The sequence below is a fragment of the Drosophila simulans genome, chromosome X (assembly GCF_016746395.2).
Source record: "Drosophila simulans strain w501 chromosome X, Prin_Dsim_3.1, whole genome shotgun sequence".
NCBI classification, from domain to species: domain Eukaryota; kingdom Metazoa; phylum Arthropoda; class Insecta; order Diptera; family Drosophilidae; genus Drosophila; species Drosophila simulans.
In genome coordinates, this window is record NC_052525.2 from 21,705,162 (window position 1) to 21,954,480 (window position 249,319).

General features: G+C 41.6%; 5 protein-coding genes and 1 long non-coding RNA gene across 20 annotated transcripts; 3 read left to right on the top strand and 3 right to left on the bottom strand.

Annotated features, from left to right (window-relative positions):
- The first annotated feature begins 13,479 nt into the window (after positions 1 to 13,479).
- LOC27209109 (chaoptin) lies at positions 13,480 to 219,186 on the top strand. 4 transcript variants are annotated; one of them, XM_016174293.3, is made up of 11 exons: positions 13,480 to 13,893; positions 44,864 to 44,922; positions 68,988 to 69,229; positions 81,370 to 81,448; positions 111,113 to 111,147; positions 166,256 to 166,287; positions 198,045 to 198,916; positions 199,606 to 199,868; positions 208,799 to 211,721; positions 211,988 to 212,478; positions 212,923 to 219,186. In XM_016174293.3, exons 7-11 carry the CDS (start codon positions 198,190 to 198,192, stop codon positions 213,964 to 213,966), a joined length of 5,448 nt encoding a protein of 1,815 aa, XP_016040366.1. In that variant the 5' UTR covers positions 13,480 to 13,893; positions 44,864 to 44,922; positions 68,988 to 69,229; positions 81,370 to 81,448; positions 111,113 to 111,147; positions 166,256 to 166,287; positions 198,045 to 198,189; the 3' UTR covers positions 213,967 to 219,186. The 4 variants fall into 4 exon arrangements, with proteins under 4 accessions (XP_016040366.1, XP_016040367.1, XP_039152993.1 ...); XM_016174294.3 differs by lacking the exon at positions 68,988 to 69,229; XM_039297059.2 differs by lacking the exons at positions 44,864 to 44,922; positions 68,988 to 69,229.
- Positions 33,517 to 34,946, bottom strand: LOC120285310. Of its 2 annotated transcripts, XR_005544578.2 has the most exons (4): positions 34,578 to 34,946; positions 34,418 to 34,525; positions 33,924 to 34,084; positions 33,517 to 33,861 (listed from the first exon to the last, which is right to left on the bottom strand). It is a non-coding gene; the product is annotated as an uncharacterized LOC120285310 (long non-coding RNA). The 2 variants fall into 2 exon arrangements; XR_005544579.2 differs by lacking the exon at positions 34,418 to 34,525 and having other exon boundaries at positions 33,518 to 33,861; positions 34,578 to 34,944.
- Positions 97,352 to 97,852, top strand: LOC123327347 (secreted RxLR effector protein 161-like). Its single transcript, XM_044923576.1, has one exon. The coding sequence runs from the start codon at positions 97,352 to 97,354 to the stop codon at positions 97,850 to 97,852; it is 501 nt and encodes a 166-aa protein (XP_044779511.1).
- On the bottom strand, positions 150,446 to 153,088 carry LOC6740286. Its single transcript, XM_039297066.2, has one exon. The coding sequence runs from the start codon at positions 152,942 to 152,944 to the stop codon at positions 150,854 to 150,856; it is 2,091 nt and encodes a 696-aa protein (XP_039153000.1). The 5' UTR covers positions 152,945 to 153,088; the 3' UTR covers positions 150,446 to 150,853.
- LOC6726635 (protein folded gastrulation) lies at positions 160,314 to 187,618 on the bottom strand. 10 transcript variants are annotated; one of them, XM_044923613.1, is made up of 4 exons: positions 187,558 to 187,618; positions 186,202 to 186,759; positions 177,166 to 177,303; positions 160,314 to 163,403 (listed from the first exon to the last, which is right to left on the bottom strand). In XM_044923613.1, exon 4 carries the CDS (start codon positions 163,363 to 163,365, stop codon positions 161,191 to 161,193), a length of 2,175 nt encoding a protein of 724 aa, XP_044779548.1. In that variant the 5' UTR covers positions 163,366 to 163,403; positions 177,166 to 177,303; positions 186,202 to 186,759; positions 187,558 to 187,618; the 3' UTR covers positions 160,314 to 161,190. The 10 variants fall into 10 exon arrangements, with proteins under 10 accessions (XP_044779548.1, XP_039152995.1, XP_044779549.1 ...); XM_039297061.2 differs by having other exon boundaries at positions 186,202 to 186,287; positions 187,450 to 187,618; XM_044923614.1 differs by having other exon boundaries at positions 186,202 to 186,654; positions 187,450 to 187,618.
- LOC6726638 (pinin) lies at positions 204,244 to 207,814 on the top strand. Of its 2 annotated transcripts, none has more exons than XM_039297065.2 (2): positions 204,244 to 204,472; positions 204,533 to 207,814. In XM_039297065.2, the coding sequence occupies exon 2, from the start codon at positions 205,468 to 205,470 to the stop codon at positions 207,598 to 207,600; it is 2,133 nt and encodes a 710-aa protein (XP_039152999.1). In that variant the 5' UTR covers positions 204,244 to 204,472; positions 204,533 to 205,467; the 3' UTR covers positions 207,601 to 207,814. The 2 variants fall into 2 exon arrangements, with proteins under 2 accessions (XP_039152999.1, XP_016040376.1); XM_016174289.3 differs by lacking the exon at positions 204,244 to 204,472 and having other exon boundaries at positions 204,505 to 205,389; positions 205,447 to 207,814.
- Positions 219,187 to 249,319: the final 30,133 nt, after the last annotated feature.

Consider the following 249,319-nt stretch of genomic DNA (forward strand, 5'->3'; position numbering starts at 1 on the left):
ACAAGTACTAAAAAATGTTGATCAAATACAAATTTTGAAAATACTAGCTTCGAATTGACAGCTAGTGTGTGTGGAGGTTTTAAATTGTTTAAAATTATTTTCCCATCCTTTTGCTCAACCTAAAATCGCATACACCAAAGGTATTTTATTGGACCACATTTTTCTATTGCAGTTGCATAATGTACCAGGAAGTGGTGTTTGGCTTTAAAAAACCGAACAGACAGGGGTGGCTGGTGTACATATTATACTAGCTTCCCCTTGTTCAACGATAATTAAGTTCTAGCGAACTTTACACATGTTGATGTTTTGGTGACGATCCATTAATAACGGAAGACTAGACCATTATTTCATTACGTTACAAGTTGACTTCATTCTTTCCGTTTTATTTCTCTTACTAACTTAACTTTAATTTCTTCATTTTTTTTACTTTAAATTTAAAAGTGAATTTAAATAAAAGCTACGTTCCTTGATCGAATAGAAAATATGAAAATATGAAAATATATGAAAATATATAAAAAATATATAAAATATATTTGTTCATTTTCACGAGTTAGGGTACTCACCTATCGAGACGTATTTCCAGCATTAGTGAAGCCAATAGATAATAATGTCCACAGATAATAATTAACACTAAAAGAGAAGAAAACCTTAATTAATACTAAAATTATTGATCTGCAACTATTTGTGGCTGCCAATCGCAGCCATATCAGCTCAAAATTCCAGTGGATTCGCCAGTCGACTTAATCTGTTTCGCGGCTGGCAATGCCGTCTTTCGTACTCCTCACAGCTAACTAATTCGCATACCCTATGGGGGATCCCAACCGCGTGCAAAAAGGGTTGTTGCAGGTTCACTAGATCGATTTTCTTGGCAGAACGATTTCTTTTCACGCGCTGTTGGATCCGTTTTGCCAGGCGCAACGCGGCCCAGGCCACGGATAGATTCCGTTCCGGACGACTCCTTTAGATCAACTTGGCGCGAATGTAATCTGTCGTGATTGTGAGCGGTAGTGGGCGTAGTTACAGCCGCCATCAGGGGCGTGGTAGCCCGTTCCAAGAAGCACGCGGTTGCCTCATACTCATCCACAATTTCCAAGGGTTATATCACTAGTTTTCAATAACTTCAGACGTATGCCTGATCACTGGGGCGGGCGAAAATCAAGTGAGCGAGCGCCGTTTGTAAATCTGCCTGCGTGGCCAACTTTGCTTCCAGGAATTTACGTTGGAAGTGCAAGAATGAAAAGTAACGGGGATATGGCGTGATATCTTCGTTTTCTCGCTGCTTACATTGACGTTCGTTCGACTTTTTGGTCGCAACTGAACATCTTGTGTGAACGAGAGGGTAGATGAGCGACGAAGGGAAACTGACCTTGAGAGCGTACTCAGCCGCTCTCTCAGTAATATTGGCGAACATGCATGAGATATGAGCCTTTATGCTTTCAAATATTAATTTGAATTAATTTGACTCCTAAATTAATTATTAATTTGACTCCTTTTTCTAGATTCGCTGAAAAGTATGTAACAGGTAGAAGGATCATCGAGATCTCAGGAACTATATATATACTATATATATATAGTATAGTATATATTTGTTGGATATATGTATTCTCATAATTTGATTAGTTTTGTAAATTTTTGACACGCCCACTCCAACGCCCTGAAACCGCCCAAAAATGCCATGACCGCGTTTGACAGCGTTTGAAAAATGTTTAGATTTTTCTGTGTAATATTGTTTGTCTTGTCATTTGTATGCTGTATGCCAAAAACACTGGCCACGCCCCTCCTTTCGCATACAATCCGCCCAAAACAGTCTCGCCCACACTTTCACACTAGATACACGCAAAGACACTAGAATAACAAGATGCGTAACGCCATACGATTTTTTGGCACGCGATTTTTTGGCCGTGGCTCTAGAGGTGGCTCCAGGCTCTCTCCAATTTTTGTTCGAGAAAGAAAGAGCGGAAAGCGCTACAGCAAACAGCTCTTTTCTACGCATCAGTGATAGTAGACAACTGTATATGTGCACACGTATGCTCATGCATTGTAAATTTGACAAAATATGCCCTTCACCTTAGAAGTTCGTTGAATTTAAATCTATATTATTTTTATCAATTGGCACCATGCGAAAAATTCTTGTTTTGCATTGCCTTAACGTTATTATTATTTAAATAAAGCTTAGAAATAGTAATAGACGAATCTATGTACATAAATCACAAAATAAATTTCGAAAATGACTTTATATTAGAATACTTGTCATTAGGGTATTCAGCTTGCGGCGTGAGAAAAATTAATAAGGCAATGATTGTTGAGTGCTTGTGTCCGCACTTCGTGCCTCGGACTTCGGGAAATTAAATGAACCATCTGATTTATTTTTTAATATTTGCAAAATACACATTAAGGTTTTCGAAAATATTTTTAAAAATAATAAAAAACAAATGTGTAAAAAACATTTATTGTTGAGCAATGCATTAAGTGCACAAATGAGAGTAGTGCCTTCTCATTATGGTTTTATGAAAATAATGAATGTTATGCACATAGAACAGATCTGTTAAACAAACTTATAAAAGTTTTGCTTTTTAAGCATTGCAAGTGGACTGTGATGATAGCTGATAGACAAAAAAAGCAAGCTAAGCTCAGCATTCTCTCATAAATAAAAAATGAGCGATATTTAAATAATTGGCGACTGAAAAATGGACGCAAAATATAAAAAAAAAACAATAGTTCGAAAAATAACTTAATTGGGGAACATGGAAATGTTTTAATGTTAAACATTAAAATATTTCAAGTATAATTAATTAATAATAAATATAAATATGTAAAAGGTATCTAATTCGAGCGGCGATTTTAACAAACGAATTAAAAAAACTTTAAAATTATAATAGTCAGGGCGTGAATTTTTAATTATTATTTTAGTTCATCATATTGCTACGAAATTGGCAACAACTCCAAATATGTAAATTCGTTTCTGCGATCAGATTTGATTTCGGCCCAAAAATCATCTTCTAGAACAAGTACGCACACATAAACGCGATCTCGTCTTTTGTTTTTACTCACACAAGCAAGCAAATTCTATTTTTAGATTTCTTATGCTCTCAGCGTAAGCGGGCGGAAAGAGAGCAAATTTGGCCTTCACCAAAAAAGTGGCTGCATAGTGCCAAACCAAAGACACTAGAATATTCTAGTGTCTTTGGCCAAACCAATGTATGGCCGTTACGCATCTTGTTATTCTAGTGTCTTTGGTTAAAAACAGTGCAAGTTTGTTGACCCATGTTTAAACGCGCACAATCCGGCCAGAATTGCTGCGGCCAAACTTTTGAAAAATGTTTTGATATTTTTTTATATTTATATTAGTCTTGTAAATATCTATCGACTTGCCAAAAAACTTTTTGTCACTCTCACTTTAACGCCCAAGCCTACCACCCCCACGCTTTTTAACAATTTGTATTTTTTTTTTTAATTTTATTCGCCAATATCTATCGATATCCCAGAAAAATTATGAAATTTCGCGTTGGAATTTCCACTACCTGAGTACCTGGAAGTCGACTATAGCAGTCTCTCTTGTTTTGAAATACATACAATAATTTTTTCTAGCATATGTACGCACATACATCGTACAAATGTGAGAAACAAAATAATAACAATATATGTACATTTTTTACACTGCCAGACGCTATATTTTTGATCGCCATAGTAAGAAGGGCAAGCTGAATTTAAACAAACCGTACATAGAATTTTCACTTCAGCATTTCAGTTGTTTTATTGCGCTTCTGTTTGAATTGCTCTATCAATTTTTTAATTGTCAAAATCGTAGGTGTCTTCCTGGAAATTTATCGACGGCTTTCAGGTTTGTATTTTGAAAGTAAGTAGTATCGGAACGAGTTCCGAAATAATTTCACTTCCCACTGGGAAATGTTGGATTTTGCACACTAGCGTAAATATCCTTCCATTAATAGCAATAAGGTTTGCTAGCTACATGCTAAAATAATCACCATCGTGATTTTTGGAAATTTCTAAAATGAAATTGCAAACTAATTTCCCCAATCAATTGCACTGATTCTGTTTGGGAGGTTGAAAATTGAAAACTGAAAAAAGAATAACGACTACGTAACAAAAATTACAAAAAGTCCTTTGTGAGTGATTGGAGTGCATCGTGATTAGCCATGGGCACGTTGGTTGAAATGGTATGGAAATGGGGAAATGGAATTTCATTTTCGGACAAGAGGAGCGTGGGAAAGCTAGGCAAACAAATTCGAGTTTATTGCGAATTAGAATACAGCGAGCTCCGCGCTCCATACAAATCGAAATCAAATTGAAGCGACGCTTTCACTCCAATCTACCCGTCTCATTCGCCATTGAGGAGCAGACAAAAATGAAGAATTCGCAGTGAAATGCTGTTTCCCGGCTAAATTCGAGGGCCGGCAAACACCACCAGGTCAGCCTGCAAATCAGGCACATTAATTATGATGAATTGGGACGGAACTGCAGAAAAAGAGGCTCGGGCGGGGTGCCTAAGGAGGCGTGAAAGCAGGACGAAGCGTCGAAGAAAGCTGGATAAGTTCATGTGGATGTACCTACTGGAAGAAATTCTAGCTTTCATTGATGTCGTGAAGTCTTAATAGCCACTGAACTCGAAAGGTCCATTTTATACGTTTGAATTTCACTAAATAACTAGTTGATTTAGGAGAACCACACATTTTATGAGGATATTTAAAGAAAAATATTCCAGATAGAGTTGCACACAAAAAATTGAAAAGGATCAACATTTAATCACAAAATTGCAAAACATTCAATGAAAATACCTCTTGTCATTCGTTTTATAAATGCGGCACATTATAATTTTTCATTTCTAGGGTATGAAGAATACACGTTTAAAAGTCTAATTGTCTTCTGTGTTTAGTGATGCAAAATTGAAATTGAATTGGAAATATTTGCACGAAATTCCAGCTCTCATTTTCAGTTGACGCGACCGATAATTCTGGGCGATTGTTTCGTCACGAGTTCACTCACGCCCCTGTTCCCGTGCGGTTGTAGGCGATTCTTTCCGGATGGCACTACCAGTTGCAAATTGGACCTGAGCTCCTGTTTTCCTGCAGCTCTCCACTCAATTACAGGTCCTTTGTGTGCTCACTACATGACTCCAGCTCCTGCTCCTGCTCCTGCTCCTGCTCCTGCTGCAGCACCGGCTTCGCCTTGAACTCAGTCCCGTTTGTCTCCAGCGATACTACGGCTGCGATGGCGCCGTAACCGAAACCGAAACCAGTCGCGTAACCAAATCATCCGTCAGGAGAGCAGTGCCCATGCGAGTGTCTGTTTGTTATTTGTTTGTTTCTGGTCAGTTGTTGTGCGTACCGCCCACTACCAACTGCCTTCCAGTTTCAGAGGGGCGGAAAGTGGCAACAATAACAGCAGCAGCCACAGCGGAATGCTTCCTCGGTGATGGACGCCCGCAGAGTGGAGAATAGATTAAAGGTAAGCAAGCTCTATGGCTGCGCCTACACAGGGCAAAGTTGATAATAAGAACAGAAATCGTGTTAGTGTCAAATTAGGGTTTGTGGGTTTAAATAAAGGTGTCCCTATTCAAATAAATCGCTGGTAGCCCAGAAAAGTGCGAGAGAGACTATAGTCTTTTAATTTGAAAATCTGTTATTAAAGTATTGAAACGGACAGACAGACAGAATAATAAGTATTTTTAGGGTCGGAAATACTTGTTATTTACTTTACATATTCCAGTGTCGTTCATCTGCTATGGATGAAATGACATTTTATTGAAACAAGTGAAGACAAACGTCTATTAATTTTTGATAATTGTTTGATCTCATTATTCGTGAATTTTTGATAATAATAATACGGTGTATTGACATAACTTTATAGCACTTTTCTCCAGTGTTTTCACAGAAATGATTCCGGCCTTGCAAGAATGGAGACCGTGGTCCGAGCGAGCGATGAGACTTATAGCGATTCCTGGAAGATTTACGATATAGAAGATTCTCATTTTGTCTGGCTCTTTATGAGAAATTTGCATAATTTCGCCTGTGTGGATGAGCTGCATTGCTTCCATGCTCCGCTGGGATGCATGACGGTAGAGTGCATCTGACCAGGTTACTGGAGTCCCATAATGGGCCAAGAGCGGCAATCAAATGTCGCAGCTGATGGAGTGTGCATGAATAATGCAAGTGCATCACTTGAATGATGAATACTCAAAAGTAGGCGAGCACTGAAGGGCTCTCGATGGATGCAGTCATTTGAATTAAAGAATTTAAGTATTTTAAATTTTGTGGATCATTGCAATCTCTTAGCATCAACATATTCCTTCTTTTTAGTCCCCCCTTCGATGCCATTTCGATATTTCCAATTTTATATATGTATGTCTCGTGTAAGCCGTAAATTAATCCAAATGAGTTTTATTAACTGAAATCTTAGTCGCTGTACATAAATTAAATTGAAGGAGGCGAAGAATAAGCACATAAAAGTAAAAAGAAATTGAAAATAAATTATTTAATAGAGATGAAAAGTTTTTCGATTTATTTTGGTGTTTTGCTCTGAACTTTTGTGCACGGCCACATAATTCACTTTGTCTGAAGGAGGGAAGATGTTTTTATTTTTTTTAGGACTCTGCTTGGGTAGCAGGTGCAGCGTTATAAATTTATGTATTCCAAGAAAATTTAAAAGGCAGGGTATAATAAAAATTAAACGAATGCGAAAGCTTCACCCTGACATTGATTAGCCAACTGCCCCTTCGTATGCTTGGGGCGACCAAAGAAGTTGAGCTGCTTGGACTGGAAGCGTTTTATCCCTGAAAATGATTTAATTTTGGCGTGTCGCTTGCCATTTTCCGCCCTTGTTTGCCTTCTTGCTGTGCGTTTGGGCCGAAAGTGTATTAAAGAAACAAGTGACAACAAATATTTTTACGCTCGTGCACTTGCTCGGCTTTAGCCAGCCATAGAAGCAACGGCTAATGCTCAGAAAATTGGCCGAAAATTCATTTAGTAGCGCAGACATTCTGCCCGCTTTCCCGCTTCTCCACCATTTCTCAGCCGCTTTTTGCCTGTCACTAATGGAAGCGAAGCTTACTTTACTTGTAAGCAAATATTTGCAGGTGGAACAAAGTTACTACCCACACAGCTCCGCTTCCCTTGCCGACCCCAAAGATTCGCGTTCTAAGCTGTGTGCGGATTATCAAAGCAAACAAACAGGATCTGAGCGGTTGAAGAGGGACCGGAAAGGCCAAAATTCGGGGAAAACGCGACAGGAAAACTGGTACCAAAGCCGATCCTTTCCCGGAAGTTGACTTTTTGTGATCGAATTGCAAAATAAACGAAGTGGGAAACTACAGTACTTACAGCTTTTCAACGAGAATCGAATATATAAATAGACACTTTCTGACTGTGTTAAGCTAAATCAATTAATTCGGTTTTATAGAGTAAAAGGGTATACTAGATTAGTTGAAAAATATCTGACAGGCACAAGGCTTGATCAGGATCAATAGACGAGTCGATCTAGCCATGTCCGTATAAACGTCTCGATATGAGGAATGTTGAGACTTAGCTTACAGCTTCCAGACACATAGCCGCAGCGCAAGATTGTTTCAAGATACCACGTGCCTCGACCACGATTCTACACCCACAAACCGCCGAAAACTGCCACGCCCATACTTTTCAAAATGTTTTATATTTTTTAATATTTTTATGAGTCTATCAAATTTCGATCGATTTGCGAAGAAACTTATTGTCATGCCCACTCTAACGCCCACAAACCGATCACAATCCTCCAAAAACTGCCACGCCCACACTTTTGAAGAATTTGAAACAAAAGTTTTCTCATGTTATTCCAGTAAAATGATGAAATTTAAATCTTTTAAGCTTTATCTCAATATAAATAAAATAGGCTATTAAATAAATATCGAATTGTTTGTGCAGCAGGCGAACCCCTTTTCGTGCACGCGCATAGTGGCGGGATAAGTCTTATATTATGTATATTCATCAGATAAGCATTTGTCGCAGATGAAATGATGATGTCAGAAATGGGCCCCTTTCAAAACGGACGTTCCAGAGAACAAAAGCCGGTTATTTGCGGATGGCAAGTCATCGAAGGACCTTCTAATAGCGGGACATAAATCAAAACAAATTATGGCGCGACCGTCATCAATCAGAGCGGTTAACAGGGCTCATAGCGCCATTAAACAGGTTGGCTGACGAACGGAATTGGATAGAGCAATCGGAATTATCACAGCGTTTCTCCAGCCAAAGGAAAGGGCGGACGGGGAGCCGTATGAGAGAGTGTACCAGCACTAAAGTCTAATTAGGTTTTCATGCGTCCTTCGTGCTGCTGGCCAGGATGAATGAATGGTCAGCTTGATTAATTTCAGGCAGCTAGACAAGCATTAATAATCCGGTTAAAGTGTGGCCAACACACATGCTCTCTCACACGAATGCAAACACACTTAAGTACCGCTTGTGGCAAAACCAGCAAATAAATATAACGAACACAGCAGTAAGCACAAACTCAGTATAAAAGTCAAAACAAAGCCGCAAACTGTTGGCATCACACACCGAGGGAGACGGGTATAGGCGCCTAGAGTGAGAGGGGACACAGGGGAAAAAGATACAGACATTTCGTGTTGTGTCTTTCCGCCAGCGCCCAAAAGCATGCAGCCTTTGCCAGCTAAAATTGAAACGAAGCTGGAAAACAAGCCAATTTCGGTCAATTTTGGGAAATCAATCAAAGAATGCGTTGATCACAACAACACGCGCAACTCCAACCCCATACATTCTACATTCTACATTACATTACTTAAGTCAGTAAAATTAATTGAAGTTACAGCTGTTGTCGCCAAAATAATGTATTCAAATCGTAAATTCGTGGCAAGATAGCTGAAATACCTTTGTGAACGGTGCGCGGTTACAAAGAAGGAAAGTGCATTTTCAAACAAATACATTTTAAGGTCACAGTTATTAAAGACCGGAAAATCAACTCATTAAAGAAATTTCTTTCGACTCACTCCCCCGACAATGGGAATTATAGGCAAAAATAATGAAGGGGAAAAAAGCACGCAATAAAAGAGCAATTGGTCTAGTCCACCGCTCGTGTCTGCGTGATATACTAATGATAAGCGAGTTTTTCATCTCCGTTCAACACCACCCTGATTTTCTATTTCCCAGCCAAAGGGAAATTGTTGGTGCGGCAGCAGTGTGTGAGGTCAGGTTCATAAGTAAGTCAATAAGTCACTTGGTTAATGACAACAACTGACAGCAACAGCATCTGTAGCATTTATCAGCTGAGTTCGGGAAATCCTCTCGTTTCATCTGCCTCGCTTTTCCGCTGAATTTTCTCTCCGGCTGCAAGGCCAGCAACATTTCGTTGGCAACATGTTCCGATTTCAGTTTGAAAATAAATGTTGACCATTTTACGATTTAAATGTTTTATAATACATGTACATTTTGATGAACTCTATACTTTTTTTGAAAACATGATAAAGTTGATTTTTTTGTTTGCAATTTTCTATGTGTTTGAAATACTTTCTTATATCTTTTCCCCTTAACTTGATCTACTTTTCCTTGCTAATTTACACATACTAAAATTCCAATGACTAATTAAATTACCAAAATACTATCATATTTCCCAGAACTAATTTAAATAAATTAAAAAATACAACAAATTGGTTATTTTATTACATCTTTGTACTTATGCTTGTATCCGGACTGTTTTCTTAGTATAATAATAGGCAAGAGAAAATGTTTTAAAATTGTTTAAAATTGTGTGGGCGTGGCCGTTTTGGGCGTTATATACGTTTAAGGAGGGGCGTGGCCAAAGTGTTTGAATCAAAACACCGTTTTGGTCGGATTTTTATAAATTATAAGATCAAGGCGTTCATACGGCCAGTTTGCCTGGCAATTGATCCTGATCAAGAATATATGTATGTATACCCTTTATACGCTTTCTTCTGTCTGTTACATCCTTATCAACGAATCTAGTATACCTTTTAACTCAACGAGTAATGTGTTATTTGGGGGGCCTTCAGTTCAAACTCGAAGGACATTCAGCGTGTATTTTCTCTCGCTGAATCTCTCAGCAGTTGCAGCTGAGTCTGCTTTTTGGGAAATTATTCCTCTGAAGTTTTCCATTTCGGACAGACACTTGCTTGGAATTACCTGAGCATTATGCGAAAGTGCCAGCTAACTGGATTATCCCTGGCTTTGGTCACTTAAGTGGTGGAGGTTTGGTGGCCATGGGTTTTTCACTTTTTTCCTGCTCGTAATTTTCAATGAGAAAATGCGCCGCAGTCAATTTGATGAATTTTTCACAATTTCCATCTTAAAGTCAAATTGGCCAGCCTTCCCTTTTGTTTTTCTTCGCCATTTCTTTTGCGTCGCAAAAACCGCAAAAAGCGCAGTAGGTAGGTCGGTCTGATCTTTACATATAAAATATATATGTATATATATAATTTCTGTATTTTGCTGCACTCCCCATTTTTGGGGTCCAACCTATCTTGTCCCCCTTCCCCAAGCCATTCCCGTGATTGATGCATTGCGCTTGTAAATTTGATGCTGGCTTGTGGGCTGAGGGGTGGCTAGCTGGGATGGAGGACCGGGTGCACTGCCTTCCAAAAACTCTAACAGCCCGGGGATTTTCGCGGGTGGAAATCGAGGGATGGGGCGGCATGCAAAGTGCGCGAAATTGACTTTGCTTCTGCGGGCGCTGACAGTGGCATTGCGGCTGAAGTGGCGTGGTGGGGGAAGGGGTGTAGTGGGAATATTGTGGAAAAGCGGTGAGGAGTGCAGCAAATGAAGAATGGAAAATGTGTGGAAAATTGTTAAGGCAAAACAGTGGGTGCAGCTGCGAAAGAAATTGTAAAATCTTAGTTGAAATTATTATAAATTAATGGCTATCCTTGTGACCCAGTTACTGGAATGTTTTTCGGTTTAAAGGGCAGGGAGCACAGTGGTTGGGGAAAAGGGTTTGGGGCTTGGCTTCTAAGAAATGTGGGCAACAGGGCGGATGAGTGACCTGGGAACGGAAGCATGCTGTGGTCTTCTGCTGCGTCGTTCATTGTGCACTGAGAATAAAGGAAATCACTGGCTCACACGCACACGCCCACGCCCATACACATACATACAGTAAGACCCTTAAGAGGCCAGAGTGCAGGGATCACCACGAGGGGGCGGAAAGTAGAGAAGGTGAAAAACGGGGCGAAGTTCTACCTCCTAATGTCGCCTCGGTTTGACAGTTGCATTTTTAATGCTCGACATAATTAAGTTTGGTTAGCAGAGAAGGGACTTATCTTTGTGTGTGTGCGTGTGTGTGTGTGTGTGTGTGTGTGTCTGTGTCTGTGTGTGTGTTTGCTTAGTGGGCTCCCTATAGTACCTTCTCTTTGACCACTCCTTTTTCTGGCTAACCAGTTTTGGGACTTTTGTGCTTTAGTTTTGGAACATAGCCAAATCAGTGGGCAAGTTTTGGCATCGATAGATGAACTAATTAGACGATAATTTCAATACACAAAGTAAGCCCGAAAACTATGTAGCATTTAATGAAACAAATCAACAAAAATTTTGGCAATATTGAATGGTTTAGCTTAACAGGGCTTGAAAGTCTAATAAAGAAATTGATTTTTTATCACCAATATATCGCTTTATTCGAACTGTTGCCTTCTATATTATCAAAGTCTTTGGGATACTTAATTTCATATAGATTGATATTTTGCTTAAATTCACAGCCAACAAATATCTTCAATGTGCAATTGAATAGAAAATTCTAAAATGTAGGCCATAATTCAATTAAGAACTGATAATTAAAACACAACCGTTTTTTTAAGTTTTAATATTATTATTATACCAGTTAATTGTAGTGTGAAAAGGTATACTAGGTTCGTTGAAAAGTATGTAACAGGCAGAAGGAAGCGTTTCCGATCATATAAACTATATATATTCCTGATCAGGATCAATAGCCGATTCGATTAGTCCCAGTCCGTCTATAAAAGATAGAATGTTAAGAATTTGTTTCCAAATGTTGCCACGCCCACTTTAGCGCCCACAAACCGCCAAAAGCTGCCACGCCCATACGCTTGCAAAGTGCTTTTATATTTGGTCATATTTTTATTAGTCCTCTCAAATTCTATCGATTTCCCATAAAATGTATTGCCACGTCCCTCCTTGCGCCCACAAACCGCCCAAAACTGACACGCCCACACTTTTAAACAATTTTTAATTTTTTTCTAAATTTATTCACCCATATCTATCAATATCCAATTATGGAATTTTGCGTTTACATTCCCATTAGCTGAGTAACGGGTATCTGATAGTCGGGGAACTCGACTTTAGCGTTCTCTCTTGTTTTTATCTTTTAATTTCTTATAGTTTGCTTTATCTTTATTTAAGATGCAATAGGATTATTTTTGTTGTGTTTTAAGAAAGTTATTTTAATTCGAAATATTAAATCATGGCCTCAAACTCTGCCTCACATATTGTTTGATTACTTGAACACTTGATTACATTTGAACATTTGCTAACATAAAATTTGTAAATAACATACCAATTACTTATCAGATTGACACTTAAAAACAGCATAGGTGTATACAAATACTGTGCTATTTTTGAGCACCCTAAGTGTAAAGGTTTTGTCTAAAACGAGCAAATACATAATTGAAAATGCCACTGCTAGATATTTCCTGCTTGCATAAGCTTTTCTGAGTTCGCTTATTAATATTGGCCCCGATTGCCGCCCCTCGTATTTAACAATTTTCCCGACGCCTGTCAGGGAGTAAGGCATCTATGACACATTAAAGATCTCCGCCGATGGACCCACTGTGTCCTCTGTTAGCAATAAATGCAAGGGGCAAGCTGACGACAAAATGGGTAGCGGCGTCAAGGGAAGTTGTTAAACAAACGAAAATGGCTACTGAAATAAATTAATCGGCATTATCTGGTCCAAACTTCCTCGCTTTTTGTCCCACTGTAAACCTATTACTCATTCATTATTCATTGATCGGGTTTTGAAGTTATGCAGATTGCTGGAAAGTTATTTACTGCCTTATCTTGGGACCAAACAGCTATTGACCAACTTTAAAATAGCATAATAGAACTGATTTAAAATAAAAAAATAATTAACGCTCGCCAGTAATTTGCCTCATTAATCGGGATTGCCGATTAATCGCAGTGCAGCCGAGCCGCAGCGTGAAAATAAATTGAACATCGAGACGATGCCACGCGAAGCGTCACTGACCTAACGCACACGTGAGCCAGCGGCATTGGCGGCGGCGTTAACAAAAATAGCACGCCGTGGAAATGGGAAAGCGGCTGCCCCCGCGGCGGGAATTTTCCTGGCGGTGGCGGCAGTGTCAGTACAAGAACGAGGGGCACCGTTGGCAACGACAACACCGCGACGTCGAATGCCGTTGATATGTTGCGGCAACAAGCCACTTCGGGGATGCTGCTGAGATGCTCGGCTGCAGCTCGTGGCCGCTCGTGCCGCCTCGCCAGGGAAAGTCGGGAAAAAGCCGAGCGACGGATGCAGTTGCCGGCAGCTGACGGCCAACGCCGAAAATCAGTCTTTGCGCGTTTTCCAACTGCTCCGGTCCAGCGAACAGGCGACGCTCGAATTTCGCACCGCAGACATTGTCGAGATTTGGCGAGTGCTAAGCAGTGTATGGGAAGCTACCGTTGTTTACCACTCGACTCCACTCGAAAATCAAAAGTGAAATTATTCGAAAAATATATCATAAGATACATGTACTTAGTTTCTGTGACTTGCCGCGAGTGTTGAATTATTTTTTGAGTGCTTTGTGCGGGTGCAGCGCACTGTTTCGGCTATATTTTGTTGGAGTTCATTGTGTGAGTGCAAATTAGGAAACGGAAAGTGCAGCCCTCCCTCCTCCAAATACAACACACGTGCCAGTTTTCTCGGGTGAGTGCCAATATACAAGATATACACCGTAACGGAACCGCAGTAACCACAGTTCGAGGCTTTTGGGAATTTTTTGAAAAAGCGGGCCAACTTTTTGCTGATGCACAGTTGTTATGACAGCGACAAATTGATTGATTGACGATGAGCGGAGCGGGCGGGAAATGATGAAACAAATGCCCGAAAAGGGGGATTTTATTAAATCATATTTTTTCAATAGTCCGCCAGTTAGAGAATCATGATAAATAAATGTACCGAACTTCGCAACTTGCAGTTTGTTCGGCGAGCTTTAGAGATCATAAATAAATAATTTTAAATTTATGTATCCTATTAGGTAATTGCCAGATCTGCGGGGTACAGGTTCCATAACGCCAACACATTTGTCACTTTAACCCGTGGACTTTTTAAAGTCAAAAGAATTGAAACAATAATTTTCTAATCCTCCAAACTAAGTGCTCTATACGCATGTATTGCCTCCCTCTATGAGCCGAACCACCTAAAAGGCTACTAAATTATTTAAAATAAACAGAATTTTCCATTTAATAAAATGTGTACAATCAATTTATAATTAAAATATATTTTTATAGCTCTCAATAACAAACTTTACCCATTAAATTGATGTCTGACATGAATGGCTTTAACAAAAACCGCAGCAAATACATTTTTTGGTTTGCCTAACTGATTTTCCAAGAAAAAGCTGTTTGTCTCTGGAAAATATGTCATGTCTTTTTTTCTCTTTCTTGTAAATAAAATGTATTTAATCATGAATTAATAACAGCGTTATTATACGTTGCACTTCAAATATATTGCTAGTATTTATTTATTTAATGTAATGTGTAATCTTTCAGGGGATATTGTAGATTTATTCGGCCACGTAGCATTAATTTATAAAAGTGCATCGATTTAACAAAATTTAATTTATGAATGTGGTTGCAAGTGAATTATTGTAGTGGTGTATTTGATGTATCTTATTGGAAAGCTTATAGTGGGCTTGGCACTTAAGGACATACAGTAACTATAACTTTGCAGTCTCTTTGCACTTTCTGTTTTAAACGCGTAGATTATTCAGTTAAATTAAATTTGGATGTTGAACAAAACAAATGTGCCGTTGAGATGCGTTATTTTGATATTAAATATTATTTAGAATGCTTGTTCTAAAACGCCAAAAGTACAGTCCGAAAATGTTTAAGTAGACTTAAGTGTCTTCGGAAAGGCTTATTCCGATTTCAGCAAGAAGTGTGTGGTTCTGTTGAACGACGCCTGGAAATTAATATCCTCCTTGAATTTCGAAAAAGCTGCTCTTTCGACTTTCACCCGAAATTTGGATATGGAAGGGCGTGTGTTGAGTAACAGAGTCGATTTGGCCAGGTGGGTTCTCAAGGACGAAGAACGCGGTGAAGGCGTAAAGCCGTGGCCTGGGCCTGTGGCACCTCCTCCCGGCGGAATGCAAGTGAATAACCAGCAAACAATGCTGAAGCTGAATAAATAAGCACTCGGCACCCGGCACAAGGAAAAATGACTGCAAATACAAATACAAATGGTAATGCAAATGGAAATGTTGCCTAATGCATTTTCCATCTTTTTCAGCTGTGCCGAGCAGAGTAGAGCAGAAACAGAAATACCAGTAGCACATCAAAAGCCAGCGGAAATGGACAGTAAATAAGTGTTTACAATTTTTTTGCTCCACCGTGCGCGGCCTTGTGGCATCCCCTTAGGGCCCCCCCCCCACTCTTGTACATTCGTTGCTCCTTTTCCTGGAGGGCACCGCGCATGAATTTCAGCGGAAATTGTGCAGACCCCCTTGAACAACCCGCGCCCTAAGCCACTGGAAATGAAATCTCAGTCAAAAGGTGGGTGAAGCAGAGCGCGGTGTCGCCGAAAAATGGCCAGCCATGTTTAGCACTGTTGAACATTACTTACCAAAGTGGGGAGAGCTTTTTTTGGAGGAACTTAAGAAACTAATGATCGATATGTCATGTCTGTGGGCTGATCAATATGATTTTCTTCAATTTAAGTGCTATGTTCCTGCTTATTTTTATATGAATTGACAGAACTCGATAACTCGAAGTTAACTTTCCTGATGGAAATCCAGTTATTTGAAAGTAAATTTGGCATAAAATATTTCCAAAAGATGACCAGCACAAGAAAAAACTTTTCAATATTCCCTAATTCTTTTGACGCCGACTGGTAAGCTAAAAGAGAGTATTCCAAATCTCTTTGTCATAAGTAATCACTCCGGGTTATGCTTATGTATGTATAAGTTCCCTGTTTGCGTATGGTGCATCTGTATTTTTGAAAATTCGGGAGAAGACTTTCGCTCGAAAATCATATTCCATTCGTTGTCTTTAAGCCTTTTCTATGTGCGATCTGCAGTTGCTGCTGGCGAGCAGATTTACTTTATTCCATTTGGCGAGATGAGATGTATTATTGTATCTGTGCGCTGCGCTTTTCATTAGCGAAAAAGAATTGCACTTGAATGCAGCAGCAGCCGGGACAAGTACTGCAATTACTGCATAAAGTACTTGTAACGAGGCAACTGCCGCTGCCACTGGAGCCGACTCTGAATCCGGACCTGAATCTGATGCTGAAGTTGATGTTGATGTTGATGTTGATGTTGATGCCAGCCAACGTCCTTCTATCTGTCCGCGTCCGCGTCCGCCCTCCCAGCCAGCAGCTCCCCGAATGCGGCGCTAATTCAAGGCAATTATTTGTGCCACCCGCCTCATTGCACAGTGGGGCAAAATAGTCGGCGGGGGGCGGATGCGGAGACTGTGCTCACGTTAGTGCCAGGACATCGACTTAGTGTCCTGGGATTGGTAATTGCATTGCCATGGATACGCCAACTGCGTCTTCGAGTGCATTACTCGTAGACAACCAGTTGCATTTGCGTAGGTGGCGCAATTAACAAGTGTTGCTTACGGCACTAAGCTTGGCTTACCCTTAACTAACTTAAGGCTTGCCAAGAGCGGATATTATTTATGCGTACTCATTCGAACATATGCATATCAATATCTCATTCGGAACCGTTTCCTTTTTATATTCTTAATTACTCTACAGTGCCACAATACGTGCCACTTCATTTCATTTAATTTGCTTATTTGTTAGGAATATCCGCTTTAGTTATAGACTAAGTCTCATTTTTAAATTTCATTAAAGCCCCTCGTCCTCACTACCGCGCGCCCCTATCGCTCCCACACATTTAAGTACATTTATTCATATTGCTATGTGGGGAAAGTGTCTCAGGCTTAGCAGCTATTCACTCATTTGCCATGTCCGTTTCCGCCCCACAGTTCCAGCCCTTCCTACCAACAGACCCTTCCACCACGCCTCCGCCTCCCCCGGCCAGTTAATGCACTTATTCATTAAACTAAAGCACAAAAATATAAAAATAAATGAATAAGAGAAGTGGCGGATGGTGGGGGAAACGGGGAGTGCGGAAAAAATAGGCGGCGAGAAGGCGCAACAAGAACGAAAATGAATGAAATAAAAAATGTAAACATACACAAGTACAATGCAAATTAAAGCAGACAGCAAAGTGGCTGCGCTGTGGGGGCGGGGGGTGTGGTTTTGTGGGAGCAACGGGCTCACAAGGGCTGCGGTGAAGGGGGGTGGGGGTAGGACTCTCTCCGAAGAGGCAATTCATTAGCTTTAATTTAGGTAAATGTCCTTGGTCCTTGTGGCGTTGCCTCTTGCGGTGAATGTCGCAAATGCAACTAAAATGTTGCGGTTACCGTCATTTCCACCCACAGCCACGCCCCCAAACTGACACACTTGGCAAAAACATGCACCTGGACTTCTAAGTGCCTCTTGTTTCCCCGCTTAAAATAGGGAATATATTCTGTCGCCGGACGTTCTTAATGAACTGTGCAACTCGCATTTTAAGCAATTAAGCAATAGGAATTTGAATTTTGGAACGCCACTGTCCTAGCTTAAATTACGTCGATATCTTCCGTTTTTCTCAGTGCATGTGCGAAACTTGCTTAATATTTAAGATGGCCTCGCAAGCGCAAAAGCGCAAGTGGTTCGCACAAAAGAGTCGTGGAGCTCCTCCCCCTACACTGTCGCACAAATTGGGTTCTGCGGTGAATTTCGATTATTTGGGCAAAACCGATTCACTATCAATCCTCTGATTTCTAGTAACCAGTGCCACCCAACTGCCCAACTGGTATGGGACGACTGTTAAATATATAATTACATATAATATATAGATTAAAGGGCGTCAAATCAGACGTTGATTCTTGACTCCAAAATTAACCGACTTTCTAAAGTGATTTTGACTGGATTGAAAAGGGTGCCTCGCATTCGCAAACACAGGAATAATCAGCACTAGCAATTTCATGTGGCTGAAACATCCGCATTACAACCAAAAGTTCTCCTTTTTATACCCTTTTATACACCGGGCCTCACAGCTTAAAGAACGCATTGGAAGCGGCTTTTACGGATCTATAAGAGACACGTACGTTTTGAATCGATATTTGAGTCGATATTCCTGAGTTCCTGAGTCGGCTTCTATGAAAATTACCGGAACAGCGAAAACAAATTGTTCCAAATGGTAAGACATTATTATGGTGCTGCCAAGGTGAAGATCGCTATGCCAAATTAATTTGAAAATGAACATATGTAACTATTTGGACAGTGGAGTTTCGTTGCAAGGGTAAATGCACTTCGACTAGTCTAGCCTGTCTTCCTTCTTTGTTTGGCACTCCTTCTACACTCCTTCTACCGCTGACCACCCACCTAAGCGCCCCATTGTAGCCCCGTCCTGCCCATTTAAATCCCCTCTTTATTCATCAGCCGTGGATCCAGCTTCCGTCTCCTTGCAGCCCTGACATTGGGGCATTGGCATTCGTTGTCATCGGAACGGGAGTCCTCGGTGAAAGGGGTATTGGCTGGGAGAGGAAATAAATCATTTCGAAAGGCACGCAGTCGGAGGGGCGGGGCTGCCTTCTGCCTAATTAGATAATGTCAGATGCAGCAGACGTCGGAGGACATGTCTGCAGCTGGCTTCCCGCTCGCACACACACTCGCCTGGCACTCTTGACCCCAATTAAATTTAAATTATTTGAGTGCTTCTTAAGCGAAACTAATTGTATTGACCGACGCATCTTCCTTCCGCTTAAATAACTCGAGTACTAGAATGCTTCACTCGCACATCTCCATTGTCTCAAGTGTCATGTGTTTTGCTTTATCCATATGTGTTTTTTGTGTCTGCGCTCTGGTTCAATTCAATTTGTCAAAGCGCTTGCACAAAAAACATAAACTTCAGTCGGCTGGCATATTAATGCGTCTCTGGCCGTTCATTAATGCACTGCGTAATGGACATGGAGGGCTTATCCGAGGACTGGGCACTACGTGGCCCCAACCACTACGTGTTCCCGCATGCATTTTGCCAATGAAGCAATCTATGTGGCTGGAGCTGACGGAAGTGGGCAAAAGGGCCCATAATCGGATGTGTCAACAGAAAATCAGCCGCACCCTGTTTTCCTTTTTCATCCGATTTTTAAGCATAGCCCACTGTATTCAAGACCGGAAACCAGATATTTGGTGGTTTGGTTTTGATAAAAAAAAAAAAAACGATAAGATTTAACATATTTTCAAACTCTAGACAGTGTGTGCAAAAAAAAAGCAAAAGGTATTCAAAATAAAATTTTATTGAACTTTAATTTTTCAGAAATACAAACGCGTTTTCTACTCTTTACTCTAATAGCATTCTAAAAATTTTAAAATTTATTTCTATGTGCTATAAACATTTTCCTGCATTTACAAACCGATTTTATTTATATTTTGGTGTTATTAGTATTTGACTTAAGTTGGCTATGCTTTTGTTTTGATTAGTCCCATTTAATAGATTAGCTTCTAAAAGCCGAGTCTTATATACCCTTCCTGTAATTGTATATTTACAAGAATACATTGTTATACTAAATAAAATCTTCATGACCAACTCAAAACATTATTTTCTATTATTTTCTATATGTTTTCCCATTGTTCCTATAATGGCGATATGAAATTGCATGAAATTTATGTCCCGTTTTGATATTCCAATGGCATCTATATAATATACTGCTCCAAGTCGACTTAAAGATAGCAAAATGAAAACGTTTAAAGAGGTCATCATTTACAAGAAACTTGTACAAAATTTGGGTTTAGTAATTATTTTTTCCAAGTGACTATCAGCGACGTCACAGATGTCGGTAAAACGCAAAAACTAGAAATTATAAACCATCACCCAGATGATCGGCCTTTCTACCCCGACGCCCCAAAATTATGGGCAATCACTTTGCATTTATAACCCTTTTTCAGTGGCACGCCTTGTCTTCTGCACCCATGGAATTGCTTTCGTTGAAATTACATATTTCGCCCGTCTGACCTTGGCCTACGAACTTAAATATGGGTTGGAATGGGCTAACGTCTTCCGTCTGGAAACAAAGAGCGGCAACTGTTGTGGCCACTCGAGGGCTTCAAATTAGTGATGGTAATCAATTATAAATGCCTTGGAGTAACATATTTGCCAGTCGTCTTTAATAAATTTATAGTGGGTCTAGAAATTAGTGGAGATTGCTATGCATGCAGGAACACCCGGAAAACTTGTCCCTTTCATCCCCTGCAATGGGATGTTCCTCATATATGTAGGTATATAATCCCAAGAACTGGGGACAAAAGAGTAGTGGAATTTTTGTGCCCCGGAACCGGGCAAACATTTGTTGCCTGATGACTTTTAAATTATTTTGCGGCATCGTTTCAGGGGTTTCGGATTTTCCTGGCTTGCATTATAATAAATAAGAGACATGAAAGTCCTTGTGGACTCACTCGGAGAAAAAACGGTTGGCGCAGGGATAGATTTGTGGCTTGCCCAGTGGCGAGGACGTATGTATATATGTATAGCTATACACACACGACTAAGATGGCTCTTTGAGGCTCATCGTATTATGATATGCTTAAACAGCACAAATCTGTTTCATAATTTATGGCTCCATTGGTAAAGTTTGTTAGATGGGAGACGTATTTAATGCACACAGTCGTGTCCGGAAAAGTGGTAGTTGCTCGAAATATACATATTTTCAGGAGTTTATAGTAACCAAACTTTTAAACACAAAGGAATAAGATTGTTCAATACTCATAAAAGGCAAGTAACAATGGTTGTAACTGAAGTGGGAACGTTTAAAAATGAGCAAGGATGTTATAGATATCAGTTGGAAATATTTATCAGCTTAACAATATTCATACTAATCTCGAAAACTCTCCTTAACCCATGTTAAATATTATTTTGAATGTTACACAGTTTGATTCTGAATACCACTGTGTTTAAACGTACTGAAGCATATGTCATTAATGGATAACAAAGCAGCAACGGATCGAAAGTTACCGAAAATGTCATAAATAAATATGAATTATTGGAGCCCAAGCAATGAAATACAGAGATCAAAAACTTAAGTTGTATATTATAACCTAAAGCCCATCTTCAGATCAATCTTGGCCTGCTTTAACGAAACGCACGCGCTTATATATTTTTATTTACCCCTTGTTTTTATAGTTACATTTCCGACTTCATGAGAATATACACATGTCCCTCTTTTGGCCTGTTTATGTGTGGAAATTAATGAGCTCTTTGTGGGGCTTAAAATAATATAATAGCTACAAACACCAACAAACTTTGTGTACGAAAAATGCAGAAAAAAGGACATGGGAAAACAAGAACAGATGCTTTGGCAAAAAAGGGTTTCAAACGGACAAGACAAAGCAACAGCACCACACAGACTCGAGTCTATCACTTCCGAGGTGGGCGCAAAAAGGGACAAAGACACATGTCGTATACGTCATATATGCGCTAATCAGCGACCCGAACCCTAACCCGGATAGGCAGCCGGATGCGGATCAGGACTCGTCCTTCCTTCATTGGACTGTGAACTGGGCACCGTGGGATTGAACTACAGATGCACTCTTTTTGGCTTAGAGAAAAAAAAACCTTGGCATGCTGCCTAGATATGAAATTAATAAAACAGCCGCCTGAAGCTCTTACATGATTAGGGCGCCACATAAGTAACTAGGAGCCTAGAGTCACTTTTAAAGCCGCATGTTCATTATTTCTTGAAATTATATATGATGATGGGCAATAAGTAGATGCGATGCCATCTCAATTTAATTAAATTACATATAAATATTGCACAACTTATGATAACTTATATCCACTGTTCTCCAGTTAAAGGCCAATTCCGACTTGTTTCTCAAACCGACTTGTGTGCCGTCGCTACGGAGGCTGCTGTTATTCGTATTTATTTTTTGTCATACTTTATGTGAGCTCACATAAGAAGGATGTCAACATAATTTAAACATCAAAAAAGTTTCTTTTTGTTTTCTCTTGTTTTATATTTTATGTTACGCTGCGTTTACGGCTTTGGGTTAGGCCGACCCCTTTATTCGCTGCTCCACCCTTTGGACCGCCTTCCCTCCATTCCCCCTCTCATATTTTTAACTCGTACCCTTTTTGTTCCCTTATGCTTTTGCCACAATTTGGATGCTGGAACGTGTGTTGGAAAACACAGGGAAAAACGAATAGATCCCTTTTATTTATTTATTTCAATATATATGATCAATTATTTTGTAATTATTAGATTCCACTTAGTACACCAACACGGTTATTTATTTTACATTTCTTCCTTTCTATATTAGTTATTATGCATGGTTATACAATAGATTATTATATCCGAAGTCTTTCAGGCGAACTCCAGCCCATACTCAAATTCAAGTGTTACAATTAACTCTAATTAAATTGAACCAACCAAATGTTATTTGTAGATGATTTTTTATCATTCGATACTCTTAACATGTCTAGCATGAGCTTGTCTTCATTTTCATCAATTATAAGGTCATCTACAACCGCTCAATTGTATTTTTATGTTAAGAGTCCAAGTGATTACTGTTGAATAAAACGGGGCTGCCTACGGCTATCCAATTTTCCTCTGTGCTCGAAAAGATAGCGGCCCAGACACGTAAGCCGGGTTCAAGAAGATGGGGCCTCTGAGTGATGTATGGACGGAAACGGAAGTGCGCGCACACGGCTGCCGCCTACTTACACGCCCACTTACGCAATTTCACAGTTGGCATATCCGCATGCATGCCTGTGTGTGTGTGCGTGTGCGGGGGTGTGTGAACGGCTTATTTACTTTTCGATAGTCCCCGATAGTGCCGAGCCCGAGTGGTCAAATCCTATTCAGACCGAAGACCGTGTTTTCTGAACTGGATTTTATTATTTTAATTTTACAGCACTGCGATTATTTCATTATTGTACGACAGTAATTATGTGCAATCTTTGCACACATATGCAAACAGATAGACGCACACAATTGAATGCAATTTTATCGCCGTTTCGCACGAGTTGGCACTTGGCCACGAATAACACTGAACTTACACAGATTTTGACTTTAGTGTGGAGTGAAACGTGCGCGGCCAAGAGGTCAGGCAGTCGTCCAATATCTGATCCCTCATATTTCGCTTAAAAATCGTACCTAAGGGTATTTTTAATAGGGACATACAAACAAAAGTAATGCCAGTCGTCAAAATAGGATACTATTACTTATATATTACTATATTACTTTCAGACTAAGAAACCAAGTCAGATTCCATTCTATATCGTTACTAAATTATTTATTTGTAAATCTATCAATGCAGATTCCCACAGTATTTTAATATAGATTTTTATATCGGTTAACCCCCATATGGCGCAACTCATACGCTAATTGAGTGGCATTAGCTTACTCCTTTTGCCACATTTTGACCTCACTGTAACCATCTATCCGTTTTGTTATTAAATTATATGCACCAAGGACAATTATAATTTTAATTGGGCTTCACAATGAAATGCAAAATTGGCCATTTGGCCACCCATCCAGAAGGGGGTGGAAAACTGTAAATAATTAGCCGATAACAGTTTATAAACACACAGTATTGTACCATAAAAAACGACATGTCTATTATTTGTTATCGAAATGCGACAACCGCCTTTGGGCCTGTTTTCATTTTTACTCGCCCACAATGTGTTGTGCGGGCGGAACCTGGCCGTTCATCAAAAGCCGGGAGAGCGGCTTTAATGCTACTCAAAATATGCAGTATGTGATTCTACATTCAAAAATTATTGAACGCGATTACTTGTTAGAAATGCCATAATTGTTACAGGAAAATCGCATTTAAATATATGCGAGCATTGCCCGACACTCGCCCTCTGCCAATGGAAAGCGACTGCAAAATCACTGAAAATTATCCAATATTTATTGGCCACAAAACCCCGAGAATCGAATGATAATGCCATATAATTGACAGCCGATTTATGTGACATTTGTAAATGGAAAGCAACACAGAGAATTTGTAGCCACCGTTTCTGTTTATTTTTCCGGCACATTTGTTTTTGTTGATTCAGATTCGTTTCAATTATAAATTTATAGCTTCCACGAAATCTGTAAACGCTGTCTGCTATGATTGCCAATTTTTTTGTTTACAGAAGCCACATAATGTGATTAGGGAAATTATAAAGAAGTAAAGACATTTCTGCGAAGCGCATATAACAGTGCAAATAACTATCAGATTAAGTCAATACATCAAGCAAATCGGAAAACTACTACTCTAAGATCGAAAATTCTAAAATCATTGATATATAGATCTGCATGTGGAAAAGAATTTAATTTAAAAAAGGTATTAGCTACAATAAACAATAACTTCAAAATCCACAAGCGCAAAGTCATCAGCTGCACATTTAATCATTAAATTGCGTCCTCTTGGAAACAATTCAGATATACATATGTACACTGGGAAAAATTATAAATATGCCTTACTGAGTTAACCTCATGCAATGTAATTCCAATTTATTATATGTCAGTTATCATGTTACTTAAGTAAAAATAAAAAATAATTTAAAGCTTAGTAATTTTATGAGTTGTTCGTATACATTAATTATTTTAATAGTCGATTGTGTGTAGTGGAACAATATGTCGACGAAATCGTTTACTGAAGTCGGCTGACGAACCCTTTAGTTAAAAGCCGGCACTTTCTTAGATTATTTTTCTTTCGTCTTTGAATCGCACTGCATTGGTTAAACGTGATTTGGGGAAATTAACAAAGAGGTGCCCCGGAGAGCTGAGTGATTAAATCATTGAATGCAGCCTGCACACTCATTCAGGCTGCGTTCATGTGCGAATGGCGTGAGTGTATCGATGATGCAAAACATTTCCGTCGCAAAACGCTGAAGTGACACGTTAAAATGATGCTTAAGTTGATGCTGACTCCTGATGCCTGTCATTTGCCTAGGCAGTTTTTAGGGAGGTGGGATTCCGATGCACAGGGAAAACCCTCACGGATACTCGATGCGAAGGAGTTTGCATACAGCTTGGGATGCCCTAGACGGTCTGCGAACTTGTATCTTGCAAATTGAACTTAGGAGAAGTAATCTAGACTGTGTTTAAGATCAAGGCTGTGATCACTTGGGCCAGCCGAAGAACGCAGTTGATATGATAGGTACCTGAGATTAACTTGAAAAAAATATCTCGAACCGAAAGGACCACTAATTGATTCTCAGTGTAGCGGTGGGTGTCGGGCAATGTGTGATGTGTGAGGAGAGTGGTTGCCGTGTCATTGACTCGCATGGCGATGTCCCCAAGTCGCTGGCAAGGCAAATATGTGTGTCAACTGGCAGTCGATGCCACAAATGCATTTTTCCCTTTGTTTCCCTGTATCTGTGTGCCTGTCTGCACTCACATTTGTTTTTCGCAGCCAGCTTGGTCGGTGTGTCTGTATGAAATTCCTTGCATAATTTCGCCAAAGCATCGCCATTTACCATTTGCCATCGAAGCTAAATGGGCGGCAAAGTGTGTGCAGCTTGTTCGGCAGCAAAATGATAGCAATTTAAGGGTAACTGCCACGAGAGCCACTCTGCAGGCCAGGAAGCGTCTTCGGTTGCCCAGGCCACTTTTAGCCAGTTCAAGTACTTCTCCTGCTTTTCCACAACAATTTTCACCAACGAGTGTGCCATACACATGTGCCCCCATAAGTATGCTTACTTATGTTCCCTAAGTTGGGGCATAATGCTGTTGGTACTCCACAGCAATGGATTCCCCAATGCATTGCGAAAATATGACGTTCACCGTGAGTCAGCTTTAGCTTGAAATTAAAAGACCGACAGAATAAAAATATGATTTCACTTTTTGCTGATAAGAGATGGAATACGAACTAATTAATGCTCTATAAACTACTATAATCGCAACACACTGACTTGGGAAATATTGGGGAATACTTTATTAGAGTATTTGCATGATGCTGCGAGCAAACCATTCGCCACGTCAAGTCTTATTATTATATTTTTTAGCTTTTTACATAAAATGCGCCTGGGCGGCGCCTTGGCAAATGACAGTAAGTGGTTCAAATGTGTGTTGCGCTGGGCCAAAAATGCTAACAAGAAAACTATTATCCGAAAGCCAATGGAAGGGCGGAAGTGATTTTTCAGGCAGCGCACGTTTTGTCTGGATTTTGCTTAGATTGCCAGGCTATGTATTCCACTTCTACGGCTTTTCTTTGGATCGTTCCTGGTCGATTGTTTTATTTGTTCACCATGCTCCTTTTGCATTTAATGACGTTGCCGGCGCCTCCTTTGCAGCTGTCCCTGCCACTTTTCAATGCATTTTCATTTATTATGCAAATTGACGTTTCCCCTGCTTATTTTCCGGAATTTTCCAGCTGACGGCCGAGCGTCGATGGGATAAAAAAATATTTGCCCAGTAGTCTTCCCTCTCCATGGAGCTGCAGTTTTTTTGGCAAACTAATTTGACATTGAAATTATGTGAAAAGTGTGTATAAGGTATATATTTTCTTCGCTCTGTTTCGCCACTCGAGCAAGCAAATTATGATAAAAAGATCTCGATAAAAGGCAGCATGAGCACACAGTGGAACTGAGGAAAATGCTGTGAAAAGTCGGAGAAAGTGGGAAAAACAATTCAGCGCAATGGGCGAATCTGTCAATTGATGGGTGGCGACTAAGATAAATTGCTTGGTCATGTTTAAGGCGTTTTAGGGGGTCTTCGGGGGGCTTTTGGGCAACTTGGAGGAAAGTTACAGCTGCTCTACCAGGAATTTTGAGAAATGATTGAAACTGTTAAAATTGAATTGAATGCGTCGTCTTGGCAGCTGAAAAAATATGAATTTTATGAAGGGAAATGCAATAAGTTTGTAGTAATTGCTCATCGTGTTAGTATTAACATATATGTATAATATAAAAATACCTTGGGTCAATATTATTGAATGCACATTAGAGGCAAACTGCCAGCCTTCATCCGACAATTTTACGAAAACTTTCATTCTTACATTAATTTTGTCAATTGATAAATGAGAGGCAATAGTTACACTCACCATTAACCCTCCCTGCCGTCGGATTGAATACATTTGGAATCAAAGCATCCAAAGCTTATTTTACATTTGCTTTTTGACTTTTGGCCAGCGCTGCCAGCTGTGCCCCCAAAAATCGACGTTATGTCAAACATTGTTTTGATTTATGGCCAAGTTGCCATTTGCAATGGCTTACGGCTCCTCTTTGCCTCGTCTGGCGCACTTTTTCGTGAGAAAAAATTAAATTTTCATTGATTGGCCTTCAGGTCACGCGGCCGGGCATTGTTTATGATCTGCTATCAATTTAATGGCTCTAGTCAATAAAATATTGAAAACCCAAACAGAAGATCCATGCAACCGGTGCCCTCCTCTCTCTTCACCTAAATTCATTAGACTTCTGTGCCCAAATTGAGCTTAAAATAAATATACCGTTAGTTTGAGATCATTATTCTGGAATATTTTCTGGAATAGAAATATTTTTCTATTTGTTGAGAAATGTAGGCGTGACCGTTTTGAGCGATTTGTAGGTGTAAGGGTGTGGCCAAAGTGTTTTTGGTATACCGATAGAAATTGACCAAACAAACAATAAAATATCTCTGGAAGCTAATTGCTCAATCTCAACATTCTAGCTTTTTTAGTTTCTGATATCGATGCATTCATAAGGGCAGTCGTACAGACGGAGAGACGGACATGGCCAGTTCGATTCGGCTATTGACCGTGATCAAGAACCATTATTCGATATTTTTTCATTATTTTATTAGTCTTGTAAATTTCTATCGATTTACCAAAAAACTTCTTGCCACGCCTACTCTAACGCCCTAAAGCCGCCGAACCGGTCACACCCACACTTTGGAAGAATTTTAAAATTTTTTCTAAGTTTATTCCCCGCAGATATCGCAGAGTTCGCACTAGCTGTGTAAGGGGTATCTGATAGTCGGGCAACTTGACTATAACATTCACTCTTGTTTAATCTTTGGTTTGTAGAATGAGTTCTGAGAAAGGGTTTAAGTACTTTTTACTGATTGGTGTAGGCTTTATTAAGAGCATTCGATTTTCTAGTTTTTCTAAACTCATCCGGTGCAATTTACGTGGATCCAGAGATGCGCTGTGTAAATATTTAAATCCAATTTGCATAATGTCGTTAACTCCGGCCATATGTCTTGGCATGTCTCAAGGTTTTTGCAATCAGTTCAAGCAAATAACTATATATCCATCCCATCCGGAGCTGCTATTTTTCAGCCCCGACCCCAGTCAACATCCCTTCACCCACTCAGTCAATCCGCCATTCAGCCATTTACCCATTCAGTCAGCCAGTCAGTCAGCCAGCCAGTCATTCAGACGGTCTGTCATTCATTCAGTGAGTCGCTCATCGAATCGAATAAGACAATTCATTCAACTGAGATAATCGAATGGTGGCAATCTGTGTACGATGCCAATGCCTCGATGTTGTTTATAGTTGTGTTCGTCGGATCGCATCTATGCCAAACTTTATAAAATAATGAACTCGTTGCGGGAAAAAAGGGGCTTAACTGGTGGAAGCGTTGAAAACTGAAGGTAGTGGGGTATAGAAAGACGGGGGCAGAAATGGAAAACATTTGCATTGGCTGTTTTCCCCTAAAATTATGGGCAATAACCTTAGAAGAAATAGGCATAAATTCCAAACATTCTTGCACTTCAGTGCGCTTGAATGGAATATACGTGCAAAAAATGAAGGAATCCACACCACTACATTGTAAGGTCGCTTTTAAGAAAGTCAACTGATAAATTTTGGTTGTTTCGTTGAACAGACAAATGTGTTTTTCTCAAGCAGAAGAATGTGCCATTAGCTCTTTAATACCTTTGCTTCCATTCGCAAACGAAGGAAAATATCTGGTTGAAAAAAGCATTGTAATCCTGCTCGGGATTTCGGTCTCGCCAGGCGCTCATCGCGGAGTTATGAATGAGTTTATTTGCATTTGACCGCTGATTGTTGACTAGACGCCACACTTCATATTTAATACCACTTCGAGACATCTTACCCAGGGGATGCCACTCAGCCGGTTCACCTCTGAGCCGCTCCATTTCGTAGTCTATTCCTCTTGGCCACACTTTGCCATTAAATGCAAATCTTGAAATTACATGTGTATTTATTTGCCACAAGTATGTAGGGTATGGGATGCCGGCGGAACCGGGGAGCTGGTCGACACCGAATGATAAACAGATGCAGTTGCATCTCGCCGGCTGAGGCAGCGAAAAAACGTATAACCAGAAAACTCAGACAGACGCCGTCGTCGACATTCTGGAATGTAATTTTAGCTCAGGGAGTAAACTGCGAAACTTTCATATACGACAAGTGCAAAAATAGAAAAAAGAGGAGAACGCCTTTTGGCGAAAAGCGAAGTTTGGAATACTCTTGAGAATATTGTTCGTATCTTTTATGATCTTTTAGATATGTTTAAGATCTTCGATTTATTAAAAGAGCCGTAGTGCATTCACACTTTTGGAATAAATGAATATATACACATTTAGCTTGTAGGGTATGCAATTTAATATTGATTTATATACATATTGAATAACTCCATAACTTTGTAACTTACAACACATCAAAATATTAATACCCTCCGCTAGAGAACATGTGTTCGAAAGCAGGAAAAAGTTTCGCATGGCAAGTTTTTTTTTAGGTACACTCATCAGACCGTATACATACAGACATGTGAAAGATACATATATCCAGGGGCGAAAATGCAACAGTTTAAACTGGCAAAAACAAATGCGCACAGATGCCAAAAAACACCCACATGCAAGGGAATGCGAATGTGAATGTATTCATTCTATATGCATGGAGGCTCACAGAGCGTATCACTGGAATTCTAATTTGCAAGCGAAATTGAACGGAAATGGCAATTTTCAAAGTGAAATGGCAAACGACGACGTCGGCTGAGACGACAAATGCAGCTGAAATTGCGACTTGTTGACAGGATGAAACTTGGAACGGGCGCGTTTTCCCCAAAGGGGGGTGTTTTTGGGCTTGGGGCTCCTCGTATTTTCCATCTGCCCCCATGCCCTATTCCTCCACGAGGACTGGTAATGTGGGGAAATCTTGGTTAGCCACCTGGGCGTGGTCTCATAGCCGTTGTATATATTTCAAAGGAGCACCTGCGACAAATTCACCAAAGGATAATGACAATTCGGGCGAGTACTCAATAAGCAACAAAATGGCTGAATGGCACACAGAAAACAAATTGTAAGTTCTTAAAAAGTTTTGTGGACTTCGGCTATAATGCCTTGGCTACCTTAAGATACTGGTTATCCCGGTTATGAATAGTTACTAGTTTGCCGAGTTATGGAAACACATTAAGTTAAAAATGCCATAATTGGCATATTAACTTCCCTTTCGAAAAAAACATTGTTTTTTTGCGGCTTTTTGCCCAAGCCGACAGTCTGTGGCAATCTGGCATTTTTACAACTCATTTAACAAGGCGTTGGCTTCTCCGCCCTCAAAAAACAGTAACCGCAAGGACGACGATGATGACGACAATGAGCAATTTTCCCTTCTTGGGAAACTCGTCCTTAAGTTTTCCTTTGTTTGGTGGAACGACCAGTTGATTGGAGTGCCTTTCTATCTTCCTGGGCATTGTTTCACTATTCATTTGTAAAGATTTGCCTATTTTACGCGCACTAAATCGGAATCGCTCGCTTCAGTGCTCTCCAGAATACAGTTCAGTCATAACTAGTTATTAGACAAATTAATGCCCATATCCCTTATAACTAATAACTCAATTTTGAGTGGCCAAATAATCACAATCCCTTTCGGGACGTAGTGTTTACCTGGGGAGACCTTCAGCTTATATCGGGCTGAAATTCCACCCTCGGGTACCGAAAGGACGGAACCTTCTTGTGCTCGAATAAAGACATCTTGTCGATTACGATTTGCATATTCGACTTCATTAGGCTTCCACCAATTTTTTCCTTCTGTTTTTTTTTTGTTTTGTGTTGGGTATTTTTGGGGCCTTAGGGTATCTTTTTAGCCAGTTCATCGTGGTGGTCAGTCGCCGCTCAGAGTTGCCCAGCCATTTATCACGAGACCCCAAAATACCGACCCCAAAATGAACCGCAAGTCGGGCGAGGGACTCGCCAAGGGATCTGGCCTCTAATCTGCGTCTTGTTGGCAACAGATTGAAATTTATTACGCATAAATCTAGGCATTCATTTGCACCTGCTCCTGGTTTTCGACGACGCGTCGCTATGCTAACTATTTCCGCGGCCAGGAAGAACAACAGCTTTTCCCAAAAGGGGAAGGGTCGGAGGTGACGGTGCGTGCAGCTACGCACGGGTGACAATCGAAGTAACCGGTGAAAGACGACGGAATAAGGAACAAGGACGACGGACGACGGACGACGGACGAAGGACGTGGCGCAATGCGAGCGATTACAACACCACTCTGTCCAATTTACACCGTAGAAAAGAGCGAATGCTGAAAGGAATTTAGAAAAAAGTTGGCGCACTAAAAGTGTATGCGAGTTTTGAACTATGCGGGCATTCTTCGCGGAAAACTGGTTTATGCAATAAGGCAACACTTAGGCAGGTCGACATTTAAAATGCCAAGCAAAGTACTCGATACTTGATAAACCGCCGATTCTTGTGCGAGAGGAGTGGTAGTAGTTGTGTAGAGAAAACCGAATGAACAAGTGAAGAGAACAGTGAATAAAGAACTTTGTAGAACCCAACAAAACACTTTATATTTAAATTTATCCTCATAAAACATTGTATGCGCTTATTAATAAATTCCTACACTTTGTGTGACCGCAGATGTCACAACATCATATTTATTTTAATTAAAACGAGAGGACTTACAGAATTGTTTGAGTAAGTGTTCACTGTGGGGGAGTAATGAGTATGCTGAGTATGGTAGGTGTGCATTGTCCAACATCTGCGGCCACCAGAACTTTGAGTTTTCGTCGTTTATTTCAAATTTATCCTTTTGTTTACCTTGTTTATCTCGTTTCATTATTAGAGATCGTAGTTGTGTAGAATTGTCAGACGTCGATAGTTATCGATGTTTATCTTGCGACATCTTGCCACACCGCGGCACCGCGAAAACTCCGCCGTGGAAATGCCTAGTGGCAGTGCCACTTAGGAAGGAAAGCAGTTGGTAACAAGTTTTTAAGAATCTGAAGGAAAATCTAAATGAAAGAGGAGTGCAAATCAAAAGATAAGAAAAGGGGCTGGCTAGCAGTAAAAGAAGACTGTATGTATGAAATTTAAAACAATCATTGTTTAAAACGTAAGATAACTTTGTGTAAGCCTATAATCTATTTGAAAGATTAAAATATTGTTATCGTTAAGTTAAAATACACCAATGTAAAACGCTCTTAAAAGGTGGAAAATGCTTACAATGCACTATGGTCCAGAATTCGATTTTTTTGGCATAAAGTCTAAAAATTGAGCTACAGACTTGAAACTTTGTACATTTGTTGTTAAATCACAAATAGTTTGCACACAAAATTTTGAGTCTGTGCGACCACGCCCTCTCTTGCCTCCCATATTAACTACTGGTATGACTCAGGAGTCAACGAAATTTCTTTTTTATTTTTCTTAATAAAAGTGTGTATATTGTTGTTTTAAAAATAATCGCTTCCTCTTCTTCTTCTAGTTCTACATTATAAATTTTCGAATCTGAACTGGAATCAGAATCAGAATGTGAATCCAATATTTTGTCTGACGGATAAGGTTTAAAATGAGACTGTATTTCCAAAAGACTTATTACTGCTTTCGGAAGTGTTTTTTCCTATTTTTCTCTCTCGTTCTTTTAAACAAATTGTTGAAAATATCACTCATCGTGTTGATCCGACTATTTTTCCTGGCATGTGATAGTCGGTCCCTTTTGTAAAGTTTATTCTCTCAATCAGATGTTTATCACTTCACCTTTAAAAGCTCATAAAACGATTTAGTGAAGCTTTCGGTCAATTTTGTTTTTGGTTTTTATTTATATGATCAATTTTCTATTAGAAAATAATTGCTAAAGGACGATATTTTGACATAAAAATTTAGACTTTATGCCAAAAAAAAAACGAATTCTGGACCATAGTGCAATGTTAACACAGATGTAGAAGGTATCAACTTTTTTTCTGAAAGAGCTAACCCAGATGTAAAACATTTTACGCGGTAATTAATTAATTCCTACATGTATATAATTTTTATTTAGCATTTCTTTTAATTTGTATTTTTTAGTTTAATATATTTTATTTTAAAATGACAGGCAGAGCAATTTATTATACGAATCATATTAAATATAAACTCTACTTCATTTGAATATGGTGACTTATCCCAGTTGAACATTAATATTTGGTCAGGAATTTCACCAGTTCAATATTTGCGGTGATTCCATGCCAGCTGTGGCCCTAGTCGGTTTTCATTAAACACTACTCCTCCCAAAAAGCTTCTCTTTAGCGTGAGTCCTTTGATATCCGAGCGCCCAGGACGTGCTGCAAATGTGCTGATGAATGGGCACTAAGAACTTATAGATGTGCCACGGGTGTACAAGTACGAGATACTGATACCCTCTACTAAATGGTCTTTAGCTCTAGATAATTAAACGTCGAGTATATTAAACTAACTTAAAGTTAGTTACTATGAAATTTAAAAAAAATCTTTCTAAACCAATATTTTGTATATATTGCACACTCACGTACCTATGAACCTAGTTCGAATACGCCTTTTATTTCTTCGCACCATCTGTTTTGGGTAGAAATGTGAAGAAGCTATGACGAAGGGATTCGTAATTTCCAAGTTGCTGCTGGCCGTAACATGAGCAGAGCCGCTTGATACGCACAATCGATGCCGGCAAGATAGGCTGAAATTCCGATTATTGACTTAAAACTCAGACACTTTAGCAGATACACGGAGGGCCATCGCCAGTCAAAGTCTTAAAGAACTCCACATTACAACAACACAAAATAAAAACAGAAACCATCATTCAAAATCACATAAACACTTCGATTTGTATGCGAACAGAGGCGCCTCTTAGCACAGTCTGTGCCACAAATCCATGACTGGATTTGAATAAATACAAATCGTTTAGTAACTGCTTGGTTGAAATAAACAAAGTGCTAAGTGCACTTAAATACACATAATTACTAATGTTATACAGTTTTGGATAAATCTAAGTCAAAGTAATTATTCTTACCTGAAGGCTATTTTAGAATAATGTAGCATACGCCCACGTAGCATTGAACTTGAGCTCAAGTTCGATTTCAAACCCTCATTTATTACAGAAATTGTTTTGAATTCTTGCCTATGGCCTTCAATGAAACTCGCGACCAGAAAAAGTATGTCTCATTGCTTACCCCTACGACATTTGGCTATGTCCAAATCCTTCATAGCAGCTAGTGGATGAGGAGTATAAACTATTCGCAGTCATCTCGTCGGCAGTTGGTGGCTGGTAGAGTCAAATAAGAAGGGTAGCAAGCTCTCAATGTTTTTCATGTCCCGATAGTCGACTATTTGTAAGGACTATTTGCTACGACCGTATAGTTCTATTTTGTTCCTCGCTCCATTACTTGTTTAGTTCAGCTTCTAGTCTTATGATGTTTCTGGCTCTGTTTTGTAGTTCCTTGTTTCTTATGCACTCTGTGCGTCGTGTGCTAGCCTGCTAGTTTGCTTCGCCGAAAGTTGGTGGGAATGTCAGAATCTTGGGAAAGCAAACGGCAAATGACACTAATACCAGGGCATACCAGGGCATAACCGGGCAAAGAGCTGTCAGTCAATGTACCAACACAAAGACATGGTGTCTGTACGTATGCACGCGCTAAAGCCTGTGTGTTTGTCGGCGAACTTTCGAGCCCCCGAAGGCGATGCGTTAGGTTCGATACCCTCTCGGAGGGGATGGTCCTACTGGTGTCAGATTTTATATGAAAAATACCATCGCATTTAAAAGAAAATAATTAAGGTATGCATCAACAACAGTGAAGGAGAGCGGTATTTACTGCATACTTTTAGACACCTTCACAAGCCATGGCACTATGGGGCATTTGGCCTGTTTTTTTACAAAAATTAATAACTCCTAAACTATGGGAGATATTTGGATGAATTTTTTTTTATGTGTTACATATGCCCCCAGGAATATTTTGGAAAAGTGGGCGTGCCCCCAACTCCGCCCCAATTTTTATTTTTTTTTTTTTTTTTTTAATATTATGTTTTAAAAGTTAATTTTTAATTTTAATATTGTATACAAATTTAAAATCGTCTTCGTCTTTACAATCAATAGAGTCTGAAGAATCGGTGTCAGGTTCAAATGCGCAAGCTAACATTTGAAATTCAAATTTTGAATGACTTCTGGTGGAAGAGATAGTCGCTTATGTTTTCGTACGCGCCGCTTTATATTTATTGATGATATTATGGGATATTATTTATATTTGACCTGGCTGGGTTCAAAAAAAGAATTTGAAGTATGTCTGCAAGATCCAGCAGGCCGCGCTTCCGTGCAGCTAGCATTGCAGCTTGACCCAAAAGACGTTCGTTGTGGTTCTGCGCCCATACAAGTTCATCTACTTGCTGTCTTCGGCCACTAAAACTTTTTAAATAATATTACGTTTTCGGGAATCCAGCTAATTTCCTTTCCTTTTTATTTTTCTCTTTTACCTTCAGGACTAGGTGTTCTTCTAACCACTTTGAAAAAACTTTCGAAAATTCATATATTTTTCGATTGCATTTTCTCCAATTTCGCAAAAGATTGACTGAAAACATTCGTTATTATTACTATTCGTTAATCGTTCATTAAAGTCTAGCGTGCTATCAGAAAAATGACCACTAATAAAAGTGCAAAAAGAATTTTCCTTTTGACGAACACCCTTTTGCTTGCGCCACATTTCCAGCAGGGCAGCATTGGCAATCGAGATATTGCTCCCTAAAAAATGAAATTTCTCAAAAACCCGCAAAAAACGCACATAGAGACTACCTGATATGAGTTAGGAATTGAACACACTAAAACATGGATATAAGCACGTACTGAACAAATTTGAACAAATTTTTGTAGCTCTATTCAAAGTTGAAATTTGTTTCAAACAACTACATGTTGACACCACTTGCTAAATGTACAAATTGTTGGAAATAGGCGCACACAATAAACAATATATTAATAGCAACACATAATAAAAACCTAAAGATTGATTATCAATTTCAAATTATACTCTTCTTCGTCTTCTTTTTAAATTTTAAGACTTTGAAAGTTAAGCTAAATTCTGGGCGCATTTCAGCCACATCGTATATGTTAGTAACAGCCGACTTTAACAGCTGTTATTATAACAGTACACTGTTAAAATTACTTTTGCCGTCTATAACATAATAGTTTAACGTATTTCCAATGTATTAATACTAAAATACTTCAATTTTGCATACGTGTGAAAAACACATTTTTGCAAAAAAAACAGGCCAAATGCCCCATAGTGCATGGATGGTAAAGAACTTAATTTTAAAGTGAAACACACAAGCATTGCGTTCGATTGTGAAAAGCAAACAGAAGAACAAAGATCCAAGAAGTCCAAACCAATTCTCCCAGTGCTAAATTTTCGCCCATTTTCCACTGACAGTGTTGTATATCATGTAAATAAGGGCACTCGAAACTTCGATCCCCAAGGCTTGGCCTTATTTCAGCGTGTTGCTCCTTCTCGTTTCGCCGACTCTTTGCCAGGGTCTTGTTTTTTTTTCTATTTTCCAGCTCTAATGGCGTGTTTGGTGCTCCGTTGTGTTGTTGTGCTGACTGTTGTGTGACCTTCGTTTACGTGTTTGGCAAGTTCATTTTTTGCGCGCAAGTAAACTCACAGTCCCACAAGTAGTTGCAAGTGATGCCGAGTGCTCGGGAGGTTGAAGTGAGTGTGTGTGCGTGTCTGTGGCATGCGCCCATTATGTTCCCTATATGCTTCATAATATGAACTTTGCGTATTTCCTTCGACGCGGGTGCAAACATGTGTAAGAACTCTGACAAATGCTTGTATGAGTATAAGCATATAAATATAAATAAGTTTGTGTGTCAGCGGATAACTTGTTCCTCACACAAGCGGGTCACACACAGTGGTGATCAGTCTAATAGCGCCTTGCATCTAAATATTCAATTTAAAGGGGCGCTATTGTTCTGAGCTGCTTCCAATTCAGCATGGGTTAAAGGATTGCCTTATGATGGCAACTGAGAATAGATGTTGGGTGGGTGTATTTCGGAGCGTAATTTGCACCTGGTGCTATTGTCATGCCCGTGCTTGTCCGAAACACACGCGCCGCCTTCCTTTGTTTGCATACTTATCTGTCTCGGTGTCGCTCGCCGCACTCTACAACCTAATTTGGCCGCGTTCTGCGCATTTCTTCATTTTTCATGCATGCTAATGTGTAATATTTTGACAGGCGTTTTCCATCCACCCACTTGGAAAGGCCACCCGCCTAAGCCAGCACCTCGGATGGCCCACAAAGTCAGTAGACAGGCTGTCTAGGCTGTTTACAGCTGCGTATTATGGCAACATGACTTTGGCATTTCCCTCCCTCCGGCCGGCGTCCAAGGCCTTTGCCATTCTACGCTTTTACCGCTTTCACCATTTTCCTCTTCCCACCTTCCCACCTTCCCACCTTCCCACTTTATATGCAAATGTGTTTGGCTTACGCTCGTGCTTAAGTCAAATTTATGGGGGATAACTTTTGGCTAGAATTTTGACCAATTGTGCGACAAATGTTTATTAATTGCGGTGGTCATTTCGAAAGTCCTGGACGTCCCCCGTATTGGCTGCTTGAATTCACATTATTATTGTTATCATGTGGCTTTTGATAAATGGGAGCAATGCGTGGAAAGTTGGATACCTTTTGGAGTCAAGTTGGAGTGGTGCCCAGGTCCGCACCACTCAAACGTACTGAGGCCACAATGGGTAATTAGTGGAAACTTTCATTTCAAGACTGGTGTAGCTCAATCAACTGAAACTAAATATTGATTGACCTACTTCAAGGCGGCACCCCAAGGGTTTTTAATTCCCACGGATTGCCGTTGTTGTCGTACGTTAAGAAGCAAAGTCTTCGGCAACAGGTAACCCCAGGCTCCAACTTTTCTCATTTAATATTTGCCAGGGATCTAGCCCAAGTTTGAACTTTCCTCCGCTTTAATGTATACACAGATGCCACACGCACCCATATGCAGGGCGCTCATATGCAGAATTTCGCGAACACTCGTATGTACGTCCGTGCATATGAAATACCGCATGGTGTGGAGCCGCCGTCGGTCCGCTTTGCACAACTGGCGGGAGAACAACTGGCAAGCTGTTCATGGCTGACGAACATTTCCATAGTTTTACAGCGAAATTTGCTTAATCCGGGAGAACGCCTCCAGCGGTTGCACACGGAATCTTGGGCCGGAGTCCTGGAGACCCGGATTCTGAAGACGGAATGCAGTGCAGGCCGAGGGGGCGACTGACAGACTGACGGGATGAGGATGACGGCAGATATGCCTTGGGGGGCTTCTGTAAGTCCCGGGTTAGGCCATTTCATTCCATTTCCACTTCCATCGCCATTTCATTTCATCCCATTCTCCGATCCGCCATCGCAGTTCGACAAGGCCAAATTCAATTGCATTTGCATGTGTGGATGGGTGGCGTGCATGTGGACGGGTGGTGATGCTCCACATCTCCCTTTTTTATTTCGCATTTTCATTTTCTTTTGCAACTGCAGTGCCACTAGAGAAAAAGAAAACTGGCGGTGGGTAAGAAACAAAGGGATTGACAACGACTTACAGCTGTGTTCATAAAAATAGCAGTGCTTGACACCTGCGAGTTTAAGATAAAACATCCTATAATTTACAATTTTAATGGGCACATTAGGTATTTAATATTAAACAATTTAACAAATTTTTCACATTTATTTCTTCTATAGTTTCGAAAATACAGATTAAAACAACATAATAGGCAGAATTTCTGGTGTTCAATAATAGCAGTGCTATGAAAAAATTCTTAGCTTAAGAACTAACATTCTTTTCTCCTGGGAGCAGTGCTGTCCTCTACCCACTAAAATATAATTTTTTTTATTAATTGTCCTTTTCAATATACATATTAACTCACTTTTTAGGAAATATTGATAAATTCGGGACTAATCTAATGAACAGCCTTAAAGTTGTGAATTTGCTCAAGAATGTAAAGATAAGAAGAATAGCTCGAAAAACTAACGGGACTTTCTTTTTTTTCTATCTACACATTCCATTTTCAAAAAAAAAGTGGAATAAAACGTCGATTTCGAAACGGGATATAGAAAAATAGCTTTGTATTTCTTAGTTTCTCTTGCACTGCTATTTCCTTGAACACAGCTGTAAGTGTGCACTATTGCAGTCAAGATTTCACCATAAAAGAAGGGAGAATGCTAGAGTAGAGTTCCCCGACTATCAGATATGAAATTAGATCAGATATGAAAAAATATTGAAACATTTTTAAAAGTGTGGCCGTGGCAGTTTTGGGCGGTTTGTAGGCGTTAGAGTGGACGTAGCAATATAGGTCTCTAGAATCTGTATGCTAAATCTTAACCTTCTAACTTTTATAGTTCCTGAGATCTCGACGCTCATACGGACGGTCAGACATACATGGCCAGTTTGACACGGCTATTGATTCTGATCAAGAATATTTATACTCTATATGGTCGGAACAAAGACACTAGAATAATTGAATATTCTAGTGTCTTTGTTTGGAAACGCTTTCTTCTACCTGTTACATACTTTTCAACGTGTCGCCTAATATACTCTGAATTTTGCCATGGAATGTTTAAAAACACATGGTAGATACATAGTTTGTATATTCATGAGTTACCAATTGCAGACTTATATAGTCGATTTTTTAGCTCATGTATCTAACACAATCGATGGCAGAACTACGCATAGACAGAATGTAAGATTAAAGCTCATTTTGAGTGAACTACTACTACTACTACTGGTAGCCTAACGAGAATTTCAACACTGCTGAATGTCAACACCTTGCTGAATGCAGTGGCATTCGATCCCCGTTCTACCAGTGCAATCGATTCACTTTCTCTCACTCTCACTATACCGATAAGAGCGTTCTGTGCCGCGGGGAAATAATAAAGAAAAAACACTAAACCGAGATTATGCAAATCAAAGGCACCCGCCGCCCATCGCCACCGCTTTGGGGAACAACGACCACATTGACTTGCGCCCTCATGCATATGGATGCGTGCTCGACGTATTTGTTTATGCGCCCGCCATCTTGTTTGATCAAACACGAGCGCAAGCACATCTGTATATTTATGAGCTACCGCCTCGCCCCTTCCACCAGCAACCCCATTCAGCACCCGCACACAGCCTGGATTAACCGCATCTCAGCCAATGTAACGGCACTTTGTGCGAGCTGTGGTATATATCCATACATCCATGTGCATCCATCCAACACATCTATACAAAATTGTACAACGCGAAAAATACAACTCTGTAGCGTTACTTTCGTACAGAGCTAGCACATCAACAATTGTACCGCAGGCATACATTACATACAAACATTAGTATTTACACATTTTTAATCGATAATAGGTGTTCCATACAGTATGGTATGGCTTATCGCTGTTTACATGGTTAAAACTAATAATAATATGCGACCCTCGTAGAACTGAAGGGTTAGAAGGTATGTAACAGGCTGAAGGATGCAACTGACCCTATAAATTACTTGTATTCGTGATCAGGATAACTAACCTGTAGACTCCAGACAGAATAATTATACATCAAATAGAATAAATTATAATTGGAATAATAATCAGAATAATAATTGGCCGCAAAACGGAAACTTTGGACAAAATAATAATTGAAATTCAAATAACAATTCTATGGTAGATAGTTCCATAAGTTAATACCTCGTCCCAATTATAATTACTATAGTCAGAGTAATCATTATAAAAATGGGTATAATAATAACAGACAGAATTATAATAATTTTTCGCAAAGAAATAATTTAAATCAACATCAAGAGAGAAATTGAAATTACCATTAAAACGGGAAGAAACTGGGACCGTAAGTCAACCAGCCCAGAAAGGTATGAAAATAACTAAAATTTATGATCATATTTGATGATCTTCATTTATTTGAAGATCATATTTAGATCAGAACCCTACAGAGAAATGCCACATAGAACAAGAATATACAGAAATACAAAAAACAACTAAAAATATTATTTATAGCAACCAATATGTCATGCTATGTCAGTCTCAGATTTCGTTAATAATGAAATCGATAGAATGCTAAAAAAACAAACTATAAGACCAAGTAGAAAACCTTATAATTCACCAGTCCTAGTAATACCCAAAAAGGGTCAAAACGAAAATGGAACTCTAAAACATAGACAAGTTTTGACTATACACTACATAACTACACGAAAACACAATACCGGACAGATAGCCGATGTAAGATCATATCATCGACCCATATGTAATATTGATAGTTCAAGAAGTTTCTAAAGAACAGCTTCTTGGCCGAGGTTGATTGCATTAGGGCTAAGAATTATAAGATCAGATTCGGGAGAAGATCGAGAACGGGTTCCTCCTAAGGTTAAGCAAATAACCAGTGTCTTGTAAAAGTGTAAGTGAAAGAGTTTATCATCAAAAAATATAAAATTATATTGAGACATCATCACAACAACATCAATTTTAATTTGGATGCTCTCACCTTCATCAACATGCACATATGTATATCCACATGCATATCCACATTTCCTAATGGAGCATAAATATGCATACCTTTCTGTTGGCGGGTGTGTGTGCAACAACCAATTCGATTTCCATTTCTGCACAAAATTTATGCGCGAGTGCAATGCAGTTTTATTGAATTTGATTAGAAACTCATCAAGGCTGCTGCTTTTGTGGCTGCTGCCTCAATGCTCCAATGCCTCAACTTGCATACTGCCAGGTGGCACAAATGATGTGAAGGTCGTTCATTACGGTGGCGATGACAGAGGAGCCAAGGATCCAAACAGCCCGACATAACTTTGAATATGCAATGGGGCTGAACTGCAATGGCGTTTGGGCTGAGTTCTTTTCATGACTGCTAATTATGACTGTAGAGTATCAAATGTTTCTCACGAATATACTCGTCTAACTTTAGTAGCATTATTTTCTTCTTCCAAAAATGTATGACTGTAACACTCCGGGTAGATAGGTATGATGACCAAAAGAAATTTGCTATGATTGCCACCGTAAGAAGTATAAGCTACCGGGTGCTAAGGTACATAATCACTCTAAATAAAAGTATTGCTTATCAAGTAAACGTGGCTTATTTGTGTTTTTTAACATAGAGTATAAAGTCAAAAAAGTATTGACTGGGGCTACCTGTCACCTTTTTTAGATTCGCTTTTAATAGTGTAAAGACCGTTTAAATATAAATTCTTGTTTAAGAACAGAGTGCTGCATGTTTTTTGCCATGTGCCAAAATAATAGATTCATTCCACCCGCAAGTTGAATAGAGAACCAATTGTAAGAAGATAAATACTTATTAATACTTAATTAATACGATATATATTACTTACGCTAACGGTATCGATAATTTCACTACGATGAATACGGTTGGTATTATCGAACGATTCAAGCAATATTAAAACTAATGCACGCCATTCTATAACGGTTTCGCCATTCATTTAAACAAGAGAGTCGAACCAACGACTACGCTTACATCCTGCTCACATCCTAAATGTTGCACGAACCCTTTGTCCAGATATTGGTTTTCACATTCGACGGTGCCCATACTTCTTTGCTGCATTTTTCCGCCGCCGGCTCTGCAACGAACTAATCTGCAATTTGCCACGTTCCCACGGGAGTTCACCCCACTACCTACCACGCCCCTTTGTCGGTACGCCCCGTTCGGACGGTGCTTATGCAAAGCATATTGTTGCTCATTATCTTCACAAGGATTAACATGTTATCCACAGCACGCTCGGCCGCTTCCCATTACGCGTGGTCCTTGCTCCTGCACTTGCTCTCTTTACTCCCCACTTTCCCGCACTTTTCCCCAGCCAGCACTTTCTGACCATTTTCTCCTGGCCCCGTCTTCCCGGCATTTCTTGCTTGCTTTGCTTCTGCAGCGCTGTTCCTGTTGATTTTTGCATGTCGCTGGCTTTGGTTTTTCGCCAGGTTTCCATGGACTTTTCTCAGTTTTTCTTGTTTTTCGCTGTTTTTTAGGTTTTCCGCATATTTTTTTGGCCTCTCGCTTTTTGCGCGCTAAGTACAAGCCTCTTCAGGCAGCTTTAGGGCGCCTTGCGAGCGTCGAATGTGTAAGAAGAATTATTACCGCATTTCCGTTTTTAGCCTCGCGCTCCGGCGGATTTGTACGTTGCCCTTGGCTCCCTTAACCATCCGGTTAGGTCGTGCACCTTCCGCGCCGTAGTCCCGATGCTCCGGGATCCGCGCTTGATACCCGGATTGTTGTGGCCCTCTGGCTGGCGTATTGCTTACAAATTGTGCGTCTCCTCGCCAGCGGCAGTATTTTCTGATGCAATTTCTGCCTTTGATGTCGCTCATACGCCGAGTTGCACGTGGCCTCGTAGATGTGCTTTTCGCTCTTTAGGCAAGAACACCAGTAGCTGTGTCCTCGGCGCGGTATCAAGCCACGGAGCAAGTTCCTAATAATTATTATGTATATATGTATATATTATCAACTTTCTTTATCGCCTCTAATAAAACACGTGGTCAATTTAATAAATTCAAGTTAACCTTTTTTCGAAATTAGAGCAACGCCACGTAGACGTCTAACCTATTTTGAATTCTTTTTTACGGGCTTAGCGGCCCTTGGCTTAACGTGTTTACCTTCGCCATCCGACACCTAGCCCCATCCACCCACTTGTTTTTCGACTTGAATTCTACGTTCTTCCTGCTTTGTTTTTGCGAATTTTTTCTTGACAAAGAACGCTCTGCTGATACAATTGCAGAGGTAACAATAAAATAAGCACCAAGGGTAGAACAAAAAGGAGGAAATAACACAAAGCGTTGAGATTGATTGAATTCCGAATTTTTAAGCATTTCGCCGCAGTCCAAAATTTCGTTAGTCAAACTGCAGGAGCGAGTGCACGGAACCGAAAACTGCTAAAAAAAGAGCACGAAGCCCCTTCAAGAAAAAAAAAAACAAGGAAATGGGGACGATATAAATATTGCAGAAACATTTTGAAGTACAGGAATATTCAACTTTAAGTCGTGCTTATCCGCAGACTAATAAAACATCAAAAAATGCTGTATGAAATGTTATACAAACTTTTGAAGCATTTGGGGGCAACACGGTATCTATGAGTTTTTAATTTTAAGGACGATTTGCGAAATGGTACGGTGGTGTAGAAATTGTGCCATAAGGTTGCTTAGCACGTTTAGAAATATAAACCTCTGTAAAGACCCCCGAAATTGGGTAATTATTTTCATTCGATAAATAGATATACTTATTGACCAAACCTGTGCCGCAGTGTAAAAAAAAATACAATATTATTGAAATTACAAGAACCAAGACGATTGAAAAAAACTTCAACTTGGGAACCCAATTCGTGTGATTCAACCACGATAGCTATTTATTTGGAAATAAGGGGCGGAAACTTTGAAACCCGTATGTTCACGACGCTCGTCTTCCCGCTCTTCTCTTTCTTTTTAGAGCCGTAGAGTTCGAGGCAATTGAATAAGCGATCCACAATCACGAGTCAATGTGTGAAGGTGAGTACAGCACTCGAACTACACGCCCCTTTTCACTCCTGTTGACCAAATCCGGATGCCCTGATTCCCTATCAACTTTCACAGACCGAAGAACACTACAAAAAAAATGAGCGGCTTACGGAGCCACATTGGACAGCAGCGAAAACTTCGAAACGTGTAACCGATAATTGTTTGAATTGGTTAAAAACTGATTAAACTTTTCATGACTAAAACGAGTATTTAAGGATTTTTTTCGGTAATGGCTCATAAGAAGGTCCCTCAACATTTGCAGCTCTGTTAAAACTCCTAGAATTCTCAATCTTTAGATGCATCTGAAGAATACAAAAAAACGTTGAGCAACACAGGCGAGAAGTGAAAGCCGGTGCCATAAAAAGAAACAAAAGAAGGCGGCGACCAAGGTGACCAGGGAAAGCCGGAATAAAAGAGTGTGAAGAGGACTTGTGCATATTGAATTAAGAGACAAGTGCAAGCAAGTTTGAGGCTTTTTAAACTGTTTACGTGTGTGTGTGGAGTCCTGACCGACTGCGGGTGTGTGGGTGAGCGGTTACATGAGAGTGCGAGTGTATGAGGGCCATTATTTTGTTATAACAATGGCGAAAGTTTCGAGCAATGGCCACAAGCTGAAGGTTCAGTGCCTTCCCACTTCTCCACACAATTCACCCATCGCCTCAAGTGCACCGAACACTTAACACAATCAATACACGCACGCACACACACACACACACACACACACACACAAGGGATGCGAAAATGAGAGAGGAAAATGAGTTAATGGAAATTCTTAGCAAGTATTGTGATTTGACAGCTGCGTGCAAGCTTGCGAGCAATAGGCGACTGCACGGAAAATAATACTATAGACGACTTCCCCGACTATCAGATACCCGTTACTCAGCTAGTGTGAATGCGAACGCGAAATATAATTTTTCTGTGATATCGATATATGTCGGTGAATAAAATGAAAACAAATTTAAAAATGGCGTGGCAGTTTTGAAAGGCTAGCTGGCGCAACAGTGGGCGTGGCAACATAAATCAATAAACTTTGCTGCGACAATGTATCTAGAATCTGTATGCTCAATCGCAACCTTCTAGCTTTTATAGTTCCATATATATATAGAACAGGGTCAGCTGGACACGGCCTTTTGACCTGATCAAAAATATATATACTTTATATGGTCAGAAACGCTTCCTTCTGTCTGTTGCATACTTTTCAAAGAATCTAGTATACCCTTTTACTCTACTAGTAACGGGTAAATAGATCGCTCCACGTTATCAGTTTCTTTTGCCAGGGAACTCAGATTTTAACACCAATAAATGGAAAATCCATTAAAATCGACAATCAGCAATGAAATATTTATAGCTAAAAGACAACTCAATTTCACTCGTAATTTTCTACGACTTTTTTTTGCGTGTACGATAAATGGAGTCGAAAGAAAGGGTGCAAAAGATGTTAAAGCATCGACTAACTGCACAAAGGCCGTCCGAAACTGTCAGTGTAAAGAAGCTCGTCTCCTTTTACAATTGAATCTCGCTAAGGAAAACCTCTCTCGAGCTTTCCTTTTGTGTTGAGGAGGGAAAACTTCAGCAAAACTTGAAAAAGAGCAAGTTTGAGAGTGCGAGAGTATGAGTGCTCCAATTTAACTTGGAGAATTTGAGGGATCCCCAGGCGAACGACGGTGGTGTTTGTTTGTCTAATAAAACCTCTCCCAATACACACACGCATCATTTTCCTTTTTTTCATTTGTGCGTGCACAGCCCGTGGCCCAGCATCATTCATTCATTCATTAATTCATTCATTCTTTTCGTACCATTCGAATGGTATGCATTCTATTTAAGCCCGTTTTTTGCTGGATTTCTCCAACCGACATTGTTCTACAAATTGATGTTGGCCAAGAACAAGAAAAAAGTTAATAGGGGCCTTCAATAGGAACAGAGAGCATCAAAAAGTGCAGGAGATTTGAAAAACATTTCTGCGTACTTATATCATTATTTTTCATAAACTTAAACTATTTATTTAAAAAATATCATTATGTGAACTTAAAATGTTCTATGGTATTACTAAGTAAATAAGATTAGCCCGTTGATAGATAATCCTGGATTCTGTCCTAACAGCTACTAAGGAACTTTAAGTTCATTAAAATACAAATTTTAGTTAATCTAAAATTAAGTAACTTGTTAAAAATTGTATGGAGCTGTAAAGTTATTAAACAAAAGAATTGACTTTGTTAACGACAATTCTGAGTGACCCTGATAAGTTATGCGACCAAAAGTACTCCTCAAATATTCGGGCTATCAGTTTTTGTGGTTTGTTTCCCTTCCCTCGGCTGATTGATGTATTAAGCCATGTCGGAGCCTTTTGTGGGCCGTTCATCTCCCGAATCCGTCCCCCAGGATATCCCATCCCGATCCAGTTCATCCCCAATATCCGTGCCTGTCTCCATAGGCTTCTGCGTCTTGATAAATGATTCGTCGACGATGGTCAGCGGCAGCCATGTGCCATAAAAGTCAGAGGATAAATGGAATCAAACCTAGTTATTTCCAAAATGCAATGCCACTCAATTAGACGCGTAGCAAATGAATTTATCAACATTATTGGAATTATCTTGGCCATTAAAATCTAACGCTGTTCTGGGCATTTGCTTTTTAACGAGGAATTATAGCTGCATTGTTGTTTGTTATTGTTATTGTTAGCGTTAGTGTTATTGTTTTTTCTATTGTCCTTGTCACCAGAGGAGCGAAAATAAGAAGAGGAAAGTGCGCGTCTTTTATGACTTCCGTTTGGCTAAAATGCCGCAACGGGGCACGACTGTGGGGTAAAATTCGAACGGGTTGGTGTAGCGGCAGCTGCAGCTTCAGCTTGACTCCACGCTCGAATGCGCTTGAACCCACTAAAATCCGCCCAAAGCCACCCCCAATTGTCTGCTTTTGGCCACCGAAGGCAGCTGCCGTTGCCGAGCTTTGTTTGCAAAATAAAACTCACAAGCAAAATTGTAATGAAAAGCACAATAAACTGTCAGTTTAAATATGAAAGACTCCGCTGTCTGTCTGACTTTCTGAGCACCTAACGCTCGCCACGTCCCCAAGCGCCCGCGACGCTGTATAAAAGACCGTCAGTGGTGGCCACAGTGGATTATTGCCAGTAAATACCTTCAAGATATGTGCATCTTTTAAAAAACCCTGCTCTTATACAATATACTTTAAAAAAACGTCTAAGTGTATTTTAATTTTAATCCGAACGGTGCGTATAGCATAGCAATCACATACCCAGAATCAGAAAACCAGCCGACCAGACAAAAATCGCTTAGAATGAAATCAAATAAAAGAGCGTTGGGTATCGTGTCGTATCAACCATAACTTAAAATGATATTCTCAAATTATACCCAGCAATAGCTGGGATATGTGTCATATTCGGTGGTATGTCCCTGGTTATACACAGATTTTCCCTAGAAAAGAGCTCAATGGCCACCTCGGAAGACAATGCCATTCCAGTGTCGTCTTTAAGGGACGAACGCGGGACTGACTACGAGTTAAAATCGTAGTTGCAGTGCAAGGCGGCGTCAAGTGGCGAGCGTTGAAAGGAGCAGCAGCAGTGTACCACCCGACGTATACGTAATGCCCCACAAAGTCCTCGTTCTGCGCCTTTGTGCGAACTTGTCGCTACTTAGCGAAAAGCGAATAGCGCACTGCCAGCTGCGGGGAAATCAGCCGCCGTAACAATGTGCTGGGAAAACATTTGGGGTCACTTGTGGAAAATCTTTACCAACAGGGACAATGCTGCGAAGTGAATCCATAATGAATGCACTCATTCGACTGAGGTTGGTGTTTCGCATGTGAGTGCGTTCTTCGCAACCTCCGTGGTGTGCGCGCAGATTTTCTTCGGCTTCAGGGTTAAGTTAATACTGCCGGTGGGCGGATTGCGTTCCACCTCAATTGAATTCAATGGAATTGGCTAAATGAGGCAGAAATTATTTTTACAATAGTCCATTTTGAATTTGTTAGGGAATTTTGTTAAAATAAGTTATGCCTGATAACTTGATCCTATTGTAGAACATAAAAACTAATCTCACTATTAACGAGAGTATTTGGAATATGCGCATAGAACAGCCATTCAGAAATAATTGCTATATAAACTGCCCTAAATCGACTTAAGTAAACCCCGTTCCCCTCGTTAAAAGTCCTGCCCAGTGATAACATTTTGCGTTCATTCCGGACATGGGAACGTTAGCGATGCGGAGTTATTCTGCCTCCTGCCCGCCCAGAACCTCTCTAACATCTAAGCGCCATCCCCACTGCATAGTTTGTTGTCATTAACGGGCAGCGGCGCAGTCTGTCGCAGCCATGCCATAAATGTAAAATAAAGCGCAATACAAAAACAATAACTGTAACAATAACACTAATAACAGGCCACCAGGATGTGGGCACAGGGCCGTGAGTGGGCGTGGTCTTGCCAACAACGGCTGAGTCGAAATAAATAAAGGGCATCAACAAACAACAGGCAACACTAATCGTACAAAAGGAGTCACATTGCCAAACAACGTCCAGTAAATGAGAAGTTATGAAGTTGCCAACGATCGAACCATTATTGTTGCCCATTTTTTCGGAAACTGCAATTATAAAAATCAAAAATCAGATGTAACTAAAGATCTCCTCTTCAAGCGTACGCCACTTTCTGTATTACGATCAAGAGGATCATAAGTAAAAAGCAGAGTCAATTACGCCATGTCCGTCCGCCCATAACTAAACTTGCATCCCAATTTTAATACCCGTTATTCGTAGAGTAAAAGTGTATACCATATTCGTTTATAAGTATGTACCAGGTAGAAAAAAACGTTTCCGACCATATAAAGTATATATATTCATTATCAGGAAGTCGTCTGTCCGTATGAACGTCATGATATCAGGAACTATAAAAGCTACGAGATTGATATTCAGCATACAGATTCTAGAAGCCGCAGCGCAAGTTTGTTGGCACATGCTGCAACGCCCACTTCAATAGCCTACAATCCGCCCAAAACTGCCACGCCCACATTTTTGAAAAATATTTTTTGATTTTTGGGTTTTTTTATATTTTTATTCGGCTTGTTATCGTATTGATAAGAAACTTTTTGCCACACTAACGCCCACAAGCCGCCTATTTTTCGCATTCTCAATTCGACTAGCTATTTAACGGGTATATGATAGTCGTGGTACTCGACTATATCAATTTTTCTTGCTTTATTATACCCGTTATTCGTAGAGTAAAAGGGTGTTCTAGATTGGTTGAAAATAATGTAACAGGCAGAAGGAAACGTTTTCGACTATATATATATGTATATATTCTTGATCAGGATCAATAGCATAGTCGATCTAGCCATGTCCGTCTGTCCGTATGAACGTCGAGATCTCAGGAACTTTAAAATCTAGAAGGTTGGGATTCAGCATATAGGTTCTAGGGACAAAGACGATGGTTTATTGACCCATGTTGCCACCGCAAAAAACTGCCACGACCACACTTTGGATAAATGTGTTGATATTTTTCCACATTTTTATAAGTCTTGTTATATTCTATCGAAAAAAACAATTTTGCCACGCCCACTCTAACGCTCTTAAGCCGCCTAATCGGTCACACCCACACTGTGGAACAATTTTTAAATTTTTTATAATTTTTCCCCAATACCTATCGATATCCCAGAAAAATTATTAAATTTCGTATTCGCATTCAAACTAGCTGAGTAACGGGTATCTGCTAGTCGGGGAACTCAACTATAGCATTCTCTCTTGTTTCGTAGTGCAGATTGGATAAATGTAGTATCTTGAGTCACTTTTTTAATTGTTGATAATGGAAGGAACTGATTGCTTTTTAGCGTTCGACTTTTGTTGTTGTTTTGGGGTATACAATTAATAAAAGAAAACGAACTAAATTTAATAAAAACTGGAATTTGTTAAAAAACTCATCAAGAAAACTCACTAAGATGTAAAACACATTGCTAGCTTTTACGCCCGTTTTCTACCACTGTTTTTGGCAGGAAATGCGACACTGCAGTGTGGGCCAAAATGGTAGTTCGCAAAGGGCTTCCTGCTAACGCTCCGCCATTTCTTTTCACTTTCAATCAGTTTTCAGTGTCCAAATTAAAATGTATTAGAATGCCCGACTGCGTTTTTGCGACTTTGTTGGGAAATGCATCACTGACGACGACGAGTGTATATGTGGGCCATAAATCTCGACGCCTCAGCTCATTTGAAGCAGTAAATGTTCGGAAAGCGACAGCAATTAAAAACGGCAAACACCGAAGGAGCATAAAAACTGCACTGCAGCTTCCTTCTAAGACCACTTAACAGTTCCTTAAGCGTCCTCAGGACTTACCCCCCTTCCATCGTTCATCGAGCAACTCTGTTGCCCAAATGGCAGTCGTAAAACTTCGAAGATTTACGCTGCTTGGTCTAGAAAATGACATAATATCTTGTGAGGACAACGGGTTTGAAAGTGCAACAGGGCAAACGAAAATGCTATCCGATAATCATAACAGTACACACGCCTTCTTCAAAACATCGTGCAAATCAATGGATTACTATCCCATAGTTATTTAGAATTTACGCGAAGTAGTAAAGATTTTAGTTGAGTATAACTCTCAAGGTTTTAGTATGCATGGTGCCACAATGAACTTAATATCTTCGATGCGTGCCAAGAATTTACAAATTTACAAATTTACAATTTACAAAATTGTATTCAAGTGAGTGTGGAAAAGTGCAGCCAAACTTAATCAGTATCAGTTTTACTACTTATTTCCCATGGCATATTAATCAGCTTATCCGTGCTCCGTGCTACTCGTCCGTCTGAAAAATAAAAGAAAATTACATTTGCTTAGCCGGTTTTAGGTTCCTGCATTTGCAGCACATCGCAGGGAGTCGGGGCTCAGAGGGAGTGACGAGGAGGAAACCAGGACCTCCACTTAACCGCAGAAAAAGCGATTAAAATTCAGCACAACAATTTACTCCGTTTATGGGGCAACATAACTTCGGGACTCAATAAAAAAGTTGGTCGTTATAAAACAAAATGATTCTATCAAATTGAGATTTGTGCCAATCAAGCGGAAATCAATCTGTGCCCCTCACCGACTTAGTTGGCCGTCATCATCGCTCAGAAAATCATAAATAATTTCGTCCACCTTGTTGAAGACAACAATAAAATATTCATTGCTTGTTTATTGAATGTAATTTAACAACACTTAACCCGCTCAAGGGCGGTCGGCCAATCACAGTAAAACGGAGGAAGCGGGGAAAGCTGTCCCAGTCCAGTGCGGCCGTCAAAGGGATCTATTACGTGGTATTTAATCAGATTTTTTACGACCAACCAACAATAAAAATGTAAATGGGCACGAAAGGATTGGCCTGGTCGCTGCCAGTGCCGTTTTGCCAAAAGGAAAAGCGCCTGGAAAGGACCCAGACCCCAGCAACTGACCGCCACTAAACTTTTCTGCTACGTTTAATGTTTGCTGTACCGTTCTGGGCTCTGCTGTTCGGTGCTGTTTCGTCCTGTTTTCCGTTTCCTGCGGCCTTAAGCGTCTTTATTTTGGCAGTTGGCTGACTTTGGCTTTTATGGCCATATGCCAACGCAGCGCCATAAAGAAAAATATGGTTTTACGATCGGCGGGAGGTTAAGTGAAAATGTCCATCGATAAACCCAATCAGTCAGCAAATTTACCACTGGCCTGTGTTCAATTACTCGCCCAACATTTTACCGCGCATAGAGGTCTTGAGATAGAGACAAAAAATATACATAGATTGTGCTGGCAGGTGAGCTGTGCGTATAATTAATTTCCAGTAGATGGCAAAAACTTTTATTAGCTTGTTCTTTATTTGAAGGCTGTCAGACTGGAGCAGTATGAAATTTACCTTGCCCTCCTGCGTTTCCGGAAATCCGCCAGCCATCTACTCGCCGTCATATTACATAGAATAATTAATTAATTTTGCGAAACAGTCGAGCGTATTTGACTGGCAAAAATTTTGCAATTACTCTAATTGTATTTGCTCAGCAGAAATATTTGATGGACCAACTGTAGTTGAAATTTTAATTACGTTTTTAGTTTTGGTTTTATTGGCTTATTTTTACCTTACGATTGTCAAGGAATGTTTTTACCATCAACAATTCGTCCTCACATCTTAAAGACATACTTGAGCAACCGACGGGTAAGCTACATATAATCAATAACAATAAATACAAAGGTCTACACCATTTGTAACTACTTTGATTAAGTCCAAGCAACTAGCATTTTCTTAGTATGCGATGGATTAAATTTTAAGAGAAATAAAATGTTCCCTTCTGGAATGTACATTTTGCCTCTCGCAAATCTGCCGCAGATTTGAGATCTCCTCGCAAATCCCCGATTGACTTGGCCAACGATGGAAGTGGGTCACTTGGCGTTTTCCATTTTCATTTCTGGCTTGCATACAGGTAAAACATTAACAGAGCCATACATAAGGATAATCTGGCTCTTGCTTTTAAAGCCATTGTTTGTCTCCATTGTGTGTTTGTGGCTCTGTTTGTGTGGTTACGAGTGTGCGGGTGGTGGGGGAAGTGAAATCCATAAATATTACTGTAACAGTAACCATTACGTTTCCCATGTCCGTGTAGCCTTGTTTTCACTTTGATTGTTACGTGTTGCCTGCACCGTTCGAGCTTTCTGCCTCGCCCGCCCACTTTTTCGCCATCAGCCCCCCTCCCCCCTCGCAGCATGCAGGCAAATTGGATTTTCATGCATACTTGGTCACACGCGCCCCAAAAGGCAGCCCAGAAACGGATGGCGATATTGAGATTGGAGTTGGCGATGAATATGGAGACATAAGCCCGAGCCACACCCATGGACAGGATCTTGCTCCTGGTGCCCACTGTGGACTTCGAAAAAAAATAGTCGGGAGGGGAATAATGTTTAAAAATATAAAAAAAAGTGGCCTCGCGCAGTGTGGACATGCCCATGAACTAACTATTATGGGGAAGTGTGACCATGGTTCAATTATTCGACTCAACGTGCGGAGTAGCCAATATAATTTTCAATATTCAAAATCGTCGCACAAAAAAAGCTTAGCGCTCAACTCTATCGCCGACTCCTATACAGCGTTTCAGAATTTCTCGCCTCCTGCTTAACGTAGTTATCTGCCTTATTCTGCGCCACCTTGTTGACTGTCCTTAGTCGCATTGTCCTTTTGCGTTTTGTCTTGTGTTTTATGTCCTCGCTCTGTGCTCGTTTGTGCGTTCGATTCGTTGTTGTTGCTGTCTCTGCTGGCATAAATTTATTATAAAATAATTTGCATAATTCGTTATTACTCAGCATAAACAACGTGAAATTAAGCCGATTTCTTTTTATGCTTTCGCAGAGCCTCTTTCTCACCGTCGCCTCCAAGCACACCCTCCCACTTGACTCCACTCTGAATCCATTCCCGCATCCCATCCGTATCCACAACCCCATGCCCTCTGTCTCGTCCTATTGCTGCTTCGTGTCTATTTTGTCAATGTCATTTGTTTTGTCAAAAGCTCAGCTCGACATTCGCCCGAATCATTTGGTAGCTGTCCTGCCCCAGGAGCTTCCCAGGACACCTTTTGGGTCGCAGCTGCTCGAGCTGCTAAATCCCGGGTCTTTGTCTCGGCACTGAAATGTGAAGGAAGCATTGAAATACATATTGGAGCCTTACTCCCGAGCCTACGATGGCTTAATATTTATGATTATTGTAAATCTATTTGCATGATTTCGAAAAAGCTAGCTGCCGATACAGTGAGATTGTAAGGGGTTTTGTAGGACTTAGGGGTGAGCATGAGTCCTTCGATAGGCAACACCTTATTGGGGACCAGGAAATGGATTCGATTTTGAAATTAGATAAATAGTATCTATTGTAATCAAAAGAAGTGCTTTCTATTCACAGAGGTAAAGCTAAGATAATGCCTTGTTATGTTGATACTCCCTGCACATATATAGATATTTAGTGTCAACTGTGGAAATTCGGGGCTTGTTCCTTTGCCAGCAGCTGGCCTACACCAAGAACTTGACCCAATCGGCTCCATTTTACATAGACACCCACTCAAAAACAAATAAACACATCCAGAATCGGTAAAACATATGCAGGCGCCAATAGGTGGAATACATTTTGTAGCATTTGAATGCTAACTGAGTTTACTTTTCAATTTGATTTGGTTGTCTAAGCAAATAACGTGAGCCAGCTCGCCAGTATAAACAAATGGATATACTTACAGTAGAGGGAGAGTGAAGGAGGAGCTAGAGGGCGGATAGATGATGCTTTAGATTTTGATGGCCTGTCTGAGAAGTAGAGCGTCCTGCGTTCGTCCAATCTCCATACAAAAGCACTACTTATTATGCCAGTAAGTAAATATTATTCACGTTAACTTCTACAAATAGTTCCTACACACAGATAGTCGCAGTAGATAGATACTAGAGCCTCCGACACTGGAAGAAAAGTAGACGTATAAATCGACATTGCATTGTTTGGTCTGCCTTCCCCAGACGTTTGGTGCCAGTTTAATGTTAGCTACAAAGAATGGGATGTTTTAGATCGTTTCTGTATCAAGATCGGATTACCAGTATTTCTTTATTAATATATTTAAATATTGTTTTTTATATATCCGTTTCTAAATTAATAGTTAAAAGTCGGTGAAGCCTATGAATATGTGATTTCTATCTACTTATTTATAGTATTGAGGAATATTTTTATTCTTTAATTTGTATGCTTTTATTCGACCTAAAATGACCCAACTATTTTCCCAGTGCATTTTCCAGGATCATGAGATTTTGCTCTTGTTGATGCCGGGCAGAATCTTGTTGTCCTTCCCGTTCTGTCCTTCCCCCAGACACATACACATACATGCACACCCTTACACATACACATACTCCCTTATTTATTGCCCTCGCTGCTTACCTTTTGTTGGATGAGGAACAGGAAAAGGCAATGGCAGCAAAGGGAATACCATTTCAAGCTCTTTTCACTCTGCTTTAATGCAACCTTTTTTGAAGGAATTCTTGAACACAACATACTTCACTAAACTAAATTTTTAGCCTTAACAGTTCGATGCGTCTATAATTTTGGGTTGGAGCCTCAAATGAGCCATCAGCGTATTTTGCATTGAAATTAAAGGTTACATAGCCTAACATTTAAGTTCCAAATGCTTTGCTTTCGTTATTGGTCAAGTTGACTTTGGGGCGGCCTTTTCGTGGAATTTATAAGGCAAATATGCTAAAAATTGTCAAACAAAAGTTCAAAATTCGTTTTGTACATAAAACGGCTCCGACAAAAAGCAAATATTGTTCTGCGGCGGTCGTATTTTCCTTTTTCTGCTTTTTGTGGGTAGTGGGGTCGCCGCCACGAGGCCAAGAAATAACGTTAAAGCGGTTAATAAAATTGCGCTCATTAAAGAATAGCCAACTTTTGCCCAGCGGCTAAAACGTGATAAAGGTTAGAGGAGTAAACTGAAACCAAAATCGGTGGCCAACGCCCCACCATCAAGAGTTTTTACCCGCCGGCGGGAAAAAAGAAAAAAATCCGAGCAAAGGAGAAAATGGAGAGTACGCTGGAAAAATAAGAAAAATCAAAAGCAAGTGCACACCGCAGCCGGGACACAAAAAAAAAAATCAGAAATCAAGAGCTCAGAAGTGGATACAATGTGGTTGAGTATATGAGGGCACATATGTATGTAGGACTTTCTGGCAATGGGTGCACTTAGAAACACCCTCAAATTTTGGTTCTTAATATTAACTTGATTTGATATTATTTGAATTATAGAACACAGCTGCTTCTTATACGATTTTTTTAATACAAATGGATAAAATAAAATGATTCGCTTCAGCCAAATCGATCTAGTCATCTTATTTTGCCCGCCCATATGAGTTTCCAGATTTTGGGAACTAAAAAAATAGATCTTGGGAAATTCGTATCAATACAGGAAACTTTGAAAACCTGCTGCTAACTATTTTTTTATATTATCTATTTAAAAAGATGTGTTTTAAGTAATTAAAAGTTAAAATAACAGCACCCTTTGAGAGAGACTTTTGAGTCAACTTTTTTGCAGTGCCAATGGTGGGCGCCATGAAATGCGGCTGAGCAGAAGTGAATGCCCTTGCCGGGACTTGAATGCTGCGCATGCTGCCATGAATACGAATTGCATTTTCCGAGGGCCAGGAGGTGCGCGATAGGCTTGCGAGTTACACTAGCAGAAAGTCAAGTTGAAAGACGAAACCCAGCCCGTTTTGGGGGTCAACTGTTGGTCAGCTGAACACCACTTTCCCACCATGACCACCACAGCACCCTACGGCACCACTCGACGGTGGGCCAAAAACAGAATTTTTTAACCGGCGGCCACATGCACATGCGAAAGCCGAAGGGGAAAGCCAGAGAGCTACATTCGGAAAACAGGGCAGGGAAAGTGTAGGCAAACAAGTGAAAGAAAGCTAAAGAAAATGTTAATGGCCCTCTGTTGCTAGCCATCTCGCTCTGCTATTTATACACGTTACTCGTAGACTAAATGGGTATACTAGATCCTTTAAAAAGAATGTAACAGGAAGAATATTCTCACTTATTCTTGGCCATGTCCGACCGTTTGAAAAATGTTTGGATATTTTTTAATATTATTAGTCTTCTAAATTTCTATCGATTTTCCAAAAATCTTTATGTGACGCCCATACTTATACAATTTTGCTACATTTTTCTTCGTTTAATTGCTGGTCTTGTCAATTTCTATCCACAAAACGCCCAAAACGAGCACTTATTACCAGTTTTTACATTTTTTTTTATTCCCCAAAATCTATAGATATCCCAGAAAAATTATGACATTTCGTGTTCGCATTCCCACAAGCTGAGTAAGGTGTATCTGACCGTCGGGGAACTTGACTATAGAATTTTCTCTTGTTTCCATCTCCGTTTCTCTTTGGTACACAGAGCGAAAAGCGGTGCGTATATTCGGATTCAAGTCTTAGATAAATGCACTAGAGGCTCTAATTAAGCCAATCCCAGTTATGTATTCCCCGGATGTCCAAGTAGTGCTGCTAGTTAAAATCCAATTTCCAAGATCTGTGTTGTTCAGTCAATAAGTAAATGTGCAATATTCAGCACACACTCAACAGACACACATTTTCTTCGTATACTTCTGTATTTGCTCCTGCTTTTGCTGCAGGCAAAGTTTTAATAAAGACAAGGACAAAAGCGTTGAACAATTCAGACGCAAAACAGAAACAAAGCAAAGCAAACATTTCATGCTCAAAATAAAAACGAAAGCAACCGAGACCGAGCACACAGCCGCAGATACAGATGCTCAGATACATATGAGCCGGATTCTGGAGTGCAAAGTGTAAGCCAAAGCTAAAAAGTCAAGTCAAAACCAGGCAAGGACCATGAAAGTAACCAAACGGCTGTCTAATGGGAGCAGTCAAGCGTTTTCGCTTGCGAGGGTGCGAGGCCGTCTTCATGGTCTAATTTACCATGCTCCATCGCTTATGAACATACGTACATCCCTAAATATGTATATGTATGTTCTTGCGTACATATAGGCTCGAAATCACTGCTGAGCCCAGAGCTCAAAGAACACGGGCGTCGTTTGCAGAAGGGGCTTTCGAGTGCGAGGCCCAGACGTTGCCGGAAACGGTTCAAGCGGCAATCCTTTGTATTATTCAATTACCTCGTGATTGAACTGACCCCTCAGGTGATTGCCCCGCCCACGACCCTGCCGACGCACCACAAACGCACCCCAAATCGCCTGCTCAGAGCAAATTATGGGTAATTTAATAATAAAATTAACAAACAATCAACAGCAAAGAAAGCATTGCCCAGCAAATTAGGTCCCAAAGGGGTAGGTAGACCGGTTCATAGATAAGAACGAGAGAGAATGCTTATAGTCGAGTTCCTCGACTATCAGATACCCGTTACTCAGCTAGTGTGAATGCGATCTCAAAATTTCGTCATTTTTCTGGAATATCAATAGATATTGGAGAATAAAATGAGAAAAAATTTAAAAAATTGTTCCAAAGTGTGGGCGTGGCTTTGGGGCGTTAGAGTGGGCGTGGCAAAAAGTTTTTTTGCAACTCGATACAAATTTACAAACCTAATAAAATTATGAAAAATTTCGAAAATGGTTCAAAAGTTTGGGCATGGAAGTTTTGTGCGGTTTGTAGGCGTTAGAGTGGGCGTGGCAACATGGGTCAACAAACTTGTACTGCGTCAATGTATCTAGAATCGGTATGCTGAATCTCAACCTTCTAGCTTTAGGATTTCCTGAGATCTCGACGTTCAGACAGATGGACAGGGTCAGCTGTAATCGGCTATTGATTCTGATCAAGAATATATATACTTTATATAGTCCGAAACGCGTCCTTCTGCCTGTTACATACTCTTCAACGAATCTAGTATACCCGTGTTCACACCGTTTGGTGTTCTAGAAAAATCACATGTAGCAGAGTGGGTGTGTTTTTAATTAAAACAGTATGTGGAATTGAAAATATTAGATGGGAATTACACACTTTGGAGAAAGGTCGAGTTTAGGATGCGTTCCGCAGCGTGGACACAATAAATCAATAAATTTTACGTAAAGTGTAAAAATGAGCAAAGGGTCAAGCAGTCAAGTCCCGAAGGGAATGGGGCGTGTTTAGTGTTTAGCTTGAGACAACTGTACAACTCCATTTGCAATTATCTCATACAAGTGTTAGTCATTAATCGAAACTGAGTGGAGCATTCTGACTCCGAGGACAGCTTTGCATTCATTGGCCTGTCTAATCTCCAATGCCGCAGAAACGCTTACCATTAGTTTTCCTTGGCTTCATTTTTACGGCATCTGGCTGATGATCTTAAGGAGCCTTTTAAGTTATTCAAATCGCTTTCGTGTTGCGGTCAGGCGAACAATGTGCGGTTGCCAGGACTCTGATCCTGTGGTGTCGAATCCGCTGCAACATTTATGAGCAGGTCAATTGGAATTGCCGCCCATGGTGGCAGCTGTGACAGGGAGCCCCGCAAATGACCGGCCTACCTCTGTAGGGCGTAATGCATCAACTCATTTATAAATCATACCCACATACCACCCGCCCACACAGCGCAAAGGGTCAATTTATGGCAAGGACCAAGTTTGGGGCTAAAGTGAGGTGGGAAGGGGCTAGGGAACAGTCGAGGTCACGCGCGAATGAATTTTCTGCTGGCGTATGAAATTTTTACGCAAACTCACACATGCCCATTTGTGTGAGAAAGCTTAGTGGCTCTTGTATGCAGAGAAAAAAATGTACGACGTCAACTGAGATATAGGCAATTGTAAAACTTAGTAATTGACCAGAAACTTTTTAATGCAAACTAAAGATCAATGCCCAATCACTTGCTTACACTTAAGATATGAGATGCCTATGGCTACATTTATTTATGAATAATTGTTAATTTATGAAAATTTATTCTGATACAATAATCCCAAGTAAAATCCATGAGCAATTTAAAATTCTTAAAATATGTATACATTCCAAAGCTACAGAATGCTTTCAAATTAAATTGCAGCCAATAAAAACTTTTAAAGAAAATCTTAAAAATCCATAGGCTCGAAGCCGGTTTCTTACAGTGCATTCATGTTTCTTTTTTCCTGTGTGTGGGCCGCCTACGTCAGCACTGACCAGCAGCAACTTATTTAGGTGGGGAAGTACACAAACGCACAGCTAGTCATTGAAAGTCAAAGTCAAGACAGGAGTAAAAGGACGAATCCAATGGAAATATGATGGTCTACGCAGGATGAACACGGCCAAAAGCCCTGCCTAATTGTTATGGCCCAAATGTCTTTTTCTTCGTCGGACGTATTCCAAACGCGTTCGCTGCCAAGAAAAGGAACTAGGGATGACGTCAGAGAAGAAGAAAGTATGGCGGAGAAAAGGTTTTGAATAGAATGAGCAAAATTAAAACGGAAATTAGGCGAAAAATTAGCGGCAGCAAAAAGACGGCACAGAACCTACGAAAGCGAAGACAAGAGAAAACGAGAAGCCAAACCCGAAAAGAGTCCAGACGGTTCACGTCGAATGTGAAAACTGTCTCTCATGAATTTTCCAATATTCATTTTGAAATTTTTTTGACTGGAGTACCGTGCAGTCAATGGGGTTTCGGAAACTCACTTCATCCCCAAATGTAAGCAACAGTAATGTATGCATAATTAGCTGGAATAACTTAATTGTATTGTATATTAGCACATTTCTACGAAGATCAATTTATTAACTCTAGTTCCAAGAACATAATTATTATTATTTTTTTTCTAATTTTATTAAGGCAAACGGGCTAGCTGAGAACTCCTTTGCGACCTTGGTCTCTATTAATTCAGTCCTTGCAGGCGCTAACAAGGTTAGCTATAACAATAACAATGATTTAACAATTAAATAACAATGATATAAACAACATAACAATTATGTGGTCATCATCTTCACTTCTGGCTCTTGTCAGGGAGGGCCGTAGCATAAGGTCCCTCGGCTATCTCCTGTGGAGCCTTCTGGGCGTGCGACCTCTGGTTAGTGCCTTGACTAGGCTATTTCTATGACGCTATAAGCTGTCGTGCTACCGGCTAGAGTGCCTGGATACGACGGATTTGGCTGTTGCAGCCAAGTTCCAGATTTGACAGCCGTACCTCCATGTTGAAGCTATGATTTGCTTGTAAATTGTCACCTTGTTGGAGAAAGACAATTTGCTTCTCGAATTTATAAGCCAAAACTGATTTGACGCCGCTGCACGTAAACGCATTCTCAGCGTGTTTCGAGAAGGTAAGTCTCCGATGCAGAATTACTCCTAGATATTTGGCTGAGTTTGGCTGGTGGACAGGGGTACCATCAATGTGCACAGCCGGTGGTGTTCTCCGTTTAAGCCTGTAGTACAAATCCGCTGATTTGTCACCATTGATTCCAATGTTCCAGCGCCTTGCCCATTCAAATGTTGTTGCAAATTCCTGGATGCCATCAGCAGCATCGTGTTCGCAGCGGGACATTTAGGTGACACACACGTCAACTGCAAATGTGGCCAACATTGCCGTCCAGGGTAGGCTAGAGTCTGGCCGCGGCATGACGTAACTGTACAAACAGCAAAGCAGAGGACCAACTACACTGTCACAATCTGCTCATATGAGAGAGCCTATTGGAATAGGACCGCAAGCCTTCTCATTTCGAGGTACGACCTCAGGAGGACGAAGTGAGGCGCAGGCAGCGTATGCTTTAATCTTAGCCGGAGACCGGAGTGCCCTATCATATCATACCCTATCATACCCTATCAATCGTCTCTCGTACATCCAGGAAGAGTGCGTTGCAGTACTCCTTGTTTTCAAATGCCGATAGAATTTGCTTGACCACTCGTTGAGGTTGTTCTACCGTACAGCGTCGAGCACGAAAACCAAACTGGTGCTCGGGTAGGATACCCTTGGCTTCCATAACCCTGACCATCCGGGTGGCAATTAGTTTCTCAAACACCTTCGTGATCGAAGGGAGGAGATTGATTGGCCGGTAGGACCCAGGGTTCTGTTCAGGCTTGCCAGGTTGGGATGAAGCCGAGCTTCCACTATGGAGGGAAGTATTATAGATGCCCATGGAATCATTCCATGTCATTGTGCCTACCGAATAGCCGCTCGATTTTGGGTTAACCTGTAGCTATTGCATCAAGGATGATTAAAAGCGGTAGATGGTAGGAGCTGAGCTCAGCAGCCGACCGTATCTCAGCATGTACAACCCATAATCGATATAGTCAGGGGAGTCTTTACAGCTGTACGAGAATCTTGTAGGACCTCCGGTTGCTAGGGAGTTCATATCAGAGCTTAGGACCAGATTCGCTAGTGCACGCCCTCTTCGGTTGCATCTCCCCGCTCCCTATAGCCAGGATGCATTCCAGTAGCTCACGACGAGGATTTTGGAACATTGTTGCTCCAGAACGCCTTTGGATTCGTCCGAAATCCATATGGATCTCAGAGGGCAGTATATCGCACCAAAATTGACAGGTCCATGACACGCCATCTCGGTGGCTGCAAACGCGAGTTGCACTTTGTCAGTGGCTATTGGTGCAAGAGGAAAGTGGACTAGGCTGAAATTGACCAAGATCGCTGCACCGCCTTTGGCGTTACCGTCACTCGGGTCGTTGGCAGTGTGGCCTCAAATCCATATATTTTGTCTCCTTGTAATGAGTCTCGCTGAGCAGCAGGATATCGATTTCTTAGCACCGCACAAAGCATTCCACTTAGGGCAGCTTCGTGGACACGCCATCGGCGTTCCACACTATGGTGCGCAGCGGCATCATTCTAGCGCTTGACGCGCTTGGAGAGCAGTGAGCAGATTGATGATCTGCACCTGCTGCTGTTACTTTTGTTTCATCATCATCATCAACTGTGAAACCAACTGAAGAACCGAGTGCCAAGCCGACAACTCTGAAACCAACTGAGCGAACGAGTGCAAAGCCTACAACTCTGCCAACTCCGTTGCAACGGAGGGAACGAGTGCTCAGTCCATCTCTGGAACAAACTGACGGAACAACGACCAAGCCTTCAATTCTAAAACCAACTGAGGGAACGTCGGACAAGCCAAGAACTCTGAAGCCAACTGAGGGAACAACGGCCAAGCCGACAACTCTGAAAGCAACTGAGGGAACAACGGACAAGCCGATAACTCTGAAACCAACTGAGGGAACAGTGCCAACACGACAATTTTGAAACGAACTGAGGGAACAACGGCCAAGCCGACAATTTTGAAACCAACTGAGGGAACAACGGCCAAGCCTACGGCTCTGACACCAACTGAGGGAACAAGGACCAAGCTGACAATTGCAAATCCAACTCAGGGAACTCCGATAACTCTGGAACCAAATTAGGGAACAACGGCCAAGCCTACAACTTCCGAAACCAACTGAGGGAGCGAGTGCCAAGCCGACAACCCTAAAAACCAACTGAGGAAACGAGTGCCAAGCCGACAATTTTGAAACCAACTGAGGGAACAACGGCCAAGCCGACAATTGTGAATCCAACTCAGGGAACATCGGACAAGCCGATAACTCTGGAACCAACTGAGGGAACAACGGCCAAGCCTACAACTCTGAAATCAACTGAGGGAACGAGTGCCAAGTCGACAACTCTGAAACCAACTGAGGGAACAACGTCCAGCCTACAACTCTGAAAACAACTGAGGGAACAACGGACAAGCCGATAACTCTGAAACCAACTGAGGGAACAACGGCCAAGCCTACAACTCTGAAGCCAACTGAGGGAACAACGGCCAAGCCTACGGCTCTGAAACCAACTGAGGGAACAAGGACCAAGCTGACAATTGCAAATCCAACTCAGGGAACTCCGATAACTCTGGAACCAAATTAGGGAACAACGGCCAAGCCTACAACTCTGAAGCCAACTGAGGGAACAACGGCCAAGCCTACGGCTCTGAAACCAACTGAGGGAACAAGGACCAAGCTGACAATTGCAAATCCAACTCAGGGAACTCCGATAACTCTGGAACCAAATTAGGGAACAACGGCCAAGCCTACAACTTCCGAAACCAACTGAGGGAGCGAGTGCCAAGCCGACAACCCTAAAAACCAACTGAGAAAACGAGTGCCAAGCCGACAATTTTGAAACCAACTGAGGGAACAACGGCCAAGCCGACAATTGTGAATCCAACTCAGGGAACATCGGACAAGCCGATAACTCTGGAACCAACTGAGGGAACAACGGCCAAGCCTACAACTCTGAAATCAACTGAGGGAACAACGTCCAGCCTACAACTCTGAAAACAACTGAGGGAACAACGGACAAGCCGATAACTCTGAAACCAACTGAGGGAACAGTGCCAACCCGACAATTTTGAAACGAATTGAGGGAACAACGGCCAAGCCGACAATTGTGAATCCAACTCAGGGAACATCGGACAAGCCGATAACTCTGGAACCAACTGAGGGAACAACGTCCAGCCGACAACTCTGAAGACAACTGATTGAACAACGGCCAAGCCAACAACTCTGAAAACAACTGAGGGAACAACGGACAAGCCGATAGCTCTGAAACCAACTGAGGGAACAACGGCCAAGCCTACAACTCTGAAAACAACTGAGGGAACAACGGACAAGCCGATAACTCTGAAACCAACTGAGGGAACAACGGCCAAGCCTACAACTCTGAAAACAACTAAGGGAACAACGGACAAGCCGATAACTCTGAAATCAACTGAAAGAACGAGTGCCAAGCCGACAATTTTGAAACCAACTGAGGGAACAACGGATCTCAATGGGCTTTGGGTTTTTCTATCTCTTAAATTATATAGGACTTTACTAATCATTTTCCACCTTCGAATACCTGAAAAGTATGAAAATTAAATACCCATTAAGATGGTCGAGAGTATAATTCTTCTGCCAGCATTCCCCCATTCAATTTAAGCGTTTGCCAACCAGTAAGCAAAATTTAAACGAGTAAAGCCCAAAAATCCGAGGGCAAATAAACGACAAATGCGCTGGGTGCGGCTGCCAGAGGTAAAAAGTAGAGGACCACAAGTGTCTTCGGGTAGCGAAAGGAATGAAAGTTGCCTAAAGCCGCCTTCCCCCAGTCATTTTCCCCACATTCTCGCTTGTTGCTCAACTCACGGGATTCCAGGAAAAGTTGTGCGAGGTGAAAAAAAACGACAGCGAATCTCGCTTGGCAACTAATTCAAGAGCGGCTCATTAATATGCGGTAGGCGTGGCAGAAGAGCTGTGACAAAGTAAAAGGTGGGTGGAATGTGTGTGAAAATACAAGAAGAAAAGTGTGAAAAATTAAAAACAAATTTTCCCAGAGACCGGCCACAAACGATAGGCTAATAAGAGACCTTTGGCCGAAAGAACGCCACTCATTCTGGCTGGAAAAAATCGGCGAAATGCCCAAACGTGAAATGCTGAGCTAATTTTTCGAGTTTGCCGGATGAGGAGTAGCCCGTTAATGTGCTCCTGACAAAGAACGCTTAATGCTCCATGAAAAAAAATCGATAGAAGTAGTCAAAAAAAGGTTAAAAAAAAAACACTAACCATATTTAAAAAACTCTAACGAGATGGTGAGCAATCTTGACTATGCGAGAAGCATGTATGTATGTACACATGTACCTCAATGCAGCTACTAAGGTTTTAATTATTTATTTGTCACAGTGATAATCAAAGAGTTCATACCAGCCACAACGAATCGGGCAAAAGATACTACAGTACTTTGAAATCCGATAAATGTTCCAAAGGTGTGAGTTAAATTCGGATTTAATGGCATAGAATGGCGCATAAAGGCATTGCAAATGGAGAGTATGTGAAATGTAATTTATTTTAAAATTGGTATCTTATATTTGATAGTCGAGGCTTTCGGATGCAGCGTTCCTTGTCGTATTGAATTAGCTTGATTAAACTCAAAAATACCTTCGAACAAAGAGCCAATAAGACGGCATTGCTGCACAATTGCTTTGTAATAACGTCATCAAATTACTTTAATTATTATGACATCCTCATGCGAATAGCTACAATAATATTGCCACTTGAAAGTGCACTCCGCTCATTGAATTGGCTTGCGGAGCGGCAGACTGTTTATTCCTTTGACGTCATTTGCCTAATGGAAAATGAAGGTTTTATTCCTCGTTTCGGGCTCTTGGAGTCTCTTGAATAATTTAAATTCGATTTGAAAGCTAATTAGAGGAGTGTGCCAATCGTGAGGCGAGGTTGATTAGTAATGCAAAACTTCGAGTTTCGATAATACGCTCTGAACATTATACACACATATACATACATGAACATAAGCGAGTGTCTGTGTGGCTTGCGCCTTGAAAGTTTTCCACACTATAGAGCTTCCCTCTCTTTTTCCCTTTCTCTCTAACCGCTTGACCCTTGCCGTCTCTCTCTACCGTTTATACAGGCCGTTTATACAGATTTTTGCCGCTTCTAAGCGACTAGGGACTAATGTGACCTCTGCAAACTAATCAGAAAATGTGTTTGCCATTGTTGTTGTCCCTCGGCTTGTTCTTGTCATTTCGCATAACGACTACACTCACGAAGATCCACACATACACTGCGAGAAAACGGGGGTACTGCGCTCAAATAATTGTATGAAGGGAAGCCACTTTTTTTGGGGTCTTATCTGGCGATATTGCATTCAGAATATGAAATACACAAATAGACAAGCCAAGCCAAGTGCTTGGTGTCAGCTCAATGGAATACGAGGCATAAATGGATTGGAAGACAAGGCTTCCTTGGCAGTGTGTGATTATATAAGCACAAATTTGAGGTACGACCAGGATTTTCTCTCAGTGAACCCATTGACAAGTTATGTGTGCATATGTAATTTAGTTTTGTTATTGTTGCCCTTCGTTTCGCATCTCGTTTTCCTTTTCAGTTCGGTTCTTCATTCTTTTCCAGTTCAATTCTATTTGCCAGCTGAATCCCCACACCCACCACCCACCACCCACCCACCACTCTCTTCAACCATCACTGATGCCCAGTTTTGCGTCCCGTTCCCCACCGCACAGTCTGGCAAAATATTGACTGACATTGACTGTACACCCAGAGGATGCTACGACCCCGGAAGAGCCCGAAAAAATGTCGTGGACATGGAGCTTATAGCCCCAAGATGCTTGCAGACACGATTTTTCTATTACGCCCTGTTATGGCATGTGCTGTCTCTCCTGCCACCATATACCCATCTCCTTCGGAATGCGTGTGTGTGCTGGGTGCCCGGTTAAGTTTAACAGTCAAGGACTTTGTTGTTGAAATGTTGACTTTTGTTGATTTGGCTCACTCGCTGGCACTCACACCATTCGACTCCTCCATACGAAGAACGCACACAATCACGGCACAAGTCATCGATTACTCCGCCCCACACACGGGACACTCCGCTCCCAACTCGGATCGGCTCCCAGTTCAGTGCTGGGTGCCATGTAGTTCACGCCAGGATCCCCATCCAAGGGGATAGTTTTTGCTTTCAAAGTAAGGAAAGGAGTCCAAGAAAGGCGGAGCTCATAGCATATTTATCAGACTCTTTGTTTTATAACACCCTTTTTTTGGGTTAATTAGTTACTTTTTGTGCTATGCATCCAAGGCGAAAGGGGCTTAATGTGACATACATACATATAACAATCTGCGTTTGTGGAAAGTGAAACTATTTCCACAAATTCTCAATATACATACATTGCTTCCACTTGTAGACACATATTTTGTGCGATGTTAGCCCAAACTTGGTACACAGTTTCACAAATTGTAATCAATAAATCACTTACAAGAAAACCATCTGGCATTAATAGAAAATTTGTTGGCTGTAGTACTTAAATATATATAAAAATATATGTATAAATGAAAAGGAACATTCAGAAGTTTTAGGCCGCTGGAAAATGCGAAAATTATCCAGAGTTAGCTAGGAAATCTCTTAAACACAGCAACTCCACCGCCACAGAAACGTTCGGAAGGCAACTGAACTGCTGGTGAAATGGATTGTCATGTGCATTTTAATTTCCGCCAATGATATTCAACACACACACACACACTCCCTCCCGCACACATGCGGATCAGTGTGTTTGTGAAAAGTTTGCTCAAAGTTTAGCCATGTTTTGTATGCGACCAATAAGTGCCATTCAAGGGCCGTGCAGGGGCGCTAGAGCGTGTGGGTGCGTGTGTGTGCGTGTGTGTGCGTGTGTGTGCGTGTGTGTGCGTGTGTGTGCGTGTGTGTGCGTGCGTGAGAGAGGTCTTTGTGTCCGTTTTGTGTTTCGCTAATGAAAAGGATAATCAACGGGTGGTCCGCAATGACTTCCCAAATGATGGAATACAAATTTGTGTGCAGATCTATTTGGGGAAACTGAACTGATTGATGAATATGAAAAGCCGGGTGGGTAGCTACAAAATCATAATTTAGATGGGTTATAAACTCGCAAATAGGTGATTTGCATATCTTTTAAGTTAATTGAATGCACAGTAAGGAATGTTTCGATATGAAAACGAGAATGCACGTAAATGTATTTTTCAGGTGCACATTAAATTTATCGAAAAATTACGCGAATAAAGGAAATAAAATGGTTAAGTCTCAAAGGGAATCTTTACCAACCGAAAACATATCTATTTTATTTCTTGTGTCTTGTTTTTAGGTACTAATTGATATTTTTAAGGGCGAACAGCTAAATGTAATGAATGGCAAATAGTCCACGTGATTGAGCTAATTTCTCCAACCAACCTTATTCGTCAAATTCATCGTCTACCCGCCTAAGCTTATCTTTGCCAAAAACATAAACAGCGAGTTTCCATAGACGTTGAAGGTCTTCTTCTGAGCCTTCAATTTGCATCGCTTGGTGGAAGTTCCCCAGCTTAATCTGCTCAGTTCTTTGGCGAGGTAAGTCGTGCATAAGCTATGCTCTCCCTTCAATCCTTCGGACCATCACTTGTATTTCAAGTACACGGAAATAATAATTGGTGCTTTGCTTTAGAGCTAATTTGAAATGGTGTATTTCTGATTAGTCAAAGCAGGCAGTATTTACTTTATAAAAATCATTAATTTCAAATCAAAAGCAAGACTGCGGGCATCCGATTTATTATTAAGTGATGAAGTGACATTTTTATGGTACCATCCATTCCAATCGTGATGAATGATAATACTCTTCCGCCGGTGTACTTTCCATCTGCATTTCAAGGGGGAAACAAACTTTCGCTGTTCTGGTGTACTTTTGCACTTGAAATGACCGGGCAGCAGGCGATGAAGTCGATGATGATGGTTATTATTACAATGAGCGGAAGCCCCAAGGACGAGCTGCCATTAGACAACTGGCGGCGATGCTTAACTATTTTGTTTATGAAAATTACACGGCGATGCATCGCGATGTTGGCGTTGTTGGCGATGACCTCAGCTTGAAGTTTAACGTTAACTTTAACTTTGGCTTCCACTTGGACTGCAACTTAAACTTTGGCTTCCACTTCCGGCGAGGAATGGCAGATTCGGGGTGGGAAAATGGGATTTGAAATGGCAATGGAAATGGCTCCTCTTGACTAACGGCAGTTTCAGTTTCCACAAAAAGGAATACCTACTTGGACTTGTGTAGAAAAGCGGTAGACGCAAAGGCGAAGAAAGCGCCGAAAAAACGAAACAGAAATTGAGAAATCGAAAGCAAAAGCAAAAGGAGTCCGCAGGACGCGGGTGTTCAGGACTGAAAAGGATCCATTGGCAACTTTAGCCACACACTCGGCCCTCCCCCGACTTCCTTCCGTGTTGGCACCGTTAGAAAAGCGCGCAAAAGTAAAGTTTTTGCTTTGCAAACAACAACCAATAAAACTTTAAGCAATCTTCCACAGCTTCAGTAGGTTAAGGGGCAACTCCTACTGCCTGCAGCATAACTTTCGGCGCAAATGCCTCGCATACGGTTCGGTTCTGTTGGTCCGGTTTGGTTTCCACACTGAAAACCAATTTGGGTCCCCACAATAAACGTGCTTTATAGAGCCTTTGTACTCTACTTAAATCTGAGTTCTCTTAACTAGCATTTCAGTAATGATGTCGGACTTTCGTTGGGACAGTTTTAGATTAAAATATCATTGTTGGAGACTAATTCTTGTGTATATTGTGTTCTTTGAGCTGTTGCGAGCTAAATATACTTTTATCTTCCTTTGAAACACATTCATTTTCACTCCATCCAATTCCAATCTTAAATGGAATTCAAATTAATATGAAACTGCGACAATTTTATAACCTAAAGGTATACATAAAACTAATATTATGAGATCGGCTTGACGTTCATTTAGCGCACTACAGATGGCAGTCGATTTAATACAATTTCTTTCCGTGTCCAGATGTCTGGTGTTTTTTCCATGTCTGGCTGAGTTCAGTCGCGGTTTCCTGTGCTCAATTTTGATTTCTTTTTCCGCTCGCCACCCACTTCATTTTTCGTTGTTTTTAATTTATTTTCACTGCAGGTTCAACTCCTTGCCTTGTTCTTTTGCGCTGTCTGTCTCCTTCTCTCAGGTAGTGAGTGTGTTTTTTTTTTTTTTTTAATTCGTTTATTGAGTCCTTATTCTAAACTATATACTATACAACATAATAACATTTAAGAGGGCAAATCCAGGACTCCCCGCGGTATGGCCGTGAAGCATTGCTTCGCGAGGACGATCAGGGTTTGCTCACTCGTGGACCCTCCTGGCTCTCTCGGCTCTTCTGAGCTCGGTGGTTATCGCTGCGGCGAAGCTGTTGACCGCTTGCCATTCCGCCTCCCCCTGCAGCATGAATGGGACTAGGTTGTCCGCATTCAGTCTGCCGCCAAGTACGGTTTCCAGGGAGCTCCGTTCCCTAGTGTATTTAACGCACGAGAAGAGAACGTGCTCAGCTGTTTCGCTCCGACCACCTCCACACCATGGACAGTCATCCGCATCCTCGTGTCCAAAGCGCATCAGGTAGCTGCGAAAGCAACCGTGCCCGCTGATCAGCTGCGTTAGGTGGAACGTAATGTCGCCGTGCTTCCGCTCTAGCCACGGCTTGAGGTTGGGTATCAGCTGCTGCGTCCAGCGACCCTTGGGCTCGTTGGTCCACCTGTGCTGCCATGACTCCAGGGTGTGCTGCCTTGCTTCAGCTCGAATTGCCTTCTTGACGCCGGGGGAGAGTCTTCGACCGTGGGTTTGGTTGAAGACCACTTCGTTTTCCTTCGCTAACAGGTCCAGAGGCGGTATCCCTGCGATTACCAGAGCCGCCGCGTTGGACACTGTTCTGAAGGCGCAGCAGACACGTAAGGCCGAACGTCTGTGGGTAGCATTTAGGCCCTGGGCGTAGCTTTCGGTACCAAGCGCTTTTGCCCACACCGGGGCGGCATATAGCATGGTCGCTCGGGTGACGCTCGTCAGTAGCCTTCTGCTCGCCTGTTTTGGGCCTCGGGAGTTCAACATTATGTTTGAAAGCGCCCGATTTACTCCTGCTGCTTTAGAGTTAGCGTAGGCAAGGTGTTCCCGGAACGAAAGCCTGGTGTCTATCATGACTCCCAGATACTTGATTGCCCGAGAGGAGGACACCTTGGTACAGCCTACTTCGACGGTGGCCGTCTCCACCGCTTTCCTTGAGCTAATCAGGACAGCCTCAGTCTTCTCCGGCGCCAGCTCAAGCCCCATTGAACTGAGCCAATGTTCGATGGCCCTGATGTTTTGGTTGCAGCTTTCTTCGGCCTTGCCGGGATACTTGTCAACAACGAGCAAGGCCACGTCGTCCGCGAAGCCTACGATCTCGCTCCTCCCGACCAGCGGTAGACGAAGTATCCCGTCGTACATGGTGTTCCACAGAAGCGGGCCGAGGACCGAGCCTTGTGGGACTCCACCGGTGACCTGGTGCCTGAAGACGCCTTCCGACGACTCGCACAGTAAGACCCGATCAGAAAAATAGCTGCGTATGATCCTGACTAGGTAGGCTGGGACGCTGAAGCCAATTAGTGCTTCTAGGATCCGGTCCCATCTCGCTGTGTTGAAGGCGTTCCTGATGTCTAGAGTGACCATGAGGCAGTACTCTTTGCTGCCACCCTTCCATCTGGTGCCGTCGATTGCTTGGGCCGCTACTTCGACCACTCTGTTGACAGCGTCGACGGTGGACCGCGCTTTCCTGAATCCGAACTGGGACCGTGAGAGGTCACCCGCGTCGGCGATAGCCCTCTCAAGCCGAATACACACCAGTTTCTCCAGGAGCTTGCCAGTTCCATCGATGAGGCATATTGGCCGGAACGATGAAGGCTCCTCGGGTGGTTTCCCTGGTTTTGGGAGGAGAAGCAGCTTTTGGATTTTCCAGCAACTCGGGAAAACTCCTTCCTCCAGGCATTTGGTGAATGCCTTCGCAAACGAGTCTGGCTGGAGGTGGAGAGCAAGCCGAAGCGCCCTGTTCGGAATGCCGTCGGGTCCGGGGGCCTTGCCGTCCTTCAGCAGTTTTGCCAGCTCCAGGATCTCGTCACTGTTGACCGTGGCGTCGGAATCGACGTGGTCCCCAGTGGCTGGGTCGGCTGGGCGTAACCCATCCATCACAGGGAACAGGTGTTCCGCTACACTGCGGAGCATCGCTAGGTCCAGAAGCTTAGGAGTCCTGGTGTACGCCTTCTTGACCACCACCTTGTAGGCACTTCCCCATGGGTCGCTGTCGGCAGAGTCGCATAGGTCGAGGAAGCATTTGCGCTTGCTCTCCCTTATGGCTAACTTAAGCGTTTTTCTGCGGGCTCTGTATTCGGATTGGCGTTCGGCAAAGGACTCCGCACCTCTCGCGCGTTGGTAGCGACGTCTGGCGGAGAGGCACTCACGACGAGCCGTCTCTATCTCCTGGTTCCACCAGTAGACAGGGGCTCTTTGTCGGCTGTGCGGCCTGCTCGATTGCATGCTGGCGTCGCACGCGGCCTTCAGCCGTCTCATCAGCTCCACTGCCGTCAGCTCGGCTCCTTGTCTGCTCGCCATGGGTAGGAACTGCTCTCGAAACACCTGCGTGTCCAGAGAGTCCGTCTTGTATTTAATCCTGGCCTGGGCTGGTGTCTGGGCTTGGGACGAGGGTGGGCTTCCCAGGTCGCAGATAATGGCCAGATGGTCGCTGCCAGTGTAGTCCTCGCTGAGTCTCCACCTCGCTAGCCTGTACGACGAGCCGCTAGTGAAGGTGAGGTCCACCACAGAGCCCATTCCGGCGCGCCTGAACGTGTGCCGGTTTCCATGGTTGAGAAGAGCCAGGTCCAACGTCGCGAAAGCCTCCAGCACCATCCTACCTCTCGCATTGGTGGTTGAGCTGCCCCAGCTCTCAGACCATGCGTTGAAGTCGCCCGCTATTAGGACCTGGGTGCGGCCTCTAGCATCCGCTGCCAGTCTGTCCAATGCCCGGCTGAATGCGATTAGGGTCAGGCTGGGGGCTAGGTATACGCTGTACACCCACCATCTGCCTACCCTGGCCCTAACAAAACCGATGTCCGAAAGAACATCGGTTATTTGCTGGGTTTCTCTGCTGCACCTCCAGATCGCTGCTTTTTTGGTGCGGTCGAAGGCCCAGTCTGGGCTAGCCGGCGTTCGGTAGGGCTCGCTAAGTAGCGCGAGCTCCACTCTGCGTTCACGCACCGTCTGCACAAGCAGGTCTTGGGCTGCCGTGCAGTGATTCAGGTTTAGCTGAATCAGCCGCATCATTGCAGTGCCTTTGGTGCTCCTTTACCCGCCAATGGGCACTTCCGGGTGCCCATTTGGTGGTTGGTCGCTTGGCTACCTCTGTTTGCGCACAAGAAGCACTTAGCTTCGTTAGGGCACTCGGCGGCTTTGTGTCCCGCGGTCCCGCATCTGAAGCAGCACTGGCTTCTGTCCACGGTGCTTCTGCAGTGGGCCGCTATGTGGCCTTCTTCCAGGCATCTGAAGCATCTTTGGCGTGGCTCCAGCTCCTTGATCAAGCATTGGGACCATCCTACCCTCAGCTTGCCACGTTTGATCAGCGGGTCCGTCAGATTGGCTGGGACTGCTATCACCGCAGTCTTCCCTCCGTACTGCGATTGCCGAAGGCTCTTGATAGCCACGACTGCTGCAGGGATCTCTGCCTGGGCCTCCAAGGCACTCTTCAACTCGTCTTCCGTGGTGAGCTCGTCGAGGTCGCGAATCACAAATACCTTAGTTTGTGTTAACGCGCGAAGGCTGGCGCGGTCACCTAGCACCGCTCCCATGTCCATCTTGAGCTTCTGCGTCAGGTCTTGGGCTGAGGCACGTAGTTCGAGGAGCAGTTCGCCTTTGGCCGTCCTCTTCACCCTTGCTACGTTTTCCCCGATGGCCCTGAGCCTAGCGTCCTGCCCTCTTGTGACCAGGGACAGCACTTCGCTGTAAGGTAAGCCAGCTGTGGGGGTGATAACCAGCGCATCTGGTCTCTCCCTCGGCGGTCTCTTCTTGCGCGGTCCGGGCGGTTGCTGCAAGTTTGGTTGCGACTTCTTTCCCGCTACAGTGGCTTGGGGCGGAGCCCTTGGTAGGCGCTTGGGTCCCGCAGCCTTCTGGTGGTCGGGTCGCTGGGCTCTCTTCGCAGACAGCGCCGTGCGATCCTTTGGCTTAGGGCTGCCCTTAACGATGCACGGTTCTTCGAGGCCGGATGGGAGCTTAGGGGTGGTCTGTTGGCTAGCATCTGCTTTTGCCGTACGTCCGACCTTCGTTTTCTCCGCCTCCGGCAGCCTAGTGCGCAGCTTTAATTGGAGCTCCTTCAATCTGGCGAATGAGTTCTTCATTGCCAGATTAATGCTCCTCACCCCGTTGAGGTTGACCTTCGTCAGAAGGTCGTCCAGGATTTCTCCCATCTCCTCGATTTCTAGCTGGGGGGTCTTGACCCGCTTTGCTAGTTGAGCTCTGGTAGGGGGTGATGTTGCCTCCAATGGTCTCTTGGGGGTGCCATCGCTCGGGTTTTGGGGTGGGGTCCTTAAAACCTTTGACCTTTTTCCAAACGCCAAGCTCTCCTCTTCTTTGCTTGCACTTGTTGCATTGCTTGTTCCGACGGCCAAGTGTGCCGCCGTCGGGGCGGGGATGGGGGGAATGTTGGGTAGGGCCTCCAGAATCCGTGCCCTAGCCTCGGGATTAGCCGAGGGTGGATTTCCACATATGTGGCTGCCACCTGGAGTAATATTGTTTTTTCCAGACATTCTGATCTTTTGTTGCATTTTATTCCTACTGCCAGGTTTGCGGCTTTATACCTCTCGCCAGGTTTTAGGTTCACTGCCGGCCGATGCGGCGCAGACGCAGACCATTCTGCCGGCCAACTTGGCACAGACGCAGAATGGGTTTTAGATGTGCTGATGCCCGGCTGCCAAGAGTACAGGCACAGGCCACGTAGCCGCCCAATTTGGGTCAGACGCGCCGTGGGCTTTGGGTGGGGGTGGGGGGGGGTGGTGTTGTGAGCAGGGCAAAAAAAGGTTGCTGCGGTGGGAGATATACCGCTCCAGCTCGGTCGCCAGAGCCCCGATTTTAAAGTGTGCCGCCTGCGCGGGGGGGGTTGGCTATTGGTCTGCTCCTTGACTTTTAACACTAATCTTCTGCCTCTCCTGCTCGAATCATGGGTCTGTCTCCGGGATTCCATGGGATGTTGCCAAGGATAACCGTTGGCCGCCCATATATGTATGCTACGCCCGGAGAACAGATCGTTTGGCGGCTTCCGTAGCTGCCAACTTTCGTCAGTGAGTGCACTGGGTAGAAAGCGCCACCTATGCCAGGGGGCTCGTGCAGCCGACCAGCGCTGCCAGACCTGGGAGCTTTTGCCGTTTACCAGCACTGTTATCCCAGCTGACTGCGTGATCAGCTGACGTGACTGGCACTTGTCAGCCTCCACGACAACACGGAAGGAAGAGAAAAAAGTGAAGAGAAAGTTGGTTCCTACTCTCACCCTGTCCTGCCCCATGGCCCTGAAGATCGTCGTCGGCGGGCGATCCCTGGACCCTTGGAGCTGTGCCTACTGCTGGTGAGTACGGCCCAACCTTCGTGCGTTGGGGACAGCCGCACCTGTCACTTTCGGGCCGGCGCGACCCGGGAAATTTCGAGATTTCCCACGAGCGCCAATTCAATGTACTTCGCGCGCGCGCAACTTTCCACCGCCCTCCAAAAAAAAAAATCTGTGAGGTAGTGAGTGTGTGTGTGTGAGTGTGTGTGATGAGTGTTGTGGAAACGGAAGTTGTAGTAGCGGCATATTCCCGTTTCCGCTTGTTTTCCTTTTTGTTTTCTGTCCGTAGGCAATCATTTTGACGTCGCCTTTGCTAGTGGAAATCTGCATGCCAACGCGCCATCTGCCCGCCCCTTTTCACGACCTTTTCCACATTCAATTTAACAGATTTCGATTGCTCGCCCTTCATACTTTTAAATCTTCAATCCATATTTAAATTTCCAGTAGCTAAAGTAGAGCTAAAGAACTCTATGCACAAGCACACAGGAAAACAGACAGACGGTACCTACATGGCTGTATAGTGGATTTCCATTAGCTCAATTTAATTGATAATTTCACTTAATATTGGGCGAGTATACTTGCAAACCTTGGTGTTAAGCCAATATGTTCGAGATAGTCGAATAAGCATAATGAACACTGTGCGAAGTATTATATCCGCTGCTAGTGCTTAGTATCTTATATGCTGTAAAAGTTTCTGTGGACGGCATTACTCGTTTTGCTTCTAAGCGTAAACTGATGCATTCTTTAAATTAACTGGTTTTTGAGTTTTTGAGGTTATTGCTCGACTGTCGAGCAACATTATCAAATTTGTGAAGTTAATTTTCCGGCATTAAGTGCTTTCTCCGAGGTAATCCAATGCAGCTACCTTACTTAAAAGCTTATCCCGGCTCAAATTGCCTACGATGGGAAATGGAAACGCAATATGGGGTACCAAAAATATAGATAGACAGACAAACTAGCCACATACAATCGCTGACGCGGGTGACCTCTCACGGTCCCAGTTTGGCTTCAGAAAAGCGCGGTCCACCGTGTTCCGAGTGGTCCAGAGTGATCGAAGTAGCGGCCCAGGCCATCGAGGGCACCAGATGGAAGGGGGAGCAAAGAGTACTGCCTCATGGTCACACTAGGCATCAGGAACGCCTTCAACACAGCGAGGTGGGACCGGATCCTAGAAGCATTAATTGGCTTTGGGGTGCCAGCCTACCTAGTCAGGATTATTCGCAGCTACTTCTCGGAACGGGCCCTAGTCGGCGAGTCGTCGGAAGGAGTCTTCAGGCACCAGGTCACCGGTGGCGTCCCGCAAGGCTCGGTTCTTGGCCCGCTTCTGTGGAACGCGTGGAACGGTATACTGACCGCTGGTTGACGTGTCTTTGTTCGTTGTTGACAAGCATACCGCTTAGTGGGCACGGTTGCTTTCGCAGCTATCTGAAGCGTTTTGGACACAAGGAGGCGGATGAATGCCCACGGCGCGGAAGTGGATTGAGCGAAACCCCAGAGCACGTTCTCTTCTGGTGCGAAAAATATGCAAGCGAAAGGAGATCGCTGGTAACCGCACTTGGAAGCAGACTGATAATCTAGTTCCGTTCATGCTGCAGGGGGATGTGGAATGGCAAGAGGTCAACAGATTCGCCGCAGCGATAACTACCGAGCTCTGGAGAGGCGAGAGAGTCAGGAGGTTCACGAGTGAGCGGATCTAGATCGTCCTCGCGAAGAAATGCTTCTAGGCCATACCGCGGGGGGGTTCTGGATTTGCCCTCCAAATTGTTATTCTGTTTACTATTGTTCTTTGTTAAATGTCATATAAACGAATTTAAAAAAAAAACACAGCAGTGTGCGGACAAAGTTTACATCGATATTTGTTTTTTAGTTGCTCAGCCCTCCCTTTATTTCATTTTTTTTTATTCTATTTAAACTCTATTTTTTTTCATTGGCCGGAGAGAAGTTTCAGCAGAGTGGCACTTGAACAACGCGCCAACACAAACGACAAGGCACACACACATATGCAGCTGTCATAAAGGAAAAGTTGTATTACATTTATGACACTTTTGAATATATATTTTTGTACATTTTTCGCCTGTGTGAGTGTCGGCATATTTCTGGCTCCCTCAGCACGTTCGTTCTTTTATTTAACTCGCCATTACGTTTTTACAACCCTTTTCGTTTACTTTTGGCCCAGCTTTTCCCGGCTTTCCCCACTTTTCTTTGTTGCCTTTTCTTTGCGTTTTTTTGCGTTGACAAAGCGGCAAAGGCAAACAACGCAAATGGCAAACAACGCGATAAACTTGGTGGCGCTGCGGAAAATGGAAAAGCAGGGGCGGCGCCTAGTGGGCTGGGCAGCCCTGAGTGAGCGGGAAAGTGGAAAACATTTTAGTTGGCGACATTCCTTCAAAAATGGGCAAATGAGTCAATCTCCCAGCCGGAATGTCGGAACACGCACTTAATCAAAGTATACTTTCCTTTCAGGACCGCTGATGAAAAATCCGAGACTGAGAGAAATCGTGTCTTAGGTGTGGCGCTTTAAGTTTTTAAATTATTTATAAATGTTTTATGTATGGTGTTGAGTAAACCATTTCACTTCCTAAAATGAGCCATTCAGAACCAAAATGAAACTATATATATAAAATTAAATGATAGCCTGTAATTTGTTATTACTTGTTAGTGTTAAGATAAATAATATAAATTGCCGTTTGGAGTGGTTAAGTGGTTAATAACCACTGGTTATCACAATTATTCTATCATTGAGGATAATTGTCCAACTTGAACCTGAATTATGGCATAGTTTCCACCTCGCGACTAAGCAAATAAGCTATTTTTTGATGAAAAACTAATATGAAAATGAACAGCGCTTGAATTGGTAAAAAAATGATTGGAAATGTGTGTCGAGGAAACCGTGATGCGAACTTAATTGATAAATGCAAACGATTAATGTGGAAAGCGATTACGCACTGTTAATTGCCCCGTTAATTGATCCGTGGCACATCATATCGCTTGTAGCTTCAATCGCATTCGACGGAAATGCATTTCCTCCAGAGGCACCTTTAATTGATATTTTGGGTACGAACATTGGATAGCCGAAGCATTTTTATCCTTCAATCTTGGAAACTACAATGACTGTCCACAGAGACTTTGTATTGCAAAGTCTCTCTGCATTGTTAACTATATTTTGCGCTGTCAGTCAGTTTTCTGCACATTTTAACCATGATAATGAGAAAAGTGACACCCGATGTTCAACTGGCATCGTGCAACCCTAATTAATTTCAAAGGTAATCAGTTAGTAAATGAAAGGTTAATAGCTCGCTACTACTTCTAAGCCGTTCGGGAATTTAATACTCCAGTAGATACATATGTATATTGGGACGCAATCACATCAAAGTTTCTGAATTGAAAGTGCCGAATAATTGATACCGCACACGCATAAGCCATACATTAATCAAAAAATACCGCGGAAGCTAGAAAAGTCGGTGCGAGAGAAAATCTAGGTCCGCCGCAGCAATGCCAGTTTTCAGATGACGACATGCCAGCACACACACACAGCCATGTGTGCGCATAAAAAGAAAACGGAAAACTGTGGTGAGAGTGTGTGAGTGATAACGACTCCACCGCCCTTTCCTCCTCGGTATTCGCACACTCGCCCATTTATTTAACTTGATTTGCTGTAATTTATTTCAAGTGTTGTCGTTTATTTAAACACCAGGCACACACTGACATGGAGAGTGCGACGGCACGTGGAAACTGCACCGCAAGAAAACGCACTGAAAGCGCTGTGAGAGTGTGTGTTCTCACTCTCTCGCACATGGGCGCAATTAACCCTTTGATGTAATAATAAATTGCATCACTCGACGTTTCCACCTTTTTCCGGCTTTCCTTGCAATAGTTGGCTCCTGTTCCCCGCATTTTACCCGCTCCACTCTTCTTCCTCTGCGTTTGCTCCTTGCTCAGTGTGTATGCCATTCATAAAATTATTCAAGGAAATTTTATTTGCACAAATGTACGCGACTTGTTTTCCCTCGGCTTTGTGACCCACACATCCGCTCACCACCCCCAACCACCGCCCACTTACACCACCCCACCATCCACTCCCAACGCCCGCTGGGCGGAAGGGTCCACCCTACGAAACCAAGCAGCCGTCTGGCTGACTATCGAGCGATCTAGTCAACTGCCAACATCCAGAAAAAAAAAGCATAGTGGAAAATGCCAATTTACAGTGATTAAATCGCGACGTTTACTTTGCTGGAGATCCTAGATGTACGACTTAATTTTCCTGTGCAAACTATTGCATCGCCTATTTGAAGAGATGGTAGATTTTTCCCAATTGAATTAACTTGACAACGGTTTGCGAATTTTTAAATATTTTATAGGGCGCGATAACCTCGCGATAGTTTGAGCTTCTATTCTCCAAATTTCATGTTGTTTCGGATTACTCATTCCCTAACACAAAGCTTCTGACTTCGATACATTCGTTTTTAGAAAATGAATTGAAATTAGCCTGCCATCGCCAAGTTGATACATACATAACATATATCCGATATCAGCCGATTTCCATATGCAAACAAAATCTCTCGGTTCACTGCCTGGCATTTGGGGTCATTCGCAGCCAGTGTTTTGCATTGTCCTCCCGCCGCGGAGATACCATCCGTACAAATTCCTCCATCTATCTTTATTTCCTGGGGCGGTGGCAAGTGGGCGTGTCCTTAGAGTCTGCTCCACGCTCGCCGAAGAAACACTTTCAAGTGTTCATCATTTTCCGCTGCTAATGGCGCTCATTTATTTTATTGGCAGCCATTTCCGCATCGCTCTTCCTTGTTTTTCCAGCGTTTCCTACCCTATTCGCAGTCCCTCGAAGGACCTTTGCATGGTTAAGTGTCCAAATTAGTTGATTTTTATGCGAGCGCCATTTGATCTTGCACTCGAGTTATTTTTTTTTCACTTTTTTACCGTACTTCCCCCCACCTGAGGGGGAAATCAATAAAATAGCCGCGCAGCGCAATGCGAAAGAAATGCCATAAAATAAATGCCAAGCAATTCGCATGCGGTGTGGCAATGTTGCTCAGTGGGCCATAATTAATTTTGCTTAATTTTCCTCTTTTCCCGTCTTGTTTTTCCAGGCGGACTCTTCAGCGGCTGTGAAGGAGAGTAATTGATAATATTGAATGCTGGCAGGACATTGCCGAGTGAAATCCATTAGTGAGTATAAATTAATCCTTGTATAAATCATTAACAACAGGGCGGAGAAAAAACAAAATGGAAATAAAATCTGGGAGCAATGCATGTGTCCCCCTTGTGTGTATCTGTGTGTGCTCAGAGAAAAATTGGAACAGCCTACTGTTAAAATAAATTGGTAAATCCCGCCTGCTAATTATTTGTCGAAAAACTCGCTACAAATGGATTAAAAATGGTCTCAAACTGCAAATATGTTCACATATTATCACATCTAAGTCCAGCGATCATAATCGTCTTTCAATACACTTATTTCGGTTTAAAACATTTATTTAGCTATTCCGAAATTGTATTTTTTTTTTGTCATTTTCAATAGAGTGGCATGATATCCATAGTTTGCTTAAAAGAATTTGTTTTCAGTGCATAAATACCGAAACGGTGAGTGCGTACAGGTATCCTTTCCCTATCGGTGTGTTCGTAAGTTTTAATTGAAGCTTTTACATTTGGCTTTGCGGTGATAATAATTAATAATTGAAGGCGTTATCGTTGCCGCTTTCGAAATGCTGGAATGTGTTTGTCCTTGTAACACACACACTCGTAAGTGGTTGGCTTGGAGAAGGGAAGACATTGGACCCACAAAGGTCTGCGGCTGAACCACAAGCCCCAATTCTCCGGCTCGCCCTCCGCCGCTCTGGACCTAAATTAACCACAAGCAAATTGAAAGCTCTGTTTTTTTCATCCACCTCGCACGCCCCTGCATTTCACCACTTTCTTGGAGATAAGTCAAGCACACAAACATTTTTCTTGTGGTTTCCGTACTGTGGCACCCTGCTAAAAGGCTTATGGAATTTTAAATACTGCTTATTCTATCTAATAGCATTTTTTACTATGTGGGCTTAATACATTTTTGATAGGATTTCGGTGCAATTTTAACTGGAAGCCGCAGAAAACTTGTTTTAATTGCACTTTAGCAACTATTTAACCATAACCTTAACAAATTTATTTGCTTATTTACTCTGGCTCAAATGTAGGAACAACAGGTCAAAACAAGAGAGAATGCTATAGTCTATTTCCCCGACCATCAGATATTTGTTACTCAGTTGAATGCGAGCGAGAAATTTTATCATTTTTCTGGGATATCGATAGATATTGGAGAATAAAATGAGAAAAAAATTTAGAATTCTTCAAAAGTGTGGGCGTGACCGGCTTGGCCATTTTGTAGGTGAAAGGAGGTGACAAGACAACCAATAAAACCAATAAAAAAGAAAAATCTAAACACTTTTCAAAAGTATGGGCGGAAAGTTTTGCGCGGCTTTAGGACGCTAGAGTGGGCGTGGCAAAAAGTTTTTTCACAAATCGATAGTAATATAAAAGGACTAATACAATTATCAAAAAATATCCAACAATTAAAAAAAAAAAAGAACCCATCACCTTATCTCCGTTTCATAGCTTAGCTCAACTTGTGTGTTTGATTCTTTGGTTTTTGTATTATTATAATTTACGACTTTTTAACAAATTATCGGCAGCGCTTGTCCAAATAAAGGGGCATAAATAAAAATGCCGTGAGAACGGCAATAAGCGTAAATTTCAATAAATTAATCATTTCCCAGCATTGTTAGACAGCGGAAAGGATCGGCTTTGCGCCACTGGGCTAAGGATTGGGGGAGTTGGGCCTCGAGCATTTTTTGTGGGTGGGGCGAGCTACAGTCTGGGAAGTGGCAACGATTGCCCCAAAGTAGGTCGAACGATTCCCATCTCCCAGCTATTGTAAGCCTCTAAATACAAATATTTGCTGAAGGGAATTCGGTTGGGAGCAGGGTCGTGGCAGGGAAACAGGGAGTGGAGGAGCCATGTCGAGCCGTGTAGCAACAGCTTTTGTAGGCCATGTCGGGGCACTTAACGGCCATTGAATCGGGGCGTGGCTCCAATTTCTGGCTGAAAAGCGAAATTTCATCAATTCATAATTCATTCCACTGTGCAATTAAATTTTGCTGTGGCCACACTTAACAGCGCCAATTCCCCGGGTATCCTTTGTACTTTTTGGACATTCTGGCGTTCGGGGTGGCGAGCATCCGCAATATGGCTACAAATTGATGCGACGTTATCAATTTCCGTTTCATTTGACATTAAGAAAACTGTTAGAGCTCCTTCCTCAGCGTCCTTACTAATTATTCTCAATTTTATTACGCTCAGATTTTTATGGTTTGTGTGTTTTGTAATCTCAAACTAATCTCTGACCGCATCCACCAATGCCAAAACAGTCTTGGCCAAAAACAAATATCAAAACATTGTCGGTTTGCTTTGGGTTGCTTTGGTTTGGTTTTTCATTTTCCATTCGTCGGTCCGTCGGCTTGCATTTTTTGTTTTCTATTTTTCTTCAGGCGTTTTTGGGGTCCGGGGCTCTTGGCAAGTGCAACCAAATTGAGAGCAAAGCCAAGTCATCAAGCGGGGTGCTAGGGCGAATGTAATTGCTGCCAGATTGGAGCGGAACGGGGGTCATCCAGGACCAGCCAGCCCAGTAGTTAGGTAAGACACAGTCCTATACTATATGTGCACTGAGAAAAAGCATTGCACTCCTATAAACCATTCTTTTCGTGATGAAGATTAATGAATCTTAGTCAGACGCCTCTAAAGGTGACGATTTTCCCCTACGATGTATGTATCAGAGAACTGCAGCCCGCCACTGGCACTCTACGTCCACCCGATAAACACTCGGTCTCTAGGCACCCCGTCTTTTTTGACACCCTACTTGCGGCAACAGAAAATATTCGGGTGTTTTACTAACGTTGTGTTTTTGTTACGAGTAAAAAAACCACCCGAGGCCTGCTGCGCAAGAGCCGTATGGGTGAGTGGACGCACAGTCAACGATCGGCCGCAGGTCATTTTTTGTGCGCCTAAAATTTGTATGGGTGGAAGCGCGACGGGTATAAGAAATGAAGGGTAAAAGGGAATACCCAAGAAAAATTTCGTGCTCATGTCGGGTGCCACCCGTTTCGAATCATTGCCTTAATAATTTTTCACAAGTCGCTAGCTGAATACTCTAATGACAAATATTCTTACATAAATTCATTTTTGAAATTAATTTTGTGACATTATGTACATAGATTCGGCTATTAGCATTATTACTATTACTATTATTTTTACTATAATTTACATTTAAATAATACAAACGTTAATAACATATATAATATATAATAATATATAATATAATATATATATATATATATATATATAAGAATTAAATTACATATATATATATTAATAATATATAATATAATAAAATATATATTTTACAAAGTATTCGACAAAGTCTAGAGCCACGCCGAAAGAATAGTGTATAAACGTATGGAGTGTAAAACGTATGGAGTTACGCATCTTGTCTGTGACTCGACTATCTACAAGAGTAGATAGACTGATAGAGACTATAACCCGAGTATTTTTAGAAACACCCGAGTATTTTTGGAAACACCCATGTGTTTAACGGTAAACCCACAAGTGTTTTTGTCACTCATCCCTTTTTAGGCATTTGTCTTTTTCTGACTGTTTGTCTTCTCTACCCTCCGTTATGGGTGCCGAGTATGATCGGCACCCGCGACGCAGGTCACCGTATTGATTCGGGTGCGCGGGCAACGGGGTGTCTTGTCTGCATGTGCAGATGTATACTGTGTGTTTGTAAGTACCCGCGATGTGCGTGGCGGGTAGCACCCGCACACAAAATTGTTGGGTGTGAGTCGAGTGGTAAAAAATGCCACCCTTGCAGTTCTCTGGTATGTATATTCTCGATGAGCATTTACAGTAGAACCGCTACAGGCGTCTGACTGTCAGTATATTCAGAGAAAAGGTCCTATACATAATAAGCTTGACAAAAGTCTTCATTCAATTACACGAAGTATATTAAATTGAGACGTCCGTACTAGACAACTATTTTAAAGCTGCCATAGGATTGATTGAAAAAGTTTGTTTGCGAGGTTAAATGACCTTCAAATTTTGGAAGGAATTTGCATTATTGCTGGTTTCTTTCCTTACTTAATGGGGGTTGGGTGGCTCAGATTCAATTTTTTCTGTGTCTGTAACCTAAACCATGAACTGCGCCATCAAGTCAATGGCGTCAGATAAGCGACCAGACTTCGTAAACATACCGCATTTTCCTCGATGCCATCAACGAAAAAGAGCAAGCGAAAAATCGCCTGCAAAATTGGTTTCCTCCTTAAATGCGATTACAACTTGATGAGCCAGCCAACAGAGAAAGAGTATTAGAAAAACAAGAGAGAATGTTATAGTCGAGTTCCCCGACTAACAGATACCCGTTACTCAGCTAGTGTGAATGCGAACGCGAAATTTCATCATTTTTCTGGGTTCTCGATATTGGGGAATAAAATGAGAAACAATTTAAAAAGTGTTCTAAAGTGTGGGCGTGACCGGTTTGGCGGTTTTAAGGCGCTAGAGTGGGCGTGGCAAAATTGTTTTTGCAAATCGATAGAAATTTAAAAGACTAAAAAAAATGTATGAAAATATCAAGTCATTTATCAAGAGTGTGGGCTTGGAAGTTTTGTGCGGCTAGAATCGGTATGCTTTATCTCAACCTTCTAGCTCTTATAGGACCTAAGATCTCGACTTTCATACCGACAGACGGACATGGCTAGATCAACTCGGCTATTGATCTTAATCAAGTATATATATACTTTTAATAGCCGGAAACGCTTCTTTCTGCCTGTTACATACTTTTCAACGAATCTAGTATACCCTTTTACTCTACGGGTAACGGGTATATAATAAGGATAAGGGAGGAAAAAAAGGGGGAACAGGAAAGTTTACAGACCGGCCTAAAAAGTCACAGTCGGATTAAATACAGACATCCGAAAATTACACACAGTATTGAGCCTTAAGACCCTACTAAATTGAAAAGCAAACCCGGCAGCCAGAAGTCTTTCAATTCAGCTACGAACTTTAGGGTTACAGCTGCGGAACTTCAAGGAAAAGTGCCCAAACCCACTAGAGGGTCCCTCATTTAATGCCAAGAATAATTTCTAATTACAAGGGCACACACACATGGGCAAATATTTAACGAAATTATTAATGTACACAGGACGAGAGCTTTCATTACACATTTTATCCCGAAAAGTATGCACAATTTCCCCACAGCCCGCCCTTGTGCCCTCTCTTCCAATTTCCCCGGCACACCAACTCACTCAAGTGCTCAACGCAGCGCACAAACAATTAAAAACCGTAAATGTCCCCACATGACAAAGTGTGAACTTAATTTCATTTTTGTTATGTACAAATAGTGACGGGAAGGGGTCCATGATGATGGCCAAAGGGAAAGCGTCGTGAGAAGAACTAAATATAAATGAAAATGCTTTCTCCGAAAGCCACAAAAACGGGATGGCATCGCAGTATCGGGTGGGGGGTGTTAGTTGCGTAAGGATCGGCAGGACCTAAGCCAGTTGCAAGGCTACTCCTTCGACAACAGCAAGCTAAACGAAGCACACACAAATGAAAGTAATTTTTCACATACTTATGTGTGCAGTAGTTGCATTGTGTGACTCTGTGGGTACAGCCATTTTTCAAAGCTTAATTTCCACAAGCACGCAAAAACGACAGGAATATACTTAAAAAAAAACGAAGACAATAAAAACCAAATAAGTGCAATGGCGGGGTAAAACAAAACTGCAATGTAATGAAGCCGAAAGCAAAACATTTTAAAATATCCCTACAAAGGAAAGAGCCAAGAATAATTGGAAAACATGGCAGCATTGAGTACTTTTCTTTCGGCGAAAAGCGGGCGGAAGCTTTTCCTCGAACGCAAAGAATATTAACAGAATGTGCAAAACGAAGTCATGAATGAAGTACTCAAAATAAAATGCAAGTAATGAGTGGAATCCTTTCAGAATTCCAAGTTCATAATGTGAAACAAATTAAGAGAAATGGCTAAACGAAAGGAATGCAATTTTGTAAGGATATTATAAAAGCAAGAAAACGAATTTGTGCAAGTCTGGGGTAAAAAATAAAATATTTAGCAAGATTTATTTACGAATTTACACTCTTCAATGGGAATTTATTCAATTTTATTTATAGTGCGAGCTAAAATAGATAATTACTTAAGCAAAGAAGTAAACCATACAAGTAAACCAGCTATCAGCAATGACTACATTAGAATAGCCTAGGTAAAATGAGGATGAAGAAGGAAAGAAGCAAGAAAATGTCAACTAATAGTAGCAAGTCCTTTCCAGCCAAGGGCTGCCTGTCCTTGTGCTGAGTCTCTTTCAAATAATTTCCGAATCGCTGGGAGCTTTGCTCAAATGCATAAGCTCAGGCAAGCCAAACCAAACTAAAACAGATACTTGGCGAAGGGAACTCGAGTCCCGAACCCTCGCCTTGAGCACGCCACACACTTAAGCTTATCCGGGATTTGGCTTCCTAATTCATTCATTTACCGCATATCCCTTCAGCGCAGACTGAGCTCCGCTCGATCCTGCCAAACAAAGGGACTGCAGCTGCATCAAGAGTTTGCTACAAATTGCCGAAGCACTCGACATCCGCTCAACTAAACGCATCGCAGTCAAAGTCGCATTCATAACCCTCCCAGCCCAAACCCAAGCCCGAGCCCGAGACCGGGAAGGGGCCCAATCCCAATCCTCCATTCCAGAGCATTTCCCTGCTGTTTGTTTAGACGCGGGACTGCGCGTCCTCAGAGCCGGCATTACGCATACGACGCGTTGCCCCGCGCAAATGAAGTTAGTACTGCACTTAGGCGGGCGTCTGGTGCACTGCGAGAAACAAGGCCACCTAAATGGGATAACAGTGAAAAACCGCTACGAGCTTCGCTTAGCACAATAATTGATTTTAAAACAATGAATGAGATTGTTGAAGCACATTGGTTTCTTGCCATATTTGAGGACCTGTACCACCAGTCTAATGACAAACAACTTTAGCTTAAACACACTGCTACGGATGGTATTCATTAGCGAAATACTTTTTTTTAACTTATATCAAATGCATTTTGTCGCCTCTTAAAAACCCTTAAATTGCAGTTTCACTTTAACATATACTTGTGTGACTTTTTTTCGCTGTGCCTGGAAGCCGAGCTGGAAGCCGAGGAAGTTCATGAAACATTCATTAAGAACCTTGTGGTTGTCCTTTTTTCGATTCTGCGTGTTCCTTCAGCCGTTTTGGAAACTTACAAGAGTGTGCATTCCCAGCGAAAGTTGCATTTAAATGCCGACCTGATGATAGGAACATCTCTTCGCACCAGAGGACGTATGAGCAATAATCAAAGTTGGGCCAAATTTGCAGTTAACGGCGAGCGGAAACTTGCGGCTATCTGTGGTAATAAAAGTGAACTTGAATGTGCACATGCAGCACTTCACATTCTGGCAACTTTCATATCAGCGACAAGGGAAACGAACGCAATGTCAGCCAAAATAATTAGAGACTCAGGAAATTTGGTCAGCCCGACTTGATGATTACATTAGGGGGGACCAAAGGTGAGGGCTTTGGGGTCGGAAACTTTTGCGGGCGACAAGCAAGAACCTAAAAAGAAATATGTAAGGGGAAAAAAGGAATGAAATTCGAGAATCATCAACTGGCAAACACACACACTCAAATACAAAGTAAAGTTTGTCCTCGATGTGTGGCCGAAAAGTAGAGATGGGGAAAAGTTGCCAGGCATTAGGCAAAAAGTCTTTCAAAAGAGCAGCCGAGTAATTTCATTGTTGTTCGAAATTTCTTAGCCACTTTTGTCGTGCACTTATTTATTATTTGGCTAATTCGCGCATTGCCAAAGTGGCTGCATTTATTTTTTATTTTTTTCGTTCCCAAGGAGAAAAGTAATGAAAGTGCAAGGGATAACTTTTTCGGTGGCCAAGTGGCGCTCGACTGCTTGTCCAATACTATTTCACATTTGCACAGAACTTTGAACAAAGCCCACAGAACCGATAAACAGCGGCGCTGCAGCGCTGGGGGAGTTTGCAAACTTTGCCGCAAACTCCAAAGAAACGGCTCCGATTGCAGCTTGCAACTTGCAAGTAATTTGTCTTACCCCCGGCTGGCAAGTCCCATCGCAGTGCCCCCGCCACCGAAGGCTTGGCTTTTGTTTACAGCTGATTGTATTTGGCCTTTGTTTTCGGTCATTGCCAAAGTTGTCACATCGTCAGGCGACGGCCTAATGAATAGAAAGCCAAGCCAGCACGAAAATCTGCACTCCCGGCCCAATCGACTAATGTAGCTGAAAATTTTCATTACCCCAAACTTGAAAACTCATTCGAAGAGTGTGGGCCAAAACAAATCTCGAATCTCTTAATTTGAAATGTTTCGAAACAGGGCCGACTTCGATTACATGGAATAATTGCTTGGTCACTGCCTTGAAATCATTTAAAATTTCCCGGAAATTACCTAATGCCGATAATAAAAACATTTATAATTCCCGAAAATGGCAAGCCTTTGAAAACAGAGAGTATAATCTCAAAATAGCCATCATAATAGTCAACTAAATGCTGACTAATAGGAAAGGCGGCGCAAAATTGTTTATTTTAATTTTTAAACAGAACTCGCAAGCGTCGTACCTCCCTATGTAGCTGCAAAATTATTACACTTTTAGTCGACCAAGGACCTAATTTGTTTCCTAAATCACTGCTTTGCGATGGCTGTGTTCGGACAATAGATCTTGGACAAAAGCATTTGAAGTTTCTGGCGTAATATTTCCATCTGAACTGGAATTATAAATGGGTGTATTTTTCGCGGTAAGCCCTTCAAAGTTATGACAGTCGAACAGGCGTAGCGGTGAGTGTGTGTGCATAAAATCAGATATCAAAAATTGTTTACAAATAATTTAATAGCCGCAGCGCACGCACGTCACGTGTGCGCCGTAAAAACACGCACTCGCTCGCTGGCAGGACAATCCATAAATCGGCTTTGTTGACCGGTCCTGGACAATACATTGGTATTGGTGCGAGAGATTTGTACCACCCCCTTCACCAATCACACACTGGGCATCTCACCACCTCACCGTTTAGCTTATGCCACTGACTGCGGTCGAAGCGACAAAGGACCTTCTCGCATGTGTGTGTTTGGCCATAAATAAAATGTTAGTCCGAAAACAGGGCAAGCAAGCATGGTAGCAGGGTGTCCGAAGCAGGCCGGTCGGATGCTACTACACGACATTAGGCCGAATTAATGCGCGCTAGGACTTAAGTCGCAAATTTATTTCTGTTCAACATACGAGACAAAACGACGAGCCGCAAAACAAGCTCTGCCCCAGCCTTTGTCCCTTAAGTGCACTCGAAAAAATGTGTAGCTGTATTTTAGTTAATGGGGATAAAACTAAAATTGCATTAAATAAATAATAATAGTAATGATAAAATCGCTTAACCTTAAAACTGAAACATTGAACAATAAAAGCGAGATTGTTGAAGACGAAACAAATAACCTTAAATACTATAAATTTTGATACCCACGCCTGGTAATAACAAACTGATTTGTTGCTTAGGGATTTTTCTATAAGGTCTGATTTTTATTGTAATAAGTAAAAGAAAGGAACCTGAACAATGTGCCTAGCCCTTTTAGACACCCTAGATTTTTTTCAGTGCCTGCTTCCGCGTGTATGTGTGTGTGTGCCACTGTGAGTGTGTTCTGTTCAACATTTCGGCATGACAGTGGAAATCCGGCGATAAATGTTACCAGCAAATGTGCGAGTGCCTACCAAACTGGTAACTCTCATGTGCGGTGGGTTGGTGTTCCCGGGATGGGGCTAAATGCTAACTGGTACAATTTCGGTGCTCCATGGAACTGTTCATTCGCCCCACGGACGATGGACGATGGACGATGGGCGATGGGCGATGGGCGATGGGCGATGGGCGATGGGCCGTGGGATATGGCAAATGGGCGCTGGGAAATGGAAAACGGGCGATAGCCGGGGGCCCGTCCGCACGCTTTGTGTTAATTTGTGGACAAATTTGTGCGCCGCAACGGATGTGAATGTTTCAGGGGCGGACGGCAGGGGCGAAAGCCTGGAAAGACGGAGAGACAGACCATTGTCTTCCTGCGTCCATCTAATCCCATGGATCAGCAATCGATAATGAAGTTGCCGAAAAACACACGCGCCAGTGTCATAAGTTAGATGGAATGGAGCCGAGAGATCGGAAAGCGTCGAGAGAGGGGGGTAAATGGGTGGAAGTGGATGGAGACGGGTGAGCATACCGATTTGTTTGCAGCAAATCCAGTTATCGATGGGACTGTGGGAAAGCGGGCAGGGAAAACGGCTAGCATTACCCGGCCACTGTTTCAATTTATGTTAAACACTAAGCACGAAACGAACAGAAACCGAGTCTGATTACACCGAGAGAAAGTGGTACATGAATTGGTGAACGAACTTGCTTTCCGCTTTTAAATATATGTAAACCATACCATGGTCAAATCCAAGTTACACATCCTATATGATATATTTTTAGACATACGTGAAGTTTTTTGTATACTTCGTCGAATTAGCGTTTTTTATACGGATTCTTGCATTTGCTACCAATGTTTTGGAGAAAAGTTTACTGTATGGAGTGCTTAAAGCCAAGATGTGGGGATTTTCTTTGGGGTTAACATTGTCCATTACTTCCGAAAATAAATAAGACTTTGAAGAATAACCTCATTTTACCTGTGGCTTGACTATAATACAATTCAAATTAAATTGAGATTGTACACATTTCTGGTTTTATTTTAGGCAACAAAGCAGCAATGGATAGTCCAATTAAATACCAAATCGATATATATATTTTGTTTAAATTATTTTGCGGGTACTGTTGCATTTTTACAAGCCACGGTTTCTCCAAAAAGCCATTCGCTAATACAACACAATATGTTGCAGGCATTAGTTTAGCCGATACTGGCTCGTTGACTTTAATCCTCGGCTAAATTGTCCCAACAAAAAATTGCTTCTATGCCGGCTTTACTTTTTGTCTTCCTGGCATAGCCCCGAATCGGGGACTTTAATCGAATATCGCGCATACGCAGCGTTCCCAGCGGACTAGCGGCAGCCGCTAATGCAGCTAAAATTATATTTTCGGCATAAAATATGCATATTTACGGGCGCACAATCACACCTTGGCATTGGCCAGGACTGCAACCAAAAAAAGAACTTGCCAAATTGCATATGCAATCAAATTGGGAAGAGCCAAATGAGCCTTGCCACTTGGCGGTGCAAAAAGGAAGCCTGGCCAGGTGCGCGAGAAAACTCGTGGGAGAGTGGCAGAAAAGCGGCCCTACAAAATTCTCGGCCAGTATCCACAATTTGTGCAGATGGCGGCTGCATCATGAAATAGCATTAAATTGACTGGGAAAACTATTAAACTGTCAATCGTCAGTGCCGGGCATATGGCCGGGCTTATGTTCCCAGCCGCTTTTCCTGGAAAATGGGAGAAATGCCCGGCACGCCGACCTGGGCGCAAACATTTTCATAAGCACTGTGCACAAAGGATGCAGTTCAAATAATATTAAGTGACAAATTTTTACGTAAAATATGCGGTTTTTAAGCTAAGATGCAGTTTTAAAAAGAAAGCTGAAATGGTTTGCTTTATAAAGCCTATATGGAACAAAAACTATCCCAACTAATATCATTGATTTACTGCAAAATCTTTCATAATATCGCCCAAATTTAAAGCAGCTAACGCTATTCAAACGAAGTTTCCTGTCGAAAAAAACGTACAAACAAGAGAAGCCGTTGAGTTTGAACGAAAAGTGGACCCTATATACCCGGGAAAAAAATTTAAAAGGCAGAGGGCTGGGAGAACTGATTGCACCACTTGGTCTGCGGATCCTTTCGGCCCTCGAAAACCCTCTGCCCGATTCTGGAGCGTCACGTGCGCACTTTAACATCAGCATGATGGTATTTTGCCAACGAATCGCACAGATACTACATACATACATACATGTACACACATATAATAGGGGCTCAAATGGGGCGCCGTGTGAGTGCTCGGCGGGTACTCCATACAAGCATCTATCACAGTCGGCTTAGAATCAATAAAATATAACTTTGCGTGCTGATTTCTGTAAACGCCGGAGGCCACAAAAAGGCACAAGCCCCTCAAGGTAACCAGACGCAGACACCACCCTCCACCTATCCATTTCCATTCACCCGTCCGTCGGGCCCAGGGCCTCCCTCCCCCTCTCGGTCACCGACAATTCTTTTGGCCAAATGTATTCATAAACATGGCCAGACAACATCGTAGGCAACAAGCGAGTGACAGAAGCACGTGCATCTGTCTGTCTGTCTCTGGCTCCCGGCACAGAGTACACGGAGCAAAATATCACTATAGTTCTTACCTGTTTTTCATTCCTTGTATCAGGAAAAATGAATCGTTTCCGCATGAGTGATATAGGGGTCACCCGCAATAAATGCAGGTGAAGTGCTATAAGAAATTGCGTGAATTGTGAAAATATATATTATAAAAGAGAGAGTATGCTATAGTCGAGTTCCCCGACTAATAGATACCCGATACTCAGCTAATGGGAATGCGAACGCGAAATTAATCATTTTTCTGGAATATCGATAGAAATTGGGAAATAAAATGATACTTTTTACTCTACGAGTAACGGGTATAAAAAGAGCACTATAGATACCCTAGTTATTATTTTCCCAACTGCGACATTGTCGAAGATGGGATATCTTTGCTTTAATTACATAAAAGGATATTAAGTAACCAAACTCTGCCCTTCCCAGTGTTATTTTGCCTCAGTGCACAGCTCGTATGTGGTTTGGTCGCGTTCCTAGGGACATGTAGTTTTGCCCCTGTTTAGGGATTTCCGTTCGATTGCGAATTTTATATGGGCAATAAAACATTAAAAAACCTAAAACACACAACCTCACGCGAGGAATCGACAAAATTGTTTTTAAAGCGCGTAATTCAGCTGACAAGGATTTGGGATTTGGGACTCTGGATTCAGAATTCCAGTCAGTCTGCCACTCGTGCACATATCCAAATGGCTGTTTGTTTGAGTGTTGTGGTAAAAGCCAAATGAAAAACCAAAACAAAACGCATTTGCCAACGCTTTTTGCTCATTCCGAACGCGTTACGAATGGAAAATAAACTCTTTAAATGGGATTCAATGACATGGCAGCCACCGCGCTCCACACTCTACACTCCATGCCTCATCTAAGGGAATATATATCCGAACATACACATGTCCACGTACCCATATGTAAAAATCCATAAGGGAGAACGCTTGTGTGCGCGGTTGGCGTCTTGAATTGCCAACTGATATGGGCTGTCGCTCAATTGACAGTGAGTCTAAAACTGATTTTTGTTGAAAATAAGAAATCTGTACAACTGTACACCAATGCACGCATGTGTAAAGAGTACAACCATGCTGAGGCAATAAGCGATCTCAGTCTGACGAATATGGTGTAAAAGAACATGTATTCTGATTTTTGTATATTCCTTCATTAAAGTTCTTCAGTCGCAAATTAATTCCGCAGCGTACACACGGTGTATTTTTTATCAATAGGTGTAGTTCTTTGATTATATAGTTTTTATTAAACAAGTAGTAGAGCTTATAAGTGTAACAAATCATTTATGTTTTTCAATACTTCTAATTTAATTATTTAGACCTATGACGAAATTTATTATTTAGATTTGGGAACAACCGCTCTTGGCAACAACTTCACTTGACTCTGCTTTACTCTACACTCGCTCCCTTTCTATCGATAACTTGCTCTTGTCTAGGGTTGCATTTTAATTAGGGCTGCAATGTAGAAGTATCGAAAGATCTAATACCTTTTACAACTGCGAGTATTCTTACTCAAACCAATTCCCAAATAGGTTATGGGCCCAGAAATTGGCGAAATTAAAGTGCGGTGTGTGTCAAATAGACAAATTAGAGGAGACGAACTGTGACACTTGGAACATACAGATGCGATCTGTGTTGGTGCATTCCGGGCTGTGGAGCGTTACCTCTGGAGAGCTCTCGGAGTCAAATGTACCCGAACATAAGAATTGGGTGGCCTTGGATAACTAGGCATTGGCGACAACTAAAGAAAGACATCTCAATTGGCTTAAATAAAGCATTGTACCACAGCACTGCAGGCTTGGGTAAAGTTGAAGGAGGTTCAGCAACCAAGCGGACTTGTACGTAAGGTACAGTCGTACAAGAAACTGCTCAGCAAGCGAATGGAGCAAGGTATCGACCTGTGCACATAGGTGAATTTGTGGAAATACTGGTTGGCCTGTCCGGAGTTGGAATACAGCTCAACGAAGAGCTTCGATCCATAGTGTTGCTGTCAAGCCTTCCAAAACAGTTCGAGCATTTCGTGGGGGCTATAGAAACTAGAGATCTGTTGCCTTCTTTCGATGTCCTCACCATAAAGTAAAAAGAGGAGGGAGAGAGAAAGGCGGTTACAGAAGAGCGAAGCAATAGCACAAAAGCATTCGTCGCAGCACAGATGCCAAGCTCATTCGCGAAACAGAAGAAACAGGCCTCATAAAAGAACAGTGCCCAAGTGCTAGTAACGACGAGATGGCAAAAAGATGATAAAACACTCAGTGATCCGCCAAAGTAGACTACTAAATGCTGCTGAGCATTTCTCACCAACTTAAAGAGATCAGTGTGGTGCTTAGACAGTGCACTGCAGTGGCGCAACAAGCCATATGTGTTGTGAAAAAGAACTTTTCATAAATTTGGTGAAGCACACTTTGGTACAAAACAGATGGGACTGGCCGATGCTGGTTTCCTTCAAGCTGAAGGAAAAGGGGACGTCAAGACTCAAACAGGCATTTCGTGCACGCTCACGCTCAAAACAGATGCAAAGTGGTTTTCGATACACACAATGTCCCAGTGATGCAAGTCGGAGAATGCATCGTGAAGGCCAACCACCGCAGTTGAAACCATGACGCCAATGGAAGCGTGTACGGGTTAGAAGCCGTGTGTAAGCCATCTTAAAGCTTTCGGATCTCCTGCAGTTGCTCTTGACAAGGGTCCTAGGAAGGCAAGCAAGTTTCAACCCAAAGGTTAAGAGTACTCTATGGTTGGCTACTCGGTATCAGCCAAAGGATACCGTTTGATGCAGCGGCTCGACAAGTGGTGGAGAAACGAGATGTCCTGTTCGACGAAAGCCATGGTGCTCCATTAAAAAGCGGTTCTGTACAAATTGATCTAGACGAACCCAGCCAGCAGGACGAACTTAATATTGCAGAAAATGTTTAAGATTAATCAATTGACGACAGTAGTAGTAGTGCAAGCCCCGATCACCACGAGAGTGCTGAGGACAAAAATATGGAAGTACCGGATGTATGGGAGATGAATGAGGTTGAGCGCCTAGGACCTGGTCGACCCAAAATGAACCGGACAGGAAAACCGGGTCGATTAAAGAAGCAATTTCATATCCTGAGCGCTTTGGTTTCGGAAGGCGATCCAATACCAGTCAATTGCAAAGACGCTTTGAGCAGTACACATGCGCCTGAGTGGCTTCAAGCTATGGAAAGAGAGTACAATTCACTAGTTGCCAATCAGACCTGGCGGATGGATCTCGGACTTGCCCAAGGATCAGCAAGCAATTGAATGCAAGTGCGTGTTCAATGTAAAGCGCGATAAGAACGGCCGCATAGACCGCTTCAAGGCGCGACCAAAGCGAAGATACCTAATTGCAAAAAATCCAGATAAGGTATTGTTGCTAAAAAAAAGTATATACGGCTTGAAGCAGTCAGGAAGAGCCTGGAAGTGTTGTCACTAATCCTTGAATATGTTGACGATATTCTCATAGCCTGTCAGACTCAAGATTTGGCTAAGGTTAAGAACGGAATCTCAAATGTTTTCGAGTGCATTGACAAGGGTCCACTAAACCATTTTTTGGGAATGGAAATAGAGCGAGAAGGCGATCTCGAAGCGATTTCGTTGGGCCATTCGCAATACATAAAGGATTTATTGGGCACCCATGGCAGCGAGAATTGCACGATGGCGAAGACACCTCTAGATGAAGGATTCCAGATTGACTGTACAAGCGATCAGTGCAAGAATGTTGAACCAGCTGTTTACCAATCCGTTATTGGAGAGCTTGTGTGGCTAACTATTACGACAAGACCAGACATCCTTCACTCAGTATCAGAACATATGACAGCCATAAAGCATATGTTCAGATACTTTTCAGCACCCGTTGACATGAAGCTACACTATAAACAGTGCGGTCAACCTTTCTTTGGATTTGTGGATGCAGACTGGGCAGGTGATAGGATTGACCGGAAGTCTTACACTGCGTACATCTATTTTCTGGCTGGTGGTCCGATTTCTTGGCATTCGGAAAAACAACGAAGCGTGGCGCTTAGCAGTACTGAAGCGGAGGAGGCTATGGTAATGCGAAGGCTGATTTTGGAAATAGGCTGTGGAACCAACGATGCTCCGATAATCACTGGCATTAAACAAGAATCCAGTCTACCATTCCAGAGCAAGGCATATTGATATACGATATCATTTTGTCAGACGCGTTGTAAAGGATGGCCGATTGGCAGATATCTTGACCAAGAACGTCGCAAAGAAGAAGCATGAAGATGTTACACGAATGTTAAATTTGTTTTAATAATATTTGTAAACATGAATGCATTGAGGAAGGGAGTTGAAAACAAGAAATCTGTACAACTGTACACTAAGTGCAAAGCACAACCATACTGAGGCCATATAGCGATCTCAGTCTGACGAATATGGTGTAAGAGAATATGTACTCTGATGTTCGTTTCTTTTTTCAATAAAGTTCTTCAATCCCAAATAAATTCCGCAGAATACGCACGGTGTATTTTTTCTGTCCTATTATTATTACCAACGTGAAACGATGGTAAAGCGCACACTCAACATTTAACTTGAATTTGAAGGTGGAAAAATGTTTTCATACATACACAATTGCAATACATACAATTCCAGCGCAGTTAATCTAAAATATTCAAAGACCAGGTACTTGATGGAAAAAATTAAAGTAAAGTAACTGGTATATGTTGTTTTCAAATAACTAAGAATTCAGGGAGTATAGAAATTTTAAATCTATTTTTTAATAGTGTTCATTGTACATATGTGATCTTGCGGATGTACTGATTATCGAATGAGCAACACTCAATAAAAATTAAAATTTAATTTAATATATTTAATATTAATATTAATATTATACATTAATAAAACAATTTACGATGAGTAAGGAAGGTATTTCTAATATTTTTTTTTTAACTCTAGGGAACGAGGAAACTTATGTATGTAAGCTATGTATAAGCTATGTCAAAATTCGAATCCTGCAGTTAAAATTAAAATGGCAGATATTTCCGAATTTCAACGCGAAATGTTAAGCCAGCCTTGATTTAAGCAATCGAACCACAATTGCCTAGCAATGAAATGTCCTAACTACTAATATTCGCTCTCCTGCAACGAAAACCACAAAGGAGGATCAAGTGTGCCTGCTAATGACAGGACATTCGTGCTAATGCCATTCAATTTAAATTAAATTAGGCACAAACATTTTTATATTGTCGTGCCAAACGACTAGTTATCTACCAGAAATTCTGCCAATATTTAATTAGAATTTTAAAGTAGGTTTGCGTGGAGTTTTTGTGGGAGGATGGCTGAAGATATTTAGAGGACATCAATTTAATATTTATTCGGAATGTAATAAACTGATTGTAAAAATTTGGGAGAGAAACTTTATTGTGTGATTAATAGATTCTGTTTTTTCTTAAACCGAACTTGATTGCACACAAATGCCCGGATAATTTCTAAAGGATCTGAGCCGTTTTGGTTCGGAGTGGTTCATCTTCGTAGTGGTTCATCTCCGGAGTGGTTCACAGCCCTGACATTAATTTAGTTTAATTTAGCGTTTAGTCAGTGGACCAAATGTTAAATCAGTTGTGCTTCCTTGAAGGCTTGCGTCTCGGGTTTCATTCATTCGCCTTCTGTTTATAGTTGCACATGGTAGTGTATGTGCATAAGTTTCGCCACTGCCCCGCCCACCGTCCTCATCCGCCAGCCCCCCTAACCCCCTGCATGGACATCCTCGTACCTACCCGAGACCCCACTTAACCCCTTGATGTCGGTGTGCCTGACTCAATGCCTGTTTGTAGTCTGATGCAGATTGGCTCTGCGAAACGTTGACGGAACTTTAACGCTTGCAATGGCCAACTTGGCCATTCGAACGCCCGCCTGCAACGCCCATATGCTCTCGGTGATGACCCCTAGGAAATACAAAAAGATTAGCTCAATACCAAATAAAATACAATTGAATTAATACAGAATACACAAGTGAACATTTAGCTTAATATAAAATTAGATGAGGTAAGATTAAGTAAAAATGTATTTCCCTAACTTTTTCTTCAGATGAATACAATTTATTTGGTTGGCAAATGTCAAATTTTAAAACTTCTTACTTCGATGTAACTTTTTTAGAAACCTTTTTTCTTTTTGCTTGCAAATAGTGTACAGCTCTTATATGTGAATACACATATATACATGAATGAATGAAATCAAACATGTAACTGCCAACTTCAAACCAAATTCCGTTCCCGAAAATTGTAAGCTTGAGTGCACAAAATAACTGTGGACTTGCTGAAATAATATTATGGCAAAATCAACGTGCCAATTACAATAACGAGCATTAAACAAGTAATTTTTGACAAAGATATACAAAGAGAAAGACCATAATAGTCAGGTTTTCGAGCCCAATGGCAGACATTTAGCATCAGGATGCGCTTCTTTCTGCTGTTCTTCTTGGCACTCAGCTGCTGACGGTAAGTTGGAATGTGTCCACTATTTAACTTTTAACTCAACAGTCATCTATGGAGACAGTCTTAGCGCTCAGAATTTGGCCAGAAATCCAGTGTACTGTGTACCATGTACGGCCAAAGCAAAGGCACTAGAATAACAAGATGCGTATTCTAGTTTATTCTATTGTTGTACTAGTGTCTTTGGTCAAAGCATATTGATATCATTTCATTGGGGAAGTTATCCAAAAAGGCGATGTTGAATTAAAATATGTACCAACTTTGAAAGGTTAGATAGCCGATATGTTTAAAAAGAATTTGTCAAAACAGAAACATGTGAAGTTAATGAAACTAATGAATGTTATGTAAATTTTTAAATTAAAAAAAATGGTAACATTGTGGAGAGCTGTTGAAAATAAGTACAATAATACTATTTTTAAGCGTATTGAAAACGAACGAAATAATAACATAATGTAAACGTATCATATGTTGAGAGAACTGAGAGACAGAGAGAACTGTTAACTTTAGTCAAAGACAAAAAAGCGCATCGCACGGTGTCGCGATAAATATTATAATATTTGATCGATTATAGTTTTTTATTATTTTTATCGTTTATATTTGTTTTTCATCAAATAATAATAATAATAAAAATAATAATTGCGAACCCGAAATTTAATCATTTTCCTGTGATATCGATGGTGAAAGAATGATAAAAAATTCGAAAATTGTTTAAAAATGTGTGCGTGACCGTTGTGGGCGTTTTGAAGGTGAAAGGGCGTGGACACTGTGTTTTTAGTATACAGATACAAATTGGCAAGACAAGCAATAAAGCGAACAAAAATCTAAACATTTTTTAAAAGTTTAGGCGTGTCAGTTTTCGACGGCTTTAGGGGTTAGAGTGGGCGTGGAAATAGGTTTTTGGCAAATCAATAGAAATTTACAAGACTAATAAAATTTTTAAAATATATATTAAAACATTTTTCCAAAAGTGTGGGCATGGAAGTTTTGGCTGTTTTTCGGGCTTTAGATTGAGAATTTGTAGGAAATTAAAAAATATTTGGGAATATATGGACAACAGACACGAAACTCCATTTGATTTGACTGCCACCAAACTGCTTTGCCAATGCCTATGGCAAATTGTATACACTTAAATAATTATATACCTTATCGCCGGTTAAAATGTAATTGTTTCAAATGGCTATTTAATTAATGTTTTATTGTCATTATATGTTAATGCATTGCAATATTTCTTAAGTTCTACCACTGATTTATTAAAACGATAATTCGTGGTGGCTTGCCTTATAATTCTTACATTGTAATCCATAGTCACCGGTAGAAATTATGTAGAAAAGAACTTTATACATAAGCGGACGAACCGAACTTCAGGAATTCAGATCTCATTTAAAGTAATTTTAGTTTGATAAATTGCCAGACAACTAAATTAAGCCGCAGTTATTAAATCGAGTTTATAGCTAGCTTACAACCCAATTAAATGCCAAATAAGTCTAAGGGTTAGAACAAATTAATGGCTGTGCAAACACTCGAGGACTAGCCACTTGAAATGTTGGGGGTCAAAGTTCACCTACTATTAAGTTTCACTTCAGTTCATTTCTTTTATTGGGGGTAAATAAGGTTGACAACCCCTTTCAGAAACCACCAAGCTGGCCGGGAGTAATAAAAATGATTTAAATCAAATCAGGGGCAACAATAAAAATAACAAACGACAAACGGACTGTGAAGTGAGAGGGCAAACTTGGCCCAAAAGTTGCGGGAAAATTGGTATGAAAATGGGGAAAATCTGGAAAATGCGAATGCAAATCCGTCTGGTGGGTGTTTGGCGGGCAGGCGTGGCTCATTGTAGCTGGCATAATTGTCATTCAAGTAAGTTTTAAATGCACCACTTGGCAACACTTTTTGACGAGAGCAAATTGATTTTTGTTGATGCAGGCTTCGGTTTCCCCTTCGATCTTCGCACTCATTTTCCCTTCGATTTGTCAAATACTCCAATCTTTTCCCATCCCCCATTGATTTGCGTTCCCCTCCAATTGCAGTGAGCTGCTTCTGATGATGATGTCGTTTCAATGCTCAGCTGAAAAAGTTTGCGCAAATTGCGGTGCAAATTTGCAACTTTCGCATAAAGTTTGACTCAAATTACCTAAGCGATGGGCGTTTTGGGTAGAGCGTGGAGAAAGAGACGTAGTCGCGGCAATAGTCGAAGCTGTTGGAAAGTGAAAAGCGAAAATTAGTTTGCCTAAAAGTTGCAAGATTGTATGACAAATGTGGGTACAAAAACTATGAACACTCAAAAAAAATTATGTTTAATTCTCCTGACAGCTTCATTGTAATCTATTTTAATTTGTGTTGTACATATATGTATATCCATATCTTTCATTGTCGATGCAGTCCTTAATTAATTCATTCGAAAATAATTTAACGAACTATAGCAAATAAAGATGGAAAACCTGATGCTTTAGAATACTAAAACAATACTATAGTCGATTTCCCCGAAAAGTTCTGGAAATCGATAGAAATTTAAGCGAATAATAAAATTATGAAGAAGTATTCAAAAATTTTTCAAAAATGTGGGCGTGGCAGTTTTGTGTGGTTTTAAGGCGTTACAGTGGGCGTGGCAAATACTTTTTGGTACAAGTCGATAGAAATTTACACGACTAATAATAATATGAAAAAATATCCAAAAGTTTTTCAAAAAGCTGGGCGTGGCAACTTGTTGGCGGTTCTAGGGCGTTAGAGTGCGCGTGGCAATGGGTTTGAATTTCCTTTGGCGAATCGATAGAAATTTACAAGACTTAAAAAAATTTGCAAGAATATCAACACATATATCAAAAGTTTGAGCGTGGAAGTTTTGTGTGGTTTGTGGGCGTTACAGTGGGCATGGCAACATGGGTCAACAAACTTGCGCTGCGACTTTGTCTCTAGAATCTGTAGCATTTTTAGTTCCTGATATCTCGACGTTCTTACGGACAGACGGATATAGCTAGATCGTTTCGGTTATTGATCCTGATTAAGAATATATATATATATATATATATATATATATATATATATAATCGGAAACGCTTCCTTCTGCCTGTGACATACTTTTCAGCGAATCTAGTATACCCATTACTCTACGAGTAACGAGTATAATTATTTCAAAGAACAGAAAAGGGCCGAAGACATTTGATGGACATCTTGCTAAATGTTACATATATTAAAAGTTGAAGAGCTTACTCGTTCTAGGAAATAAATTTGCAGTCCGAAACGGTTTCTCATAAAATTACTATCTGTCAAGTTCTATAAAATAACAAAAGAAGGAAGTAGTTACCTACTACGAGTTCAGTAGCTACTACAGTTTAGACTATCAAGCCCAAAAGTATTTCCTTCCAAAACTGTGGAGTTAGCATTTATTTATAAAATCTAATACAGAACAAGTGTACACTGAAGAATGCCTTACACACTTATTGAATTCGCCGTACCTAAATATTGATGTGTTCATGCTTAATATTTGCCCAAATCCAAATTTTCGACAATCATTACGGCTGCCTAAATAGATGTAAATCTGTCCAAGAGTCGGATCCCAAGCAGCCCAGACATCATGCATATGCTAATATGAGGCGCGCGTTGGCATATAAAATTATGCCTGGCTGAGATGAAAATCTGGGAGGACGCAAGAAGGCCGATGAACCACCCCTTTCCTTTCTCAATTCCCAATACAACAAAAACCGCAAGAAAAAAAATGAAAAACAAAAACCAAAGTTCCTCATCACAAAAAATCAGAAAAATGTTGAGCCGGGCTCGCTCTTTATTTATTTTCGTTGGGCGCACTTAGCCGCTGAGATGGCTAATGTCGTTGTTGTGGGCAAAATTCAATTTACTGCATGACTCCATAGCACTCACACACGCCGCTGACTCTCACAGATACAGCACACACTCGGGATGGGCACACCCACACAGTTGCAGGGACAGAAACAAAAACAGGGGAAAACGCGTTTCAGCCAGTGAAGCGTACCGAGATGCGTGTGTTGGCAGCTCTGTGAAGCATATAATCGACAAAACACACAGAAACACCCTAGGCCGGCTCACACATACCACCAGACATATTGCGTATACGCTGACCATATTGCGTATACGCAACCAACACAATAGCTCCGCCAGCCATCCAATGCCAAACCGCTTAAAGCCAAAATTGCCAGCGACAACATCATAAACTCAATATTCAATCCATTTGACTTTTTGCTTTTTCTGCTCACCCCCTCCCCATTGAAGTACAGCGCTCCTTAGCCACGGAAAAACAAGGGCGACAATGGGCTGCGGGACTGTGGGGCGTGGCGATGGCAACAGACTTCCTTTTTATTTGATTTTCTTTATTCGGTATTTTTGGCATAACCCATTGCCCAGTGAGTTGGCTAACAGGGGTAGATTAGCTCGGTCGGCCAAATAATACGGGATGATTTGAGAAACAAAGGGATAGTTACGATTAAGTTTCAATATATGTTTTTAGATACATGCACAAATTTTATTTAATTCCGTGGTATACATTAAGTGTTGTATTAAAAATATCAAATAAAAATTAATATTAAGCTTGTACATTTTGGGAAATTTAGGTTTCCGTTACAAGGCTATTATTCTTGCTGCAAAAAATCTTCAACACAGAGGGTCTCCTGTACCATCCATTTGTATATACGAGTGTGCTAAGACCCCAAACCACTGCTGTTGATTTACCGACATTGATTGTGTGTGTTGTGCGTCCAACAGATTGATATATACCTCTGACTGTGTGTGTAATGCGATGGTAACGCACACGATATAGACATCGGTTGGGATTGACCAGAGACCAGAGGCGATTGTCGATGGATCAACAAATCCAGGATGAGTGCATTCGGTGACCAAAATGGCAGACTCGCTGGCCGCCTGAATGACCGACTGACTGGGTGACTGACTGACTGAGTGACTGAGTGACTGCTTGACTAACTGACTGACTGACTGCCTGACCAACTATCAGATTGACAATGCCTTAGTGCATCGCATTTTATGCAAATGGCAGACGACAATCAATTTTTACTTTTGTGTCTGCACTGCGGCATTTGCATTTGCATTCGCCATGCCATTTGGCATTCAGAAATTCGCATTTGACATTTGCATTGGCCATCGGGCATTCCTAATAAGCTCGAAATGCATTTCCATCTACTGCGGCGAGAATGATATCAATGTGTTCCAGCCCATATATATCCACATCCAATATTGTAAAGTGGAAGTGCGGGTCACTGTGCTCCTCCGTTATGATTTTCGCTAAATAGCTGGTTTTATTTCTGATAAAGTGCCGCCCGAAAAGTAGCCCCTGCAACTGACAGCTTTCTAAATTACAGTACTGTCTATTAGGCCGGGAATAGTATAGTGGAATTTCGATATATTAGATCCATTGGCAAAAGCGCTTTAAAATAGCCGCGTAACAATTGTTGGCCAAAGGGCGGAATGGTAAAGACAAAATATTAGCTAACAAAATCTTATAGTAATATTGTACCGCTTATCGACTTTATTTATGTCATATCCTTTTCTTTTATTTCAAAACTTTACATTTTAAACCGTATAAGATTTTAAAAATTTTTAGCAATTTAAACGAATTGCATTGAAAAAACTAGAGAGTACTAGTTATGTGCTTGTGACAGTCTTGAACTTTGAAATACACTTAAGCATTACGTTCCCATTGAATTAGGCAATTCAAAGGACTTCTTTTGTAGATATTTTCATAAAGGTCATCTAGGAAATGCAAATGCAGCTAAATATACAAGATGGATGGAAAGTGTTCGGCTGCGAGTTAAGAATATAGATTTTAATAATTTCTTTACAGTATGTTTGACAGTGGAACTGATCTGACATTTCCTCATTCGGGACTTGTACACGTCGATTAGGAAACTTGCGGTCTCTTTAAGACCTGTCTGATAATTTTTACCAACTGAATTAAAATTTTCTGCCTTTTATTTTTATTAATAGCCCTGGCCTTAATCTGTCGATAGTATCTTTTTCTCTGCGATCCAGGCGACACGAAGAACTTACTGACTGAATGACTGACAGAGTGGCTTTAAGTGCCCGGGGCATTACCACATGTGTCCTGGTTGCTCCTTTCAATGGCAACCCAAATCCTGTCCAGATTCTCAATGTCTGTCAACTGCATTTGAGTGACTGCTCAAATCTTACTGGCGTTGTCCTTTCGTCCTCTTTAAAAAGACTCATTGCAAAACAGTTTGGCATTGATTTGTGTGCTGAGTGTTTGGCGCGTGTGTGGTGTGGTTGGCGGGCCATTTCGCTTGATTGCCCATTTCGGGCAGTGCCAAAAGTTTTTAGAGGCTGAAATTCTCGAAATGACTCGTTTTCCAAGTCAATATCGAACGGGGCATGCCTACCCCATGCACGTACAAGTGCGGACAACGAACTAGCATGTGTCTTCATAAGCATTAGAAAGTTGTTAAGCATTTATTTATTATTCAAGAAGACATTCGAGTTCAATGAAATCTTTTACTTTTATATTTTTTTAACTTTATTTGATTGGAAAAACTGTGTAGTTGGACAACAGGCAATTGTTGTTAGGAAGCTAGTAAAATTTCGATTTCCTATTTGTTACCCCTGTCATATTGCTGATATAAGGAATATCTCCTCTTCCTCGGTATTCCCAATATTTTGTACTGTGATATTGCATGTATGCATGGCTTTATCACAATCGGTTGAGAAGTCATCACCATTGCCCTATCACCATCATTACGATCCAAGTCATAATCATCATCGTTGTCGTCGAAGTCGAACATAAAACGCGGTGGCAGAAAGTTTGCCAAGTCTTCGACAGATTTCAGCGCCTCCCACTTTTCCGCTTTTCCCACTTTGCCGAGTTTCCAGCCCCCTTAGTGATTTTCGAACTTCAAGCCCCTGCTAATAAAAACATTAACGTTGCCCCCACATGTGATGAGAGTGCGCGGAGCTGGGGTGCGAACTTTAGTCATAAATAAATATTTGCTTGGCTAACATTTTGAGCAGATTTGGGGACGCCTTTAAGGCTAAGACTTTTGGACAAAGCGCGACGCGTGCCAATTTGTTAATAGACGAAAGTTGCTCGGTTGTAATTTGAAACTGTTTACACTCCCCCTTTTGTGAGTCCACTGCTCCGCTGGTTTGTGTAACTTTTGAAACGTGTACAAGATAAGAAAGCAAAAGTTTTCTCGAGAAACGATTCCTACACTGAAAAATCAGTAAAATGTAGACATAAGCAAAAAGTGACTTAGTACTGTTTGTGATAGTAAGCCCTTAAAGCAAGATGAAAAGACTGTACCAACACTCCTTTGGTGCGGCTTAAATGGCACAGAAAGTTATATTACATCATGTTCGGAGATCGTTTATTTTCACATAACTAAATTGTAAATTTCAATTAAATTATTTTCATTGACCATTCACAATTTAATTTAAATAAAAAAACAACTATCTCCACCTCTCATTTTCCTTCTCTGTTTTGGATTTTCCGCTTTAAGCTGGCATATTGAAAGACTGACTAACTGAGTGCGTCATGGGTTGACTGCTTGATTAACTGATTGACTTGCCAACGAGCCGCGACCTGCGTCTGGCGACCCACTTAATTGTTGGCCACTCGGAAGGCAATAGACCCATCCGCACATTGCAAGATTGCCAATTGAACGAACTACTCGAAATTCACGTCCCGCCAAGTGCGATAACGGATAACCAAGAGGCCTTAAGGGGAGAATGAGAAGGGCGAAAGGGAAAAGATACTTTGGAGAAGTCTGTTGTTTCACTGGATACAATACACAATCTGCGCGGAACGCGTAGCTGTTGATGTTGGACTTGGGTCAATGTTATTCAAAGCTTCAAGTTTTTCAGGGGGCCCTGTGCATCGATTGGTTTATCACGCTCCTTGGGAAAGTCAAAGAGTTCTAGCTGTATTTAAAATAACACTCTGTAAAGAAATCAAGGGGAGAACTTATTCTTGATAGTCTGTTCTCGGAAATGTTCTTTGACCCTCTGTAAATGAAAAGTTTTATTCAAGAAAATCTTCCGTGTGGTCAACATTTTTCAGCGACTCTCTGTTAACATTACGGATGTATATAATTTGGAAAACTTTGTATTCCCAATTGCTCTTGAGTTCAAAAAATTAAAACAAATTTTGACAAAAATTTTTCAAGAGGGAGGCTTATATGTACACAATTGGTCTAATATTTTACTTACCTTAGTATAACTTAGTTATATTGATTGATTGTAAACATCGAGCACTTTGTGCGCCATAAAATGTTTAATAATTTATTCTAGCCCGACTGAAATTATTGAAATTTGTATCAGTCAATTGTAAGGTGTCATCTAATATTAGAAATATTGGCTTTATTGCCATGTTCATTAAAATAAAGCTTTAAAACGATATCTCGAATGCAAATAATTTGAATAAGGCGTAGCCAAAGACACTAGAATAAATTCTAGTTATTCTAGTGTCTTTGGCGTAGCTACCCTTGAGTCGCTTTGAATTCATTGAATTAACTTACGAGCCTCAATACATAGGCCCAATTTATCAATTTACTGCTAAAGAGAAAATAGCTTTTTTTGCTTCATCTGCAGAACTTTTTGCTGTCTAAATCTCTACAATTTTGAGCGTTTATCGATGCAGATAACTTGTTTAGCTAACTTAAAATGTACCAAAGAAATTAAGGGTCTTCGGGCAAATTGTATCTGCATAAGTGCAGGCACCATCGAATCCTGGAAAAGCGGAAAACTCGAAAAGAAGAAAAGGCAGGCATGGCATGTTGCATGCCTCAGTGAGCAATAAGTTCGACAAACTCATTTCATTAAGCTCAGCGCTGCACAAACAAGTATGGGGAAAGGACCAGCTAATGCGCTCCTTAAACCCCCCGTTCCCTGCCACCTGACCCGAGTTTTCCTGCTGCCTTGCCGTCGTCGTCGATGTCTCATCATTTATTGGCAAGCGCTTTTCAACGGATTGGCATCGCTTCGCATGCATCCCTTAAAGTTGAAAAAAGGGAGGGAGATGGCAGAGATTGGCATCGGGATCGGGGGATCCTTAAAACCAGAGGCAACCCGTCTGTTGCTATTTATTGCCAGCTCGCAGCGCCGCACTCCAAACCCATCAATTTTTTATTAGATTATATAAAATCTACCAACGATTTATCTATGCCCAGCGCCGCTAGCGTGTCACCATCTAACCCAATCAGTACCCAGCTCCATTTTCTGTCCTCCCTTCCCGACTACGTTTCCCATTTCCCTACCCCCATTTAAGGCCCCCTGACGACGACTGTTCATCCGATTGCAGCAATCGGAAATCTGACGACAACGACAACAGGATGTAGTGGTTGCATTTAATGCACTTAATTTAATGAACAAAGGGTTTCCAAGGGAAGGCAGGAAACTGGTTATCGTATATCGTAATAATCGTATTATCATTATCGATATGCGCCATCCAGCTTCATAAGTTGAATTTAACTACAGAAATCTGATTAACTAATTTTAAACACATATGTGTATTATCTGTTTATTAATCACATTAGCATGCCCAAATGCATTCCCACTCTTATATTATCCGCCTCTATTTTGTAAAGTTTACAATTTAAGCAAGCTTATGAACGAAGCAGATTTCAAAATGTCTGATTACTTTTATCCTAAAGTTCTGTGTTACTGTTGCAATAAACTACACGTACTGTCCTGTACTGCCCTTATATGCGCTCTGCGCCTTTAGGTCGTTTAAAGATCGAAAATCTGTTTTTTTAAATTGACCTAGAACTAACTTATGTGGCGATTTCTCTGCTTGTCTATCAAAAATCGAGACCCAGGAGCTGTCAAACCGTTGTCAGCATATCATATACATTTCTTTTAGAAATCGTTGAACTTCTTCTTCTGTAGCATATCATCTGCTATATCGTACGGACCTTCCACATGCTCAACAACCCCACCAAAAATGACCATCATTGGTATTTCGTCTGCTTTTGTGTAAACCCAAAAGAAACTGTTTAGGTTTGGTAACACCAAAGCGTTGTAGTTGTGTTCACTTTTTGAAGAAGCTCCAGACACAAGCTTCCATCATCAAAAAAAAAAATGCCACAAAATGCTAGACACTTATTGTTTCTTGCGTCAGATGTCGAAACATTTGGTCATTTTGGAATGCAGTGGACTAATAGCATCGTATGTACACTCCTGTCACGTTGTACACTCCTGTCACCATTTGAATAGAATAATAAATGCAAAGTAGTCAATTATAGACTTGACGCATTATTGATATTTCATAACTTTATGAAAAAGAGATACAGCTATTTTGATCGGTCTCGGATTAGTAATCTCATACTTAGGTACTCAAGATCTTTAATATGCCTGCTCAAAGTTACTTTGTAATTAGCGCAAATACTCACGGTACCACTTGCCCATGTATCGGAACATATTATTATTTTTAAAGTATAGACTGTGCTTGATAAGCACTTTCCATTAACAAAAATTAATGTTGAGTGCAGAATCGAAAACGAATTTCTTCAGTTTCCTATAGATTTCGTTCCTCATTTGCATTTGTATCGAACGCCATTTGCGATTGGGGCAAACACCGTCCGTTGCAATGAAAAACCTCGTAAGCTTACCCTGATGTTGCTGTTGTAACGGCGCCCGACGCCCACTGCCACGCCTATCACCACTGATACAGATACTTCGAGTTGCCTTGCTGCAAATACATTAAAATTCAGTTGAAACTGCTATTGCTGTCAGGTCCACAAACCATTTTCCCACTTTCCACGCCCACCTGTCAGTCTACCCGTCAGTTTTTCATTCTCACTTATTGTGCCCTGGCAGGCATTCATCAGCGTTATCCTGTCTTCTTATCCTGACGCTCTACATGCAATATCTGCACTTTACATTTCTTAGCTTCTTTCGAACTGAAATTAACATTAGTTAGCTGTATTTCATCAGCTGGGAAATTGATTTGCTTTTGTTTTCTGCATTCTTACAGGTTAACTGGCAATACATAAACCGGAGAGTAAATAGGTAAGTTCACGAAAGCAATTGCAAGTCAATAGTAAATAAATTTTAAACAAATATTAAATGTTGTCTCATTTTATTCCCCAAAAAAATTAAATTCGTGTTCGCATTCCCACTAGCAGGTATCTGATAGTCGGGAAACTCGAGCATTTATTTAGTTTCGTTGTATTATACCACTGCAGGGATACAATGATTTTACCTTTTTTTGCTATATCGTACGAGTGTAACTAAATGGTTATATAAGCTTCGTCCTGTTGAATCCAGCGTAATATCTAGTATGAGTTCCCCTTTTGTAACCTCTAATTAAATATCTACTGTTGCGATTTAAACAATTTTTGCACATTGATGAGTATTTATATATAGTATATATAAGTAAGCGCTAAACAGACTTTATCATTAAGTTCGGTTGCCGGCGTGGTTTACGAAAAAATGAGGCATTGAAACCGAAAGTTACGGGCAAACAGACAGATGAAATTACGGACATGGCCGGATGGAGTTGGCATGCCTTGCTGTAAAACATGAGACTTTTAAATTATATTAAATGACTTTTCTTTGACAATTTACTTAAAGCTGTCCGGGATGTAACTGTACAATGAGTAGCCCCCAAAATCTAAGAGAAAAAATCCCCGCAATTAGTCCTGCTACTAGTTACCCGCAGACTTCTCTCCTGCGATCCACTTCCTTGAATTCTTCGTCGTTTGGGTTCGTCCTTGACTCTGGCTCACTTCCGCTTTCGTTAAATGCGCCAAAAGGGCGAAATGAAATTGCAACTTAATGTTATTGAAATCGAATACGTTGGCCCGCTCCTGTGTCCTGAGTCGGCGTCGGTGTTCCCCCCGTTACTTGCCACTGGCTTCGGTGCGTTGCGGTTGCTTTTCATATCCTTAATGTCCTTGTATCTGCGAGACTGTGTTTCCACCGTCGTCGCCACCGTCATCATCGTCTTCTTGGCTGTCCCCGCAGCTGCTCAGCGGAGTATCCAGCAGTGTGTATCCCTTTTAATCAGAAATTGATGCGCTGCCTTTTTGCAGCCATCGATGGCGGCCAGCGAGTTTCGGATAGGGATACGGATTCAGATACAGATACAGATTAGATTACTCCGTCAGATACAATAGACAATGGACAGCTGATCCATGTCCTTTTCACAATTTTCGCTTTCATCGCATTGACTTATTGCCCGCAACTAATTTCTAATTACAATTTTAATTAAATATTTATTTTAATTAAAAACCCAACTTCAAAAACACATCTCATCCATATCAGTTGCTTGGTAGGAGCATTGTACTGAGCGAAACTTTCTCTAGTAATTTTAAGTCAAATTGATTAATGATATTATAATGCCATTATATTGTAATTGATGTTATATGTAGGTTTCAGAATTCACAAAGTATCTGCCTGCCACTTTATATAAAGCGAGTGACATATCTCGCAAAATCCCTAAATTTCCCAATTGTTTATAAGCATATTACTCCCTTTTTCCCACCGTGTATCGCCGCGAGTGGAGCACCAATGGCAAACTGGTGGTTACTTCGAACTCTCCGGGTCGCCGAACAGCCAGAGCCCTCTCCACGCCCTGCTTCATTAAATTTCATGAATCGCCCGCAGCGCTCAGCCATATCCTGTGCATGCTGTTGATGGCTTTGCCCACAAAACGCCGTGGGGATTAAGGTGCGGAGAGGGGCTACGTTTATATCATCTGCCATTGTTGTCTGCTCAAACATAACTCTCATCGGCCAGGACACGCCCGTATACGTATCTTGACCATCCTATAACTCCCGAACCGCCAAAGCACCCAGGCGGGGAATACCCATCAAACCACCCTAGCTACTGTTGTTTCAGTGAAAGCCACAAAAACTGTTGGTTCTTTTATTTATTTGCTATTGATTTCCACTGTCCCAGGACGCAATTTGTTTGCAATAAACTTCATAACAATAATTCATGTCCGCACAAATAAATAATTCATGGTGGTCCTCCGAAAAGCAAAGTCCGCATCCACTAAGATTTGCACGAGCGGGATAGATAATTTCTTAGCCACCTTCTGCTCGTTTCCTTAATTATGGGTGTGGGTTCTTTGGTCATTTCTTCCGAGTACTCCTCAAGTTAATAAATCCCGCATAGTAATGATAATAAAAAGTCGGCGTTAAATTAAAAGATGTTTCACCGCATCCGAGCTTATAAGCGAGTACTGATTTAATGCGTTTGGTCAGAAGTTGCTATTAACTTGGCATGAGAACGGGGCAGATGAATGATGATCCGATGAATGATTCAGTAGATTGCTTAGTAAAAGTGCGTAACAGGAGTAGATTCAGCCGAAGGGATACCCACGGTGGGTAATCCACTCACAACAGATACTGACGAGAACAGCGCGACCAACGTGCCAACTATGCGGGGACGAGTGAGCTCGTCGTTGATCACATATATTGACGCCTGCGATTTGCACTCAATTAGATCTCTTCTATTTGGTGCACATAGTTTTTCGAATTGTTTAAGTAGTCCCTCTTGTGAAAATATCTCAAAAATTAACAAATATGTTCAAAAATCTCAGTTTATTATATAAAGTAATAACCCACAAGTCTGAAGTCAAAGGCCCCCCTAGCTAGTACTCATTAAATTTATTAGGTTAAGTATTGTATACTAGACTTAACTTTGTTAAATAAAATAAAATTAAATTTGTAAGTCGTTCATACTCGTATTTGTAGGGTGATTAATCTACAGTCTCCTACATCAAAACTCATTTAAAATGGAAATAAAGTGACCTTTTTATATTCAGAGCATGTGAAATAGGAAAAGCATTGTAATGGCCAAACATTATATACAATAAGTTTCAGTAGTGGCCTTATCTACAACTAATACAAGATACTAGCGAATTAAAGTAGTGTCCAAATTATATTTCCTGGACAAAAGTGAACGCAGTGCACTAAGCTGTTAGATTATTATCCATCTTTTCCAATGATGAACCCATTATAAGCGATGTAAAGCATTAGTATCTGGTCGAATGCTTTTGAGTGCTCGCATCAGAAATGTCGAGCTGCCAGAAAATACGAATATTTCCGCCCTTCCCTCCGCAAAGCTCGTGACATTTTCGATTCCCGTATTCGCATTTACATTCGCATTCGCATTCCGATTTGGCGGGTATGGATTACCAATTAGCATTTCCACCGGCTTGGCCGACCCATACCCATTACCTCGTTTTGTGTGCGGATTGCGGTAGTGATTCCACGCCTGAAAGCGGAGTGGCTTTGGGGACGTGGGAAATTGAATTTTCCGTTATAGCTTAACGGAAGAATCATGCAAGCGGCGACAATCGAAAGCATCATTTTACTTTCCCCCTCTTTTAGCTGATTAAATGCCGCCAACGCGGCATTCCTCATTCGCCCCGTATGACGCTTTGATTTCTCGCCATAAAACACAAAACACTGAGTGTGAGGTCAATGGGAATTGCAATTCAGCAGGCCGGACAGAGTCGTACAAATATAATAAAAATCAAGGGAAAATAAAATATTTACACATGCATACAAATAAACACAAATAAAATATGGACGAGAAGGAAAAAGCAAGTGAATCTCCAGCGATAGCGACACCGGCGAGAGGCAATTGAGAAAATGAATTTACTGTGTTCGAAATGGTTAAGTAAAAGTTTGTGTATTGAAGCCGGCAGGGCAGACAGACAAAGTGGCTGAAAGTCGGTTTGGAACAGTGGGTTAAAAAGCGAAAATGAAGGCGACAAAGCATATTGGGCAAGTTAAATGAATTCGACACTTAGCTTGTTTTTAGATTTCGATGGAAATGTTCTAAACAAATGAGTGAGTTTTCCTACAACCATATAAATTAAACGTCTTCATCTATAAACGATATGATATGCCAACCAAGAAACAAGATACTCCCAGAGAAGTTCAAGTTCACACCCTCCAATCATTTTTGCCACTGTGCGGCCAGGGGTAACCCAGTTTCGTTACTTGGCCGGCGTCCTAGCCAAGTTCCTGGTCCCGCTCCCTGGCCCGGAATTCAACAACGGGCTTTTTGGCCACCGAATGTGTCCCTTTGGCCGGGTTTGTTTAACTGTTTACCGATGCTGTACGGCTGACGAGCTGATTGAGGAAATGCGCATCGGGCGCACTGAGCCACTGCCAATAAACTGTGTGCCTTCTTCTCCAGATTCCGATTTATATATCTATATATAGACATACAGGGCAGTGCGCATTGATCTCGAGGAAAGCGAACGAAATCCTATAAATATGCCATTTGAAAGATAATTCAGCAATACCAAAGAGGCGGCAGCAAGAGATGTCGGGAAATGGCAAGGTGGGTAAAACAGCTCGAGGGAAACCCAAAGCCAAATAGTGGATGTAGAAAAGATAAATAGGCAGCTGTAGGCAACAAGATGAGCAAACAAACATGCCGGAAAGAGGTGGCTAAATGTGGAAGGCCAACACCAAAAAGAAATGTTGAAACTGGCAAAGTCAATCTGATTTTTAATAGCTTTAAAGAGCGGTCTTCGTTATTTATGGAAAGACTTTGGCTTAGTATGCAACGATTTTCCATTTCAACTTGGAATAGTAAGTTGGTTTTTGTAATATTCAGTATACATTCTGTTTGGGTCAATAAATATTTTGTCTATATTTTCGAAATGATCGAGCTCCTGACGAGTTGGACACCGTTTCTTAGCAATTTAATTACATTAGAAACACTTAAACCCAATTCCTTTCTGTGTACTGGCTGCAGTGCCAGGCTTTCGACTCAAACGGGTAAACAAGCCAGCCTGCACACACACACTGTCATGGGTGCCAATGAGAAACAGCCAGAAGGAAACTCACCAACTCACCAACACTGCGACTGAGCGAAAGAGTGTGGACAGGAGGGAGTCGCATAAAAATGCCAACTGTCCGATTGTGTGACTGAGCCTGTCAGCAGGACACCGAGCCGGAGACACGGAAAAGTAAATAGATTTCGAATTTCGAAGCTTCAGCGGGGATTTGGCACACAAGCATACTGTGAAGAAAAAAATTAGAAGGCCAACAAACAAACACCATGTAGTGGGGCGCAGCTAAAGGAAATGACACACGTAGAAGAAGTATTATCAGTTTTAGCACTGCGAAAATATTAAAACGGAATCTGAACGTTTTACGAAATTGAATGGGGTGCTTCGAACTAATTTCACTTTGAAAATAAGTAATTTCAGTACGTGATCGAATATGAAATGTCAAAGAACCGAAACGTTTTTGCAAACTATGTTTGAAAGGTTTGTGGTAACTATTATCTGCATGCTTTTATTAACCTTTTAATTCTATAGTTCCGAGATATAGACTTTCATACTGACAGACAGATGCACTGATCTTGGGATCACGAATATGCATATGTACATACTTCATAGTGTCAATTCGACACTGTCGAAAACGACATCTTCTACCTGTTGCATACTTTTAAACAAATCTAGCGTACCCTTTTCCCTTAATGGAAAAACTACCAAGCTAATGAAATTCGACGCGTATTTGAAGCAAAATTTGTTCAGGTCCCCATGTAATTTTTGCATTTTTAAAAATTGTACCATTACCTTTCAATTTGTATACCACCACAAAATTCGTCGCACGCCAAAAGCGCCAATCGCTTTAAAATGTGTCTGCCAGTTTTCATTTGTGCCCGAACAGTAAATAGTTGCCATGGTCCAAAAGTTTAAATGCGTTTATAGGTATACTCGGGTCAGTGGAAGGCCAAGGTAATATTGGGAATTTCACAGAGAGAAAGCAGGACGCGACGGTTGTTTGCTAGATTAAATTTACTACATTTCAAATTGAATAACTAAAGCTCCCGAAGGATCATCTTCATTTTGTATTTATCCAGAATGAATGGTAAACGACAGTTGGAATAACACACATGGACACACACACACACGCGCGCAGCAAGGGATTGATGGGAAAAGAAGAGCAAAATATTGCAGAATTACGACTGAAAGTCGGACGAGTGGGAGATAGGATGGGGCGGGCTGGTCAAAATGGCAGGACACACATACGAAAACAATCAGTAATGTAATAGAGACGACGACGAGGACAACAACGCCTGCAAAAGCCGTACTCAGGACACTGGACTCCTCTGGTCGGAGGATTGCAGAATCAAGGAGCAGGCAGGCGGCCCCAGGACGAAGGACCAACGAAGCCATTACAGTTGCCAGCGGCATTTTGCAGGAAACAGCTTGACAAGCCGTTGAAATTTATATTGAAAGATGTTTCGTAGCCAGCTCTAGCAGGATTTAGTAACTACAGCCCCGCTCCGCCCCTACCAACAGATTTTTGGTCCTGTTGCGCTGCATAATTCATATAGAAACGCAATCATTGCCTATGCAGCAAGGGAGCTACTATTGCAATGCAATCCTATATTTAGGGATTTTATCTTTAAGAATCAACTGCTTAAAATGAAGTGCGCTGTTATGATTTAAACATAAACATGTTATGATTCAGACATTAAATTTTTAAATTTATAATATGCTGTTCTTTCTTTGTTTTCTTATTTGTTATGCAAAATTGTTGTTTCACAAATGAAAATAGTACAAATAATAGGTCATCTGTCCAAATGAACGTCGAGCTTTCTGGAAGAGAGATTGGAATGTTAGAAAGCTGTTCTTACGCATCCCACTCTTCCGCCCACAAATTTCAATAAATGCATTTCAATCGCTCTTTCACACGGACATGACTAGATGGACTCGGCTATTGATCATCATCAATAATATATATACTTCATATGGTCGGAAACGTTTCCTTCTGCCTGTTACATACTTTTTCACAAATCTAGTATACTCTAAAAAATCTGAGTTGCCTCTTTAAGTATTTACTACTATTTAGAAATATAAATATTAAGTGTTTGGAGGCACAAGTAATTCTTCTTCCTATTAACCTACTGAAGAATTTTAATCAAGCAAGCATTTGAATATCACATGGTTTATACAGCCCAATTCAAAAGAACAACTGCAGCACCCTACCAAAAACTGCAGCTTATTTACAAAGTTGACGAAATGGAGGATGTTAATCAATATGTAAATAAAGGCACATATAAAACGTTCGACAAAAAGTTGTATCCCGAAAATTCCGTGCCCAAACGTTGGACGAAAATGTTGAATTTGCAAAAACTCTGATAAGAAATACGAGTATGCAAACATGTTGGAGAAAACAACACGCTAGTCATCTGCCTTGTATTCATGTGTGCGGAAAAGGGTAATCCAAAGGGGGCAAATTGAAAATGGGTGGTATCGGGTTTTGGAGGCCGAATAGCTTTCTTGGTGGTATGGCAGGTATGAATAACCATAAAAGCATTTTTGGAGTCTTTATCGCGTAAACGCATCAAAAGAAGTCAATTGTATTTAATACACACACGCATGGATTGAACCGATCACAAAAGAAGCAACACAATGTTTGTGATTGGGCCATAAAAGTGAATATTACGCATACGCCCCATCATCCGCCCAAGGGATCAAGCCAGTTAAGCCAAGCCAAAAGCCAATTTGATTAACAAAAAACCGCCAGAGGTTGGGATTACGATGCTGATGATGAGGATGTTGATATTCCTTATGATGATGCAGCCTGAACATACAATAGAAAAACTTTGCAGGCATTGCAGTTGGGCTTACCATCTAATCTCAGGAAAATTGCTGAAAACTACGAAAGCTTACCCTTTGGAAATGAAAATTTTCTTAAATAAATTGCAGACATCAAGGCATTCGTTAGCTCTTCTGGGATGGGGAAATTGCATTTGAATATAAATTAAAAATATATAGTCTGCCGAGCTGGGGAAGCCTCAATTAATAGAGAATGCGAAAAATACATACACTATTAAAATATGCACTAAGCTTTATGCTCCTTAATCGTAAATTTTGATTTCAATTTAAAGTATACATTTATATTTTTACCTTTTCTGAGCCGCTATCAAATAAATGTTATATGTAAATAAATAAAAAAGCGTATTTTAAAATAATTGAATAATTGATTTCAACAAATAGCCTACGATTTTTGGTGCCACTTATCAATACGATATAGAAAACATTTTGACCTGGATTTTTTTAAGTGTACTTGAATCTTGTAGAATCGCACCAAAATTTTTTGACTGCCGCCTGTTTCATATTGCAGACAGTTTTTTCTGTATTTACCTGAATATTTTTGCAAATTTAAAATGCGGCTGTTGACAATGCGTTTGGGTAAGCATATTTCGTTCGAAGAATTAGGCAAAGCTTTCCTTTGGGTTTTCTCCTGTGGCCTCAAGGATTGCGATTATGATTAAGATTGAAGGTGGGTGTTTCGGCCATTGATTTTTCCACGCTCCAGCTGCTTTTAAACTTTTGGTGCTCAAAATTCATCCTGGACTGGGTGGTCTTTTGCTCCAGCGTTGGCCTGGTTTCCGCATCGGTGCTTCGCCCTACACGTGTTAAGTGTTCAGCCAGCTCACCTGGCACAAGTTGGGTGAATTCCCATTCGTTTTTTGGCCGGTCAAGCGACCTACGTTAAGAGTCAAACACATTTTACTTGGCAATTTCTTGGGTCGTTCGCTGTGGGTCCCCGCACACACGCTTTGACCGTGGCGCCTAATGCTCTTGTGTCTCATGTCGTAGGCGTTGCCAACTCTAATGAAATGATTCATTTCCGCTCTGGCGTTGTGTGGTTGGCTGCGTGAGAGTGTGTGTGTTATGTGTGGGAGGGTGTCTTCCGTTTGACACTTTCTTTTCGCTCTGGTTGTGTGTGTGGACGTATACGTGAACGTGGAGCCGAGTTCGTGGCGGACTCGCTTCGTTGGCTTTCAGTTGGCCACGTTGATAAATTTGTGTAAATTCGTTTTAGCCAATTTCCACACACACGCCAGCGTGCTAATGTCCTTTGGGAGTTGCCTTTCACCTTTTCCGTCCTCTAATGGTGTGCGGTCCTCACGTCCTCCACTCCTTCAAACGATCGAGGCTAAGCGTGAAGAATAATTTCGAATAATTACGAATAATTTCGCTGGCTTTGCAACCGGATTTGTCAATAAGGTAAATGCTGTGTAAATATTTTATTGGTGCCTCCTTAGCTGCAGACTTGCCAATTAACTGCTTGAGTCCTGGCGCAAAGGCTGCTGAATGGGTAATAAAAAAATAAATAAGTCGCTATTTGGAAAGCAAATTTATTTTTTCTTTCTTTTGCTTAATTCTATAAAAAATCGAGGGGTCTTAATATTGACACCCAAGCTTAACTCCAACCGGTTATAAGCACAATTTATCCTAAAGTGTTTATCGGAATATGTAAATATATCTGTTGCATGCTTTCTTCACCAATTGGTATAACACTTATTAAGTTTATACATGGGCAGTGTTAAGTATTCTCCAGTTTCAATTGTTTCTGCGGCCAAATAGCCTAAGCACTGTGGATGCCAGTTTATCCCTTGCTTTGTGGGGGAGGGGGATGATCTCTTTAATTTTTGTTCCTTCACAGTTTTTTTTTTTAGGAAGGCAGCTTGGTGCTGCGGTTTCGTCTGCAGACGACAGGGGGTCAGCCCACCCATTTTTCGCTTCGGTCACATGTTTCATGCCACTTACAGTGGATTGTTGGGAAAGGGGAGCCTGAGAATCAGTACACTGTAAGTTTTTTAAGTTGTTTAAGGTTTTTTACATAACTGGTATATATTAAACATTGAAAAGTATTTAACAGGAGAAATAAGGCTAGTTCCACCATGTAGGTATGCATCATTGTAAGAAAAAACAATTTGATCAGGCAATGTCCGTCCATCGGTATGTATGAATGCAAAAATCACAGGAGCCAGAAGGTCTAGAGAATATAGACAATATAGGGAGGTACTAGTTATTCTTGGAGAGCTCGAATTTGCTTTGGAGGGTTAAGTTCTGCGAGTGTACTGGGTTGTGGGTGGCGCTGCTGCGCTCAGCGAAAGGCCGTCCTCATAACTTATGTCAGAGGACCCTGTTCCTATCCTGCGCTTCGTTACCAAAAAATGGCAAATGGCGGGCCGAAGTAGCGCATTTGTTACCACGGACATGTTGTCACACACACACATGGCCAGGGGGTTTTCCCAAAACCCTGCATCACTACAATCGTTTCCCCCTGTTTGCTGCACCATCCTTGGGCGTCAGTTTTGAAACATTTACTTTATGTTGTTCACAGGAAATTAGATTTTTTCCCGTCCTCTTTTTGTTGTTTTTGCTTTTTGCTGCCACGCCTTCCATTTCGGCGACCAGTGGGCAGTGAGTCCAGTGTTGGGTAGCACATTTAGCTTTAATAGCCAACTTGTCAATGACAGGAGCAGCAGCATCCCAGTAGCAGGAGCCATGTCCCTGCGGACAGGAAACAAGCTCATTGCGGAAACAGCTTTTTAGCCGTAACACGCCGCACACCAACACTGTGCCAACTTGTTTGCCATGCTAATTTATTTATAGACGGAATGTGAGGGGACGATAAAGTAAGCTTCTTGTTTATTCCATTGTTCGTTTGTTCCTCTCAGCGATTTTTATTTTCATATTTTTTGGATTGGCTACCATGTAAATTTCCGCCGCAGACGACAAATTGCATACGTGACACGCCCACCTGAAGAGTGGCCCACACTCTCTGCCGGCCTTTTTCCGTCTTTAATTCGATTTCGAGCAACGCAAACAAATCATTTAATGGCAGCCAAGCTCATTTGTGCAAACCTATTTAGTTAACTTCTTTTCCCTTTGCGACTTTCTCTTTGGTCTCGCTGGCGATGAAAAACTCCTGAAAAATGCAACCGCAAATGTTCCACTGGATGTGAAAACACCCAATCAATTACGACACCCAGGAATTCAAGCGATGCAACTTCACAACATCCTGTAGGAATGCATTGTTGCATTGATAATATAGAAAATTAGTAAATTATAAAAAAAACAAGAGAGAATGCAATAGTCGAGTTCCCCGACTATCAGACACCCGTTACTCAGCTAGTGTGGATGCAAACGCGAAATTAATCATTTCGGTAGAAATTGGGACATAAAATGAGAGCAGAAGTATGGGGCGTGACCGTTTTGGGTGTTTTGTAGGTGTCAGTTTTGAGCGTCTTATGGGCGTTACAGTGAGTGTGGCAAAATTTTTTCGGCAAGTCGATAGAAATTTAGTTGACTAATTAAATTGAAAAAATGTACTTAATATGGTCGGAAGCGCTTTCTTCTGAATCTAGTATACCCTCTTACTCTACGATACGATCTTTTGCAATACATGATATAAATAAATTTTATTCTGGTACTCTATATCCTATCCTGGGTATCCTATCCTGGGTATCCTATACTCGCTGAAAAGTTTCTAGAAGTTGGTGGAGGCGTTTTCGACCTTGTAATCTAAGTATATGTGTGTATGTGTTGTAACGAACTGTTTTTCCAATTTCTGCTCGCTACGAATTGCAACGGCTAGCTCAGACAGTTTGTGCGTCCGTCCCACCAAATTTATGATTTGTGCGATTGCCCGACTAAGGAAAAGCAGAGGTTCTAATTATAGTCGATTTATTGTACTGCTTTCACGGCTGACTCCTTCGGTGATCGCGCTGCTCCTGCGGACGCCTTGCCTTTTCCTGTGCTTCCTTGACAACGGACGACGTGCCGGTCCGAACGGGTTTAGGATGTTATGGGGCAGGGTATATCGTCCACGGGCGACCAGACAGACCACTGACTCCTGACCCTTTCGAACACGCCAGGTCCTTGTCTTTCCTTCCGAAGGATCACTCTTCACTCTTGCTGCCCGACTTTGTTCTTCGCCAACTTTTCTGCGCGTTCTAGCTCACTTAGGTTCCGTCCCACTGCCTCCTTCCACGCGCGGTCTGGTTGACTAACTGTCTACTCCTCCGCCGTTCCGACTGCGCAACTGCGCGGCCGCGTCCTGACCGTGCTACTCGCGCCGGTACTCTTCTCGACTATCCTCGTACAACTCGCCTTTATGATATAACAACGTTTTATTAATAATAATTTTAATACAACTTTTGGTCAGTACTGAAGTTTAGTGACACACAGTATATGCAAAGGTCGAGCATCAATGTTCGCCCTCCCTTCTGCGTGCTTCAATTTTTTCACGCTGCGCTGATAGATAGGTGTCCCCTATAGGCCAACGTTCCCCGCCTACTGAAAATCTAAGCCGTCTTTCTCTTGCTAGCTTGCCATTTGTATCGGGAGTTCACTGGCTGCAGCTTGTTGTAGAACATGATATGTAGCATAACCATTAAAATCAAAAGCAGCCAACGACATTTGCAAATGGAACGCGGGCCACTTTGCTTAATGTTCGGCCTGCAACACGGTGAAAGCTTTGCCATTGCCACCGCCGATGCCACTTGCCCCAGGAAAGCCGCGAAACAGGCAAAAACCCACCAGTTCTCCAGGTTTTCAGTCCTCCAGTCCAACCGTCCACCGATCCCTCGGTTTGGACATGCATACATTTTGAATGGATTCGCGGAATGTCGACGGTAGCCGCGGTGGATCAGGTGGACATGAATGGAGATTGGTTGTCCCAAGGTAAAAGCAGCCGTGGAAACCGTGGAAACCGTGGAAACTGTGGAATCACTGGACAGAGATTATTCGTAAAGGGGGTGAGCCACTGCGGGGGTGGGGGGTGGGTATTCGGAATGGCAATGGGTTAATGGGTGAATGTCGCAGTGGGAATAAATTGTACGAATTAACCTATTTATTTGCGTGCTGATTCAAGCCCTATTCATTGTTTCGCGATATTAAACGTGAATGAGCAATTTAAATAGTTTTTCAATTTGTTTTATTTTTCTCATTTGCAGAGACAATTTCATACGCATTCAACAAATAAGAAGTTTACAGCGGATTAATCACGTAAATTGATTGCCTTTATTTAGTAATTGTATTTGAAATCAATACGATAGATTTCGATAGCTTTTCCCCTGGCTGATTCGCTCCAATTACATGCTTCGATTGCATAGCCGATGGTCATCTAAGAGACCCAATAATCCAATTTAAATTGAGTTTCGGCACTTTTACTCTGAGAGCAAAAATTTTCGATAATTTTAACCCTACCAAGTGTTGGATCACTACAACTGCATGGAATATTGCCATCCAGATAACTTATGGCAAGACCTTTAGTTTTCACATATTGGAGACTATGAAATAATAATAAATAATATTACATGAAATATGCTATTTTGAATGTCGCAATCAAAAGTGCATTGAAACCCTAGAAGGAGCTTCATTCACCAACTTTCGCTCAGGATTTTCTGTGGTTTGAAGACACGCTAGTTGCAAGTGCAATGAATGGCATTTCTGGTGGTGCATATGATGAATATACATTTACTTTTGACCTTATCAAGGGTTGGCTCATTACAACTGCATTGAAAGGATCCTTTCAGCTCATCGGCTTTGAGTTAGAGCTATACCTTTAAGCATCTTGGCGAATATGATTATGCCACTACCATTTCTCCGACTTTCCCAGCCATTCGCCATTCATTCAGCGGCCTGCCACCCACCGCACTACCACTTTTTCCAGGACAACTAGCTGGCCACCACTTCTCGTCGCTCGTTGCTGATTCATTTTCTTTTATTTTGCCGTGCACGAGGAAATTTCGTTTCAATTTGTGAAACGTTCTCCATTGTGAGGGCGTCGTCGTCGTCATCGTAGTCGAGGTCTTTGTGGTTAAATTTCATATTTTTTAAGGGCAGTCGAAACTGTTGCCACCGCTCCATGGCATGACAGCTGTTGCCGGACAGCCCCACATCCACTGCCCTTCCACTTCCCTCCGACATTCTACCTTTCCGCCGTTCCATCATTCCGCTTCTCTCCGCTTTTCCAGCTCACCCCGTTCCCGAGCCAGATCCCGTTCGCCCCTACCCCAGTGTTAACAAATGAAAAGCAATTTACGCCGCTGAAGGTGGGTCGGTAGTGGTTGGGAAAGGAGTGGGTCGGGGCGCCGCGAAATGCTACCCGTGCGGAACAGGAAAAGCGGGGAAAATGGCATGAGATGGTGGCGGGGGCTGAGCGATGGCCAAGTGAATCAAGGTAGAGAAATCGCTCAAAAGCATTCAGCAACCGCCATTCATGCGAATGACCAACACCAGATGACCCGCTGACCCCTGAACCCACTGGATGTTAACCCTTGCCGCTGGCTGTCCCTCATTTTAATTTCTCAAATGCCACGTCTGCTGTTGCTGCTACTGCTGCTGTTGTTGTTTATAATATTCTAAGTTACTTTAATGGACGGCGCAATCAACATTTTTGAATGTTAAAATAGGGATTCTTTGAGCGACAGCGGCGACGGTGATGGCGGTGGCGGTAGCGTTAGCGTTACCGAAAAGAGGTTGCGGCCGTGGCTCAGCCATAAATATGAACATTTTCTTAGCGAGTTTCAGCGCGCGGAAAACTTTACCGCCACATTCGCTGAAGCGAGTACGCCTTCTTGGCTTTTCCAAGTGGTTGGTGCAGGAGGAGGAAGTGAGATGAAAAAAGGGTTTGCGGCTGTGCACCTTTGTTGGCCTGGTTCGGAATTTATATTTTATTTTATTTCACATTTCACCGCTGTCATTTTAATATACAATATTATGCCTTGCCTGGTTTCCGTAAATTCCCTTTCTTTGCGAAAGAACAAAAGGAAATGTAGGAGGGCGGATACAACCACAAGAACAGTGACACGTTTTCGAAATATTACCCTGAAAAAGTATTTCGATTGATTCAAGTTTCTTTGGGGATCATTTTGAAAAAGTTGTTGGACTCAAGCAAGCAGAAGTTGAGCATATATCCGTATGAGGAATGTTGCGCTTGTTACAATCAATTATAATGGACTTAGCATTTTTTTTTTGTCCAATTCAACTGTCGTTCGCCCTTTGACCAAAAGGACTTCCTCGCAGTTATTACATCCGTTGCTCGTATGGTAAAAAGGTATACTAAACTCGCTGTTGGTCTTAATCATAATATCCGTGTGAACGGAGATCGAGATCTCGGGAACTATATAAGCTAGAAAGTTGAGGCTAGGAATAACGATTCAATTGAGTCTTGTTTCAGAGCTTTACCACTCCCACTGTAACACCTACAAACCAGCCCATACGGCCACGCCCACTTTTCAGATTTTTTTTTATTTATACGACTATATCTTTTCTATCAATGTGCCAAACCCGCAAGCCGCAAAAAGATGTAATGTCAATATCTTATTGACATACGCTCAGTCTCACCAGCTCAGTAACGGGTATCTGATAGTCGAAAAACTCGACTTTACCATTCTCTCCTATCGATTTCGTAATAATGGCAGAAATCCCATGTGAGCCAGATAATCCGCACAATACACTCTCAAAACAATTGGTAAGCAGAACGCTTTTGACAAACTTTGAAAACATCGTTTTCAGATCTGCTTGTAAATTATCATGTTAAATTCTCTTCAGTTAAATAGCGTTAAGCTGTTACTAGAGGTTTTATATAGTCCTTGCTTTATTTGTTCTAATTTTAATTACATGCTACGTTTGTATAAACCTTTTTTAAAATGTTCATAAATTCCTTAATAATTCAGGCTAGTTGCCCCACGTACTTTCAGTGCTTATACCCGTTACTCGTGACACACTAGATCCGTTGAAAGTACTTAACAGGAAGAAGGAAGCGTTTCCGACTATGGCCATTTCCATCTGTCCGTTCGTGCTTCTGTCCGCATGAACGCCGAGATCTCAGGATCAGATCTCAGATCTATAAAATGTTGAGATTCAGCATAGAGATTCTAGCGCAAGTTTGTTGACCCATGTTGCAACGCCCACTCTATCGCTCTAAAACCGCCGAAAACTGCCAGGCGCACATTTTTGAAAAAATTGTTGGATATATTTTCATAATTTTATTAGTCGCTTAGTGCGCATTTACACTAGCTGGGTAACGGGTATCTGATAGTCGGGAAACTCTCTTACAGCATTCTCTCTTGTATTATCTATGTGTGCCTTGCGATTTGCTGGTCTGTGCACAAACGGGATATAGCGTATCCCTAAAAACTTGGCTACTTATGCTGTTTAAACGGCTTTTCTTGATGTCCTCTGTCATATTTGCTTCAACATTCTCGCTCACAACTTTTTCCGCTTGGTCATGCGGCAGTTAAAGATATTTCCACCACCCTCATTTTCTAGCTTTTTCTATACATTCAAGTGGCGTTCTGCGAGAGTCCTGTCATCTTTTACGCATTCATTTGCTACGCCATTTACTTCGACCAGAGCGTGTCCTGTTGCAGAGGCTTCCCATTTCCATGGCACACTGATGCACTGACAGATGAAAAGCCTACATAAGAATAATTTCCTGTTTGCTCGAGTATGTATGTTCCTGCTTTTTGGGAAAGGCCTCCATATAAGGGTGTCACTAGCCACGAGCATCGAGTAAAAGCTTCTAACAGGTGGAACATTGAGTTCCCACATTAGGGGGTAAATATATTCTTGATCAGAGGTACCAGCAGAGCCGATCTCGCAGAGCCAAGTTCTCATGTTATTCAACGTGATGATAAGTAATACATTTACCTTATTTTATATTTAAGAAGGAATTTAAAAGCCTAAACTATTTTCTCGGAAAATTGATTCTGCTTCAGTGTGCTACGTTGGTTACCGAATCCGGGGCAAGGGACTACAACTCAAGAACTGGACAACGCCCACACCTTTCTTGGGATGTCGCCGCACTTTCCCCATTCTGAGCCTACTTCCGCCCCCATTGGCGTCAGCTCCTGCTCCGCATTTCATTTCGTTCCATTTTGTTTTAATAAATTAAAATGTCAACTTGATAAATGAAGGTTCCGTAGCGGCATTTTTGAAGTCGCAGACACATCCCATTCGCGTTGGCAAAAAAGTTGTGTCACACACACGCTCTCGCGCATACAAAAATACGTGCATGGGCTATCCGCCGGTCAGCAAAAAATTAAGATTGTCCTTCTTGTGCGGAAGTCCCAAGTCCATTGCCGCACTAAATTATGTTGTTAGTTTCACTTCATCTGCGGACCGAATGCGAAAGGACGGGCATACATGGACCAGACTGGAAGGGCGATACAACGACTAGAGAGTCCCTTGCGGTAGGCTAAGTGGTTATGAGTTAATTTTATTTATTTATTTATATTATATCGCCATCATTTATTTTACATTCTTTCCTTTGCTTCCGGTTAAACAGTTTTGTAGCTTTTGTTGCTGCTTTTCCTGGACCCGACCAGCATATGTAGACTTTACAGTGCAGACGGACGTTTTATGAGGCGTTATTGCCCAGGGGCTTAAAGATGGAAAGAAGGCTCTGGGACCCGAAGAACATAAATTTCTTTTAAGCCGAAAACTGAAACGAAAAAGACATTTCCGCCTCTCATTAAATTTGTCTACGCATTCATTTGTCAGCAAGTCGTAAAAAGGACTCGACACGAATTTTATTTTTAGGCCTTGTCCTTTTTTATTGTTTCCCGTTTGCTGAGTCCCTGAATCGCCGTCCATCTTCCTTTGGTATCCAGACACCTGTTTCTTTTTCAGTTTCAGTTTCTTTTCCAGCCCGGATCTTATCAGTCAGGCAATGCCAGGCATCAATTCATCCATCCGGCCTCGTTGAGAGAATCAAGTCGAGGCAAGCCAAAGACGTCGTAATGTGGATTGATAGATACAAAGAGAATGACAAATTATAAGGAAAAATGCCAGAGACAAAGGCAAGGACATTGATTCCTAATCAGCAGAGAAGGTCTGAATTTATTTAAAGCAGGCGATTAAAGCGCTCTCGAGTGTCGGGTTTTGACTTAGTGCAACTTTGAATAGCCAGATACAGATTTTAGATTGAACGCAATGTCTTGCTTTTGATAGGATTGTCCATTTGTAGCACAGGAACAATTTGACCTGACGGTGCTGCCTCTTAAAAAAGTTCCACAGAAATAGTAAAAAAGGTAAGGTTACTTTTTATATACAGTTTAGGCTTAGCCAACTGTTTTCATCGTTCGGTATTAAAATAAGACCGATGATTATCATCCCTGCACGAATTTTATGTTTTTTGTTGGCCGAACGTTTTACGTTTCTTTTTGGGGACAATGTCCGAGTATCGGTGGCAGGTGTCTGTGAAGTCTCGTTGTCCTGCCGTTGTTAATTTTCCTTTGGCAGGACTTTGACTTTTACACAAAGGGAACTCCCCAAAGGAAAGCAAACGGATACAGGGAGCGACAGGTGGGGGAGGAGACGAAACTCAGACATCGACCCACCTGAATGACCTCTGGGAGCTGTCAGGAAACGTTTTCCATTTCCCTCCCATTTCCTACGCTCCAGTGCCAAATGCTTGCATTAATTTTAAGAAAAAAGAGAACAAAGGCGCAAGCCATCGCTGGGGAGTGTTGCATATTTTTGTTGATATTTGTTGCCAGTGCAACAAATCAACAGACATGACTTTAAATAAATGCTCCGCCAATCCGCTTGGATGAGCTCGAATTGCAAAATGAGTCGCAGCAGGAGCTGGAGTCAACTTGCAGTCTAGCCACCGCCCACCGAAGTTTGTGTATTAAATTAAAACGCTCAGCGCCAAACTTCCTTCGGCCACACACCCACGCACGGGCACTCGCTCACACGCAGATGCCCATGGGCAACCTGGCGTATGCGCAATGTAAAGGGTCGACTAATAGGACGGTGAGGCAGGGGAGGGCGAAACCAAAGCCAGGACCACCTTGGGAGGGCAACTTTTGCACCTTTGTTGGCACTTTCAGCGTAAATCGTTTTCTGCCAGTGCCCACTGACTTAGCCGTAATACACTGCCGAAAATATCTCTTTGAGATTTCCCAATCTGATGAAATACCTACAAATCAAACCATCACAGCCATAATGACAAAATGTTTAGGCCTTTGCCTTGATTCTGAATAACCAACCGTTAGTCCAGTGCTTAACTGTTTCCTAGTCCTTAAGTTTTTTCAGGGTCACTTGAACGCTTCCATCCATAAGCTTTCTCACAGTGTCGAAGTCCTTTTCGCATTGAAACTGTTATTAGCTGGAGCTGGGGAGACAGGAGCGGTGGAAGGATCAGAATCAAGAGCAGGGGCATGAGGAGAATACTGAACAGGAGCAGCTGATGCTCCTTTGGCGATGGTGCGGCGTCTCTGAAGTGCAACTGCATCTGCTGCCTACTTCGAGGCGCAGAAGAACCGAAATCCCAAAACAAAACTTTTTTTGGCACGCGGTTAGTTGATGTTGGAAAATGAAGCTGGGGAAGGAAGGGCGCGGGAAAGCTCAAGTGCCGGAGCAAGACTTCGCCGAAAATTTGAAACCAAAAGGAGGAGTAAAGGAAATAAAAACAAAGCAATAGAGAGTGCTAAAGTCGAGCTCCCCGACTATCAGATACCCGTTACTCAGCTAGTGTGAATGCGAACGCGAAATTTCATCAGTTTTCTGGGATATCTATAGATATTGGGGAATAATATGAGAAAAAAATTTAAAAATTATTCAAACGTGTGGGCGTGACCGGCTTGGCGGCTTTAGGGCGTTACAGTGGGCCATGCTAAAATTTTTTTGGCAAATCGATTGAAGATAGAAGACAAATGATATAGAGAAAAAATATCCAAAACATTTTCAAAAATGTGGGTGTTTTAGGGCGTTAGAGTGGGCGTGGCAAATCTCTAGAATCTGTATGCCTAATCTCAACCTTCTAGCTCCTGAGATCTCGACGTTCATGCGGATCAAAGGCCATAGCCAGATCGATTCGGCTATTGATCCTGATCAAGAATAAATATACTTTTTATAGTCGGAAACGCTTCCTTCTGCCTGTTACATACTTTTCAACGAATCAGTATACCCTTTTACTCTACGACTAACGGGTATAAATACCCGGTTCTTTTATCGAGAGAAAGATTGCTTTGGCTTGGATGTGTGTGGGTTCTTTTCGTGGGCCGGTGGCAAAATGGAAAAATGGAACTTCAAAGGCGAGAAGAGCAGCTGAAACATTTGCCATTTATTTAAATCTGTTTAAATTTTTCGATTAAGCGGAAAGTTTAGTTCCGAAAATTGGCGATAACAGTTCGATTGAATATAACAGTAAGCAAGCTACATACGTATTTCTTCAAATGAGAGTTGGGAATTGATGTTCTAGTTGGCATTATCGATAAGGTACTGTATACAGTTCTTTATTGCGTTGCGTAACATACTCTCTAGTTAATATAATGAACGCCATTTACGAAATAAGAAATATATTTGATGCAGAACGAGTCTATTGGTTGAAATCACTTTAATACTGTTTAGTACTGTTGCAAAGGCAAATATCAAAATTATTACCAGGTTCATTTTTTTACCAAATAATTGTTGAATTTTTAACTAAATTTGGTTTGGCCAAAATTTGTTTTGCTTTTATAAAACACCGTATTCAATTAATTATTTATGTTTCGCTGGGCATCCCTCATTTCGGTCAGATGTAAAAAAACACTCACAACGACATGAAAGGCCAACAAAATATCAATTTTATGAAAATCAAACACACAAAAATAACGCAATTAGCGGCTTGGATGGGGCAATCATAAACTGTTCCCGTCCTGTGTGCGAGTGTTGTGTGTGCGGGTTGCTTTATGAGTTTTTCGTTTTAATTTCCTCTTGTTAATGGGAAAAGCTCACTCACATAATAAATATAAATTTGATACGAAAAATGCAATTAAAATGTATGAAAAAGCGTCGAGGAGAAGCCAAGACCAAGAACGCACACACACAGTGACAGGCCAAGTGTATGTGTGCGTGGGTACGAAAGCTATTCATGCAAAACATCAAAAGCGTGCGCTCTTCGCGCATTTGCAATATTTCATAGCATACTTTTCCGGGCTCGCCGGGCCTAAGAAAGTTGCAAGAATTTTTCAATCGAAATACAAATGAAATTATACCTACGCGCGTGTGTGGATGGGGTGATGCTGGCTGATGAGAGTGCCATTTTAAGCGAGTTTTCGTTCATTAGCAGCCACCCACTTGGGCGGGAAAAGCCAAACAAGTGACAGTCGCAGATGGAGACTGTATGTCATATGGCGGCGGAATAATGGAGGCTGCTCCAGCAGCAGCAACCGAAGAAAGACCAAGAGAATCGTGGCGAAATTGTTGCCACTTCAAAAGCAATGCAAAAACTGCCGCCGGCAAAGAAAAGAAAAGCAGCACCACCCACAGAAAAAAACAAATGTTGAAATTTCTTAATACATATACCAAATTTGTTAAGGCCCTACAAGAACAGCAAAAAGTTGGGTTATGCTAAAATTAACTATCTGCCTGCGGGGCAAGGTTTTTCACACAGCTTTGCTACACCCAAAAGTATATGAGATTTTCATTAAATCAAACCACTCAATATCAAGTTTTTGGGCATTGATATGGGCACCGCCAGTGAAAGGTATCATTTAGGTGCCATAGAAACTAGTCGTAAATGATAAAAAAGCAAATGGTTTTGCAGCCACGACAAAGAAGAGTTTGAACTGCAATTGTATGAAAACGTATGCTTTTTGGAGTTAGACCACTTTTCTAGTTTTACTTTTGAATTTGCTAAACCACTACGTACCTTATTCTGCAACAAAATCACAATACCCTGGAAAGGAGACCGAGAAACCGGAGAAAGTGAAATCTGTGCTTGGCATCGACTTCGATTCAACGTCTTCGCAATTGCCCAGCATAATGCGGAGTGCTCTCCTGGCAAACATCCTCTGCGTTCCTCCCGCAATTTCCCCAGCATTCTGCGCTTGTCACCACTTCCGCCTTAACCGCTCTGTGCACGGCCATGTTACGCGTTTTACTGCTCATCAACATTTGATGACGAAGCAACAGCCTGGGAAAACAGGGTTCTCTTTCGCACCGATTTTCCCTCCATGTTCCCCGTTCCACAGTACTATCCTTCACCATTTCAATCCTCAATCTAGATGCCTCAATCTAGATGCCTGTGGCCTATGCACATGCCATTTCCTTATTGTTGCCATTATGTGATCTGCGGATGGGGGAAACTGCAGCCGTCGCTGGTTGACAAGGTTGTCACGCCCTCTTAGCCCTCCTTAAGTCACCCTTAGCCCCCAAAGGATGCCCCTCTGCCATCTTCGCCTTTAACCACCCCAGGAAAATTCCCCTTTGCATCCGACAGGAAGGCATCGAAGAAAGCCACTTCCGACTTTTTTGCAGCCGCTCTTTTTTGTGCCCAAAGTGCAAACGGAAATGGGATGGGCCGGAGGAGAATGGAGAATGGAGAAAGGGGAGACGTGACAGGGTGGGAAGAGGAGAAGAGGGCTGTATGCCATGCAACATTAAGGGCCCAATCGCATTGTTAAGCTCTGTTGTTGCTACCATTTTTATTAGCCACAATCAATCCGCTTAAGCAGAACGACAGGGAACGATGAAAAAGCAGAAAGGCAAAGCAATTCTTAAAAATGTAGAGAAATGAAGGGAATGAAATGAAGGTGAGTAGGGAGAAAAACAAGTAAGGAACAAGAAAGTAAAAGCCGGGAAAAGCAAAATACGAAGGGAAGTAAAAAGGACAACAGCGAGGAGAAAAGGAAAAAGATAGAGCAAGAAAAGGGTAAGAGGGCACCCATTTTGAAGGGCTGATGTCTGCTTTCAGCGGTTCCTGTTGATTACAATATCGCCTTACAAAACGGATCCCATCTTTTTTGCTTCCTCCTTAGAAAATCACAACAATGGTCCAGAGGAAACTTGAGGCGAAAATGAATGGAAAACGTTCTGCAAATGGTGGGAATCTGGTCAAACAATATAAAGATGTTGCACGCTAATCAGTAATCCGTAATCAGTAATCAATAAGCTGCCACCGACGGGTGAATGAAAGTGAGTTTGCACGACCTCAACATACATACTTCAAAGCCCAAGCTCCCAAAACAAGTAGATCTACACATTTTGCAAAGACACATACTGCACCCTATGGGTTGATATTTCGCATATGTATGTTGCACTTAAATCCTTAATGTATTTGGGGTCTTTCAGTGAGTCTCACCTGAAATCAATTCCTGATTTCCTGCGAACAATTTGACAGCAAGCCTGACTCGCAGAGCCCTGTTCTTGGCCCTAACCGGATTGCAAATTCAGTGAGCTGTCCACCAGCCTTGGCAATCAATTCAACACTTTGGCCCTTAACCAACCCCCATTCCCCATTGAAATTGTTGCGGGTGAAGCTGGCGACGCCGCATTGAACACCAAATGGCCATTATGTGCTGAGCTGACCACTTGATTTGTGGGGCTTGGTTCGGCTACTGTTCCTGTTGCTGGAAAAACGTTATACGTTATTTACATGTGTTTGATCTCCGCAAACGTCCGCGCACCCACTCACACCTTTGCGGTCAACACTTGCGGGATGGAAGTCAATCGTCTCGCAGTTTTCATATGGGAAGATAGTTGTTATATGTGTCTTCAACAACTAATTAATAACTCCTTACGCGTAGTTTATTTTGACCAAAGTCATGTGAAATACAGATTAGTTGCTTGGCTATTAACTCCTTTAATTGGTATTTAAGGAAACCAGTCGATATCCAGCTGGCGTAAAGGTCCTATTTGCCGCTTAAGCGTTGAAGGGAAAAATTTCCTAATGAGTAAGAAATGGGAAAAACTGTATTTGCAGCTTAAGCTATATACTCCAAATGTTTAAAGTGCTCTCTTTGGCCAATGAAAATAGGGATTAAACGTTTGAAATGAATATAATTTTGAAAAAGCGGATACATAGGGCTTCCTTTCACTGTCTTATATTTGTATTTCCAGCATTTATGTTTGCCGTTCGCATGCATTTGGCCTCGTTAGTCTGAGTGGCTTTTCTCCTGGCATTCCCCGCTCTCCCCCGCTCACTTCGCTTTTCCCAGCCACCCTTTGCCAATTTTATTCGCCAGTCGGCTCATGGCGGAATTTCACTGCGTGCGAGCGTTTAATTGTCGCAGTGCGAGCCAACGAGTCAACTGCCAGCCCATTTGAAAACTCCCCCGTCGCACCTCATTTTTTGGCCATTTTTCAAAAGGGTGTGCGCGCGCCACGTAAATCGCCAAAATTGTCCCAACAGCGCTACGTCGTCGGCTTTCAATGAAATTTCGGCGAGCATATTTGTGTCGCTGCAAAGGAGATCATCGCCGTTCGCTTCCGCGGATGACTCTCTTCTATACCCTGCTGGCTACATCATATATATCAGCTGGGTATGCGCCCTCGGAGCAGGGTATTATCTGGTTGGGTGCCGGACTCCGAGACTGCGGGAATGCAGTAATACCCTCAAGTGAGACGACGGGTATTAAAAGTTACCCAACAAGTTTGGCCTGACAAAAAGGATCAGGACAAATGTTTTCCGCTGCTCCGCTGATAAAAGCTGCATGCATGCATGCACAGGCAAATGCGGAGGGGTGCATTACACATAAATAATAATAATCGTGCTGCATGCACCACGTAAGCTGGATCAAATAAGATCCGAATAGAATGGGCAAATTGTTTTGATTGCTAGGTCTCACTATCTGGCAATCTTTGCTGGCATTCTCTTTCGCCGCTTTTTGCCTAATAATTAAAGACATTCAAATTCCAGCAGCGTGGCTTTTTCTCAGTGCACCTGTTCATGTGTGTGTGTGTTTTTCCTTCTCGAGAAAATATGGCGCAATAAAGTTTTGCGCTCTTGCGACATGAGCGCATTTTTGAAGGCTCCTGTTGAGTTTCTGTTCTGTGTTCTCGACGCATATGCAGCTTCACTGAGAGTGCGGAGAATGTGCTTCCATGGGGCAAAAAGGGGAGTGCGGAGGATAACCGAACAGAAAGTTTCTATCGCTGCCGAAATGTTTAATTTCGAAATGGGCCTAAGGCCATTTCAAGTCATCAGCCAACGCTGCGCTTCAAAAATTCAGGAAAAAATAAAAGCTTCGGGCGACGAAACTTGCACCTTCAATCACTTAAAAGAATATAAAAATAATTAAGCTAGATAAATACAAGCAGATACATAAAAATGAAAACGAATTTAACACATCTGACCTTAAAGAGAACTACAGTGTTCTTTTTATTTCAGTCGACGCACTCGGCTTATTCAATTTGCTTTCCATTTGTTGATTTCAGCTATTTTTATACCCGTTACTCGTAAATGTAAAGGGTATACTAGCTTCGTTGAAAGGTATGTGACAGGCAGAAGGTAGCGTGTCCAACCATATGAAGTATATACATTCTAAATCAGGATAACTAGCCGAGCCGATCTGGTCCTATCTGCATATCCCGTCCATCAAGAACTATAAAATCTAGAATGTTGAGATTAAGCATGCATCTTCCAGAGATACAGACGCAGCGCAAGTTAACACCCACAAACCATTCACAAACTGCCACGCTCACTCATTTGAAAAATGCTTTGATTTTTCTTCGTTTTATTGTTTGTCTTGCCAATTTCTATCGTTGTACCAAAAACACTTTGGTCACTGCCCTCCTTACACCTACAAAACGCCCTCGTTTTATTCCCCAATATATATCGATACCCCAATAAAATTATAAAATTTCGCGTTCGCATTTCCACCATCTGAGTAACGGGTATCTGATAGTCGAGGAAGTCGACTATAGCATTCTGTCTTGTTGTATTTTGCTTTAGCTTGCTTTCCTTGCCGCCGTTTTCAATCAGCGCGGTTGGCCAGTGTTGATTTTGGCCAACGCCAAACCCCGTCCTCACGCAGATACCACCTCACACACACTTGCGCCTCAGCGCTGCACTATGGGAAATTTACGCACTTTTTCTGGCCAAAATTAATAGCTCCAGAACGGAGAGAGATATTAAGATAATTTTACAGCCTATATCTTTTATGATACCAAATCCCCTTTGAAAGTCATTGACAAACAAATGCTTGTGTAAGGAAACTTATATTTTTACTAATTTTTGGGTACAACACGAGTTTTATTGGTATGGTTTATTTCTGGTATGCCAAAATAAACATTGGTAAATGCATAAAAATGCATGCATTTAATATTATATTAATCGACCGACTTTCACAAAATTGGGTTTGGCCATAAAAAGTGGGTAATTTTCCCATAGTGCACCGACCAGCCCTATACATTTACGTATGCATGCATGTGTGTATATCCGTCAAACAAAAGGCGACAACAACGGCTAATTTGTAGCAGCCGAGCAAACCAAACAACGACGAACAACTAAAGGGTCAACAGGTAATTGAGCTTTAATTGCCGAAAAATTAGTTCGAAATCCGGTCATCAAAGTAGTCCAAAATTTGTATCATTCGGCTGAAAAAGTCACTAGGCAGAATTCACGGGTTGGTAAGCAATCGTTATCAATGCTAGTAGATGAGTCGATATAGCCAGTTCATCTTGTCTTAAAAAATATTCTATAGGAAATAGTATGGTATATTATTTCACCAATTTAATAATTATAAAATGCACTTGTAAGATTCCGACGACTATATTATATTATTGTATTATATATTATAGATCTCTGTCGCAGGAACGACTTTAGTTGATAGCGAAATTATACTTGACATTATAACTTAGCGTGATAGGTATAGCCTATCTATATATAACTTAGCCCGTTTGGTATAGATACGATCCGAACATTATAATATGACATGGCATCCGGCTGATAGCAAGAGTGTGAAAACATTGGCGTGCCAACACTTTTCCTTTTTTTTTAAATTTTTTTTTCCCTACCTGATCAGCGGTAGGGAAATAATGCTATCTATGAACATAAACTTATTCCTGCCTGATACCCCAGCCACTTGAGGCAGTGCGTCGGCCGTTTGAAATGATAAAAATGCTTGAGTGGGACGGATTACCTATATTCCTTTCCAACAGCTTCACGGCTTCCGGCTGCCTTTTGTTGCTTGCATTTCTCGCTTTTCCACTCGGCATTCCCGACGACAGATAGCATACAAAGGAGCTCCGTCTCCCTAGCCCAGCTAATAAAAGATACACTGCACTGCAAGAAAAAGATTATCCTGAAAACACAAAGCGTAAACCACTTACATATGGTATTGTTTGTTAATTGAAGTGTGTGCGCACTTAGATACAATTCGTATACTCGAACCTAAAAAGTTTAGCTCAATTGTAAAGTCGTTATTGCAATGCATGGCCATACTTTTTGGGTTTTTGTGTCCCTTTCTTCTTCCGGCCTTACCGCATCGCCCCCACAATTTGATCATTATTATTATTGTGTTATGTTATTACTCTTATCATGCTAAGGGCTAACTCGCACAGATTTCACAGCTCCACATTTGGCCCCCGCAATGACCACCACTCCGCGGTTCGACTCCAGATCCCACTCCAATATCCAAATATCTCTATTTCCCCGGGCAGTGGGCCAACGTACTTGACCCTGCGAACTTGGCTGCCTGCTGTTTACCCTGCAGGAAGTCGATAATTAAGGGCATTGTTGTGGGTGGCTGACTAAGCAACCGTTTATTAGTGTCGCCGCGGCCATTTGTCGGAGTTGCGAATGCCAGCAAATTCAGTCCATGAGTTTTCCGGGCCGATCTAGTATAGAGTATGTATGTATGTCGGTGTGGTGGTGGTGAGTGGAAAATATTTTTAATACGCTGCACCCATCCAGGGAGGGAATTGCCCGACGACTAAGGCACAGATACGGATACGCGGCTGCAAATACAGATACAAATACCAGGCCGAGATACTCATCCGAGACAGCTGTCTTGGCATCTTAAGTGACCGAACTCTGCTCTTCTCGCCCCGCCCCATAAGCAATCCACCCAAAAACTTGGTCAATTGGCAATAAAATCAAACGCGAAAAAAGTTCAAGAGCAGCGACAGCTCCAGCAAAAGGCCTGGAGGTGGGGAAACCGGCGTACGAGGGCTGGAAAAGTTCCTCGATAAAGTCCAAGCATGACTGGCATTGGAAAACCAAGACGGTCGCCGTTCAAAAGTCAGAGTTGGTTTATAAAACGCTTTGTACGCTCAAGCAGACACAGTAATTGGCGATACAGCACGACCAGCACACGCACACGTGGGTTGCGGTCCTGTGATAGACCTCTATACTTTGTCTTACGAAGCGGTGGACTGAAAAAACCTGGGTATGTGTCCGAATGACCGTCAGTTGGGTGCTTTATAAGGAGAAGATTGGGATTTCTGCCAATGGTAATATTTCCATTACTATGGGGTATTTGGTGTTTTCAGACCCATACCCTTTCATAAGGATCAAGCTACAGAAGAGCGAGCAGCCATAGATGCTTGAATTTAATCTATATATCTAATCTATAGTCTAATATACTTTCATGTATTCACCATAGAGAGGACCCTATAGTTAAAAGTTTTAACTGGAATTTCTGTGTCGGTTAATATCGTTTTGTATGATCTCAAAATATTGAGACTTATATTTATATAAACGCCTAACATCGCAAGGCGGCCCCTTTTCCCAAGAAACTAGATAAGAAATGCGCAAGTCCCGCTTTCTGCAGGGTATTGGAAAAACTTTGGCGGCGACGTCGTCGCGCCTTTCATAAACTTCGAGTGTTTCTGTTGCTGGCATGCACTTTCCACATTCCGCTTTTCTATTCCATTTCGACCGTTTTTTGGCTTCACTCCCATTTACTTGTATTGCGCTCAGCTTTGTTCGTCCTTTTGGTCCTGCTGGTTCTTGTCGAGCGTTTTCCACTGCAGCGCCAGTGTCCTTATTTATTTTTTTATTGAGTGGCCATCTTCAGTCTGTGTGCTGGAATTTTTAAAAAAATTATTTATTATAAAATCCACCAACGAAATTATGAGGAAATTTTCGTTCTTTTAGCTGCTCTGCTGTTCGGAAATTTATTTCGCATGTTGTCTGTGCATCGTGCAGTTCATGAATGTAGCAAGTTGGAATTGCATTTCAATGCAATAAGCAAGTTTATTCCTTTGCCGAAGGCTAGGGCAAGTGCACCCTTCAAATTCGGCTTCGTTAGCAGCTGGCCAGATGAACAGATCCTTTGCTTTGAGCTCGAATTTCTGGCTTCAGCCCGGGTCTCAGCGACCAAATTGCATTTCCCTGTCATAATCCGATGCAGGCCTGCTAGGTGCCGATTTCCTCTGTTTTACACGTCCGCCTGATCTTTTCAAAGCAGCTAAGGACATTCGAGCCAATGGTTGTGGGCGATGGATTTTGTGAAATCCTAACTGAGCCCTCTATGCCCTGGCAGAACGAAGCTATCAAACTGCCACCTGTTAATTTATCGGCACACATGGAGTTGGACGACACCCCAAAAAGAGCGTTTAGCTCGCAACCGCTTAAACTTTCAAACTTTCCGTATCTTGAACATACATAGCTCTCTTGGTCAAACACATCTTTATCTAACAAAATTCAGCGTGAATTAACTAAAATGGACATAGGAGCAGTAATAAATCCCCTTGTGTCTCATGCTCCTGATCCATTATATCTATTTAAACGTTTAATACAAATTTAGGCAACAAGGAGTGACAAGAGCGATTTCATTTGATAGTGGAGTGGCGCTGAATATTGATTAATTGTAAAAACGCAATCCGGAATTCAAGGACTGAGTGCATCAGCTTAATGAATTTGCACTTCAACGGGCGTCACAAAGAAGTAATTACCTAATGCAAGGGAGGCGGGGTCGGAGGGTGGGCGTGTTGCATCCCACACCCTACACTCGCCCCACAACCGCAAAATCAAAGCTTCTTCATCGTTCTTTAAGCCCTCCTGCCCCCCCCTTTCACCAAACAGGCACACGGGCACACAAACAATATCCTAGACAGCAGGACCACAGGATGAGTGACTGGATGACTGGATGACTGGCTGACTGGCTGACTGGATGACGGGATGGCCGGATGACTGGGTTTCAACCATTCCCATCCTGCTGGCCAGCACTTGTGGCCATTCTCCTGCTAAGCAGGCCGACACCAAAGCCAAATGAGTTCAGCCCCCGCAGACTGCGACAAAGGGGGGCATTGGCAGGCGGAAGTGGAGCGGGAATGGAGGGAACAGGGTAATGTGGGAAAGCTGGAAAAGCAACTATTTTCTGGCCAATGATTTAATACCTAGGTCGAGCATTTCTACAAAGAAATCGCATTAGCCATTCAAAATGCATACATTAACTTGCAAAACGGTATTTAAAAACAATATTTATATATATGCATTGGCACTAAGGAATTAACGCTTTCCTAAGTTGTAGTTGACATTTCAAGTTTTGGTTTGCTTCTTTATAAAAACTAGTGATGAATGATGCACTGAAGCTAAACTCTTTTCTTCTTTTCGGTACATGTATAGAAATAGCTAATTGTTAAAAAAAAGAAAATTTAAATAATAATAATAATAATTTATTTTATTAACATACATAAAACTAGAAGGGAGTACTTCCTCTTAGTGTCAGGCAAATCAACAAATCAACAGCAGTGTCGAGCTAAAAGAAAAGATAGCAATGAAAATTCGGCTCGAATCAGAGTGCAAGAAAATACATTGGACGCTTTTCTTTGAGGTCGGTTGGACCACTAACCCCCCAGCCGCACCCGCCACTCCTTGCCGTTTTTCTCCGATTTTCGTCCCGCTCTTCCCACTTTCCCGGCAGCTGCTAACGAGCGGCGAGTCGAGCAATGATTGCGGTTACTTGCTGGTTTTCATTTCATTTTTCATGCCACTTCTTCTGGCTGGGGTTGGGGGAGTGGGTCAACTGGCCGGGGCATAGTGGTGATGGGGATGGGAGTGGCGTAGGTCCTCCGAAGGTGTTGGCTCCGGCTGAGCCGAGCCGAGCTGAGCTGAGCTGAGCTGTGGTGTCTGCCTGGACGTCCGGACGTCCTAGTGATCCTGTCGCTTGTTAAGCACTTTAAACAATGTGGCAGCCCTGGCGCTCGTCTTGTTAAATTTAATTTTGCCACTTGCCCGACCAATGACAGGGCACAAAACGAATTCCGACAGCAGTCCGAGAAGTGAAATGATGCATTTGGCCTCCACACCCTCTCCTTGGCCACTCACTGGCCACTCCGCCTCTGCGCAGACAATTTGTCAAATGAATTCCGAGTCATTTTGGAAAATTGCATAAGCAGGAAAGGAAAAGCGGCAGGGAGCGCACGGAACTGGGGACACTTGACATGACACTTGGAGTGGCCCGGGGAATCGCCGGAATGCAGCAAGGCAAAATGTTTCAAATGCATTTCGCTTTAGATATTACCTGGCAAGTGAAAAGTACGAGGTGGCATCTCGGCAAACCCGGCGAAGGTGAGAAAATGTGCGCCCGCATTGTTGCACGCTGCAGCGTAAAATTTAATTTTCCAATTAAACGACGAAGTTTTTTGTTGCGTCTGCCGGTTGTTTGTTGTTGCGGAAAGTTTGTATTTTTTGGGCATCAAACTGACACCGGGGAATATTACAAAACCCCCAAAACGCAACGGGCGAGATAAAACATTCAGCTGCAGCGGAAAAAAATATAAGACCCTGACCACTCTGGCAATTTGTTTTGCGCATCGAATGCACAAACATTTTCAGCCCCGCCAGAAATGTTTTAAAAATACATACAAGTGCACGTGGCCCACGAAAAAGAATTTTTGAATATATATTTAATCAAACGGTGCGGGGGAACCAGGCTATATCGTATCCTCTTTTCGTTTGTTCGTTTGTTCGTTTGTTCGTTTACTAGAAAAGCTTAATATACAGAGCTCACATTATGTACAACGAATATCATTGGTAGTCACAATACTTGAAGGACTTGGTTACAACTTTCTGTTAAAGTTGCATATCCCAATATAATCACTATGTATTAGGGATAAAAAAAGAAAATAATATATTGATATTTCAATTTTTCCAACAAGGTTAAGGAGAGTATTTTAGTTTTGCTTATTTGATCTATCAGTACCCAAAAATTCCCCATTTTTCTGAACAAATATTATATTGCGGGTGCGAAATGTGGGAACGCATATCGTGATTTCACCAGAAGATCATCTGGTTGACAACGTTGAGACCTTGAGAAATTCCCAAATATATTTGGGATATGTTCGAAATTGATACGGTTGGTGAAAGCCAAGTAAACGAGGCAGCATTGAAGTGGCAACGGACTTGGGCTAATTCCGTGGCCGTCAGTTGGCCGAGTAACCGTGAAAAGTTTTCGACACTTTAGCAGTAACCGTGAAATTTGTATAAATTGCACTTGACATTTTCTCCGCGCATTTTTCAGCTAAACTTTCGCCATAAACTAGCGAGGGAAGAGCGAAGGGTTCGCGACTTGTTCCACATTAGCCGGGAGCAATTGAAATTAGTGCTTTAGTCGGAGGGACTCACTTTGGGGGATAGATGGTGGCAAAGTTTTAAGTTTTTCGCGAACAACTTTGGCTGCAATGTGGCGGCAAATTGGACGCTTGGCAAAGACCGAAAATTAAGCGGCCAGCCGCAAGTCATCCGCTTTCCTCGCTCCGTTTTCCGTTTTCCATTTCCCATTTTCCCCACCGCAGGGAGCGATCTCCGGCGAACATGTCCCACTTAATTTAAGAACTTTAATTCATCAGCGTTTAATAATAATAATGCGATGCGAGTCTTGTTAATATCACTCGGTATCTCAGTTTACCCAGGCTGCAACTGGTTGTTAAGTCTACCGGAAATCTGCGAAAGACACCGGATGTCAGGTGTGGTACAATGATCAATTTGGCTCCGGGAAAGCGGAGATCGACAGAGGGCTTAACCAAGTCGATAAATATGACTTGTTAGCACGTAAATTTATATGCATAAAAGACCTGAGTCCTAAGTTTTCAAATACTTTTTCTAATTTATTTCACATCGTTAATAGAACAAGCTCAAATATAATTGGCTGTTTCGTTTCGAAGTCTGGCTTCCCCAACCGCTATTCCCGCCTTTAAATTCCTCTCAAAATAAGACCTTATAAACAGGCCGACCAAACCCATTTCGCGGAATACTTATTTCGTTCCATTCCGCACCCACTTCCGTTCCACTTCCGGTCCACTGGTTCCGTTTCATTCTTCTGGGGGCAAATAATTAATTATGCAGGGCCCCGAGAACTATGCAACAGATATCGGTGGGTAGCTCGAAAAAAAACCAATATGCCTCGGCAACTTTCGCTGGGCGTTTGACGTTTCGTTGGCAAAAAAGTTAAATGAGTTTTTATGCTCCCCCTTGGAAACACCACCACCATCCCCCCTCCCACCCATTCCAGCCATCGCCCATCTCTAATTGGAAAAAGGCGCAATGACAATACAAAAGTTTGCTGCTCGGCGAAAATTGAAATAAATTTCCGGCAATAACAACAGCACACAATAAATAACAATGAACGAGTTGGCAGCACCTTGAGGGGGCTGCGAAAAGCAGGGGGTGGTGGGCAAGTGGGCAAGTGGGAAAGCGGAAAAATGGGAAAGTGGAAAATGAGGGTTGTGGCCGTTTAAAACTTGAAGGATCACGATAGCTGTGAGAGGGTGAGGAGCAGCAAGGAAAATGCCTATTTAAAGATGGACTGCCGACTGCCTTCGCCGAAATTCTTATGTTTGCCTCGGCTTTTGGGGCACTCAGACCTCCGCATTCATGTGGGCCGTTAAATCGCTTTAATTGCCAATTTGGCAGGAGAGCAATTAAATGGGGAAAATATTTCTCGTGGCGATTCCGCTAAAATGAATAAATTAATGTGCGCATGAACGATTGCCAGATTGATTGATTGACGCGGCAGCAGCAATCGAGCCAATGTGCTCGGAAAATTGGAAAAGTTTCCTTTGTCTGCGCGGCCGAAAACATTTCATGCTCGACTTTAATTTTTGCGGCCGGCCACGAATGGGTTAAACAAGTTAATTCTGGTTAACGATTGCGTGGCTCTTCGCCTTCCATTATTTGAACTCTTTCGCCCAGCTTGGTCATTGCTTTCGATTGTTTTCAGATAATAAATCATATAAAATGGCGAGGTAATAGAAAAAACTAAATGACAAAATTGAAGTTGTTATTTGGTAAAATAAAATGTTCATATACAAAATATGCAGGCAACCACTGGTTAAATATTTATGAATATTTAAACATAATTTAATATTTAAGTAAGTAAGAAATGGAATGGAATTGTATTTAACCACGAGATACAAATTTTTCAGATCGTATATATATATTTCTAATGATTATATATTTCGATGATATATTTATAATAATAGTGTCGAAATTGTAATTAAAAGTGAACCCAAAACTATCAACAAATTGGGAAAAATCGCCAGGCTTACATGCACGATTTTCGGCTTTCTCCTTGTATTTTCGTCGATTTTCCACAGTCTTTTCACAATGAGGACCCCTCGCTAATTGAGTTTGCCACAGAAAAAGAAAAGCCCCGAAAATTCTAATGGGTTTTTCTCCCCTGCTCGTGTGCTTAACGTTTAATTGCGCATATTTTCACGTTTGCTCATTCGCATATTTTGGCATTGCAATAAATATAAAAAATAATTAACTCATTAAATAAGCATTTGGCGCTGCAAGTTGTGGGTGAGTCTGTCATAAATACTGCTTAATGTCTTGACCAGTAATGGCGACTTTGGGTCAGGTAATTTTTGGCCACTAGGCCGCAATTAATGCCAAAAGCCGGCACACGGACAGGACATCGTCATTATCGTGCTGAACAACTGAACAACTTGCGGCAACCAACAATAAAGGCATAATTTACAAAACTCATTTTAGCTGGACAGATTCTTGCCTCTTCCAGCCACTTAATAATTTAGTTAATTAATTTTCACACAGCCCAGGCCAGAAACTTTTGTCCGCCTGCAAAACCATTGCACTCAATTAACATTCGGAATTATTTATCCAAATGATCACAGAGCCAGGTATACTACATGTATGTGCCTTGTATATCAAATTGGGCATGTGCAGAAGCTGGATCGGGAGCAACAAGGACACAACACCGACAACCACAACGACAAATGCCGCCCATTGTTGGCATTTGCAATTATTCATACGCCACGTAGACAAATGTGCTGACAGCCCAAACACACACACGCCGTGTACACAGGACATTCCTGCTTAGATTTGTTGCCTGCTTGTAATTGTCGCAGATAATTAAGTCGCCTTTACTCGTAAGTCAGTCCCCCGAGCTTTCCCCAGGTCAATGGTTCTGGCTGTTAAAGCAGTTACGAAATGGCAGTTGACATACATATTTCCGCCGACTTCCGTTCTATCAGGACTGAAACATACATAATTGTCGAATTACTCGTAATTTTCTGGGTGCACAGAAAAAAATGTCATGGACAACGAACTTCAAAATAATAATAATAATGATATTCCTCTGTCTATGTTTTTCAATTGAGCACTCGAATTCGCTCTCCTCTTGCGAAAATTAGGAGTTACATACATCCGCAGGATTTTTCTATCATTTCTGCTCGTCGCCTGTCGGATCTTTGTCCGTTGCAGTTATTATTATTTACGACCCCCGACGCCACGCCCACTTCAGGCTCGCTCTAAGCATTCGGGGCTTATAAAAGCCAGGGAAGATGCGAAGAGGGAGCTGCAAAACGGCATAAGATTATAAACAAAGTGCTCAGTTTTTGAGTCTTTGTAAAATATTAAAACACATAATTTACAAGGCGGAGTGGCAGGAAAAGGGAAGCGCAAAAAGAGGAGCCACTGGACCTGGGGACGAGGAACAATAGCCAGATTAAAACGCATCCCAAAGACAAAGCCCGTGCAATTTGTTGCCAACGCGAAGTTGGCCCCGAGTTGCAAGTACACAAAAAAGGGATTCGATAAAAGCTGAGTCAAGGAGTTTAGGATATATGAAAAGGAAAGGGCAAAAGGAGAGAATTACGAGTCCTTTGCAGTCGTAATTAACACTTTTCAGCTTGCTTACGCAGAAGAAATCTTCTTTGCGGATCGATCCTTCTTCGCTGTCTTAAATTTTCGGAAAGTAAGCAATAACATATTATAAATTTATACGATTTCATCATTTTATGACATACAAATTTATGTATTAACTTTTATAAGTCGCAGAAAGGAACCTTACAGGTGTTCATACCGAAAGAATATCAATTCCATTAGGTGAAGTGACGGTAAAATTTATGGAGTGCAATTAATGAATTCCGAAACTAATCACCGTAGTTGCGTAAAACTAACATAGTTTTATCAATTATTTTGTTTTTTGGTTCCCATTTTTTTTGGCAAGAAATTATAAGAAGAATAAAAATGTAAAAAAATTACAACCCACTTTTCAAAATTCAAATTCACTTTTCAAATTGCACTGCGTCAATGTGTCTAGAATCGGTATGCTGAATCTCAACCTTCTAGCTTTAAGATTTCCTGAGATCTCGACGTTCTTACGGACAGATCTTAACATGGCCAGTTCTACTCGGCCATTGATCCTGTTCAAAAATATATATACTTTATATAGTCGGAAATGCTTCCTTCAGCCTGTTACTTCCTTTTCAACGAACCTAGTATGCACTTTTACTCTACGAGTAACGGGTATAAAGAGTTGTATACAAAAGCCAGTCTAGTAAGCTGTAAATTCACGATCCCTATGCCTTAATAGATGACCGAAAATGTAATCCCAACCAAGGACTTGGTTACCCTTGCAAGGGTAAAATTGAGAGAGGCAGTTGACCATAAAGTGAGCTTTTGCTTCTTACATTAACATGGTCAGCAGGAAGCTCCACAACACATGATTGTCGAACCAAAGACGAAGTAATATTGATGTTTTGTTGCTGTTACCATGGCAAGGTATCTGTATTTAGCCGCACAAAGGATGCCGGACAATGGACGCAGGACGAAGAATCCAGAAATCAATTGACCGTGGCCGTGGCAATGGCTTCTTGTGGCTGCCACAGCAGCTGCTGCAGTTTCAAGAGTCCATAAATAATAGGCACTAAGCGTGTGCTCAGTAATCCGGCAGCAGTGTCCGAAGTATACGAAAAAAGTGAAAATAAAACCAGAACACAGCAGTACAACAATCCAGTCCACTCCACTGGCAGCCACTCCACTTGATTGTACTCCAGTCCCTTCCACTTTCCCACTGGCCCCCTGGCACTGGATTTCTTGTGGCTTGGAGTGGCCAAAGGTGCAACTACTTAAGGCACTAAGACTGCCCCAAGGCAAGCAAAATAAAAGCACTCAGAAAAATCCCCAGCTCCATGAGACATGCCATGCACATGCTCTAAATCAGAACAGTGACTTAGAATACTCGTAGTTATACACATGTGCTTGTAGCCAGCTCAGAGTCGGGTAATAATCACTTTCCTCGAGTTTTTACAGTGTCAGATAGCCCGCTCTTCTGATTCCGGTGGGGCAGTGCAGTGCACAACATGATCAAAGTCACGACCAGCTCCTGCCCCATCAGATATTAAATGTTTTGCCTTGCCTAACTCCGTGAGACCGTCAGCTGCGCCCGCAAATTCCCTCCGCTGCACAGCATATTTTCCTTATTTTTCCTGGCCTGTTCAACTTTTGCCTGTCTTTTGGCTTCTGCACCTTTTGTTTGGGGCGATAAAAGCACCAGCTCGTCGGGAGTGATAAATGAAACTATAAATAATTATGCTAAATATTTCGTTTGACACATAAGCACAAAGCGCTGATCAAAGCAGGCTTAGAAAGAAAGTGAGCAAAATGATAGAATAATCAAATCACAGTTGATGAAGCCCAAGATCAAAAGTACTGTTGAGCACTAATCACTTAATCACTTGATGCTGCATAGCATATCTTCCACAAATGGAAATAAATAAATAAAAATATATTATATAAATAAATATGTATTTCATGTAGTGCATGTTTCGACCTTATAACCCTTTAACACATCTATTAAGGCGGTCCACCCGTGAGTGCTCACATCCATCATAAAATTACACGGAGAATATTCATTTCAACATGCACCTTATGCCCGAGCACACTCACTGAGAAAAACCTTTGGGTAGTTAAGAGTTGCAAACCACTGATATTGTGATAATATGGAGCCCTCTATTTGGCTTGGAATTTACAGCTCATAGTGATATCTACTTTTCAATATATCTTTACAACACATCAGGATTATTTGATATTTTTGTTAAATGGTCACGCCCAGCTTCTGTGGCTTCGATCTCCGACACACGAGTACGAAAAGAATCCAGTGGAATTTTTTTAAGTGCATATTGGTGTGTTTTGCCTTGTCCGCCTTTCGATGGCCGGACAAATGCGACCTCGTTAGAGGCTGGCTGGGGAAAACGAGTTAATCGAGGGCTGCAGAAACGTATGGGTGGGTGTAGGTATGGACAATGGACTGCGGAAAGCGGACCGGAAAAGGGCGCTAATTGCGTGGACATGCCAAATGTCGCACCTGTGCTGGCCAAACAGGACAATCGCCAAACTGGCGGACAGGAAGCGAGAGCCGAGAAGCGACGGAAAAGGATCAAGGATAGGTGAAATGGCACACAACAGGCGCAAAAATGACAAATAAACATTAGAGAAAATACAACAACGGCAGGAGCACATCAAAGGGCAATATCACGTGGCTCGTATCCTTTTTTCGCACTTGTCCCGAGTCCGTTGTATCCTCTCCAAAGGATGCATAACATAGAAGAGAGAGGGAAACCAAACGAGCTGGCCGCAATGAAAGCGCAACACGTAATTGTTGTTCCCATCTATTGGACGTTCGACTGAGATGGGCGCATCTGAGAAGGACACACGGCCAGGATAATAACACTTGAAAGGCCCACAAAATGAAACGAACGATAGAACAATCATGAGAATAGAATGAAATACTCGAGTTCGAAGGAAACACGCATAAGATGATGCCATGGAAAATCCCATCTTATAACTATATAATTAAGTTAACTAAGTAAAAAAATGCACATAAACTGTGGTCCTAAAATGATACCGTTAATAATAAATACCTACAAACTAAGGAAAATTAAAAAGGGGGAAGAACAAATTTTTCCATAAAAATAAACTTTTTAGGGCGAGAATGATTTTTATGCTGGATTTCAAACGTTATAGAATCGGCAAGATAAAGTCGAATTAAACGAATTAATAAGGTTCCTGAAACGTTTGCTTCCCGAATTTTTCTAAGACAAAAATCGGATGGTTCTACGTAAAATCGAATTTTTAACATGCTACAAAAAATGTGTTCTTTAAATCCATGATGCGGATTAAATACTTGTTAAGTGAGTATCTGCAAAAGGAGGAAAAAAGCAGAAGCAGCTCGATATCTATTGACTTGGTTGGCTTCACTTTGCAGTGGTAAGTGAATTAAGCGAGGCAGTCTTCATTCGGCAGCTTCACTTGGCCAAGTTAAGGCTATAAAAATGCCGGACCTGGACAAAGTGGAATTCAGCTTGCAAAAGGACAAGGTCTCCATTGTAGTGAGTGGTGTGGTGGTAACTTGGCGATAGTGTTGAGACATCGGTGTCGATTATTTAATCTTTTGATTAAATAAAACAACTGTTTTTGACGGAAAGATCAATGCATAAACACTAAACAATTAAAAAGCAAATAAATAAGAAGTGACGTTTTCCGAGACTGTTCTCCACCGCTACATAGCGGTTACATAACATTAAAAGGCTAGTTGTTTGAAACGAATCTTTTTGAGATTTGACGGGTAAAAGCATTTTATTTTATAAGGTAGTTCACCTGTTGGGATTAGGCAATTAACTGGTTCCACTGGACTGGACTGCATCGCAGCACCAGCTTTTGTGTGCTGTTGAGGCTTCTATGTATTTTTTTCCATCCATGGTTGTTACAATTTTGTTCTTTGCTTTATATGTAGTTCATAGTATAAACATCTTTTTTGATATTTCACGACCGCCAGAGCTTGCGGCTTGAAGTGGTTGGCATACAAGGACACTGCCGCCGGATCGGCGAGTAATCAAAGCTGGACACGAAGCTCGAGGCTTCATCTTGGATGTTTGCGGACCTCTTGATGGTGTCTGGTGGCTGGTGCCTGGTGGTGTTAGGTTTAAGGCTATGACTTGGGGCTGAGCACATTGCTAAGCCTGGAACTCGTCTTGCTTTTCCCCGGGGCTCGCTCCCTCTGACCTGCCGTAGGTCAACAGGCTCAGAGGACGATCCACCAAGAAAGTGCCTTCTAGCCTGGGCAGGGGTATCAGAACATGACCGGGTCTTCTGAGCGGACTGCTCTCCCTGCTGTTCAGGATCTCCCTTCTTAGGACGAGGTCCTCCTGTAGTTCCTCCTCCTGCCAGTGGACATTCATCTTTTCGCGTTCCCAATTTGAACTCACTGCTGGAGGGACAGCGGGTCCAGGTTCCCCGCTCTTGGCTGCACCAAAGATCAGACCTTGGATACTCATGTCACTGGATGGTCCATCTGGCCAGACACGGGAATGGATGCTGATGTCCGGCAGACTACGGCAGCTGCTGAAGACACTGCCCCCAGTGTTGGTCTGGTCGGAGTTTGGAGCCTCGCGCGTAAACAGCTCCATTATACTCGGTGGTGGGACGACCTTGGGTGCAGACTTTAGACGATGCAGTGTGATGCAGAACTCCTGGAAGCCATGCACGGTGTGAAAGTTGTTCGGCTGATCCTTGCTGCAGGACAGGCTAATGTCGTAGCTCCCAATTCCTGTGTGCGAGGCGGTCTGACGACCTAGCCCTGGCGACCAGACGCGCTGGTAGTGTGCCGCGTCCGAATCCTGTTGCGACTTGTCCAGGCGATCTATGGCGCTCTGTAGGGCTGGATCTAGCGCCACCTCGCGTGCTGTGCGGACGTCATGACGCCAAAACTTCTGGTGCCGCTGAACCGCTGGAGCCACCTCCTTAATCCTCAAAACCACCACTCCCATCAGCCAAACGCAAATTATGTTAAGGAGGGTGAGGGCCATGCTGACAACTGCACAAACTAGTAGCTCAATGGAAAGCTGGGAGGAGTACGACCTGTGCTTCGCCAGGCTGGCCAGGGGCTCATGGTCGTCCGGCAGTACGTGAACTCCGACGGCCAGGGCCCACAGAAGTCCGGCATTAACAGCAGGTGGCAGCAGGGAGGCTGAGATGGCCACGCCCACCAGGGACCCCGTATTGCCACCCAAAACCGCTATGGCGCCCGCCGCTCCCGAAGCCAGGGCGGTGCATACTCCGATGGCAAGGGAGTGCGTGTCGCACCGTGAGACGATTTCCTCCGTGAGACCCTTGGAAATCGCGAAAAAGTGACCGAAACCACAGACCATGGCGCCAAAGAAGAATCCAATAGCCACAGACGCAGCTATACCCAGGAGTTCGTTTTTCAGACCCAACCACCGCAGGTCCCGATCGCCGATCACTGAACCGAATATGGCCGCTATGATGGGGCCCATCAAGGGGGAAATCAGCATGGAGCTGGAGAGAAACAGAAAGCTATTCTCGACCAGACCCACGCACGATAGCAGAGCGGCAGCCATGAGCAGCACCACGAAGTCAAAGGTTAAAGTGGCATCCCGCCGAACCTGGCGCACCACCTGGTTGACATTTAGCCTACATCTTACCGAGTCCATGAAGCTCTGCCAGCCCTGGCCGTGACCCTGGCCCTGTTCCTGATGCTGATCCACGAAATTGTCATGGTCTTGTCTGGGGACCTGCAGGACGGGCTTAGCCCGGGTTTCCAGGCAGGTGAGGGCAGACACATGGGTGCCGGGCCGATCACCGACGCCCCAATCTTGCAGCGTGCACAGCAGTCTCTCGTACCGCTCGTCCTGCAGGAGGTCGAAGCGTGCCTGCACCTGCCTCCCGCTGATGTCGTGCGTCCAAAAGACGTTCTCCAATCGCAGCTCTTTGGCAATGGCCCGCAGCAGCTTCTCCAAAGAGGCATCCCCCTTAAGATTGGGCAGCTGCAGGGCCCTGCTCTGGGACATAGGAGCTGCCGTAGTGCTGTACGCCTTTGGAACGCCCTCGCTATGCACACTGCTCCCGGCTATTTGACTCAAGCGCCAACACCGTTCGCACACCTCACTGGGTGCCTCAGAGCACCTGCTCCTTACCCAACCACCGCAGCTGGAGCAATATGATGTGTCAACCAGCGGCTTGGGGTACACTTTCAGTTCCTCGGCTTCCGTGGGCACCGTGACCATCACGCAGACGGCGGCGCACATTTGAAGGGCTGTTCCTTGCTGCTGTTCTTTTTAGACTTACTTCAAATCTAAAGACCACCTCAGCTTCACAGTCGGAATGTAGTATGGGAGTGTGAAACGGAACGAAACGGCATTATTAAGTTTCGATGGTTCACTGAGGAGCTACTGGGATCAATACGTATTCACCAAAGTATGTTCACGATACTGAAATGTGGCATACCATACAGCATAATATTATTATTATTATTATTAATACTTATTAGCTTTTTACAGAATCTAAATATAAAAGATGATTGCCCTGAAGGTAGGTTTCTACTAAAGCGTTTAGAGGCTCCTCTGAACCTCTGGCTTGTGCCCCGGAAAGCCCCGTCGCCCACTTTGCGAGTAAACCAAAACTCACATCAAAACAATGGACATATCCGTTGCAACGTCCTGATGAGGATGCTCTGGCGGTGATGGAGTTGATGAGGATGATGATGATGGACACTGCGACAGATGCGCGTTTTGTCCTGTTTGCACGCGACTGCGGACGCAGCTAACCCCTGGACCCTCCTCTGGTTTGCATGGAGTTCCGGGACCCAACCCCACTCAACCTAAAACTCATAAGATCCCACCCCTATGCCAACATTTTGCTGGCGCTTTTGGCCGGGCTTGTTTGCATCCGCTGCAATGGCTGCTTTGTGAAAGACCCCACTCCTCTGAACACCCCCCCTGTTTGCCGCATAATCGAAACAACTAACTACAGCAACTCCGGGATAGAAAAAATTCGAAAAAACCGAACGGGACACGGCCTGGAGGTGCAGAGCAGCCAAAATGTCAACAATCTGCAACAGCCATGAAATATTATGAGGCTTTGTGGGTAGGAGTGTAGAAACTGCTGGCGTTTCGGTAGTAATAATGCACCACGCGAAAGTCGCACGAAAAACGCGTGAAAAACGAACCAAAAAAGGATGCAAAACCTCCAAACAAACACGCACAGACCAACAGACCAACAGACCAACACAGAGAAGCACTGACCCACACATAAGTGGTCAGGCGTGCTTCCTTTTCTCCGGGTACTTACTCTATACAATCCAAGCCCGCTTATATTTTTAAATTGTGTTGGCCGCCGCTTGCTAAGCCAGTAAAATCGTTGTAATTTGAGCGCATTAGGTCTATTCAAATTACTTTACTGAGAATGCCATATTACTGAGTTTTATAGTACTTATGCACATATAGGAACTATGTATATGACACAAGTGGACTTTCCTAAAAAAAACATTGAGTCAATGAGCTGGTAGGTACAATTGGTAGGGCATTTAAGGGTTCGTACACCCCAATTTACCAAATTCTACATTTTTTTGGCGGCTGCGGGCAGCGAATTCCTCGGTGTGCATTATCTAGCATAGTTTTTTCGCTGTTCTGTGAAATCAACGCGTTTTCCATCTACCATTTTGCAGTTGCTTTTCATATGAACGTACACTGCAACTATGTATAAAACAATTTATTTGTATTATAATTTATAACAAAACTCCCCTGCGAGTACAAGTTTTGATTTTGAAGAACACAATGCCTTAAAATTATAATTGAAGAGGCATAAATGCTTAAGCTTAGTATTTCCGTTCTCACGCTTTTTTAATATTTAACCAATATTTCGATGAACTATTCTCCTTCTCAAAACTAAACCTACAGGAAACTCCTCTATTATGATTATGATTTGAAAAGAGGGGGGATTAAATTGTTTTTAGAAATAATTTGCTTTAAATCATAGGGAATAAGTTCTAAAATTAAAATGCCTTGCATAATATCCTACTGACAGGACCGACAGCAGAGTTTGATTAATTTCTCTCTGTGTATAGGTGCATGTGTGTCCGCCGAGATCAAGCGTCAAAATTACATTGTTGGCACACGCTGCCTTTTTCTGGCCCCAATTTTTTTGTGCCGCTTGCAGTCCGTCCCTGCCACTTCCGCCCGTCTCATTCTCTGTCTCTCTTATCCCCCTCATTCCGCTACCTCAGGCCGTCCCTCTCATGTTCGGCTTGTTGTTTTTGCGGCTCCTGTTGCTCGGAATCCTTGCCATTGTCTGGACATTTGTGTTTTTGTTCGTTGCTTTTTTGACCATTTTTTGCATTCCCTGCCCGTCGACTGTCCGCAGGATGTATGGAGGGGTGTGGCGCAGGGGGCATAACAATGCAGGGATGAGAGCGAATGGCATATTCTTGGTGGGTGGCGTGGATGACGCGGGACGCGGGACGCCGGACGCAGGACACAGGAGCAGCGTTGATTGTTGCAATTTCTCGTTAAATTGAATTCGCTCGTTCAATGCGAGAGCCCTGGGATTCAAAGTGCGAGCAAGGATTGTGGACAGAAAATTGAGGAAAGCGCGAGGAAAACGGGGGAAGCGCTGGGAAAATTTGGTGGCAAACAAGGTCCTGCAAGCTGCACTGCTTATTTATGACATGTGGCCAGAGAAAAGGGGCCGTGTGTCCTTCCGGCCGGACAACGAAAAACGAATGAGTGCGACGACGCATTATGTGATTGCTGGGCTTTGGTTTTCCACCAAAATTACATAAAACACAGGCGGCTCAACATGCTTGTTACCACCACGTATTCCACCCATTTTCAGCCGCTTTTTCAACTTTTCGCTGTACTTTTCCTTGAACAGCTTTTATGCTGAAAAAACGCCAGCCACGAAAGTAATGACTGCAAATGCTCCAAGTGATCTGGGGTTAAGAGGCCTCTCAAAGTGTATAGATACAGAGAGGGAGGGATGACGCTATGGGTTAATTGATGTCAAATAATTGTAATAACCCCTTTAGAATTTCGCAAGTCTGCAAATGGCAGAGACAAGTGCAGATGCCAAAAATCAGTTGTCTTGCCAGCATTCGCATATGAAATTCAAAACTGTGCTTCGCACCTAAATGAAACTTGAATTTATTGCCACTAATTGAGATGCAGTGCTAGGGCGGTCGTCTTTGAATGCCGGTAGTTTGGATGATTAGTGAGCATTTAGGAAATGAGCTGACTTAAGACTTAGACAGGAGGAGATATACTCACTGCCTTCGGCAAATATCTATCTATCTGGTACCAGAGCCCAATCTTAGCCATTCCAATTACTTAGCTAAAATGCCGAGCAAGTGGCTCAAACTCAGGCCCATGGAAGCGGAGGCAAAGTGGCAAATAAATAAGGTGCAAACACGTGTTGAAAGCAGGGGTAGGTAACTAAATGCCCGACGTTATCCTTATCATTGTTATACTTAAGTTAACAGCAGCTTAAGTAAGCAAACGCACACGAGCTTACGCCAGTAATCAAGCACACACGCACTCTTGGCTTTTGTGCTTGCCGCACAGTGGGCGAATAAGGGTGGATGCATGCTGAGAACGCAATTTTGTTATGGGTTGCATTGTCAAAAACATATGCGATATATGTATATAGTTAAGAGCTTATGCTCATCCCATTATGTCCAGTTTATGTTAATGCAATCCATCCATTGCAATGCATTGGTTGACCAATAAACATATGCCATTTCCGAGATCATCATTCGAAATATATTTGTTTCTTCTTTAGTTCTGGAACCATTCCCATGAACCATTCTAATCATTTAAATCGTATTGTGATGGCCAAGTCTGAAACGGGTCTGAAATGTTGGTATGTATCATTTATACTGGTTAGACCCAGCTTAGCTTTGATTCCGATGTCTAACTAACATAAGTTGTATAATTCAGTGGCCAGCAGTGTCATGCAATGGTATTGCTGCCAGTCTCACATTTTTATTAGGAAAAAACCTAGTTCAGACCCACTGTCCCCGAGGTGTGCATCCTTGAAGCGGTTGCCGCTGGCAGAATTTCTGCCTTGGGGAAATGGAAAAGCGGTGGAAAGCGTTGGAGGTAATGCCGGCATTTGCCTTATTGTGCGGCAGGCGCAAATACCCATAATCAGAAAGCTTTTGCACTTTATTTGTGTTAGTTTCAATTATATAAACAAGCGCGCAGGCGAACCGTTGGCAGTGGAAATGGCAGGCGAAGAACCAATTACCGCTTGATTTCGCACACGCACACAAATGCAAAGCAAACACAGATACGCACCCCACCCCACGCTAACCACACCCGCACCCTGGCAATGACACACTCATGCATTAGCCATAGAGCCATGACAAACTTATTGAGATTCATTGAGCAGATTGTGAAGCTTCAGTTCACTGCCCATGGGTATGGACTTTGGTGGCTCAAGGGGCGGCCAAAGGGTGGGCGGTGTCCTAAAAGGCGTGGCTGGTTTGTTCAACAGACAATGGCTAATGCCTCCACTGCTAAATACAAACACAAATATGTACACTGAAAAAATATGTATGTATATGTACATATGTATGATGAATGCGCTGTTGCTGTACCAGTTGGGGAAGATACACTAGGAACAAATTTTCGGATAATATCAAGGATTTTAATCCTGATAAATAGTCCCGTCTATATCTTAAACAGTAAAGAACTTAAAAGAAATTAGCGCCAAAGAAAAACTCAGTTTAGGAAACGCACAAAAAACAACATTATTTTATAATATCAAATAAGTAAACTTCTTAAGCTTTTAAACATTCCCAAATAACTTTCAAATATAATCTAGTTAAGGCTCTTTGTACTATACCTAAACTTTTTTATTCTTCGTCCGGTTATGTTATGAATGCACTGAACGATTGCGACGCAATTAGATTTAGGAAAAACAAAATGGCTAGACTGGGCTATAACATATTTCCAGCACTGTACTTGTGTTTAGGTGCACGTCAATGCACGGGTGTGTGAGTGGTTGTTTTACTTTGCATAAAGGCCCAGGCATTGAAAACTAAAATGCTGCACAACACTTTGAAACTTTGTATTGCAAAGCATTAGGCCCGTTTCATTTATATTTTATGCACACACAGATACGAACACTTGCAAGCATGCAGACTCAACTTGCAAGCGCTTAAGTGCCTGTGTGATTGTGTGTGTGCCTTCCTGCTTAATATTTAAATAAACAAAAGTTTTCTTTTACCACGCACACTGCACCATAAATTCGTCCAAGATATATATAGCACAGCCTTAAATATAATATATATTCTTTTTTAATACAATTGAATTAGTCATTTAGTATCCAAGTGTTAAATAGTTTTATTGTATTTATTGTCTTTATTTTAAACAACTTCTGTAAGCGGGATACTATGATTATCGACAACACAAAATATCGTAAGCATTGAGTAAAAAAAAAACAATTTCTTTTTTCCCCATATCATTACATATTGGCTCAGTGTGCATACGCAGGCTCCACATCCCCCATTTCCTTTTCCCAAGAGTATGAAAAGCATTTTACAGTTATTTAGATTTTAATAGTCCGGCCAACTGCGATGCTTTTTCATTTATCCAATTATTACAAAAGACGGGGGTTTTTATTTAAAATTCAAATGGTCTGTTTTCTCTTGTCTCCGAATGTCGTTGAACAATAGTCTATACAAAATCATTACGCAATAGCTAAGACAGAACTGTCGTTGGAATAGATATTTTCACACCTATCAATTCCTTAAAAGCATTAAGTGCAACTACACTAATAAAATTGAAATACAAAAATAAGCATTAGACCAAAAAAATGGGTGGATTACGATCGCAAAAAGTTTATACAGGTTTTAAAATATGGTCATTTAATTGGTTTGGTAAGAAAACCCTTATAATTTCACTTCCCTACAGTTTTGAAAAATGTGCTAACTAAAAGTATGTCCTTAAAGTTAAAAGTTAAAAAAGATGACAATAAACAATGTCCTTCGCAGTTTAAAGTCCTGTATCTCTAAATTTTTGCTTCAAGGATTTTTGGTGCATCTTTTCGTAGAAAGCAAAGTAATTTCTTTTATGAAACACAGTGCTAGCAACTAGTCGTCGCAATTATTTGTCTCGCTAGACTAACACTCGCAGCCTTAAAGTATGCAGTGGAGAAACGAGATGCAAGGCATTCTGCCGGTCGCCAGATGGCGCGTGTGTGCTTAGTGCGGGTGCTAGTTTTTTTTTTTTATTATTTATTTATTTATTTATTTAGAAGCGATGAATCCATACAATGCAGTAATGGTAACATACCAGCGCAATTAACAGATGAATATAAAAAACCAAACCTCGCACTAAGCACGTGAGGACTTACATCGGGTGCTAGTACATTTGGGATTTAAATTTAAAGTTGGAGGGGGCGACTGAAGCCAGGTGGTGAGGTGCCAGATGCAAGATTCGTATTTCCCAGGCGCCACTGCCACCGCCTCCCCCGTGTTCCGCCCCCTCCACCAGCATCTGTCAACACAGCTCAGCTACTGCAATCAGCAACTAATGCAGCTCGTTAGGCAAACACACAGATGCAGGCGCACATTATTTTATTCGCCATGTTAACATGCCTTTTGCATATGTTCACTGAGGACATTTTCGACAAGGAGCCACCAAAGAAATGGGAAATAAGGCGGGCGAAGTCGCGCAGTTTCGCTGCTGCGGGCAAATTCTATATTTTCCTAATGCATTTCTTTTGGCAACGGACAGCAGCCTCCCTCGCCTACAACGAATATTTTGACAGATATATTGGCATATTATGTTAGTCATTTCTCCGCCAGTGTGTGTGCACGGGCACAGACAGGCCCGTGTGTGGGTTTCCTGTAGCTGATTTTGTTTCCGTCCTCCAAGCCTTCGACCGCTTTTTGGCACCTGTCGTTTCGCGCATCATTTGCCTTTGGCTTCACAGAGAAGAACGAGTAAAAAGGTGGATAAATTGGGTTGCTAGTACATTTATTTCGCACTGTATAAGCTGGCTGGTATACGCGTTTTAATAAGCCAAAGAAGAAAACCGTGCTCGAAAAGACATTGGAAAACCGCAAAATTTTGCTATGGTAGCCTAATAGTATACCATCTAGAGCCTGATTTCTGATTTCTGATCAGAATTGCAACTCACTCCAGTGAATTCATCCCGGTCCTCTTTTGCTAAGTGTATCGCCAAAGCTGGTGCAACGGAATTCGCTTTGACATCTCTTTGGGCCAGTTGCCACTCAAAGCCCATTACGCAGTTGGAAGTCCATCTGTCCACTGTCGACCGGCACTTGAATATTTAGCTTATTTTTGGTCTGCCTTTTTGTCGTTTTGGCCAATTCGCTGCGGAACGAGTTGAGCGCCCGACGTTCGGCCAAACTGTTAAGGTGAACAATAAAGAAATCTTCATAAAGTCCTAGCCGAGTCACGGTTAGCAGTACGGTCGGTTGAATGCGTTTCGCCCGGGGGTCTCTTTCGAAGTTGTGGCTAATCCAGCATATTTGCACCGAATTCATAGTGGGAGTGGGATACTTTCCGCAGACTTTTGGCCAGCTATCAAATTGTGAGGAAGGCCCCCAGCCGCACAATCGCCATTGTGCCAATGAAAATATACGGTTTATTGCATTCTTGCATTTGTTTTTCTTATGAACTTTGGTTGAATTTGTTGGTTGAATTTCAATTGACAAAAACATGATGGTTGCCTGATTCGTTTCGTTCGATTCAATTCGATTTGTTTGAGTTAATGGATCGAAACGCATTTTCTATAAATATAAACATGCATTACACTATTTTTTAGGCTTTAGTTTCGATTTGTGTTTACAATGGTTAGCAGAACTGTTGCGCTTACATGCTAGGTATAGATACACGTGTTGTTTCAAAAATGCTTGGATTTGAAAGGTTTCTGCACTAATGAATATACAACAAATGCTCAGATTGTACGCACATATATGAATATATTAAGTTACAATGGTAATAATAGTAGTAAAATATGATACATCAAAAGATTCTGGATATACAAATAAGATTGCCTAAGTCTAACGATCAATTCATATGCCTAAGTAATCACAATTAAATATTGCTAAGGCTCGCAACAACGACAGCAGCACTCACATATAAAACTATTGTAATGTAAAAAAAATTGCCCTAAAATTAAATCAACAACTTAAAAAAGAAAGCAGTTGCAATAACACAAAAAAAATAAGGTATTATATAACGCCAAGGCAAAAAAAATATGCAAAAGTTGATGTTAAGTAGTGTGTTTGGACATGCTATGTACAAGTAATATTCGATTAAAACATTAAAAGACAATAAATATTTACTCAGAAAAGGGAAAAATGTTAAGGTGAGATAACTGTGAACAAACTTCAACACGCCATTGAAACGCTGTTGCTAACACGACACTATCCTGCACTAGACTATGCGGCACCCAGCTACTTCCTGTGGCTCTAGTCGCTAGCCAGAGCCAGGAGTTGCTGCTGCTGCTGATGATGTTGCTATTAGCGTGTGGTTGCTACCGTGTTGCTGCCGCGAAATGTGCTGAAGAACCGCAGCAACAGCGACTGATCCTCGCCATTCCCATCCAGATGGCGGTCCAGACGCCACCCAATACTCGGTAGCCACCAGAAGGGCGTATAGCCATCTGGGTTGCTGCTGCTGTTGGGAGGTGTGGCGGCGGTTGCTGCTGATTCCGTACTTGCTGCAGATGCGACAGTTCCTTCCGGCTCTTCGGCCAAGCGATCTACTCTAATTATTTTACTATTTCTATAGCTACGATTAGTAATACTTAAATCTTTTACTTCTGTTGATGCTGACGTTGCTGTCAAGCCGCTTTCATTAACCCCGCTCGATGTTGCAACTGTCTCTGTGGTGGCTGCTGTTTCAGATGTGCTCTGTCCCAATTGCGGCATCACCTTTGACCAATTTGTGAATGCTGCTGTGGTGGTGGCATCCTCAGTTGTTGTTGATGTTGACGCTGAAGTTATTTCTGTACTGGTTGGCTCAAGCTCTTGTTTCTGTGGCTGATGCTGCTTTCCTTGCTTGCCCTTTACCAGCTCGTTGATGAGCCGCAGTTCCTGTTGGACATCAATTTCACTGGTAGCCTTATGGCCCCTATCATTATCGTCGTCGCCGCGTCCGCCAATTGTATTTGTCATTAAATTGTCATTGTCACTCGCCGGCATATCGGACTGCTCGATCGGATCGCCGGGAGTGCTGCTGCTGGGCTCTGGTGTTGCCGTCGTGGTACTGCTAGCGGCCTCATCTTCGACAAAATGCTGATAGTGAAACCGGTCAGTTGAGGAGCTTGAATCAGCAACATCAGCTGCAGTTGCCGAAGCTGTTGTCGTTAACTGAACCGGTTGCACTTTCGATTTTATCAAGACCAGGCGATTTTCACGTTCATCTATCTCGGGTTCTTCTGGCGGATGTGGTGATGATTGGCCAGAGGTGGAGGTGGCAGTCGATGTATCCATTGACGCCTCCGCAACCGTTGAGTCCCCTGTGGTTGTTGCCGTCTCTGTGGTATACTCGTCTTCCTCACTTGGTAATATGTTCGTAGCGGTCACCTCCCCCTCTTCCTCTTCCTCTTCCAGCTCCGCTCCTACCTTCTCTGCAGCCTCAACCTCGTGTTTGGTTTTTACATCCTGGTCTGCGCTCAACGGCGGCGCCACCTTGCGATGACTAAAAAGGGGCTGCACCAACTCAATGCTGCCATCGTTGACCGGCAAAAAGGCGTCGACCTTGAGCAGTTGTGCCAGATCCGCCTCCGCGTTAAATTCATTCAATGCGGTAGAGGAGTCATCACTGTCATTGTCGGTAAGAGAACTGCTCACCAGGTGCACAGGGCCATCGTGCTCCTGCTCCGCCGGCAAAACAATGGACTCTACTTGGCCGATGTCCTTGTTGCTGGTGGTGGTGGTGTTGCTGGTCGGCATGGTAAGTGTTGTCGATGTGGAGAAGGCATCACTGGGGGCCGCCAGCAAATCGCCGCCGGGAATGCGGTTACTGGCCTCTCCCGAAGGAACAAACGGTAGGGCAACAGTCGCCGTTGACGTGGGCGTGGTGCTAGTTGATGTTTCTGCTGTGCTACTGATGTTTTTGACATATGTTGCAGCAGCCATGTCCGGCGGCAGTGGCAGCTCCTCGGGCTCACCCGTGCCCGTGGCGAATTTCTTCTCAAAAATATTGAATTTCAGTGGTGCATCCTCGCTGGGCAGGGCTTGATCCCCGGCGCCAACGCTGGACGGTAAACCATCCTGCATGGCTATAGGTATGACTGAAAGATCGTACACGATTTCTTCACTCTCCTCGTCGTCGCCGTAGTCATAGTCTCCAATGGGTGGCGGTGGGGGACTGCCATTGGAACCCCCGGCCAGGATGAGTTCCTGTTTGACCAGATCCGTGGGATCAATGTTGGACTGCGGGATGCAAAGCTGGTTGAACAGCGTGTGACCCTGCGGACAGTGGCGAAACGGCAGCGTGAATATCGACTTGGCGGTTATCTTCTTCTCCTTGGTTAGGTTTCTCTGCTCAGGGTCCAGGTTCACCCAATCCTCCCACACCATCCTCTGGACGTTCCCCTCAATGGGGCGCGAGGTGATAGGCAGGGCGTTGTTGGCCCCTAAGAAAACCGTGAGCGCCAGAACAGCCAGCAGACAATTGGGCGGAGACATCTTCTCGGGACCGATCGATCGCTTACTCCTGGCTAGCGCTGAAAGACACAAAGAAGGGGACAACACATGAACAAAGTAAAATGACAGTTGCAGAAGTATACCTAATATGTCTGGGCAGACCAAGCGGGGCCACCCACAATGTAGTTGTTCCTCCCTCCAGATCACCCTAACCCGTAACTCCGCCGGAAAAACACCCACTCCATTCGATGTGGCCGTTGACGGATAAGCGAAACCGAATACCGGTTCTGTAGCTGCACAGAGAGCGGTGATATGGACTTTTTTATGTGGGAATTTTCTCTTTTCCTGGCGTGTACCTCATAGCTTGTAGAAACACATTAAAACCATCTGACCCGCAACTTTTTTCTCTACAAAACCATACGATTAAAACCTCGGGGGATTTATAATATCCACCCCGGGGATTAGGGGATTAGAAACGAAACACAAGCGAATGTTGCTATGTGATTTAACACGGGATCCCTTCAATTTCATTCAGATAAGGTGTACCAATTCCGACTCTTCAGCAACAAATTGGCTATATCAACGGCTTCACTGCACACCAAAGATGGTCACAGGGCCGTTGCACATCAGTCACCATGTTGGCATGCTGTCATCGTCAGCAGCAACAATATGCGGCAACTGCAACAACTTGTTGATGCTGTGTCGTTGCAGTAAAATGATGTTGATACTGTTGCACGCGTTGGTCACTTCGTTGCTCCTGCTTTGCGAGTATATTGCAACTTTGGCGTATGCTGCTATGCATTCGGAAGCACGCACCAGCACCAGTGCTTACAACGCGGCGGCGGAAGCGAGACGGCGGCGGCCAGAGCAGGACAGCGAGAGGGGCACACGCACGTTTGTACTACTAATGTAGGCATATATTGTACATATTTATATGTGTATATATGTACATACATATGTATATATGTAGGTTATCGGGGTTCTTCGAATTTATTAGTTCAAGTGTGCGACTCTTCAACCGCGACTTTTCTAACTGTTGCACTCGGTTTATGGCTGCTGCTGCTGCTTCTGTGGATGTTGCTTCTGTTGTTTGTTGTCATTATTACTTGTTAATAGCCCCGTGGAATCGGAAAGTGCGTGTGTCGCTGTCTCTGGGTCGCGTATCGGTCGTAAAAGCCGTCAGCCGTCAGCCGACAGCCGTCAGCAGCGGAACTCCCATCTTTCCCCTCGGAACCCGCTTCGTAATGTCAAGTACCTAGGAGATAGTGGTTGTTTGTGTTGTTGTCGGGCCTGCCCGATAAGACTAATGTCACCAGTGTAACGGTGTTATATAAGGCAATGACTTTGACACTCGCAGCAATCGAAGATTGTGGTGGAGGGGGAACCTGGCACGTGAATGCATATCATGATCAGGGGAGCAACTATTTCGGATTCGGAACATAGCAGCAAGCCTCCCAATATATCGACCCAATTTCACGTGGTGTGTTGTGTGGTCAACGAAATCACTTAGGAACATCACCAAAAGCAAATTAAAAACAAACCTCCTTCTTAGTTGTTTAATAATACGCACAATTTTAAATTTAACTTGAATTTAAATTAAATTGAAGTACCATAAAAGTAAATGATTTAGCAACTACTAAGCCTATTTAACACTTGTCTAGCTGCCATTGCATCGGGCCTGCTGCAATGAATAATCGTACTGTATAGCTTTAGAATGCATATCTGCCTGTCCTATTCCATCACTCGCCATCCGCCCAATAATGTGTCGCTCTATTTGCTGTTTCGATTTGCTAATCTATATTTATGAAGGGCCAGGAAGCCGAGGGATCTTATGGAATGCACCGCTGGCGCTGGCATTCGGTGGACATGTGGCTGTCACCAGACATCAACTCTTATTTCAGCCACGAGAGTTCCGTGAAAACCCCCTAAAACACTCCCCCCCCTCTTTCCCCTTTGTGGACGCGCGAAAACGCCCTATTGGAACCCCCGGAAATCCTCTGCAAACTCCTCACAGAGGGCCCCTTCCTCTGCGGTCAGCAAACGGACGTGAAGGGTCGGACATTCCATCTTCCATGTCCTAAACATCGCAACATCCACATCCAGGGCGTTTCGCATCAGTGTCCAGTTGAGCTTCCTATATCAGTTCATCTGTCAGTTTGGCGGGGCCCAAATTGAAATCAACTTCACACGTCGCAAATTTTTAATTAAAAATCAGCAACTGATGTCAATTTTTGGAAGCTCTCTTTTCGTTCCTGTTCTTCTGCTCTTATTCGTTGTTTGTTGATTCGGACAAAATTTGATGCCTTTAACGCGGACATGGAGATAGAGATAAAAAAGGACATTTCGACATGTGGATATGGATGTGTCTGCTGTTTGTACATAATTCCGCAAACATACATTGACATCTTGCTAATACAAAACAGCAACACGTAGAGTTCGTTGTTGGGTGCCGGCGCTTCGTGTCGACACGTATTCAATTCGATTCAATGATTCAATCCCGCATTCCGCATCCTGGTCCCCGTATCCTGGCAAACACGCACAGTCATCCTAGATTTCCCGCAGCTGCGTAGCAGAACAATGCGTGTTCAGGAGCCCACGGATTTGGACTTTTTTAAGAGCGCGTTCTGTCCCCTTTTTCATTTGCCCGCCGACGAACACGTTTTTCTTCCTCCGCCCTTTATTTCTGTTTAATTCCCACCCGGATTCGGCTTGATTCTTGACACACATATACTATCACCGCGATCTGAAATCAACAATATGTTCAGGTCCTTAGTTTCCAAAAGGGGCCCTTTAAAGGGATTGCAAAAAGTTATTTTAAAAGCCAGTGTCTGATAAATGATATAATAATATATATAATGATTTACCCCACACATGCCACAAGCAAATATTTCACACTTCTCTGGTATTTAATTTGAATTTCTTTTCTTTATAGAACACTTTGGTGGATAACTGACCTAAAAGAAGGTGAGTTCATTTGGTGTTCATTTGGTTGCCGCTTAGAAATATTTATATTCCCTAGACTTAATGAATAATTCAAAAGCTCCGGCTTCAAAACCACCGCTAAGTTGCTGGTCAATTGCATCACTTGTGATCTCATCGATACCTCCTCCTTGCCGCTTTAATGCCATACAATATCGTAGCTAATGGCCACTTGAGAGGCTGGACATTCAATTGCCACTTGCTGGAAAGTGGTTCAATTAGCTGCAACTGCTTGCCGTAACGCAGATACAGATATAGATACTGTGTCAATGTCGGCTAAGAATTATACAAATTCTAATGTACGAGTATCTATCTAGCCGTCCGACTCGCTGCGTCTTTTAGCTCGCCATTGCCGCCCACGCACGTGGACACAATGTCAACCAGTTATTCGGTGGATGGTTGGTTAAAGACTAAAAATGCAAACTGAAACGTAACGACGAACTGAGTCGAAGTGAACGATGTTGCACGATGTTGCTGATGTTGCTGATGCGCCACAAGTGGCCGCAGTAGCAGCGGCACAAAGTGGTTCGCGGTGGTGTCATTTAGTTTTTATTGCCGCTTAACTGCCGGCTCGAAAGCCAAAGATACACTTGGAAAAATGGGTGGCACCGTTTCTGTTAATTTTTAATTAATTGTAAAACTAAATGTAACCAAACACGTTCACACACAGTTCATTACGATTCATTAAACTCGATAAACGAACTACCTTAAAGTTTGTTTGCACTCTAAAGATGTCCAAGTGCACAGACAGTCATCACTCAGACGCCTGAAGACTTGGCTGGCTGGCCTGCCAAATGGTGGCCCAAACAACGGACGGGGCTTTCAGCTATTGTTTTTCCGATTGGCTCGGTAAGGCACTTGGCCACCGTTACCACTAACTTGAATTTGAATATGATTTCAAGCCGAATACTGTGAAACAGCCCAGACGCTGCAGTCGCACTCGCATGAGATCACTGGGCCCTATCGCTGGAATAAAATCTGCACTCTGACATCATCTTCTGAGGGTAATTGCGGCGAATTCCATAATTCCATTATCCGCACCGCAGACAATCGATGCCGTTTGTGCAATTGCGAATCTCGTTTCCCATCTTCTGCCCCCTTCCACGTCCTTTGAAAATGAAAAGCGCCATGTAGTCCCCCCAAGTCCCATAAGCGACAGGAATACGTGCCCAAACACTTCACACGACAATTTCCGATTTCGCCAGCATGCTCATGGGCTTTTCCTTCCCATCATCATAAACTATTGGAGTCGAAAATTGGAAAATTTCCAAAAAAACCGCAATGCGCGTGAATATCGTGCGTTAGAAACGCAATTAGTTTTCCGTTACCACTCGGCTTGGGAAAACGATTTGAATCAAATGGCGATCGAGTCCAACGCTGCAGGTGGCCGCAAGGGGGCGGGATCAGTTCGCAGTTGCCAAACCATCGGCCGAGAGCATAACTTATATAACATATATAACAACTCAGTTCTAAATGGCTGAGGAGTCCGAGGAAAAGCGAAAACTAACTAATCCAATTGGGGGCACACGCGCTCAGATCGACAATTAACGATCAACAATTGAAGGCGTCCAACTGAAAATTGTTTACGACATCGTCGTGCGATTTTGTTTTCCTTCATTTTTATTTTGTTGTTTTTTTCTTTTTTTTTGGCCTTGTTTTGGTTGGTTTTGGTGTGGATGCGGGTGCGGCGGCTATACTCGTAGTCTTGGCGATACAGCAAAGACGGGGGTTCTACGGTCTGGCACAGTCCACAAACACGCAGCTGACTGAAATGCGCACGCAGACGCGTGCCGAATTCATAAAAACGCATTCGCGTTCGAACCGATTTATGTACATTTCGGTGGCACTTAGGCATAAGACCCGAAGACCCCAAAACACCCAGAACGACAAGAGAGGCACGAAACTTGATCCCAATAAATTGAAAAGCCCAAAAGGAAGTAAATAACAAACCGAAATAAGCGTTTACAAACGAGCAGCAGAACGCAAAATCGGAATTGAAACTGGCCGGTAATGAAAATAGTTAAACGAAGGAAAGTCTAGTGTTAAAATTTTTAAATCTAGACAAAAAATCAATTAGCACAACACTGAGATATGCCTTTTTATGTATGATGTACCACTTCGTCCTCTGAGTTCAATGAAATCCGATTTAAAACGAAACAGATTTTAGCGTAATAGGCGTTGTTGGAAAACACAGTGGAATTGTCCCTAAAACCTTCATGGTTAATCTCAGCTTTCAAACTCTTATAGTTCCCGAGATGTGGACTTTCACACAAGGACTGATAGACATGGCCAGATACATACATATGTACCTTATAGGACCAAGAAGTGAACAAAGTGTTAACCGACTTTTCCTTTATAATAGATTGGGAGCCGTATAATAAGTCGCCCGATGAAAAAGAGCTTTTAGCCTAATCACAATATTATCCTCTGTTTCATGTCATGCGCTGAATTTGGTCAGAACTGATTATTTTTTCAGAATTATCAGATCATTTCTATGATATTAATAGCATGGCATGGCTATATCAACTCGCCCTTCGATGCTAGGGCACAATACAATGTGCATATATATTGTATATATTATATACATATATATATGTATTACCTGTTTAACGAATTAGAGTAATTATTCAAAGAATAAACTATTGGATTATTTTTAATATCATCGCATTGTCCATATCAAATGCATCCATTATTTAGAATTAGCCTATTTCGATATTATTCTTATCTATGCGTTTCTGCTTCTTTTCTACCATATGCCGGGATATATGTAAAAATCGCTTACTTATGACACATTGAAAAATGTAAAGTGTTTCCGAAAATCAAAATACTTGTGCATAAGATTCCTCTGGGATATACTAATCTCCTAATATTTCTCAAAAATCATTTCGAACGGTCCGCGGAATCCCTGAAAATATGTTCAAATTATGCAGTTCCCCGCAGAGTCTTAACATTTCCCAACGTCATAATCTTCGGCCCCGAAATTCGTGACCCCCTCCAGAAAGTGTGGTAGGCCATTAGCATAAGTAGCGATTAGAGGCTACCAAGAATCGTGAGTGAGTCTAATTTGTTGCCCTCGCCTAAGTCTGATATATGAATTGCTTTACCGCCGATTTTTCGGGAGTCGTGGCTATATGTCTATATATTAAGCATGGCTTCAATTTGGGTTCCCGTTTTGAATGACGCAAATAGTTTTCTAGACAGTATCCATATGCCATGTTTTGGCAGTTATTGGCCTTATTGATGTGGCTGTGTACTTACGCGAGAAACTAAACAAACTAAAGATGACGAATGATTTTCGCACTTCTTCCACTTTCTTACTAACGTATTATTGGAGATTTTTGCACAACGCTTGAAGGAAACGGTTGTTTTATTTTAAATTTAAATTTTATAAAAATAGTCCAATTAGTTTGGTTTGGTTAAATGATCCGGCCATTCACAATATATCACTTAAAAAAAAGAAACACACAAGAACCAGATTAGCGACTTGAATAGCTGAAATTCTGAATACAGACTGAGTGGAAAATACAAGAAAAATCACAGAGCAACCAAAACAAAATCTTGGCCGAGAGTAGCGAGCACACACAGCAGATGCAAAGACACAGAGATACGTAGATAAAACAAAATTCATGTGTGAGAGATACGAAGAGCACGCTGGAGATAAACTTACGCAATATAAAGAACCAAAGAGCCGAGAACCCGCAATGAAAAAGTATCTGCATCTGTTAATGCAGCTGTATCAGTATCTGTAACTGCGCCCAAACTAGTATCTGTGTATCTGAGTCTTGGCGATTTGGCGGTAAATCTTTGCCACACTTGTTTGTTTTGATCCTGAGGACAGGTAGAACACCGCATCCGGCCTCTCCCCCCCGAATCTACCTGGTAACCAGCCTTGAGATACTGTTCAATCAGAGCGAGACAAAGCGGGACGGAGCGAGGCCGAGAGAAAGAAGCCTATAGAATCGATAAGAACGTCCGCAAGTATCTTCTGCTGATAGCAGCGAACAAGCCCAAGATATACAAAGTTGTCCATGAAATTGCACTCTCGTTCTCTGTAAATCTCTCCACCACTTCTCCGCGGTTTTTTTTTACTGGTCAAGGCAAATTCCTGATAACGTACCGAGTCATATGATGCAACCAAGGTGAGACCCAACAACACGGTAATTAGATGTCGGCTAAGTTGGAAGGTACATATGAATAATGTGCTATGCGAATCTTTGGTGTAATGTAAGTGCAATTGAATTTATAACTTAACTATACTGCATAAACTAGTTGAGTCATTCAGCATCTTAAAGTACCTTCAGTGCTGGAAAAAATAGCAAGAGAAGTCAAGAATCCAATCGAAACTCAAGCAAATACATCCATAACCTAGGTCAATGTATACAGCCATTCGCAACACCTGATTCCCCCCACACCCCAGCAACGCTTCACAACCCGATCCCTTGAACACAATCTCTTGGAAGCCGTTGGATTCTTTTCACGGTTCGTCGAAAGTGAATGATCACTCCGATCTCGAAGCTTTCGCTTTGGCACCGCAATATAAAAATGGAAATGGAAAGAAAATAACCAGTGTTTGCAATACAATTAACGGTTGAGTGTTGACATCGTCTTCGCGACAACCGATGAGCTACAATTACAAGATCAGCGACGACAGTCGGACAAAACTTATCCCTATATCTATATTTATGGCTACTGCTGTCTTCCGCTCGCTAAGCATCTGTATCTGCTGAATAGCTGGTGCATCTGTGGCTTATCAAAAAGCCACTCTTTGCCGACAGCCATTGCCTGCCCAAACTGTATGGATAGGAAAACATACGTATAATCAGATTTTGATGGACGCATTTATCGTTGGCAGACAATGCACAAATAGTAGAAGGAACTAAAGCAGCGGCAAACAGGAGCAGCAACAAGTGTATGTGAAACAAACATAACACTGAGACAACAATCGGAATGCAGTTCAAACGGTTTCATTTTATTATTTGCTCTCCTCTCTCATGCACCATGTGCATACGGGTATAGGACGGGTACAGCGAGCGACCTACCAAAGATGTTAAGTTCAATTAAAATAAATGCACATTTTTAAACCCATTACTCGTGGAGTAAAAGTGCATACTAGATTCGTTGAAAAGTATGTATATAAAGTATATATATTCTTGATCAGGATCAATAGCCGAGTCGTCTGTCCGTATGAACTTCGAGATCTCAGGAACTATAAAAGCTAGAAGGTTAAGATTCAGCATTTTAGAGACGAAGGCGCAGTGCAAGTTTGTTGACCCATGTTGCCACGCCCACTCCAACGCCCTAAAGTCGCACTTTGGAACAATTTTTAAATGTTTTCTCATTTTATTCCCCAATATCTATCGATATCCCAGAAAAATTATTTAATTTCGCGTTCGCATTCACACTAGCTGAGTAAGGGGTATGTGATAGTTGGGGAAGGTAACTTTAACCTCTTTGGTTCCAGATAGTGGGAAGAAATTAATTCCAAATAAACTCAGGCAATTAAGATTAGAGTTAATGTAAAATTTGGAAAGGTCCCGCAGTGTGTCGATTAACCGATTCGGAATCAAAGGTAACGCGAGAAATCCTCGAAAATGTTTGTTGGGTGGGTACCCACCTAATTTCTGTAAAAAGGAGGCTGGAAAAAAGGACGCAAAAAGTATTGATCGGGCCCACTGGTGACTCACTTGTCATTGACATTGCACGTCTGCATGGCAAGGGTTGCAACTACTTTGCCACACAATGGGCTTCCTTGTTTTCTGGACATACACCCCACCCCTTCCCAAAATAAAAAGTCTAGGCTAGTGCTGAACGTTCAATGACAAACGGCCAAGCTGAATCAATCATCACCCTCTATCTCTGTGGCGGCGTGACGAATGACTTCATAACATATCTGACCAGACCAGACCCAATTAGTCGATGTAGTTTCAATAATCGTTAAACGTTATGCTCTGGGCAAAACACATTTTCTTCTACAGAGTATTGTACTTTCATCAAAAGTCAGGGTCTTGAGCGCAATAATATGTGGTCTCAATACCACATAACTGCGACAAAAATAGTTAAGCCAAGCAAATTAATGAAATGGTAATTTTTAAGTCGATTTCAAGTCGATTTTTTTTTTTAATTGCTGACATTATTTTGTTTTGGTTTTATGACTTCTGGGAATTATATAAATTCAGTCATGGCGTAATCAACTTTTCAATCAAATCCCATTAGTACTTACTTAAAAACAAAAGAAAATTGTACTGAAATATAATTTTAAGCAACAACTTTCTCGCTAATAATCAAATACGACGAGTGAAAAATTCTCGAAATAAACTAGGTCAACTCACAGAAATCGAAAAATTTGAATGAAAATGGAACGGGAATATTATAAAACGAAAAACCGAAAGGGAATTAAATTTAATTCAATTCTTACGAAATGCGATTGCTGCATTTTTATCAATTGGGCATTTAGTTTAGTCGTAGTATTTTTATGCAACTCCCAAGAGCACTGAGTTCGAGAGGGCCAATTAACGGTGGATAATTAAGAAATAAATAAATGGGCACTGACTGGGGCTAAAATGGGGAAAAAGAAAACAATTGTTTGGTATATATATTTACGTGTTCGTCGTAGTCGACGTGTTTCTTTTCGCGCATGTGGCGCGCAATTCAAGGCCAACCTTTATTTGTGCCATATTTCATTGTTTGAATTTTTGGGTTTTCGACGCTTTGCCTCTGTGGTGTAAACATACAAAAATTGTAAAATTAACTGTCCATGTGAGTTGAATGGGAAAACAGATTTTGAAACGGCATTCGGCCCGTCCGTTTGAATATTTTGGATATTTTTAACATCGCAATGTTTGAAAAGGGGCGATGACGGTGCAAATGAACAGGTTCGTCGTGGATATTCTCACTTGAATACAAATCATAGTGAAAGACCCTTGATTGCATCTCGACAGAGCTGGGGAGGTAATATATTTAATATTTAAGTAATTAATATTTAAATGATCGCAATTCTTTGAGTTAATTGCATTAAGTAAGTGCTGTTTACCAAGGGCATTCAATGTTACCTTAATACGATGTCTTAATATTACATATATTGATCATTTTATTTTATTTATCGAACTATTAATCGATTAACATGTTTACTCAACTCTAAAATATCTGCAGAAAAAAGAGTAACATCAAATTTGTAAGTAAACCGAAGCTTAACACTAGTTAAATTTCCACTTACAAAAATAAATCCACCGAAAAGCTACAAATTTTTGCGTGCAGCAAGGCATTTGGTAGAAACATCATGAAACTATTAATTCATTTGCAGTAGGTGCCTCCGGACCTGCTTGTAATCTTTTCAATTGGCCATTTTTTGGGCCTTCATTTCGATTTTGGCTGCTGTTTGCTCCTGTTTTGTATTTTGCGGGCTTCAGCTTTGCGGCTTATGCAGCGCATTTTTAAATGAATTGTTCGACAAATCAATTTGCATATTGCGCGGCACATTTGCGGTAACAACAGGCGGGCTAGCAACAAAAACAGCATCAACGCCAACAACATCGGTAGCTGCCCCAAGAGGTCGCCGCGCATTTCTAACCCTCGACCCGACCCGACAATTTACAAAAATATTTTTGTGTTCACACTCAATTAATGCCAATTGACTGCGAAATTGCCAACCCTTTTGACACGTTTCGAATGGAAATGAAAATAGATGTGGTGGATGTTCTCACGAACAATCTCGCCGTGCGTACAGTATCTATGTACATATCTATGTGTACATATATCAGCGTATCTATGTATCCGCAATGCCCAAGCCAATTTACAGGATGGCCAAAGCTCGCGGTTTCGCTCCACTGCTGGATGCAAAGTAAATCAATAAATAAATAAATTGTCACATGCAAAATTCATGAAGAAATTCTCAAAATACAACGGTCGCATTGATAACAACAGGCAGCCAGAACAACAACCTCGAATTATTCGCATTTTGAACGCAATTGAACTTTTCGCAAACATTTTCGTGGCAAGAGCTCCGGACCTTTTCCTTTTTTTTTTTTATTGCCACATACACATATGAACAGTATTAAATTGAATTAAATTAATTGTAACAGCTTAATTGATGAATCATTTGTATTTTTATTGCATTAAATCGACTGAGCCCGAGACAGAATGTGAGAACATTGCCCAAACTGAAATTTATGATGATGATGTGTCGATGCCCAGCGAAGTTCAACAGATTAATTTAAATGGGTAGTGGGTAACTTGCCAGTGATTTTGGGACCTGTAAAAATATTATCTACGCATCTGTGACACATTAAGACATCTTACTGTGTTTTATAGCAACGTTAAAAAGCTGACACAGTGACACAGATTGATATTATAAGTCTTTTACTCTTTTACTGGCTCACCATGTTGTTTACCTAAGCACTATATACCTAATATGTATATTTTGCAATATCAAAATCATTTGGGTAATCTTAATGGCCCGACTCTATTACTAAACGTCAGATTACCAAACATACAAATATACAAACTTTAGACTCTAGCCGATCTTGGACTATCTTGGACCGAGTATTTATGTTTAATGTATGATGTTGATGATGTTTGATGACATTACAGGCACTTAAAGTGTAAGCCACTGTAATTATTTATGAGATATGCGCTGGAATCTACATATATCCCAAAAAGTACTATAGAAAACAATATGTGTATGCCTATGCACATATGTGTGTACATATGTTTAAATGCAATTTTACATATGCATGTAGACCTATAAGATTTACTGCATTTATTTTACACGCATTTTGGATGATTTGGTGTTTGAATCACAGTGCAATCGCCGGAATCTGCCCAAGACCAAGAAAGACGCGGCATTATGTAAGGTGAAAGAGGCATTTTTTATACTCGTATATTGTTAATGGGACTTTGGTGCACGGTCAGTTATCTTGGGGTTTTCGTCAGCTGTTTTTATCGCTTCCGGGCTAAAATTGAAATCCGAGAAAGAGACAGCCTGAATCGGGTAAGAAGAGTGACGGCAACAATTATCTGCAGGTTCTTTTGCAGTGATTTGGCCACTAAAATTGTTCACTTAGCCATGCAACCCTGACACAAGTGTGATTCGCATGTAAATTGCGCGTCTGCTGGTTTTTTACCTTTTTTTGCTTGGGTTAACCCGGTTCGCGAATTTGTACGAGACTCAACGATCTCTTTGTATTCATTACGTTTTTGCACCCTATATGCTGGGACTTGTTTTCGATTTTATTTTAATTAAATTATGTCAACGCAATGAAAATGTTATTGAACCAGCACGAACGCTGCTTGCCAACTAGAGACGTATTCATTAATTTGGATTTTGCAACTTTTATACACAATGTGCGGTAACAGCAACACGAACGATATCAACACTGCCAATTTTAAAGCACATCGAACTTTTGGACTTCCCCCAATTTACGGGCATTGTGATAAAAAACAAAAAAAACAGTCAGCTTCGCGATGGGAACAGAAAAATAATATATTTGGGAGTAATTAAGAAGCAAAGAAAGTTCGATGCTCTTTGTAGAAATAGGTTTACAGTGCTAATGCAAATGAACTGTTCTATTTATTAAAGAAAATACTATTGATTTAGATACCGATAAAGACATATTATCAATACCGATGAAGACAAACAAATCCTATATTCCAATTCTTATTCAGGTCGGAAGTAATACCGCATGCCCCCATAGCGAATGCTACTGCGAATATAAAAAACGATTCGGACTAGACATAGAGAGCATTTTTAGCAGGAGTCAGCAAGAAGCAATCGTAAACAATTGTGTTTAATCAACTAAAATAGAGGAATAAGAAGTGAAAGTGCGAAGAATTAAAACTGAATCGAACTGAAGGGAGTGGAGGGAGGAGTGAATGGATTTGCGAGTGGGTGGGTTCATGGGTGGGTTGTCAACGCCCCCGCGAAATGGTTCCTTTGTGCGATTTATGGCAGAAAATATATCAGCTGCTTGTAAATATGCGCGCAAACGGAAACAAACCAAAACCAATAAGCTAAATACACTTTCTTAGGTTTATTGAAAAGTAAGGGTTCTTTGAAGCAAAAAGTACAAAACACAATTTAATAAAATAAAACAAAAGAGAATGCTATAGTCGAGTTCCCCAACTATCAGATACCCGTTACTCAGCTAATGGGAACGCGAAATTGTATCATTTTTCTGGGATATCCATAGATACTGGGAATATATCTATATATATATATATATAATATATATAAATGAGAAATAAATTGAAATTTATTTAAAAGTGTGGGCGTTTTGTAGGTAAAAGGAGGGACGTGGCCACAGTGTTTCTGGTATACAAATAAAAATTGGCAAGACAAACAATAAAACGAAGAAAAACCTTAACTTTTTTCAAAGGTGTGGGCGTGGCAGTTTTTGTCCGGTTTAAGTTTTTTGGCAATTCGATAGAAATTTACAAGACTAATAAAATTATACAAACATATGCAAGAACGTAGGGAGAGGGACAGGGTCAGATCGACTCGGCAATTGATCCTGATCAAGAATATATATACTTTATATAGTCGGAAAAAAGCTTCCTTCTGCCTGTTACATACTTTTTCACGAATCTAGTATACCCTTTTACTCCCCGAGTAAGAGGTATAAATACCACTTAATTATAGCTTTTGAATGACAATAAAGGTATTACTAGAGTTAATTAAAAAACGGTAGATGGTCAGTCAAAACCTAAAAAAATACCCAATAACTATTGTTGTCAAAAGATCTTAAGATTCTTGTAACGTGAAAGGTATATAAGCATAACTGTAGGAGACTTTTAAGAAAAGTTACAGTCCTTCGTGTTCCTATTAAATAAAATGGTTTTCGGCTATGAAAACCAATACTCAATACTCACCAAGTCTGGCCACATAAAGCCAAATAACATGTGAATTGGTCGAGACGCAGTAAAAAAAAGATCTCTCCAAATTGCAGTTTGTTTGCAGAATGTTAATTCTTCTTGTTTTGTTTGATTTGGTTGTGAGCAGGGGTAATTCTGCAATAAAAAAAGGCATAGACATGAGTTGTATTTAATATTACATTGTGCCCTATTTTTGGTGATAAGCAATATGAAAAAATATTTAATGGGATAAGAATGCTCCATTTGTTAACAGGAAGTCTTAACTGACGCATTAAGGAAAGTAGTTGGCATTGAAACGAATTCACAGAGCTCAAGTTTTGGAATACGTACACAACATCCGGAAATCGATAAGCGAATTCGTGGTTCTTTAGGTCTTAGGCTTATCAAGTCTAGACTTTTAAGAAAAACATGAATGCTATTCTACTCTTTGATATGCCAAAACTAAAATGCCTAGTTGCAATAAATATGTTTAAAAAATGTCTAGAAAGGCGATCTTTATGCTTCCAAGGTTGTTTTTTTAGCAAAACGTTAATTCCTTGTTTTACGAAGGTCTTCTTTGATTTGTAGGCCGGTGTGTTCAGTGTTACAAATCCACTTATTTGTTGGATTTAACAGTTTAATTCTACGCCTCGATAAACAAACCGAACCCCAATCAAAATGAAGGCCCCTAAACCAACCCGCAACGCAACGCCATGTGTCTGTTTCAATCCCACGGATACGGATGAATGGCGGGCGGAGTAGAGATGTGCGCTCGTGACTCCACCGCGTCACGAGTTGCTGAAGTGAATATCGTTGTAAAACTCATGATTAAGCTTTAGGAGCAATACTAGCTAATAGATGGGAAGTTCGTGTAACAGTTGCCAAAATTGTTTGAATATATTCTATTTAGCCGTTGATATAGCCCAGTGAGGGTCCTTACGGTGCCATCCAATGAATAAAATGAAAATGCGCTCACACGCCCACCACCAGCATACCAGCATGCTACAGGCACATCAGATGTATCTAAAAGCATGCGTTGCTGCTGATTGGAAAATCAAACAACTTTGACATTTTGATTTTCAAGGAGAATTCCAGCTAGACCTCCACCAAGATATTGTGTCCTAAAGATGTTGAACAATTAAACAAAAACGAAACAAAAGCATTTCCCCTCAACAACATGTTTACATACGCCGCTCAACAAAATTAACAGAAATTTTCATCTGGGCAAAGCAGTTTCTATGTCGCCTTCCAGACATTCAAGATCGTGTTTGCTGATGGGTTTCATGGGCGTCGCGGGATTCCCAGACGAGGGGCTGGGTGGTAGGGCCCGGGTAAAAACTTGTCCAGAAATCAAGCGAGCAATCAAGAAAGCAGCCAGAAAGCCACAATAAAGCCAGCGGAGAGCAAGTCAAGAAAGAAAATAAAAATAAAAATAAAACGAGTGAAAAATGCCGCCAAAAACAAGTGCCAAAAACAAGTTTAAATGTCAAAATGTAACTCCCCCCAGACGACAAAAAAGAATAAAAATACAACCCAGGGGGCAACAACAAATGCTGCAATATTGCAAGTTGCTGGGGCGCCGTACCACCAACAAAAATCAAATCAGCGCCTGTTGCAATCGACGGACGTTGCTATTCATTTTGTTTTTTTTTTTTGTCGGCTTGTTTTTAGTGCCGTTTATAATTCGCGCTTATGCAAAAAATGCTTAAATTTAACGCAATTTTTTTTTACTTGTTTCCTTCTGGCAATAAAAACGGGCAACAACTGCAATAACAACAACCGCAACGAGTTGGCGACGAAGACATATAAATGTTAATCATCTTAAGTCCGTTAAAATTTATGACAATGAAAACTTCAACTACCACAAAAATTTCAGGGCGAGCGCGGGGTATTGTGGAAGTGTGACTCAAATTAAGAAGTCGTCAAACGAATCTGCAGTTAAAAAAAAAGTAAAAGGGGTCTTTTTTATTCTGGGGCCAGACGAGTTTTCGGACAATCGAATTGAGCTAATACACGCTAACTAGTGCTTTACCTAGCTCTAGTCAGAACAGTAACGGTCATAAGAGTAGACTGGGTATCCTGTAGAATGATGCCCTATTTGCATCAGCACGGTTTCTTTCGATATTTTCGATAGTCCTGATAATTATCAATGGGATACGGCGCAGGTCTAGACAAGAACTGCGACCAAGACCGATTAATGTTCAATTAATTAATTGCGCTTGTCTCCTTAATGGCGTCATCATCATCTTGTATCGTCGGTGGAGTTCACAGTCTTTAGATGGAATAAGCCAGCTCGTCTCAGGGACATGGGGGTGGAGTGAGCTAGGAGCAGCAATCCTTATCAACAGTGACAATATGTATGTACATAAGCCGTCCCAGCTACACGGCAGTGCAATTTGCATTCTACTGATTACTCGAACTGATACTCAAATAATGAATTCCACAAGTCTGTTGATACCTATTTCCTCCCTGTTCTCTCAACCCTCGAATTGTTTTTCACAATGGTTTGCACCGTGCCTGGCTTTTTTTTGCGACTTTCCTCAAACTGATTTGTGCTTCAATTTTGAAGAGCCTCCTTTGCATTGCCCTCAGTTCGGCTCGGTTCGGTTACCCAAAGTCATTAAACTTTCTATGCCGCGTTTATCACTGTTGTTGCTGCAGTTGCTACAGTTGCCGCTGACGTGCTGGCCGCGAGCAACATGTTGCAGCTGGAGCGCAACGCCTGCCGCTCGCCCGCTCATTAGCCCAGTGATTTTGGACCCGCCGGGCAAATAACAATAAGGTATCTATTGCAGCGCTGATTTATCTGGCGTCTCACGTTCGCACAGGGCCTGGCCATGATCCTCCGGCCAGTTGTCTTTGGATAGTGGGTGAGTGATTGGGGATTGGGGATGAGTTCACCCATGAATTCAAGTTTCCACTTGCCGCGCGCATCGTTTAATCATCAGCGTCGATTCAATTGCTTCGCACTACAAAACATTGACAGCCGCAAATGTAGCAACTCCCGATGCTACATATATTTGTTATTTAGTGCACTAGAAGAAAGATAGATCCAATTGCTTAGTAATCAAAAATCAATAGGGTAACCGTTAGATGCCACATATCTTGGTTTTCTTATTCACATTTCGTAATGACTAACTGTTAAGTAAGACAGTAAATAACCTCCATGATTAATCAAATGGCTACTATTGAATAGTAATTCCAAATATTGCCATAAGTCTTCGAATGCAAAGTTTCGTTCTGACACCGTACATTTGTATCTGCGAAACCGCCACCCAGAGGGCGTCTACAGTTCATGGGAATCCGCTCCAGATGATGCCACATACAGCACACAAGATTTGCTGCATGTGCCGCTAACTGCAGCCAAAGCAACACAACAGCCACATCAGCAACAACTGCTGCAGCTGCTGCAAACTTTGACCCCGCGCTGCGTTCTCAGGCGTTGGCGTGGGTGACACCAGGGGCGGTCTCCAGGGGGCTTCTAGAGAGGGGGGCACTTCCGAGGGCCACTGGAAACTGCTTGCTTGCAATTCGCTGTCGCAACAATTTTAATACACTCTTACATGATTTTGCAGCGTACAATACAATGCGAATCGCTGGTGGGGCTGGCGGCTGGCGGCTGGCGGCTGGCTGCTGCAAGTGTTTCGTGTTTCGGGACCTATTGTTGGCAGATCTGGTTGTCTGTCAGTCAGTCGGTCGGTCATGTGGCCGAGTAATTGATCATGCCATGCTCTGTGCTCGGCAGCACAAAGACGCCTCACAAAGAAAGACAGTTCTACAGAAAATTCCGCTCAGATTTCTTGAAATGTAACCCCCCTCTACCCGCAAATATTTATTATGTGAGGTTTTCGGTCATTATGAAAGCCAAGTAAATTTTAGATTGTGTCCACATTTGCAGTTTGTTTAATTAAAATTAAGCCACCGCGTGTAATTTTTAGCAAATGTTTTTATTCAAGTATGCATACTTACTTACACGCCGTGGCTCAATGCAAGTGTGTATATTTCCCTTTCTTTTGAATGATTGTAAATTTGTAATTACAGAATTCGTAAGAGTTGCTTGCGTTTAATGGTTTGAAATTAGTGCGTTTTAAACGCTGTTTAATTCGTTAATCATCTCACGGGCTTATGGTGTTTGTTTGCTTAAGAGGGCTGTTGTTGTTCCTGTCATTAAACAGAAAGCCCCAAAAACGAAACACTGCATAATAAACTACAGCAACCTCAACTACACTGCGGCAACATGCTAGCATAAACAAGCAGTAACATAACAAGAAGTGGCAAAAAAATATGGCAAAATATAATACAGAAGTGTGGGAAAAAATGCCAAAAACCGAACCAGAATTTTCCACTAACACCTCTCCCGGCCACCGCAAACAGCTGTAACGAACGCCAACAATAACACCAGCCACATCAGCGGCACGGCGGCTGCAACACCAGCAACAACAGCAACAACAGCTCAAACACCCCACGGTGGCAACACCAGGAGTATCAAACACGCGTTTTCATTTTGCGCGGATCCGAAAACTTGCAATGCAAATGCTTTGCATTCCATCAACACACTCCCACTGGCCGCCTCTCACCTGCCACGCCCCCATTCAGTGTCTGCCGCCAAAAAACGTAGAAGCCGAATTGTAGGCTCTGGGCCTGGAACACAACGATAGCGTTGTTAAAACATATGCTTTCGCACTTGCCATGCTCGAACATAAAATTGAGATGGTGTTGGAAACGGGGAAAAGCTAGCGAGGAGAGTGGATGTAGGGAGGGAAAATCTCGGGAAATTGCCTTTGAAAGAGCGACGAAACAGATGAATCGTCGTGACATACTCGAAAAATTAAGAAGCAGTCATGCTCATAATCCCTAACCAAGAAGAAAAATGAAAAGCACAAGAGGGAAGCTAATAGTCGAGTTACCCGACTATTAGATACCCGTTACTCAGCTAGTGTGTGAATGCGAACGCGAAATTTTACAATTTTTTTGGAATATCGATAGGTATTGGGGAATAAAATGAGAAAATATTTGAAAATTGTTCAAAAGTGTGGGCGTGGACGGTTTGGCGTCTTTACGGCGTTAGAGTGGGCGTGGTAAAGTTTTATGGCAAATCGATAGAAATTTGCAAGGCTAATAAAAATGTAAAAATATTGAAACCCGCTCTATAAAAGTGTGGGCGTGGCAGTTTTGTGCGGGTTGTGGGCGTTAGAGTTGGCGTGGCAACATGATGAGTCTTTAGAATCTGTATGCTGGCTGAATCTCAATCTTCTAGCTTTTATAGTTCCGGAGATCTCGACGTTCATACGGACAGACGGCCAGTCGGACAGACGGACATGGCTAGATCGACTCGGCCATTGATCCTGATCAAGAAAAATTGTAACATCACCGGGGACGGCAGTCCACTTAGTGACGATGAGCACTAAAGAGTTGTGTTGTATAATACAGAATGTGATACTGTTGTCCGATTAGATCCAGTTTATCTTCACAAAATGTGACATCAGGAATATTTGCAGTTGGAGGTGCCACCGAGTTAATGTCTAATTTACAACAGAGAACGCCTTAGTGCATGCCTCGACCCAGTGCATACCCATTCCTCGGCTAAAGGTGTTTGATTAAGTGCTGACAACTTTTTAATGGATGGTCCGCTGAGAGACATTCGTGCGGAAGTATGTAGGTTGGCACTGGGGGAAAGTCCAGCTCTACTAACATGGCTCTAGGCCATCATTTCGCTCCCTTACAGTTTTTAAAGTTTTTAAGTCGCTCACTACACGCGGCGAATGATTAAATCATTTGGCCAAAACGAAACACTAAGGGGGCGTGGTGTACAGCGTACATGGAAATCAAAACGGAATATAAAATGCGTAATAAAGTGTAATATAAAAAAGAATTGTAAGCGGAAGTGGCAGCGACGCATTTAGCTGGAACAGAAACGGACTTATGTCGAGAAGCGGAAGAAAGAGTCGTCATAAAGAAAGAAGAACGGCGGCGGCGAGCGATGGAAATTACGAGCACTGTCCACGGCCACGGACAAGAGCAATAAAGAATCGCATTGTAATAGCGGCAATAGCAACAACAACAGCAACACAGTGCTGGGGGCAGTGCACCTGCGGCTATACCCATTGGGGTCCGTACAGATACAGTCGCTACAATTCCGATGAAGAATTCTGCTTCCGTTTGCCACGGCCACAACAGCAACAGAAACAACAGCAATAACAGCAACAGCCAGCATACACTCAAAAAAAAAAACACCCAAATCGATCGAACGAACGAACATCCAATATCTTGTAGTGATTATTAGGTGTGCCTCGTTATTGGTATCAATGTAGTGGTACATGGAAAGCAACTCAGATATTCACGATTGTAATACGTAAGACTCGAAATGTAGATTCCTTCGAAGCACTTTAGTTCACGAGGAGGGACAATGAAACACAATATTCAAGGATTGTTGCTTCGAATGCGTTCAGTCGCGTAAGAAGCTTTCACTTGCAGCAACGGCACTCGTGTTGCGAATAATCCAGGAGTACTATCAGGCTACCTACCACCTACGACAAAACTCAGCGAAAATATATTTCTCGCTGTGCATCCGTGGCAACCGAAAGGGCGTAACAGGTTCTGCCCCAGTAGCAGCCGCCCCCATTTCGTCGCCCCTTGGCTCCTCGCCACCCCACCCCCACCCCCACAGCCATCCCCTCCACCCCCACCCATCCCATGGAGCTGAGGCACCTGTTCGTCGACACTTTGATGCTTGGCTGGTTTTAGGCGAACGCGCTGCGTGCTACGCTTCTGACTTAGCGATGACTCAGCTAACGTGTTCCGCCCGAAAAGGCCCATGGTACACCCCTCATCCGCTAATTCATCCGCCTTCAAGCCTTAATAACCATGCGGGAGGGTGATGGACAGGGGGAGGGGGAAACGCGCCGCTGCACATGGGGCTCAAAGTTATAGAAGGCGTGGGGGTGGGGTGGTGTTGGCGTTGGGTCAAAAGCTACTGGTGGCGGCGGTCGGGTCGTAAAGGGGGTCTAGACAGGTGGATCCATCGCTCTAACGGCGAATATGTATTACCTTATTAGCATGGGCTGCCCAAACTCAGGTTCAACAGGTGAATATCTAACTGAATGAATGAATGGAATGGGCAAGTGATGCCGAAACAAGATAAGTAAATACTGCAATTGCACGACTTCTGGACCAGAACTCATGTAAATGAGATGGTAAGTTGGTAAGCATATGCGTACTACGTCGACTGCCATTGTCCTCCATTTCGGATCGCTTTTCGTCGGTGTAGTTACAATATATATTATACGAGTATGTACATATGTACCTACTCCATACATCCATACATTTCTAGTCCGTGGGACTAGCTACTGCGCTGGTATGTACATACATATGTATTAAGTACTTACAGGTACGAACTTTTTCGGAACTTCTTACTTCAGCATTAGCCGATTTCTTGGAATCCGCTTGAAAGCACAGTACGAAATGGGAATAGGATAGATTCCAGAAATTCCAGAACAAACAATCCCCAAGTCTTTCGTGTAAGTGGAGGTCGTATATTGCCATCGGTATTTGGTTTTTGGTTTTTGGGCCCTCAGGCACGTACTGCCATATGGATCGCCCGTTTAATGCTGTTTGCCCCGATGCAGCTGAATCAATTTTACCACGGCTACATAGCCATGGGCACCAGAGACTCAAAGAGCCTCGAAAATGATTTCGTGATAGATTCGTTTTTTTTGGTTGCTCATTTCATTCTGCGTTCCCTGAGGGGTATCAACATGGGCATAGGTATCAACATGTATGTCCGGATACATCATTTTAATCAGATAACTATTTTGATATATATATATCAAGATATATATCTGACAGCTATCTGATAGTCGAGGCAAACTCTGCATATGGTATTTATATGTATACGTACCATCACAGACCCCGGAATTTGATTTTCGTGCCGTCTGTAACACTTTCTAGTGCTGATAATGACTTTTGTAATTCATGTCTGCGCCAAAACTAAAAGCGAGTACACGGAAAAAGGCACTAAATATATTCATAAATAAATGTTAACAATTTCCCTGGCACTTGAGTGCATTGCCACCCTTCCAGCTCTTTATTTATTGGACAGTCGGTTAAAGGCAATTAACTTGGTTACACTTTCATGCGGGAATGAACTTTGGTGCCGAAATTCGTTCACGGTTTGCATTTAGTTTTCCATTTTAAGCCGCAATGTATATGATTTGCGTCCAGCGGAAGTGGCAAAGCACTTCGGCGCTGATAGTCACCGCGTGACTTCATCGGCATTATCATCATTATGTCCATTGCCAGCGACATGGAGCTCATCTCTATAAACATAATCGTGAACCCACTTGTTTGGCAAATGTTTGAGAGCGCACCCCGATAAGACACCTTAATGCTCCTCGAATTTTGTGGATTTAAGCAGTTCGAAGTTTTGGGTGCATGATGATACTAAGATTGGTTATCATCATCCATTGTGGTCACGTCGTGAAATAGATTTTTGCAATAACTAGTAAGGCACTTTACTAGGTTGAGAAATGTGCACGTGTCTAATGAAAACTGCATTTGATATCTATCAGTTAATTTTTAGGGAAACAATAGGCTGAATCGATTTGTGCGCGTAATAAACAGCTGTTTCGAAAAGCATTAGACTAAATACCTCGCCCGCGATTTGGTTCATTCATTCAAGATCCCAAGAGGCGGCTCTGCATCTGCAGAATGGCTAAATTTCCCACATCCGCAGAGTCAGAAGGTCAGCATCGGGCGTGAGCCCGGAAAATCCGCTAGGATAAGCCCACGAAAACGAGACATCCCGGTCCCGAGACCCAGGAAATAATGCAGCGGGATGATAATGAGGAGTACCAGAAACGAGATACTGTGGGTTCTGTAAAGTCTGTAGTCCGAATTTGCAGGGCTGTAAACATTTCGCTGGCTTCGTTTCAATTTAATTTGCATTAAGAAACAAGTTTCGCAGCGCAAAGTAATGATGGGGTATTCGATGGGCATTATAAAACACGCATAAACGTTAAATAAAAATACATACATATGCATGTACAATCCACTTACTTTTGCTGTTTTATATCCCAAAACAAAGACGCCGAGGAAGGTGCGCTGCTTTTGCTTTTCGTTGCTTCTCCTTTATCTTTCCCCGACTTTTGTTTTTGTTTGATTGTGGGTTAATACCAAGTTGTTGTAAAAATAAATTAGCATATAAATAAATAATAAACACCACAGATTGGCTCGTTTTGGATTTCGTTTTGATGGCGGTTGAGTTTATTTTTTTGTTTGGTTTTTAAGAATTTTATATTTTATGCATATGTGTGTTGGTTAGCTTGCTGGTAGGAGCCAGTTCAAACTTTTTTGTAGGAAGACACTAAATCTTGTTCAGTTGCTTTAAGTTTTCCCGTCGCTGGTTGCCTTTCATTTTTCGCTGCAGTTGTACATTTACTATTGTTAGTCTCATTAAGACAACACTGTTTTTTATTCGATTTCGTTGTTTTCTCTATTTTATTTCTGCAACTGTATCACATGTATTATCATATCATTCACAAAGACTTTTGCACACACGAAAAAAGAAAAAAAAACTACAAAAAATCGATTTCAAAAGGCATCAATTGTAATATCCTGTTTGTGGAAAAAACGAAAGAGAATTATTTTTCGTACAAGTATTGAATGCAATTCCAAAATAATGCCTACAATGGAAGGCGCCATGTGCACCGAAAAAAGCTTAAGATTGTGAAATAAATATTCAATATATGTGAAATATCATAGTGAAATCACGTTATCTAAATATTTGTAACTCAAAGCTATGTTTTTTACGAACATTGTTGGTACTGGCATTTTAAAGTTGATCTCTGGTTTTTCAGTGCACATAGGCGAATCTATATGTACGGACTCATACATATATTTTAAGATTATAAATTATCGGACGTCTGTTGCTGTAAAGCCAACAACAACAACAAAAGTACAACAACAACTGTTTCACAATGTAGTATAAACACAAAAGCATAGTATATTAATACATGCCTCGTAGTATGTATTTTATTTTATTCTACTTTATTTTCACTTCGTTCGTTCCCTCTTTCCTGTTTTCTTTTACAGATATGCAATCGAGGGTTTTTTTGTTTTGTTTCAGAGTTTAGGTTCTTGCTCAAATTAAAATTAAAATCGGGTCAAATTTAGATAAATTAAAGAGTTTATATTCCCACTTTACTATTTGCTTTTGAGTTATGCGCACGTTTTGACCGATTGCACATGTCTCTTAAATATTGAATTTATGTTACAAATTCAATCGAAACGATAGTGTTACTTTACTTTTTTCATTTGCTATTGTTGGTGATTTTTATCCGCTTTCTTTCCCACTCATTTCTTTTAAGTTATTTTCGCAAAGAGACGCTGTAAGGCGGAAGAGAAAACACGCACCGTTACCGATCACGTTCACAGTTGTTTTTTGAATGAGAAGTGGCTTCGAAACGTAGCGTCGCAGGCGTCGACGTCGGCGCCGCAGTCGCTGCGACAGACAGAGAGTGGTCAGATATAAATATACATGTACTGTATATATGTGCGCGCGTTCCGCAATGATCTTAGCTAAGAGAAACGAAGCCGATGCGCGGCATTAAAAAACTCTCTTCATAGTTTTCCCTGCTCTTAAGTTGCAACTGCACTGAGAAGGCATTTTGCTGTTTTGATCGTGCATTGTTTTGAGTGTGTATGTCTTTAAATTAAAACAAGAGAGAACGCTAAGGTCGAGTTCCCCGACTATCAGATACCCGTTATTCAGCTAGCCCGAATGGAACGAGACTTTTCATCGTTTTTCATGAACATTGGTAGAAATTGGGGGGAATCAATTAAGTTTAATTCACTAAGGTCTGGGTAGGATAGATTTGACAGTTTTAAGACAAAATGTCTTCGGCAAATCTATAGAAATTGGAAAGAAAACTGATTTAATACAAAAAAATTAAATCATTTCTCAAAAGTGTGGGCGTGCCATTTTTTGCCGGTTTTGGAGCATTAAAGTGGGAATTTGTATCAAAGCGATAAAAATTCACAAGACACAAGAAAAAATATCAAAACATTAGAATCTAGCTTTTAAAGTTCCTTATATCTCGACGCTCATATGAACGGACAGAGAGACGGACACGGCCAGATCAACTGGGCTATTGATCCTGATCAAATGTGGTTGAAAACGCTTCCTTCTCCCTGTTACATGCTTCTTAACGAATCAAGTATACCCTTTTACTTCTAGAATTCTCTTTTGTCTTATTTCTTCTGTTATGTTCTCCTGTTCTCAATTAGGGAGATGCTCTCTTTTGGCCGCCTGCAAAGGATGATTAATGATGTTCTCTGTTTTTCAATTTTTCTGAATACTGCTAATTGTTCAATTTACATAGGCCCTTCCTGGTAATTTTCCGTTGGCGGTTTGTTTCTATTTATCTTATTGACTACAATTTTTATTTTAAATTTCGTCCGAGGTCGGGAGACCACCACTACACACACTACTATCATTCGGAAATAAGGCGAACTGGAGTGCCGGCTTAATAAAAAAATCCCAGAAAAGCTGGAAAGTCGGAGTTGGATTTCCTCGAACCCAAATCGAAGTTGAGAGCAGTCTTGGTTTTGGTTCCCGTCATCATTTTTGGAGACTGAATCGCAAATCGCACTTCTCGGTACTTTTAATTAGCCGCCACTTGAGCCTGTGCCGCTGTTTAGGCCAACATAATGGCCAATTAAGGCCACTTTGTCCGAATACAGCGTTTCAATTTCGATTTGATTAGGGCAAATTCTCTTTATTTTTATGCAGTGATTCCGGCTAAAATCCACGATACTAAAGAGTTCGCAAAATTTTGTAAATAAAAGCTATTTTATGCAGAGGATAACGACCATTACTTTAAAAAATAAGTGCACAGAGTTGGCTTAGGGAACTTAAAAAAGGCCAAACCCGAACTTAGGGGGTATTTTTCCAAGTGTACGAACTTGGATCAGCCCCATTTCCCCATTCCCTCATTCTTCGCCGCCTTCCCTTCGTGTTGACTCTTGGATGGATGGTCAAGTGTGCGGGGCTCGTCTTCAGGCCATTCGCCCAAAAATTAAAAACCGAAGAAACAAAAGTTAAACAAATAAGAAAATACCGAAATGTGTTTTTGTACTTTTCCTTCTTCTTGCGCAGATGCTGCGTTGTTGTGAAGCAAAAGTGATTTAAGTGAAATCAATTAAAAAATTTCGTTGTCTCTCGATTGTTTGCCTTCGCTTCTGCTTCTTCCCTTCTTTCTTCTGACCCCACCCCCTTTCGACGCCCCTTTCGAGTGGCATTTGGATTTTCGATGAAAATTAATTTCTTTCTACATTTTCCCCGTCCAGCGTATTATGTCCCCTCCCACTATGCTAATTATTTTCACTTTTTTAATGTTCTAGTTTTCACTTTCGAACAAGTTCGTGTCTCTGTGGAAAAAGCCCTAACATTAATTAAGAGGCGAAAACCAAACCAAATGTCAAAAGTTTTGCGTGGGAGTCTGAATATGCAAATACAAAAACGAGCCAAGAACATGGTACGGGCAATAGATTTGGTATTTGAAAAAGTTATAACTGGATTGGAAAGAGTGGCAGCTAAGTAAATTGCAGCTTAAAACACGCAATTGGATGTCTCTGTCACCACAGTAACCTCCCGTATTCCTCGCCAAAAAGTCATGATGTGTGGTGATTAGTGAACATTCGCTGTTCTCGTTCATACGCTCCGTTATTTTCTCATAGTGGAATAAAGAAGCAGATCAGTCGGATGTACGCGGTATACATATGTACATATGTATGTGTACATATGTACATAGGCTCCCTATGGCGGCGCTCCAGAGTCGTAACGCAAATTGACAACTTAATTCCATCAGAGTTCCAAGTGCGTGCACACAAAAATCCAAATACGCTCCCCGAAAGGTTGCCCTTTTCTTAGGCATTTTCCACACCACACCCACAGTCAGAGTTCAGAACGAATGTCGATGCTGATTCCGATTCCGATTCTGATTCCGATTCGACATTGACATTCAAATCTAAACATAAATAATAACAATGATTAACATATCAACACGTCGCTGGAGCAGGAGGAGGCATGGAAATGGAAGGGACTAAGCCGCATATGCATGCCAAAGATACAAGAAAGAGTCGAAAAAGTGGAAAGCGGGCAGGAAAAGAAAATATATCGATGCCCAGCGCTGGGCTGACGTGAATCAAGTTTAAAGCGGGAAAACCCGCAAGGGGCGGCCAACATTCAACATTTTTGGGATTCATTTGCTTTGGGCCTCGGCCTCCAAAAGATAACATCAACACAATCCTACGGGTACGGCGAGAGATGGCCGGGGGGGTCGGAGGAAAGAAAAGCCATTGGAAAAAATAAAGACATGGCTGCAAAAAAGGGATCACATGGCGAGGACAGCATGAAAAGTGGACAGCAATTTGCAAGTTTGCCAAAGCATAAGCCATTTATGTATGTATGTATGTATGATGTATGTATGTACATACATAGCTTTGTGCTCCTCTCTTTCCTCTGCTTCAGGAAATTCTTTGGGGATAAACTAAACGAGAATTCAATGCAGGCCAATCTAGCATTGCTATTCTGGCATAAACATAGAAAATATAAAACATATTAAGGGGAATCATTCAATCAACAATGAAAAAGGCACAAGGAATTTGAGGTAAGTGTGCTGACAGTTTTGACCGCAGTGCGAAGTCGAAGGTTTTTAAACTATACATTTTCGTACATTTACGAGTATGGTTCTAGTTCTGTTCACATTTGACAATTTTCGGTCTGGGCGCTCCGTGTGCCAGCTCAATACCCTTTCGGAGGGTATATTGATTTCAGTCAGTTAGCAACGAAGTGGAGGAGACATTTGCGACCATTGAAAGTATACATATATGTATATTCATAATCAGTATGAACAGGCGAGACGAATCCTCCATCTGTTTTCTCAAAAGACAATTTCCTGTTTCAGTTAATATATAAGTTGAAAGTTGGACTGGATAGTGGATTCGATATCATATAGCTACCATGAGAATAAACGGAAAATATTGAATAATGTTGCTTTTATTTCGAAGTGTTCTAATTCTGTAACTAGCAATTTGTGACAATGTTAAATTTCAGCTTAAATTTAATTTTAATTTAGAAAAAAATACAAAAGAAAGAAAAGCTTATTTTCAGTTTCGTTGTTTTCAAATACATGCATAATCACATAGTTCTAAGGTATAACGGCGTCGGCTTTGGCCGAAGTCAGCCTCATTTCTTGGTTTTTATTTATCATTATCGTAGTAGAGGCAACGCTCTCTTCACGAATCTGGAGGGCCCCTCGCCCTTCCCCTGACCAAGGGCGACGACAGCCAGTGAAATATTTCCCTAAAAGAAAACACCGAAAATCGGGAGCACATCTTTGGCGGGCACTCCACTCGGGCAATGTTTTGCTCCGATAAGGCGGACACGGCTTACTGGGAACCCGAAACAAAACCCAAAGACAGAAACCGGCAACGCAGAACTCAAGCCCAGAGCCCCAACACTCAAACACTCAGCTCGAATCGCAGCCGACGAACTCGTGACATTCGAACTTAGCAATGAGTCATCAGAAAACCCAAAGATCACTACTGCACTGACCTTCCTGGAAGGGAAGACATGGAAGACATGGAAAACATGGAAAACAAGGAGAACAACTCACTCCGAAGAATGCCTAGACGTGGCACATCTGTGGCCCATAATGAGCCGCCACTTGAAATTTCTACACCACCGTGTTATTAAGCATTTGGTTAATTTCAACCGGGCGTACCGACATCCAGCCGCATCCCTATCTTGTTTTCATCACTCAAGGCCTGTGTATGTTTTGTTTCTCGGCCTTGGTTGGCGGTATTCGATCGAGTGCACCATAAGTGGATGTGTCAGGTCTTCCAGAAGTCTCTTTCGCTTATAAAGTGCGCTAAAAGTTGCAACATGGGATAATAAACGAGCTTTAGCACTATTGGTTTACATACAAAGATTACATATAAAGATCAGGAATTTTAATTCAAATGTACATCCATACATATGTATGTATAATTAAGATACTCGTACCAAACGAACTTTCCACAATGCTGTATTGCGTGCCATTTGCACATTATGCTAATTCATCTTTATTGATAATTAGTTAGTTACATAGTTACAAAATCAAAAACCTCAAAAGCTCCCTATCGGTGGCGAAAAGTGCACTCACCCCGCCCGATTTCCTCAATTCTGACGACGATCGTAATTCGTGTCATATGCATTAGTTGTTCCCAAATGAGTAAAAATAACTCTGTTACGGACAGTAAGCTAATTATAATCAATTCTAATCGCCTTTAAACTGCTGTGAGTGCCCTCCGGGTCTTCCTTTTCTGGGCCGCACTTTAAAAGGTGCTGCTTGTTGTTGTTGTGCTTCTGGGCTTCCGCCCTGCAGGAGCTAATCGAAGCCAGCTCAGACTAAACAAACAGTTTCCCCCGGCCGTCCTACCCGGTTGTTCATACTCCGTCCTCCGTCCTCCGTGCTGGCCGCCTTTCTCGCCTCTCCGCTCCCTCGCTGACCATTTTCAGTTGGCCATTTAGTATGTGCATGTAATTTCCATTAGAATACCCTGACCAGCGGTTTACCGCGCACTTCTTGTGGCTGGAATTGGCAACGCAAGAAAATCGCAAAATATCTGAACAATGTTGAGCTTCATCCGAAAAACGTAAGATAACATTAGCACGTTACTTGGTTGAATAGCTGCCGTCTATCTACTAAAAAAAGCTCTTTCTTTCTGACATTCAACTATCCAACTCACAACATTCTCTTCCTATTTACTCAGCAAGTCCCAAAAGGGTATTCCAACATCGAGTACTCCATCGTGTGTTTTCTCTCCTTGCTAAACGCCATGTTTATGGGCCTTCGGCGTTTTCCGCTCAATTCTATTTTCAAACTAAGCCTATCTAAAACGAACTAAACCGAACTGAACTGAACTAAAACGAGCTGATTGCTGATTATGGTATTAGGCAGAAAAATGGAAACGTTTTTGTGGCACTTTTCAATAGAAGCTCCACTGGAGCTGGCTCGGCCCAGCCTGCACCGATGTGGAGCAGGAATCTGAATCGAAATGGGAATGGGAATGTGACTGTTAGCCAACAACAGGGAAATCTACTCAAAGACGTCTTGAGAACCTCTGCTTCTGTGACCCCTACTGCCTGTCAAAATGATACTTTCCCAGAGTTTCGTTTGCTTAAAAGCCGCAGCAACCGCCAGATTGCTTGTCTTAACACCAGCAGCCTCGTCCCCAAGCTGAAAATTCCGCGACTGTCTGTCAATCACAATTGATGCGATGGCTTCAACGTGATATTCCCTCGTTTGAACTTCATTTGACGTGGTATTTTTCCGCATTTTCCCTGGGTACTGGTGCTAGGCATTTTTCAGGGTGGCCAATTACCCCACCCTTGGTGGAACAAAATGGAAAAGAGCACAATCTGGGCAAGAAAAACAGGGAGCGGCGGAAGTCGGCTTTTTGATGAATGGCCTGTCAGTTGTCAGTGGGAGCTGAGGAAAACACGCATGTCTACGTTTCGCACAGCCGAAAATTGTTGGGAATTAAGTGCTGGTAACTAAAACATGGCTAACATAGAACACATTTTCAAGTAGTAAGAGCAATGTAGTTGTGGATCACTTATATTTAACTGATTTTGTGGAGGTAGCTTAAATGCTCGGAAAGGTGTCAGATCGATAGCCGAAATAATGAAGTAATTATGCACACTAAAATGACACTTCATCCCTTAAAATAGCCAATCTTCGATAAATCGGAAATCGGAAATCGGAACATCTTTCCCATGTTCCCGATAAAATTCCACAATCGGCTTGTCCAAGTCTTGCTAATGGAAACTCTTCATTTGCTGACGCTAATTAGCTGACTGTTTTGACTACGGTAGGGGTGGCATGTGGCATTCAGCTCGTTTCCCAATTGAGATTGTCTTCAAAATGCATGCTGTGCGTGTGTGTGTGTATGTAGCGAAGCAAGAACCCATCTCCGGTCTCCCGTCTCATTCTATTCCCTTCTGTTACTAGCGCCGCCCCCCTTTATAATGTAATATCATGTTAGGTGTAAACTTTTATTATTATGATTATACTTTTGAACCACCACCCCCACCCACCTACTGCTATGGACAATGTTGCTATTGCTGTTGCTTTTGCTCTTGCTTTTACTGTTGCTGCTGAAGTGAAGGAGCAACGATGTTTCGCCCTCCCATTTTCCCCACATGGACTCGTATGGGAGCTGGTCTGGTTCTGAAGAGATACGTGAAAGTCACGTGAGTCATTAAAATGAAATGGCAGTCGAGTCTAAGTAGAAGCATGACAGGGGCGTATGGGGGCGATGATGTGGCTCTTACACTGGGGTAGGAAGAGTCAGCTTGGCCACAGCAAGCGTGGCCTCCCAGCTTTTGTGCAGGGAAAACAATTATATAATTATCACAGAAGGAGGCCTGGATTTGGCACAAACAGAGCAATACTGCATTATGTATGTATGCACATATATACCCCGATTTTGTGTTTTTCGATCAAGGTGGATTGTCGACTCGTACAAACATTTCCCATGTCTGCACCCTCAACTGAATATATTACTTGTTTTGTAGGAACTAAATTTCACAATATCAATTAGCATAATGACTTCGTAGTTAGCTCACACCAACTGGATAAAATATCCCAAAAAGAGTATCGCTTCGCCAAGTGGGATCGCTTTTTCAGTGTACAGTGTACTGGTGTGAGTGATGAGACTCTTGCTCCAATAAGCAAAGTGGTGTTGCCATCATTGCTGCTGTTGCAATCGACCGGCGTACTCTTTGTCATCGCTAATGCCATCCGAGCTGAGGTTTCTCCTGGGCTTTCGGCCCGAGTTGGACATACAGATGGATCCATATTCAGGGACAACGGTCCATTCCTGTCGTGTCTTGGCCCTTGGGACCTTGGACTTTAACTTGCAATTAGTTTTCGACGTCCCTTCTTCACTTCATCTCGCTTTTCGGGTGGCCTTTGATTTGTTGCAGATGCGAATCGATCTCAGTTCGATGAACAAAGGATAGTATTAATTGCTCCATATAGTGGGAGCTATGCGCAGTCTTGATAGAGTATTTCCATGTGAACTTAGGGGATTGATTACAATTAGGCTGCTCCGTGGAGAGGCAGAGTTTATCTGAATTTCTTGACAGAAATACTACCTTACATGACAAGGTTTGGTCCTTCATAGGAAATTCTCTTTGCTACAAGTTTATACTTTTAATTAATTATGACCTCTGAACATCTATCCCCGTTGCTACTGGGCCCTGGGTGACCAAGGTTGCATTTGCTGAGCTAACCACGTTATCGATAGAAAACTTGCCGAACCTCCTTGTTATCGGATTTCAAAGCTTAATAACTTTGGATATAATAAATTAAGTCATAATTAATTTCCGTTGGCATTTAAAACAAATTGTGCTGTAGTAAAATAGACTGTTTGTGCCTAGTTGCATACGTACGATACCAAAATCTGCGAAGACAAGAAGAATATAATCGGTAGTCTTTAAAAGCTAGGAAGCTTTCATTTCATTTCTATAGAGACCTAAGCCCTTGATGTACATATGAGTAAACCAATGAAATAGCTAATAGTTTATTAATCAAGTTTCAATTGATTTAGAAATGTACACGCTCAATGTTAACTTTTCTTGAATGTTGAAAAACTGGTTTCCCCTTTCCCCAGCATGGCGCATAAAATATAAATGCAGCCCCGTATTATTTATTACAAGTAGCTGGACAAACCTCTGGTCCTGTGGTTCTTAGCTACCGCCTGTCCATTTGTCGGCCGCATTCAGTGAATTCTCTTTTAATTGCTTAATGACGGCCACATTTAGCATTAATTTATTAATATGCCGATTTATTGATTTCGCCGCGTTAAATAAATTGCCACTGCATATTTAATTTCAGCGCCTTGCGAAGGCCATCATTTTAATTCCATTTGTCAATGGCGATCGCAATTGCACTACGAGCCTTTGTTGTTACTCAATTAACTTTCTATTAGCCGCAGAGCGAGCCCAGCTTAAACTTCCAACTGACCGACCTTCTGGCTAACTGACTGATTAACCGACTGAGAAACGGAATGACTTGCCAGCGAACTGACCGCTGCAGCGACTGAGGAAGCTCGGGAAACCAAACTCAAATGGATTCACGAACACGCCGAAAAAATAAGGGGGAAATAAACTGGAAACGCAGCAATAAAAACTTCAGTTGTCATGGCCACTAATTGAAAAGGCCGCGAGCCAGGGGATGAAAACGTGGTGGTCGCCGGCGGTATTCAGACCGGGATTGCGATTCCCCAAAGCTTCCATAGCTACCGGCGTCAGGTGAGGCGATCGCGCACGTGGTGGCAACGATTTCCTGCCCAAGGTGAGATGGGTTTCGTGGGGTTAGAGCCTCCAAGGAGCCGCAGATGTCCACTGCACTCACTTTGAGGAAATAAAATAAGTCCGGCATGAAGGAAAATCAAATGCTTAAGCTCACTGGACACCACAGCCGCACATCCTGTGCCTCTAAAAATTAGATGCTTAAGTCTATCAGTAATTTGTATCAAGCTCTAACCAAAATTCGAATGTGAATTTTCTTCTTAAAATGATAACCAAACTCATTTCGTACACAAGATTGTATTCGAAATTTGTCGTTTGTCGGCAATTCCATTTCATTTTGAAGAAGTTTGCCCAGATCCAGGTTTTTTCTCACACTTTGTCATTTCCCTTTAAACTCAAGTACATTCACGCTTCCTAAGAACGAAGTGAGTTACCACAAAATATTCAAAATCTCCCAACACGACTTTTGTGCATCGCTGACCTAATAACCACTAAAACTATGTTTCAATACTGGGAAGGCACAAGTCCTATCTCCATTAAAACTACTATTCCAATGCCCTATCTGCTACTTCCATCCCTTTGCTGTATTATTCAGAACTGTTTTGCTGTCATCGTTGCTGCCCGCCGGAAATTCAGAATAATTAATATTTAGCTGCCGTTGCTGGCATTTTTTTTTTTTTTTTTTTGCCAACGAAACTTCCGATTAAGACGAGGGACGGCCGGCAGGAGTTATTTGGCGCATTAGCTGCCATAATTTTAATGGCATTTAATGGCCCTAGAGTGGAACTGAATGGAGAATAGCGAAAAAACGCATTAATTACTAAACGAGCGAACAACAACGACTAAGTAATAAAATAATAATAATAAAGCATGCCAACGTGACCGTGTTCCACGAGGGAAAAGTCGGTATATTAGGAGCCAGAAAAGCCGAAAAAATTCACGCACTTGACACAAATTCCTTTCGGAAGGCGGCGAGCATTAAAATTGAAAATAGAAATGAAAAGAATGGAAGAAAATTTAGGAGTGAGGTGGAAAGGGTGGGGAAAACTGCTGCAAAGGCAAGAAGAGCCAGCGAATACTTCATATTATAAACGATGGCAGTCCGACAAAAAAATGGTCTTATGCTGTCAGCATAACATGGCAGGAAAAAAATCGGCCCAAAGGATGCTCGAAAGACAAATAAAATTGCGGCCGGGACCCTGGTATGTGGGTAAGTCCAGGGACCTGACTCACATAAGCATGAACCATTAATTTGCTGTATAATTAAGCTCTAACTGGGTTTTCGCATTAGCACTTTAATTACATTACATTTTTAACTAGTCCTTTACTTCCCAGTGGATTTCGGAATCCGAGTGGTTTTTGCGTTATCTCGGGCGCTGATCTGTTCAAGTCCTTTCGTTACTATTTCCTCACTCTTCAGTCCTGAGTGCTGGGCTAGGTATTTCAAATCGCACTTCTAGAAGGGGAATGAGTTGCCCCAAAAATGCGTGTACTAATTCTTTATTAATTGGGTTCTTCGACTTTCCCCACATTGCAGGGATATGGTAACAGGAGGATATCCAGGCGAGTGCGACACGCTGATTGAGACCGGGTGAACGAGACGAGGACAAACAGACGGCAGGCGAGAGGCGAGAGGTGCGGCAGCAGGAACTGCAACAAAGAGACAAGGGACTATAAGGAAAATGTGCCAAGGGAGGAATTTAAGGACGTCAACAGCGCTGGTAAACTTATTAGCGAAATGCACGAAGTCAACAAACGGACAGGCGGCAGTCCTTGCAAAGGACGAGGAATCGGAAAATCGGGGAAACCTCGTGCCGCAAAAACAACGAGCTAAACGTCAAAACAAGCAGCAGCAACACACACAGCAGTACACGCAGATGCTGCAGGAGCAGCAGCAACATCAGGAGCAGCATAATCAGCGCCAGCAACAAGGACGTCAAATAGAGCAAATGGCAATGGAGACAAATGAAGAGGCGGCGGCTGCCAAGGAGCACGAACACCAGACCAAACCGACAGACTCCGAATGCAAAGGCAAACACAAACACCAACGGAATCGCAATAATGTTGCCGGCGTTCAGCAGCATGTCCTGCGGTTGCAGTTGGAGCTGCAGTTGCTCCTGTGCGCCCTGTTGCCGACTGCCTTGCTGCTGGGGCTGCTGCCCCTGCCACCTGGCGCCGCAGCCACGGCCAGGATTTCCAGTGCCAAAGGCCCTGCACGTGAGCTCCTCTTAACCGAGATGGGCGGAGGAGGAGTCGGGGTCGGAGTTGGCGGCTCCTCCGGCGGAGCAGCACACCCGGCGGGCGGTGGCCCTGGCACAGGACTCGCCGGGGGAGACGGAGGAGGTGCGGCTGGCATCGAGTGCCCCAGCTTCGACAACACCGCCTGTCCCTGCTACAAGTTCGAGGATGGTAAGTGCGAACGGTCGAGCGAACTAATTAAACGCATCAGCCGAGACGCCGAGGCAAAGTTTATTGCACTCGGGACGTCAGAACGAATTCCATATGAAGCCATCGAATATCAGATACCCCGTAGATAATAGTTACTTACTAGAAGAAAAGTCAGCCTACGTTTTTGTGGAGAAGAATAGTAAACGTGTTTTTTTATTAAAATTTCTGGTGGTGTGCAAAAATAGATACATTTAGTTTGGCAATAGGCATGGAATGAAATCTTATTTCAAATAACTGCCCGGATTTTATTGAGTCTCTCTTTTAATCAGACCGCCTTAAGAGTCCATGTGCAGAACAGGAAGTGTTTACACAAGGCACCAGGGAAGCTTTCAATCGACGATTGTCAGAAACGAAATACACTTTGCAGCTAATTTTGTTAATTTGGGGTATATTCATTTATAAATTGGATAAGTAATTTCGAAGCTAGGATGATGGTTAACGCTATATTTCAAATTAAACGAGACCGGCCAACAAGTCGACTGCCAATCCGTGTCCTTCTCACATCACTGGGGCTGGGCAGACTACTAACCAGCAGTGCAATCGACTAGCTGGGACGGTTGCTTTGATGGAAATAATGGAAATGCACGCACACATACACACTGCACTTGCCCGTCTGCGATAAGCTCGTGATTAATTCGCCCTATTTTCAGGACTTTTCCTGGAGTGTCCCGGCACGACGGCGATATCGCTGCGCTCAACCCTCGAGCGAATATCGGCGCCGATCCACTCGCTGTCCATCTACGACTTCGACCGCTCGGTGACGTCACTATCGCAGGACGTCTTCCAGCCGGGCGTCCATATCAGGCACCTGCAGTTCTCCCACTCGCACCTAGAGGCGCTCAAGGACAACAGCCTGCGCAACGTCCGCTCGAGCCTGGAGTCGCTCAGCATTGTTAATGGGAAACTAACGCAGGTGAGTTGAATTGGGAGAGACGACTATCTATATTGTAAATGGGTTCAATTTCCACAAGTTATATATGTATATATGTACATTAGTTTAATAGAGTTTAATAGATTGATGAGTGGGAACTTCCAGTAGTCCTTACCTGTGCTAAAACGACAATAGTTATAAGTAGCATTTTTTGTAGAGGCTATGTGTGCTTGAATTAACATCCAAACTCAATTGACAGCTGGTCCGGATCGCTCCGACTAATAGAAAGATTCTTGCATACATTTCAGGTTGATAGTTACTAATATATCACATATGGATACTGATAATATAGACAGAATATTATAATGTATAAGGTCGCAAATATCTTATTTACTGCGTTGCAAACTTCTAACTGAAACAACATACCCTCTGTTGCGGTATAATAATTGCGCTGCATTAGTTCCGAAGCCCTTAAAAATGTTGCGGTTGTGATTGAAGTATGCTATCTATGCTAGCACCTAAGTAGAGAGGGATACTCATTTATGAGGAACTGGCTTCCTGCCGCATAAATTGCACCTCGCCGTGGTTTCGCCAAGCCAATTAGTCCATGTCCATCGGGGCTGCTCCTACATCGGGACCTGGAACTGCGAATTGAAACTCCGCACCGTATCCAGCGCAACATAATGTTAAACACTGTTGGGCAACCAAAAAATGCAAATAGCTTTCTAAGCCATTAAATTTGGAAAACAGCCGCCGCAACGGCAGCACCGCCATCCAGGGTCCAGAATCCTGAGTCCTGATTCCGGGCATGGCAGAATTGGAGCCCAGTGCCTCGCACCCAACGGGGGCGATCGGCAAACGGGAAATGGGCAGGCAAAATGGCAAATGGGAAGTGAAAGGCCCGCCGCCAGCTATAAAAAGTAATTTGCCGCCGCCGCCGAATAACAAACGAGCCAAAGCCAAAAACAATTGCGTTCAATAAAATAATTTGCAGGCGAGCGGCGCAACTGGCAAAATCGACCAGTCGGAAACGCATGGAAAGAGACGATGGCTGAGGAGCTGATAGAGAGGGCAACATGTGCTCGGAAAAGCAATGTATAAGGTATGGCATCAGTCCAAACTTCCATACAATAGCTCAAAAGCATGAAAAAGCAGCACAAAAGTCGCGTTTTCCCAGAATTTAATTTGATGTTTCAATAAGTTGCTCCAATTAAAGCGTGCCTAGATTTATTTGAGTTTTAAAAAGATTGCTATGCACCCAGTGACCACTGGTTACTAAAGTCCATCCAAGGTCGGCTTCCGCGGGTGGCCTGCGGGTGCTCCCTGGACAAGGAGTGTCCGGAGCGGGCAGCTTTTCACAGGCATCTGGCTTGTGCTTTGCCAGCCTAAGAAAGATTCTGGTAACTATGAAAGGGGGTGTTGAAATCAGCTTAAAACAAGCGGAAAATATCCGGCCGATACCCCACGCAATTAAATTGAATAGTTTTAAAGTAATTTGACATTTTACGACTTTTTGGAAGGCACCTGGAAGTGGTCTTCCTTGTAGCTAAATTTAAAACACCACTCATTCGACTACTGCGCACTTGGCGGCACTTGGGCGGCCGTGACAATTCTGGTAGAGAAGCTGACAGTTGTTGGCCAGCAGCTTGCAGCTATGCAGATTTCGCGACCGAACACAAAACTCCGCCCTGCGGGGCGTTCTCCTGCAAATCACCGGACGACCGGGACACGGATAATAGCAAGGTCGTCTGTACTGTCCGCCAACGCCTCGGATTCCGCGACATTCCAGCCCTCGGGTGTTGGTCACTTGGAGAGGGCTTCCGCGGCGATTCAGGGCCAGAATGTTCTGGAAGCGCTGGCAATCGCCGTTGGGAAGAAGACCACCGCCTGGAGCGCATGCAAAGGGGGCGTGGCGGCGGGACGCGGATCACTCTGAACTCGATGGTAGTGGGCTTACCGGTAGTTGTCTTGTTATCGCAACTAACTGCCGCAAGAAGGACAAGGGCTGAGAGCGATTTCAAATACATTTTAGATGTTCGTAAGCACATTATTCTAGTGTTAGTAATTATCTTTACTGGACATGATGGTTGTTGTCAACCTTATACGCTTTTTATAAAATATCTGGTTCTACATAAAACAGAATACCAGAGAGAGAGAGACCAGGTTAAACTTTACCAATAATTATTTTTATGAATCAGGTCTGAACCCTTAAATATATAATAAAATATATAATGCTTGTAAGCGGGACACTTAATTTACTTTAATTTACTACTTACTGAAAACAAAAACAATTTAATTTTTAATTACTATAAAGTTACCTATAAAGCAAGCCTCAGGTTGCGAGATGTGGAAAAGCAACCTGGTTTCTAGACAGTCAATGGCTATAAAACTCTGGCTTTTCGGGGAAGAGTTATCATTCAATCACCCAATAATGTCGAAACTGAGCATTATCCTGATGATGGCAACGGTTGCGGTGACCGTTGAGGTCGATAGCATTGTGCCCCCTCCCCCCTGCTGGGATCCCTGCACCCTGAAGGACCTAGAGAATCCGCGGCTTCTTTGTGTTCGCGACAGAGCCACCAATACCTGCAAATGTGTCGTTGGATATCTGGAAGCAGTGGCGCCAGCGGGCCATGTGCCCCCAAGAAACGACCCGTGATCAGGGATTAGAGTGTGGACGCCGTGAATCGTCGTTGTTCTTTGGAATTCAAAATGCCCATAAATATTTCATTTTGTGCCAACAATAAAAATAAATATGATTTTATGGCAGACCATTTCTTCGCTGGCCAGCCACTAACCATAAATTTCGGTTGAGTCAGGGCGGAGTCGCATGTCCTGGGTCTCTTGGATGGCTGTGTCGCGTTCGTAAGGCGCGAAACGGCAGCGCAAGGGTTCAATAAATTAAAATCGACTGCCATAAATTTTCGTGTCAGTACATTAATTAAAAGGCCGTAATTCGCTTTGTCCGTGTCATGTGACACTGCATCTGCATCCTCTCGATCCTTTGGCATTCAGACACAGATGTGCTCACCCACACGTGGCCAATGTGGTGGAAACTCTGCTCAATCAGTGCAATTAAAACTCCCTCCGCTCGAATGGGGTTGTTCAAATATATAACGAGAAAATATTTTCGAAGATTCATTTCAACAAATGTATTTACTAAAAACTATGGCTGCAGAAAACATGCCAAACGTTACCAGCGAAATATTTAAGAGGGCGGCAGTGGTAATCTAAATATATGTTATTATAGATACAGTTTTGACAGGGGAATCAGCTCGATTAAGTTTTATTATTGTACATTTCCAACAATTTATAATTTATTTTAGGAGCGAAGATTGGGTTACAATACAATTGGCAACATTTAAAGTTTGTTATAGATAAGAAGAATAAAATATAACAAAAGCTAACGCCATTGTTGAGGCTTGGCCAACATTTTTTGTAAGACCGATAGAAATTGGCAAGACAAAAATTACAAATGAAAAGCAAAAAATTAAAAATATTAAAACCTTTTTTTTTTAATTTCTCGGCGGTTTGTGGGCGTTAGCGTGTATCTGATGTATCTGATATCCTCGTGCTTAATCATGCATTAATGCATCTGAATGCCTTCTAGCTTTTGTGTTCATCCGTAAGATCTCGACATCCATACGGATGGAGAGACGGACGGACAAGGTCAAATCGACTCGGCTCGGGATCCTGATAGGAATATATGTATATATAGTTCATATGGTTAGAAACGCTTCCTTCCACCTGCATACATAATTTCCAACGAATCTAGTATAACCTTTTAATCTACGATTAGCGGGTATAATTTTACATACCCTAACAGCAAAAAATAGCATTAGTCTAAAAATGATTATGGCTTAAGTATTTTAAAAAGTATTAGTATGTTGCAGTTGGAGTCGATGATAAGGCCTTATCTATCGATACAGCGATAGGGTGATGATTTTGGGTGGCCCGCCCCTTTGGGAATCCTGTTGAGCGATCTGGCCGTTTGGATTATCCCAGATCGCTCCGGAATTACTCTTAAATGGCCCGGGTTATGTCTAATAGCCCAAGTCGGGAGAGGATTAGGAATATGGCGCAATAGGGCGCCGGGCAATATTGCATTGGAAGTCAGGAAAATAATTATTTCGTGAAGCCAGTCTGCTTCGCCGCCGAAACTTTATCTGTATTTTAGAAACTTACTTTTCAACTACACTAAGGAGTCACCATCTGCCCCGAGGCGATCCCTAACCGCCGGTGAGTCAGTTCAGGGAGGGCCACGTTCTTTGGATCAGGATTCTTCCAGGGCAACCTCCCTTGACTTCTGTAGATTCCTTGGCTAGTCTGAAGTCTTCGCCCGCCACAATTATTTCAACGGCCGTCAACGGTTGGTGCTGAATATATTATTCAATTAGGCTTAGTTTTTGTGTTAATTGTTTTGTAACGCTTACCTGGATTTGTCACTCAATACAATATTTGTCACACCCTACGTATGTGTATACGTTCATAGTAGTGCCCTTTTAAAAAGCACATTGCGGGCCAAGTTTCCGCGGTGATTTGTAGCCCATAGAGGATTCCCAAACTTGTTGCTTTGGCCATTTCAAATCAGTCGAAGATCAAGGGTGATCGCTGCCGGATGAAGGATTGAATTAAAGAATGTGAGAGTTAGTAATTATATTTATGTGTAATAAAAGAAGGAATCCTACCGGAATGCTTCACTGTAGGGGATGTGGAGCTGTCCTAGTCGACTGGAGCGAGACCGACGTGTTGATAATGGGGGATGTCCGCCACAATCCTTCGTGCATCCTAGGTCGGGTGGGTGCGCATGGTCCTAACATCTGCGACCACCAAAACTGAAACATTTTGTCGTTTATGTTAAATTAATTCGTTTGTTTACATTTTTCTGTTTGTCTGCTTATTAGAGATCGCAAGTATGTAGAGTCGTGAGACGTCGATAGTTATCGATGCTTATGGTGCGATCTGTGGGGCACGAGGGAAACTCTGCCCTGAGAAAAGCCTGAGCTAGCGGCAGTGCCACCAAGAAAAGAAAGCAGTTCGTAACATGTAGAGGTCTACGGTAACACGTGCTGCGAATCTGCACACTTTCATTCAACTTCCTATCTTTTTATATTCCTGTGAGGCCAACGTTTATATGGACAGGCAGACGGATATAGGATTACCGAAGCTACCTTCCCTTTCTTGTCTTTGTATATTTAAATTATGTTTACAGGTTATAGGAATGCCTTACTGAATTACGATAGTTACAGCCCTGATTTCGAAGTGTTGGACAACGACTTTCAACAGTCCTTAGAATTGAATATTTAAAAACTTTAAATTGTAGAGAGTAGTGTGGAATCAGCTCCAGAAAATTACGCCGTCATACATCTCAAAAGTATATCCTTAATGTGGTCTAGTGCTTGAGAATTCGTTACTGAGGTGACCTTAGGTGGCAACCCCGAACCAAAAAGGGTTTTACCTCTCATTGAGTGGCCTTTGCTTGGTCACCATTTATTTTGATGACAGTTGTCAGACCAAGTTTTTTCACGCCATTTAATTTTCATAAGGCATCCATCCCCAACGTGTGAGTAGCGGAGCATCAAATCAAAAAAGTTTCGAAGGCCATCACATTTTTTCGCAGTGAAAGTGAAAGCTTGTGAAAATGACCAAGGTATCAGGGACGAAGACAAGGGACGATGGCGAGCCAGCCACTAAGCGCGAACGCAAGGAGATGCATTCGCACAAGAAAGATCGCAGGGAGCGCATGGAACGCATGGAACGCATGGAGCGCATGGATCGCAGGGACCGCAGAGACCGCAGAGACCGCAGAGATCGCAGGGACCGCAGAGACCGCAGGGACCGCAAAGAGCCAGCCAGAGGCATCTCCTCCCGGATGAGGAACATCTCACCAAATCATTCGAAAACTTCGGAGAGCACCGAAGCAGACTGCAGCGACTCCAGCTACTCGGACTCGAGCTACAGCACCTCTGGATCGTCCAGCTGCACAAGCTTCTTGAGCTCCACCAGCAGCAGCTACTCGTCGAGCGACAGCGAGCCAGAGCCAGAAGGATCCGTCAAAAAGCTTGAGCGCGCCAAGCACTCGTGTTGCCATTACCGACACCATCGTCGCCATAGGCGCCACCAAAATCCTCGTCATTCGCACCGTCGTCGTCATGTCACCCGTTGCCATCACTCGAATCACGGACGCTTCTCCAAGCGTTCGGCTAAAAAGAGTCGTCGTGGCATATCCGCCGCCAAGGGAGCTATCACGGTTAAGGAAGAGCTTGTCGAAGAAATATCTCCTGCTTCAGCCGCTGGGGTCATTCAGATACCGGCACCCATTCCGCAGCCCGTGCCGGCACCCATTCCGGCTATCCTGTCTGTTTCGGAGTCACAACCGCATTCCCATTCCCATTCCCATTCCCGTTCGCAATCGCATTCCCATCTCCATAGCCATTCCAACTCCCATAACAATCCCCACCCGCAACCCGTTCCGGCCCCTGTCCCGGTTCCAATTCCTGCTCCGATCGCCATGCCAACTCCGATGAGGGAGCCAAGCAGCGTAGTATTGGACCGCAAGTCTCGTGTACGCAGCTCCACCTCGCAGAACATCGCCTCGGCCGCCAGCAGTTCTAGCGGCACCAACCAAGCCATCATACAGTCTAGCACTATAACCATTACCAAGACGATTTCCAACGCCACTGGCATGGCCGAAAGCCACTCAAGTGGCGGCGCTAGCATCTCCAGCACAAAAAATAAGGGGGACAGCAGCACCGGCCAATCTGCAAAGGCAGTTGTCGCCCATCACGTGGGCAGCAAGGCGACTTACCAAGCCCCCAAGACTTCAGTGGCAAGCACCTCTTCGAAAGCGGTGGTCAGGTCTAACGCAAGCGCCAGTTCAAGCCACGGGAACCACATCAGCTCCAGCTCGAATTTCACCCAGCTGCACTCCAGTGCCAGGCCCTCGGCAGCCAAAGATCACAACAAGAGTCCTCAGCAGAACCGCTCCGGCAGCTCAGGCCCCAAGGGCAGGTCGTCAATCAACGATCTACCACGTCGCGGTTCTTCACCGTCCACTGGTGCAGAACCTAGTCGCCAAAAACAAAGCGGTCAAAACCAAAATGGGCGGAATTGCAGCAGCCAGTGGAACCACCGGCGCGGTGAAGGGGATGGAGGAGGAGCAGAAGCAAATGGACGGGGCTACAGAGCCGTGGGTGAGGTCAGAAAAGTGACTTCCAGAAACGGAAAGGACGCCTTCAAATTTCGCCAACCCGTGCGCAATGTGCGCCTGCACATTAAGGGATTGACGCGTCAGGTGACCAAGGCGCACATCACCGAGATATTTGGTCACTTCGGAGCCCTGACGGCAGTCGACTTTCCAATGGACCGTTTCCAAGGGCGCCAGGGACGCGGATACGCCTTTGTGGAGTACTCACGTCCAGAGGACTGCGCCAATGCCATCAAGCACATGAACGGCGGGCAGATCGATGGCAAGCTGATCAGGGTGTCCGCCTTCCAGGAGAACATGCTAAAGGCGCCGTGGCGTCAATACCGCCGTTACTCGCCAGTCAACCGGCGCCAGAGCCAGCGTACGTTGTCCCGCTCGTCGTCACGCTCGCGATCGCCGTCCCGCTCTGCGACCGGCTCGGAATACGGGTCGCGGTCCTCCCACTCTCGCTTCCGCTCTATGTCGGCTTCGCGCAATCCTCGGCGCAACCGCTCCAAGTCGCGCTCCTACTCTCGCTCATCGCCGCGCCACGGACATTACCATCGCCGCGATTCGCGTTCGCCCTAGATAGGCGGACCTGTCTAATGTTGCAGAGGGAGGCGAGTTTGAGCGAGACAGGATTTTCAGGACTCTGCCAGATGCCTATTTTGTATTCCATGCATTTAAACTGTAAATACAAATGTAGACTTGATAAACATCGTGCGTTTTAATGGTTACTTATTAGTACTAGCCTAATTTAAAAACATTGTTGCGCTTAAAATAAATATCCATGCCCCGCACAAAAAAAAAGAATTATGTGGTATATCAGAAAGTAATCAACGTATGTTAGGGTATCTGTTAGTAAAAACATGGGGGCCCACTGCAATCAATCGATAACCAATAGACAGGTAAATGGTATTTCGTAAAGAACACTTGGAAAAAGTAGCGCTTTTCGATTTGCAATCGAATGTAAAAGTACGGTAAGCCCGAATTTGTATACCCGTTACTCGTAGAGTAAAAGGGTATACTAGATTCGTTGAAAAGTATGTAACAGGAAGAAGGAAGCGTTTCCTACCATATAAAGTATATATTTTCTTGACTCGACTTTAGCATTCTCTCTTGTTTTGTCTTATTAAGCGAATATGTATGTACATATATTCCGATGTGGCATATAAGATTCGTTGAAAAGGCTGTAAAAATGTATTTCTATAAAACGGGATGTCGGAATAAAAAGGATCGCCTATGATCGATCGATGGGATGGCTGGGGATTCTGATCAAGAATCTTGACTTAATCATCTTGATGTCGGATATGCTTTCATTTACCTCTTTTACTCTAGACCCCGAGTATAAAAATCGATGTATAAACAATTTCCAACGACATATGCTGCCATGTTAAGTTGGAGTCGGTGGAGTCGCAGTTATGTTCTCACCTATGCTCCTCTGTGTATTGGCTAATTGTTGCTCATTGTTATTTTTCAAAGATGTTAACATAAACATGGAGATAGATGGAGACACTGAAACCAGTTGTCCAGACTGCGTCTAGGACACATCAAACGACTGCTTAGGACTCCAAACGCATTGAACCAAGAACCCAAATTCAAACCTTACAAACCACATCTAAAAGTCTCCATTTACTTAAATTTCTGAAAAGTCATTTATTCTTTTGTATAGCTAACTAATCTCTGTAAACAGCTGAAAGACCCTGCCGATATCTTTTTGTTACCTAAGTATATAACTTTTGTCTACAACGTCCAAATAAATAAGATATATTTTGTATATTTCCAGATGCCATCTCGAGCTCTGAGCTCGATGCAAAAGCTGACGGCCCTTGATTTCGACTACAACGAGATCGTGCGGGTGGACGACTATAGCTTTTACGGGCTGCGGATCTCCAAGCTTAATATGAAGGGCAACCGGCTGCAGGGAATGCCGGAGCACGCCTTTGCCGGGCTGGAGGAGTGCATGCAGGAGATAGACGTCTCAGAGAACGGCCTGCGCACCTTTCCACTGATGGCTCTCCGAAAACTGGACCACCTGCGAATTTTGAGGCTCTCAAACAACCGGATACCCACCTTCTACGGGGACATCCAGTTGGCCACCAACAATGCGTCGGCAGCGGCGGCTGCAGTAGGTGCGTTTCAGTTGCCTTCCTTAATTTTTCTGGACCTGAGCTCCAATCAGTTTGCCGAAATCGGACCCGACTGCTTCAGGGCCTTTCCCCAGCTAAAAACTCTCTCCTTCTACGCCAATCAGATAGAGTTGGTCCAACCGGAGGCTTTTAAGAGCCTGCGTGAGCTAATGTCCCTGGACATGTCACACAACAGGATTATAGGATTAGATCCCAAGGTATTCGAGAAGAACAAGAGATTGCAAACGGTGGATCTTAGCCACAATCATATACACACTATTGGTGGGGTGTTTTCGGACTTACCTCAATTAAGAGAGGTCTTTCTGAGTGAGAACAACATCCTGGAGCTGCCGGCAGATGCGTTTACCAACTCCACAAATGTCGATGTCATTTACCTGGAGTCCAATGCCATAGCCCACATAGATCCCAATGTTTTCAGCACCCTGGTTAACCTAGATCACCTGTACTTGAGGTCAAACTTTATACCCCTCTTACCTGTGACCCTGTTTGACAAGAGCACCAAGCTTACATCCCTGTCCTTGGACAACAATGAGATCCAGGATCTGGAGATAGGCATGTTCCGGAAGTTAGAGCACCTGAGGGAGGTGAGACTGCACAACAATCGCATCCGTCGGGTAAGAAGGGGCGTGTTTGAGCCCCTGCCCTCCCTTCAGGAGTTGCACATCCAGAAGAACAGTATTGAGGATATCGAACCGCGGGCGTTTCACACCTTGGAAAATATGCAGCACATTAATCTTCAGGATAATCAACTAACTGTACTCGAAGATATCTTTCCAGATGAAAATTCCTCTTTACTCTCTGTGCAGCTAGAAGCCAACTACCTGCACAAAGTTCACCCCCGCACATTTCGTCGGCAGCAGAAGGTGCAAATTATGTGGCTAAAAGACAATCAGTTGACCAGAGTGGAAAGGTCTTTCTTCGCTGATACGCCTCAATTGGGTAGGTTGTATCTGAGCGACAATAAAATAAGAGATATAGAAAAGGACACTTTTGTAAACCTCTTACTACTGCAATTTCTTGACTTGAGTGGCAATCAACTGAGACAACTGAGAAGGGACTATTTCGCACCGCTTCAGGATCTCGAGGAACTAAGTCTAGCCCGAAATCACATAGAGGCCATTGAAGGTTATGCTTTTGCCAAGCTTAAGAATCTGAAGTCTCTGGATCTTTCTCACAATCCGCTGGTGCAACTAACCCGGGATATTTTCAGCGATGAATTGCCTTTAAACTCTCTAAATTTGGGAAATTGTTCTCTAAGAAAACTGGACCAACATGCGTTTAAATCACTGACCAACCTTAATGAGCTGAATCTGGAAAGAAACCAACTGAATCCAGCGGATATTCAAACGCTAGATATACCAAATCTCAGAAGACTTCTTTTGAGCCATAACAACTTCAGCTATGTCGGATCTGTTGGCATCATGGCTGGAATGTTGGATAGACTCCGCTCTCTGCAGCATCTTTCCATGTCTAATTGTAGTTTGGGGCAAATACCCGATTTGCTCTTTGCCAAAAACACAAATTTGGTAAGACTAGACCTGTGTGACAACCGGCTGACCCAGATGAATCGGAATATCTTCAGTGGCCTTAATGTGTTTAAGGAACTGAAGCTTTGCAGAAATGAACTTTCCGATTTTCCGCATATAGCCCTCTATAATCTCAGCACTCTGGAAAGCCTGGACCTTGCCCGAAACCATTTGTCTTCGATTGATTTCTTCAAGCTAAGCGGAACCTTAAATCTTAGGCAACTAATCCTGAGAGACAATAAGATTACCGCCTTGAGTGGCTTTAATGCCGTTAACCTAACCCAGTTGGACAGCGTGGACTTGAGTGGCAACCTGCTGCTCTCCTTGCCGGCAAACTTCTTGCGTCATTCGATCAATTTGCAGAAGGTTGACTTGTCCAGCAATCGATTCCTGCAAATACCCTCATCAGCTTTGTCGGATGTTTCCATACCACGACTCTCATGGTTGAACTTGACGGGCAACCCTATTAACCGGATTTATACTGTGAAGGAAGAGCGGTATCCCTACCTAAAGGAACTCTACATCTGTCAGACGAACCTTTCCATACTCACCTCCAAGGATTTCGAGGCCTTTCAGGCGTTGCAACACCTCCATTTGGTGAACAACAGAATTACAAGAATTTCTCCGGGCGCCTTTAAATCTCTGACCAATCTCCTCACACTGGACTTGAGTGTCAATGAGTTGGAAATGCTGCCCAAAGAGCGATTGCAAGGACTTCGACTGCTACGTTTCCTCAATATTTCGCATAATACCCTCAAGGATCTAGAGGAGTTTAGCGTCGATCTCTCGGAGATGCAAACTCTGGACCTGAGCTTTAACCAGCTGGATCGTATTTCAAAGAAGACCTTTAGAAATCTCCACGGTCTGCTGGAACTGCTACTTATGGGCAATCGAATGACAGTTCTATCAAACGACGCCTTCCGGTTCTTAAGGAAACTCCATGTTCTGGATCTGCGTAAAAATTATTTCGAGCTGGTGCCGTTGGATCCACTAAGGCCCCTGGAAACCAATTTAAGAACCCTAAGGCTGGAGGGTAAGTGCTTAGCTATTTCTTTTTTTTCTTGAACAAAACAAAATAATTTTCATTTACAGACTCCTTATAAACAATAGTTCGAATTTCAAATGCAATTTCAAACTAACAAGTACAATATTTTAGATGCTGCATTTTTACTAATTGACCTTCACTTTTCACAAACATTTCATTCGGCTGCAGCGCCTTTGAATATTTAGCTTCAGTTTTACCCTTCGTCGCCCCGTTATCATGACCAATTTGTTGTTCATATTGCGTGCTCGTTTCAGAGAATCCACTGCATTGCAGCTGTGACGCTCAGAAGCTCTGGGAATGGCTGCGGGATCACCGTAAATGGTCGCTTATCACGGGCTCTGGCGCAGGAGGAGGAACAGGAGGACTGACCGGAGGTCTGGGCGGGGACTCCATTAATTACCTAAGGTGCGAACACCCAACGGAGCTGCGGGGCAAGGTGTTCGGCCGGATGGAGCCGCAGCAGTTTTGCGACGCGCCGCTAATACCCAAAATGGCCATCCAGGACATTCAGCCCTACTCGGTGGTCGTGTCCTGGCAGGGCCGCGACCATTTGGGCCTCAATGGTTTCGAAATTGTTTATCACGCCACTGGCGACGGCCTCGTTCCGGCCGGATCTCCAACGAACCGTGAGCGGGACAGTCACGACCCGGATAGGCAGCGAAGTCGGGACCAGGAGCAGCGTGCACGAGAGCGAGATCGCGAAAGGGAACGGGACAGAGAGCGGTTCCCCGTCGCCACCGATGAGGTAAGGACCTGTCCAAAGAGCAATTGCTTTCAAGACTAAACTTGGCATTTTGTATTAGATACATATGTATTACTAAAGTATTATTAGGAGTTCCTTTCGTTATAGAGGTCTGAATGCACCTGCACATTTATCCATAATCCTTTTAGCTCTTTTTTTTTCGTTGTCCGAAGTTCTTCAGCAGCCCTTTCAGAGCGCACGACTCCCCGTTCTGTCCGCTCATTTCTAACGCTTTAAAGCCTGTGGAGTGCCGTGCTCCATCAACACACCGCGAGCGAACAAGCCACCCTGGTCGCGGAAAGCGGAGGGACGCAGGGAACGTTTTCAATAAAGCGACACGGCATTGACATCGGCGATGCTGATGAAAATGAAAATGAGAATGGAAACGACAATGGCTACATGGCAATGACAATAACCGTCTTTCAACCTGCTTAATTTATTCCACAGATCCATGCCAAGCGGCTAAATGGGACGGCCAGCTCGACCAAGCTAACCAAGCTGAGCCCCAATACCCGCTATCACATCTGTGTCATCGGGAGCGGTAATTGGCTCTCGGAGCCGCTGGCGAACGCTCTGCAACGGCTCCATGCCAACGATTCCTTGCGCGAGGAGGAGGCGGTGATGATGTCGGCGGCGCTGCCGGAGTCATTTTCGCCTTATCAGCATCAGCACAACCGGAACTCCAATGGTAACGCTAATCCAGCCATAGTCCAGGATCACAACAAGAACCAAAATCCTGACCAGGACCTGGACAACGTCGTCGGTCAGGACAACGCTCTGATGCAGGTGCTGAAGAACTCTCACATCTCCGCCTGCACAGATGTCCAGACACTGGACTCCACGCCCAGCTTGGTCACCGATGAGAACGGGCTTTCCAGCAATGGCTTCATTCACACCATCCTGACCAGAAGGTTGGGCCTGATTGTGGGCTGCTGCCTGGGCATCATAGTGTTCATCGTAATGATCTCGGTTTTGAGTTATGTCAAGCTGAAGAAGAAGCGCACCGAAAACGCCAAGCGGCAGGCTGCCTTGCCGCCGGAGTACATATCCTACCGGCACTTCTCCATACCCAATGAGGAGCTGACCAGGACCGCTGCTAATGCAGGAGCAGTAGCGGCAGCAGCGAGGGCCGCGTCAGCAGCCGCTGCGAATAATTCGAATAACTCGAATAATTCGACCGACGCCGGTAGCTCTCCCCACATGTCCAGTGTGCCCAGCGGCATTAGTGCCCACATTAGCGGGACCAGCCTTAGCACAGGTGGCACGGGCACCGGCTCCACAACCACCACACCCATCGGAGGCGTACCAATTGGTGGCTTGCCTCTGGGCAAGGCGGGAAGTCCCCTTGTGGGCGTGGGTTTGGTGGTGGCCGACTCCTCTGTGGACGTAGGTTACGCCCACAGCCACGCCCATGCCCATGCCCACCGGCAGAATAACGGTTACATGGCAGCGGGCGTGGTGCTCAATACAAACCACTTGAGCGTGTGTTAGTCGCACCACCAGAAGGGTTAAGTAAATACTAGAAGCGTGGGTGCACGTGCCGAGTTGGGGGGTCCTACATTTCGAAAGGATATTTTTTGCATTTCAATCAATTCTACATTCATCTTTAAAACTCTTTAAAACAACAACAACAAACTCTTTAAAAGTAGAGGGTAACAAAAGTTAATACAGCTTTTTTCCAACGACTGTCTTTCAGTTCGTTTCATTTAAGAGCAGAGAGGAGTCCATGGAACAAACAAATGTGAATGTTACATTATTAATTTCTACTTCTAAATATTATAGGAAACTTGCTTAATTCGGCTAACGAGAATTAAAAGGCAACTTACAATCTTGACATAAATACATGAATTGGGTGTGTGTAGTACTTTACAAAACATTAATGTCAGTACATCGGATCTGAACTGAAAATACCGAACAATAATCGCTCACCCATTCGAGAATAAATGGATGGATAAATGGATAAAAGGATCTGCCGCATATGCAGGCTGCATGTTTTTACATTGAACACCCAAATTCGCGCTTTATAATTAAATGTATAGCGTGATTTATTGGAATTTTAAGTGAATTCATCTACTTCGGCACCCCTTTCAATTGAAATCTGAAAGCCCTAAAAAAGCGAGCAAAAACTAGCATATTTCATATTCCAAATGGAATCAAAAACGTTTACCAATTACCAAGAGCAAGCGCAAAGCCGTTTTATGATTTTCAATGTGCCCAACATGCATTTAATTTACAATTGAAAGTCCCGAAAAGACGCAAAAAAATAACATAGAAAAATTAAGAAAATCTAGGTTAGTGATAATTATGAAGATGCGTTCAACGTTTTATGACAATTTAGTTATGACAATTGATGGTAGAGCAGAATGCGAAAATCGAAAGGCAATGTGGATTTTTCAATGTAAATAAAGTGGAATCAAAGCGAAATCTCAGCCGTAAACGTTGCATCCAAATCAAATTAAGCTCTAAATAATGCTATCTATAGGAAGTACACACAAGGCCCGTAAAAATATAATTATACATAACTGTAATGGAAAGCACACATGCAGAAAATTTTTTTGAACTAGAATTAGCGAATGGATAGTGGATGAGCGATTTTTGTGTTTTTTTTTAACCGAACGCTGAGAAATCAAGGATAAACTAGTTATAAAAAATAATTAAAAGCGGCAAGACATATTACCAAAAGTAGCTAAATAACTATAAAAACATAAATAGTAATATTAATTAGTTTAAGTGCAGGCCCCAAAGTATGGATAATTGTTAGCAGAACTCAAAGAGTTTCATATACATACATTTTTTCTCATAGTTAACTATATGGTTTTCCTAATTTCGATTCGAAAAGAAATTAAATATGCATAAAAAACAAAGAATTTCTAGAAAATTAAGCAACCGATTCAAGTGAAATGAAATCAAAACACCAGACAAAAACACATTCACACACCGAAACAAAGAGCTAAGGCGAAGAGACTCTTGCGAGACGTCTTCATCATCGGTCCCCAATTCTTCCTGTGTAAGCTTCTGTGTGTCTGGACTTCTCAAATATTTTAATATTGTTATATGCGAGATACAACAAATGTAGTATGCATGCATGAAACTTAGGAAGCAAACAATAACAATACCCAGAGGAATACTCGTAAGAACACAACATGCAAATCAAAATCAAAAAATCAAACTTAAGACAACACAAAACAACACGAAACGAAAATGAAAAGGAAATATAAAATTAAACAACGCTTTGTTCTGCTCTGCAAAAAGTCAGCACATAACGATGCATTCGTTACCATGCAAAAAGCCCCTTTCTTCGATTCTTGTTCAATTGTAGGGACTAAAAAGCGGAAACACAAAACACACACAATGCAGAGGTAAAAAATAAACAAATATACAGCAAACATACAATAAATGTAATAAATTAAAACGCAAAAAAACCCAAAATATTGTATGGCATGCAACACAAAGTATAAATATTAATAAATGACAAGAAACTTTCAAACAAAAGCGAAAACGGGTTTTCATTTGATTACAGCTGATATTTGCACTCTGCCTTAAATATCCAGTCGTGTTCTGCTTTTAACCATGGCCAACATGGTGCAGTTTGCCAAATTGCGAACACAAATGCTTATCTATATTTATATCCTTATTTTTTATATCTATATGCATATATATTTTAGAAAAATTAGACGCTAGGCAGGAAAGTGCAAACCGTGCGTATGGACAATGTGTTAAAGGTTTGTGAAAACAATGTAACTTTATTTGCAATTTGTGATTTATAATTTTCTTGTTACCAACTGTTTCAAAATGAAGTAGTTTCCCGGTTTTTATTCGTGCATTTTTTGTAAAATACAAAAAAATATCAAAAATAGCGCAGAAATTCGGTCTACGCGGTATGTGGACTTCGGCTTCGGCTTTGAATTGTTTTTATTGCAATTCCATTAAAATTTCATAAAACGTCTTATTTAGGTATTTTGAATGTATTGTAGAAAAATGCATGCTCCCGAGTGTGGGATTGGTGTTCTAAAAAATATTTATATATATATATTTTCAAGTGTTTTTGAACAGGGTGGAGTTGTGTAAGTGACGTTATGTGTGTCGCCACTTGCAACGTACATACATACATACATATGTCCTTTCCAGGCTACTATACATTTTTTAAACGCTTCTTGGTATATATGTAAATATATCTTGTGTGCTAGGTTTTTTGATTTTTTTTAAGCCCGTTTCTACTGAAGTAAGTCTTTCAGTTCTAAGGCTATCTGTATATGAAACTTACTCAAAAGTCTTCTTTCAATTGTGGAAATATATTTACAAATGCAAAATGCGTAAGAGAATAATCGGAAATTGGTTAACAAAGTACGTTTCATGTATTAGATTAGAGAAGATAATAATTTGAAAAAGGACATTAGTGAGAGTACGAAATAGGAATTTTAACATACTTTTCGCATATCGAAAGAATCAAATAAAGCGTGGACTTGGCAACCATCTGACACAAATTTAAAGCCTACCCATTTCATACTTTTCAACGCACAAACCTGTTACTTTAGTAAATAAGATAATAAAAGTATTATATCTTGAGTTTAATGTCAAAAATCGTCAATTACCCAGTGCTGCATAGGCACTTATGAAGTATGAACCCTCAGCTGGAAAAAGTTTGTCTAAAGGGCCTTCAAATCGAAATTTATGACATACATTTGTACATGAAACGTATGTTTTGTCATGTGGCCATTTATTGTCCACGTCTCGCCACTTGCAACGTACATACATACATATGTCCTTTCCACGCTACTATACATTTTTTCTAAAGCTCTTTTCCAGCAAAATTGGCTTTTTGTTCTACTCTTTTCGACCCGAAAAAATACCTTTTTTGTTTTGCAACTTTTATGTATTTTTTGTGTAAAGAGCTGGGGGAAATGCGCAAAAACTAGAGGGAAAAATTGAGCTGTCATCAGCCATAAAAATATGTGTGTATAACAAACGGAATGACACTTGAAATGGTGTTCCACAGAGGGAAAGCATAAAAGGTGAGGTTATTCGCAAACAAAGTTCGAATTCCAGAAAGCCAATTCTTTTGCAATGACGAGGTCGGAATCTCTTTGACTATTCCGCAAAAGAATATACAGATTAGGTAATTTTAAACACGATATATCAACAGGCAGTACTATGTTTCAAAAGTGTTTGAATGCTAATTTCACAACTTAATAAATTGGTTTTTTAATTTAAGTTTCCATAATTAATTTGTAAACTCTAGTAAAGCTCTGCAGATATGTATTTATAAAGAGTTACTACATATTTGCAAATATTATAACATGTAGAGGCTCAGCTTTATACCCAAAGGTTGTTTAAAGGTTACTAACTAACTAAGTTATTTGATTTACCACTTGAATTGCAGCGAGGTTCCAGAGTTACATTTTACAGTTTCACTCTTCCAGCCTGAATACATTCACATCTTCGTGCCATAAAACGCTGATAATGCACCTACAATTTGGTACTTTTCATGAAATGAATAGCGTGTAAACAATAATATACGTTCTTATGTGTATATTCGAGGCTCGCAAAATTTCGATTGAGAAATCCGTTTAAATCACAAAGTTCGCCAATTTTCGACTTTATTTCTGTCACCGCTGCCATCGAGCGAGTACTTTGAACGCTTCATTGATTTAATGGAAAAACTTTTCGCTCCGTATTGCTTCTTGTTTGTTTTCCTTTCCGTTGCTTACAAATGCTCTTTTTATACGTACATATGTACATATATTATATGAATACGAATATCCACGTGAACTTATAAACGTATGTACATATGTGGTGGGCCAACATATCGCCACCCATAAATCGAATCGAATCGCGTTCGCCTGGACCAAGGCTATCATAAAAAAAGTAAAATACTGGCTATTGTTGGAGCAGTAGTACATATCTATGATGGGCAGCCAGAAGTCCATACGTTTTTTGCGCTGCTGTTCATAGTAATTTTCAATAGTTTTGCGGGTTCATGTGAGAAAAATGGGTTTCCCTGCTGTTTGCATACAGTACAACTTTTTAAATTGGCAAGTGTTCTTTTTCGTGATTCGCTTCACATATATACATAAGTATGTATGTACATATGTATGTACATACATAAAATCATAAATATGATTACAAAATATATAGTAACATATCTACACCCACAACTCCCCAATCACAACCACACACACTATTGTAAACAATCACACACACACATTAATCTCTAAGTACGAAATGTATTCAAAGATCGAGAGCCCTTCGATTATGCTTAGCTTTCATCTACGCGCAGCAAAGTGCAAAAGTCCGAAGTCCAAAGTCTAGACTCTGGGGCGAGCCAATGTCCACGTCCCCTAAACATTCGATCACTTGGCGAGCCAACTGAAATAACAAAAACTTCCGCCCACACAATCGTCTCAGGATTCTCAAATTACTCCTATTTTTCGGGGCTCCTCTCTTAACGGGAGAATAGACACCTCTCTTTCCGGGAGAATAAACGTTGATAACCTTATTCTCTTAAACTTCGCTCTTAAGCTATCCCAATCCGCCTATATAAACCCAATCATGTCCCCATACATCAGTTCAGTTCTGAGTACGTTATCAATCGCGATAACACTGCTAAGCCCACTTCAACCTCGAAGTCCATTATCCAACCTAGTGATAATCCAAAGGCTCTAGTTCTTCCTTTACTGGAAATAATAAAACGTTTAATAATAAATAAAATAACCTCCTGTGTTCTTTTTTTATTAAACACTCGGTCTGAATTCGTAAATGGCGCAGTCGGTAGGATAAATAGAAAAAGTTGTACGAGTTGTTTACAAATATCAATCTAGTGACAAAAGATCCTTGTACGACCAAGCGTATCTTTTAAGATTGAACCACGCGAATCGGCGCTAAAGTGAACATAATATCGTAATACAATTAACTCTTTTTATCCGCAAAAGAACTACGTATAATCGGAGGTTGACACATAATAGTCAAACCTACTGCATACGGTTAACGAAAGTGTAAAAAAAAAAAAAAAAAAAAAAATCAACAACCATGGCAACCGAGCAAGTAAAATTGTTATCGGAATCCCACCTTAATCAAGCCTTAAGCCAAATAAGGCAAATACCAATATTCAGCGGTAATACCCAAGAACTCAGTGCCTTTATCCGAAGGATCGAGTTCATACTTCAGCTTTATCCATCAACGGACATCAGGCAAAAGCATGTATTCTTCAGCGCAATTGAAATGCAACTTGCAGGAGATGCTCAACGTGTATCCCAGTTATCCGGAGCAACAACCTGGCCAACCCTTATGAATGCGCTCATCAGCGAGTATAAAACCCAAACACCATGTGAAGAACTACTTCGTCACATTTACAACACACCCTTCAACGGAAGTATCCGTAAGTTCGTCGAAGAATTAGAAATAAAATCATTCACGATATCGAATAAACTTATGCTAGAAAATGATATCAATAATACTGTATTATACACAAATGCATTAAATAAGACAATCAAAGATGTAATCATGAGAAAATTGCCCGATAGGTTATTTATGACTCTTGCTAGATTTGACATTACGACAGTATCTAATCTCAAACAAATAGCGCAACAAGAAGGCGTATACGAAATAACTTTCAATGACAGAACAAGATCCCAAAATTATTCCGATCATAACAAAACCCAACCCCAAACCTCTAAGAATAAGGGAAACTATCAAAATTTCGTGAGCAATGCTATGCATAACACAATTAAGTCAAATCCAAGCACTACTCCGAAACCCTGCGAACCAAATCCAAAGTTTGCAAGAGAACTCACACAAAAATTAAATACAGGAAGAGTCCAGAATCCATTAAATTTTCAACAAAGAAATAATAGTGCCCCAAACCCTCCCGTCAAACGACAGAGAGAAAGTGATAGTGCCCAATACAGAATGGATACAGGATGCGAAAATTTTCTTCAACCAGCCTCGGAATCAGAAAGCGATTTAGAGGAGGAGGAAACCCATTCTTAAAAATCACAATGAATAATATTACTCTCAAATGCTTAGTAGACACCGGTTCGTCAATTAATATTATGAAACAAAATTTCTTTAATTTTCCAATCAAACCTTCTAAAGTTAAAGTCCACACTATTAATGGCATTATAATGTTGAATCAAAGCGTTTCATTGCAGTCAAGCAAACTTTGTCCCATTAAACAAACATTCTATATTCAAAACTTTTCAGAAAAATATGACTTACTATTAGGCAGAAACTATTTAGAACCAACTAACACTCAGATTAATTATTCAACACAAACAGTCACTATAAATGGCTACATATTTAAAATGTGGTACGACCACATCCAAACAGATGAATCCAAGGCCATCAATGAGTGCCCCAAGTCATCTAACTCAGAGGAAACCCCTCTACATACCCCAAAAAAGGAGAAAACCCTCCGGAAAATTAAGCGGAAACCCCACTTAAAATCAGATGAGTCAAAGGTTACCAATGAGTACCCCAGATCATCCAATTCAGAGGAAACCCCTCTACATATACAAAAAAAGGAGAAAAACATCCAGAAAATTAAGCGGAAACACCACTTAAAAACAGATGAGTCAGCATCCAATCAGTGCCCCAGATCATCTAACCCAGAAGAGTCCAAGACTACCTATGAGCGTCCCAAGACTTCTAAATCTGAGGAAAACCCTCTTATTACCCCATACCTAGAAGAAGCCCTTCTAGTAACATCCTCTAACTACGCCCTAGATGACGAGTTAAGAGAATCTAACGTATTTAGATTAGAACATCTAAATACAGAAGAAAGGGAGCAACTTTCCCACGTTTTGCTTGAATACCGTGATATTCAGTACAAAGAAGGTGAAACTTTGACCTTCACGAGTACGATTAAACATTCCATTCATACAAAACACGAAGACCCTATCTATAAAAAACCGTATAAATACCCTCAAGCGTTTGATCAAGAAGTCAACAGGCAAATCAACGAAATGATAGAACAAAAAATAATTAGGAAATCTAATTCCCCCTATTGTTCTCCAATTTGGATTGTGCCAAAGAAAAGTGATGCTTCTGGTAAACCAAAATTTCGATTAGTCATAGACTATCGTAGTCTCAATGAAATAACCATCGACGACAAATTCCCTATACCAGTAATGGACGAAATATTAGACAAGCTTGGACGCTGTCAATACTTCACAACCATTGATTTAGCTAAAGGTTTCCATCAAATTCAAATGGACAAGCAATCAATATCCAAAACAGCATTTTCAACAAAACATGGACATTACGAATATACTCGTATGCCTTTTGGTCTGAAAAATGCACCAGCAACATTTCAACGCTGCATGAACAATCTTCTTGAAGACTTAATTTATAAAGATTGTTTAGTTTATTTAGATGATATTATCATTTATTCCACTTCATTGGAAGAACACATAATGTCTCTAAAAAGGGTATTTGATAAGCTAAGATTAGCTAATCTAAAATTGCAACTTGACAAATGTGAATTTCTGAAGAAAGAAACAGAATTTCTCGGTCACATTATCACAACAGACGGTATAAAACCAAACCCTAACAAAATAAATGCAGTTATTAATTTTCCTATTCCTAAAACCACAAAAGGAATAAAATCATTCCTTGGACTCTGCGGATTCTACCGTAAGTTCATTCCCAATTTTGCAAAAATAGCAAAACCTATGACGTCCAAATTAAAGAAAGGAACAGTAATTAACACAAAAGATAATGATTACATGTCCGCCTTCGAGAAACTAAAAGTACTCATCACATCCGACCCAATTCTAATATACCCCAACTTCGAAAAGAAATTTTCACTGACAACAGACGCTAGTAATATAGCCATAGGTGCTGTATTATCCCAAGAACATAAACCCATCTGCTATGCAAGCAGAACTCTAAACGAACATGAACTTAACTATTCGGCTATAGAAAAAGAACTATTAGCTATAGTATGGGCAACAAAATATTTTAGATCCTACCTATTCGGTAGAAAGTTTGACATATTAAGTGATCATAGACCACTTGTATGGCTAAATAACATAAAAGATCCCAATATGAAATTACAGAGATGGAAGATAAAACTTAACGAATACGATTATAATATTCAATATCTACCCGGTAAAGAAAATCATGTAGCTGACGCTCTATCTAGAGTTCAAATTAAGGAAAACTTCCTAGGAGAAGATGACCCAGCTTCCCTGCTCACAACAGCTACTGTGCATAGTGCACAAGAAGACAACCAAAATCACATTTCAATAACAGAAAGACCTCTTAATTATTATAACAGACAATTCGAATTCATAAAAGACAATTTTGACGACGTCCAAATAATAAAATATTTCCATAAAACCAGAATTAAAATCAGTTATAAAGAAATGACTGATACCCTTGCTAAAAATATCATTAAAGAATATATTTGCACTAAGAAAAGTGTTATTTACTTTCCTGATGAGATCGACTTTCAAATATTTCAAAATGCGTATATTCAAATCATAAGTCCCGACAGTTTCACTAAAACTATGAAAACCAGCATAAAACTAATAGACATTCAAACATACGCCCAATTCAAGGAAATCATTCTCAAAACACATAAAGAATTATTACACCCTGGTATAGAAAAACTCACACTTCAGTTCAAAGAACTTTACTATTACCCTGATTACCAAAAACTTATCCAAAACATCATAAACGAATGTGAAATCTGTAACATCGCTAAAACTGAACATAGAAACACAAAATTAATCCTTGAAACAACCCCAGAATCTTTTAGTCCCAGAGAAAAGTACGTCATGGATTTTTACTTAGTAAACAATAAACAATTCCTATCATGCATTGACATTTATTCTAAATACGCCTCCCTGATAGAAGTAAATAGTAGAGATTGGCTTGAAACTAAAAGAGCTATTTTACGCATATTCAACGATATGGGTAAACCCATAGAAATAAAAGCCGACAAAGACTCCGCCTTCATGTGCATTGCACTTAAAATTTGGTTAGAATCAGAAGGAGTAACTTTAAGTATAACAACAAGTAAAAATGGAATCTCTGACGTTGAGCGATTTCATAAAACCGTTAATGAAAAATTAAGAATAATAACAAGCGAAAATGAACCTGAAAACCAATTCACAAAATTTGAAAAAATACTTTACATTTACAATCACAAAACAAAACACAACACAACTGGTCGAACCCCAGCAGACATCTTCATTTTTGCAGGAACCCCGGCCTATAACACTCAACAAAATAAAGTAAACAAAATTGACAAACTCAATGAAAATAGACACGACTTTAACATAGACACAAACTTCAAAGAATCCCCTCTAGTTAGATCAAAAACGACTAACCCATTCAAAAAGACAGGAAACGTAAGACAAATAGATGATAAACATTTCGAAGAAACAAATAGAGGTAGAAATATAACACATTATAAGTCTAAGTTTAAAAAGAAAAAGAAAATTAATAAAAGTAAATATAATAACGATAATTCCAGGCTTACTCCCGAGCATGATATTCATGTTATGCCTCCTATCGACAATTAACACACAATACCTAGAAGTAACCCCTATCCAGGCCAAAAACGGTTACCTAATCTTTCAAACCGGATCAATAGATTTACCGATAAACCACGAATATCATCACTTATCTATTAACTTAACTAAAACAGAAAATACTTATGAAGAACTTATTAAACAAGCTCAACATTTTAATAACTCACCACAAATACAGTATCTAGTAGAAAAACTTAACAGAGAAATGAACGGTATACGAATTGTAAAACGTAGTAAACGCGGTCTTGTTAACTTTATGGGAACAATTTACAAATACTTATTCGGTACCTTAGATCAAGAAGATAAAGAAGAATTACAACAAAAAATAGCCGACATCTCTAAAAATAATGTACAAATAAGCGAACTTAACCACGTAATAGAAGTCATTAACCAAGGAATCGAATTGACCAACCATTTAAATAATAACTTTGAAGGAGAACAAATGATAAATCTAATAATTTTCAATTTACAACAATTCACTGAATACATTGAAGACATAGAGCTTGGTTTGCAACTGACACGCTTAGGTATCTTTAATCCAAAACTTTTAAAACACGACTCATTAATCCACGTCAATTCTGAAAAACTTCTTAATATTAAAACTTCAGCTTGGCTTAAATCTGATACGAACGAAATCCTGATAATATCCCACATTCCAAGAGAAATAACCAAAACACCCGTTTTTAAAATAATACCCTACCCAGACGGAAAAAGTTACATATTAACCGAAACAATACATGACAAATATTTTTCACACAATAATCAAACATACACGGCAAGTTCTCAAAGCTTAGTTGTAAATAAGTGTATAATTGGTATATTAAACCAGGTCCCAACACAATGTAGATTCAGTAAAACACATTCTGATTTTGAAATAAAATATGTAGAACCTAATATAATCACAACTTGGAACCTTCCCAAGACTATCCTAAACCAAAACTGTATCAATAGGGAAACTATAATAGAAGGCAATAACATGATAAAAGCATTTAATTGTTCGGTCCAATTAGAAGAAATATTAATTACCAACACAATGTTAGACTATACTCAAACTATCTATGTAAACAATAATGTAACAAAACTTGAACCACTCGAATACATCCAGGCAAAAGAAATAATCAAACAACACAATCAGACGAATAATATCTTTCAAATAATAACACTTGCAACATTAATCATGATAGTTATTATTGTAATATTGTACTTTATCTATAAATATAAAACTATACCTCAAAAGTTAATTGTAAAATTTAAAAATCAAACGCAAAAAAATGAAAATATTATAAGTCCTGAAAAAGACAATACTGCACCCCCCAATACCCCTGTATTGTACCCTACTCTAAACGCCTGAGGACAGGCTTTTTTCTTAAGGATGGGGAAGTAACATATCTACACCCACAACTCCCCAATCACAACCACACACACTATTGTAAACAATCACACACACACATTAATCTCTAAGTACGAAATGTATTCAAAGATCGAGAGCCCTTCGATTATGCTTAGCTTTCATCTACGCGCAGCAAAGTGCAAAAGTCCGAAGTCCAAAGTCTAGACTCTGGGGCGAGCCAATGTCCACGTCCCCTAAACATTCGATCACTTGGCGAGCCAACTGAAATAACAAAAACTTCCGCCCACACAATCGTCTCAGGATTCTCAAATTACTCCTATTTTTCGGGGCTCCTCTCTTAACGGGAGAATAGACACCTCTCTTTCCGGGAGAATAAACGTTGATAACCTTATTCTCTTAAACTTCGCTCTTAAGCTATCCCAATCCGCCTATATAAACCCAATCATGTCCCCATACATCAGTTCAGTTCTGAGTACGTTATCAATCGCGATAACACTGCTAAGCCCACTTCAACCTCGAAGTCCATTATCCAACCTAGTGATAATCCAAAGGCTCTAGTTCTTCCTTTACTGGAAATAATAAAACGTTTAATAATAAATAAAATAACCTCCTGTGTTCTTTTTTTATTAAACACTCGGTCTGAATTCGTAAATATATATATGTAATTTCACACACCCTTAATTTTTTTCCATAAATGTTTGGAGCTATTACAAGCTAAAACAAGCGAAAACGACGATATAGTCGAGTTTCCCGACTGTCAGATAGCTGTTAGTCGAAATATGTTAAACATTTTTCAGGAATATTTGTATAAATTGGGGAAGAAAATAATTTTAATGCTCAAATTTGGTCGGGCCTTAGGTGTCAGAGTGGGCGCGGACAATTGTTTGTCAAAACATTTTGCAAAAGCGTGACAGCGCGAGCTTTTTTCAGTATTCGTTAGGTTACTAGATATAGTACCAGAAATACCATCCAAAATTTCGCTACAGAGCTCGAAACATTTCCGAGAACCCGATGGTTCCGAGTACGCTAGGAAAATTGAGTACGATACATATGGAGATGCTTGTTTGTACTCACTGGTCTTATACGATCGAAGAAGAAGACATAAACTTGAATTCGATACAAAAGCGTGTTTTCAGACGAAAGCAGTCTCGGTCTTAAAATTACCTGGCAGCTATTAATGTCATCTTCGTTTCAATAAATTATTTTTGTACCTAATACACGTAGAGTAAAAGAGTTTTCCGATTTGTTGAAAAATATGTAACAGAGTAGGTAACACTTATACTCATGATCAGGAGCAATATCCGAGTCGAACTGGCCATATTCGACTTTCCGTCTGTCAGTATGAACGCCTTGATCTCAGGAACTATCAACTAAAAAGTTGAGATAAAACATGCAGCTGCTGCCAGAAAAAATGACGCAGCACACGTTTGCTTCCAAATGTTGCCACTCACACACTTTTTATATTTTTTAGTTTTTTATTAGACTTGTAAATTTCCATTAGAGAGCAAAAACTTTTTGCCACGCCCACAAACGGCACAAAACAGTCAAGCCCACACTATTGAAAATTTTAAATGTTGTTTTCATTTTATTAATTATTTTCCCAATTTTTACCCATTTTTCAAAATATATTGAAGTATTTCGTTTCCACCTTGCTATGTGATAGTCGGGAGATTTGACTTTAGCATTCTCTCTTTTTATTTTTATAATTGCGGCGTAAAGACGAGGAAAGAACAGATACATATCAATCTCGATGTAACTATGTACATTAGAGGGCTGCATATCACCATTCTCTTTGTTTGCAATTAGAGTATCCATTCGTTTTACTACGTATTCAGAATACATGTCATTTAGTTGGTTGCGTTCTCTTTCTCAATCTGCCGAGATAAATGCAAGCGCCCAAAGCTTTCAAGATAAGAGTAAAGCTTTGACTCAAGATGTAGGGATAGCTTAGGAGATAATGATTGTTTTAGTCAGTTGATTTCTGGATACTAAACACGTTGGTCATCGCCACGCAAATCGAAACTTAAATACTCTTTTAGCGCAGACTGCTCTTGTAAACGAAATTGTTAACATTATATTGTTTCGTCGGCCATCGTCACGAAAAAAAAATAAATAACAATAATAGCATTTCATAATTTACATCGATCTTGGCTAGCTTTTAAGATGTTACATTCTGTAATCGACATCGTTGATAAAAGTTTTTTCTGGGCTTAAAATAATCTGGCACCACATCAAATTATTGTCACACCGTTGTAACAAAGCCACTAGAATATTCTAGTGTCTTTGGTTGTAAAGTGTCTACAGCCGCAGTTTAAACAGTTTGGCCGACCAATTTTCCTTGCGCATTTCGAAAGCATTTGATAGTATTTCGCCACTGATTTTCACGTCCATAATAGCATTTGTGTGAGGCTCCCAGTGGACCTCTGTGGGTGTTGTATTTGAGCGTGTGTGCACTTTAAGGGGATTTCCGTTCAGGCATTTCACTTCAGCCTCCATTCCAAGGGGAATTCGACGTGCGAGATATTTACATAAGTGTAAAAATGCTGAAACATTTGAATACATCGGTGTCTGTACTCAAATGTATATGTACGTACATATGCAAGCGGGAATTCAAGTACAAATCACATTAGTGGATGATCAGAGAGTCGCGTATGTATGTATGTAGCTGTCGGGCAATCGTGGTTGAAAAGTTTTTTGAAAAATCGATAGAAATTTACATGACCAATAAAAATGTGAAAAAATATCAACACATTTATCAAGAGTGTGGGCGTGCCAGTTTTGTGCGGCTTGTGGGCGTTAGAGTGGGCGTGGCAACATGGGTATGCTTCATATCAACCTTCTAGTTTTTTTAGTTCCTTCGACGTTCCTCGACGTTCATATGGAAGTTAACTGGAGTCACTTACATATTGCTAATGCCCGTCTTAATGTAAGAGTATCGGAGCTTTCGAGAGGAGAGCTAAGCTTTGCTGAAGAACGTAGGGTAATCCCAAGAGATCTAATTTGTAATCACCTGCAGATAAGAAGCGTCGGTCATCGCCACGCACAAACATACAAATTCGTCTCATTTAGTGCAGACCGCATAAATTCTATTAAATTTGTATACTAACACAAATAAATATTGTCAAAAACTTTAACCAAAATTTGGACAGACAGGCATGGCTAGATCGACACGTCTATTGATCCTGATCAAGTCAGAAACGCATCCTTCTGAAAAGAAGGTGAAGGAGCAGGAATCAATACTTTCGAAGAATCGTCAGCAATAGAAAGAAAGCTTCGCCTCAGAAGGATACTTACGAGTTTTTTTTTCTCTTTTTACGGGACTGGACCTAAACGCGGCAATGATGAACACACTTAATGTAAAAGACGACACTTGAAAACCACCACCATGTGATAAATGAGCACTTCATAAATTTTGTATCTTTGCTCAACTCAATCTTGTGCTCAATCTGCAGTTATGTATTCGTCAATTGCGGTCAGTGTAATGGAGCTAGAGATGAAGATGTTGAGAAATGGGTACATGGGAAATACGTCGTGTTTTGGAAAATGTTTGCCTTTTCCGACATACATATACATATATCCACGCATGTACATATAGATTTAAAAACTTGAAAATTAGATAATTACTTTATCAGTTTTAGGCGGCTTTACGGCGTTAGAGAGTCGTGGCAAAAAGTTTTTTGCCAATTCGATAGAACTGTGCAAGACAATTTTATTAGTCTTTATCCAATAATTTTCCAAAAATGTGGGCGGAGCAGTTTTGGGCGATTTTAAGGCGTTAGAGTGGGTGTGTTTTTTGACAAATCAATAGATATTTACAAAAGTAATAAAAATATGAAAAATATCAACACATTGTTCAAAAGTGTGCCAGTTTTGTGCGGTTTGTGGGCGTTAGAGTGGGCGTGGCAACATGGGTCAACAAACATGCCCTGCGTCTATGTCTCTAGCATCTGTATGCTAGCTTTTACAGTTCAGCTTTTACAGACATGTCTACATCGACTCGGCTATTGATCCTAATTAAAAATATATTTTTATGGTCGGAATCGATCCTCTCCACCTGTGACTATTCAACGAATCTAGTACACCCTTTTACTGTACGAGTAACGGGTATAATCAAGTTTTAAGCTGCAAGTGTATACACACTTTAGCTTGCCACTGCTTACTTCGTTTTCTTAAATTTAATTAAATTGAAAAAGCGAAAAAACCCTAATCATCGCACTCTGAAAATTCTTATTTTGTATTCCGGTGCCCATTTATTCTATTCCACTCAAATCATCCATTATGTATGAGCGGAGACCACTTTTGATCTCATTTTAAATCTTTGTTGGGCTTTTGGCTCATTTGTAGTCCCGCACCGAAATCCTAGATTTTCCCAGTGGTGGTCTTTTTTACTTTAATTTGGTTCTATCCAGGAACGCTTGCCTATCGGGTGTTTTCATTTTGCGTAAAGATCTTTTTAAATTCATTTTGAAATATTAAAAAAATGTAGTTAAAAGGTAGTCCACAATTCATTATTATTACAAAAATTGTTTTAATCGCACTATTCAATCGAATGCTACTTCCCGTGCAAGGACTGCGTGTAGAGGGTATCAGATAGTCAAGAAATTCGACTATACCGTTGCCTCTTTTTTTTGCGACCACTGCTCGCTCGGTCGTGATTCGAGGACCGGGGGCGGCCAGTAAATTGTAAGCAGACGTTCGACGCACGTTCGCACACATAAATCAATTACAGAGCTCATCAAAAAGCCGCTGCACTATGGGAAACTCGACTGCTTTTTCTGGTCAAAATTAATTAAATTTTTTTGCATTGGGTTACACTAGTACATATATTTTTACATAGCAAAACTTGTGGGTGTGGCACCGCCCCTTATATTTAATTAACTAATTTTGTATAAGGATTTCTCAAATAATAGTCCAAGCAAAAACAACTAATTTCGTGGTAGTGATTGCACATTAAATTATTCTACAAATAATAACCACAAAAATAGTAACAAATTAATGAAACAATTCAGGAACAGCCTTTTAGCTGAAATTCCTTTGAAATTTAAATATCTCCAAGAATCGCAAAAGTGCACTTTTTAATTACAACTATCCAATAAAGAATTAAATAAGCTGCAAAATGAAGTATATTTCGCTTTGCTGCATTCACTTTAAGTCCTTTTTTAAAGTTAAGCTTTTATCACAGAAATATTTTAGTAAGACGACTTAAATTTTTACGGTATTAAGGGAACAACACGATTTTTTGTTAGTTTTCACAGTCACAAACACATAATACAAGCCACACTGAATAAAACTCATTTTGCAGAATAAAAAAGATGTATAAATATTTGTATGAAGGGAAAAACTTAACGTTGCAGACAAATTTTTTTTCGTCCAAGAGCTGATTTCTTTGCTGTATATATATTATATGTTGCTGCATATCTATATGTATTTCATGTATGCAGAACTAATCATTGCTCAATTATGAATGCATGCATTTAATATTATCTTAATCGACCGCCTTTCATAAAATGGTTTTTGGCCAAAAAAGGGCAAAAATGGTCCATAGTGCGCTGGGGGCACAGCCCCGCCCACGACTGCCGATAGTAAGTGTGTGTGTGTCTTGTGTGGCGGGGCGGGGACTGAATCCTAGATACCGCTTTGTGAAAGCGAAAATGTTTAACGCAATAAAGAGCAACCTGCACTTGCCGGGCTCCCCGAAAATTTGAAAACTTTTTTAATATATACTATGCGTTCGCTCTCTTGTCGATTTTGGGATGGGACGGAATCCCAGCTGCCGGATGTAAAAGGGGCAGAAAAGCGCAGAAGGCGCCAGATCGGAAACTTGGCTTATGTTTGGCGTATATGTAGTTTCGCTTTGGCTCGGTGATCGTTTGTTTGTGTGGCGGCATCTTGTCAAAGTTGTTGCAACTCATCGCCGTTTAGTGCTGTGTCGTTATGGTCTTGTAATGTATGGATGAGCTTGTTCTGCAGAAAGTCACGCGGTTCGGGTACATCCTGTAGTATTTTCTGCATTGTGGTGATGCTCAATTGGACACAGTGCAACATATCATCCCACCGCTTGTCGTTGTCAACAGTCGGCAATAGCATTGACTTTATGATCCGATGCGCTCGTTCAAAAGCAAATGATCCACATGAATCGTTCCAAATGGTATCGGCTTAATCTCGTCGTAGTGATACACACCTTCGCGTCTACCTCCTGTTGTTTTTTGAATGTGCAGCCTACGCATGTTTTGATGTAGCCGTTTGGGTATTTACACATTTCAGGAAATTAGAACAAATTAATGATGCGTCCAATCAGGACGATCTGAGTTGTCTTGGCACAACCCACAAAAGCTTATTGTTTTCTGATTCGAACTTTTTAAAACCGAAATGTCGCTGACTTTACCTCGATACATAAAGTAGCTATCGATGGCAGTCCATCGCAGCTTGATCGTCGCGAAAGAAGTTGCAGCTATGCTTGTTCGAAGTTCACGATGCCTCAAGCCACCTCGAGTATAGCGAATTATGGCAGCTTCGCTTAAATTATATCAAGTTCCGAGCGCAGACATGCGAAAACAGTAGTCCTTGATAAGCTCCTTTGGATGGCGGCTGTTGTTAACCATAGCAAAATGTACATCGGCTTCATCGGGGGTCGAACCAATTTCACTGAGAAGATCATTTGCGAAATCCATCCAACGGATATGCAACCCCATCCGTGCAGAACCTCGAAGACGTGTGGATATAGCCAGCAATCTCAATGGTAAAAGTCCATGACTTTATTAATAAACTGTTCTGCCGTGAGAGAATTGTCATTTGTTGGGTCAATCACAGGTAGCGTAAGTTATCCCACTTCTGAAAATTGTAAGCGATACTCTTGTTTAAATGAATAGGCGACACCGGTTTAGGATGCCTTGTTTTAGTTTATTCGTAAGGGTCACACGTATTGCTTAAATCGCTAGATACGTTGGCCCGCATGGCCGTTGAAGAGATCGTGGCGCGTGGTTGCCTTTCGAGATCTTCGTCTAGAGTCCACGCTTCTTATAAAATACTAAACAGTATTCATCGAAGTGAACTTATCGATACGGTTAGCATAAGTAATATTTATCGTATTGGACTTATCGTTAAGGTTTAACATTAATAAGTATTTATCTTCTTACACTGTCTATATATATATATATATATATATCGTATGAGATAGAAATGAATGAAATGACCTCCACTGTTACCCTTTTTTGTAGTTCTTGTAGGAAGCCAGAAATCGTATACGCGATAAATGAAATGAAACAATTTCAATAATGTTTTGAGTAACAATGAAATTCAAAACCGGAAACGAAACTTCCAAACGAAGTAAAGGGCAAAATTACGTAGGACTCCGTTTGTCGTATGGATGTGTGCAGTGAATGGATATAAAAATATTGTACATTTAAGCTGGGGCACTGAAAATTGTGGCCATATAACCGAGTGTCAGAATGGAGTTAGCTTTAATAATAAAATGTATAATATTTGAACTGTCGCCAAGGATGACTTTCGTTTACTGACCTGAGCTACGTGCATCGTTTAAAATCTTATAATTTATTTGGCAATTTTCTTTTTTCTGGTTATAACATTATAGTGTTCATAGTTATAGCCAGCATCAAAGTCGAATTCCTCGACTATTAGACACCCATTAATCAGCAAGTGGCAGTGCGTATGTGAAGCTTAACAATTTGTTTGGCATATCCATGGAGATTGACAAGTAAAATAAAAAAATGAACTGGCGCGCCAGTTTCGGGCGAACTTAAGAGTGGGCGTGGTAGCGGGTGTAATAAAAAAGTTGGCATTTGAACTACGGATGTACATACATACGTCCGATATATGCCTTAGCAAGACTAGGCGAAATATGTGCATGCAAGCTGTGCTTCCCCTAATGAATGCGTTTGCCCAGGACGAAAATTCCATTGACGATACTAGTAATGTAACCAGAGGATGGGACGAAGACATTAGGCACACAGGGCTAGGTAATGCCCGTCGAAATTGCAATGCAATATACAACAATGGCACACGATCAAAAGACCAAGACCAACGAGAAGACCAGGCAAATGGGAAATGTAAGCCAGAAATGCGAAACAGCATACACATATATGGCACAAGGAGGGGGAAGTATGTTCTGCTTGCCAGTACAAGGATTGGCTTAAAGTTGTCATTCGTAAAAAATTATATATTGATTCCCAAGTTCGTATTTTAAGAAATATTTTTAGATTTCAGTTTAATTTTAGATTAAGACAGGGATTCGAATATTAAGTGAAAACCAAAACCAAAAAATGGCTCTTCGAAGAAATATGTGTGCAAATGTAATCAAATGTTCACTAATGTTAAAAGTATTTCGCACAAAAAATTATTTATTTTAAATGCAAAATGACATAATTATTAAATGAATCTGATGTATTATTTTGTTTTCCGTCATAACCACCACTGCCACCAAAAAGTTTACATTTGGCCGTCCTTTTGAAATGCCATTAATCTTTTGAACACCATTTACATTAAAAGTTATTTCGTAAATGCATAAAATTTGGATACGTTTTCAGAATCATACAGCACAAGCCTCTAGTTAAAGGGTCATTGAAGGTATGACAAAAATAGAGCCATATAAAAAAATCGTATGGGAGGTTCACGGAATGAACTGATTTGGTTTTTTCTGAGAAATCAACAAAGACGTAATAAAAATATAAAAGGAAAAAAAAAACAAAATAATTATATACACTTTCTAATCCTTTTTCAACTACAATTAGTAAAAGGGTGTACTAGATTCGTTGAAAAGTATGTAACATGCAGAAAGAAGCGTTTTCGACCATATAAAGTATATATATTCTTGATCAGGATCAGTAGCCGAGTCGAACTGGTAGTGGAAGTTTGTGTACTTTTTGTGTAGCCACCGCTAGGTGGCGGTCGTGTGCAATCTAAGAAACATTCGGGTTCCTACCTGCATATCTCTCGCATTTTTACCAGCTGAGTAACGACCTTCTCTCTTGTTTTTTAGACCTTTGCAAAAGGTATATTAATTTCAGGTAAATGTGGAAAAATGTGTCTTTATTGCAATTTAATTCGGTAAAAAATTTGAACGAATTGGAAACAAAAGTGTTTTCAGAGCACCGTGTTCACCATGTTCAATAAAATGATTCCTATTTAATTAGCCACTTAGTTTGTATTGGTTTAAAGTGCATATGTGAGCGTGTGAACCGTCCGCGCCCACCGGTTGTATTGAAATTGGAATGACCATTCCAATGGAAAGCTTCAATGTGCGCTATGCATTAGCTGAGCTTATTTTGCTTAAGTGCGCGCTCCATCAGCTGGACTAGAATCCACACACTCCCATTATTGACGCTGAGTCCTGCAGAAAGGAGTTTGTGGCATCCTAGCTCAGCTGTCGCCAGCTGTGCCGTAGCTGCATCAGCAGAAAATTCTGTCTCTGGAGGAAACGTGGCAGCCAAGACGCCATCGATGCCATAACCAAGCACGCAGCCGGAGTTTGGCTCTGGAGTCTAGCATGGCGCAGCAGCTTTATTCAAATTCAGCATTTTCATGGCACTGGCGTAAAATAGTTTTATTGCTTCCTGGCTGAATGACTTTTACAACCTCGCCTCAGATTCGCATTCAGATTAACCCAAATCGGATGGATGCCTGCATCATATTCTCTCAATTTCGTTTCCTTTTCGATAAATTGCACTGACCATCTAACGTTCGAGAGTGGATTACCTAAAATGGTTGCGGACATCATTCATATATCAACTGAGTTGCATCATTTGCATTGGAAGTTATTAGCAACATGTGGCAAGAGCGGGTTCATTGTAAAATTTGATAAAAATTGGAAAAAATAAACGTTATATACACCTGAAGGTTAAATGGTTATATATATCTATTATTTGCTTTCATTCTTGAATTATAATATTTTTTTAACTTTCAAAATATTATTTGTACTGATTGTATTCCTTCAGAGAATTTCTGCATCCGGTCGCGTTTGGGACACCATAGCGCTCGAGTTCTCCTTTCGTTCATTCCAAGTTCGCCAAAGAACCCTTAAGCTGCACGGTTTTCATTCCATCAGAAGGCTCAGTCTATCTGGAATATATATTCATATTTTCCTCGCACTCCCTTTAAGAAAGCGAGTATCTGTTAGTCGAGACACTTTTTTAAGTTTAGCTGTAAACATTTCGTCCGGATTTAATACATATATACGACAATAAACATGGTGGCATCCCACTAACGTAAATAAAAGACATCATGTAGATTTACTATAGTGTTTGCTAATGTCAGGACATAAAAAATCGGAGTAAGTATCCGCAAAATTTTTAAAAATTTTTTACCATCGATTTGCCAATAAACTTTTTGCCCAGCCCACTATAACGTCCTAAAGCCGCCCAAAACTGCCACGCCCACATTTTTGAAAATTGTTGGATAATTTTCAAAATTTTCTTAGTCGTGTAAATTTTTATTGATTTGCCAATAAACTTTTTGACACGCCCACTATAACGCCCTTAAACCGCCCAAAACAGCCGCGCCCACCATTTTTTAAATTTTTTCTCATTTTATTCACCAATATCTACCAATAGATATCGATATTCTAAAAAAATTTTAATATTTCGCGCTCGCATTCACACTAGCTGAGTAACAGGTATCTGTTAGTCGGGGAACTCGACTACAGCATTCTCTCTTGTTGATATTCGTGACTTGTGGTACGATTGATTTTCTTGGCGTTTGCAATCAAAAGTTTTATTCCCACGGCGCGTTAACACTGATTCCCGAGCCATTTGCTCATTCATACAAACAGATCCTTGAAGCTTAATTTTTCTGTAAGAAAATGGGTTAACACCGAATGGATAGAGGGGTGGAATAGGAGACACTGCGGGGACGGTGTCGCGTCATTGGAGTATAATAAATTTTTGTGTGTTACCAACGCCCTGACAAATTAATTAAAATGATTGGCCTGCTCTGGAAGATACTCCACTCCGTTTTTACCCGCCGGCCGGATTTCAAAGTCACCTTTATGTAGATAAGACGTTGAATGGGGGGAGTGGTTTTCCTTTCGCAAAAGCTTCCCCCCAACAAGAGCCTGCGACATTGGCGACGTGTCATTTGCAATTAGCAAAGTAAGCTTAATATGGGTTTTACTTGAATTACTTACGGTGTGGAAGCAGGGAGCGTGTGCACAGTGAACCCTCGACTGCACTACCAGCCAGCCCACTGCTCATCAATTGCGACGTGCTAGGAAATGCAGCTTCATTTATTTTACTTAGATTTTAAATTGCAACCTATGCAGTTGCACATGGCTAAGGGGCCGTGCCGGACATATAGTCATCGAAGTCCATCAATTCGACAAACGTGGTAGGTCCTTTGAGAAAATGGTGCTGCGAAAAAACAAAACTTGTGGATGCAGATGGCGAATACCACCTCAATTTAATTTGTGGTCCGAAATCAAAGCCATTTGGAATGGCTACGTAATTAAAGGTATGTTAGTTATAAATGTCTAAACTTCCAAATAAATGCCTTTATATTCTATCAGGACGTGATTCCAGACTGTACTCACTATTGACTCTGGCTTGGGAGTCTCTAAATGCTTTTCATATAGGATCATCGATTTACCGGAGATATCGTCAACCATATTATTGACTTACGGAGCTTTTTTCACCACTTTCGAAGATATACGAACAATGTCTTACTTCGTTCAATGTTGGGCAATAACACATTGCCATGTATTGCGGATATTGAATCTGAAATTGTGGTACAGTTTTTCACCTATATATGTATGTGGGAATTAGATAGATGGGAATTAAATAGGTATTAGATCTTTCGATACTTTTACACTGCAGCCCTGATTAAAATGCAACCCAAGACAAGAGCAAGCTATCGATAGAAAGGGAGCGAGTGTAGAGTGAAGCGGTCTGGAGTGAAAAAGTTGTCAAGAGCGGTTGTTCCTAAATTTAAATAATAAATTTCGTCATAAGTCTAAATAATTAAATGTGAAGTCTTGAAGAACATAAATGATTTGTTACACTTATAGGCTCTACTATTTGTTTAATAAAAACTACATAAACAAAGAACTACGTGTATTTTATGCATGGCCATTTAATTATGTTGCAGTTTTCCTACTGCACCTATTTTCAAAAGGCGAATGGCAAACAAAAAGTTCAAACAGACTTTGGGTAAAAGGTAAGACTTCACCTGCAATTTGGATATATGATAGAATGTTTGTATTTTATTTAGTCAGTTTACTAAGGACAACGATGAGAAAAAAAAATCATCAGAAAAATAGTTTTCACGTCTCTATTCTTTTAATTTCAGCTTAAGACTAAATGTTATACTTATAATAAATTCACTTATTGCCAAATTGTTTATATTATTTCGGGAGATGTTGATTGTATACAATGAGTGTGTGGATGTGGATTGTGTGGTTTTTGCCACTCAGCATATTCTTATTTCTTTGGACAGTGATAATTATGTAAATACGTCACTATATACGCCGAATACATATGTATATGCATATATATATATATATATATACATACATGCAAAGTGCCAGACGTGCGAGTTTCTGAGAGCCTTTTGAAGGAGTGGTGCTGCTCATTAAGGCGTTGTCACCGAAATGTGGCGGCAGTTGGGAAAACCGAAGCAAATGAAACACGTAACGGGAAAAAGTTGTGTGTCCAAATTGCGAATGTGCAGACATGCGGGGTGGGCAAGCCCTGTAGGAGATGCGGTTGGAGCGCGAAGGAGAACAGTTGCGACTCCTATGTCGGGTCGGTGTTTAAGAAAAATGTCTGCCCTTGTCGCTTGTCATTGTTGCTCTTGCATGCATAATGGCAAAAATCAAGGGAAGAGAGCATAAAGTCATAGCCTAGCCAGGGAAAAGAGGGGCCGGTGCCGCGACCCCATGCAAGTGCGAAGAAGTGCACTTGGGCGACAATTAGAAGGATTTTCGCCAATTGGTGTGTTGCATGGGATTTCGTTGATGTCTATCAATATCCCACATGTATGTAGGCAACCGTTCCAGTAGGAGAATGTGTACAAAATAGCGCAAATATTTGGCCCTGATTAAGAGAAGAGCATATTTCACCGGGAAACTTGACATTCCGGCATTCGCTCTGTGCGCCAAAGAGGTGGCTAGTGGGCGCCAGGCCGAACATGGACACGTGCAGCATTTGCAACCAGTGCTGGTCAAAAGTTTGCTCGTCCAAATTAAGTGTTCAGCAGTGTGTGTGGCTTTTGGATTATGGGTCACAGCTCCACCCCCAACCTTAGACAGCTACTTAAATTATGTTCGGGCTTTAAATTGAGGTGAGCTGCTTGATTATACCGTAATCTGGGCAAAAGTTCGGACTTCCCAGTTCCCAGTCCTTAGTCCTCGGCTTGGGGTGGAAGTCGGAGTTGTCTGTATTATCCTCGTTAGTTTCGATCCTAAGTCCATTTTACAGTGGCTGGCGCTCATTAAACAGACATATTCCACACCCATGCACTTGGGCTTTGCATAATCACATCATAATCGCGAATGATAAGTGTGGTTTTCAATATATTTCCGTTCAGCGCAAAGTGATTTTTGCCGCAGAAGTCGACCTCAAAATGTATGCAATTGCAAAACATTCATGGTAACTACATGCCAGCCTGCCCACATTAATAATGATGACCATAATCGGCTATGATTGCGATTATGATTTTAACAACGCTTACTATTATTAAATGATGCCCTGGAATGGTGCGGACTCCCAACACCTTTCTCGTATGGATGCCGATTCTTCGCCAATCCGTTTGAAAGAGACCTCATTACTGGTTGGCCAACAACTCCGGTCGGCAAAATAGCAAAGCGGAAATAAATATTAGTTATTTAAGTTTGCTGATATTTTGGCAGGAATCTGCCTTTTTCTTTGACGAATCGTGAAGCGAATTGTTTAACAAAAAATCATGTTGTAGGCATACTTGCTTTGCAAATTTAGTGTAAAACACTTGTTTTTGGCACACATATTTGTATTTATATTTTATACGATTTATTATATTATTTAAAGACTTTTTTAAAGACGTTTTTATTGACGATACCCGTAGAGGAAAAAAGATAGAAGGAAGCTCTATCCACTCCATGAAAAATATATATTTTAATCTAGATCACTAGTCCAGTCAAATATTCGATGTTCATCTGTCACCATCTTGTTAAAAAAAACAAGAGTTTTGAGATTTTTATATATATTTATATAATATATTTATATATATATATTTATATATATTTTTTTATTGTCGTTTTAGTATTTTATTTGTCTTGCTAGTTTCTATTTCGACATTTCCTGTTCGCTATCCGATAGTTAAGGAACTGGACTATAGCGTTCTTTCTTATTTTATTTCACATATTTCACATTTGACATATGTCAAAATCTTTTTGAAAATTCGTCCTTGCACTTCCACTTTCTAAGTAACGGGTATCTAGTTCCCGATCTCGGGAACTACTCTAGTCGGCATATGGACTTGGAGAAAATAAATTTTGTTATCAAAAGCTATTTTAAAGTTTAAGTAACCAAATATGAAGCGATTATTTCTTTAAAATACAAATACAAATTTCCTTTTTTCAGAACCCAATGAAAACTATTGTAGGCATCGGAAAATATTTATTTATTTTTATAATGTAGGTAAAAGTCTTAAGTTCTTATTTATATTTGTTTTAAGATGAAATCTTATAGGTGACGCCCCCATTCTCCATACATTGCGTAAACCGATTTCTGGCGTTTGTCGTGACTCTTGTTAGCATAGCAGTTGATATGTTGGCAATTTCTCCCTGGATGTTGGTTTTCAAATCTTGTAGGGTTCTTGGACGGTTCACATAAACACTGGATTTCAAAAAACCCCATAGAAAAAAATCAAAGGAGAGCGTGCCGGGCATTCAAAGTCCCAGCTGCACAGTACAAGTTTGTATTAATAAATTGGGTTTTAATTTCCTTCAAAATATATATATACTTCCAAATTGTTCTTATCAGATAAGATCCGTGACAAATAATGAATATATATTTTATGAAATTCCCGGTGGCCAATGGGGATACTGACATTAGTTCCTTAAAGTCTATACCAGTTCCAAAAAATTGAGTAATTTTTCATAACATTTCATGGCGCAAAATATACAAATTGTTCAGTTAAAGGATAAAAATTTACAATTTACCTGGATATATAGTCAAGTCCACAGCCCCAATTAAGTCGGAAAACGGGGAAAACTCTAAAATGGGTTGCCCGTCATGATGCTGCACCTTGAAGATGTGAAGCTGCCTGTTGTTTTCCCAAAACGAGGTGAACTGAAATAAAATTGATTGCCCTAAGTACTGGCGGGTGTTTAATTTAAGTGTTTAGCCCAGATTTCAGTACCGCCCACCTGCAATTGCACGCCATTAGAAGAAGTAATAGGCATGGCGACCAAGAGTGCACTCAAGGTGCTTTCTCACTGCAGGTGAGTCCTCTAACTTAACTGAAGGTGTGTATATGTATGTACATAGGTATAGGTATGGGTAGCAATATAGGATTAGCTGTAAGTGGGGGTGTGGGCAATTTCCCTTAGTTGCCCAACCACATGAGTTATGGCACAATACACAACTAATCCCCGAGGGATGGCTCTAATTCATCGACTTTGACTTAAGCACGTGTAACTTTCGTAATCCCTACGAAAGGCTGCGGCGCCTATCAATGCAAATTGTATTTTATAGCCAATTGAACTTATGGCTTGCTAATTGCGCCGCAGTCTTATCTAGATTTGAATGTGGGTGGGGGTCCATTGAATAATCATATTACCAGACAAATTATACCCTACAAAGACCTCCCGGAAAAACCTATGAACACCACTGTATCAACATAAATATATTCAACACGATCTGAAATCTCTGAGAAACTAAAACATTCACAGCTAAATCAAAAGTAGGTGGCACTACCCCGAAATTAAAAGATCGCTGGGTAATGGAGTACAGGTGAAGAATTATACCTATGATCTTCTTCTAACTCCCTCATAAATATTATTAATAATATTTATTATCTAAAAAAACTTACAATGTTCATATTTAAGATAACCCTACTAATCCCACCACCAATAATATTCCAATTCAATTCTAGAATTCCCTATTTCGGGGTAGACAACACAAGCAAATCTAGAAATCCTTGTTCCGGGCTAGAGCTACTTCCTATCTCCCTGCAACAACAACAAACCCTAATCGGCAATATAAGTTCTGATTCTAAAATCTATAATCAAATTAACTGTAAATTGAAAGTGTACAACCCGTAAAAACTACAAGATTCCTACAAATATATTGTCACCCATCTCTTACTGCCGGCGATTTAAGCAGCTGGCACAAACGCTTGGGATACATATATATATATATATATGGCTCCCCCAAACACTTTACTACACACCACAACCTTATAAGTGACCTCTCTACAGCCTCTTCTGAATTAAAATTATACGCTAACTGAGAGTCACCGCCTCACGATCCCAATCGAACTTTTAAGAGTTAAAATTCTGACCGTAAATATATGTAAATGTGGGCGTGGCAGTTTTGGGAGGTTTTAGGGCGTTATAATGGGCGTGGCAAAAAGTATATTGGCCGATTATTATGGCATAGCCATATTTTCGTTTTGAATTTGATCAAAGGCGACTGTATCATATATGTACATAAGTGCCATAGGCACAGAATACTTAAAAATGTAAAAAAGGAACCACAGTACGAGTAATAGGCTTTTGGAAATACGTAAAGCGAAACCAACTCGTTTTACTCGATTTTTTTTTACAGTCTCGCTCTAACAAATTCCATCAGATAGAGCTCATCATTCTGATATATCCGAATGTTACATAACGTATTTAATAATAATATACGCCAACCGCTGTTAAAGAGTCCAAGTATCCCATTTTTACACACACACCTATGCTTGGGTGGAATCAACACATATGTATATGTACATACTTATACGTTCTCAAAGATTCATTCGACTTGCGCAACATTCCTCTGCAACATGCTGCACGGCATCATGTAGCTCTGCACAGCAGACTCAGCGGAGAAGGGAAATTATTTAGAGTCCTGATGATGGCTGTCAAAGGACGCCCTAGAGGTGGGGAGAGACTACAGGGCACTATGGGGCATTTGGCCTGTTTTTTTTTGCAAAAATGTGTTTTTCACAAGTATGCAAAATTGAAGTATTTTAGTATTAATACATTGGAAATACGTTAAACTATTATGTTATAGACGGCAAAAGTAATTTTAACAGTGTACTGTTATAAAAACAGCTGTTAAAGTCGGCTGTTACTAACATATACGACGTGGCTGAAATGCGCGCAGAATTTAGCTTAACTTTCAAGGTGTTAAAATTTAAAAAGAAGACGAAGATGAGTATAATTTGAAATTGATAATCAATCTTTAGGTTTTTATTATGTGTTGCTATTAATATATTGTTTATTGTGTGCGCCTATTTCCAACAATTTGTACATTTAGCAAGTGGTGTCAACATGTAGTTGTTTGAAACAAATTTCAACTTTGAATAGAGCTACAAAAATTTGTTCAAATTTGTTCAGTAAGTGCTTATATCCATGTTTTAGTGTGTTCAATTCCTAACTCATATCAGGTAGTCTCTATGTGCGTTTTTTGCGGGTTTTTGAGAAATTTCATTTTTTAGGGAGCAATATCTCGATTTCCAATGCTGCCCTGCTGGAAGTGTGGCGCAAGCAAAAGGGTGTTCGTCAAAAGGAAAATTCTTTTTGCACTTTTATTAGTGGCCATTTTTCTTATAGCAAGCTAGACTTTAATGAACGATTAACGAATAGTAATAATAACGAATCAATCAATCTTTTGCGAAATTGGAGAAAATGCAATCGAAAAATATATGAATTTTCGAAAGTTTTTTCAAAGTGGTTAGAAGAACACGTAGTCCTCAAGGTAAAAGAGAAAAATAAAAAGGAAAGGAAATTAGCTGGATGCCCGAAAACGTAATATTATTTAAAAAGTTTGAGTGGCCGAAGACAGCAAGTAGATGAACTCGTATGGGCGCAGAACCACAACGAACGTGTTTTGGGTCAAGCTGCAATGCTAGCTGCACGGAAGCGCGGCCTGCTGGATCTTGCAGACATACTTAAAATTCTTTTTTTGAACCCAGCCAAGTCAAATATAAATAATATCCCATAATATCATCAATAAATATAAAGAGGCGCGTTCGAAAGCATAAGCGACTATCTCTTCCACCAGAAGTCATTCAAAATTTGAATTTCAAATGTTAGATTGCGAATTTGAACCTGACACCGATTCTTCAGACTCTATTGATTGTAAAGACGAAGACGATTATGAATTTGTATACAATATTGAAATTAAAAATTAACTTTAAAAATATAATATTAAAAAAAAATTTAAATAAAAAATTGGGGCGGAGTTGGGGGCACGCCCACTTTTCCAAAATATTCCTGGGGGCATATGTAACACATAAAAAAAAATTCATCCAAATATCTCTCATAGTTTAGGAGTTATTAATTTTTGTAAAAAAAACAGGCCAAATGCCCCATAGTGCAGGGCCATGGACCCGGCTGGGTGTTTCCCAAAAGTATGCAAACTAATTGCGCGAAGACATTATCTGCGTGTGGTTACGTATGAGTTGCAAATGCAAATGAAATGCGCAAAATTATACAGCATGATCACGGAACTCAGAAAAGGGCGTGGCAGCGGCGGAGTCCCCCATGCGCGCCTTTGCAATCACGTCGTAATATTTACAAATGGTTTCTTGTAATTAAATTAACACAAAACGTGACATTGTCGCTGTAGCAGATTTTTAAGCAACACACACTTACGTAAATTACACGCACACACCCACCACCCACACCACCCACACCACCCACACTAGCGCTCTTACGAATATATATGTATGTATGTACAAATCAAGGCGCAAGAACAAGAGTCCCCAAAGCATTAAGCACCAGGGCATCTGAAGTCTGTAGGCGCCCAACACTTCAACTTTCCTACCCCTTAAGCCGCCCCATTGCCCATCCTCACTTATTGTCACGAAATGAAATTTAATACATAAATGAGCAAAAGTGCGTGCCTGCTCCTCGCCGGCTGTCTATTTGTGCGTCATTTGGAAAAGCCCCGATGGGCGGGGAAACATGGGGGCGGGTCTGCGCATCAGCGGCCTTCCAAAGATTAGGAATGTAATTTACAATTTACAACATGCTCGCAAATAAATGTCGACTTCTTTTATACAGGCACTTATACCGAAACGGGTCCCCAGCCTAACGTACCCCCTTTTCCTTGGAGCCTCAGCCTCACACCCCCCCACTGCTGCCACTTGCCCTCTCTCACCTGCCGCCAACTCACGTACTACAAAGCTCGACTGGGCTTGTGCCACAAAACGATACAATATGTGTATCAAAACACACGACCACATGGCGGATAAGTGTTGTTGTCGAGAGGTGGTGAGCGGGAGGGAGCCTTGGTTGCCTTGCTTGGGCCTGGCTTGGTATATGGGAAATGGGAAATGGGCAGGGTGGCCGGGCAACTGCTACTTGGGTAATTCTCGTCGGCAGTGCTGAGAAACGGAAAGATTGACAGTTGTTGGCACTGAAATGCTGAAATGCGCACACAAACACAAGCACAACAGATAGCAACAACAAAAGTTGCCACTGAATAAAGAGAGTAAAAATAAAAACCGAGACCCATTCGAACGAAGAACAGGGTTCCCACGTGCGATTATTGCTTATTCCATATCACTAACGTAATCTAATTGGTATTTTCTCCAATATAACAAGTAAGAACAAGTTAAATAAATATTAAAATTTATATTAATAAACATGTAGAACTAGCCTCCATGAGTCCTAAAAATTCACGAAAACGGCTTCACAGCAATTTTGTTTTGCAATGGATAACCCATAACTCTAATTTGAGCGAATATGTATTATAGCAACCATTTAAAGAGTTTATCATTGTTCTCCTTCCCAAAAAACTTGATTCTCTCAGGAGTTCGACTATTACATACACATACATACATATGTACTATTCTCCCCTGCTATTCACTTGATAAGCTCACGCTGCACTATGGGGAATCTGACTTGTTTTTTGGCATAAATTAATAATATCTCGTAGACTTTTTAAGATACGATGATTATTTTTTTTCAAGTTTTGTACATACCTTTAGAATTGTTTTGACAAAGTGGGTGAATACAAATTTTATTTTACTCAATATATTCTTCCGTATCTATTTCAACGATAAAAATACGTCATTTTAATATTTCTCTCCACAATGAGAATCATCCATTCAAATTCGCACGACAACAATTCAATGACTTCTCGAGGAAAAGGGAGTTAAATGTATAGATGATATTATATTATAGTCCGAAGATTCCAATCCTCTGTTTAACGCATCTGTAAAATTGGCAATTCGACTGTGCTTTCTGGTATGATTAAGTCAGTCGGATTTGTAAATTGTATTTCTGGATTCTGCAGCCCCTTCGCCAAAATAACCGACTGAAAGAACTGTGTTTTCAAAAATCTGTTCCGAGTGAACCCGAATCTTGTGAACGATCGCCGTTATTTAAATAAAAAAATAATTAATAATAACTAATAACTAAAAAAAGAAGCTCACCGATGGTTAGGTTCGGTTAAGAAAAAAATATTTCAAATTTTATGCCAATAAAACGGATGAAATTCCCCATAGTGCGGTGTAGAGAACGTCACTCTTATATGTACGAATGTGCCGCAAAAAGAAAGAGAAAATTCCTTATCGCGCCTCAGTGTGCTGCACTAAATGAGCCTGTGGCACGGGCACGTTTTCGTCCTGATGCCCAAACACCTGGATTCGTCAGTCCCAGTCGGCGTTCCATCACCCATTCGTTACTCTCGGTCTGCCACCCACATTGCAGGTGGAACGTAATAGGAAGTCAGGGCTGTGGTGCAGCCAAACCGATTAACTATCCGCCCGAAAGTATTTCAACATACCAGCTCGGGCGATATAAATGTGGAGGGATTTAGCGGGGCGTTGAGAACGGTGAATGTATCTTGGACGTGCTGAGGCAGTGAGACATCTGGTAATCCGTTTCACAGCCGACAACTATTCGTCCTCGCACTCGAACAATGTGGCATATGTGTCGAAGTCTGAATAGGAATAAGAATCTGAATTGAATTCGAAACAGGGGCGAAATCTGATGTCACTCCCACCAACTCGCTTACCGGCCAACAACGATTTGCTTTGGCGGATAAATGAATCACATCAAGTCACATGGAGCGGCTCTAACATTTACATAAATCGCCTTTAAGACTGCAAAAATAATTAAAACTATTGAGTCCAATAAATGGCAATTGGAGTACTGTACTCACTAAATTGCACACTAGCTCCATCTAGCGATGGTCACTTTATCAATCACTCAATCACTCGGCAGTGAATTTAAAATTATTGATACAATTTCCCCTCAACAGTACTAAATGTGCTTTGCTTGTTATGGAAATATACATTTTTTCGGCCTCAATAAAAAAGATTAATGCTTTTAGATTGCGATTAAGTCCGTATGAGCTTCGAGATCTTGTAAGCCATTAATTTAACCTATGCTAGGTGGCGTTCTTAGGCAATTCGGAAAACAGTCTTCATCTCATCAAGGGTATTTGACAGTCGAACAAATCAACGAATCGTTCCCCCTTGTTTTGTGCAGTTATAAAATATGTAAATACATTTATGTACATACATATGTCAGCTGTAGTTGCAGAGCTGTTGCCATCTTCTTCAGGGGAAATGTCTAGAACATGTGGCTGCCATAAATATTTTATCATAATTAAAGAAAACCTGACTAAATTGGCGTTACTAGAATCTCCATTTACCTAGCTTTTGGTGGAACGAGGCCTCGACGTTCATACAGCACTGACAGATGAACGTGGGTAGAGGACTCTTGGTTCTGAAAAATGAATATAGATAATAATATAACCTTAAAAAAGATATAATTTGTATATTGTTGGTGGTATTTTTTTTTCATACCTGCCAATTCTCTGCACAAATTTAGAAAGTATTTCAATATCAACAATTAAATACCAATATACCCAGAGCGTTTAAGTTGCCAGAATGTTTAACAAGTTTCCTGAAAATTCATTGAATTCCCCTTTTGAAGGGAAGTAGAACTTCCTAGCAGCGATTTCCAGCGATGTTTGCAAACCTAATGTTTAGTATCGAGCGATTGCTTTCAACCTCGAATCTCGAGTTCAAGAACCTAAAGCCAAGAGAACCATAAATTAGGAAAAAATCAAGACTCGCTTTCTTCCTTCCGCCTAATGGTGAACGTACTCGGACAGTTGAAAGAAATTATGGGGCCACGGCCAAAATGAAAGTGAAGTGCATAAATTGTACACCTAATTAAAAAGTAAATGTTCGCTTTATGCAAATCAAGTTGTGACTAAATAAATTACCCCCAGCCGCCGACTAGAAATCCGCGGCAGAATAAGTTTGAATCAGCCAAAAGATGGGAGATACGCTGGCAATGAAATGGTGGTGATGATGGGCCTGCCCCTTTGTTTTATTCCATCTATATTTTCCAGACTTCCTTATTGCGCTTTTCGTTGTTTCGTTTCGAGATGTGAAAGCGAAAATACTGAATAATGCGGCTAATGCCAGGAGTAACAAGGAATAGCTTCCTGTTCATTATGAAAACAAGTTCATGGCCAACTTCTTGTTTATCCTCGACCAATTAAGGACATACTGACTCTCCAGCTGAGAGCCGCATCATAGCTTAGAGATAGTTCAGATGCACACAAGTTATTTAATATATATCCTTGAATAATCACCACGAACGACCTTGGTAGGCAGTCGTCCACTTAGTGCCGAACTTCATTAAGAGGGTCCACGAAGTGTGTTACAATATATATATATATGTGTGTTAGTATATACACTTATATTAATTCGCCTCTAAATAAGTTACATACTTACCTATGTGTACATACATATGTACTTTAAGAAATTAGAAAAAGTAAAGTGGGAAAGACCTTCTGTTTTTAATATTTACGATACCCAACATCGATTTTTTTTATTATTAGGACAATTTTCTTGCTGGGCAGGGCCATAGAGCGCCCACAGATTTAAAATATGGAAAAAGATTGGAACGGCTTCTAAGCTCGGCGGCGTGTTAATCACACTTAATCGCATTTTTATTTCTGGGTCAGCATCTTTACATATTTTTTCGCCCTGTCCCTGTTCTTCGCACAACGATTTCGGTCTCATGGAAAACGCACTACTCGTAGACGCCGACCACGCCCACTGGCGAAACGTTTTCGCATTGCCCGCATACCGTTAATATGCTTGACAAATCCTTTTGCCATTTTGGCGCGCCAGTCGCCAATAAAAATGCACTCGATGTTGCTGTTGTTGCCGGAAAAGGAATAGAGTTTGAATCTAGTTTGACCTCTAAGACATTATATTATTTCTGATCAGGAGAATTTTGACGTACCTTCAAATCACTTACAAAAAGTAAATGTAATCCAAATTGATTACATCGTATCAAAGTTCATATTCATATATCTAGCGGTGGACTGTGTTGCTATCGCCGTTCCTGCTCCTGCCTTGTGTGTTTGCCACGACACTTTGGACTCCACATGCCTCAGCCTCTGCCTCAGATGCTTTCGCTTCTCAGACTCCTCTTTCCGGGTCAGGTTATGTACCTAACGAACCTGACACTTTCTAATTTATGGCAACTTGCTACGGGCGGCGACGTCTCTCAAATTTTCGCTGTCTAGGCCGTACTTGAAAAATTTGGCCAGCCCAAAATCTGTTGCCGCTTTCTGCATCCACATCGCTTCAGCCATCCGTGAAGGCCCCATTCCGCCCACTTAGAGTATCGTCTGATAGCTGATTATGGCCACGGCAATGCCGTTGTTGCTGTAGTTGCACCCATTGCCAATATTTGACCATGTTAGGGATTAGGGGAGGATCGGCAGAAGCTGGTGGAACACTCCCAGCTACTGATCTCCACCTTTCAGAAGGTCCCTAT

Bases quoted from the DNA above. Each gene is read 5' to 3' on its own strand.
- LOC27209109 (XM_016174293.3), top strand. From the start codon at position 198,190: ATGTGCCAAGGGAGGAATTTAAGGACGTCAACAGCGCTGGTAAACTTA. The intron at 198,917-199,605 runs GTAAGTGCGAAC...CCCTATTTTCAG, and splicing joins CTGCTACAAGTTCGAGGATG to GACTTTTCCTGGAGTGTCCC. The intron at 199,869-208,798 runs GTGAGTTGAATT...GTATATTTCCAG, and splicing joins TTAATGGGAAACTAACGCAG to ATGCCATCTCGAGCTCTGAG.
- LOC6726638 (XM_039297065.2), top strand. From the start codon at position 205,468: ATGACCAAGGTATCAGGGACGAAGACAAGGGACGATGGCGAGCCAGCC.
- LOC123327347 (XM_044923576.1), top strand. From the start codon at position 97,352: ATGGCGAAGACACCTCTAGATGAAGGATTCCAGATTGACTGTACAAGC.
- LOC6726635 (XM_044923613.1), bottom strand. From the start codon at position 163,365: ATGTCTCCGCCCAATTGTCTGCTGGCTGTTCTGGCGCTCACGGTTTTC.
- LOC6740286 (XM_039297066.2), bottom strand. From the start codon at position 152,944: ATGTGCGCCGCCGTCTGCGTGATGGTCACGGTGCCCACGGAAGCCGAG.